The sequence below is a fragment of the Cydia fagiglandana genome, chromosome 13 (genome assembly GCF_963556715.1).
Source record: "Cydia fagiglandana chromosome 13, ilCydFagi1.1, whole genome shotgun sequence".
Taxonomy (NCBI): Eukaryota; Metazoa; Arthropoda; class Insecta; order Lepidoptera; family Tortricidae; genus Cydia; species Cydia fagiglandana.
Window position 1 is genome coordinate 17,918,646 of NC_085944.1, and position 261,913 is coordinate 18,180,558.

The 261,913-nt window shown below is 36.9% G+C and overlaps 6 protein-coding genes across 8 annotated transcripts; 2 read left to right on the forward strand and 4 right to left on the reverse strand.

The window, feature by feature from the left end:
- Nucleotides 1-42,308: 42,308 nt before the first annotated feature.
- LOC134669913 (probable G-protein coupled receptor Mth-like 14) lies at nucleotides 42,309-172,125 on the reverse strand. Its single transcript, XM_063527530.1, has 12 exons — nucleotides 171,586-172,125; nucleotides 54,476-54,699; nucleotides 52,949-53,175; nucleotides 50,494-50,679; nucleotides 49,580-49,658; nucleotides 48,970-49,151; nucleotides 47,587-47,712; nucleotides 45,585-45,732; nucleotides 44,510-44,699; nucleotides 44,366-44,449; nucleotides 44,012-44,305; nucleotides 42,309-42,447 (listed from the first exon to the last, which is right to left on the reverse strand). Exons 1-12 carry the CDS (start codon nucleotides 172,093-172,095, stop codon nucleotides 42,343-42,345), a joined length of 2,355 nt encoding a protein of 784 aa, XP_063383600.1. The 5' UTR covers nucleotides 172,096-172,125; the 3' UTR covers nucleotides 42,309-42,342.
- A 14,671-nt stretch (nucleotides 172,126-186,796) lies between these two features.
- Nucleotides 186,797-209,459, reverse strand: LOC134670371 (phosphatidylinositol 4,5-bisphosphate 5-phosphatase A-like). 3 transcript variants are annotated; one of them, XM_063528192.1, is made up of 11 exons: nucleotides 209,328-209,459; nucleotides 209,125-209,210; nucleotides 207,919-208,038; nucleotides 205,844-206,069; nucleotides 202,158-202,333; nucleotides 194,879-195,124; nucleotides 193,968-194,121; nucleotides 191,372-191,548; nucleotides 189,600-189,743; nucleotides 188,145-188,346; nucleotides 186,797-187,052 (listed from the first exon to the last, which is right to left on the reverse strand). In XM_063528192.1, the coding sequence occupies exons 2-11, from the start codon at nucleotides 209,136-209,138 to the stop codon at nucleotides 186,877-186,879; spliced, it is 1,635 nt and encodes a 544-aa protein (XP_063384262.1). In that variant the 5' UTR covers nucleotides 209,139-209,210; nucleotides 209,328-209,459; the 3' UTR covers nucleotides 186,797-186,876. The 3 variants fall into 3 exon arrangements, with proteins under 3 accessions (XP_063384262.1, XP_063384261.1, XP_063384263.1); XM_063528191.1 differs by having other exon boundaries at nucleotides 209,125-209,459; XM_063528193.1 differs by lacking the exon at nucleotides 191,372-191,548 and having other exon boundaries at nucleotides 209,125-209,459.
- Nucleotides 209,460-210,576: 1,117 nt separating this feature from the next.
- Nucleotides 210,577-215,306, forward strand: LOC134670377 (geminin). Its single transcript, XM_063528202.1, has 5 exons — nucleotides 210,577-210,710; nucleotides 210,804-210,925; nucleotides 211,306-211,443; nucleotides 213,405-213,531; nucleotides 214,287-215,306. Exons 1-5 carry the CDS (start codon nucleotides 210,690-210,692, stop codon nucleotides 214,401-214,403), a joined length of 525 nt encoding a protein of 174 aa, XP_063384272.1. The 5' UTR covers nucleotides 210,577-210,689; the 3' UTR covers nucleotides 214,404-215,306.
- A 6-nt stretch (nucleotides 215,307-215,312) lies between these two features.
- Nucleotides 215,313-218,866, reverse strand: LOC134670375 (uncharacterized). Its single transcript, XM_063528199.1, has 4 exons — nucleotides 218,710-218,866; nucleotides 218,283-218,568; nucleotides 217,468-217,995; nucleotides 215,313-216,565 (listed from the first exon to the last, which is right to left on the reverse strand). Coding segments are annotated over exons 1-4 (1,122 nt in total). The 5' UTR covers nucleotides 218,712-218,866; the 3' UTR covers nucleotides 215,313-216,259.
- A 6,593-nt stretch (nucleotides 218,867-225,459) lies between these two features.
- LOC134669915 (probable ATP-dependent DNA helicase HFM1) lies at nucleotides 225,460-230,311 on the forward strand. Its single transcript, XM_063527531.1, has 11 exons — nucleotides 225,460-225,482; nucleotides 225,562-225,755; nucleotides 226,107-226,187; nucleotides 226,669-226,794; nucleotides 227,480-227,609; nucleotides 227,895-228,066; nucleotides 228,524-228,612; nucleotides 228,911-228,997; nucleotides 229,317-229,467; nucleotides 229,764-229,898; nucleotides 230,297-230,311. Exons 1-11 carry the CDS (start codon nucleotides 225,460-225,462, stop codon nucleotides 230,309-230,311), a joined length of 1,203 nt encoding a protein of 400 aa, XP_063383601.1.
- Nucleotides 230,312-243,208: 12,897 nt separating this feature from the next.
- Nucleotides 243,209-260,498, reverse strand: LOC134670376 (cuticle protein 18.6-like). The gene is made up of 3 exons (XM_063528200.1): nucleotides 260,410-260,498; nucleotides 253,945-254,049; nucleotides 243,209-244,625 (listed from the first exon to the last, which is right to left on the reverse strand). The coding sequence occupies exons 2-3, from the start codon at nucleotides 254,047-254,049 to the stop codon at nucleotides 244,410-244,412; spliced, it is 321 nt and encodes a 106-aa protein (XP_063384270.1). The 5' UTR covers nucleotides 260,410-260,498; the 3' UTR covers nucleotides 243,209-244,409.
- Between the last annotated feature and the right edge of the window lie 1,415 nt (nucleotides 260,499-261,913).

Consider the following 261,913-nt stretch of genomic DNA (forward strand, 5'->3'; position numbering starts at 1 on the left):
CTTTTAGATTAAAATATTTTAATATTTAGATATATTGAAAGTTACTTTTGAATGATTTTTTATAATAATACCATTAACCTTTTGTATAATAAATACATTTTACACTTTCCTTTATTATTCCTACTAATATTTAAATGCGAAAGTAACTCTGTATGTCTGTCTGTCACCTCTTTATGGTTAAACCGGTCCGGGGAAGGAGCATGATGGGTTATTTTTCATCAATCATAACCATCATTCCACGCAGACAAAGTCATAGAAAGAAGCTACTACGTCTTTATAACATCAGCATGGATGGTTTTCCAAGTTTTTAACGGCATATGTATTATACATATTATTCTCTCATCAAGCTCGTCATTTTCCCGCCCAGAATGAGAAACAACTGAAACACGCAAAATTTTATCAAAAAAAATTTACTATAAAACAATACGACCACGTCAACATAGAACTGTTTAGATGACAACGGTTCACTCACTCGAATATTTCGGGCCTGTCGGGGGTCCATCTTCAGACTCAAGTGCTCGCGATGGCTGCACTTCGTGCGTGAGTATGTGACACCGCTGTCGTCTAAACGGTGTGCGGTCAAAATCAAAATCTATCGAGGACCTCACACACTGTACCTAGTATACCAATTTCAAGTTTAGCACTGTTGTTATACTTGTATCTATTGTTAATGAACCAAGTTAGCCGACTGAGCTGGTTATTTGATAGAACTAGCAAACTGTCGTTAGCTCGGGCTGCACGTTGACACCAACTTTGTACAAGTAAACACTAGTATTAAACCTAACTCTTCTACCTCGCATTATCCCGGCATTTTGCCACGGCTCATGGGAGCCTGGGGTCCGTTTGACAACTAATCCCAAAGCGAAGCGAAAGCAACTGCCATCTGATGTTCCAACCCGGAGGGGAAACTAGGCCTTATTAGGATTAGTCCGGTTTCCTTACGATGTTTTCCTTTACCGAAAAGCGACTGGTAAATATCAAATGTGAAATGATATTTCGTACCTACATTTTAAGTTCCAAAAAACTCGGTACGAGCCGAGGTTTTATTTTTTCATACTAAATGTACGTTTATGATTTTTCTAGACCTATGGAGTTTATTTTTATTAGGGACCTATGTTGGTCCCTAAGAAGCTTTGGAATATTTTGACCCTGGACGGAACTAGAATTGATTGGCACCAAAAAAAATAATTTGTCATAATTTTCGATATTGCGGCTGACAACATTTTTCCCAAAATCTGTAAATGTCAGTAATCGTTAACATTAAAAAGTTAAGGAAAGGTCTTCTAAGACCATTCTCGCGTAGCAGCACACGATTAGGTTGCTGCCCCCAGTGCCGCATTTCAAAATTCCACCATGTATTCAAATTAGATTTTTTTTTCAGAAATACCTTTTCCATCTCAAAATTCTATCTAAAAATTTCTTCCAAAAGAACCGGAGCAGTTTCCAAACTAACGCCCCTCAAAATTCACAGGATGTTCTCTCCGTCACGTAGCAACAATATGTACAGGGTGATATCACGGCTCGGCGAGCTCGGCTTACGACGAGAGGGGACGAGCGCTTTTTCATACAAACGTAGTACCCATTTTCCTCTCTGGATATTAATATTAAAGAAAATATTTCATCGCGATTTGATGTAGGTATATTAAGCATGACTTTGCCCCTTTGTTTAATTTTATTAAATTTTTAAATGCTTATAAGATAAAGTGCAGCGGGCCAATTTCGACTGCGGGTTAATTTCAACTAATCGAAATATCTTCCATGTTTTACATTATTACCTAGAGTAACATATATGTCCAGATCCAGATAGCGAAAAAGATGTGTTGTGTGAGACTCAAGTTAATAATGTAAAACATGGAAGATATTTCAATTAGTTGAAATTATCCCGCAGTCGAATTGACCCGTTGCACCTTATTTGTTTTACGCATCTCACTTTTATACTTGGGGTCAATATTCAATACATTTTGTAGAAATATTTTCCATAAAGTCAATTTCCACAAAGGAAAATGGGGGCTACGTTTGTATGGAGCAGCGGGCGCCCACTATCCTCTTTAAGGCTTGACTTTTGAATTGGGTTAAGAGGGGAAGGGTTAAGGTTTGAGCTCGGCGAATGCAACGCCCTGCTGGTGATGCATTGCAGATTGGTTACACCGATCAATGAGTACCTTTTAAGGTGACAGTCCATTTCCATCGACAGCAGCACCATTCATTTTACTATGGAAATTGACAATAGCACCGACGCGTTTCGTACTAGTAGTGCAGCTGCGGTCAGAAATGGAATGTTAGCCTTATTCACAACTGTGGGAACAAATCAAATTATTTTTAGTAAATATTTTGATTGGTGTTTTTTAAGTAGTCACACTACTATAAATACTATAATATATGTAAATTGTAAACTGAAATAGATATCATATATAAAATGCAAAATGTAATGCTCCAACACTCAGTGTAGGTACCCTCATTATTAATCCAAATGTCACGTTTATAGAATTTTAATAAAATTTTAATATTGCCATAATATTAGTAGTAGTAGTAAACTCTTTATTGTACAAAAAGACATAATATTAAAAATAACATACAATTAGTAAGAAGTACAAAGGCGAGCTTATCCCTTTGAGGGATCTCTTCCAGTTAACCTTTGAGTAGATGAGAGGAGAGGGATTAGCTTGGGTACAATCAAAATATGGGTGGAAAAATAAGGATGTAAGACAACTTAAGTACTTACTCTAAAATAATATGTCCCATAGTTCTTCATACGCTGACATAAGAGCTATGGGACATATTTTTGAGTATGACTTGTGCACCCATATTTTTACACTTGACTGTACAGTATTTGCTTCAGTGGCGGATTTGCAGTCTTTGCCGCCCTAGGCCCCAAGCCTTGTAGCCGCCCCTTTCTCAGCATCAGCACCCATCATATTGACTACATTTAGATCAGGCAACGGAAAGATATATTATAGAGGGAAATGCTTGGGACACATTTTTTACTTAGTAACTTTTTTGGACTCATTAGGAGGTGAACATATCAAAAGTTGGGGGCTTTGGTTTGAAGGTCACATTTTTCGGTTTTTCGCTTATTATATCTTAGAAACTATACGTCCTTGTGACATGATGATAGGAACATAGGTTTTATGAAAAAAATAAGCAAATACTTATTCATTTTAAGTGACAGTTTTACCAATAACATTGACTTTCATGTATCTACAAAAACATTAAAAACTATTTTCTTGAATAACTGCTAAACTATTTATCCTAAAATTATAAAAAAAATCTGAGATTCTTACAATGAGCTCTTTGATTTGATATGTAACACGATATAGTTTGAAAAACTTTATTTTTAAATTTTCTCATCTATCCCCCAAAATATGGAGGCCATATTTAAAATTTATTTTCATCACACTCGCTCAGTAAATGTGGAATTGCACGTAGGCGTAGCGGGAGTTATAGAAATTTCATTTTCCCTAGGGAGTTATGAAGTTTCTAGTGCCATAATTAACAGATTTTTGTCTTTAAACTTATTTTTTGTATCGCAAGTGTGATGAAAAACATTGTGTGTATCTCGGGGCGTAATAATATTGCAAACTCGAGCCTATAAATCGCTCCGGCAAGCCGTCGCGATTTAACTAACTCTCGTTTGCAATATTCAACTTACGCCCCATGTTGCACAATGTACTATTATTTACGTTACACGTCCATCTTTGGGTCACAAACTTACATATGTGTGCCAAATTTCAACTTAATTGGTCCGGCAGTTTCGGAGACCTCTCTCTTCCCCTGGCTCAAGGGCTACGGCCGGGGACTTTTGATATGTTCACCTCCTAGATAGTTCAAATAAAAAAATAAGTTCAAAAACTAAAACCCGACTACTGCAAATCGCGCTCTAAAAAGTATGAAACAAGATAGAATTCTTGCCATCACATGCCACGATTATAAACTTAAAAGTAATGTGGCATACGACCACGGCTATCCTCTGAATCTCTGTAAATATATAAAAAATTCAGTAAATTATATTACGTTGTATTTTTATATAAAAAAAATGGTAACATTTATAATATTTCCTGCTTGATAATTTTAGATAAGAATTCTATCTTGTTTCATACTTTTTAGAGCGCGATTTGCAGTAGTCGGGTTTTAGTTTTTGAACTTATTTTTTATTTTATTAATTTTGGGGTCATGATTTCGTTACTAACTTTTTGAAATCACTTTATATTACTTTTGCGAGGGCGTCCTCAGTACAGAAATGCACGCAGAGCGCCGCCTATATCGGGCTACGCCCGACTCCTTTAGTGCCTATGAGGGCGCCGATGGCGGCCGTCTTTGGAACGCGTACGTCGGGTTACGCTCGACACTTTTAGTATGAGGGCGCCGAAGGCGCCCGGTTTTGGAACGCGTACGTCGGGCTACGCCCGACCCTTTTAGTATGAGGGCACCGATTAGGCGCCCTGGCTTTGGAACGCGTACGTCGGGCTACGCCCGACACTTTTAGTATGAGGGCGCCGAAGGCGCCCGGCTTTGGAACGCGTATGTCGGGCTACGCCCGACTCTTTTAGTATGAGGGCGCCGAAGGCGCCCGGCTTTTGAACGCGTATGTCGGGCTACGCCCGACTCTTTTAGTATGAGGGCGCCGAAGGCGCCCGGCTTTCGAACGCGTACGTCGGGCTACGCCCGACACTTTTTGTATGAGGGCGCCGAAGGCGCCCGGCTTTCGAACGCGTACGTCGGGCTACGCCCGACACTTTTAGTATGAGGGCGCCGAAGGCGCCCGGCTTTGGAACGCGTATGTCGGGCTACGCCCGACTCTTTTAGTATGAGGGCGCCGAACGCGCCCGGCTTTGGAACGCGTACGTTGGACTACGCCCGACACTTTTAGTATGAGGGCGCCGAAGGCGCCCGGCTTTGGAACGCGTATGTCGGGCCACGCCCGACTTTTTTAGTATGAGGGCGCCGAAGGCGCCCGGCTTTCGAACGCGTACGTCGGGCTACGCCCGACTTTTTTAGTATGAGGGCGCCGAAGGCGCCCGGCTTTCGAACGCGTACTTCGGGCTACGCCCGACTCTTTTAGTATGAGGGCGCCGAAGGCGCCCGGCTTTCGAACGCGTACGTCGGGCTACGCCCGACTCTTTTAGTATGAGGACGCCGAAGGCGCTCGGCTTTGGAACGCGTACGTCGGGCTACGCCCGACACTTTTAGTATGAGGGCGCCGAAGGCGCCCGGCTTTGGAACGCGTACCTCGGACTCCGCCCGACTCTTTTAGTATGAGGGCGCCGAAGGCACCCGGCTTTGGAACGCGTACGTTGGGCTACGCCCGACACTTTTAGTATGAGGGCGCCGAAGGCGCCCGGCTATGGAACGCGTACGTCGGGCTCCGCCCGACTCTTTTAGTATGAGGGCGCCGAAGGCGCCCGGCTTTGGAACGCGTATGTCGGGCTACGCCCGATTCTTTTAATATGAGGGCGCCGAAGGCGCCCGGCTTTGGTACGCGTACAGCGAGCTTCGTACGGACAGCGTGCCTCGTCCGTCTCTTGTATGGCTGTTTCATACCTTTTAGCTGATCTAGACTTCTATACCTATTCACGTTATAAATAAAATATCGCAGGTCATTAAAAAAACACCATGTATAGCGGCCAAACAAATTTCTTTTGCAAAAACCTTCTTGTATCGCCGTAGTCGCGTAACACGCGGATATAATCCAGAGCGCTTGTAGATTCATAGTTCGAATCACCTAACCGATAAATTAATGTTTTATCTGGCGTATGCAAGCAAAGCCGGGTGCAAAAGCTAACAATTTTTATATATTTGAAATGTGCTAATCGAGCTCTTTCCACTGATGTATAACACATCATCATTACTTAATTTTAGTTTTTTGGTTCGTGACTTTATGACCTCTAGAGGGCGCAATGTTCATTTTTTTGTGATGCCATATAGCCTATAACCAGCGGACAATTAAGACGATTCGAATGACATATCGTTTGTTAAATTATAATAAGTACTTTAGAAGTTATGAGGGAACAGATGAACATACATACATACATACATACATACATACCCACATACATACCGGTCAAAATCATAACCCTCCTTTTGCGTTGCCGTAGTCGGGTAAAAATAGGTACAAAGTCAAAAATTGTGTTGCAAGCATTTTCCTCTATAGGTACTTTTTTGAGAATTTGTTGCCTGGTCTAATTTTGAGTTATTTTTTGTTATCATCAGCGATTTTTTTGTCACAATTTGCCGCCCCTAATATCTTGCCGCCCTAGGCCCGGGCCTACTGTGCCTTATGGGAAATCCGCCACTGATTTGCTTACCTAATTAAAAAAACTAACTAACAACAAAATGACGTTATAATACTTATGTAATTAAGAAATTAATCACACATCTTAATTACATCTAAATATTCTTCTCAACATTTATGGAAATTAAAAAAAAAACATATTACATAAACACGCAAGTACATTAAACTTATGCTGACAGAGAACACAACTTAAAACTAAATAGTATATATAAAAGACTTAAGACAACAAATTACTTAAGTTATAATTATTGTTAAGTCAGTTTTTAGCGCGCGCCGTATATACAGGGCCTTAGCGGAGCGCCTTATAGATGCCGCAGGAGACCAGAGGGCTGGCCAGTATTTTGCTCAACGCATAAGTATTGCCATACAACGTGGCAATGCGGCCAGCCTTCTGGGCACACTGCCCATCGGCGTCCCCCAAGGACGTTTTTTATTTATAGGCTTTTTATTTTAAGTTTATTTAGTTTAGAGATACTTTGTATTATTATTTGTAAGCTAATTTAATGTTTTATATTTGCATAATAGTGATAAATAAATATAAATTGTATTCGTTTATTAGGGTAGGATGTCAATACCCAATATACCCATCTAATTTTCCGGATGTTTTATTTTTCAGATAGAAACAGACGTTATTTTATTGGAAATTTTGTATTTTCGGCGAAACCTATTAGCAGAGTCGTGGGATTGATTTGAGTAGCTTTACCACGACTTTAAATTTATGTACATCTCGCAATAAAAAATTATCAGAGATGCAACGAAATGTTGACGTGATTCGTGATCATATCCACACATTATTTAAGTCTTCTTCTTCCTAGCCTAGGGTCCATTTGACAACAAATCCCATGTTTTGACGTAGGCACTAGTTTTAACGATAGCGATTGCCATCTAACCTTGCAACCCATAGGGGAAACTAGGTATTATTGGAATTAGTCCGGTTTCCACACGATGTTTTATTTCGCCGAAAAGCAACTGGTAAAATATCAAATGATGTTTCGTACATAAGTTCCGAAAAAATCATTGGCACGAGCCACGAGCCGGGGTTTGAACTCGCGACCTCCGGATTGAAAGTCGCACGCTCTTACCGCTGGGCCACCATCGCTCTCTTGAATCCACACATTATTTTTAAGTACCTATCAATTATTAAGTTATTGCCGTTTTCTATGAGTGCTTGTAAGTTGGCTTGGCCCTCAGGAGCCAAATCTCTGTGACATCAGTTCGTAGTTTCTGCATTTACTGCACTTTAGCTAGTCCTACTAACCCCGTGTGCACTCCAGCCATTATTCCGCGCGTTACCTCGCTAGCCTTACTTGGCATGCATCGCATACGTTTAAATCTGGCTACGGCCCGGTAATACCTGCGGGTATTCGCAATTGTAACGTATTACTTAGTCGAGTCCAGTATGAAATAGACCCCATATAAAAATAGTGGCTTTGTGAGCTGTAAACCTCGCGAACCCCCATGGTTTTCCCATTTTGAAAAAACATCCAAAAACTGAATCGTTAAAGAATTACTAAGACAAATAGGGTGACTGCTATAGTCATTGGACCCTCAATAGTTATTGATCAATTATAACAAGAAGATTTATATTGCCTTGTTTTTCTTTCTACCTTACTATTAGAATAATACATTTTGCTGCATTTGTCACCCTCTTTTCACTCTCTCCTCTCATCTACTCAAAGGTTAACTGGAAGAGATCCCTCAAAGGGATAAGTTCGCCTTTGTACTTCTTGCTAATTGTGTGTTATTTTTAATATGTCTTTTTGTACAATAAAGAGTTTACTACTACTACTACTACTAATAATCATAAGTCATTGTCAAGCTAAAACGTTTTGTGAACCTATACTTGAATTTTGGCAGTGCCCGTATGATCTCTTTACATTCACGGTAACGTAAAGTCCTATGTGACCATGAATCCTAAACTGTGTTGACGTTTTTCAACTGAAGCTTTTCCTATGTCCGCTGCACTGTAGTCACAGTAACATAATGCAGTATGTGACTATATATTTCATTGGCGCTTATTGCATTATGTGTAGGTTTGAATGCGGTTCACTCGGTCTGTGCAAACAGAGATACCTTGGTTGTGGTTAACTCCGTCCAATTTGATTCATAAATTGTTATTACATGGTGGGAATCGAATTCATTTTCTCAAAGGTTAGCTGGAAGTGATCTCTATTAGGGATAAGTTCGCTTTGTACATATGTAAGTATACTTACATCTTTTACTCTGTTATTTCTGTTTTGTGTAAACTACTAACCTACATAATATAAAATATGAAATATGTATAACTCTTGTCAGAAGTGGGAGTTACTGTCAGGCTGTCAACCATCTGTCTTCGTAGAATTTTTGAATTCTTTGGACACATAGCCAGAAAGAAAAATGACAACCTGGAAATGCTTCTGGTAACGGGGAAAGTCCAAGGAAGGCGACCACGTGGAAGAAGCCCAATGCGATGGACAGATCAGATCCGCGAAGGCACTAAATCTAAAATCCATGATGCACACTGCTGAAGATCGCAACAAGTGGAAGGAGTTAGTCCACAAAATAATTCGTGGAAGCCACGACCCTCAGCAATGAGGAATACGACACAAGGAGGAGGAGGAACTCTTGTCAGAAACTAAAACTTCAAAAGAAAGAGGAAAAAATATAAAATTCTCCCCTTAAGATTAGGTTCCAATTCCGACTTCAAGCTACTTACCGCGTCAAATCGCAACTATTTGGCGAAATAATAGATCTCGCCGTACCTAAGTAAAAACTTCCAATAAAATAGTGTAAGTTATCTTTCCTGAAAAACCAAACATTTTAACACATTTTTACTATAGTCGCACCAATAAAAGTCTGCAGCGGATTTGATAGCCCACGCAGTGGAAGTGTTATTTATACGTAATACCTAATTTCATAGAAATTTGACGTAATGACACTTGCACTGCGTGGGCTATCAAAATCGCTGCAGACTTTTTACGGTCTAACTTTATTATATAAATTTATTTTTTAAGTGTTATTTATTTATAAAAAATAATAATATAGGTACACTGCGCTTTTGCTAAAATATATCCACAATACATACTTCTATTGCATCGGATTACAGAGCGCAGACAGCTTTAAGCCGGCAATCAGCACTAATGGTCTTAATCCCTAGTAAATCTATCAGAGTGGCGCAAAAAGTTCACTCAGTGTTGGTGGAAGTGCTTTTATAGGGTTACGTTTTCCGATTTCTTGGTTGCTCTTGGGGCCACTTGTAACCACTAGCCAGGGTTAACCGGTTAAACCTGGACTTACCATGGTTACCAATATAATTTGAAACTGGGTTAACGGTTTAACCGGTTAACCCCGGGTTAGTGGGATGGTGCAAGTGGCGCTTATAAGCAGTCATTGGATTTTAGGGGGCAAAAATTTATGACACACAGGGTTTCCTATAATTATGATAAACTCAATTATCGATGCTTTTCCCATACAGTGTGTAAATGAAATACGGGCGAATATTTAAACGGTGGTTAGCATAGGACCTAAAATAGCACATTACGATACAAGTGCGAAAAGTAGGAATCTTTTCGCACGTGTATTGTAAATGGTTTTACGGTACATTTATGGCCCTTTAAAGTTTTGACACAGACACTTAAATATTGTGTTTAATCCCGCCTTAGGGCGGTAAAGTAGCACCATATGTACTGTAAAGTACCTACATTGAGATACATTTTACTTAAAATGCAATGTAAATTTTAACTATACATTATAATGTTAGGGAGAAAGCATCCATTATAGTAATTAAATCATAACAAAAGCAAAGCTTTACATGCGAGTCGTGCAAATAATGTTACTTTAATCACTTTGACATTGGACTATTTTGGTCCCTTCGTGCAAAGTCATATTAGAGTACCTACATCTACTTATACACACATATTAGGATGTTTTTATAATGTTTAGAAAGACAAAACATATCTATTCATGAATTAATGAATAAAGGATGGGTTAAAAAAATAAAATAAACCAAAAACAACATCGGTAAGTATTCATACTTAATTATGTATAGTTGAACTGTTGGTCTATATAAGTAGTTGTGCTGTTTTACAGTACTTACTCGTAATACTCAATAATCTTCCTTCTTTTTCAGGTTATAATACTATCAAAATATAGGTACCTACCTACCCATACTTAAATATTATTTATTTGATTCAGTCTAAACCCACCTTTATGTACCTGCTCTCAAATATTATATTTATTACACGTGTAACGAAAATTGCTCAATTATAATTTCAATTTGTAAAACTCGCATTCGAAATTCGTATCCATATCGTGTAAATTATATTTTCATTTAGATTTTCACGCAAATTGAATTGTAGAATTTTATCATTCGCAACCATTTCGCAACGTACCGCGAAAAACGTGTTCGGATTTATTTTAGAATGCGATACCTAAGTTGGCGTCCATCAGGGTTCGGCATTGAGTCCTCTGCTATTCAATTTGAGCATGGATTACATCACCAGAAGCCTTCAAGCACAAATACCTTGGTGTATGCTGTATGCGGACGATATCGTGCTTATAGCGAAAACGGCGGCTGAACTACAGAAAACCTTGGATATTTGGCTCAGGGAACTGGAGAGGCACGGGTTGCGAATCAGCCGTACAAAAACCGAATATATGGAGTGTGACCTGGGTGGATCAGAACAGCTTTGCTGCAACATAAACATTGAAAATACCGCAATACCCAGAGTCACTCGCTTCAAGTATCTCGGGTCGGTCCTGACAACGGATGCACGAGTCGATGAAGATGTAAGCCATAGGATCAACACAGCCTGGATGAAATGGCGATCATTATCTGGAGTACTTTGCGATACCAGAATGCCCATTAAAACAAAAGGCAAAATCTATAAGACTGCCGTAATACCGGTCATGTTGTATGGTTCGGAGTGCTGGACTGCACTTAAGAAGCACGAACAACAAGTGCATACGGCAGAGATGAAGATGCTGAGATGGGCAGGTGGGGTAACACGCTTGGATAAAATCCGAAATGAATACGTCAGAGGATCCTTTAAGGTAGCCCCAATAATCGACAAGCTGAAAGAAGGGAGACTCCGCTGGTATGGCCACGTAATGAGAAGGGAGGAGAGCTACTCTGTAAAGACTGTGCTCAACATCAAAACACAGCCCAGGGGAAGAGGCAGGCCACCAGCCACGTGGTGGTCAACTGTCGAGAGGGATCTAAAGGCCCAAGACATTTCGCCAATGACAACCCGGGACAGAAGGTCCTGGCGCCGCTGCACAAGGAGGCCCGACCCCAGATGAACTGGGAATATGGGCAAGGACAAGAAGAAGACCTATGTCAAGATTTGCATTTCAAAGTGATAAATTTGCCGCCGACAATGAAGTTTTTTGGTTCATTGCTAACATGCTTAGTAACGAAACGGAAAATTTGAAATCCCTACATGATTAGAATATCTATCAAAATAAAGGGAAAGAGAGTGTTTCTTTTTTTACAACTTTAAAATTTCACTAGACTTATATCGACCGGGATATGAACCGTGATTACCTTTTGTATCGGGAACAAGATGCATGTAACTGTGTCGAAATATCGGGAGCTCGAAAACAATACAAAAGGTAATCAGTTAATCACGGTTCATATCTCGGTCGATGTAAGTCTAGTGAAAGTAACCGTGTATAATTCAAAACTGTAAAAATTGGTCTTATTTTAAACGTACAAGAACTGTTACCTTTTTCGGGTTTTTTTACGGTCGTCTTTTGCACGAGAGGTGTTGCATCACATATTACCTATTTCTGAATTGAACTGCATCACAGTATTACCTATCTCTAAATACAAAACTTCCAATGACACTATATTGAGTCGCACTTTTGAACAGACTGTGGAATTCAATGGAAAGGTTGTAAAACTGATAATATGACTTCCCTTCCCTTAAGCTTATTTAGCTTGTTCCCTTATCCCGGCTCTGAATGCATCCTATTGCCCCGTCTTCGGATCAGAGGGCCTACCGCGAACCACGTTCGACGTGTTGCCTCTCTGTCGCCCTTGTGAATTCGTATTTAAGTGTAACAGGGAGGCAAGACTTCGAACGTGGTTCGCGGTAGGCCCTCAGAGTTTATGTGACATAATTATGGGGGTCGGAAGGTTCGGGGATGTATAAATCACAACATCACACCAGAACTAGGATAAGCCAGCATTATGTTTATGGGAATTCACACGAAAACTTTATGGTGACTTCTGTCACAGTGTATTTAAAAACCGAACAAGTGCGAGTCGGACTCGCCCACCGAGGGTTCCGTACTTTTTAGTATTTGTTGTTAGGGTAAACCCTCCAGTGAATGAACACCCCCCAGTGAATGAACAAAATCACGTTTTTTGTCTAAAATAAGAAATATAGCAATTTATTCCACTTGTCTTATTTTTTTTTCTTATTAACAACTCTATTTCCTATGCGATGACAACCCATAATAAATTTATTTTCAACCAGTTAGGAAGTGACTGGCGTTTGAAGTTTACGTATTTCTGGATTTGAAGTTTTGTATGAAAATTTTAGATCCCAGCTAAGAACAGTGTACGTTTGGAGCAACATATGAAGTGCTTATTTAATGTTTACTTGTACAAAGTGTAGTTATTTGGTTAGATTAAGAGTTGAACCTTCTATTTATGTACACTTTGTCGGCGTATTATGCGATTAAGTCTTTATTTTTTAGAGTTCCATTACTGGCTCATCAAATGTTCTGAAACCAGTAAATGAACAGTGTGTTCATTTACTGGTGTCGCGTAGATTTCGTTTTTTTCCCAAATGTATATGTAAATGCAATCGTATTGAGCTTGTTTTTTGTGATTCTGCATAGAAAACGATTCTGATTCATTTAGCCAATATTGGAACAAACCAAATTTATATAGTCCATTTACTAGATTTGTCATGCCTATGTATGAACAATACAAAATTTGGCTTGTTCATTTATTGGATTTCTACTAATTCTATGTATGAACAGTGTAACCACGAACAATTCAGTGACAAGTTTATTATTTTAAGCATTATTTGGTGAGCATGACCCCTTTTCATCAAAATATGCACGTTGGTTCTTGTTTTAATGGTTAATTTTATTTTTTCCTTTTAATATGTAACGGGTTTCTTTGTTATTGGTGTTTAACCATCATTTTATTACATTCTAATCGATTCGAAGTCAATATGGAGGGATAAAAAGATATAAACGCTATCGCTATACCTATTAAAATAGAGCCGAAAACGGTGTTTGTGATAAAAATGATTATATTATGCTAATTAAAAAGAGTTAAATAATGTTCATTCACTGGGTTTTTCGGTGTTCATTCACTAGTTTTTATGTTCATTCATTAGGTTTTTGGGTAGTTTTTCGTAAATTCTGGTATAACTCAAAAACTATGAAAGTAATTAAAAATCGCAAAAATTACTTTCTTATTTATTAAATGAGGATTGATTAAATTGCAGTTAATTATTCCAATTATTAATGAATGCTGAGCAATGATTTTTCAAACTTGGATAATTGCTTAAGTGTTCATTCACTGGTGGCCTTACCCTATATCGGCAACAGAAATACATCATCTGTGAAAATTTCAACTGTTTAGCTATCACGGTTCGTGAGAGACAGCTTGGTGACAGACGGATGGACGGACGGACAGCGGAGTCTCAGTAATAGGGTCCTGTTTTACCCTTTGGATACGGAACCCTAAAAAGGAGTGTTTTTAGATAAGTTACACTATGTTCGAACATGTTATAATTCGCTCTCGAGGGTTCTGTAATTTTCAGTAGGTATTTGTTGTTATGGCGGCAACAGAAATACATCATCTGGGAAAATTTCAACTGCTAGTCACCTAGCTATCACGGTTCATGAGATACAGCCTGGTGACAGATAGACAGACAGTGGAGTGTTAGTAATAGGGTCCCATTTTTACCCTTTGGTTACGGAACCCTACAAATAGAGGGTCTTAAGCGGTTACGATTTCTTCGCCAAGGTCATATCAAAACCAGTTCGCAACCATTACAAATAATTTTTTTTAAATCTACTTTCAGTATTCTGCCTGTCAAATAGTTCCAAGACTTTTAACAACATTTAAGGCTACTTGCACCATATCATTAACCCAGGGTTAACCGGTTAAACCTGCAGTTACCATGGTTACCAGTATAATTTGACACTGATGGGTTAACGGTTTAACCGGTTAACCCCGGGTTGGTTAATAGTGCACGTGGCGCTTAATAATATACTTAAACACAAGTTCCTTTAACAAGTTAACAATTCAATCAACACAAGCATTATTAAAATATGAATAAGGCCAGTGTCGTCCGTGATTACGTGCCGGATGTTGTTCCAGAGCTGACGTCAATTTCCGGACGGGGCGCTCCGGAACTCCGGACGCGGGAAAAATCCACGCGATCCTGTAAGTAATGGAACTAAGGGCCACCCCACACTAGCGTCCTTTGAACAGAACCCAATACAATCATGCACTACAACTCTAAATACCTGCCAGCCTAGCCAAGGTTACAATCGCTATCGCTTCGACAACGAAAAGCATTATGTCTCTCTATCACTCTTCCTTATTAGTTTGACAGTGACAGTTGCGTTTCGATCGCTACAGAGCGTAAGCGATTGGCATCTTGGCTACGCGGCCTGTGTTACTAATAGTACTAGCAAGCACAAGAACCGATGGTGAACGACTAATTTTTCACTGGGCATTTCCATAACAACGCCGCATGGGCGTGTCAAGAAAAATCCAATTTCCTACTCAAATAAGGGTCGCATTCGATCACACATGCCTGGGGCACAATAAGGTTTTTTAGGTCGAATATTTAGTACTCTGTGGCATTTCATGTCAGTCACAGAATAAATTATAACCTTGTTTTGGAAACTTCTTGATCTTGGACTCGTTTCTGAATGAAATGAGTGACAGTTGGAAACGTTATACTTAATGATTTATTTCTAGAGTTTGACCAAGAAAAGTCTGCAGAGATTTTGACAGCGCCAGTGTTATTTATACGTTGTTAAGTATATACATAAGTAGTAAGTTTGACGTTTATAATAACACCTGCAATGCGTGCGCTGTCAAAATCTCTGCAGATTTATCGCAGGCGGCAGTTATATAAAAAAGACTGTAACTTACCTTTATAAAAGAAACACTATTAGCCACTAAAATAACCCACTGAGTTCGAATTTACCACTAAAAGTAGCTACTTGAACGTTTGTGTAAGTATCACAATAAAACTATAGTTTGTATATCTCGAGTATTAGTACTGCTACCTGTCAGTCTGGCACGTACTGACATAGACGTTATCGTGAACGTAATTTACTTTCTATGCATCTCGCTCGTACTAATATATTAGTTCGAAAGACATATATAGAAAATAAATTACGTTCACGATAGCGTTTATGTCAATGCCAAACTGATGGTAGCCGTATAGGTACACAATATTTCAAAACATGGATTGTGTTTACCACAGGTGTGTGTAACAATAATACTTGTCCTATACCAATGTTTTTAAAACACTATGAGAATGTACATCGATAGCTATGTATATTACAAACGCAATAACAACGTCTATCATTCACATACCTTTTATGTAGAGCCAGAGACCAAAGATTAATAAAGTATATCACAGTACATTCGACGTTAAAAATATGTTTACACTTTTGCACCTTACTATGTAATAAGGAGAAAAGTGTAAAGATATCTTTGACGTCGACTGTACATGGATTTACCTTGTATGGATGCAAGACAAGGGTCTCTTTTCGGTGACATTCGTGATTCGAATGTCACTGTCAATTCTTTGATAAAATTAGTGACAGCCTGGCGCCTATTTCCCCAAATAGACAATTTGCTACATTTCTGGGTCGATAAGTATAGACGACACATAGCGTCATATTTCATATTAGCAAATCGTTTTGGCAGTTCTAAGAAAGAAGCTGATTTGACTAGTAGCAAAGTAGCCAACTGTTGTCAAACAGGTGCCTGAACATTTTAATTGCGGCAGTAAGGTAGCAACGAATGTCACTGTCGCCCAATTTAGTAATGCAATTGCGGTTGATTTACGTTGTACGTCTGTGGCATCCTGATTTACGCTTACTTAGTTGTTTTTTTACAGACGGTAAATATTTTGTACATAAAACTTTCTATCAAGTCTACGTCTTTATTTCATACTCGTCTCTTATCAGTCCAAAAGCAACTTAATACCTTTCTAAAGCTAATTAAAAACAATTGAAACCCGATACGAGTACTACCACACGTGCGAGTTACGTTAGTAGGACCGCGATATTAGGTCGCATACGTGACTTATCTCTTAACGCAAGCATCGCTCAGCCGTTCCCTATTCTAACTTACGTAAACTCGTATCTACAGAACTACTTTTATCCTAAATAAAACCTTAACGCATAAAGGTTATGGTTTAAAGTTCAATAGCAGTGGAAGAGAGATGTGAGGGTGTGGAAGAGGAAAGCTTTTCCACTTCGCTACATAAAGCATGATCGGCGAAATGCCGCAAACTTCGAGCGTAACTAAGCGGGATAAAGTCTGATACTAAAGCGGGACGGCTGTATGCGTTAATAGCGCTGTCTCGTTCACTCACTGCATCAATGTGCCTAATAATCGTAACATACGAAATGCGAAACAGGGATGTTGCGAATATTCGCATCGGCATCCACAACTGCGCAACTTCTGCATTATTTTCATATTCGCATCCGCAACCGCGTCCGCATAAAATCGATGCGGAGCTTGATGCAGATGCGGATGTCGAACAAGTTGGTAAAGGAAGGTCTTTGCGGCGGCGTAAGTACTAGGAAATTACATCAATACCTATATAACGAAATCGTCTAGATCCAGAAAAGTCGGCCAAGTCACTGTTTTTTAAAATGGTATAACGGGCCTATATTCTTGCTCAAATATTAAACGATTCGTCTTTTTTTAAATAAAAATTAATGAAATGTAATACTTGACGTTTTTTAAGTACCTAATCTTGACATACGCAACCGCATCCGCGAATGTGAGCCTTTAAATATCCGCATCCGCATCCGCGGCTGTCAAAAAATCTGTATCCGCAACATCCCTGACTTACGAACCCTCCTATTTGTGAGCAGTTGTATTACAAATGTAATGGAGCGTGTGATTGCAGTATAGAAAACAATAAGTATACTCGAACTCGTTAAATCGGGTCCTTTTGCATTTAATACTCAGTGTAAAGCTACCCTTTTTCGTTGTCTTTGAGTGTAGTACGTTTGATTAAATCTTTCTTATTCCCTACAGGGTGAATTATCCTAAATGGCTCAATATTACGAAATCTGTAATCTGAAACCGGGCGGAAATAATCACCAACATACATTAGGTACTCTTTATTGCGAATCCAATAAAAGAAAACTGCTGTAGGTACATACAAGTCACGAGTTACAAATTTTAAAAATAGAGGTACATTATCGGTATATATTTTAATATTTTTTGGGTAGCGAGAATTGAGAGAATGATAAATAATCCGAAATATCAGAATTGAGTAAATGTAAAAAAAAAATTAAGTAAATAAATATTATATAAATAATATAGGACATTATTACACAAATTGACTAAGTTTCACGTAAGCTCAATAAGGCTGTAAATAATATGTAACAAATTAAAACATAAAAACACATTTATTTTTGTTCCTAGTTTACATTATTATTGTTTTTGTTTAAAACTTTCAACAGACATGTTTGTATGTGTAGCAAAAACAAAGAAAATGCATATATTTAGTCGACGCAACGAGAATCTTAATTAAAACCATAACGTTAAACATTCTCCTCCCTTTGTGCACATCTACATAAAACTTCACCAACATTATACACCGTGCGCAAGAACAGCCTAATTTTAGATTTTACCCACATAGGTACTGTATTTATTTTAAATGAGTACCTACCTAATTTTACCTATGTAATAAAAAAATACGTTATAGGGTGGTAATTTTTCTTATAGTTATTTTGTTGTGCCCTATGAAGGGTTAATGACAGGTGCAGTGACAGTAAAATCCAGTTTATATTTATTTATATCCAGTAAATTTTGTTCACTTCGTTTTCTATGGAAAACATGACGTAATCATCGGTCATCTGTCATATAAAAGTAAGCGCCAGAAGCTCCGGCCCGGACCCGGCCCGGTCTAACGTGAGTCAAGACGGTTCAAAAATTTGCATGCAATATTCGATACATTGCTAACTACATAAAATGAATTCAGTCGATCGACCAAATACCGTAACGAAAATCGCATGCAAGCTCTTGAACCGTCTAAATGGGGCTATATTGTACGCATTTTCCCTGAAAAATGACAGCATATACCTGTCAGAAAGTGCATACCGGAACCGCAAAGTAATCAATTCCAGCAAGCCTGACGGTAGAGATTAGCCTAGTTCGCAAATAAAACGCCGTTCCGATCGTCCCCTTTTCCCCCGATCCCCTAAATATGCAGCGAGTCCATATTTCAAGGTGGTTTTAACATTCACAAAGATTACTTCGCGTATCGCAAACAAACCAGTGTAACAAAAATACAAATAAAATATAAAATCTTTTATGTATTACTGAATACTCAGATTCCATATTATGGTTAGTAACACTTAAGAACTACGTTAAAGTGACATTCCATTTCCAACTGCAGCTGCAATACTGTTCATTTTCTATGGAAATTGACAATGACAGCGACGCGTTTCCATAGTAAAATGAACAGTATTGCAGCTGCAGTTGGAAATGGAATGTCACTCTTAGACTAAATAATAAAAAAATAAGATATGACCATTTACCCTCCTCCATCGCTTGGATCCTGCCAGGAACATGAGCCCATTCCATTATGATAGTATGTACATATTATCAGCACTTTTGGAGTTGAAACTCTAGGTCCATGGGGTCCCAGCGCGCTTAAGTTGTTCGCAGAAATCGCGAAGCGTCTGGTTGACGTAACTGGTGACCGAAGAGCTGGCGGCTACCTCGCACAACGTATCAGTATTGCGATACAGCGGGGAAATGCCGCCAGCATCCTTGGTATAATGCCTCAGGGGCCTATTTTAGATTTAAGCTAGTTAGTAATTTCGTTTAGTTGTACCACTGTATATATATTGTATGTAAATAAATGATTTATTACTATCAGCACTTTGTCCGGGTCGATATTTAATATCTTGACTGTACCTAGACGTTTCGTAGGTATGTAGGTCTCTTCTCTATTTTACCATACAAACTAGTACCAGACGACGACGAAAACACATTTTTTTTTCATTTTATTTATTTTAGGGATTGTACACTTTTGCTTTTGTTTGTCATTCATCGTTACTTCTGTCCTACTCATTTCCTCAAAGGTTAAGAGCGCTCTTACAAGAAAAGTCGAAATAATGCAAAATTGATGATACTAGTCGACGAAATTCAGGACTTTGTGCTCATTATTAGAAACAATGAGTACTTGTTCCAGTAAAAGTGTCTTCTTATCTTTTTAAATATCGTTGTAAATATTAGAAAAAGGACTTATTAAATTAGAAATGAATTTTTTTCTGATGGTCGTTTCCGAAAAACCCCGTGAAGCACTGAACGGCAAGCTCTTATTTGGAAATGTTGAGAAGTTTACTCTGCTAAACCTGGCTATTTTGTATTACTAATACCCTGTACTTTAGGCATATCAAACGATATTTTTCCTACATACCTTTGAGAAAGAGAAAATCAAAGTAAAACGAACTCAATTTTCTCTCCGAAACAAGTGTCAATTCCTACGAAAATCTACTTAATATCGAAGTCATTTTCATACTCAAGCAATCTGCAACGTTTGCTTATACTGTTGGTATACATTAGTGTTTATGAAATTCTACTATAATTTTTTGGCAATTTTTTGAAAACTACTCTATATTACCGATGACGCGCGCTGCGCCAGCTCAGTGCCGCGGCAAAGCTTGTAGAGGCAGGACGTGTGTCGGTCGGCTCCGCACATTTTCAACGGCGACGACGAGATTTTTTATCATTGTGTGCGGCGGGCGCCGTGTAAAACGCTATACTGTGTGCGTGTAAACCGCAACGAGAGACTTTGATCCTAGCACTGTTTTTATAGTATTATAATTTATAATGGTACAGTTTAATAAACTACCGGACAGGATTAAAAATATTTGAAACGACCTGACATTCTATATGTATTAATTTTGACTCAAGATAGTACTCAGGGTCTGATGATGGAGCCGGAAAGTAGTCACCGGTACCAATCAACCATGCAACTAAACCACTTCGTGTTTAGGCTCGTTTTATTCGTCTTAACAAGATCTTTGATACAAGATAGTACTCTGGGTCTGATGATGGAGCCGGAAGGTGGTCACCGGTACCAATCAACCATGCAACTAAACCACTTCGTGTTTGGGCTCGTTTGATTCGGCTCAACAAGATCTTTGACTTAAGATAGTACTCAGGGTCTGATGATGGAGCCGGAAGGTGGTCACCAGTACCAATCAACCATGCAACTAAACCACTTCATGTTTAGGCTCGTTTTATTCGTCTCAACAAGATCTTTGACTTAAGATAGTATTCAGGGTCTGATGATGGAGCCTGAAGGTGGTCACCGGTACCAATCAACCATGCAACTAAACCACATCGTGTTTAGGCTCGTTTGATTCGTCTCAACAAGATCTTTGACTCTAGGTGATACTCAGACTCTGATGATGGAGCTGGAAGGTGGTCACCGGTACCAATCAACCACGCAACTAAACCACTTCGTGTTTAGGCTCGTTTTATTCGTCTCAACAAGATCTTTGACACAAGATAGTACTCAAGGTCTGATGATGGAGCCGGAAGGTGGTTACCAGTACCAATCAACCATGCAACTAAACCACTTCGTGTTTAGGCTCGTTTTATTTGTCTCAACAAGATCTTTGACACAAGATAGTACTCAGGGTCTGATGATGGAGCCGGAAGGTGGTCACCGGTACCAATCAACCATGCAACTAAACCACTTCGTGTTTGGGCTCGTTTGATTCGGCTCAACAAGATCTTTGACTTAAGATAGTACTCTGATCTGATGATGGAGCCGGAAGGTGATCACCAGTACCAATCAACCATGCAACTAAACCACTTCATGTTTAGGCTCGTTTTATTCGTCTCAACAAGATATTTGACACAAGATAGTACTCAAGGTCTGATGATGGAGCCGGAAGGTGGTCACCGGTACCAATCAACCATGCAACTAAACCACTTCATGTTTGGGCTCGTTTGATTCGGCTCAACAAGATCTTTGACTTAAGATAGTACTCAGGGTCTGATGATGGAGCCGGAAGGTGGTCACCAGTACCAATCAACCATGCAACTAAACCACTTCATGTTTAGGCTCGTTTTATTCGTCTCAACAAGATCTTTGACTTAAGATAGTACTCAGGGTCTGATGATGGAGCCGGAAGGTGGTCACCAGTACCAATCAACCATGCAACTAAACCACTTCATATTTAGGCTCGTTTTATTCGTCTCAACAAGATCTTTGACTTAAGATAGTATTCAGGGTCTGATGATGCAGCCGGAAGGTGGTCACCAGTACCAATCAACCATGCAACTAAACCACTTCATGTTTAGGCTGGTTTTATTCGTCTCAACAAGATCTTTGACACACGATAGTACTCAAGATCTGATGATGGAGCCGGAATGTGGTCACCGGTACCAATCAACCATGCAATTAAATCACTTCGTGTTTAGGCACGGTTTATTCATGTCAACAAGATCTTTGACACAAGGTAGTACTCAGGGTCTGATGATGGAGCTCGAAGGTGGCCACGGGTACCAGTCTACCATGTAACTGAACCACTTCGTGTTTGGGCTCGTTTGATTTGTCGCAACAAGATCTTTGACACAAGGTAGTACTCAGGGTCTGACGATGGAGCCGGAAGGTGGTCACCGGTACCAATGATGACTGACCTGATGAATGACCACCTTCCAGCTCCATCATCAGACTCTGAGTATCACCTAGTGTCAAAGATCTTTTTGAGACGAATCAAACGAGCCTAAACACGATGTGGTTTAGTTGCATGGTTGATTGGTAATGGTGACCACCTTCCAGCTCCATCATCAGACCCTGAGTACTGTCTTGTGTCAAAGATCTTGTTGAGACGAATCAAACGAGCCCAAACACGAAGTGGTTTAGTTGCATGGTTGATTGGTACCGGTGACCACCTTCCAGCTCCATCATCAGACTCTGAGTATAACCTAGTATCAAAGATCTTGTTGAGACGAATCAAACGAGCCTAAACACGAAGTGGTTTAATTGCATGGTTGATTGGTACCGGTGACCACCTTCCAGCTCCATCATCAGAGTCTGAGTATCACCTAGAGTCAAAGATCTTGTTGAGACGAATCAAACGAGCCTAAACACGATGTGGTTTAGTTGCATGGTTGATTGGTAATGGTGACCACCTTCCAGCTCCATCATCAGACCCTGAGTACTGTCTTGTGTCAAAGATCTTGTTGAGACGAATCAAACGAGCCCAAACACGAAGTTGTTTAGTTACATGATAGACTGGTACCCGTGGCCACTTTCCAGCTCCATCATCAGACCCTGTGTATCTTCAGTGTCAAAGATCTTATTGAGACGAATCAAACGAGCCTAATCATGTTACTACATGGTTGATTGGTATCCGTGACCACCTTAATCATCACCATTATCATCAGATCTGAGGATCTGATGATAATGATGATGATTAAGGTGGTGGTCATACCAGTTCGTTTTTAAACCCTCGTTGCTACAAACTTTACAACCTGTAGGTACCAAATGCAATGACGAAACATGTAAATAAGCGAGTACCTATAATTTCTTTCGAGTAATATACCTTCATAAGTACGAGTATGGGGCTATTCATAAATTACGTCGTTTCAAATGGAAGGAGGGGGGGGGGTCTGGACATCGGATGATAGTAGCATGACGTAGGAGGAAACAGAGTCATTCGAAGCATGATTTTTGGATGATTTGAGGGGTGGGGCCCCGGTCAAAAACCGTCAGAAATAGATGACGTAATTTATGAACAGCCCCTATGTACATTTGCACTGCATTTAGTATTTTCGTACTTACCAAATAACAGTTTTAGGACTTTAAAAGTTAAGTACAGTTAGTGTTGTTATGGTTGATTTCAATATGCTTCGCGAAGGATCAAGAATGTTTAATCCATCATTGTAGTGCGAGTGTGGTAGAAGGGATCGGCATACTGAGCTCGCACGGCCTGCCGCAGCGCGTAAAATACCTAAACTCGCTCAACCCCGAAATGTAATAGCACTCTTAACTGGAAGAGATCCCATTCAGGGATAAGTTCGCCTTTGTTGTATTTAATTGACTCTATATAACTGTGTTTCTCGTGTTTATATTTCTATGTACAATAAAGTAAATACATACATACATACATACATACATAGCAGACATAACGTTAAAATTTCTTATGATTTGAAAATATCGTTGCAAAAAGAGAGCATATAAATTCGATTGTATGGCGGGTTGATTCGCGCGACTCAGCAGTATAATTTTGCCTACATAAGAAGCAAATTCACATAGGTACCCAAATCACACCAGTTTCCAAACAACGCTCGCGTACAAATTTAGCGAATAGATCGACTGCAACACCCCGATAAGAGCACATCCATCACACTTTGCGTTATAAACAACCTTCCATCTTCACAAACCTTATGAACCAAAACATTCGTTGATACTTAAACCATTTCAATACTGTACTAGAAAAGGATATCTTTGATTGTATAAAATCCTATGCAATGGACAGTTCCTAGTCTGTTAAGCCTTTTTGTAAGTGCAACGTAGAAGGGATCTGAGGGGTAATATTTCATGGCGTGTCTAAGTTCATAATTATTATTCTGTCGTTTGAGTCCTGCTCAATTTGATGTGTAAGCAGGCGTGGCTCACTCCGCGATTTCGTCGCTTTGCTACAGGTAGCTAAAAGTACATCCGTTCCACACCAATTTTTGTGGTTAGCAATAAGCCGCGCGTGGCGCTGTCGCCACCTAGCGGCCATATCTGTCCATCGTAACAGACGCGTTTTATTAGAGATTGAGTTTTCTGTACCTAGTGTTATTATTTATTCTGTGGTGTAAACGATAAATGTTAGGTTAGGTTTATAATAAATACATTACTGAAAGTAAAGGTTGTTATTTCGTATTGAGATATTTTTAAATAAATGTAGAATATTTTGGCAGATTTTGTGATTTGGTAACTTTGATGAGCTTTGATTCTAGGCGAAATAAACACAAAATCCCAATATGGACAAAAAATGTATGTAATTGTACGATAAGTTACGAAAATACTATACGGTTTCGTAATTTAGAGGAAGATTTTGTAGTAATACGCTGAAATTACACTTACATTATGCAGAATAGGGAACTAATTATCCACAAAATTTTAACAGAGTCTGACGAAAAGAAGACCGTCTATAAATAGTTACAACCGTATAAAAATGGTTCTACTTATTAAAAAAATTTACAAGTACATTCTAGAAAATTTATTCAACCGTACCTAACAACGCCCCAAATAGCTTATTTTTGTTATAATCTACTAATTAACTTAGTAACTTTTTGGTTAGTTCTCTCCCTAATTGGATTAACAGATGTTAGAACCTAGTTTTCCTACTTTTAATTAACAAACTACCCTATGATTAGTTCCTAGTATACTTTAGTTTGGCTTCATTTGTCAAACGGTCACTTCAAACATTTTCACTACAAAACGGACCTGTAGATTAGTGTCTAACATTAATTCAATCGGAAATCGTGTCACTTTAGCACTTACTATACTGAACACGGGCCTTATTTCCGAACCTCAACCAACTTAATTACACACACAATAACTTACTTATTCCGTCGACAAACAGTTAAAAATCGCACGAATGATGTGTTATTAAAGTTTGTTGGTTTGTAAAAACCATCTTAATAATACACACAATGACCTGCGTATTCCGGCAATATAAAGTTTAAAATCGCATGAATAGAGTATTAAATAAGTTGGTTGGTTTGTGAAGTAGTAGTTTATCATTCTTGGTGACAAATAGGGCGGATTTACATGGTTAGTTAGGGTTTGGCGTACCTCAGGTGTTTAGGCAGGTTAATAAGTTCTCAATGTTAGTGAATCATTTAAGAGCCAACAGGAGTGGTCATTTCTCCATACAAACGTACTCGACTGTTTCCTCCGTGGGTTTTGATGCTAGAACAATGATTTTTTCAACACAGATTAATATTGACAATATCTGTGTCGGACCGTTTTGCTTTTTTTGATATTTCTGTTTATTAAGGCGCTAGAGCCCTTCAAAAATGGACAAAATGGCCTCATTGACTATGGCGCAATGAGAGGCGTATAGTTCGTTTTTTTTAGCATTAGAAAGAATATTTGGATTTTGCATAGAACTTGGGACTCATTTACATCTCCATTCTTTTTGCGGCGAAGCCTACAGCCAAGCATAATTTTTGTATTGAACTTGGCTCTCCTTTTTTACATTTATGTTTTTGGTGGGATTACTATATACAGTACCTACATCAAATCCATTTATTTCTTGCGTCTTCCGCCGCCAAATTAAACACATATAGATACCGGTACCCGAGAATTCCTCTCACGCTATAAAATAGTTCTAGACTTGTAATCCCGTCTAGTCGAGTACACTCGGGAATCTCCAATTTGTCGTACACTCCATTACGAAGGATACGTCAAAAGTACAGGTACAAAGGCGCATTCCTGCTAGATATTGCCACTAGACGTAGGGTTACCATGAGGATGTTTGGAAATATGATATTTACACATTTGCAGAAATGTAGCCGGATGGACGGGGGTTGCAGGCCTGCTCGTGGCGTCTCACTGCCGTATTCGAACTTCAAGATATTCACAAGAGACGACATGTACTAGATCCATTGCTCTTTTGCAGCGCAATTCGGGCAACCAATGTCACTTTTACGTTAGATAGAGTAAGATATCTATTAGATGTGAATTGGATCTCTAAGTCATATCCTGTGGAAATCGTTCAAGAGTATCTCCAGAATCGCGCAAATGTCAAATTTAACAGGTTAGATCTTAAACATATCGTTATCGTATCTTGGTGATGTCTAAAAGATATCTAATAGATGTCTATTTCAAAATCCGAATCGGGCCCTCAAGCGTTTCTCTTTTAAAGAGGTTCACCAGGCATCGTCGTTCTTGGATTGGCCATCATGCACAACACATGGGTCACCACATGGTATGGTCTTCGGCCATTTTCTGCCATTGATTGCATGGGATATTAAAGGCAACCATATCTCGCTTGACACAATCTTTGTAGAGCAGCATTGGCCACCTGACCGGTCTTTTGGCGTCTGCAATCTCTCCTAGTAGGATTTGACGTGGTGAACGAATGTAGTGATGTAGTAGTGATATACATCAAAATACCTTAAAGTACAAATTTGTGAGTTCTTGGCATTGACTTGTTCCTTTAACCAATATAAAATAATAATAAGCATATTTGAAATGTCAGTTTAAAACATATGTGAATCAAAATGAGAAAAAAACATGAAATTTTAAATCAATATATTATTATCACAAAAATCCAAACGCCTGGTATCCCTACCTGAAGACAAGCAGGTTGAGAACGTCGAAAACATATAAGGCGAAAGGACATGTGATACAAGGAGATACCAGTAACATCCTACGTTTTATATAGACGTACCCTTTTGAGCTTCGCAATATCTTGAATAGCTGGAAGTGGATGTGAGAATTATTGTTGTTATTAAGAGGTTTATTTTTTACGTAACAAATAATCGCAATAAAATACAATATCAATCCACAGCGCAGGCTTCGTCATAGTTGCTATACACAAAAATAGTATCCACAATATACTTCGTCAAAAACTACAAAAACCATAAAAACTCAAATTAGTATTGTCAAAAATTACCCATTATAACAATTAAATCCTGAACTGTCCCCTCCCTGACCCAAAAGTTCCAAATATTATTTATCTGCGTTGCCACGCTGAATAGCTAAAGATATTTGTTGGACCAGATAAGAGCCAGTCCGAATTTTTTTTATAAGTAGGTACCTGAGTAATTTATTGAAAGTTTTTTCATTGTTATTGTGTATAGTTTTCCTATTTATTCTGGAACAGATATAATCAATAACTTCCTAACAGTCTAATGTTGGCTCTACACACTTTTCAAGCGCCGGTACATACTTACTCGTTCTGCCTGTCTCGGGGTCTCTCGATTAATGTGTACAATAAAAATAAAAATATGCAATTAAATATTATGGATAGTACGTATAACGGGATAAGTGAAAGCAACTATAATACTTGGAATGAGTTTACAGAGGGTTTGACCATCGCAAACAACAAGTTTCTTAAGTTTCTTAAGTTTCTTCTATACCATGTAAACGTCAGATCACTCATAAAAAATCACATATACATCGAAAAAACGATCTCAGAGTGCCCGGCTATTATCCATTTGATTGTAATTACGGAAGTCAATGTTAATTCTCAGATACGGAACCTATTCAACTTGGAAAATTACACAATGATCGATGAGTTGCGTGATAACAGAAGAGGAGGCGGAATTATCATCTACTGTCACAAAAGTGTTACTTTAGTGCGTGACCTAGTTAGTGTCAAAAGTTTTGAATGCATAATAGGTGAGGTTACGATGCCTAGTGGTTATAGAGTGCGTGTTTGTGCGATCTATCGCCCTCCAAATAGCAGTGTAAGCGACTTTATAAGTGAGTTAAAACTTTTAGTATCTAAATATCCGTATAACTCGAACTTTCTAATATGTGGTGATGTAAACATTGATATAAAAAAATGTACTCCTTTAACCAATTCTTACCAAAACACATTAGCGTCAATGGGTTTTGCCTGCTGCATATCGCAATTCACTCGTATTGAAACAACAAGCAAAGGAACATCCAAGTCGTGTATTGACCACATTTTCATTCGGGACCTTGTTGGGACAGCCAAAGGCTGTCAATCGCACATGATACAAACAGCAGTAGTACATGACCCTTTGGCTGATCACTTCATTACTGGAATTAGTCTCTGTGGTGTAGCGGCAGGTAAAACCATTGTGTATGACAAGTTGGATAGCCGAGCGTTAAAACAGGAGCTTAGTAAAATTAACTGGGAACCGGTATTTGTTATAAAAAACCCCAACGACATATATGAATTTATTGTCAATAAGTTTACTAAAGTCTACGAAATGTGCACAGTGAAGAAAACCCTAAACAATTCATCAATAAATAAATCTGTCTGGCTATCTGATAAATTATTGGAAATGTCTACAACTAAAAATAAATTATTTCAGATATATTTAAAAGATACAAATAATAAGCAAAACGAGCTTTTGTACAAAAAATATAGAAATAAGACAAACAGACTTATGGCTAAGGCTAGGAACAATTTTATAAAAAAAGATATATGTGACAACTTCAGAAATCCTAAGAAAATGTGGCAAATAATTAACAGACTAACTGGGAGATTGGTTAGGGCAGTGGATGATACATTGATTAAGTCATTTAAAATAAAAGCAAAAGAGTTATCTGATAAATTTTCCCGCGACTTTGAGAGTAACGTCACAAGTGTCCTAAACTCTTGTAACATCCCGCTTCTTGATGAGAGTGCCTACAGTAATGAACCCAAGGTCTCCTTAAAACTGAATAAAATTAATAGAAATAATATGTAAAAAATAATTAACAACATTAGTGAAAATAAAAGTGCAGGATTCGACAAATTAAGAGCTAAAGACATCAAATTTCTAACCAAGCAAATAACACCTGTCTTGACACACTTGACTAATCAATGTATAACCCATTCTCTTTACCCTGATAAACTAAAGGTAGGTGTAATCCGCCCAATACACAAAAAAGGAAGCCTCGCAAACACTAACAACTATAGACCTATAACTATTTTATCAGTCATAGACAAAGTAATAGAAAAATACATAGGTAGTAAACTTAATGAATTTTTATCAATTAACAACATTATTCATAGTAGGCAGTTCGGCTTTCAAAAAGGTAAAAGCACAACTCAATTACTTGCACAATTCACAGATGAAGTAAACCAGCACTTAAATGATAGGAAGCAGGCAATAGTGGTAATGATAGACTTTAGCAAAGCATTTGACACTTTGAATCACGAGACTTTGTATAAAAAACTTCAGCGAAGTGGTATACAGGGGCCCACACTGGATTGGTTCAGGCATTATCACCAGCGAAGATTTAACACTGTTAGTATTGCAGGAGAGCAAAGCGACCTCCTGCAATCCTACCACGGCACAGCGCAGGGATCAATTTTGGGACCAACGGAGTACTTAATCTATGTTAATGACATGATTAATATATTCCAAAAGGCCTCAGTATACCAATTCGCTGACGACACATGTTTGTTAATTGCTAATAAAGATATACGAGTGGCGGAGTGTCAGATGCAGAGCGAGTTCAATATGTTATGTAAATGGGCCCACGATGTTGGCCTGTCCATAAACTATAGTAAAACTAAAGTAATGCATATTCATTCTCCTTATGTTAAAATCTATGGCACACCCAGGATTGTGGCCCATGAGCATGCATGCATGCACACAGCGCAGTCCTGCTGCAGTGATAACTGCAAGGCTTTGGAAGTTGTCAACACCCATACTTATTTAGGATTAAAAATTGACACCGCATTTAATTGGGGTCCGCATATCGATTATGTGTGTAATAGGCTAAGGGCTATTCTCAGCAATTTTTGTATAATTAAACAAAAAATGCCTTATAACATTCTCCGTTTATTGTACATTGCTATGGCCGACTCCATAATTAACTACGGCATATCCAGCTATGGGCGAACCTATAAAACTTACTTACAACGAATACATAAATTACAGATTAGAATATTCAAAACTATAGTTCCGCTAAAAATAAAGCAACAGTTCAGATATAATTATGAAAACTTGTTTAGTTATTGCAGGGTGCTAAGTGTATATGATAAGGCTAAACTGGCTGTAATCTTAGAATATAAGCATTGTCTGGAAGAGCTGAAGAGATATAACAGACCAAATAACCTTCGCAGTCTACCCGATGAACCTAATTTTATGACTACTAAAAATAATAATGAATATGGTAATAGAACCTGGTCCTCTTATGTTCCTAAAGCTCTAAACAGTTTTCCAAGTCATGTAATTGAAAATATAAATAAGAAACCTAATAATATTAAGGCTATTGTTAAAAAGGCATTGATAGAGATAAATGTAAAAAGACTCAGTAGCATGTAAAAACACTTAATAATAATGTAATAATTTTGATAGGGGTTGCTCCCCATGTCCCTTAGTTCTAATAATCTTAAAAATGTAAGATTAGTTCTAAGTTAATAGAATGTTAATTCTTTTTTAAAATAAACAGTTTAAAATTTAAATTTAAACAGTTTAAAATTTATTTAAATTTAAAAAAATGGGGCTTGTCTCGAACATTTTAAGAAAAAGAGACTTGAAAAAAAGCCAACTCCCAGTAGGTACAACTGTATTTAGAAATACTGAGTCGATTTTAATGTCGTTTACGTGTAGCTCTGTACTCTCGAGGGTGGCGTTTGTTTACAATTTATGTATTCCGTTCCGTGTATGTGCACCGTTATCCGTGGTAGGCAAGAGGCTATCTGTAATGAATTAATATGTAAATTAGTTCGTCCCAAAAAGAGAGTGCGCCACACAATGTATGTTTTAACCCCTTTCCCCCTTTAACATCCCGGCCGACCTTAATAACTATATTCGAACCTCAAAACTGTATTTTTCGATGTCGATTTCACCTATCAATAGAGTGATTCTTGAAAAAGCTTTAGCGTACAATTCGTTAACCCGTTAGAAGCCGGGGTAAGTCGCTAGTATAATGACAAAGTATTGAAATTGGGGTAAAATGCGCAGTAAAATCTTAGAGCAATTAGTAACTGGAGACGCCTTGGCTGTCATTTTCTGTACAATACGGTCTACCGATTTTTGCGGGGGAGGGGACTTGAAATGTATTGCTATTTTTACATGATTTGTATGTATCGTACAAATTGCCATGACAGTACATACAAAAGTTTGCACAATTGTGCAAGGCTTTCGGCAGAGGGGTAAGGCGACTCCGGTTATTAAATCTAAGAGTAAAATTTATAACGACAGGCTCGCATTCTTAATGAAGCATCCGTGATATTGGAAAAGAAATGTCGAAGGCTTCGCTCCTTGCGAGGATCCTAGCCAGTCTAGCCCCAGACATAATCCGAATAAACGTATAATAGTGACTCTGTGAACTGTAAGACCTTGTGTTAAGCTTAAAAAAAATATTTTTTTCTTATATAATATCTGCAATCAGTCGCAAGACTATAATCAGATTGGATCAGGGAAATATATATGACGTTTCCAGAATGATAGGGCCATTGCCCTACCCTCCCATTAAATATCCAGCACATCAGCTCTTTTAAGTTGCCTGACATAGTCCGGTTTAAGTAATGGGATGGTCAGTGGATTTGAATGCATGGCCAGACGATCCTTGTAGATACCATTATAGCGTTTTGCCTCTTCAAGGACAGTTAAAAAATATAAAAGTAAAAAAATATTCAAAAACAAGCTTTTATTTAAAACTTTTTCCAAAAAACGAAACGACAGTAAAATTCTATCTAACTACCGGATCTGCTCACAAAATTTCACTAGATTCATTCGAGAAGTGCGCCCTGCAGAGGAGAACATCCGGACATAAAGTGTCATTATATGGAACTTGCTAACTATGTAAACAAATGTCACTAGTAAATTCGTCATTCTTTGAAAAATTCAATATGGTGGTTTGATCTGGGGGCACGGCAGTGCCCCCGCCAAGTCGAGCAAACCAAAGAGGCACGCCGTTAGGTACCATCCTTTTCTTGGAGCGATTCAGGCCATTTTCGACGTCCTGTAATTTTGTGCTGGTTGATTACATAGTTAGCAAGTTCCATAGATTGACACTTTACGAAAGCATTTTCTATCTCTTTTACTCGTGCGGCATGGCTTATTGGACTATCATAAGCGCTTTATAACATGCCTACTTTGAAAATATACTATTTTTATCTTTAACCTTTTGGACGCCAATGACCGATATATCCGCACCGCTGGTTCAACGCCAAAGACTGATCAATCGGTCACAGACCACAAAGCAACATAGACCTACGTGCATATGCATAAAGTTCAGTTTTGACACTTCGATGACATGGCGTCCGTGTGACTGCTTTTGTATTTGACACGGCGTCGAAAAGGTTAAGGCATTAACCGCCAGCATCATCGTCAAAGCAATATCTAATATGGTGACCCGCCTGTTCTTAAACAGGCGGGTCATGTCATTGTAGGAAATTCTACATTCTAAGCGTCCTTACTTTATTCATGTACATGTCTGTGATCCAAACCTTCAGCTGACGCGTCCCTGGATTCCAGAAGAAACTCATAGCAAATGTTTATTTTATAATTCAAATGTAAACTTTAAACAGCCTGGAGCAAAGTCGAAGTTTCCTTGAAAGAATTGTAAGTTTCTCTAGAATCTCTAGCCAAATTATCCAATCAAAGAGAAATTATAATTATCAAATATTTTTGTGGATTCCGTTTTTGAATCTTTTTCAGTTACGAAACGCATTCATTTTTATAGAAACGCATTATTTTTTACAGAAACGCATTAATTTTTAGAGGCATAAACGGTGAACCTTTAAGCAAGGGATACACTAGGTGACAAATCAGGCGGAGTAGGACGAGTTCTCGAAATTATGCCTGACATATCTGGCGACATCACACCACTTATGACACGCTGGCGACGGGTGTCGCGCGGTGTTGCCAAACTTTTCGACTGAAATTTGGCAACGTGTCGCGCCACTTTACCCGACGTCGCCAGCGTGTCAGACACGTGTCTTCGGACATTCGTCGCTCAGTGTAACCCTGGCTTTACCCTGGCCTGGCTTTTTGCTTTGGCGTTGTCTCACCCGCGGTCAGTCTACCGCCAAGCAATGGAAATTCATGCCTTTTTTGCTTCCATCGCCAGAATAAGAAAAACTAACATGGTGGAAAACCCATTAATACCGTATTCTTCTGAATCTCCTGATTCCAGTGATTTAATTACACGTCAGTTCACGGCAATGGACGAGACTTTCTGGATTTATTTTAAACTAATGAATAAGGATTTTTCTAATGAAATTCTGATCAGCATTTCATTCGATTGTGGTGAAATTTTGCAGTTGACTTTTCTCGTGTTTATTCTAAGTTAAAATAAAGATGGGTAGGTGTAGGTAGAGTCGGACTAAGCTAATTCTGCGGCAGTATCATGGTCGCATTCTTATCGCTTGTCATGCCATATGCGTCACTTTTGCACTTACATTCTTGTTAGAACGTGACAGGCATGGTGACAAATGATAAAAAACCGACCATATTAAGGGTGACTCACGTTAGACCGGGCCGTGTCCGGCCCGGAGCTTCCGGCGCATCGTTTTCTATGGAAAGCATCACGTGATCGCCTGTGATGTCATAGAAAAGTAAGCTCCGGAAGCTCCGGCCCGGACACGGCCCGGTCTACCGTGAGTCATCCTTTAGCCCTATTGCATGTTGTTTGCTATGAGAAATTAAGTTTGCAAAATTGTATTGAAACGACAGGAACCCTTTTCATCCTACCCCTTCCAGTTTGAAAAATATCATAAATTTCTATCCCTACACAGGAGTACTTACCGTAAACGATCCAATACATTGCTGCGCCCATCAGGGTTTCATGTGTCATTTTTGTACCTACCCATAGGCACTGGTCCCACCGCGAGCTAGTAAGCTATGAACTATCGGCTATAAACACGAACAAAAGATAAGCACTCCCGTGTAAATAAAAGAGACACGGCGATATTTATAGCTCACCGCTGGGCGAGTAACTATAAATATCGCCGTGTCTCTTTTATTTACACGGGAGTGCTTATCTTTTGTTCGTGTTTATAGCCGATAGCTCATAGCTTACTAGCTCGCGGTGGGACCAGTGCCATACTCTTAAGTACTTGTACCTACGTAAACCTTTAATGACATGTGAATTGCAATAAATAAATACAATACAATACAATTATAGTCTAGTACCTACTACAACTACGATCCACAAATTCGATGTAATTAAGTATAAGTACCAATGTTCCATTTCGTTCCATCTAAGCTTTTTCTTCCATTTAAAAAATATCTTGCCATACAACTAAAATAACTAAAAGAAGATATAAATTATTTTCAACCATAGTTGGGTGCTTTTAGACTATAATTGGGAGGTTTTACGGTACAAGTAACAAATAAATAAATAAAAAATAAACAAGTAATCCAAGAGACAAGGTAATAGTAAAATAATAGTCGCAAATATATAAAGCTTGTTTATTTAACGTCATGTTTTGCAAAATAGACAAATATACATTTGAAATCGTCATATACTTAAAATTCCGCATCAACATTCAACAATAATACATTACATAGTACACCCTCGGTAATTAGACTCATTCGCCAAATTATACGTCATTAGGGCTGTTATTCTCAAAGTTTGTTGAGCGCGTCGCTTCAGGAGAACATAGGTAAATGTGATCTCTGAGTTAGGCCGATCGCAAGTCGGGCACAAATTCGTTATGTCAAAAAAAATTGTCAGTAAATAAGAAGAAAAAAACTGTAAGGTCAGCCGGGACAATTGCAACTATGGGACAATTGCAACTTTTCTAAAATAAAATAAGTAAGTCTAGATCCAGAGAACCACGGGTAAACTCTCTTTTATAACTGGCAAAAGTGTGCCAATAATATAAGTGGCTCTAGCCTTTAGTGTAGACTCACTTTGTATTTTTAAAGTAGTTGCATTTGCCCCATAGTTGCAATTTCCCAAGCTGACCTTACTCTTTTTTTTGGGTGCTAGTACTAGTGTAAGTAAGTATACGGCATACGGATAGTATGATTCTCTCTGTCCATGTTTGAAATGAGACAGTCTTTTGACAATCTATGAGTTTTATGGTCCATTTCGTACCTTGTCACAGTGACAATCAATATGAAAGTCGCTAGAGACCTCATAATATTGTCACTGTAACAAGGTACAGAATGGGTCCGAAATTCAAATCGTTGTCTGTACAGTCAGCAAAAAGAGTAGCGGATGAAATAAAAAATAACAATGACCAAAAGAATGAATTAATCAAATAAAGCGTTCTGATTCTGATTCTGAATCTGCCACACCGCAATACTTTTAAAAATAACAATTACCAAAATAACAACTAACAATTACCACAAAAAATTACAATTACCAAAAGAGTCTGCCACACCGCAATACTTTTCCAAATAGAGTTAGTATCTACGATTATCGATAGGTACTCTACAGTTTGAGTTCAAAAGTATTATGTTTCAATCTAACTGTTATAATATACAGAAGAATATATTTTTGTTAAGCTATTAGAGTTTGTTCATACTTTTGATGCGGGTCGTTACTTTTTATACTTTGCGGACTTCTAGGTACTTGGTTCTTAAAATTGACTTCTAATATTATACGAGCGATGTAGTCACTTTTGCCCCTCTTTTTAATAAATTACAGACGATTACAGGTTACATTCTTTGTAAAGCACAATTAAAAATTTATATGTATTTCATATACGTTAGAAAGATGATTTTTTAAACCTACCCTATTGCCGAGATCTCACTACTCTGGTTTTCCTAAAGCGAGCTCAAAAAGCTACGAAAATAACATCCCTCGAGTTCGAGTTACACCATTAGCCTAAAGGATAAAATAATCGCAATTGTACAAGATTAGGGTGATTTGGAAACAAAATACGAGAATACAGTGTACAGAATACAGTACTACGAATCTAATTATTGTCGTGGGTTAATTTTGAAGATTTGCTCCACAGGAGAATGGGACTAGGCTGAGGCTGGGACCTATTCAACAGTTTATAACGACATGTCGTGACATCTTTAGATAAAAAGATATATTCAGAATACAGAAGCCATCAGATTATTTAATGCTCTTCTGAATCTTCTTCCTCGCGTTGTCCCGGCATTTTGCCACGGCTCTTGGGAGCCTGGGGTCCGCTTGACCACTAATCCCATGATTTGACGTGGGTACTCGTTTTTACGAAAGCGACTGCCATCTGAACCTCCAACCGAAATGGGAAACTAGGCCTTGATGGGATTAGTCCGGTTTCTTCACGATGTTTTCCTTCACCAAAAATCGACTGGCAAATATCAAATGATATTTCGTACATAAGTTCCGAAAAACTCATTGGTACGAGCCGGGGTTTGAACCCGCGACCTCCGGATAGAAAGTCGCACGCTCTTACCGCCAGGCCACCAGCGCTGTTCTCAAAAACCTGAACTTCACGTAAACGTTCGCAATGGCCGCTAGCGGAATGTATGGTTCTTAGAAAAATTTTGATAACGAATATTACTGCCCTCCTAAGCCGAAAAGCGCTATCTCAAAAACAAATTATTTTTAAAATGGAATTCTCAGTTATAGAAACTAAAGTATAAATTAGCAATGGATTTTCTTTTGAGATAGCGCCACTCGGCTTAGCAGGGCAGAAAATTAAGAGTCGCAAAAAGTAATAAAAATGCAATGTTTAACTGTCCAATATTGTGATTAATTTAACACATTTAGTCATGAAAAGTGTACGATACAAAATGAATAGGCTATGCTATGTCATTAAATCAGTAATGTAACTAAGCCGTCTCGAATAGGTCCCCCGCCGGCGTCGCGACGCTCATTTGTTTAGTAATTCGTAAAGCAATAGAGTCCCGTACAAACCTTTATCTTATCGCGCTCTAAATTGAATTTTAATTTCGTATTACGTATTCTTGTTCCGTCATTTTACAGTCTTATCCCAAAAACAAGTACCCATAAAAGTGCCCTTCGTATCAGTTGAATTTTTCTATACAAATAGATATGTAAGGTGCATTATAGTAACTTTAGCGGCGCAATTATGAAAATCGCTAATATCTTTTATACCAGGGGCCCATTTCTCGAACGATATTAGACTAATATTATTAGTCCACGAAATGTCAAATCGTATGGGTTGCCATGACAACACACTAATAATATTAGACTAATACCGTTCGAGACATGGGCCCCAGAAGTACCTCATACTTTGAAAATTCTTACGCTAGGAACTGCAACTCTTACAAGGCATCTTTCGTACTATTGCAACAGTAGAAAGTGCTTTTAGTTTAGTACATTTGTAATTTTCGAAATATCCCAGAAATTAAATTACCTCAATGCACCTTAATATAATATGTTCCAACATAGATTTGCGTTATCGCGCGCGACTCCATACTTGAACTGGCGTTTATTATTGTTATTGAGTCGCGCGTGACAACGCAAGTCGTGCTACGGGGTTAGGGCACTTTAGTTTTTGAGCTACGTATATTTGAAAGTAAAGGTTCTTACATATATCGAAATGAGATATCGTATAACATTTAAAACTATACTTAAATTAATATAAATAAATTAACTTAGTTTATAACATTTATAATTACAATATATGACTAGCCCTCGTAAAGGAAAGGAAATGCACCATGATTGTTACTATTTTATATAAATATGGCACTATACATTTTTTGTGAAATTAAAAAATGCAGAAGCGAGTCTGTATGAGCTCTTTAACAAATGGATACACTAAAAAAATTGATTATTTTGTCCGAGAATATTCTTTTATTAATAATATTTGGATATTCCGTGTAACTGTGCGAGGCAATTTTAGATTATAATTTTGCATGGGTAATTGTGGTCACTAACCGCAAGTAGCAATTAGCTATAAGTAATTGAATCAAAAAGTTTAAGGTGACATTAGAATGGCATTGCCATACCATGCCTTTTTGACAGAAAATATGGAAATATTCAGCTTAGTTGTTTTCTGACAACATAGTAGAGAGGATATAGCCTTTGGGGTCAAAATAATTCCCACAAAGACGGGGTTTGATGTTTTTAGTTCTTTGTGTGTATCTTTATGACATACTAAAAATATATCAAAATATATGCATGCAAAAGGCATTTATTGACATTTGAAAAATCAAAAAAAATATTAAAAATCGTGTGTGGTATCAAATGACAGGAAACTACACGCTAAAAAAGATTGTGCGGTTCATTTTACAAAATAAAAATAAAAAACAAAGTGGTGGCTTAAAAACGGATTTTTTTTTCAATGTTGAAAATTATTTTCTACACTGAAAACTAAACTAAACTATTATAGTTTTACACATCAAAATACATTGTGTAAAAGAAAAGAATATTTAATTAATGAATACTTATTTTTAATTATATTAATATAATATGAAAAATATAGGCTCTACATTAATTTTAAAAGTTTTATCAATAAACTGGACGCACTTCAAAGGAGGTGCTTGGCAGAATATAAAAAACAAAAAACGATTGTAGACTGGTCATATTTTTGTAAAAATCGATTTCGACTTGCAAATTATATTACTTTTTGGAAACCGGGTTTTTTACCCTAATTAGACCCCGCTGAATCCGAATTTGCTCGATCGAATTCTTGCCCGGAAGTGAGATATTTGATATTAAAGTTCCCTTTTTTTAGTAAGTCGTAAATAACTCTTAAACGGTGGCGCATAGCAAAAATGTTCTTATACATGAGTAATCTGCATAAAATTGCCCAGAAGAAAGATTCAGTACAATTTTTCGCTAGGATCAATATTTAAAAAACAAAGCAGCGGGTAAGTTAATTATAATAAATTTTTAAGTCCCTTTTTAGTTTTTCGTAAATAACTTGTAAACTGTGGCCCATAGCAAAATAGGTCATACTTTACAAATTATTTACGAAAAACTAAAATAAAGTGACCTGTGAATTGATTGTTATGAACTTTCTTCCTTTAATATCGTTTCAAATATTGATCCTAGCGAAAAGTGTTCTGCATGTTTCTTGTAGGAAATTTTATGTTTATTATTTATGTATAAGTTTTTTTTTGCTATGAGTCATACTTTTCAAATTATTAACGAAAAAATAAAAACAAGGAACCTTAGAATTTATTATAATTAACTTTCCCTCTTTATTATCTTTTTAAGTAATTATCCCTGCGAAAAGTGTACTGAATCGTTTTTATAGAGGATTTTGTGTACGGGTATGATGGATTATTAACATTTAACAACATTTTTTATATTGGCCACCGTTTACGAGTTATTCACGAAAAACTAAAAAAAAGGACCTTAGAAGTGATTATAATTAACTTTCCCGCGTTAATATCTCTTTGAATATTGATCCTAGCGAAAAATTGTACTGAATCTTTCTTCTGGGCAATTTTATGCAGATTACTCATGTATAAGAAAATTTTTGCTATGCGCCACCGTTTAAGAGTTATTTACGACATACTAAAAAAAGGGACCTTTGATATCAAATATCTCACTTCCGGCCAAGAATTCGATCGAGCAAATTCGGATTCAGCGGGGTCTAATTAGGGTAAAAAAACCCGGTTTCCAAAAAGTAATATGATTTGCCAGTCGAAATCGATTTTTACAAATATATGACCAGTCTACAATCGTTTTTTGTTTTTTATATTCTGCCAAGCACCTCCTTTGAAGTGCGTTCAGTTTATTGATAAAACTTTTAAAATTAATATAGAGCCTATAGTTTTCATATTATATTAATATAATTAAAAATAAGTATTCATGAATTAAATATTATTTTCTTTTACACAATGTATTTTGATGTGTAAAACTATAATAGTTTAGTTTAGTTTTCAGTGTAGAAAATAATTTTCAACATCAAAAAAAATTCAGTTTTTAAGCCACCACTTTGTTTTTTATTTTTATTTTGTAAAATCAACCTCCAATATTTTTTAGCGTGTAATTTCCTGTCATTTGATACCACACACGATTTTTAATATTTTTTTTGATTTTTCAAATTTCAAATGTCAATAAATGCGTTTTGCATGCATATATTTTGATATATTTTTAGTATGTCATAAAGATACACACAAAGAACTAAAAAAATCAAACCCCGTCTTTGTGGGAATTATTTTGACCCTCACCTACAAGTTTTCATACAACTCCTCTAGTAACAACAACATTTGGAAAAACGACTGTTTCGGACAAAATAACTCTTCGGAAAAAGTGCACTCCACAAACAAATCAAACTTACAAAATAACCATTAACTTCTTGGTCTCGTCTATCATTACGAACGATATAAAAATATCCAATTCTCTTACTCTAACTATTAACAACCATAGCTACAACAAGCTGTTTTAAATAAACGGTAACTTTAAATGGACATTTTTCTGTTTGTACAATCCTAAATATACAATTTTTACAAGGAACGGGGCCACGAAACGCGCGCTCCGAGGACGCTTGACGCTGACGCCGCCCGTCATACCCTGGTTAAGAGAGACCCCACACTACACTTCCTTATAGCGTCTCCCGAGCGTTGGCGTCTAGTCAACTCTATGGCTATTTCTCGACGTTGGCGTTGGCGCAACTGCGCAGCGTCACCATTTTCTATAGCGCAGACTAAGTCACGACCCTCAAAAGACGCTAGTATGATGTCTCTCAGCATATGCGTCATGCGAGTTTCGTGGCCCTCAGGTTAAAGTAAAGAACATGGTAGAACAGCAAAGTAACGTTCGAAAGGCGCTATCACAGGAAAAGAAAGAAGATCACGCGTCTTTCACTCTAGAAACCTATTTATATTATCTGACACAAAAATTATGAAAAACTTTGCTCTTTCCCCGTTACCGTGTCAGATGATGTAATAGGGCTACACACATACAGGTGGTATAGATCGCTCCTAATAGTTTGAACTCCAGCGTAATGACCTAATATTGGTATAGCTGAGTGTGGTGACACACTTGACATAGATATCGTTATCCGCGTTAATTGGATGTCAATGAGTTCGCGAATCGAACAAAGCTAGGTACCTACCTACTTATACCTGTGGTGTGTTCTGAATTCTGCTTGAATAATAATCTGAATTTGGAATCACACGATGGAATTGAACAAGAATACCGAACTTAAGGTTTTGTTAGAAAAAAAAAACAATTTGTTCCATATGGAGTCTGACTCTGAAAAAACGGTTTATACTTTATAAATATACAGTTTTTCATCATTTTAAATTTAAAAATAAAATGCATTATAAGTAGTTTTTCCAGAATTTCCAAAATTAAACTCATGACAATGTCGCGACATTCATCAGTCACTCGTTCTGCGTAATATGTCAACCTCTGCCAACGATGAAAAATTCATGCAAAAATTTATGGAAAATCGAGAATGACCGTCGTATACTAAAATCACCAACATGACCATATTGTATACTTAGAAATAAGAAATGAAAGTAAATAGGTTAATTTACGAGTAGGTCTTCTTTTTACAGTATCGGCGGTAGGTGCCACGAAATGATACTGAAAGGTCAAACCACTAAAGCGATCTTAAAGAATAATACTGTTACTAATATCAGTCTCGAGCGTCTATAATGTGACATCTCTTTAACGCGACCATTTTATACAAGTCCATGCAGCAGCCAATTTATCGCGTCCACTTTAATCGGCTGTCCTGTCAATTGATTTCAACCAAAAGGGCCAAGATGGCCGGCTCTTTGTCATTTGTCACCATGCCTGTCACGTTCTAACAAGTATGTAAGTGCGAAAGCGACGTATGACATGACAGGTGATAAAAACGCGACCATGATACCGCTGCAGATATCTGATGACTGTATCTGTCATAAATGTCACCATGTCAATACTATATTACTGAATCGCGATTAGAAAGGGATTGAGATAGCTGTCAATCCATATTGATTTTGACGTAAGTGTATGGAAATCTGTTATTTCTAATCCCTTTCTGATCGCGGCATGATAATAGCATCATGCCGGATTACTAGTTGATGCGACAAACCGGTAAACCATACATTTTGATTCCAATAGCAGATGAATCTGTCAGCCAGTTGATACCATTCACTAGTTGAAATTATTTGACAAATACCGGTTACCAAGTTTAAGGCGGGCATATTTGGTAGCGATGCATGTCTCCCTTGTCTCCCATACCGATAAGTATATTTCCATCAATGCGATATGGACTACGAGTAGAGGCTGTCGCTTTTATTGGCGCGATAAATGACATGGTAAAGATTACCATTCCAGTTCTTAAACTAGTAGATACACATTTTACACGAAGTCTCTCCTGCCGGAGCCAACGCTGCACTTTGCACTGACCACAGACACTTCTGAACCGTCCCTTCTTCGTCGGCAGAACTGGCAGAACTTTGATAGCTGTGGACAAAAAAATGCTTTAATAAAATGGCTCACAAACTTTTTTAGTGTAACTTATGTGGATTTCCTGTGGACCTCACAAAAAATGGACTTTTTTTCCTAGTAAAGTCTAATTTTCGCACTTCGGCTATCTATCCTTATCGGCATTGTTGTAAAACCTTCTTCTGCAAAGTTGTATGATGTTGTTTAGAATATAGCTCCTATATTATAGTTAGAATTAAGTATACTGCGTCTCAGATGAATATTCATTAAGCATGTCTCGAACTAACCCAAGAAACACGCTGGATCTATCTTTATCTTAAAGCAACGAGTATGCTGAGGATCGAATGTGGAACATAAATTTAATAGTAACTGCCTATTAGTTGATAAGAGACAGGATTAAGTTTTATAACCATTTCTATCTATCCAGTCCTGTTATCATATGCGCTAAGATTTTAAATACGGGTGCTACTTAAACTGTACTTATAAATGCACGCAATCATTTTATATTAATATGTTAATACCAGTAATAAAAACCTAAGAATCAATAAAGAGTACCAAGCATCATAAAAAATTCTAAGAACTAAGAAACAATGTACACGTAGGTATTAAATTAATAGATACGGCCACGGACTCAATTGATGAACCACACAAAGTTCAAGTTAATGTAGTTGTTCAATAATTACGCTATGATATATGTTCGATATATAATGTAGTAAACCCTAGATGGATCAACAATTAAAGTCCACTGCGAAGTCATTGCCGTATTTTATAATCATTAATTCGACGTAATTGCAAAAGAACAAATGAAAATTACCATAAGAAGTTGATTATTGAAGTGTGATAAGCAATTATTAACAGAAGACGTCCTCACAATTTGAATGCTTATGTCATGCTTGATACTTACTTGTTTTTGCATTTGAATTCGGTGAACTGAGGTAAATATGGTTTATATTAACATAAGTGTTTTTGAATTGTTGTTAGGTGTGTAATTTAGAAATAGCACTAACAGATAAGTATAATTAGCCTAAGGGTATACCTGATTATATCTCTATCTATCTGAGTATATATATTATCTAGTTATCAGCCTATGTTAGAAATTAAATATTATTAGTTTAAATAATAGAATCAATTACCCTTCAACTCCTAGGGGTCTAAATTTGAAAGCCAATAAATAATATGTTATACTATGGACCACCCACACTAGCGTCTTTTGAGCGTCGGCATCTAGTCAGCGCCATGGAAAATGGCGTCGCTGCGCAGTTGCGCCAACATTGCGTCGAGCAGCCATAGAGACTGACTAAACGCCGACGCTCGGGAGACGCTAGTGTGGTGTGGCTCTATGATGTTCAATGCCTAGACGGCGACGCTCAAAAGACGCTAGCGTGGGGGGTTTTTAACGCCAACCTAGACCTAGGTAAAATGAAACGAGCAGAATACTTAGCAATTGCAATGAGACTAATTTAATCTTTTAAATGTCACAGACAATGACACATACACAGTTAACATATCAAGTATAACAGATGGCGCTAGTAGTTATCACTTAGATTATTTTAGATATAACTCTAGGTAGGACAAGGTGTACCTTCACGTAGGAGCGTACGGGCTGCTGCAGCACGAACATGGCAAAAATGACGACGCCCTGGAGAGCGTTGATGATGTCGAACACCGACCACACGGAGACGGAGCTGGACCCTGCGCCCGCCCACCAGGACACCACCTCCAGCACCCAGGAGAGACCCATGATGACGGAGAGATCTAACGCCAACCTAAACCTAGGTTGGGAAAGGTCTACCTTTACGTAGGAGCGTATAGGCTGTTGCAGCGCGAACATGGCAAATATGACGACGCCCTGGAGAGCGTTGATGATGTCGGTGTGCTATATGCGCCAATGTCAGAGATAGCACTATAAAATAAATGAATGATCTTCTCGTGATACCTTCACGTAGGAGCGCACAGGCTGCTGCAGCACGAACATGGCAAAAATGACGACGCCCTGGAGAGCATTGATGATGTCGGTGTGCTATATGCGCCAATGTCAGAGATAGCACTATAAAATAAATGAATAATCTTCTCGTGGTACCTTCACGTAGGAGCGCACAGGCTGCTGCAGCACGAACATGGCAAAAATGACGACGCCCTGGAGAGCGTTGATGATGTCGAACACCGACCACACGGAGACGGAGCTGGACCCTGCGCCCGCCCACCAGGACACCACCTCCAGCACCCAGGAGAGACCCATGATGACGGAGAGCAAGCAGCTCGTACGGAAGCTAGAAGGAGATAAAGATTTTAACAGTTCATATTAAGCGTGTGGTAGCCAAAATTGTTGGATCAACTCTTGGCTGTTAGAGCAGAAAAAATTGTTCTCGAAAATGCAAAAAGATCACAAAAACTCTGGTCTCAGTCCTCATTAGTAACAAGGCATATTGAGCAGTTAAAAATATTAAAAAAAAAACAGACATAACATTGTAGTTGTTTAAAAGTTCTCGGAGTTATTACACAAAAATGTGAAACGAGGTAAGGTTTTGCTGGCTATTTTATATTTGCGATAAAACTTTAACACATCCATTGTGAGACAAAAAAAGAACAACCGTAAAGATCTGCCAGTCTTCAGATAATTTGTCTACGGGATAACACTTAGGTAGACAATTTCATGATGTTCCAACCAACTTCGAGTCAACAACTGGCGAGAGGTCGCACAGAACCGAGAAAAGTGGCGCTGTCTTGTGTCGGAGACCAAGTCTCATTTTGAGTCGCTGAGTCAACAGAGTAGGGGCCCGATTCGGATTTTGAAATAGACATCTATTAGATATCTTTTAGACATCACCAAGATACGATAACGATATGTTTAAGATCTAACCTGTCAAATTTGACATTTGCGCGATTCTGGAGATACTCTTGAACGATTTCCTCAGGATATGACTTAGAGATCCAATTCACATCTAATAGATATCTTACGCTATCTAACGTAAAAGTGACATTGGTTGCCCGAATAGCGCTGCAAAAGAGAACTAGTTGATATCTAAACTATAACGTATCTAGAATGGATCTAGTACGTGTCATCTCTTGTGAATATCTTGAAGTTCGAATACGGCAGTAAGTAAGTTCCAATACTGATTTTATATTTACAAAACACTACATTGTAAAATACTTACATTTTTCTATACTTTTTTAACCGCTGCGTGAACCCGCCGCTATCTCTCGTGGGCGAGCGCTCTGAAACAGCCAGTGGCTGCCCTAACACCGTGCCCAGGCGCACCCAGTCGTCCGTCGTACTGAAGTCCGAATGGGCCAAGTCTAGTGCTAAACCAAGAAAGCATAATTTAGGGTAACATGCCATTTCTGACCGCAGCTGCACTACTAGTACGAACGCGTCGATGTTATTGTCAATTTCCATAGTAAAATGTATGTTAGTGCTACTGTCGTTGGAAATGGACTGTCACCATCAAGAACCAACACGGAACTTGATCTAATCCAGCAGCGGTATCATGGTCGCATTTTTATCACCTGTCATGCCATGCGTCACTTTCGCACTTACGTATTTGTTAGAACGTGACAGGCATGGTGACAAATGATAAAGAGCCAACCATCTTAATAAAAAAAATATTGAGTATGGCTGAAACTAATCCCTCAGTTGTTGAAAATCTGAGTACTTAATGGGCACAAAAAGTAAGAATTCCCTCATCACAAAACTTGCTGGTATTTTGCAACTAATTATACCTATTAATTATAAATTATACAATATTTAAAATGAAAAGTTGACTCAAGTGGGCTTTTAACAGCTTGTGTATAAAATTAGGCATGATTTTAAGCGTAACAATTTTATCCCTACAGGACCAAGTGCCAATGATAGCATTATACATTCGTAAGTGCATTTTGATGTGTATAATACAACGTGTCCCAAAATTCAACGATAAGCTGGCACCAGAAGATGGACCTGCTCATGACTACTCGAGGAAATATAATTTAAAAAATTGAAAAAAAAAAATTAAATTGTAGACATATAATTGGAAGGAATTGTAGGGCTGTCGATTTTTATTTTTTCTTGTAATTCTATGATAAATTGAGATATTTTTTTTTTTCCTCGAGTAGTCATGAGCAGGTCCATCTTCTGGTGTCAGCTTATCGTTGAATTTTGGGTCACGTGGTATACGTGGGCCATACTGAAAGTTTGTGGATTCTGATATATGAGACGACTTATGTTTTCTAAGTGACCAGTCCAGGAATTATAAGTATGACCTAAGTATATCATATTTGTCCCATCTTCGCTTTGTAAAAAGAGATACTAATATGAAATTACCACATCGTTAAAGAGGGTGAGATGTTCAAAATGATCTGCGCATTATCCCTGAACAATAAATATGTGCTGCCTGTAATAATATAATTACGATCGACATCTAAATATTTAGGTACTTACCATGCGCAATCGAACATAAACTGTTGTTGTGAGTTACTAGAAAACGAGTGATATTTTGAAATGCAGTTCAAGCGCAAATATTTATTTGAAATTTGTTTACCATTAACTCCTATAATTTTGAGGTTTCCGGAAATGCCAATACCGAAAATGATAAGTAAATAAAATTATTAGTGATTATTACCACGAACGGCGAAAAATCTATGTTTACTTTTCGACGTTATCGTGTTGTGTAATGTTTCAAACAAAGTGATAAGTAATCGCTATTTTCACAATTTTACACAATAATGCCATTAGGGAAATCCCACGGCAAATGTTTTCTGTGTTAGTCATTCTGAAATGAAGACATGACTCTTTTATTAGTACTTTCGTAAAAAATGATGTGAATAAAAATAATAAGTATTACCAGAGATATATATAACTCCGTATAAGATAAATAAAGTCTAAGAAAAAAACGTGCCTGGGAAATCAAGAAAAAGTCATTCTCGAATAGATAGCGCACACACCTTTGGCCTATTCTCGGCTAGATGGCGTTGACGACACCGTTTGATATTTAACAATTTTAACACATATCAGTGAAAGTACATGGGTCGGTATGGAATTTATTTTAAGTTTTAATCGTGTGTCGATAGATGGCAGTAAATGTACCGTGACCACAAAATTTACTTTGGCAATAGCCCTCTATACTATCTATTCTCTTTAGTATTACTGACTAGTATAACTGAATAATTATGAGAACTTACGCGTAATATCCTTCAGTTTGTCATAGTGTTTGGCGAACGCGCGCGACGTGCACACGAAGATGACGAGGTTGCTGAGCAAGATGGCCGCCACGGGCCCGTAGAAGTAGGGTAGGGCTGCTTGGTCCGCTGCAAACAAATTGTAAGGTTACACCACAAGTGTAAAAAGTAACAGTGGACCGACGCCTTTGTTTGCGTAAATGCCGACACCGTACAAGAAGACTAGAGTTGTCACAGACTTTTTCACACCAATACAAACATACCAAACATTTCAAAGACACGCTAGCCCCGTAAGTAGGTAAGGTTTACTCCGGTAATTCCGAATGTCGAAAACTGTCGGATAATTCCGAAAAGAGACTTTTATTATGATGGAATTAAGGGTGATTTTTATCTGAATTTCGGAATTATCCGACATTCGGTATTACCCGAATACACGTACCAAGCTACTAACAATGGCGATGTATGCAGCTCGGGTGCGCGCGTAAATAAATGACATTATTTAGATAAGGCCAGATATTTACGGGATTTTTTTACAGACAGACTTTTTTTACTGAAACTCGAAAATCGCAAAATAAAATGGTCTGTCTTGTCTCATAAAAAAATCCTGAGCAAATCTGTGAAAATGTAGAATTATTTCGATAGCAAAAGTTTATCTCGCGAAGTTTAAATAATTCCAAACCCTTATATTATATACGATCCAATAAAAAATTCATTAGTGCGATGTAGAAATCGCTGCTCCCGGTACAGCGCCATCTAATGTGTAATTTGGTAAACCGTTTTATATGAAGGAATTCCTTACTTTAAAACCAGCAGCCCTTAACCCCGAAGTTAGGCTTGAGATAAGTGCTGGGCACGGCCGGCGACAGCTCCATACTGATGGTGACCACCAATAAGATCACCGTTAGAACCATCACGTACAGCATATATTAAACAACCAATCACCAAAAATGACAATAATTTAAAAATAATTCCAAACCCTTATATACGATCTCAAAAAAATTCATTAGCGCGATGTAGAAATCGCTGCTCCCGGTATAGCGCCATCTAACGAGTAATTTGGTAAATTTATATGAAAGAAGTCCTTACTTTTGAACCAGCAGCCCTTAACCCCGAAGTTAGGCTTGAGATAAGTGCTGGGCACGGCCGGCGACAGCTCCATACTGATGGTGACCACCAATAAGATCACCGGTAGACCATCACGTAGACACAGTACCGCATATATTAATCAACCAGTCACCAAAAATGCCAATACTTTAAAATCATTCCAAACCCTTATATACGATCCCAATAAAAATTTCATTAGCGCGATGTAGAAATTTTCGCTCCCGTTACAGCGCCATCTAACGTGTAATTTGGTAAACCGTTTTATATGAAAGTATTCCTTACTTTTGAACCAGCAGCCCTTAACCCCGAAGTTAGGCTTGAGATAAGTGCTGGGCACGGCCGGCGACAGCTCCATACTGATGGTGACCACCAATAAGATCACTGGTAGCACCACCGCGTACGCGCAGTACCACGCGAAGCGGCGACGCATGCTTCTTCTGCTTAAAGAGGAGTTTAGGTATCGCCTGAAAGAGATCGCCATTTTAAAATGCAATTTTTTTATAGTATTTTATGCAACCGTTGTTTAAGAGAGGTCACAAAAGGCGAGTGGCGTGAGTAACAATTTGAGGCAAAGCCGAAAATTGTTAATAAAGACGCCGCGAATATTTTTTGACTCAGTTAAACAACGTTGCATACAATACTTTTACTACGACAAATCACTTACTTTGAAATAAAATTGTAAATTTAACAAATATTTTAAATCAAGAAGTAGCAACAATGGAGGGTACGGGCGGGAAAAGAATGAATGAATGGATAAAATTTAAAAAAATTGTCTATGGTTCACTTATTAGTCAGAGATGACATTTAAAATAAGGTTGGCAACACTGTATTTCATTCAATATTTTTTAAGTGGTCATCAAGTATCGTATAATGATATAATTAAATAACTTACCTAACATTTAGAAAAATATCGAAGCTCATAACGTTCAACCAGAAAAAACAGGAGACGAACGAAAACTGGATGAGGTACGCTGTAACAAACAAATAATATTACCATATAACAATGTTGAACATTTGTTACACATGTCGATTAAAATTTCATATTGTGTAAAGAATTCTTTTGATGTTTTGCATGTTTGCGAGAAGGGATTGCGTTTGGGTGTTCTGGAACAACTGGAAATAATTAGGTACAACAATAGGGGCATGATTCTTAACGAACAATTGAATGTTGCGTCATCGCCGTTATTACGAATTTTTCCATCTCACTCACACTTGCACAGTAGGGGGAGTGGTCAAGGTATAAATATGGCCGACCATTCTGGACACGTCATTCCGTTGCCGGACGTCAGACCGTCAACAGCTTGTTATATTTATTTGCGTATTTATTTTTGCGGTGGGAGGGTGGGAAAATTAATTGCATGCAAAAAATACGCAAGTAAGTATAACGGGTTAGCACTGATTGACTAGCACGTTATTTTTTTACGCGGATTAGCAAAGTAATATTTTGGTTTTAATTACTATAGGTAATATTTATTATTTATGGCCCGCCAACTACGTGGTAGCTAGACAGAAGAAAGATAATGCCAAACATTTAGAATGGCATGCCAGAGCGTTGCTATTCGTGTAACAACTCAGTAATGATATTCTATATCCTCCTAAGGCCCAGCCATACAAATAAAAATCCAGAATTTGCCACTGAAATTTAAACCTTTAGTGCAGGGAATAGAGTTCATTTTGGTTTGTTTGAAAATTTAACGAAACAAAACAAATGCGACTGTGTTCCAATTGAATATGATTTAAATTTCATCGAACTGAATAAGTACTATAGGTAAGGCCGTGGGCCTTAGCAGGGTATTTAGTATTTACCCATGATAGTACAGGCTAAGGCAGGAAATGCATGGCCCGCCAGTTGCGTAGCCGCCAGACAGGAGAAGGCTATTGCCAGACATGTAGAATGGCATGCCAGAGCCTTGCCATGCGTGTCTCGCAGCTCTGTGATGAATGTGTACACGCACGCCGTTGCCAGCAGAAATGGCACGGAGATTAGTAAACCTGTGAATAAATCGGGGGTTATTGCAAAAAAGGTTAACATCAAAATAACCATTGTACAGTCACCTGCAATAATATGTTACACAACAAAGCCCGCAAAAATATCTGACACGATCTTATTTGTAGAGCCATAAGAGCGTGTCACATATTTTTGCTGACTTCGAACAGTAACATATTATTGCAGGTGACTGTACCATATTTTAAGCAAATAATAGTTATTTGTTTTACAAGGGGGCAAAGTTGTTGTTTAACCGCTCGTGCTAATATTGATACCCGAGCAAGCGAAAGATTCCAAAATTGAACCACGAGCGTAGCGAGGGGTTCGAAAGATGGAATCTTGAGCGTTGCGAGGGTTTCAAAGCACGAGGGTTAAACAAAATTAGCCCCCGAGTAAATCACAAAATTTTTCACCACACCAACCCGAAGCAACTATTAAATGTAAAATATCAAACAAAATCAAGCCAAATCAATATCAAATTAATGTTATTAAATATTTATCATCCAAAATCATCATTTAAAAGTCAATTCTACCAGCAAACATAAGAAAACAACTCAAAAATTGCATTTGAATACTTTGCCTCACATGTGAATAAAATGCAACTTTGCTATCAGTTTTTGAAGTGCAAAGTAAGCCTTTCCTAGCTGTTGTGGTGAAAAGAATATTCTGATTCTATTTCTAAGCAGCAATTATTTATTATCAAAGTAGATATAGCCGCAGCTGCTTTGCCCGCGTACGTTTCGCACTCTAGTAGGTTGTTTTTTCTTTCGTCTTTTCTAAAACTTACTTTAATCAACAACATAAACAAATAATACCTTATAACTACAATAGCCTTTTTATTATTATCTTTATTCATCATTTCTCTTAGGCTAGGGTTTTTATAATATGAATATAAAAGTAAAATATAAAAACACTTACAAAACAATAAAAAAATTATTATTATTATGAATGGGCTTACTCATGGCCACAGACTTGAAACCTGATGGCCTTAACTTGAAAAACGTGTTTTTCATCTTCAAGTGATTGTTTCCCTCTCCCCTCATTTTTGTGTATCGATTTAACAGTATTTTTAGAACAATTTTGGCTTTCAGCTTATGCTCGTACTACCGTTCGGTGATCTTACATACTTTATTATTAACTTTAACGGGACTCACAGGAAAAACGCTCTTATTTGCAATAGCGAATCTTGTGAAATTACGAGTATCTACACAGGCATTATCATCCTACAAGTGAAAATTTCCCTGCGGCATATACCACGCAAGAATGTCAGTCACGTGGGCGGCCTTGGCCTTTAATATGAAATTTGTGTAGGTACAGTCAGCAGCAGAAGTTGCTAAGCGGCGAGGTGTTCAAAATTACATTGACGCGCTCTTATTCTCTTTACAATAAAGTCGCGTCAAGAGCATTTTGAACACCTCGCTTGCTTAGCAACTATTGCTACTGACTGTACCTAATTACACGTATGTGCGTGAGCCGCTATAAAGGTCGATCTTCGTTTTAATAGGGCAAATCTATCTATTGTCGGCTCCCACTTGTAGGTAAGTACTTGACGTAATTACAAAGCAAAGGCGATAACAAGTCAGCGACAGTTACTATTTTTTTAAACTGTAAGTATGTAGAGTAACACCAAGAAAAGTCTGCAGCGGATTTGATAGCCCACACAGTGCACGTGTTATTTTAAACGTCAAACTTCTATGAAATTATGGCGTAGAAATAACACTGACACTGCGTGGGCTATCAAATTTTTCTTGGTCCGACTCTAATTAGCTTTCAAGTCTAACCCTGAACAGAAATCAAACTTCACTGTAATGCTTTCAAAAGGCACTCCACGTGGAAAGATACTTCATTCATGTAAAACTTAAAGAAACTTTCTTACTTTCTGCTCGTTAAAAGTATGAATTTGATAAATATTCAACCCCCAACTTTCGAATTTCTAGTTGAACTTCAGACTGACGAAGACGTCTCGAGATTTTTTAGTTTTAGAGTTTTTTTACTTCGAGAGTTTTAGCTCAATAGTGTTGTTTAAAGTGTGATATTATGTCATTAACTAAAGGGAAAGTGGGCAGCTAATGAAGAATTTATCTTCCAACGCGTTTAACCATTCTTTAGTCAACACCCAGCATTCCACCGTGGCTATTTGTAAAATCCAGCTATCACTTTACCAAAAGCAATTACCGAACAATTTCATGCTCTTAAAATCACATCGAGTACACTAATAACACGGGCGCAATCATGATTGGAAACAATTTAAAACAAGTGAAACCCCCAACTTACCCACTGCATAAAGTATGAGTGTAGTAGAAGTCTTCGCCGTTTCCACAGGCTGAGAGAAACACACCAAAGGTAACGTGACCCCCGCGGGATTAGACTCATTGTAAAAGGTCTCCATGCAGAAGTCTTTGGTGCTGAGTAAGGGTGGCTTGCTGAATGGGACGAAGAGGGAACCGTTGACGAGAAGGTAGAACTCGTCTTCGCTGATTTTATCTGGTTCCAGTTTGTATCTGTAAAGGAAATTAAAATGAGATCCTGAATACATAGTTGTTCATAGACACTGGCTTATCTTCAAAGGTCCAAGTTTTTATTGTGTATAAGAATCAGGTTACATTGCAGGTCGAATCTCAAAACGTTTTATAATTCAGTAAATACTTTTGGAAATAATCGCCCCGAAAGTCATAAATATTGTGTCCATTTTCGCTAATAGGTACATTGCTCCTGATTATTAGACCTGAAGGAGATCTGTTATAGCTTTCAAATATTTGAAGTTACTTTTATCTTCAGCGATGGTATGCTGAAGTGTTTGATGGTTGGAGGTGGGTACCTAGCTTATGACCATTTGCAACCCAAGGGGTACAATAAGTGTATCAGCGCTATTTAAATGGCAAAATTATAAGAATATCACAGTAAATATGTCACAGTTTTAACAAAACTGCTTTTACAAAACATTATCAGTTTTCCTTAACCATAATGAGCAGCAAATTAAAAGCTGAATTTGAGTATGACCATGTATGACCCTTATTATAGCATAAATCGTCTAAATATGGCGTTTTTATTGCCTTACTTCCTATATCTGATATATAACTGCGTTCGTTAGCTAATAATGTTGCCATCGGGATATTTGGAAGTTTTCCCTCTTGGGATCGAATCATGTATGCGAAGAAAAGTTTTGGGAAGTTCGTGGAGCAATGCATTACGTAATGTAATAAGGGTATTGATACGGATACTTACATGCCTACAGTTTGACAGATTATGATGTGAATGTTCGGAGGGGAAGTAAATGTTAACAGTTTACTCGTATCATAAAATAAACATGAGACTTAGGAACAACACGAGAACTAAGTGATAAATAGTCAATAAATAAATCAAAATTGCGTCAAACTCTTAGATTGGTTAGATAAATAGATATCTTAAGAATAACTTTTGTACGAAAAAGGTAAGGCAAGTCATATTCTGAAAATTTAAACTAAAAGCTGACTTTACTAAAAGAACGTCATGCTCTACACGCTTTTGACATTGGAGATGTCACCATATATTTGATGGAAGCATTGGGTGTTCTCTACCTCTAACCGCGTCTGGTTGGAGCCCTAGGGGCCACCCCACGTCGGCCTCAGGCCTCAGCGTCGGCGTCTAGTCAACTCTATGGCTGCTTCTCGACGCAACGTTGACGCAACAGCGCAGCGACGCCATTTTCCATAACACTGACGTGACGGCGGCGGTCGAAAGAGGCTAGTGTAGGATGACCCTATCGATGGAGCCATTACCCAAAGATTGATAAAGCCAAAAGCCACGAAATTTAAACTATACCTGTCGTAGGCGCAGGGGTTTCCCACGATGGTCTCAAACACGTTGCTGTCATAGCTCCAGATGTGAGACTCGTTGGCCTTGTGAAAGACAGGCTGGAAGGTCAGGCTGCTCCGCGCGCAGACTGACCGCGCCGCCCCATCCTGCATTGTGAACGTGAGGTTCTGACCGCTGTCGCAGCATTTTGGCACGACTGGCAGCTGTTTTTTGATTTCTTCGTCTTGGTCCTGTGGAAGAAAATGTTGGTGAGATTTTGGGAGTTAATTAAATGTAAATTGGTAAGGTAAGTTGTTCAAAAGTTGTTTAAGTGGAAGCTGTTTTGGTTAGATGTGGGAAAAAAACCACATAGACAATATTATAATACCCAAAACTTGTTATCATTACTTAATACACCTACATAAATATTACAAAGTTTGTAATATGTGACGTTCCACGGTAAAAGGTACCTTATGGCGGCTGGCACTTACGTCACATAGCGCCGCATTAATATTGGAGCGGCGTTAATAATAGCGTAAGCGCCAACCGCCATAAGGTACCTTTACCCATGGGACGTCACATATTTGCTTTGTCCGACTTGGTGTGACTACATACTCGTAGGTATAACTATTCACATGCAGACACCATCCCTACTAAGTACTACCTCTATAAATGCGAAAGTAACTCTTTCTGTCTGTTACCCCTTCATGATGAGTAAACCGCTAAACCGATTGAAATTAAATTTAGTACCTATGGAGATTGAGGCCCAAGGAGCCACTTAGGATAGATTTTCTCAATCATCATCATTCCACGCAGACGAAGTCGCGGGCAGAAGCTATACCAACGCCACCAAGCCAGTAATTTAAACGTCACCAAGGGCTCGTCAGGTATTAGATAAAATATTAGAATGAGTCACGATACATGTTTATGATAAAGATAGCATACTATCATATTTATTCAGTCCCACCCAGCTTTATTGGTGATGCATGTAAAAAATATGACATGCAAAATTAGGTCACCATTTACGTGACAAGGACAGTCAATTAGGGACGTCTTTTAAACAATGATAAATCACACAAATCATCCTGAAGGCCAATTCTGTTTTAACAATTTGACATGGTTTTACAATTTGATACGACCTTGATCAGCGAACCGTGAGCACCAAGTGCTAAATAGATGGAAACAATCGGGAGTAGCCTAATAAGGAAGCATTTCGCTTGCACTAATTGTTGCGCGTGAGATTCCCGATGACACGACAAGATCACAAAACCATATCAAATTGCAAAATGCAAACTTTGAAAACTGTAAAAATAATAGTTAAAACTAGAGATTTTTACTTTTTGCGCTTTTATCTTGTATACTAAAATTTTGCATGCATTCTATTCTAGGTATTTCTGAAACCCACATTATACCTATCAATGTGGTTCAGTGGAGGGGGGACGGACTAAAGAACAGCGCTGCGCGGTTATGTTGTAATGAAATTACTGACGCAGCTTATGCTAAACCTATTCCTTTTGTCACACATGCTAATTGTTAATGTTATTATTATATTAATTGTAACTTGTACTATTTTTTGTGTAGCAATAAATGGTTTCTTATTCCTCTTCTTCTTCAATTTAAGAGGTAGCCTCTTGTCGGTGGAGTATTTTCCATTTCTCCCTCTCGTAAGCCATATCTTTGACCTCTTGATACGACACGACACCAGCTTTTTCTTTTATTTGGTCTACATAGCTACGTCTTGGTCTGCCCCTGCCTCTCTTTCCTTTTATCTTCTATGATGGTTTTAAAGTTGTCGTGCTGTAACAAATGTCCAATCATTTTTCCCCGTCTGTTGTTGATGGTGTTCAATGTCATCCTCTTCTCTTTCACTCTTCGTAATACCTCTTCATTCTTATTCCTTTATTATTCTTATTGTTATCAAATCGTTGAAACAGAAACGGCCTCCTTCTCAGAATTCAGCTCGAGTGTTCCTCTTGAACTTTGGCGTTCATAAAGAAATTGAACCGACGCAATATATTTAAATTGGTCACGTAAATAAGAGGACGTGCCTCGGTAAAGCTTGGCTACCTGGACGCTATTTAAACGTTTTTTGTTATGAAATAATTTGAATAGCCTAATTATTATGGGGAATGAATATTAAACTTCATCATTACTGACTAAAATACTGAGTAAAGGTCTCGGAAGTCCTGTCGGAAGGATGTGGGTGGCGTAAGACCGGTCATCGTGGCACTCTTTAGGGGAGGCCTAAGTCCAGCAGTGGACGTCCTCTGGCTGATATACGGGGTATTCTAGTAAGCATCTAACTGCTCGTATTTCATAGAGAATTAGGGTAACATTCCATTTCTGACCGCAGCTGCACTACTGGTACTGAACGCGTCGGTATTATTGTCAATTTCCATAGTGAAATGAACAATAGTGCAGCTGTCGTTGAATTTAGAATTTATTCACCTAGCCTCTCCTCAGGCTCACCTACTTCTTTGAAAAACTACAACAGTACATATTGTCGACATGGAAAACACTCATCTTTACGAATGTGGTAAATTTTGTAATTTAATGCACAAATCTTTGTTATGATAATGTTTAATCAAAAAGATAAAACCACGTTGCTACTGAGTACTAATGATTAGACTATAATGATAAAACTATTAATGATATTTTGCATAACACTGATAATGAATTATCACCGTGTTTGTTCACTTGAATAAAAAATATCAATATAGCCGGTTAAACAAGTTGGTCAGTAGAAAAAGGCTCGAAATTCAAATTTTCTATGGAATGATAACCCATCGCGCCTACAGTTTTTAAAGCAGCTCTTTTCTACTATACTGACGGAAATTGCCTGACAGAGTATATTATTCATTTTTTAACTAAATAAAACAGTAATTTCTCAAGCTCTCTCTCTAATACTTACCTTATCGCTATAACACGAACTTACGAGTATCTAAACGCATATCTCTTTCAAGCAAAATTTCAGGTTAGCGCTCGCTCTCCTAATGTTGATTTCGTACCTTGAGCGCGCATTGAAGATAAGACGTAATTTACTACACACATGCCGATATCAGATAGTGGACTTGATGGATAAATCTGAGGCGAGGAAGAATTTCTGGCGTATTCTAATCGCTTTCGAAGAATAGATGAGTCGAATATACTAATACTCAGGCAAAACGTTAGAACTTAGATTACAAAGAACAGTGGCAAGAATGAGAATGCGTTTTGCTACAAAAATGCTGACAGACTGTATTTTATTTATGAAATGTATACGTTCCTAGAATTAAACTTGGTTTTTGGATTTAATGTATACGTTTCTAGAAAAATACTTGGTTTTTGGATATTTTCGGGTAATGTATGATTTCAAGCTAATATGGTCATTTACACTTACCCATGTAGGTACTTTTTGAGTGGGTTTATGAGCTTCAAAAGTGCATACCCACTTAATGAATGAATTCCATTTATAAAATGGGTAAGTATGTTCTTTTGCAGCTTACTATAGTTTATTGTGCTTTTATACTGGTTATTCTAAATACTCGCCTACTCGGGCAATATTAGGTACTGGAAGCCGCAGACAAACCGGATCGTATAAAAGCAGCGAGCGCAGCGAAGTGTGGTGCACGGGCGGAATTCATCTATCACCTTTTTCGATTACAGCCAACGAATGCGTGGATAGACGTACCAACCAACTATAAAGAATGTGGTGGTATGCGCATAAAATTGTAGATCAGGAAGAAACAATTAAGGATCTAAAGGGCAATGAAGTAATTTAACTATTCGACCTTCACATGACTGTGGCAGTGCTCGGGTGGCTATGAGATACGTCAGTTATCTACAAAGTTCGGAATAATACCTATCATTTTTAAAACAACTATAATTAGGACCCATTTATGAGTCGAAAATGTTAATTGAGTCTAGGGACGTTATTGGGGCATAATTAGTCGTTGATATTGGTATAAGGAAGTCTCTATTGTACCTAAGACGGTTATGATTTCAAAATGACGTGCGTTTTTCCGAGATTCGGTTATCTGACAGTCGAAGGAAGTCACGTTGCATAAAGATGTCGTGTCAAGCAAGCTTACATTTTTCCCACGCCGTACCTACGTAGGTTGGCGTCACTCGTCTTTCCCTATCAAGCACTTCGCACATAACAATAGCCATGTGGCCTGCAGTTACAATTTAACTAGGTAGGTACCCTATGTGTGCAGCTTCTAAACAAACATGTCTGTGTCTTTTAGCTTTAGAGTAATTGATGTTCTTTCATGACTTCATGAGTGACAAATATGTCCATGCCATTTTGTACGTGTTTTTTGGTAATAAAATGCTTAAACGGGAACCTACGAGTAAGTATTAAGATACCGAGTTACTCGTTTGCGCCACTGTTTTTTATCATATCATATGACGTGCAACAATCTTATTAAAACAAATGGACATTGACGGACTGTTTAATCTTAGGCATATAAAGCTATTGTCAGAGAGTACCTACGAAACGTGAAATATGCGTTCCGTTTCAGCGTAACCACAGGAAATGACGTTATGGCGAACAAATTAAGCAAAAAATGCCACTGGTGAGTAATTTATATTCAAAATAAAATCAATGTGGGGAAGATCTTCCATAAGGGAAGACCGACAAGCTCTTTCGTCGCTTTTGCTCCATTTACCAGGTTGGTAGAGCAGAAGGAGTGAAGCTCTTCCTTTCTGACTGTATCTGAGCGAAGTTCGTATACAAATACCTTGCCCTATGACGGTCTTCCCTGCAAATTTTTTTTTTATGCCGGTTTTCACCACATAGACCTTATGTACAAAGGCAGATACAGTTTGAAACATTGGAGTCAGAACATCGGCGAGCTATAATAACAAATTCTTGACTATTCCCATTCCTTGGCCTTAAAGGTGGTATGCTTTAGAGATCTGAATAATTTGGGAAACTATACTAAGATAATGTAATGATACGTACAAGTAGGTACATGTAGCTTGTTATTTTCCCACGTCTATGAAAACACTCATAGAACAAAATGGATTCCATCACTCAAAAAGCACCATTTGCCTACGTAATGATCCCTTTACCGCTACTTTCCGAAAAAACACGCCACGTCGCAATTGCGGCTTGTTTATTTTATTTTGTTAGAAACGTAAGACGTGCTTGTAAGCATGTAATCAGATGTTGACGTGGCACCGCATGTATCACAGAACTTCCTACCATTACGATGACAATTTTTATGCACTTAGCAAATTTACCTTTCGATACAGACCTAAATTCAAATTCAAATTCAAAATATACTTTATTCATGTAGGCCTAGCAACAAGCTCTTATGAACCGTAATTAATCTTAATCTAATTTTTAGAGCAATTTATTGATGATAATATTATTCCATGATAACATTGGATTATTATACAGATCACATTTAACACTAAGAGTTGAGAATGCCTTGTGACTAAATTTAATTTATGTTCTTTCGCTGAAATATATCAATTATCATCGGTATCGCTATCTAGTCGAGCATAGGCCAAAGGTATAACGCCATCTCGTATGGGCTGTTAAGCTACGGTCGTACATTTAAAACGTATCTAGACAAAATAAAGGCACTACAGATTAGATTCATGAAATTAATGGTTGACAAAAAAACTAAAATAAAATGTAAAAGTACTTCATATGAACAGCTCTTTTCAGAATGTAAAATTTTAACAGTTCATGAAAAAGTCACGTTATTTTTAGCCTTAGATCAAATGTGTAATGATGAGTTTAAAATACCTATTGTCAATCGAAGGTTAATAAGAAACAGAGATAGTAATAAATTGCTGGTACCTAGTTTTACGAATTATTATGGCCAGAGATGTAGGAAATATTTAGTCCCTAAGATCTATAACGAACTACCGTCGGATTTAAAGACCACAAGGATGACAAAACAAACATTTAAAAAGAAATTAAGTAAGTAGTTTTCTATTAAATAAAAAAGATCAAGTGCAACCTATGTAAACCATACACTAAGTTTTTTATATTGTACGCTCAGACCATAGAGTTGACCCCTTAACTTCATACCATAAATAAAAAGTATTTGTTTAAAAATGAACCTTAATAGCTATCAATAGTTTTCTAAATTGTAAATGCCATATTGGGCTACGCATGCGGTAAAGGGTTAAGTAGATAAGTTTAAGTTACATATAAATAAACTACCTAGTACTTGCATATTAAGCTAATTATAATAGGAGCCTCGTCTGCCAACAAACCGCTATGTGGTTTGGCAGAAGAATGTATTGTATCTAAATGTAAGTAAGCTTGTGAATAAACGCTTTATTTTTTTATTTTTTTTATCTAAACGAGAATATTTTTTTCTTGATTTTTCCGACCACGTTTTTTCTTAGACTTTACTCATCTTATACGGAGTTATATAATTATATATTTGCTCCTACTAAATGCCAGTTCCTAGGAGATTTTTCAATAAGTATTGCTTATAGACTGTTAGCTTTGAGAAGTAAGAGAGATAGGTTATAGCAAAACGATATAAAAGTATAGGTGTTTTTAGATGTAGAGTTGTTGGAAAAGTATGTCCTTCGTATTTTTAGGGTTCCGTACCCAAGGTAAAACGGGACCCTATTACTAAGACTTCGCTGTCCGTCCGTCTGTCACCAGGCTGTATCTCACGAACCGTGATAGCTAGACAGTTGAAATTTTCACAGATGATGTATTTCTGTTGCCGCTATAACAACAAATACTAAAAACAGAATAAAATAAAGATTTAAATGGGGATCCCATACAACAAACGTGATTTTTGACCAAAGTTAAGCAACGTCGGGAGTGGTCAGTACTTGGATGGGTGACCGTTTTTTTTTGCATTATGGTACGGACCCCTTTGTGCGCGAGTCCGACTCGCACTTGCTCGGTTTTTTTTACACAGTTCCATCCATACATACCCGTGTACATACAGTCAGTTGAATTTACTGAGATCTTATTTCCTGGATCTTTAATATGACTGTAAATAGAACGTAGTAGGTTTATATTTTTGGTTACAAAAAAAAAAAATAACCTGCATTTATCAATCCCTTAAAGATTTTGGATACCTATTACTGGGGTACTAGGAATCGATACTATTACATTTTTACTTAAAAAAGCGTTTCTCAAAGTGTTAGATCACGTCTGTTGTTACAAATCATTTAGAAGGAAAGTGTTGCCCGGTCGAGTTGTTTGAAGGCCAATTAGAACCATCTCAAGTGCGATTCGGGTCTTGTTAGCTTACAACTGTTTATTGACACAAACAATCATCATCATTTTCTTGCCCTTGTCCCATTCACTTGGGGTCGGCGCAGCATGTCTTTCTCTCTCACACTTCTCTGTCGCCCGTCGTTTCATCATTCACTTGCGTTCGTTTCATATCATCTCTCACACAGTCCAACCTTTTCCTCGGTTTTCCTTTTCTCGTAATTCCCTCCACATTCATTCGTAATACCTTTCTCGTCACATGACTTTCATCCCTCCGCATCACATGCCCGTACCACGCTAAGCGATTTGTCCTTATTTTTTCTGTTATGCTTTATGCTTATACTTACACAAACAATTTGCAGGTTTAAAAATGTTCTGTTTATAAGGAACCAAGTAGGTAGTGATAACCTGGTAACTACTATAAAAGTAGAATAGGTATCTTTTGACATTGTGATGTAAAGTATGACAACATTATATTTAGCCCTGAGATAGTGTCAAATCATGTAAGCAGCTTACATTATGCTAATAATGTTACACGTCATGTATGACATCGTCGTGTATGACGTAGCTACACGTCATGTACGTCACGTCATTCTTTTATTATCCTATTATCCACTCACATGATTGCTATTTCTCAGTGACCTCTATTATTATGTGAAAATAAGGGTGACAGCTCGTAACTACAGTTGCATGAATCATGTGAGTCGGTATAGTGTCGCACTGCTGGGCAAAGGCCTCTCCCCTTGTATTCCACAACCGATTTTGTGCCACTTCCGGCCAGTTGTTGCGAAAGGATTACTAATATGTTGCATAAAATTTATTGTCATATTTTATTTTCGCATATCGACCCTTGGCAGAATCATCATTTCGCAGAATTACTTTTTGCATAAGTTTCATGGCATACTGTTGTTTCGCACAATTTTGTAAAGCTGAATAATGCAATGGCATAATGTCAATTTGAAGAATAATCCTATAATCGAATACTTGTTTTGCCAAAAATTACGTCGCATAATATTTGCTTGGCATACTGTCTTTTCGCACAATTTCCCTAGGCAGAATAATTCATTGGCATAGTGTTGATAAGAATAATATTTTATCGATATTTTTTTTAATATTAACCTACTTCACCAATGAACAACCTACCCCAACAGTTCCTATTAAGCAGGGGTCGCAATTCTAACCTAACCTACACTTCTGGAAACAGTTCCTTTTTTGTAGGGGTCGCAGTTCTAACCTAACCTAACCTACAGTTCTGGAAGCAGTTCCTTTGTGTCGGGGTCGCAGTTCAAACCTAACCTAACCTACACTTCTGGAAGCAGTTCCTTTTGTGTAGGGGTTGCAGTTCTAACCTAACCTAACCTACAGTTCTGGAAGCAGTTCCTTTGTGTCGGGGTCGCAGTTCAAACCTAACCTAACCTACACTTCTGGAAGCAGTTCCTTTTGTGTCGGGGTCGCAGTTCAAACCTAACCTAACCTACACTTCTGGAAGCAGTTCCTTTTGTGTAGGGGTCGCAGTTCTATCCTAACCTAACCTACGGTTCTGGCCACATTTTCTTTTGTGTAGGGGTCGCAGTTCTAACCTAACCTAATCAACCCATAGTTCTGGCTGCAATTCCTTTTGTGTAGGGGTCGCAGTTCTAACCTAACCTAACCTACAGTTCTGGCAACAATTTCTTTTGTGTAGGGGTCGCAGTTTTAACCTAACCTAACCTATAGTTCTTGCAGCAATTCCTTTTATGAAGGTGTCGCAGTTTTAACCTATCCTAAACTGTAGTTCTGGCAGCAATTCTTTTTGTGTAGGTGCAGTCAGCGACATGAGTATTATGTGGTAACAATTTCGGCAGAACTTTTATTCTGCTGCATAACATTCTGCGAAATTGAAGTCTGCAATATGAGCAATATGCCATAAGAAATTCGGTGGAATGTAATTTATGCTACATACAATTCTGCGTATGTAAAATCGACGATATTAGTATTCTGCTATTCATAATTCTGCCATATGAATGTTATGCGAGATGACAATTATGCTAATTATACAATTATGCAAAAGTATCATTCGGTCAAAAATGTTTCTGGGAAACCTGCTATGCGAAGTGTATTTCGGACAATCGATATTATGCAAGATAAAGGGAAGCCGTTGCGAAAAGTGTATCTAGGTGATAGTTATTGGCCACTTCTACATAGTAATTGGCCACTATTAACAAATCAGAAAGAAACAAGCCAATATAAGTCTTATTAGTAAGAGTGGCCAGCTATGTATTGGTCAATAACTATAGCCGTCACCCTAACTATAGTAAGGGGTCATCCATTAATTACGTCACACGAATTTTTAGGTTTTTTGACCCCTCCCCCCCTCCTTGTCACACTTGGTCACATTTGGCAAACCCCTCCCCCCTAGTGTGACGTCACATTTTTTCTACGAAATCGCCAAATCGAATTAAGTAAGTACCTAAGTATTATTAATATTTTATCAAAATATTTTTGACGATATAAATATTAGTAATTTTATAACCCAAAACTGCTTAGGAAAAAAAATTAAACAAATAAAAACGATTATCGTTTTAAAAACTTGTTATTTAAATGTACAGCGAATAAAATAATTTAAATAAATTTTCGGTTACTGATGAAGTTAAAGTGACGACACAAAGTTTGTGTCTCCCCCCTCCCCCATGTCACAATATGTCACCTTTTCTTGACCCCCTCCCTCCCCCTAAACGTGTGATGTAATTAATGGATGACCCCTAAAGTGGCAATTAATTGCTTTACAGACTCACATCTTACTTAAATAACTCCGCCGAAACGAGAACAACCCTTTTAAGCAAACCAAACTCCTGAACATACCTACTTCGTTAAAATTGTACCTACCGGCCGAATAGATTAGATTAGATTTCTTTATTTCAAGATGAACATTACACTATAAATTTGCTACATTCGTCAAAATTATGTTTATCTTCTCATCATGATCGAATATTTCTTAAATTTCTTGTTAAAACAAAGATTGAGGGGCTTCCTGGCGGGACAAAGAGCCGTGGTCAGAAATAAATCAGTACCTATTAGACTTACCAATTTAATATCAATACAGTTTGTCCTACACGTTCGTGCATGTTTGCGCTTTTTGTGCGAATGTATTATTATGTGTCCAGTATCCTGAATACATACATACATCCGCGAAGAAATTCAAAAGGTGTATGTGAAGTCCCAATCCGCATTGGGCCAGCTTGGGGACTATAGCCCAAGTCCTCTTGCGAGTGAGAGGAGGCATGTGCCCAGCAGTGGGACGTATATAGCAGCCTATATTATTATTATTTATTTATTTTATCCTGAATATAGCCACAGAATAAGTGTTTGAATAATTTTACGGTTTAGACTACTGCAGTACGCGATACAGGGCCGTCGTGTACGCTGCTCGCACTATTAGTGCTTGAGAAAGGAGACCTAGGCTCCAGTGGCGGCGCGTCCATAAAAGCCGATTCCCACCGGCTTGCCTGTTTTTGGACGTTTGAGCAGAGTTGTAAAGGAAATATGTAAGCCAAATTAGCCTCGGTTTGCCTGTGGATATGTTTGACGCGCCGCCACTGCTAGGCTCTCCGAAACATGTCACGCAACGCGCAAGTGACTTAAAACAAGTGAGTCTAAACCATAAAATTATTCAATGTTAGTATGTCTCACAACAGTTGAAACAGAATAAGTGATTGAATTATCATACGGTTTACAGAGTAAATGGAGAATAAGGTACTTGAAAGTTGACAAAACAAGTTCGGAAGGGATCAGTGAATGGAATTGAATATTTTACTGGAGAGCTGAGACGGGAATCTGTAAAAATGTTAACGAAACTTTATTTTGTGTAGGTATTGTAAAAATGAACAAACAACCTTTTCAGGGTTTTTTGTTTTGAAATACTTTTGCGGAGTTTAAAAAAGGAGTCGTGGCATTCTTAGAGGAATATTGTGTTGACGTTTTGTACTATTTTTGAGTACCTACTTAGGCGCTTACCACTTTTATATGACAGAGCGATTGGAATTCATTTTCAATTCGGGGGGAGAGGGGGTAAGAAGGTCCCGTTTTTCGCTTATATCTTGGAAACTTTGCGTCTTAGTGACATGACTCTCTAGACAAAACAAAAGCAGATTAAATTTGCTACAAGTTGAATTTAGTCAAGTTTTTCGATATCTTGAATAGTTTTCGGGATATCCTACCTTGAAAGTTTATTTGGATCTCTCGATTTTATCTTGACATCCACATATCTCTTCTTATTGGGTTATCATTCAAACAGTAGTTACGATTATACTATAATACGAATAATAACGCCAATTAAAACTTAAATGATATTTGTGGCTGCTATAGACCACCTTGTATCCAGTGAGATTTCCCACTCTACCAGCCCAAGCCGTAAAATTCACCTGAAGCTTTATTATACTTTTAAAGCCGATTGCACAATTCTTATCAGTTCATTCACTCAAGTGTCCTCGAATTTACGTCATACTCACCCGGACACGGGAAATCCCTCTCGACGTTTAAGTGTGATTTACCGGAATACCGGATCTAAAATTTCCGGCTTCCATTCCGATAAAAGATTCCGATCTCCGGAATCTGAGGTATTTATTCGTTTAGATAGTGTTGATAAATGAGTTGATTTTTTGAGTCTTTATTTGAAAATTTCGACTCTTTTTAAGAGACTCCGTATTAGGCATTTGAGTCGTGTGTTGTGTTATTACAAAACCGTAAGAGTGACATTCCATTTCCAACTGCAGCTGCAATACTGTTCATTTTACTATGGAAACGCGTCGCTGTCATTGTCAATTGCCATAGAAAATGAACAGTATTGCAGCTGCAGTTGGAAATGGAATGTCACTTTAAAACTACTTTGCTCCAAAATTTGCTCCTAAATGAACAATTACAAAAAATTGTCATAATAGTAGACCTTCATATCTATAACACTTAGGGTCGGTTGCACCAAACTGTTACGAACGTTAAAGAGTTCGCTAAATTTTTATGTATGGAAAGTTTCATACTTAGTAAAGGCGCGGGGCGCGCCGGCTGACGATGATCAGTCTGTCAAATGTGGTTGGTGCAACTGGCACTTAATGTGAGGTTGTAATACAGTTTTAACGCATAACAACTACTGTTGGAACACAATTACCCTGTGTAGTACTCGTAGCATTTAATTAGCAGAGTAGGCACATTTTACGAAACTTTTTGAAAAACTACGAATCAAACAATGATTCTGAAAGGAATGAGAACTCTTAATATAAGGTTTGTCTATAAGAAAAACTAAATTAAAACTGTTAAAACTTTGTGCTTCTAGTTAAACTTTGAATTACGTGTCAAGACAGAGCGTCTTGAAGATTGTTTAAAAAATTATGAGTGGACTCTTCAAGAGACTAATTCAAGTCAAGACTAACTTTTCAAGAACTTTAGCTTCAATTTAACGACTTGTCTAATAAAACTAAGTGTAGTACTCTTACAACATTTTATTTGTCCTTCGCCATGTTGTTAATTTTCACTGATACCTACTAATTTATTTCATACTATGGCTATGATACCGACCTGAATATTTCTTGGAATAGGAGTGTTTCTACGTCGAAAGATAAGTAAAGTATTCCCTAGCGTTATCGGTAGTGATTGTAGTACCTAACTGACTGATAACCGGACGAACATGTTAATGAAAATATTTTTATGATTTAAAACTTCTAGGAATCATAATCGTACACAAACCAGAGGTTAATAAAATTTATTATCAGTTCCGATACCTGTATCTGCTAAGACTTATCACGAAACAGTTTACTTAAGGTAAGTAAGGAAAGATGTTGCTCAATAGGTTCCAGATACCCAAACAGGAATTGTTATTTACACCCGCACTTCCAGCGAGATAACGTAACTAAATATGATCGTGTCAGAGTATAAAGTTCCATTGATACCCAGCCTAAAGCATTCTTACTTGAAACTAGACTGTACACCTATAGAAATAGAGTAGTATTTCCCTATTCCCGATCCTAAAGTTGGTTAAGAAAACTTGCGTTGGCGTTTTGCTAGCAGGTAACATCGACTCAGTTTACCAATGTCGTATCTAGCTCACTCACGTAACTGGAAAATCCGACCCTGTTATCAGACGCATAAAATCGAATATCAAGTATTGGGAAGAGAAGGATAAGATGCTGAGAAAGATAGGAGTTATGAACAACAGAAATGCCCGTCACGTGCTGGAAATAAGGCCGTAAACTTATTGGTTCCTACAGTACGGGCGAGTTGTGTTCGCGGATAAGCCTGTATAAGAAGACCTTGAGATCTAGTTGTTCTGTCGCTCTTGATGGAGCTTGGAGTTTTCGAAAGCACCACCTTTCAAAGAAAAAGAACTGTCGGGCGCTCAGGCCCGGGCGCCGACCCTCGTAGTGTCATCCTTAAATTATACCCCATTTCATATACTCGTACAATGGCGGGATTCCACTTAAAACTGCACTAAGAGAATCATAATATTGATATGTTGTTTAACGATCGGTTCTGCTCTTCTAAGTCAGCGTGTGGTGATATTACTTACAGTGAAGTAATGTTGGGGTAAGCGATATTGATACTCGTACCTACTTGATACTACTTGGTTATAAAAGGACAGGTGCGACAATTGTAAAACATCACGGTTGCTGACGTCACAGGCATCCATGGGCTACGATTACCACTTACCATCGGGCGGGCCGTATTCCTGTTTGCCACAATCATTATTATTTAAAAAAACTTTATTATATTGAAAAAAAACAGATATTTCTCTTGCGAAGTTTCTGACAATTTCTGGCCTTTCGTAATATATGATCACGAGCCATGTTGCGTTACATATTATAAAGAAGTTCGGCAACCGCCAGCGTAGGTAAGCGATTGGAACAAACCCCAAGGTCCGGAGGTAAACATCATTCCAAACTTGTGAAGATATAAGGTATCACGACTGAAAGGAAGTTATTTAAGCCTTTGCTTGTAACACGAATGTCAAACAATTATGAAACCTTTGTATATTTCGGTTAAGTTTTGATGGTAAATAGCCCAATAAAGCCAAAGTGAAGTTTTGGAAAATACGCCCACGAATATTAGTTACTTGTGTACCTATTATTAATTTCGTAACTGAATTAATGAACCCTTTGAAGGCCAATAACCCTTTAAGGCTTCGTAAGTTTTTGTGTAAACAACACTTAAATGCTTATCAATATTATGGCGGACGCTGTCAAAGTATACTTCCAATGCAAAGTTCATATTTTAGATCGTACCAGTGATGTTGGCGTAAGCGTAATGGCTCCTCTACACGATGGGCCAGCGCCGGCCACTCCAAGGGACGCATTTATGCGTTAGAGGGAGCAAGTGATATTGCTATCATTCTACCGCATGGCTGCGTCCCTTGGCCTATCGTGTAGAGGAGCCATAACAATTTTTCGATTACGACAAATGACAATCAAAAACGTTTATCAAACTAAAGTTAAACCAAGCTAAGTTGGCAGCGATTTTGATAGCCTAGACTGTGCAAGTGTTATTTTAAACGACAAACTTCGATGAAATTAGAAGGTGAAAATTAAACTCTAGGTCTAACTCTATTCGGCTATAGCTTATAATATACTGCTGTGTAATACGTTTGACTATTTATTGTAATAGTTGGTATAACATGATCAACTTTAGGGACCCAAAATTAGTACGGAAACCAAAACTGAACTTTGCTCTCTTGTTGCAATATATAGTTGGTTAAACCGATTTGTCAGTCAGTAAGAACCAGGAAAACTATACACATCCTATTCTTTTGGGTGCTAGTACTAGTGAAAAACAACAATTGTATGATTCTCTCTGTCTATGATTGAAATGAGGCTGTCCTTTGACAAACTATAACTATTATATTTCAAGAGTTACAGTTTCATCATCATCATCATCATCTCAGCCTATATACGTCCCACTGCTGGGCACAGGCCTCCTCTCGAGCGCGAGAGGGCTTGGGCTATAGTCCCCACGCTAGCCCAATGCGGATTGGGGACTTCACATACACCTTTGAATTTCTTCGCAGATGTATGCAGGTTTCCTCACGATGTTTTCCTTCACCGAAAAGCGACTGGTAAATATCAAATGATATTTCGTACATAAGCTCCGAAAAACTCATTGGTACGAGCCGGGGTTTGAACCCGCGACCTCCGGATTGCAAGTCGCACGCTCTTACCGCTAGGCCACCAGCGCTCGTTACATTTATTCACCAATAAATGAGATTATTATTCAATCGCATTAATTACATTAATTGGTTAAGGGGTTCAATCGGATTAATTCCATTTTACGGAAAAAAACGATTAGTGAGCTCCCTAAACTTTTGAATAACCTTGAAAGAAATGCGCAAGATATAATACAGATTCCTAATAAGTCTTTCAGATCAGGAAACTTTTAAATTACATTTTGAGGAGGCAGCTGTGAACTTAATATCTAATGAAGTGAAAGATCCTGAAAGGTTTTAAACAACTACCATATTGTATAAGTCATATTCGTAAGTATTTACAGAAATGATCTCAGTTGGCCCTTAAAATAAATTAAATTAAAATTGAAATTGAATATAATTTGACACACAAAAGTTTATAACCAGACATCGAATACAACGTGGAAAAATTCGACTGTCATCGAGCTCAGACTCAGGGGCTTTTAAAAATTTGTATGAAACTCTTATAATATACGAATGAAACTCTTATGAATACGTTTGTATGGAAAACCGGTTTCGAGGCGGTAGCCCCTTTTCGTAGTAGTAGTAGTAGTAAACACTATTGCACAAAACAAGTACGTATACATAACACAGAGAGAATACAGTAAATGTGTACAAAGGCGAACTTATGTTAAGGCCTACTATCGCGTTACTTTCTTCTTAATGGAAGCTACGTATCATAAGGTTTTGCACCCTAAAACCCATTTTCGGAAATCATCATCCGAGGTGAGAAACAATGTAACAGTGTCAACACAGACGAAGTCACCCCTTTTGTACAATAAGTTTTCTTTTGTGCAATAAAGTTTAAATAAATAAATAAGTCAGTGGCAGATGCTATTATTCAATATAACATCCCTTCATCCACTTCCGAAGCACGTGCCACATTTCGCAACCATAATATTGAGAGGGCTATTTTTCCATCGTCACACCCATGACAACGACACGTCACACCCATGACCAATAGTATCATAGACCTCTTTTACCCGTTTTAAATTAACACATTTAGCGCCGGGAGCCCGCTCGGTGGTTTCTCTTTATGCAGTCGCTTTTCTCTACAAAGAGGGAAAACGCTTGGTTCCGCTGCGAGCGTAGCGCTACGAAAACATTGGTAGTGAATGCGTTAAAGGAAAAATGGAAAAATTCACCGCTTCGGGCATAACTCGAACTTTCGAGCTTTCGGAACACCGAGAGGGCCTACGAACCACGTTCAACGTGATGCCTCTCTGTCACGCTTGAACATTCGTACTAGGGTTTCTGCTCGAGAATTCCCGAGGCGAGAAATCTCGAGAAATTTGTCCTAAGTCGAGACGGGAAAAAAATATTCAATGCCTCGAGAACTCGAGAAATAAATATCTTGTGATAAGTAAAAAGAAAACACGCGTATAACACATGATGTGTCTATAATGCATTTCTTTAGGTAGTTAAATAAATATGAACAATGTTTTTTTTTACATATTCAGGTAGGAACCTACTTAAAACATTTATTACCTAACAAATAAAAAACTACCTTGATCCGTCCCCTATGTTCTAGCTTTAACCGATTTTCATGTTTTGAAACTTTTGAACTACCTATCATGATTCATGACATTCATATAGTGTATTTTTATTGAAAAACGCTTTAAAAATTTTTGTAACGAAATATAATAGGACCATGTAATAAGTGTAATAACAAATATTACAAAACTAAATTACTATTGATAAATCAAATCATCCCGATATATTCCTATTAACAAAATATTACAATTTTAGCAGCTTTAATGTTATGTTGAGTACTTGAGTAATGACGAGTAATTACTATTACGTGGTAAAACTTCTGTAAGTTTTGTCACATCGAGTTAAATTTATTGACTTGAATATTGCTGCCTAATAAAATACCATATTGTGGTTTGTTCACATTTTATTGAATACCTAAAGAAATACACTTATAGTATAACACATCGCCGGTGCGCATGCCTGCACCTATAGTTTTTTTTTTGTTGTTGTATTTTTGATAATTAAGTGCCATTTAAGGTGACGAAAATGTACCATATATTTGATTATTGATCTCACCTGCGATTCCTTCCTACGAGTCTGATTTGTAAAAAAGCAAAAAAAAAAATAACATGCTGTTTTTTGGAGCTTACAAAATTTCTCGAGATACTCGAGAAACTCGAGAAATCTTGGTCGAGAATTCCCGTGCCTCGAGAAATGAAAAAGGTCGAGAAACCAGAAACCCTAATTCGTACGTAAGTGTGACATAGGCAACACGTCAAACGTGGTTTCCTGTAGGCCCTCTGCTTGATAAAAAATCCTTCCGTAACAACCATTTACCAGGGATCGTTCATATTCTGTCCGTAATGGTTTCCTTAAGAATAGCAGTTAAGGTAATATGTACATAAATACACTCATAAAACCAGTATTGTAATAGACCTCAAGAACCGTAACAACCGCTTATGACCACGGATCACATTATTCTGGTCGGTGTATGGTTTTTAGGGTTCCGTACCCAAAGGGTAAAACGGGACGCTATTACTAAGACTTCGCTGTCCGTCCGTCCGTCCGTCCGTCCGTCCGTCCGTCCGTCTGTCACCAGGCTGTATCTCACGATTCGTGATAGCTAGACAGTTGAAATTTTCACAGATGATATATTTCTGTTGCCGCTATAACAACAAATACTAAAAACAGAATAAAATAAAGATTTAAATGGGGCTCCCATACAACAAACGTGATTTTTGACCAAAGTTAAGCAACGTCGGGAGTGGTCAGTACTTAGATGGGTGACCGTTTCTTTTTTTGCTTTTATTTTGCATTATGGTACGGAACCCTTCGTGCGCGAGTCCGACTCGCACTTGCCCGGTTTTAGTAATAGCTTCAGGTAATAGAAAGTAAACATTGGTGCGATCCGGGCGCCGTGTGTTGTTTACGGATGCCAAAATGTTGACATTTACTTAACAGTGAGTTAGGAATTTGATGCTTATGAAAATTGTATGGTTCATATTACATAGGTAAATTTTTATCAATACTTAATCGAATTTGGTTTTTATAATGCATGGTGTTCATCAAATTTTAGTAGGTAACGCATACATCAATTATTCTAGTGGGCTAAACATGGGCTTTTTAATAAAATAATTATGTAGAGTCATAATTAAACCGTATTTTTGAACACAATTTACAAAATAAGAAAAACCTACAAGCAGTTACGCTCAACTACGAGTAATATGAAATATATTAGTTACAGCGGAGTGACGCCTTTTACTTCATATAAATCTCCTATATCCAACCAATACGTGGATAGAGATATAGAAAGGGAATTAGAATGCTCTTATTGGTGGACAGATCAGTAAAAGAAACAACATAAAATAATTTATTAGAGACAGACGGCACGATTCGGGAAATTATTTAGAGATTCACTAGACATGAAATAGTAAAGATATGTGACGTTCCACGGCAAAAGGTACCTTATGGCGACTGGCGCTTCCGCTATTATTAATGGCGCTCCAATATCCAGCTGGGACAATGGTACCTTTTGCCGTGGAACGTCACATATCTTTACTATTTCAAATCTAGTGACTCGCGAATCGCGCCGAGAGGCCGTTAAAAAAAGGTATTAAAGAGATTTGATTTCTCTCGCACCACCAATGTTTGTTTATCCCGATTGTGATTAGTGCAACGAGATTTAAATCTTGATCAAAATATAATAAAATATATCTACCTAATTCAAACTGAAACAGCCATTTCAAAATAAGATTAAAGTCAACACGTGGGATCCCATACAGCAAGCGTCAGCCGGTTATCTGATATATCGCTTAGCGTTTCTGTAGGAGACAGTTCCGTACTTAACGATATTTATTTCGACACTGGGGGCTGTATTTTTGTACAGAGAATGCTCATATTAACTGGTTTGAGCTAAGGATGGGGTGTCCCTGGGAATATTATGCAATTTTTGCTATCCATAAGATGGTGGTACTGATTCTTGACGCGGTCCCAGTACATGTCATCTTGAAACTTAAGTCATTGTCAATAGAGGTGACAGCGAGGTGTCATCTATTGGGCATTAGCATGTCGAGCACTAGTACCACCACCTTATATTAATATGACAGTTTACAAAGGGATTAGGTAAGTATCTCACAAGATGTAAAGATTGCATTATGACAGTAGTAATGTACGAGTATCTCTTAATAATTTCGTAAGATACGAGTATGTAATTTTCAAAGGTTCCTAAGAGGATCACCACCAAATCACCAATCACCAAAGAAAGGGTGAATATTTTTTTTGTCACACTCACGTAATTGTCAAACAGGTTTACGAGTACAACTACGATTTGGCGGTGTTTTCTTAAAAAAAATACTCATGTATTTTATCACAGGTTTTTTTTTCATATCTTTTAGTTAAGTTTGCTTGAAGAAAGTATACAATGGTAGTCTGATCCGCAACTTTTGATATTGACAGGACAACCTTTTACGGAAAACTATTATATTATTCCCGGTTCCCTAGGAATATTCCCAGAGTACATCACTATCCCGATCCCCGTAGAATGAATGTGGTGCCTAAAGGCTCCGGGGCAATCTCTTTAAGTGGGACCGGGACTTGGCCTTATCGGCTTTATTAGTTATTTATTCCACGAGGTCCCGCGAACGTCCTTCATGTTAATTGCATTGTTTGGTTGCGGGGTTAATGTACCGTGGAATTAATTGTGAGAATGTACCCTAGAGACATAATATTTCACTTGGCTTTTGTCGTTCTTGGGAGAAGCGTTTAAAAATGGGTTATCTTTAACAATTGTTTAGTTTACGAGTAGGTACATTCGTATTGCCGCGTAATGGACGATTATAATAGAAATAGAAATTGTATATGTATTTGTAAACACAAACGATAATATTTGTATATAATTGTATATAAATCTTGCCGAATTATATACTTACAAAAGAAAAACTTTGAAAACATAAAGTGCCACGAAACGGTCTCATCTCAACACATTACCTACTGGCGACTTTCAGCAAATGATTTAAAAGAAAATAAAAAGAATATGTTATGACATATTGATTCGAAACCTATATGACAGCTGAGTTTAATAGAGGTTTTCATAGACAGTAGATCTTCTGTCGGTTACAATTAACTATCTATGTAAAATTTTCTTCAACCGCTTTTGCGAAATTGACCGACAAATATCCAAACGTATAAATTTCACAATTAACTATAGCCTTACAGGTAATTGTGAAATTTATAAGGTAACTACATACTTATCACAACTATATAGGCATACTTACCACAACTAGATTTTAGGTAATTACCACAAATCTGGTAGTACATAGGTATCTACGTCGCTTGAGATCATTTACTTGATTGCTTAGGAATGTTCGATTCCTAAATCAAATTATAAAATACCGACGTCTCCCAGCCCTAGCTATCACAATCCAATCCAAACCGTGATACATTTAATGCGCTGTTATCGAACTCTTTAAAAGGCCGTCAGACGAGTGGAGCGTGTTTGTGTCTAATCTGTATCGAGACGGTAGCGCCGCAGTGACACTCCGAGATAACGCCCACGGCTCTTAAGAGGATAGTGAATAGGGAGTGCTCTCGGTACTGGTTTTCTATACAAATACAGTACCGGAACCGGGAATACCCGGTTCTCGCCATACAAACTCAGTACCGGGAGCATTCCCTAATAGTGGACGACCGCTTCTCAATACAAACGTGTACTATGTATAGTCAGACCAAGAAAAGCGTGCAGTGGATTTGATGGCCCACGCAGTGCACGTGTTATTTTAAACGTCAAACTTCTATGAAAAAATTTCGTACCTATAAATAACACTTACACTGCGTGGGCTATCAAATCCGCTGCAGACTTTTCTTGGTCCGACTCTACGTCATTTTCGTCTTTATATATTGACATTATGGAAAATATTTTTACTCTATTTATTATTTATTACAATGTAGTAACTTAGTTATGTCCCTTCGTTTGCCGTAAGTTTGATTTTAAACTCTTTAAAAGGCCGTCAGACGAGTGGAGCGTGTTTGTGTCTAATCTGTATCGAGACGGTAGCGCGGCGGTGACACTCCGAGATAACGCCCACGGCTGACGGCCTCTTAAGACGTACAGGCCAATTCGAGTTTAAAGTTATTCGATCTGTTTCCAATATGATACTGTTTTGTCCGTGTCAAAAGTGACGGTTTTGGTTGAAGAAATGTGGCTATTCCCACTTGTTACCAGTGGTAAAAAGTGGGAAAAAATTCCCCGTAGTCACCACTGGTAACAACTTGGTGGTAACTAGTGGGAATAACCCAAGAAATGTCACTTTTCACATGATCAGTGTACGTTCGATTTGGCCTGTAAGTTGTATAAATAATATTCTTTGTGTAATTTATTCATTGGGCAGGTGAGAAACGTGTTGTTTATTCGAGCAGTTTATTTAGGATCAGACTGGTTATTGGTATTGGCCCAGTATGCTTGGGGTCAGCGACATGATAATAGGAATAACAAATATGATGTTTTCATCTATTCTTCTCCTTGTATTTGTTAGTTTAGGTGGCCTTTTTCAACCGATTCTCGTGAAATTTTGTGACCAGCCGCCTAGCCACTACGACAACGAGACGCTTTGTGTCTTTCTACCACTCTTCCATATTAGTGTGTCAGTGACAGTTGCGTTTCGATCGCTACGGAGCGTAAGCGATTGGCCTGTTGGCTACGCGGCCAGGTTCGGTAGTTAGATGGATTTTTTCTCTCCTTTCGTTTTTTTGGAAAAAATGGATTATATATAAACTTGATATAAAAGTAGTATTGACAGTTTGAGCGCCAGACTATCTTTATCATGTTCTTATCAAATTGCAATTATCCTCATAACTTGAAAGCGTACAAGAATGCGCCGATAATGCGAAACTCCTAGCTCATATCAGATACAAAATGATAATTATTTCAAGGCAATTATCAGAGTGAAATTACTAATAAAGTAAGGTAAACTATTGCCGGGGTAAGACTATCACTTGTAAGTATCTCGCGGCAAGATAGACTACTCTATACTCTTTCTATGTTAATAAAAGAGGGACGGGTAGTCCGTCTACCGTATACTGTCGCGCGAATCAGGTGCTAGCCCGGCTATAGTGAAAAAATCTGATAAACAACCGTATTTAAAGGATGACTCACAGAAAAAGTAAGGGCAAATCGCCTAGCGTGGTACGGGCCTGTGATGCGGAGGGATGAAAGTCATGTGACGAGAAAGGTATTACGAATGAATGTGGAGGGAAGAACGAGGAAAGGAAAACCGCGGAAAAGGTGGATGGACTGTGTGAGAGATGATATGAAACGAATGCAAGTGAATGATGAAATGACAGGCGACAGAGAGGTGTGGAAGAGAAAGACATGCTGCGCCGACCCCAAGTGAATGGGACAAGGTCAAGAGAATGATGATTTAAAGGATGACTCACACTAGGGGTCCGATTCGAATTTTGAAATAGACATCTATTAGATATCTTTTGGTCATCACCAAGATACGATAACGAAATGTTTAAGATCTAACCTGTCAAATTCGACATTTGCGCGATTCTGGAGATACTTTTGAACGATTCCCAGAGGATATGACTTAGAGATCCAATTCATATCTAATATATATCTTACTCTATCTAACGTAAAAGTGACATTGGTTGCCCGAATTGCGCTGCAAAAGAGAACTAGTTGATATCTAAACTATAACGTATCTAGAATGGATCTAGTACGTGTCGTCTCTTGTTCGAAGTTCGAATACGACAGTAGAGCTGGCTGGGGCCGGGCCGGAGCTTCCGGCGCTTCGTTTTCTATGGAAAGCACTACGTGATCACCGATCAGCCGTCATCGAAAACAGCATGTCGGGCGCCTCGGCCCGGGCACGGCCCGGCATAGCGTGTTGTTGTTGTTGTCCTCACCCCAGAGGTGCAAAGGGCCTTCACAAGCTCTCGCCACGCCTTCCTATCTTCAGCGACCGCTCTGGCCTCGCTCCAGCTCAACCCGGCCGCTCGTAGTTCATTTGTGACGGACCGCTGCCAAGAGTGTATAGGGCGCCCGAGGCCACGGCTTCCGTCCGGCGGTTTCCAACCGAAAGCGATGGTTGCGTTATTTGTTTCCCCTCTTCGAATAGTAGTTCGGCCTAGCGAGAGTCATCCTTAATTCATATGTGGCTTTTTCTATTCGCTAAAACCACAGTAATAACCGGCAACAACGCTATCAGGATTATCCCAACAGGTTGCGCAACTTCGATAAGCGGAATGAGGCAATTTTAGTTGAAATGCTTGTTTGGATTAGCATGCATAGTTTGTTCGGCTATGTTTGGCTATGGGCTATGGGATTAAGCCGTAACGGCCGTATTTGCTAATCCTGCCAATTTGATGCGGTAAAGTTTCACTTTTACAAGCATTTCAGTTATTAATTGAATTTACCTTAAATTATTAAATGAATATTGCTAATCAAACAACACACAATGCATAATTTGAACTTTCGAGATATTTCAGCGGCATTCACTATAAGTAGGTAGTTAAATATTCTTGTAATAGTTATGGTATTGATACGATGATAATAATAGATGATATTAGGCGCTTACTGTTTCTAGCAAGATGGATTACGAGTTTTTTAGTTGCCTGAAATAGACTGCATCGAGCAAAATCAGCGAAAAAGGCAGTCACCGTTTAGTCGCTAGCGTTCACATCTCTTGATAAAAAAAATTATAATAAATGTCATTATTATCCCAAAGAGTGTGTTTACAACGAATCACCCTTGAAAATCTGAAATGTTTTACAATATAATAAATACACTTATGCAAAGTTGTACCTAAAACGTGATGAACGAGTGTCAGCGTTTAGTAAAATTTGTATAAAAAAATCGATGCTCATGCTATAAAATCGAGTGATTTCGAAAGCCAGATAACTGGACTACCACGAATCAGGCTTTTCCTATTTTTCCTCTTAAAGGCTACAGAGAAATTCAATCGTAAACGTAAACTTTCGTATAATTTCCATACATCCGCCATATCTGTCAAATTCTCCTTCTCCTCAGATGCCCGCTGTGGGCCGTTGGAAGCGGACGCGTACTTCTTCGTCTCGGGTTGACATTTGGTTTTTTCATATATATTGACAGAAATTCATGTCCGTATACGAATGATGATACCAGTGAAAAACTGTGTTCAAAATAAATAGGGTAAATAAATAACGTAACACGGAGATATAGAGTCATTAAAATTTCGATTTATTTTTATTCACAAGTCATAATACTTAAAAAATATAACAAATTATTTAATAAAATGTATGAATACATCCAAATCAGTGCAATTAGCTTCTTCCTAATTCACTTAAAATGAAAAAAGTTTGAAGATTTGTTATTTCTTATTGGAATAAATTTTCATTGTGCTGGTATTCATATTACGTCATTTTAAAAACATATATGACATAATGTCAATATACTAGATAAACAATTTATCAACAAAATTCTTCACATTTTAGCCTAAACAATATAATCTATTAAAATTTTATTTATGAAGACGAAGCAATGTTGTTCACATAATTTCAGCAATAAAATTCTTAGTTTCAACCAGTTTTGTTGCTATTCTAAGAGCTATCATGTGCTTTGAAAGTTAATGAAACATCAAACATCATCAAACATCAACATTTATTCAGCAAATAGGCCACAAGGGCACTTTTACACGTCAACATTGAATTTACATAAAAGCAAAAATAATAACATCAACAATTTTATAAAATAAAACTAACAATTCAATCTAACGTATTACAATTACTAAGAGATGTATATGGTCTCTTAATGTCGAATTACATACAAAATACAGATAAAAAAACACACAAAAAAAATCTATAATATTTAGAGGTGTAAATGTCTCTAGGTGTCAGAACTATAAGATTATATAGTTTATCAAGTTATCCTTAGAGATGTATAAGGTCTCCAAGAGTCAATATCCTGTATAATTAATACATTCATTAAAAGAAAAGAAACATACGAGAACAGAATGAGGCGTCTCACTGTAATTAATTAATAAAAGTTACTAAGTATAATAGCTCGTGTTAGCTTAACAGACCAGTCTCCACAAACAGCACCCGTTCACGAGTATGACGCGTATCTCAGCCATCGCCTCCCTCAACCTTCATTCGGGAAAGTGGCGACCCGATCAACAACGCCACCGTAAGCAAAGACTTTTAAGCGAGCATGACATGTTCAAGCTACCGGCCTATATTAATATTAAAATAGTAATAACATGTAGCTGTAAGACACGGCATTTTGTGCTCATATGTTACATAAAAAGACAGTAATATAGCTTCACATAATTACTAGCCTAAGTTGACTTAGAGATGTAAAGGTCTCTAAGTGTCAGAAACATTAAAAATATAGGTAAGTATGTACAATCAAAAATAAAAATCAAATAAATAAATATGTACTTAGAGATGTATAAGGTCTCCAAGTGTCCAAAACTAAAATTAAATTAAACAATATAATCAAGCGAGAACATCATCACATCATTGTCTCATGTGTCAATTCTACTGGACACTAGCATATTTAATTCACAATGTAAAAAAAAACAATATTTATTTAATTCTTATTATACTAATGAAATCAAGCTACCGGCTTAAAAGCATCTCTATCGTTTATAAAATCATTTACAGTGTAGTACGCCTTACGTAACAAGGAGTGCTTAATGTGCGACTTAAATTTATGAAGTGGTAAATTCACTACATCAGTGGGGACTTTGTTATAAAAACGTGTACAGTTCCCGACGAAAGACGTACTAACCTTACGGAGGCGGTGGGCGGGCACAGCAAGTTTATGTTTGTTTCTAGTGTTATAGTTATGGATATCACTGTTAACCTTGAATTCGTGGATGTTTTTCCGAACATACATAATATTCTCTAGTATGTATTGAGATGCAACGGTAAGAATGTTAACTTCTTTGAATTTCTCTCTTAGGGATACTCGAGCGCCCAGTCCATAGATGGAACGTACAGCTCGTTTTTGCAGCACAAATATTGTCTGAATATCTGCCGCTTTTCCCCACAACAGAATTCCATAAGACATAACACTATGGAAGTAACTAAAGTATACCAGCCTGGCCGTCTCTACGTTTGTCAGCTGTTTGATTCTCCTCACTGCATAGGCTGCTGAACTAAGTTTTCCGGCTAGAGTGCCTATATGTGCATGCCATTGCAGGTTGGAGTCTAGAGTGACTCCCAGGAAAACAGTTCGGTCCTCAAATTCCAGCGTATCACCTTTTATTTTAATCTTGCTGTTATTTACCTGCTTGACGTTAGGTAGCGTAAACTTGATGCATTTGGTTTTCTTGGCGTTCAAAAGCAAATTGTTTGCCGTAAACCAGTTTACAATGGTAGATAGCGCGTCATTAATGCTCTCGAAGCTATTTTCCTTTCTGTCCACTTTAAATATAAGGGAAGTGTCATCTGCAAATAACACTATATCATGTCTATCTTGCACAACTTTTGGTAAGTCATTAATGTATACCAAGAACAGGAAGGGACCAAGAATTGAACCTTGAGGCACTCCGAGGGCTACCGGGGACCCCGCCGATTGAGTTCCATTAATAACTACTCGCTGAGTTCTATCCGAAAGGTACGATGAGACCAGGTCAAGGGCACTAGCTTTTATCCCATAGCGGCTTAATTTTCTCTTTAAATTTTCGTGATCAACGCAATCAAATGCCTTTGACAGATCACAGAAAATTCCAACAGCATCTTGAGCTTTTTCCCAAGCATCAAAGATGTGTTTTAGAAGTACCGCACCGGCGTCAGTAGTTGATCGACCTTTGGTGAAACCAAATTGATTGCTGTCAAGCAGTTTGTTTCTGTTGAAATGTGACAATAGTTGATTCAGAATAAGTTTCTCGAACACAATGCAATGATATATCATCAAGAAATTGAAATCAAGACTCGACCTGCAGTTTCAGCGGGTTTTTGTGGCTATATCATCAGTTGAAAGAACGATATTTAAAGCCAATAGCATCGCAGTGGTATGGTTTACGAGTACCTATATTGGTTTCATGTGACGATGTTTATATAAATGTATCTATCAAACAACGACGTGCTTTTATTTCATTGATATTCGGTGCAAAACGATAACTCAGTAACGAAATAAAATTATCAGAAATGAATTTGGGTTTTTTCAGTGAACGTTGATATTTATGAAGTCGTTTATGAGGTCTTATGTCTTATCGGCGTGGCTTTGGCCTTTGGACATTTTTGTAATGCTTTGTAATAAGGTAGGTGAGGTATCTAAATCCCTAATTGTAATAACTTCTTTTGAATGAATTACAATTTAATTATTTAAATAAAAAAGTGGTCCACAAACATACACATCCGCTTGGTCCGCTAAAATAATTTAAGTGCCCTACATAATAGGTATATTTAAGATTAACAATCAGTAAACATCATTAATTACGCTCAAATGCTTATGTTTCAGTACAAATTGGGTGAAATATTTGCGACATAAAACCTACAGGTAAAAGTACAATTTGCTAAGTAAACTGTCAATCTACATTAATTATTATAATAGATAGACTCTTAGAGGTCAGCTTACTGAAGATTTTGAACAACATATAGGTACTAAATAAAATACAATTTGTTTTTCCATGACTCATGTAGGCCGTATTTTACTATAGACCATTTTAAATTTAAGATGAAATTAATTCATGATAAAAGCTAATAAGGCCCGGTAGTATTTTCTGTTATTCTTGAACTTGTACTATGACTAATTGTAAGAAGGCCCACTGTCAGTGCCAGTAACATGGCCCGGTTCCGAACCAACATGGTATGTTTTTTTTTAAAACGGATTTTTCAAAAGCACCGGAATATTTTTATAACTATTTTGGTATATTAAGAAACATGAACTAACTAACTAACTAACTATTTTGGCTCAGCGATCCAAAGAGAGTCTTGGCCTCCGAAACGAGAGCGTGCCACCTGTCCCGATCCTGCGCAACTTCCTGCCAGTTACTGACGCGAAGCTGAAGTAGATCCGCCGCCACACTGTCTTCCCAGCGATACCTGGGCCGACCCACCGGACGGCTACCAGTCGGTCGTCCCAAGAACGCCTTCTTGACAGCCCGATCCTCTCCCATTCAGAGTAGGTGACCGAACCAGCGAAGTCTGTGCGCTTTCGTTTCGCCGATAATATTGGGTTCGGCCACTAACTCCTCGATGTCGGCATTTTTCCAGATCCTCCAGGTGCCGTCATCTCTCTGAATAGGTCCCAGGATCTAGCGATAAACTTTTCTCTCTGCTACCAAGAGCTGACCTTCTTCTTTTAGTGTTAGGGACCAGGCCTCACAGCCATACATTAGGATAGGCCGTATAACGGTTTTATATATCCGTAACTTTGTATGTTTGCTGAGAACACTTTGTGGAGGGCTGCACTGCACCGCAGGGCGTTTTGGATGCGTATTTTGATCTCCTCCTCTCTGGTGTTTGTGTCGGTAACAGTAACAGTAACAGTGTAAGAAACATGAACAAATGAGAAATATATATTGAATTCATAGGTCATAATATCCTGATTATTAATAAAACTATTTCAGTTAATATAAACGTGGGCCTTATATGCCTCACCTGACCTTATTCGTTCACATTTAGATCCTATAACTATATTTGATCACTTTGGCCGTCACTATCTATTTGATGCCGATTGTACTAACAATTAAAAGTACAGCTCATATTTACTTTTACCTGTACTGAAACTTAAGCATTTGAGCGTAATTAATAATGTTCACTGATTATTAACATTACGTGTTAAAGAACTGTGTCCCGATTTGGGCCATGGTGCGTCCATTAATGAATCGCATACTAACTGATAGAGGTTTACGAGTACATTCACAGAAAAATGATTATAGGCAACCCAATACTAGTGGCTTAATTGCCGTTTAATGATTCTGAATCTGAAGATTCTTCTTGGATACTGTCAAATCTTATAAAATATGTCACCCATTTCTGTTCATGGAGGTTTTATTAGTTGTGTTAGATGCCTTGCATACCGTTATTACCAAATAATGGGCTGATAAGGCCCGGTAGCAACGAGATCGTACCGTATACCAAAAATAAGGAAAGAGGGGAAATGGTCGGCTCCCCGGTCCAATCTATGCTATATTTCTTCATGCTCTTAGCAACTAGGGCAAGTTATACATCATTTTTGTATAATCTAGGGACGAGGAATTCAGTTTTTAAATAATCGTTATAGGTATGTATAACCATTCATACAAAAAAACTGATTTTTGCACAATAAATGAATATTATATGTATTTTTTTACAATCACAGTGTGGTGATTTGAACTAAATAAAAAAATTGTTAAATTTTGCTCATTTATTCTCCATTCTAAAAAGTATCACTTTAAAATAGGCACTCATATCTTTTTTCTGAATAATAATTGTGGCACCGCACGTGGCAAGTCAAACATTAAATATTGAAATAAAATAAAATAAAATAATCATCTGGCATTTGAAAAGTGTGAATACAATGTTTTTATATTTTACAGATAAATTACAGGTGATAATTTTACAAATGAAATGAGTTTCTGCCACCAGTGCCACCCTATTATAAAGCAGTAGACTTTTTTACTAATAAGGTGTATGCAGACGGACGGACGGACGGACGGACGGACGGACGGACAGCGAAGTCTTAGTAATAGGGTCCCGTTTTACCCTTTGGGTACGGAACCCTAAAATATGTACTTCCTTTAAAAATAAATGTTGGATGTATTATTTAATAAAGGGTAGTTTTATTATTTTATTACAGTTTACTATCGCAAATAATGAATCTCAAGCAGTTTTGTCTCTTAGGGCCCCCCCCCCCCCACATCTGGCGTCTTTCGAGCGTCGGCGTCTACAATTCTATGGCCGACGTCGACGCAACGTCGACGCGGCGTCGACGCAACTGCGTAGCGACGTCATTTTCCATAGCGCTGGACCGACGCCGACAGACGCCGACGCTCGAAAGACGCCAGATGTGGGGGGGCCTTTAATGTTTGAGATATTTCTACTTTTATTTAAAAAAAGTTATAAATGTAATTTTACTCATTGGGTAATGCACTTTTGATATCAATTTGAAGTTTTCTGATATCTGTTATATTTACGGAATTATAGCCTGGCTACACTTAACGATTACACACTGTATAAGTTACTTCAGGACGCGTCATGGACCAGAACCCATACTATCCAGGACACAGTTCTTTAATATTATGTAGGGCTAAAAAGGCCCTCTGTCAGTGCGGGTGACAAGGCCCGGTCCTGGGCCTTATTGAACGTATGAGATGAAATCATCATCATCATTTCGGCCTATATACATCCCACTGCTGAGCACAGGCCTCCTCTCATGCGCGAGAGGGCTTGGGCTATAGTCCCCACGCTAGCCCAATGCGGATTGGGATGAAATGAGATGAAATAGTAAATTTAAATATTTTAATATAGGTAATTATGAGTTATTTGATTTCCCAATAAGTTTTAAGTAAGCATCACTTACTGACTTACAAAAGTATAAGTGTAGTACCTGAATTTTATTAGATGTTTTTAAAGCTTTATTATTAACAGAGCTTTAAAAATTAAGTTATAAGTGAAATATAATAAGCGTCTTTAGTTGTAAAAAAATATGTTACAAGACCTGTAAGTAATAAAGAGATAATTTTAGATATAGTCCACTTTTTTCGAGTAGGTAAAATAGATTATTTCTTATATCTTTAATAATAAAACTCCTAGGTTTAATTCGGTCTGTCTACAAACCGCATACCCATTGCCCACCACCACACTGTTAACTGACAGTCCGTAAACCTTATTACAAAAGACATAAGGTCCACCGATGGACAGTTAAGAGCGTCGCCGTTTTGAACCTATCTTAATACAAAAGTCAACAACGAAAATAATTAATTACCTAATACGTCACATACCTATGACATGACATGAACAAACAAGGAAAGCTATATATAAAAAAGTGTTTTTTCTCTGTCTTCTCACAAAGGAAAGCTGTGACAGTTTGAATTCCTCAAAGAAGGTTAGTAGTTAACACTAAACTCGAAACAGTACCTTTAAAAAAACATTAGGGGTCACTGACCTGTCCCAGTAAATTGAGGTAGTGTGCGTGAGCTGCGTTTGTGTGTGAAATGGGGTAATTTGACAGAATCTGAAATTTTACCCTCCTCTACGCCCTCTTAATGTGAAATTCGAAAGACGACTGCAGCAGATTTAGTCTTGGAATGACACGCTATTCCTTGGTACTGTTGCAGCATTGACGCAGATGATGTCACTAAAGGTACCGTTCAGATTACTATATTCACGATATTCCCGGGCGAGGCATGCGAATTAATAAAATCTTTGAATGCAGTTTAGTTTCTTCAAAAATAAAAGAAAGTTTCCTTTTAGTAAAATGAGATAACTTGAGGTTTTAAGACACTTTAGGGCCTATTCATTTTTTACAAACTTAATTAACTGCCATAGTGACCATCATTCGATGTGAAAGGTAAGGTAAACGTACTGGTGCTCGACACGGTCCCAATACATGTCATCTTGAAATTTAAGTCATTGTCAATAGAAGTGACAGCAAGGTGTCATCTATTGGGCATTAGCATGTCGAGCATTAGTATGTTTACCTTATAGATGGAACTCGTTATGCCATATAATTACAGTTACACTAAGTACACAACTGGACTCATAAGTCATAATAAATGCTCAGCACAACCTCTCACCCGCCTTCAGGCGATCCTATTATAGCAAATGGCTAATTCAATATGATTTTGATTGTTGTCTAGATTGCATTCCCTTAGCCCTGGGCAGAGCATTCCTTATCTAGTATCTATTGTAAGACACAGACATATGGTCTGACTAGAGTCCGACTAAGATACCGGTACCGGTATTGAAATACCTTTAAATTTACCGGTAAAAAGAGGGAATTAAATTTTATGGATTTGTGTTATCTTTGACTGACTCTAATTCGCCATGCAACGAATCATCTTCAGTCCTCTTTCCCCTACCTAATTTGTACAGGGGAAAATGTGAAATTTCTAGTATCATTTTTTATTAATATGAGCCTAGAGTGTCCCACTGCTGGGCTGGATTTCTAGTATCATAATATATTTAATATGTAAAACATAAAAATAAAATAGTTTAATTTGTATGGAACCCTAGGTGGGCAAGTCCGTCGCACTTGTCCGGTTTTATAAGGTAAATATATATTATACTAGTTAGAGTAGTTAGTGTGTTCAAGTCCAAGTGAAATATTTTTACACCTAAATAATTTTAAAGCTTAACCTAATGTCTTTTTTTGTGAATTAAACACATTTTCCCATTAAGATCCGAATTTAAGAAACATCAAGTAATTAGACAGCAACTGCGTCAAACTAAAGACACATTATTACTAACTATGTAAGATACATCGTTGTTGTCTCTTGACAAATAGGCATACAGGGTTTCAACGCCACGCAAATCAATCAATCAATCATTTAATTCAGGCATAAAAGCCCATATCATTTGTTAGTAATACAATAGGAATTAATCTTAATATGCAAATGAAAGTAAGGTCAATATGGATACGGGTAAGCGTGCCAGGCCTTTGTACATTAAGGCCTGCTTACTTCCTGATTAGTGTTTGTTACGAGTTCATACATTTGCAACTAAGGGGTCATCCATTAATTACATCACACGTTTTGGGGGAGGGAGGGGTCAAGAAAATGTGACATATTGTGACATGGGGGAGGGGGAGACACAAACTTTGTGACGTCACTTTAACTTCATCAGTACCGAAAATTTATTTAAATTATTTTATTTGCTGTACATTTAAATAACAAGTTTTTAAAACGATAATCGTTTTTATTCGTTTAATTTTCTTTCCTAAGCAGTTTTGGGTTATAAAATTACTAATATTTATATCGTCAAAAATATTTTGATAAAATATTAATAATACTTAGGTACTTACTTAATCCGATTTGGCGATTTCGTAGAAAAAATGTGACGTCACACTAAACCCCTAACGGTTTACCAAATGTGACCAAGTGTGACAAGGAGGGGGGGAGGGGTCAAAAAACCTAGAAATTCGTGTGACGTAATTAATGGATGACCCCTAAACACAAGTAGCAAGTAGCCAATGTATGAACTCGCAATATACACTAATCAATCTGTAAACAGGCCCCATTGTGAAGGCCAGTCACACTTACCCATATTGCCCTTACATGTGTGGTCTAATATATATATTTCTGTGGCTCGGAGAGACTAGCCATAGGCCGATCTAAATGGGAACGCCCACCCTATGTCTAGATTGATCCTAACAATCGGATCCGCTCAGATTTCAAACCGTGATACGGGTTAATAAGAGGGTTAAAAGGAATATATAACTTAAGAAAAAGTAAGCAAAGTAACTTGAATTAAATATTTTTGCATAGGTATCTCATGTGAAATATCTCTCCGAGTGTAAACTCGTCTATCCACCATATGCCAACAGCGTATACTATCATATTTCGGACACACAGTGCGCAGAGGTGACGAAAGTTTGGAAAAACTGATAGTGATTGGACACACCGAAGGCAGGAGATTACGCGGTCGTTCACCAATAAGATGGACCGATCAAGTTAAAGACTCGTCATCCTCTGCTTTCTATAGTTCGTTTTTTTTAGCATTAGAAAGAACTCCACAGAAGCAAGCGTACAGTTTTTATCAGGCTCTTTAATTGTTAATAATTATTGAATTATCTAATGTAGCACGATCAATACATATAATTTACTTCAAATTATTACCGCTAAAAGTGCCGGATTTGGAACCACAAGCTTACTTCTGCGAAGTTCTTTCTAATGCTAAAAAAAACGAACTATACACGGTCGTCAGAGACGCGTTGGACAGAAACCGGTGGAGACAGATCATCCGCTCCAGATGCAACCCTGATACTGACCACGATCCTCAGACATGAGGGACCGACCAAAGAGAAGAGAGGTATCTCATATCCTCCGAATGGTCTAAATCTACCACATCTATTGTTTAAAGGAAAAATTAAATGTCAACAATATTTTTCTTTTAATAGTGATATTATTACTTGTGAGAAAGAGCGTAAAGAGCGTGCGACTTGCAATCCGGAGGTCGCGGGTTCAAACCCCGGCTTGTACCAATGCGTTTTTCGGCTTATGTACGAAATATCATTTGATATTTACCCGTCGCTTTTCGGGGAAGGAAAACATCGTGAGGAAACGGGACTAATCCCAACAAAGGCCTAGTTTATTCTCTGGGTTGGATTGTCAGATGGCAGTAGCTTTGGTAAAAACCGGGCAAGTGCGAGTCGGACTCGCGCACGAAGGGTTCCGTACCATAATGCAAAAAAAAAAAAAACAAAAAAAAAAGAAAACGGTCACCCATCCAAGTACTGACCCCTCCCGACGTTGCTTAACTTTGGTCAAAAATCACGTTTGTTGTATGGGAGCCCCATTTAAATCTTTATTTTATTCTGTTTTTAGTATTTGTTGTTATAGCGGCAACAGAAATACATCATCTGTGAAAATTTCAACTGTCTATGTCTAGCTATCACGGTTCGTGAGATACAGCCTGGTGACAGACGGACGGACGGACGGACGGACGGACGGACGGACGGACGGACAGCGAAGTCTTAGTAATAGGGTCCCGTTTTACCCTTTGGGTACGGAACCCTAAAAACTAGTGCCTACGCCAATTCTTGGGCTGAGTTGCCAAGCGGATCCCAGGCTCCCACGAAACGTGGCAAAATGCCGGGACATCGCGAGGAAGATGAGTAATATTATTCAGTGATATTACAAGTATCTAGACAACGTACGCGTACGACGATAAACATCTACAGACTGTCTTTATAAATGAAGCTTGCCTCGCCCTACGGGCCATCATGCTCCCCCTCCCCCCTTACCAAGTTTAAAGAGTAAGCATTAACTATAAAGAAAAGAAAGAACAAAGGAATGCATTAAAGTTACCTACTTAAGTGGATCACGCCGACAAAAGTAGCTATTTAAACGGTATACTTATCTCCAAAGAGGGTTCTTTAATGCAAAAAAGCTTATAAGTCTTTAATCCGTTTTCTAAACGATATCAAGGAATAATTCAATTTCCTGACCAATAATTGCAGAGGGAACATAGACTAATCTACTTAAGACTCCGCACTATGGAAAGTTTATGAAGACTCCACGACTTAAAATAGTCGCGATTGTCGCGAATCGCATCACTGCATAGGATATAGATTTTTTTGTTGATATTTGTAGTTTATTTTTCTGAGTACCTACGGAATGCTAGTAAAACTTTAAGCACACAAGATATTTGTAATAATTGAGATATTTGTAAGTGTACCAGTGGCAAGTTATCCAAAGAGCTCAATTCACACTAATTTTTCTAGTTTCTAGCTTAAAAAAGAGTTCCGAATAAGTTCCGTCTTGCCTACGAAGTTTTTCGTCGCGCCGTATGTATATACTGGTGTACCTGGGTCAATTTTCAAATAGGCATTTTTTGCTGTCCCACGGCTAAAACTCGAAGTCCATAGGACTAAAAGACTGGGTTTGTATATATTTTCATTCAGTGTATTATAAGCTTTAAAAATCATCCACAGCTGTACCTAAAATATTATTTGTTCCTGACTAAATCGCATTTGAAATTCCAAAAACGGCAAAATTTGCCGTTTTTCGCGTGTCCCAGTGGCGGCATAGCGCAATAAAAAAAATCATAACTTTGGATGTAGGCAATGTATTATAAACAACTTTGTATTTCTATAAAGAGCATTTTCTAGAGAAATGATTTAGTCATAGTGATATATTAATGCGTTATTTAATAAAACAAGGGAAGCCTTTTTATCGCTGTCCCGCGCGGCACCTGTTTTGTTATGACTTAAATATACCCCCTATAATCTTATATGTCTATTGAATAACGGTTAGATTAAATTTACGACGCCATAATGCGATTAGTTGGGCATCGATTGACATCAAATGTAGACCCGGAAACAGTTTATTTTATTTAAAAACAGATAAAAATCTCTTTCGATATATTTTGGTACGACTACAATGACATTTGTATGGACGCTTAATACGTTGGTACATAGTTGGAATAAAAATGTTTATTTTATAATAATAGTTGCAAGTATAGTGTTAAAATATATAGTAAAATAAATAAGTGAATCGGTTGTATTGTGTAGGAAATATCGCTAAAAAATATTATTGGCGACATGTCGCGACATTTGTATGGCGACATTTATACGGCTATTTTGACCGTATAAATGTCGATTGTGGCATACAAATGTCGACATACTGCCATACAGATGTCGAGAAGGTGTTATACAAATGTCGTCAGGGTCTTATAAATGCAAGAAAAATAATAAATAGTGGCATATATATGATGATACTGCCATATAATGTCTAAAAAATGCCTTACACATGTCAAAAGCGCCTTACAAATGGCTAAATAGTGTCATACAAATGTCGATCTTTAAACGTCCATATCTAGCTAACTATAAAAAGTACAGAGGTGCCTCCTACAGTATATTTTTTTTTATTAAGAACCCTTCCTAAAACGAATATTATAAATCAGATTTTTCAAAAATAAAAAATTGCCATACAAATGTCGAAAAAACACCCTCTTCAAAAATTTACCCACCTATAGGTGTAGAAATTAAATGACGCCACCAATTTCTTCGTAACTGTCACTTTTTTTAATTAAAATGCATTTTATTTCATATCTACTCTGTCATATCGCACTGTAATAACGGTTCTTTATTCATATCAAAATTTGTATAAAAGCTTCAATTACTAGAAACAGCGGGTCTTAAGTATAATGTGTCATCTAGTAATAATAACAAGTGATCTGTGAATGGGACCAACCCCGGGAAAGCGTAATGATTGATGAGGTAGGGTATAAAAGAAATTATGGACAGGACCTATTTATCCGATTAAATTTTTAATCTGGATCATTTGATATTTTTCCACCCTTCCTCGATTAGCGTAATGCCATTGGGATTGGATATTGGTGGGGATTTAGTTTATATTTTATTAAACTTTGTGTTTAAAATGTTAAAGCTCTCCTACTGGTTTGATAAGTTAAATGTCCTTTTTAGTTAGTTTTTGTAAAATTAATTTAATATATTACATAATAAAACTGTATTTTTTACTAAATAGATTCTGTGCGGAAAGAGAAGAGTCGCAGAATGTAAGGGAACCGTCTGTAGGTTCTATCAGTTGCATCCAAGATTTCGAGCAGGAGTGACATGCATTTATATCCAATCTTGTTTTAATAATATTAGCATACTTGTCAATACTTGTGTATCTCACTTGCACCAATATATACGTGCGAGCGAGATGTACTAAGAGTTTCCACGGGCTCAATTAAACGTCAAAGCAATTTATCAAGAGGCGAGCTGAGACGGCATAATGCCGTGTTGACCGAGTACACATCAGATGGGGAATATAACCCTCTGGGGCACAGATCACTCGCCCACTAGACGGAGCATGGAGAGTAGTGTTTCTGGTTGCCCTGAAAACCAGCGTCATGACACTGTTCGTCTCATGCTCTGTGGCAATTGGCTTACTTTTGGAGTGATTGTATTTTTGTTATATCAGTGTTATTGCTATATAAAAATGTATACTGCCTTGTATAATGGTGCGTATTCACTATAAATAATGTTTGGGATAGGTACAGTGTTTGTGAAACACTATGCAGATCGGCCTATTCAGCCACCAGAAACGGTGTTTCCAAGTATTACGCCATAAATTATCTGCAATAGACGCAAAGGCTAATGATGATGATGATGCAGATGTTTCAGCTCACATAGTGTGGACGATAAACAATAGTGTTTACCGCAACTGTTCAGAAACACGTGGATTTTTGTTTCTGAAACCATGTTTCTAAGCAAAATGTTTATAGTGAATATGCAGCATAAATAATTATTATCATTTTCTATTAAGTCAGACTCATCCCTTATTTTTGATGCCGGAGCCATAGACTCCCATTCATTAAAATTATTTAGCATAAAAATGCAGATGCACATACAGTTATGATTAAATATGACCATATTTACGACTGGGCTGGTACTCAAGAAAGGTACCTTATGGCGGCTGGCGTTTACGTCACATAGCGCCGCAATAATAATATTATTGCGGCGCCATAAGATAGCTTTGGATGGATTGGATTTTCCGAATCGCGCCGATAGACAGATAGACAGATAGCGATTTGATAATGGCGGGATAACGCGTTTATTGATTAATGAGTGCTATGCCGCGCGGCGTAGTACTTTTAAATTAGAAGAGCGCTATTATGTGACTTTGATAGAATGCCATTGTGATCGGGAGCTTTAATAAAATACTTCTTACCTAATGGGGGGTCTACGTAGGGTAGTCAATGAGTTCTCAACTGTATTGTATAATTGCAAAAGCAACCCTATTTTCTACAGAGCAAATATCAATATTGCTTATCTACACAGATGTGATGACTCGAGAGCTGGTGGAAATGAAATGAAATGCGTCGCTTAAGTGTCTCTCGGCGGCCGGTTATACCGTCTTTACCAAAACGTCGTATCTCTATACGAGTTTCACAGTCACATACGTCCTTTCAGTGTTATAGTTGGTAGCAAATATTTGCGTTCTATTATCTTTGACACGCAGCAGTATGGGTAAGAAAGCTCGTATAAAAAGACGTGCAGTATTTTTGTGAGGATTGCGAAGTATTCAGAGAAGCTATGCGGGCCAGTAGGGCTACCGCCAATACCGAAAATCGTCAATTGCGGGGATTTTTCTCTGTGACTCTACGCTTTCATTGGAGTAAAAGAGAAAGATCCTCGCAATTTGCGAATTTCGGTTTTCGCGGTAGCCGCCCAGGTGTCCAAAATTACTTGCACAACGCTCTTTCAAATAGTTGGGGAGGTAAGGTGCATTTTGGAGCTAGTTGACAGTGTTGACACATAAAAGGGGCGGAAAAATGTGCTATAAGGTGCAGCGAGGCAATTTCAACTGCGGGATGATTTCAATTAATCGGAATATCTTCTGTGTTTTACATTATTAACTAGAGTCACTCACAACACATCTTTTTCGCTATCTGATGGAAGATGGAAGATATTTGCAATTATTAAAATTCAGTTGCGTTGCGCAACAGCGTAATTAATGTACGGTCTGCCAAGAAAGTGGTCTACCACTTTTCGACTCTATCATCTGATTGATAGAGTCGAAAAGTGGTAGACCACTTTCTTGACTGACTGTACCTCCATCCATCAATACATCAGCTTTCACCTATTGTAAACAAAACGGAACCTTTCAAAACAACGTCTGCCTCAGCCCACGTTGGCATACAAACTAAAACTACCAGATATATAGTGTTATGTAATTAATACATGTTGACGCAGACGTATTCGAACTTTAGTTTTGATCTCATTTTGACTTCGGCTGTGGTGTAACTCAAGAGTGGGCGCGAGGGAAATGTCATCATCATCTATCTAGCGTTGTCATGGGCTTCTTGCCTCGAAAGTCTCGCTAATCGCAAGAGTTAAAGTAAGTTTAAATTAATTGTGACGTCCCACGGGTAAAGGTACCTTATGGCGGTTGGCGCGTACGCTATTATTAACGCCGCTCCAATATCATTGCGGCGCTATGCGACGTAAGCGCCGACCGCCGTAAGGTACCCTTTTCCGTGGAACGTCACAATTAGATTCACATCGAATGGACCGATTGACTCAAATCAATTACTCAAATACACAAAAAAAATGAAATCAGTTTCTTGCGTTCGAATGTCGCTCCTGGTCTACAAGCAGATCATAAGAATGTTTGCTCAGGCCAACAAACATCGGTCCGTAGTCAAACTAAGATTGCTTGAAGACAACCAGCGATTTGTAAACAATGTACGAATACACAACTACACGTGTTTTAATGCCTACTAACTACCTTAATCTAATCTGTTATAAGTACATACAAATAGCGAATACTGTCAATTTTGACTCCTGACACTCTGCCGTATACGAACTTCAAGATTAATTCACAAGAGACGAGATGTAATAGATCCATTCTAGATACGTTATAGTTTAGATATCAACTAGTTCTCTTTTGCAGCGCAATTCGGGCAACCAATGTCATTTTTACGTTAGATAGAGTAAGATATCCACTCACATGATTGATATTTTTCAGTGACCTCTATTATTATGTGAAAATAAGGGTGACAGCTCGCAACCACAGTTGCATGAATCATGTGAGTGGGTATCTATTAGATGTGAATTACATCTCTAAGTCATATCCTGTGGAAATCGTTCAAGAGTATCTCCAGAATCGCGCAAATGTCAAATTTGACAGGTTAATAGATCTTAAACATATCGTTATCGTATCTTGGTGATGTCTAAAAGATGTCTAATAGCTGATGTCTATTTCAAAATCCGAATCGGGCCCTGAATGTGAATTCCCTATCTATTTCTGGGTCGGTAAGTAACGACAACATCTAGCGTCAATATTTACTTGTTGAACCAGCAATTTACCTACGGCGAATTGTTACTGTCGAATTGTTCTGTTGGTGACAATTGTCAACAACATTTCCAGAGAAAAAAAATGTATATAAAATAAAACAAAAGACGGACGAATCTCTTAGTTTTTAGGGTTCCGTGCCCAAAGGGTAAAACGGGACCCTATTACTAAGACTCCACTGTCCTTCCGTCCGTCCATCCGTCTGTCACCAGGCTGTATCTCACGAACCGTGATAGCTAGATAGTTGAAATTTTCACAGATGATGTATTTCTGTTGCCGCTATAGAAACAAATACTAAAAAGTACGGAACCCTCGGTGGGCGAGTCCGACTCGCACTTGTCCGGTTTTTATTTACAACCAACCAGTGCGCTCGGTGACTGCACTATGCAGTTACACATGTACCTACCTAACAACAAAAACAGCTCTAATTTATCAAAATAGATCACCCACTTACCTACCCGGAAACTTTAGCGTTAGAACTTAACTCAAAGCGTTGTAAAACGCGTTAAAATGTTTTGTAAAACCCGTGAGAGCAAACAAGCGCTCCATTAGCGTTAATTGTGTAAGTCGCGTGCTCCTCTGTTTGGCCACACACGTACTTGAACACTTTACTTTCTTAGATAAATGTGTGGACACATTCGGTGTGCAGAAACGTAGAACAATATAATAAAAACCTACAGACGTGCTAATTTTTTTGAAATTTTGGTAAAAAATAAAACATTGTCATCCTGTCACTGTCACCAGTTTGTAAAATAATATGAATTACCATGGAATTACCTATATTTATTTGAAAAATACATCTATAAACGAAAAATTGGACTAAGAAATGTACGGCATTTGCTATGTCAAAGTGTGACAATGCCTTAAAAAGCGTTAAACTGTTTTATAAAACCCGTGAGAGCAAACAAGCGCTCCATTAGCGTTAATTGTGTAAGTCGCGTGCTCCTCTGTTTGGCCACACACGTACTTGAACACTACTTTCTTAGATAAATGTGTAGCCCTGCGGATACACCGGCGGGCAAACGCGCGAATTCTGTAACGTGTTTACTTAATTACTTGACTGAAAATACAAACTCTCACAGAAATATATCAAAAACATACAAGCGTGCTTAAAATTTATGCAATTTTGCACACGTAGGTACTTGAACACTTTACTTTCTTAAATAAATGTGTGGACACAACAGCGTGTAAACGCGCAAATTCTACAGCGTATTTACTGAATTATTGGCTATAAAACACAAACCCTTAGGGCAAAAATATACAAAAGTGTTTAAAATATGCAATTTTGCGATAAAAATACAAAGATTGTAATCCCGCCACTGTCACCAGTTTTAAAAATGTATTTTATTAGTCAAGCATTTTTATAAATAACTTTTAATTCTAATGATTTTTTTTTACAATTATTGATGCCAGTAAAGGGGCCCACTGATTAACAGTCCGCCGGACGGTATCGGCCTGTCAGTTAGAACAAAATTTTGACAGTTCCGAACAACTGACAGGCGTCCGGTGGACTGTTAATCAGTGGGCCCCTTAAGGTGTATTCGTTAAATTCCGAAAGGAAAATTTGCGGCGCATAGTTCCAAAAAGGGACTCTTATTACCTACAAAGAAATAAGAGTGGTTTAAATGATTTTCAGGATAATCCAATTTCCGAAACTACCCGAATGTACCTTACCACATACCTAATATAAGGTCTGAAAGAGGTCAGTCGGTCAATTAAATAGCGCACAAGTCTTTTAAAACAGGTGTATTATACTGCGACGTGCAAATTTGTTTGAGAGTAATAGCCCGGGGGTTGTTTAGACTGTACAATCAAGGGGGTAGAGTAAAGAAGAGAAGTTACCCTTCATTACTGCAAATATTATGATTGTGGTGACCTAATTTATTTTGCAAGCTTTGCAATTATAAAAGCTAGAATTTGGGAGCGTATTTAGAAATGGCACCAAAGAATACAGACTTTCTATGGGGTTCCAAATATTATGAGCCGGTTTTCATTGTTTTTGAGTGGAAATTTGTGTAACAAATCTGATAATCTGACTTTCGCACATGTGATACCTACTTTGTTGTGATAGATGTGTGTGATTTGAGGTTTTTCGTTCCAATTAAAACCGAAAATATTTTGCCTGATAACAACTACATCTAAATAATATTTACACCTATATGAACGAAGATATTAGAGTTAGTTTTGGACCATAGTTGGTTATTTAGGTAGAGTTGTGCCGTTCTCGAGAATATTCTGTCTTTTGAATGGGAAATTGTCTCGATGGGAATATTTGTTATAGTAAATTGTGAACGTTCCCAAGAACGGCACAACTTTAATTATATTTGGGTGGTTTTACGGTCTTCTTCATGATCGGGTCTCTCTTGACAGAGCGGTCGTGGTCATCATTGGAAGTCTCCCTTTGTGACACGTTTGACGGCTCGCCTCCACTCCTCCCTGACGGCTGCGCGTTTAGCGCATTCATGCAAGGGGCCGTCCATTGCTGCCTTTATTTGGTCCGTCCACCTCATGGGCGACCTTCCTCGCGCTCGGCTACCTTCTACTCTGCCCTGCACCACTAGTCGCTCTATGGATACATCTCCACGTCGAGAAACGTGTCCAAAAAAAGTTTACGGTAGCTACCTACTAAAAATATATGAAGCTAATAGAACTTAATTTATTTAGGTACCAAACTAAAGCTATTCACAGTACTTATTTTGGTAAGTACTCTTACATAATATTTATCATTGTCACCTATCATTATATAATCACCCAGGGACCGTATAACCGGTTTTATTAAATACCTGTATATAAACTGTCAAACGAATACCGGTTAAAATGTTATACCTATATTCGAATTAGAGGTATTGCTGTCATTCCGTTTTTGTCTTTATCGCTAAACTACACTAATTGACATAATGAAATACCGGTATTCATTAATACCTCAATAATAACAGGTATTCAGTATACCGGTAATGGTTATCGTATTTAATACCGGTATTCATTGCACTTGATCAAAGAGTAACCAAAAACTTTGCGACAAGAGGTTAAAGTTTTTGTTAAGTCCTCATGCTAATATTGATCGCAGTACAAGCGAAATATTTCATATGTAATTTAATCATGAGCGTAGCAAGTGGTTCGAAATTGCGACCGTTTCAAAGCACGAGGTTAATGAATGAATTAATGAAAAGAATTAACCCCAGAAAACATTTCCATATGAAATATGAGCGCCGCGCCGGCGCGCCGCCGCCGCCATCAAAATTTTCGCGCCGCCGCCGCCGCCAAAATTTTCGCGTCGCCGCTGCCGACACTGCGCTATCGCCGTGGCATCGGCGTGACCTTGTTAGATACTAGAGTCTGTCTAAGCTAACTTTGCACCGATTTGAACAGAACAAAGTGAGGGAGTGGTATTATAATATAAACGTCATATTTTCATAGAAATTTGACATTAACGATGATATTTACACACGTTGTCGTTGCAAATGCTATGCAGATTAGTTTGATCGGGAATTTATTGCTTTTATATAAGGTGCTAACAAATTAGGTACCGATATTTTAAGAGATGGTACTTTATTATATAAAAACAATTAACTTTAAATAGAAATCAAGAAAACTTTTCATATCATATTTTTGTTTTATTTACCGAACAAAAAAATAAATTAAAATTATATTAAAAAAATTAATTAAAAATAATCATTACGTGCATTTAACCACATAAAGAAAAAATACATAGAGTGCTCATGCTCACTCCATACATCAGTTTTGGTACCAAAAATACTATTCTTTTCGTAGTCAACATCTAGTATCGAGTAACGGAATTATCAGTACTGCTATTTGACAATAGATGTTGCACCGACCGAAATGTCTAATGCTCAACAACTTTCAGCGAATATTAAACAAGGATTAACTGGAACTTATTTTCAACTCCTTCTGCTTTAATATTAGTTGTAAATAGTTGTTCAATACAATTTTCGTGAGTCGCGAGATTTGAGACATCTAGTATCAAGTAGCGGCAGATAATTCCGCTACTCGATGCTAAATGTCAACTACGAAAATAATAGTCTTTTTGCTCCAAAACTGATGTACGGAGTGAGCACTCTATGCTTACTATATTTGTCTATGATTTAACTGACAAGATGTTTAACACTTTCTGTTTTGTCAACAATTGTTTGTGTTAAATGTCATTATAATCAACGTGTCATTTCATTTATCAACGTGAAGTGGCCAGTTAAAAAGAGGTCTCATTTAATTATCTCATTAACAGGGTGTTTTTACGTAGCAAATTTGTTTTCCAATTTTCTCAAAAAAACATAAAACCTAAATGTTTCATACTTTAATATATTCCAGGAGTCGAGTATTATCAGCTGTAAAAATATTGGTAGCTAATTTGTTAGCACCTTATATTAAGTTCGGATATATACATTTTTTGGCTAATATATATTAGACTGCATGCTTTCTCTTGTCTATGCTTAAGCTAAACATGTGGCAGTAGTTAGCGATTCGGTGGCCAGGCAATGTCAATGAATAAGAAATAGGTGATATGGAGTCTAACCTAATACGTCTATTTCAGAATATATCCTCAACAATTGTATGTAAAGGTATGAGCACGATAGTTGAAGTCACGCACACAACAACAAAATCATGTAATGACAGTGAGATTTTGAAATTAATATTCTTTTTAGGGTTCCGTATTTCGTACCAATATCAAGTTGATATCAACTGTAAAAAAGTTTCTTGAAGGTTTTTTTTATAGGCTTTTAATATCGTACGTTTAAGTCGCATTCACTCATTGATTCATTCATACTATTTTTGCGATTAGTAGGTACTCTGTGCGAGCAGTGTGTGTAATCATTCACCTCTCCTGGCGATACGTACATAACCCTAAATAACTATTATATTTGACTATAGCTACCCGCACTGACTTCGCACGGATAACACAAAACCTTAACAAATTGTACACCTAAACTAAAGCTGCCTCAAAAATCTTTCTATTGATAGCTGAAATCCGCATGAAAATCAGTTGAGTAGGTTTTGAGTTCATCGTGAACATACATTCATATAGTTACAGACAGACGCGGCGGGGGACTTTGTTTTATAAGGTGTAGTGAATTAGTGATAGATTCAATTAACAGTAACCTCACAATATAAAGATGTTCATTGTGCTGCTTATCTACAGTTCATGGCATGAAAAACTTTTTTCCTACCATAATTCAATAAATAATCCTTGAAATTAAAAGGTTTAAATTCTCTTCGCATAAACCAAGTTTTCAAGGCTACGCCGCCGATTCGCCGCCACCGCCAACCAATTTTGACCGGCGAACCGTCGCCGGCTAAATGCCTATAGGGCGGCGCTAGACGTGCGCGCCGGTCGAAAATAATTGGGCAACGGCGCGCCACCAAAAAATCCACGGCGGCGGCGTGGAATTTTTCAACTTTTCAATATTAAGACGTATAATGAAAAGTCATGCTTAACCCTTAAATCGACAAGGGAAAAAAATATCTTAAAAACTGTGTTAGTATATTTTTTGGTGTTATTATCTTATTAGGTATGTGGTTGTTTATTGTAGAAAAATCATGAAAAAAATCTATTTATAATAGTTTCGAAAAAAACATAGGTATGACAAATATGTTGGATGTTGCCAGGTTCGGTGTAAATAAAAAGATACGCCGCATAATGAAAAGACGTCTAGTATTTTGGACGTTGCCGAATATACAGTACTTTATATGCATAAGGTTTTTTTTTGTCAATATCATGTTTTTTTTTTATTAATATAGAATAATTGAATTTTAATTATAAATACACTTACTGATAATGTCAACGTATGAACTAAAGTAAAACCTATTATTTTTATATTTTTCCAAAAAGTTTATAGCTCGTAGGTGGTAAAATTTTACCAGTCATTGGCGTCATTTTATTAACATTAAATCAAACTTAGCGGGGTATCGTAGGATGCAGCAACATCTGAACAATGGTATACAATAATGCATGTAATTTTATCAATATTTTCGTAAGAAATTTCTTAAATGAAATCGGGTCTGTCTCTTGATGTCTTGATGAACGCACAGGAAAAAAAATCCGTAATAATATTTTTATCTATTTGGTTCATTACGTTGTAATACTACAAATAATGACTTAGTATGGTGTTGGTGCGACATAAAATAGTAGAAATTCAATTATATAACCAGAAAAATTCCGTAAGTACGTAATTATTGCCATTTTAAGTAAGTATTTTACGTCAAAAATGTGAGATTTACGTAGGAAGTGGCGCCCGCAATAATTTTAACTATTTCTTATCGGACTATAACCTATTACATATTTTAACGCTGCATAATACTGTCTTATAAAAAAATATTCGGCGCGAATTTTAAACTACCGGCGGCGGCGGCGGCGCGCGGACTCCTTATGGCGGCGGCGCGCATGTCTAATCGGCGCTCATATCTTTGAGATTATAAACTACATACATAGTAAAATACAATTAAATCAACAATAAAAAAACAATTCAAAGAATCAAATGAACGCTATTATATATCCATCAAAATCATCACCTAACAGCTAATTTCATCAGCAACATGAAAACGGGCATTCTAAGATCCGAATCTTAAGTATTTACAACTTTACAAGCGGGCCGGACAACGTCCTTGACGAGTAGCGAAGGAACGAATCGTGGTACTACTACAACCGGTATTGGGACTTACTTATTACCGGTAATAGCTTTAGGAGTAAACTATCAAATAGTGGTATTTGTTGTCAATTGGCTAAAACGATAACACTATTGAATACCGGTATTCGAATACCTCTATTCGGAGCTTAAGTGATATAAATACCCAAATTCAAATTACACCGGTTATACCTCAATAATAACCTGTAGTCAGAATACCGGTAACGGTCCCTGTAATCACCGAAGTGATAGTTGCAGTAGCAATCTACACATAATGCTACATACTTAAACTAATAACGCATAGACAGATAGTCCCCATACGGCTAACCTGCCAAAAGTGAAGCCGAAACACGCTCGATGTGTGCGTGGAACGCTCGTGTTTTACGCTCAGCAAACACACACATATATACAAAATATGTTGCCAGTATTCAAATACTTCTCTCAAAGTAGGGGAATTTTAACAACATCCACACTTGGTTATTAATAATTAGGAAGTGTGTAGATTCGATTTTGTAGCAAAAGCTTTTTGTTTATTTTGGGATTTATTGCATTTCTGTACTTTGTGAAATAGGACAGCTGATAAGTTTTAACTTTTTTTTATTTAACAAATGTGCATAAAATAATAAGAATAAATTTAAATAGGACAGAGCATATTCGGCTGTGTTTAGTCGGTTTCCAATGTTTCCATATTGCGTCATTCCGATTTACTTAGTCTAATTTTTTCCTTCCATCTCGCAGACAGAAGCAGATCAGTCAGAAAACTGAAACGAACATTACACAAAATAAAAATAAGAAAAAAACTAAATACTTAAATAATTAACTTAATTATTATTTTCTATAATTATACAATGAAATTCAATTGAGCGTATTTATTTTAGAAAGTAGACGTCATGTCCCATTTGGAGGAAAAAATATTCACTACACTGGCAACATTTAGAAGAAATGGCAGCTGACGAAAATTTGGATTTTTGTATTTACGATTATGTAAAAATATCACCTTAAACTCGGTACTTACGCGTGAAATGTAATATCGGGCGGTTTGTTTTTATTATATGATGTGTTGTGACACCCATTCACTATACAAACAACCATCTTTCCTGTAGTTTTTGATTTTTAAACGGGAGGTGTACACACACCGATTTGACTTTGAGTACTGCGAGGGCCGTTCGAATACGACGATACGAGTGTGACGTGACGTCGCACTTGAAATGGCTTCACTGGGGGTGTTCGGACTTGGAATCTATGCCTTATAAATCTATGGCTACATAATTTACAACCGTTACGAACACCTAATCCTACGCAAGCCCTTTATCTCACTTAAGGTTATACAACTTGTACTTAAGGTAACATGCGTAACTTAACGCGTAATAAGTGGTACGTGCAACAATATTATGAATGTGAGGTTTACACCTACCGTACGTATATTTAACCTATCATACGTATGTGTGTGGCGGTGGTCAAAAATCTTGGGTTGTACTTATGCTGTACAGAAAATCTTTCTCCAGTAAAATGGAAAAAGATGATTAAAAATTCGGTCAGAATCCTTATCATACCAGTCCAAAATTAGATAAATTATTCGTAAATATTATGAAACGTTACAGTTTCTATTAAAAAGAAATAAGTCTATCAAACATATCTTCTTAGTTAGTTAAAAAAATGTGATCTTTTTTCAAAAATTAAGGTTTTTTTTGTTTAACATGCACAACACATTTCTCGACGTCAATAAACTACTTTCATTTGTGATTTTTTTTACACTTTTCTTACGTATGGAATATAGCTTATGATTATGACAACAAAATTAAGTACCTACGGATTACTAATTCCTATATTGGTACTATCTGTATACAGTCTCAACGTGGGATTCGGACCCATGCACAGCGCATACTTTAGTATCATGAAATCAGAGTTGTGTTCTTAAAATTTTTGTGACCACTGACCACCTTATTAGCTCCGATGCCCTGAAGGCAACTATGCGAGCGCTAGTAAGTAGTGCTACTAACTCAGGAAATACTACATTAAAATGGAGGCAATTTACCGAACCAGCCCACGTAAACTGTATCGACCCTCAGGCCTATGCTGGCCTAACAATAACTATTTCTTGGGCTCATACTACACTTATCATACCTTAAAGATTTTCCGTCCTTGTTGAATTTATGCCGCGAAAATTTGGAATTTACAATTACCTGTAACAAAAAATAGATCATCATCCATCATTCAAATTTTATATGTATTCAAATATTATTGCACATAAACAAAGTTTACACAAAAATATAAACCAAAGTAAAATATTTAAGGTACAAAGGCGAACTTCCAGCTAAACTTATAATATATATTATAATATAAAATATATTCATAGTGACATATTTGAAAAAATGATTGATCAATCGACATCAAATAAATACTGGGCAAATATCAATAATGGCTCCGTGTGGTAGGTGTGAACCCAACGATCGTAATTCAGGGATTAATAGCATTCGGACTCAATCTGTCCGGATTGACTACGTCCGGAACTGGTTCCCGATCATGACGGATGGCGGAATTAACATGCTCTTATATTGGATCATAGAGCTAGACGACCGGCCTGGCCTAGTGGGTAGTGACCCTGCCTCACAGGCAGGGTCACAAGCCGATGGTCCTGGGTTCGAATCCCGGTAAGGGCATTTTTTGTGTGATGACACAGATATTTGTTCCTGAGTCATGGTTATTTTCTATGTACATATTTAAGTATTTATATAAAAATATAATATTGTTGTCTGAGTACCTTAGCTTGCTGTGGGACTTAGTCAATCTGTGTGATGAATGTCCTATAATATTTATTTATATATTTTATTTATTTATAGAGGTACATGTGACTTTCTATGACAGAAAGGTTCTTATGTTTCAAGTGCAATAAGGAGGTTCTATCTAAAATTCTAAAATATACAAACGCCAAGTGCCAGTCGGACTCGCGCACGAAGGGTTCCGTACCCTCACGCAAAAAACGACAAAAAAATCACGTTTGTTGTATGGCAGCCCCACTTAAATAGGTATTTATTTTATTTTTAGTATTTGCTGTTATAGCGGCAACAGGAATACATCATCTGTGAAAATTTCAACTGTCTAGCTATCACGGTTCATGAGATACAGCCTGACAGACAAACGGAAACCCCGTTTTTATCCTTTGAGTACGGAACCCTAAAAATTAAGAAACAGTAAGCAGACTAATGCCAGATTAACGGCACTACACTATGATCTTACTCATAATTCCAGATCAACATTCAACGCATCAACTTTCATCGACTTTCGGAACTAGAGCGGCAATTTGACCTTTTCAAATCTTATCTTGATTGCTACTACTATAGTTTTAGGTTATAGGTAACTGTTTTTTTTTTTTTCTAGCCTATTTCAGTGTCCCACTGCTGGGCAAAGGCCTCTCCCCTTAATTTCCACGACTCCCGATTTGGTGCTTCCTCCGGCCAGTTGTTCAGGAAGCTGTCCAGGTCATCTCGCCATCTCCGTTTGGGCCTGCCGCGGCCACGTCCCTCTACCGGCATCCACTTGGTGGCTAAGCTAGCCCACCTCTCCGGATGCATGCGGTAGACGTGACTGATAACTGATATTACTTGACAATAATTACCTATACTTATTAAGAGTAGTACTTATTTAGAGTATTCAATGGGCAGTCAGATTTGACACTGAGGGCCCGATTCGGATTTTGAAATAGACATCTACTTATTAGATATCTTTTAGACATCACCAAGATACTATAACGATATGTTTAAGATCTAACCTGTCAAATTTGACATTTGCACGATTGTGGAGATACTCTTGAACGATTTCCACAGGATATGACTTAGAGATCCAATTCACATCTAATAGATATCTTATTCTATCTAACGTAAAAGTGACATTGGTTGCCCGAATTGCGCTGCAAAAGAGAACTAGTTGATATTTAAACTATAACGTATCTAGAATGGATCTAGTACGTGTCGTCTCTTGTGAATATCTTGAAGTTCGAATACGGCAGTGAGGTTAGAAACGTTGAGCTGGGCAATGTTATTGTTGTTATTGAAATTAATATTTATAAATATTGCGTATACTTACTATAAACATTTTAAAGCGTTACCTAACCGCATGAGAATCCGTTCAGTAGTTTTGGAGTTTATTGCGAACATACATACCTACATAATATTTATACATACAGACAAACAGACGTAGCGGGGGACTTTGTTTTATAAGGTGTAGTAATCTAACTTGATTCCATTACCAAAAGAAGTTTCATTAAACAAACTCTATTATAGAAATAATACTAAACAAATAAAGTAAAATGAAATTTCTATTTCAGTTACAGTGACGACTTCTAATCCAAACTTTTCGCCTTTTCTATACACTTTAATTACTTAACTCAACAATTGTAAGAGCAACCTTTATTTTATTTATAGCTGAATTCGTTCTTTCGTTCAAACGTACTTTGTTAACCGATTCGTTGCGTGTTCCATTTTCGAAAACTTTTGACTGTGGCGCGGATCAATCATTTCATGACACGGCAGCCATGCCATGCGCCATAGAATATGATGACACTCCTCCCGTGTGATACGCCACACGTAAAAAACATTGATGACACGGCAGGCGTGTTATCAGCCCCGACTCGGTTAATAAAGGCTACTGATACGCTTAAATAACATGAGGACAATCTTATACTATAATCATAATCATCATAATCATTTATTTATTTCTTGAATGCGGTACAATAAAGATGTAAAATACAATTTCTGAACAGCACATCCTGCCTGAATAGGCATAGAAATATTGAATATTACCTAAAACTATGACTAGATTCTTATGACCTACCATGCAGCATGCAAAAATAATACAGTCACGATATTTAAATACTACATTATACTATAAAATATGCGGCATATAGTCTAAATATTCTTTCAATGAGTAAAAAGCATTTTGTGCCAAAAAGTCCAACAAATATTTCTTAAATAAAGGCATTTCGGATTCTCTTATCAATTTAGGTAGCTTATTATACAATTTGGGTGCCATGCCATAAACACTTTTTGCACGCAAGGCTGTTTTTGATTGCTGATATGAAATTTTGTGTCCCTGTCGCGCACTATTATAAGAAGGGAATTGATTAATATTTAATTTGACATACATAGCAATTTCAAAAATATATAAACATGGCACAGTTAATATTTTCAAATTAATAAAATATGGTTTGCATGAGTCAGGTATCTTTAGTCCACATACTGATCGATCTAGTCCCAAATTAACCAAGAAAATGAGTTATGTTCATCTCTGAATATACCAGATAGATTTTTGGATTTAATCATAATGATCTATTGGTGTGATTAAAATTTCTAAAGTTTTTCCTCGACTTGTGAAAATGGAACCAATAGTACCTAAAGCCTCTTACTTGTGAAAACTTTCAAAATATATATATTTTTTAATTGGGTCAGTTGTACAAAAGTAAACCACTACCTTTTTGAAGCTGAGAAAAATGTTCTTCCACGTCGCTATTACATCTACATTGTAGCACGAAACAAACTTTACCCCTTAACTATTCAAATAACATCAAACTCCCATTAACATCTCAACCAAAGCACTTAATTTTAGTACCCGCAGTATCTGCGGCCATCATTTCATCGGACGAACCAATTTATGTTCCACGAACCATTTGAACCTAGCTATTTACAAAACATTTACATGTATACGATTCAACTTTTATATCTTGACCCCTGGTTTAATAAAAACTATTATACAATCAGGATGACGCATACATTGGCGTAACTGTAGAAAAGTAGTCAGTGAAGCATAGTGAATTAACATAGATTCGCTACGCATTTGAGCGCTCATAGCTAAAAAACATAACGCATTAAACGAAACGAGCTACACAGTTTGTTAGATGTTGATAGTGAATGTATTTAGTCTGTGGCTATGACTCATTCGGCAAAAACTTTTCACGCTTCCATTTTTTGCATAGTTCATGACAATCGTGACTTAATCTATTTTTAAAAGAGCTGTAATACCGATTTAGTAAAAGGAACTCCGTAGCGTAAGTTCCGCTTTTAAGTTTATTGACTCTTAGGTAACTTATTCGATCATAAGAAATGGTCAAAATAATAAAAAACATTCGAATATACTCGTAAGAAATTGCCGCATATTCTCGCTTCCTCATCGCTCGAATTAATAAAAGTGTCCTAAAAACAATAAGAAGCATTCCACGAAATGATCTTCCAACAAACAACTCTCGTGCCATCACCCACACTGTTAACTGTCCATCGGTGGACCTTATGCCTTTTGTAATAAGGTCCACTGATGGTCAGTTAAGAGTGTGCTCAATTATTTTTTGAAGGTTTGTTTAGGGATTGCCTCATAATTATTTTTATAATTCGAATATGGACATGAGATAATGGGAACTATCTTTGACCATATTATTACATTACATTTCATACTGAAAATGTAGTAACATAACTCTATAATGATACTATAAGTAATATTATACGTAACATAACCAATAGGTTTTGGCCTACATATCAAGCCTTGGGATAATAAATAAGAGACATACATATCATATTAAGTTAAAGTTATTGGACACAACTGCCTAGTTCTGAGTTCTGATCAAGGAATCCATCTATCACTTACACTCAAGTTTGGTAATAATGTGTCAGTGTAATGGATACAAGTGTAATTAACTAGAACCTTTGATGTACGAGTATATTATTATGTACCTATTGCATATATGAAATACATAGACACTTCGTGACATTCGTCGATATGATATGTATATGATGGTTGAACGTGAGTCGTGAATTTAGTTCGTCTCATGCGACACTTTGAAACTTAAATACTGATTTAAATGATTTTAAACGAGTCACGTATTATTAACACAAACAAACTCTCGATATTATTTTAATACTTTTAAATCTCACAAGGGGTCATCCATTAATTACGTCACACGTTTAGGGGGTGGGAGGGGGTCAAGAAAATGTGACATGTGACATGGGGGAGGGGGGAGTCACAAGTCGCTGTACATTTAAATAATGAGGTTTTGGAAGTAGGTAATTTTCGTTCCTAATTGGTTTTGTGTTATAAAATTACTAATATTTATATTATTATATTTTTTTATTAAAAAAATAATGCCGAGTTAGTATTGCCGATTTCGTTGAAAACAAAATTGCCTAAAATGTGACGTCACACCAGGTGGGGAGGGATTTGCAAAATGTGACCAAGTGTGACAAGGAGGGGGGGAGGGGTCAATAAACCTAGAAATTCGTGTGACGTAATTAATGGATGATCCCCAATAGTTGATATGATAATATGATTACCTACCTATTTATTATCTAGACACTAGGTAGCGTGGCTAGCCAAGTTTAAAGAAAAAGGAACTGGCGACCCAGCAAGCGTGTGTGATATTACACGAACCATTTCGAGCTACTTTTGACCCCTTCACAACTTCAAACCTATTTAGCCTACACACATGAAATATAGCAAATTTATTCAAGCCCCTTAGCTTGTCTAAAATACAAAATTACATAAACACCACCAATTGAATTTATATTCTTCACTTATCAAATCTCATTTTAATAATAATATCATTAGCTTTAAATTTATTATATTTTTAGTTTCGAATATGTAGACCCGGCGTTTATCCAAGCAAGGTTAGGACTTCTATTCAACAATACGTGACGTTCCACGGCAAAAGGTACCTTATGGCGGCTGGCGCTTATGTCGCACAGCGCCGCAATAATATTGGAGCGGCGTTATAATAGCGTAAGCGCCAACCGCCATAAGGTACCTTTTCCCGTGGGACGTCACATATAACCATCCAAAACTCATTTTGGTAATAGCTTATGTCATCAGACGCGACATAGGTATGCGGACTATAAAGGAATATAAAAAAAAAATGTGTTTAAAAAAAGTAGTTTTAGCTGTAGGTACTCGGCAACATTTTCATCTCAATAGATGGTTGGCAGTCCTCAACTGTGCGTTTCTCCAGAACTTAGCTGGGTGAGCCAGAAATTTCCTGCCTCGCTTAAAGGCTTGCTACACGGTCGCCGACAAGCCCCCAGACCGCGTGGCCTTGGCCGGTCCCGGACCGTGTAGACAGTTGTTACCAACAAAATTTGACCAAAACTGACCAAGGTCAGACGGTTAGAAGGCTTGTCGGCGACCGTGTAGCAAGCCTTTTAGCTCTGCCAAAAAGAATAGATAGTATAGAGGGGTCCTGTCATTGTGAATTTTGTAGTCACAGGAAATTTATTGCCATCTATCGATACACGACTAAAACTCAAAATGAAAACGTATAAAATTATCAAAAAAATGTATATATATGGATAAATGATTTTATTATTTTTATATCATTTTGATCAGTGTTCATTCGCTGATATCTATGTGTTAAAATTGATAAATTTGAAACGATGTCGTCACGCCATCCAGCCGAGGCTAAAGGTGTGTGCGGCATCTATCCGAGAATGACTTTTTCTTGATTTCCGAGGCACGTTTTTTCCTTAGACTTTATTCATCTTATACGAACGACGGACAGTGGAGTCTTAGTAATAGGGTCCCGTTTTTACCCTTTGGATACGGAACCCAAAAAAACAGCACGTACATTGAGCTGCGAAATTGCATGGAGAAATTATGAATGAATTCATTGAATAAAACGCCATGTACTTTTACGGCTGATGGTACATTTGATCTTAAAATCTACAATTAAAACTAAAAGTACAATTTATGTAATATTTTGATGCCTATTTTAAAGAGCTTATTGTCAGTAATTAACTAACTTTACAGGCTGAAATTCGTAAACACAATAGCGAGCCAGCAAGTAATGCAGCTAATAGGCCTGATATCTCGTTAGCTAAAGCCATATTAGCATGATTAAACAAGTCTGATTAACGCCATAATGTTCGCAAAATGCCGGTTATAAACCCGATAATCCTGTATAATGGATATACAGCGTATAGAAATGTAAAATTAAATTGAAAAAGATCAATTGTACGAGTATGACCAATTCGAGTACCTACAATAAAAGTACCTAAATTATTCTTGTACATAATTATATTATCATCCATTTACCTTTTTGAGTTTTAAGTAGTACTGAAAGAATATATGTTATCCTACTTGTAAGTGTACATTGTAATTAGCCATTGCGATTATACACAAAAAAACGCAAACTAGTTAAGAAACTTACTATAAAACCCACAAATTGTTGACTTTGCAAGCCCGGTACCCGCCACCCTAGCACCCTAGCAGAATTTAGATTTTTTGCACAAAAAATGCTGTTATACGTATTAAGGCAGAGTTGTCCACAAAACACCGGAGACAACTTTTATTTGACCCAATTTCCATTAGGTACTCCATGCCCAAGTCATCATGATATTCAACTCTTTACTTCATAATAATATAACGCCTATCAGCTTAACAATGTCACCTTATGATGCCTAAATAAAACATAACCTACTAACAGCTTTCTTAAGGGGGGTAGCCCACGCCAATGACCTTCGATCTGAATCACTTAGTTTTGTAATTGTTTTTTGTAGCTTCTTATATTATATCAGCAACGGCTTTAAGCAATATAGTATCCCATATTTACTTCAAAGTTCATTGTCTAAATGTCAATTTTAGGCTAAAAAACTTGTTTTCTGGCCATAACTTTTATGTTAATTACTTTAAAATTAAAACCCCAGACACGTTTTTCGAGACGTCAAAGACGAACCCAAATATGTAGATTTCGTACATGTAATAAGATCCTTCACAGCAAACTAGATAAAAAATATGTCTTTTGTTAGACAATGTTTAAAAAAATCATAAAAAAACATTTATTTCTTTCAAAATCCGGTAGACAAAACCGGAGATAAAAGAATAAAGAACCGATAATATATGTAATTCTATCTGTAGTGCAAAAAAAAGAGATACGATTCAAAACCTGTCAAAAATCGATGAAAACCTCGGGTGGGGGCTACCCGAGAACTTATGTAGGCTTAAGAACCTATACAATTCTGTCCAAGTATCTGCTAAAACAGATTCCCAAATTGTCCTGCTCAAAATTAAACGGTTCCCATCTAAAGCGGAATTGCCATAATTTCAATGTATTCATGTTGTTTTGAAACAATAGGTTAAAACTCCAAATTAATCTGCACGGGTTCTTTGTCCGAGCTACAAAAGCCAGTATGATTAATTTGTCGCTGAAATCGTTTTGAAGCTATGCAAAGGTTGTCCAACCTGTTAAGGGATATTTGCTATACCAGCCCGCTTTAACAGGATAGCCCAAAAATACGATTTCATTACCTACTTACACGTCTTTTACAAGATGTCATTAAAAATTAAGATTTCAATTATTTAGCAACAACAACATCTTCAACATCTTCAAAATGTCCTTTAGATTTGATACAATAACGCACAAATTTGTGAAAATGATCACCAGTATGCAACAGTAAACATTCTATGTCAACATTTTTTTTGCGGATATCCTGTAAATCAGGACTTGTAGGTACCTTCCTATAGCGATGCGAAGAAATCGCGGCGTGAGCCAAGCGTGGTACCTTGACAAACCTTGAATGTCGTTACGTTGCACTTATGCGCTATTCCTCTCTAAGACGACTGTCTTATAAATTGCCCAATAACCATTTTCAAGGGAATAATCATGTTGAAAGAGACAACACAGGTGAATAACCTTTTCTTAATTTTCTTGTTCTACATGCAATCTCCGTTTTGTATAAAAGCTTCTTAGTTTTCGCTAATTGCAATCATTAAGGCCCGTCCAGATAATCCAGCGAAAGAGCGACGTATCGAGGTTAGCGGTCTCTTTTGGAAACATACTGATAACACTGATTTAAGATACAATTAAGAAGGTAAAAATATCGATTTTATCAATGTCGTTTAATCGTTGTCGGCATTCATTAACTGTCTTAACCGCAGTTGCCGAAATACATATGCGTGCACGGTCAATGAATACGATTTTACCTTGTCACAGTTATGTTGTGAAGTCATATTGATTACATTGTGACAAGGTACGAAGTGACAATGTAATCTAATACCTTGACGACCTTGACTATAGGTACCTATAGTTACCTTTCTTAATAAAAGGAAAAAACTATTAGGAATGTTAGGCATAATAAATGTTTTTATCAAGGTGATTGTCTGCCAGGAGACATAATTGAAACGCACTTAAATTGTTTAGGGTTCCGTACCCAAAGTACAGAATAACTAATAGTAACCGCCCAAAGAGCAAAAACGTGACCCTATTACTAAAATTTCGCTGTCAGTCTGTCCGTCTGCCTGTCTGTCTGTCACCAGGCTGTATCTCGTGAACCGTGACAGCTAGGCAATTGAAATTTTCACAGATGATATATTTCTGTTGCCGCTATAAAAACTAATACTAAAAACAGAATATAAATAATAAATATTTTAATGGGGCACAACAAATGTGTTTTTTACGTAATGGCACGGAGACCCTTCGTGCGCGAGTCCACTTCGCACTTGGCCGGTTTATATTTTTGATAGAGATTGAGCTAACGTTTGTTGGTAATACGATTTTGAGAACACCGAATGACACATGCTGCCATTATCTTACAAAACACAAGTTCAACGTAACATTTTATCAACTAGCATGACTAACATAACAAATTGCAGCAATCGTCGTCCGAAACAGTCATCCTTCACACAGCTCTCATTAATCTCAACGTCCAACCAATCGTCAGCGTCTGAATCATTTCGCTAGAAGAAGATCATGATTGATTTTGATTTGACAATCGCAATTTTATTCATCTCATTCATTAAATACTTACCCACCGTAAAATGGGGTGAGTTGGGTGAAATTTGACTTTCAAGCCTCGATAAAATTTTATTTTTACATGTGAAAACTGAATGGTGTATATAATAAGTGGTTCGGACGTTTGTATTTTATTTTGGGTTCCATTTCATAACTTTTACGATAAAGAGGAAAACCCACCTCACCCCGTAGTGCCTCGTATTTGGGGTGAGAGGGTTTTTCATACAAAGGTGATTTTGGAAGATTGTTTTATCGTTTTTTTTTTATTATACGTATTACTGTAGTCCCATTTTTAATTGGAATACATTATTTTTGTAGCAGTAGCCTTAAAATCCCTTCTCACCCCCCTCTCAAACCTTCTCTCCCCATTCATAACCCAACTCTCCCCGCGAAACCTACTCACCCCGTTTTACGGTATAGGGTTGTTGATGTTGACACATGTTGAATTGTGTAACTAAATCTAGTTAAATAGATAGAAAGTAATAACAAAGCAAAATTAGATTTTATAATTCCGAATGCTGCTGTTCTCAGAAGTCGCCCTAGGGACGGAAACGAGGCATTACCGGTATCAGCCACGGGCCACGTACTGTATGTTGCACCGCTTTATCGATAAATGCATCTACTAATGTGCATTGTTACGAGTATGATTTTGTTTGGATTATCTTGTTACAAGAATTAAATCGTTTGACAAGGAAATCACACTAAGTGGACTGATTTTTATTATATAAAAAACGTTTTCTTCTTTTCGTCAGATTTCGATATTTTGTGAATAGAGTTCCCTAATCTAAAATTTCTAAACAATATAAGTGGAATTTCACCATATCTCTCTATCTTAGAGGCCAGCGACGCACTTTAAACTCTCTGTTGTTGTATGTGTCTATGGGCGACGGCTACTGCTTACCATCAGACTCGTATGCCCCCTATGGCATAAAAAATGCTATTTACACCAGCTGACCGTTCGTCCTTCACAGCGAATTTAGTCATTTACTTGTTACGTCACTAGCGACATCTGTATTTTAACGTTGTTTAAAAATTGATGTTGGTTGATGTGAATTGCATACATTAAACTTGGCCTTCTGAAGGCTATTTTATTTTATAAATGTAATACTTTGACCATTAGTAGATCTTATTACCTTTGAAATAAGGTTTACAGTCATTGTAAAATATACCTACGCAGAAAAAGGTCCACATTTACGGCGAAAGTAAAGTTACATTTTTATTACCGTAATTTTTGGCCGAAGTTATAGTCCAGTAAAATACTTTTTTGACCTTCGTGAGTATTGCGAACATTATTTATTTATTTATTTAAACTTTATTGCACATAAAATTATAAATACAAATGGCGGACTTAATGCCATAAGGCATTCTCTACCAGTCAACCACTGGGCCAAAAAGAGACGGTTAATTGTTAGGTGCAGTTTTAAAATAATTTGTTTTATAATGGAAAAGTTAAAGCGACATCCATTAAAAGCATTTAGCATTAGGCGGACATCCATCAAAGTGTTTTTGATTGATATGATAGATGAAATTGTATTGAAACGAAATTACTGCTTGAACCTATTTATTTTTCATTCACGATATCTTGAGGGAGTGTGATGTAGGCAAACGAAATGGAAGTATTTCGGTCATGGTTTATAATTCCTTTTAAAAAAAATCAAGATCAAAAACGAAATATATGCGATTTTTCTCTTCAAATATCGTAATCGTTCGATTCAATATTGTGCAATTTGGGGGGTAAGAGAAATAAAGCTAAGATACCTACACGCGTATTCGGGAAACGAGATAATCACAAGATCTAGAAACGATATAGAGATCAACTAGATTTACATTATAGTTCGTTTTTTTTAGCATTAGAAATTAGGTAAACAATCTTGATGTGTCTTTTAATTGAAAAACACATTTTAAAAATAAGTTACGGCAAATATGTAACAATTATGAATCTAATACGATCATTTATATTCTTCTGCTTTCATCAGTAATAGTTTTTGAATTTTAAAAAGCGTTTTTCAATTAAAAGACATGTCAAAATCGCTTACCTTCTTGCAAGTTCTTTCTAATGCTAAAAAAAACGAACTATAGATATCGACTAGATGTGACTTGGATATCTAAGTCATAACTTGTCGAAATCGTTCAAGAGGGCCTCCAGGATCGCGGAAACGTCAAATTTGACATATCTATCTTACAATAGTACATTTCGATGCTAGTGCGGAAGGTATGTCATTACTTCACGAGTACCGAGATATCTTGCCACGAGCCGCAGGCGAGTGGCAAGACTCGGGCGAGTGAAGAATGACATTTCCGCACGTGTATCGAACGACGTTTTTTAATACAGTTGCGAAAAAATAAGAAAAACATTGTTAATCGTACACTAAACAAAAGTGGTAACAGTGACAGCTCGGTTAGACGTCGTCTTTAAGTATATTATATCTATGGGCGTTTGGCAGCTATTCCGTTCCATTCAGTCAACTTATATTAAGAACGGAATTTTCAATATTGAATATTAAAAAATAAACGTGTTATAATGATGAAGAGGTAAGTAATTAAATATGAAATATGTAATATTTTTCGTATTCTTACATTAACGGTAGGTTTTTATGCTGATTACACGTTTAAAGGAAACTAATATTAACACTCATCAATAAGTAGTCGTGAATTGGAACAAGTATAAATTTAAAAAAATTGGAAAAGTAAAAAGCACTAGTTCGAGATAACCAACTTTCCGCACGCTAAACAGCTACGTAAAGTAGCACTTTTTGAGCAACTGTATTAAAAATATCTTTAAATTATCCATATCGTAACTTGTTGAGATCTAGTAGAGATCTAATACATTTTCAGAATCGAGCCGCTAGGCAAAATTCGGTATCTTAGCTTTATCAGTTTATCACAAGTGTTAATAAATAGCGTCTGCATGTACCCGACACTTTTCTGAAATGCTTTATTGGATTGTTTAAGCCGACGATACAATCAGGGTTCGCAATGTGGGTTGTGACGTCATACCCGTGACAAGGGTCGTCACAGCCTATGGTTGTTACATTTCAGTGTGGGAATTTTATTTGAATTATATAATATAGTCATCACACTTGCTCGTAAAAGGTGTTATCACACTTAGGGCACCACTTGCACCATCCCACTAACCTGGGGTTACGCGGTTAAATCTGGAGTTACCATGGTTACCAGTACAATTTGACACTGGATTAAAACCGTTAATCCAGTGTCAAATTGTACTGTATCTGGTAAAACCGGTTAAACGCGGGTTAGTAGGATGGTGCAAGTGGGGTTTAGGGCGACTTGCACCATCCCACTAACCCGGGGTTAAGCGGTTAAACCGTTAACCCAGTGTCAAATTGTACTGGTGACCATAGTAATTCTAGATTTAACCGGTTAACCCCGGGTTAGTGGAATGGTGCAAGTGGGCCTTAGGCGATGCGGGCCGTATGTGTTAAATTTCGACCTAGGGCACTATTGTATTTTTTCGTCACTCATGCTAGATGATGCGGTCCGTAAATCCTTTTCCCTCTTTTTTCCTCGCAAGAGTAAAATATTGTAGTAAGAACAGGAATTACGAACTTGTGTCCATTAAGCCTTCAATTCCCACTCCTTCGTAAATTCTTGTTTAGCGCCCTTAATACACAACGCACGATGCATTTCATAATTTTGTTTACTTTCCGTTTTAAATCTTCAAATTTAGTACCAATTCATAAAATTGTATAACTAACTTGCGGGATCCCGCAAATATCGGAATTGAATTCTCCATGCGGGATTGCATTCCCTACTCGCAAAGCATTTCGCTCGCATCACATATAATTATGCACAAGCGAGATTCAAATAAATGAAAACCAATAAATAAAGATAAAATTAAAACCGGGCATGAAAAAGCTATAAGAAACCCGTTTTAGCCATATTTGCTACAGAATAACGCTTCTAGTGTTCGTTTCACAGTACGGACAGGGTCAAGTGTTAGAAACGAGCTCACAGAATAGTGGGAACAAAACGCTTTACGAATGTATGCTGTGACGTCATACTCTTGACATGGGTTCTCATGGCTTAGGGTTGCCACTTTCCGTTGAAAGACATCAAACGCTTATGATCGTTTGAAAGATGTATACGTTTTTTATGACATTTCCACAACTAGGCTCTTTTAAACGAAAAATACCTACATGTCAAAATTTTAAATCTAAAACAAAAACGATTTATTGGAACGATTTAAAGATTATTGTAATGTTAACTAAATATGTCGTTATACAAATAAATAGGTATATGTGCAAATGAATAAATAACTATATGAGGAACAACGTTATACAAATCTACCTGCAGGCCAATTCGAACATAAGTACAACGCCATAAAAATGATGTCATTCAGTTATGGGGCATTTTGCTCGTACATGTCTATACATGGCAATGACGTAGTAAACGTGAAAAGGTTAGTACATAAAAAGTACATAAGAATAGAGTTAAAGTAAAGGCAAGACTCCAATGGCCGAACACAGTTCTGACAAGGGTCGTCAACTCGTCATAGCGGCTTAGGGTTGTCACTTTTGGCAATTGAAACTGGAAATTGGAGAATAGTGCGGCTTAGAGTGGCTTGGAGAAATAATGGGGTTGTAAGGCTGTCGTTAATGGTTGGTTCACTCTGATGTTTTCGCTGTTGAATGGAATAGATGGATGGATCAACTATTTCTTATTAGTATTTGATCCCGTCAGTCAGGGGACAGTTAGTAGCATAGTTTGTTAGAAGAATAAAGCTAAAATTTTAAGAAAGGGTTGATAAAGTAACTCCGTGACCTGTGACAAGAAAATGTCATTTCACCCAGTCTATCTGTTTATACAGAAGTATACGGACAAGAGTATTACAGATAAATAAGCACGGTAAAAATACAGAAAAAATTAGAAGAATTGCAATAAAATTAAATAGTAGGTAATAAAATAATAAGTAATAATTTAATAGTAAGTAGTTAGAAGCCAAGGTCAAATGGCAGCGTTCCGTACCCAAAGAGTAAAAACGGGACTCTTTTATTAAGACTCCGCTGTCCGTCTGTCCGTCTGTCTGCCTGTCACCAAGTTGTATCTCATGAACTGTGACAGCTATATATAGGCAATTAGGCAGTTTAAATTTTTCACCGATGATGTATTTCTGTTGCCGCTATAACAACAAATACTAAAAACAGAATATAATAAATATTTAAGTGGGGCTCCCATACAACAAACGTTAAATTTTTGCGCAATGGTACGGGAGCCTTCGTGCGCGAGTCCTACTCGCACTTGGCCTGTTTTAGTAAAAACTGACTATTAGGTAACCTAAGCGCCCCCCTTTAGGATTCAACTATTAGGAAAGCACTAAGACAGACAAGAAATTATATTAGTCGAGCTGAAAGCGGTAGTTAAACGCAAGCCAGTTTATACATCCGCACGTTCCTTTACTCGTGAACTAATATTCTCGGCGTCTAATACCCCAGTGGCTAGATTTGCTATTCAGACACAGACCAGGTAATTTCGTGTAATTTAGCTACCTGGCATAATTAAATCCATTAATATTCCTTAGACCGTCACTCAGTAAACCTGACTATCATAAATTCATATTACGTGAAATGTAAATGTTATTCTTGTAACATGGGGATCTAATGAAAACATACCTACAGCCACTTTATGTTGTGAGTACTAATTTGTTTTTTTCTATAAGAATCTAGTTTTTCGTTGGCGACAACCCTACGTCACTTAAGTTACATAATCGTCACGACTCTGGCATGGGATTCTTAACTTCGCCAAAACCCCCGTCGCTTTAGCCAGAATAATATAGACCTCAGTTGTACCTACTAAATAGTTTTCATTGCTAGAAATTGCGACACAATGCAGCCGGCAGTAATGTCGCGCTGTAATACTGCTACAGGAGACGTCAAATAGATTATTTTATCGAGAAATGTAGGTATATTAAATTTGACATTTTGGGAAGTAATGCAGTTGCCAGAATTATGATATCATTCCATTTCTGACCGCAGCTGCACTACTGGTACTGAACGCGTCGGTGTTATTGTCAATTTCCATAGTAAAATGAATGGTATTGCTGCTGTCGTTGGAAATGGACTGTCACCATTGCTGTAGCTGTATTCAAATTCAATGTCAAACTGCCCGATTCGAATGTGACATAAAACATCACTTTTGATACTGATATTATCTAATCCATATCACAGAAATAAGAATATAATGTGTTCTGTGAATCCATATCGTATCTAGCCGTAATGTTTGACATATCTTAAAGTTCGAATCGGACCGAAAATCGATATTGCTGCCCGGACTTCTGACATTTGCGGCAGCATTCCAGTCCAGAGTATTGTCACGCCGCATTACTGCAGCAGTAATGTTCGTGTCGTCTATCCGAACGGTACCTTTAAGGTTGACTCACACTAGACCGGGCCGACACTACTACTAGGGACGTCCGTCATGTCAATTTTTATGACAGCTGATCGGTGATCACGTGGTGCTTCCCATAGAAAACGAAGCGCCGGAAGCTCCGGCCGGTCTAGAGTGACTAGCGTGAGTCATCCTTTACAAGGTGAATGCTTGGTATGTCTTGTTTCTACTAGTTTTGTAAGTCTAAGGCTTGGTAAGTCACGAGAATAATTGTTAACTTGACACGGCCTATTTCCGGAAATTTGACATCTCTTTCGCTTTGTTGCTCGGGAGAGATTGTTATCGGGAAGTTTTGGTCCTCACAATGTGAACTTCAAATGGTTATCCTTTAGGTTTTGACACTTTTGGCGGCTGATTTCAATGCGATTTTGGGCTGATGTCAATTTTAGTTCTTAATTAAGGAGTGGAGACATTTTCATTATAATATATTTAGAATGATGTCTGTCGTATGTAAGTAAGTAATGTTTTATTCGTGAAACATAATACCTATGACTTATTTTCCTATAAAAATACAGGCTGTAACAGCAAAAAAAGTCTACTTTTCCCATAGAAAATTCTGGGGTTGGCCCATTAGAAAAAGTTGTTTAGTATGACCTACAATTGACCCCTTAAGATATGATCAGGTATAACAAATCACTTTGTATATGTAAGTATTACTAGACCACATAAAGATAATGACAGTTTATTATTCAAGTAGGCATATTACAATGCAATTATGAACGTCAAATAAAGCTACACCGGCTGCAACCCTACACCTCTGCCTAGAGAAGATTTAATTTTTTATACATCAACTAATTTATATACCTATTTCATGACAATATAATATACGTGCAGTCGTGCACTGATGCCCTATTTTCCCACTACCACAAAGGGATAATACCTCATCACAAATGAACAATGAACAACTCGAAACATTAAATATATTAGACACAATACTCTAATTCCAGCATAATTCTAAACATACTACTCATCGCGGTCTCTATTCTATTTAGCCAGAAGCAAAACGACGTATCTCCATGTAAAATTTAATGTACATTCGTCGTTTTAGATTAGAAGGTAGTATTCGGATGTCACATGGTAATTTATTAGGGGCTTACCGTCCGTTATGAATTATAGCTCTATAAATTAGTGAATGGTAATGGCATTGAGCCTATTTCCAATATCCAAATTAGGCCCATTCGGACCTTTTAACACGATATGGGGAGATATAGGTGAATAAAAGGTAAGGTGATGATATACAGGCTGGGCCTTAATAACGGGACTATCTTTAATCATAGATCGCCATGACTAATTGGAGTAAAAAGTTGTAAGTTATTTAGAGTTATTGCCCAGAATATGCTTAATAGGGTTGGTGGGTAAAAGCATTTTACAGATGGCGCAAGCATAGCTTTTACATGTCAATCGTACGGATCGGTCAAATTATTGTTATTGGTTTGGAATTTTATGGCCTGAATGCTTCTTTAAGCCAAATCTCATAGAGACATCATTTTAACTACACAATGTAACATAATTTTATTTGTTGGCTAAATGATTATTAATAGGAATTAAAAAACTATGCAATAATTCCAACGGGTATGGCTATTGCTAATATAAATCATCAATTGTATAAACATATTTTCCATAACGTCAATAGAAGAAAATTCAGGACTACGTTTGTAACTTTGTATGTAGCAGCGCTTGTCCAAAATCCAAATGTACACTTCCCTCTTCGATTGTGGTAATATCTTTGTTTTCACGTTCACAAAACACAAGCATTAACGAACAAATAATTGGCAAACGAGCAAAAACGAAGTGACTTAATTACATCTCACAATTAATGGAACGCCATTTGCAAAAGCGGGAAAAGAATTAATAATAAAAAAGTTAATTCCCGTAATTTGGCATCTTCCTTTGGAAAGTGGAGCGTACCTAATGGGTAACAGTCACGCTGGTTAGATATCTTTGAAAATGTTGCATTTGTTTGTGGTGATGATAATTAATGATATTACAGTAGAATCCGCTTATAATGACATCGAAGGGAAATGACAAACACGTCATACTAAGCGGATGTCATATAAAACATAGTTGTTATTTTTGTTACGTTTTCCAAATTAATCTCAAATTCCTTTGTGACAAATGAGTTTTATTAAACTTGTAACAAATATCAACTTGTCACTGAGAATCAAAACTAAAATACCTTACTCTCCACGAGCGCACCAAACGTCCTCGCAGGGAAAGACCCACGGCCACGAAAACCAGCGAATGTGTCAGTATAACCGGACATAATTTCATGGAAATAGGTTTTTTAGGTCATAGTAAGCGATTTGTAGTATAAGCGAAGTCATCTTATCCGAATTTCTCACAAAGAATTTTGTATGAAAACCAAACTTCGCACAGTAATTAAGTCATAGAAAGCGGTTGGTCAGTATAAGCGGAGTCATAATAAACGGATCCTACTGTACTATAATAATAATTACAGCCTATAAACGTCCCACTGCTGGGCACAGGCCTCCTCTCATGCGCGAGAGGGCTTGGGCTATAGTCCCCACGCTAGCCCAATGCAGATTGGAGACTTCACATACAACTTTGAATTTCTTCGCAGATGTATGCAGGTTTCCTCACGATGTTTTCCTTCACCGAAAAGCTAGTGGTACGAGTAAATATCAAATGATATTTCGTACATAAGTTCCGAAATACTTATTGGTATGAGGCAGGATTTGCACCTGCGACCTCCGGATTGAAAGTCGGACGTCATATCCACTCGGCCACCACCGCTCAAATGATATTATATGAGTATAATCTATAGAGAAATGAAATGAAATGAAATGAAATTTATTTGCTAGAAATGTGGTAGGTACAGAAGTTTGGTGTTAACATGCAATTTTGTGAGTTCAGCACATAGAGGTTACTATTGAGTCAATTTTGCACCTAACTGTATACTTAAGTATGTAGGTACCTTCATTTATACTTGCGTGCTACTGGCAACTTAAAACCATGTTTATTAGTGTCCCTTCAATCCGTACCTGTAACAATCGAAATATCACATTAACACATAATTTCTACAATAGAAATACACATCAACGATGTGTTTATACAGTTTAGACACAATTGATAATAGATAGATTGAAGTTAGATCAAGAAAAGTCTGCAGCTATTTTGATAGCCCACGCAGTGCAAGTGTTATTTTAAACGTCAAACTTCTATAAAATTATGACGTATAAATAACTCTTGCACTGTGTCATCAAAATAGTTGCAGATTTGTCTTGGTCTAACACTAAGTACATTTGATGCACAAAAGCCAAACCCAATATTTCTCTACCCAGCTCAGTTGCATTCGGAAATTACCGACCATCCCCCTGTCTATTATGTCTGAACCTCGTGGCTCTTATCGTGCAAGGAATCGAATCAGGCCTTTAGCGAGCCTGGCATTGTTTGAACAGACGTCTGGTCCCCAGGGCCGGCATTGTCCAGGGCTGCATTCCTATCGGAAGCGAATTGATCGCTCGCGAATTCCAGTGTAAGAGAGCCGACACTAGCGTCTCCTGAGCGTCGGCGTCTAGTCCTCTATCTATGGCTATTCGACGCAACGTTGGCGCAACCGCGCAACGACGCCATTTTCCATAGCGCTGATTTGACGCTGATGAAAAATCTATTGGAATAACATCCCTAGTTATAATAACAATCGTATTTTCATAGGAAAATCAAGGTTTATAAGCTCTTTTGGTGGAGCATTGTCCAAGACCGATCGGACAGTCAGGCCAGTTCAATGTGCATTGACAGGCGAAACCAATTATGGAGGCAGTCTTGTTTCCCGAAAATGAAGATCGGAAAATGGTTGGGCAGGTTTAATTATTTTACAATGGTCATAAAAAGGGAAGATAAGATCGAACATTATTGTAGACTTTTTCAATAATTAATTATTTAAGAATCAACAAATAGTTATCAAAAGGGGGAAGTTAGTAAGTACGCAACCGCAACGTTTTACATAAAACTTTATACCGGGTGTGGCCTATAACATGAGCAAATAATTAAAACATAGATTCTACTCCTCAAACGATGACACTTGTTCAACAACTTTAAAAAATTATGAAGTATTTAGAGTCCCTATTTTTCATACAAAATAAATATTATCTTCAATGGACGATACAATGGACGAATGGATAACAAAATTCGCAATATATTGCGTGTTAGAATAAACTTTAAAGTGTATTAAAAATCAAACCACAAGTTATTTTTAAAAGTCGCTGAACAAATGTTGGTCCGAATGAGGAGTAAACAGCCTACAGTTAAATTTTTTGCTCGTATTACAGGCCACACCCGACCCGATAAGAACTCGGCACGTAAGTAGGTATTGCAACCCGAAATGCTTCGTTAATATATAATCATGTGTAATATAGGCTTCAAATCAAATAGTTTTAAAGTGCCAATAACTATGTAATTTACAATTTTACATAAGTACAGTCACCTGCAATAATATGTTACTCTTCGAACGCCGCAAAAATATGTGACACTCTCTTATGGCTCTACAAATAAGACCGTGTCAGATATTTTTGCGGCCTTCGTTGCGTAACATATTATTGCAGGTGACTGTACAAATATTAACCAACCACGATCGCATTCAAAGGACGGTAACATGTAAATGTAAATTTTGTTGTTATAATATATTCAACGGCGTAGACATACATGCCATATTTTTAATTACTTTCATCCTCTAGGAACCACGGGAATCATGAAATATTCATAAAACATAAGCCGAATGGTTCCATAAATACGCCGTCTTATACCGGCCTATTCTGTATTACAAACTTGAAATGGTTTTCATTTTGATACGACCGCGACTTGTGCAAGCGTAATGCCTTATTATGATCACTCCTGATTGAACTAATTTATAACAATGAGATGCGTTTGCGAGCGTTACTACAATTATTTGTAAGAGCACAGCCGGCCTAGCCAAGGTTACAATCGCTGTCGCTTCGACAACGAAAAGCTTTATGTCTCTCTATCACTCTTCCATATTAGTGCGACAGTGACAGTTGCGTTTCGATCGCTTCGGAGCGTGAGAGATTGGCATCTTGGCTACGCGGCCAGAATAAATAATAGTACTAGGGACAGAAGACTCACTCTCTAACAAAACGCGTCTGTTACGATCAGGACAGATATGGCCGCTAGGTGGCGACAGCGCCACGCGCGGGTTTGGCTAGCCACCAAAATTGGTGTGGGACGGATGTACTTGTAGCAAAGCGACAAAATCGCGGAGGGAGCCACGCCTGGTAAGAGTAGCACAAGCAGCAAGCTCGACCGACTTCCCATACAAACGGAGTTTCGTTCTCATTTTAAAACTACGTGTTGAATTATAATGAAATTTTGAACAAACAATGACATCACAAGTCCGAGTCTTGCCAAAACCGGTGAACTTTTGGATTTTAATAAAAGAATCCTGATTACCTTTCGCCTGCATCAAGTAGCGTTAGCCTTTCACAGTCAATGTTACTGACATTGCGCGACTTGTGACGGCGGCGACGGCAACCATAGGTGGGAACGAAAGGTCCGATCGCTGTCTCTCGCTCCAACCTATGGTTGCCGCCGTCGCCGTCGCAAGTCGCTCAACGTCGTGCCCGAGCCGTGACTGTGAGCGTCAAGCAAAATAAAAACCATATCGATAATCAGAATCAGCCCCCAAGTTTATATTTTATACGTATTTATATAAGGGGCAGAGCACACAAGCGGTGTACGTATTTGTGAGGCAAATTACCCACATTGCTAAGGCCTAATGCTGGAAAGATTATATTCTTCGTGTATTTTGTGGAAATTTCGCGTGGCGTGTGAAATTCGTTATGCGTAGCTTTTAATGTAACATTTATTCTGTGTGAGAGCGGAGATTCAGATGAATTAAGTTACTTTAGGTTTTAGGTAAATATATTTTTTCTCAAACATGCAATGCAATATTGATGTTATGTTCCTTATAATAGGCTGCGAAGTATGACGTTTCAGGTTCGGCTAGGACAAGAGGTATTTAATGGAATTTCATACAAATCTTGCAGGCCTAGGCCGGCAAAGTCCTCTTTTTTAATTTCCATTTCACAGATATTTGTGACACAGCATCGTGGCATTCAGCCATTAAAAAAAACTAGAGGCAGTATTTGCTTTATGGTTCGTAATGACACTCTACCACTACGCCTATAAAAAGAAACAAAAACAATGTTTGCTACAATTTGCAGTTTTATTTGTATAAAATCAACATGAACTTAATAAATAATACATTATTAACCAAATTCTGTAATTTTAAATTATAAATTTAACTACACAAATAAATACATTTAAAATATTTCATCTAAACGTTAGCGGTAAAAAGGTCTACTCAAACACGCGTAGTTATTTTTTTAAATTGTTATGGAGGCAAAGTTGAAAAATTTTCATGCTGTATTTCTGTTTTATTGGATTTATGGTGCGTTGTTGATTGTTTTTACTTTAATATGAGTCCCGACAAAATAATGAAATTAATTTTAATTGTAATCGTAGGAGTTGGAATTGGCAGCGTAACCAGAATTGATTTTAAATAACTTGCTGTCTCTGCCGCCAAGTCAAAGACGAAGTATCTATATGGTTGCTTATGGCAATTTTATTATTTTAGAATCTAAGAAAAATGGCTTACAGTTTATTAGAAACAGTTTTGTGGCATATTTTAAAGAAATGAAAGTAACTACAAAATCGTGAACACTGTGGAAATTATACTTATTTTCTCCATGCATAAAGCAACGATGTATGTGAAACATGAGATCAACATGAAAGACTATGTAAACTTATGTGACGAAAACGACAGTCAGACGGATACAAGGCGAAAAAATCAAAGATACATGAAAATATACGGGTAGTAAAAATACACGACTCGTGTAAAACATACGCGTGATAAAGATATAGGTACGTGTTAGTTATATTTTGGGTGTAGTTTACTTTTAGTTTTTTCTATAAATAAAACTTGGGTTTCGTGGATTTTTTATTTTATTTATTTCATTGCATGTTTGAGAAAAGCACTATACATACCTCGGCGGGAAATGGGGTTGCCCGCGCTCAGACCTATCCGGCCTCGCTTCGCTCGGCCGTCTATATGTCTTCGGCCGGCAACCCCTTTTGTCCCGGCCTCTGTAGTAATGTACTATTACTTATTGCATGAAGGCATGAAGTTAAACTAGCACAGAAAGCTTAATACGGCTCTAACGATTTCAATGAAACTTGCTATATGGGGGTTTTCGGAGGCGAAAAAGATCTACATACCTAGCTAGGTCTCTGGGAATACGCGTATTTTTGAGTTTCTATAATTATATATGTTTTGTCTCACAGATATTTAATAAAAACACCATCGAGACACTTCAGATGTATTTACCGATTAGCATCTGCACGCGTCTTCGTTTGTGTTAATGATGATGATAACTGATAAAAACTATCCTATATAACTATAAACTACCGGGTGTGGCCTGTAACATGAGCAAATAATTAAAACATAGATTGTACTCTTCAAACGGTGACACTTTTGTTCAACAACTTTTAAAAATTATGAAGTATTTAGACTCCCTATTTTTCATACAAAATAAATATTATCTTCAATGGACGCCATCGCCATGCCATATCATTGTGATTGACGTTGCTTGTCACGCCTTAAACATAACAAAATTCGTAATACATTGCGTTTTAGAATAAAATTTGAAGTGTATTAAAAATCAAAGCACAAGTTATTTTTAAAAGTCGCTGAACAAATGTTGGTCAGTATCAGGAGTACAGCCTACATTTTAATTTTTTGCTCATATTACAGGCCACACCCGGTATACCTACTAGTATTTCGTTCATACTTATTATTACACTTGCTGTTTTTAAAACTGCACAACTACGCATAAATATTAAAAAGCCATTAATAATTCCAGTCCATAACTTGAATGAAGCATTCGGGCCGTGAATTAAAAAGTTAATTACAGTGGGTGTAAAATGTTTTGACAGGCCATTGTGAAATTTCTGAACGTTCATAAATTTCGCTAGTGGAACTTTTGAAATACATTCAATGGTTATTCTACAGCTCAATTATGTTGTAAATTGTGTAAAAGCTAAAATTTATTATTGTAAGTATATTCACAGTTTCAATTCACAGTGATTGACTGAAAAGTCTCACTTAAAATTAGTGACTAAGCTTAATAATTTAGATTTACGAGATAAAAATACTTAAAGCGTTGGTTGCTATACTAGGTTGGTGTAGTCCTATACGGATTATTACTTTCATTAAGGAATTCCTTGCGTTAGACATTTCATAGCCGACATATTTTTTTTTAACTAATGGAAACGTCTTATATACAAACTATACAAAGCCCCCATATTACCTGGGTGGATTTCATTACTAAAAATTTCACCATACAAATATTTTATTTTTTTAAATGTTTAATTTAACACGATTCTAGCTGTGTAAAGTAATAGAGGGTTGTATATTGAGGATATTTATGGTATTTATACAATCATTTGTGGCTTATAGTTGAAGTTATCGCTTTCGGAAAATAAAAACGTAAGATGGTGATGACAACCATGGTATGGTAATGACTCTTTTATGGACGGTGATGACACTGCATGTACGGTAATGACGATTTGGGAACTAAATTATATGTCTTAAAAACGTATTAAAAAAATATAAACTTTTTTTAATTGTAAGGATTTAGAACTAATAAACATTACAAATAACATGTTTTTGAACATAAGACTAGCTTCATAAATTATTTTCAGAAAATTATAAAAAATACATTTTATTCATATAATAAATAAATATATAACAAGTATTTGTATTGTATAATTTTAAATAATTTATATTCAGAAATATGCAATTTATGTATTTTATTTTTTTGGGTTTTTTCAATGTTAAATCATAGTCTCAATATTGTGCTCTTATTATTAGTTTAAACCCGCATCTTATTTTATCTACTGCATAACTTGGTATTTATATCATGTTAGAAAATTGCTGGCTTACCAATGAGCGTAATTGTTATGATATATTACGTTTTTATTTGATAATTTGATTCATTACCTAAGTTTGTAATGTGTGTATTTTTGTTGTTTTATAAACTAACTTTAAAAATAGTTGTAATGGTTTAAATCCATATATAGTTTGTTTAATAGCTAAACATTTTTGTATAATCAGTGTTTTATAAGTTGCAAGATCCCTACTTTTAATGCATGTCATAAGTTACAAAATTTTAGATATTGGGCCGAATGGGTCGGGTGACTAACAAATGGTATAATTATTAATTGCTGTAATTATATACATCAATTAATGTAATATCATCAAAAAACATAAGGCCATCTGGATAGTGAGCCAGTACCGTAGCCTATGGTCGCTTAAAACTTAACAGATGTTGCTTGTTTAAATACTATGTTTTAACACGACTAACATGCAATTACAGACTCTAGGTTGCACGATTTACATGTATTATATAATAAAAAACAAAAAAAAAATGTTCTAAGTTCTAAGTGACCTAAATTTTGCCTACTTAGTCAACATATTATATAAAACCTAACCATCCCTCTAGTGTGAAAGAAATTGTTATATTTTTTTCTACATTTATTCTACATTTATAAGGTAGACATTATATAGTGTTAGAAGACATAGAAAACATTTTTCAAACATACAGCTTAATATCTTAGTGAATTATACCAAAATAACTAGAAAAGTTTCTGAGAACCGTCATCACCATACACATGAAATCATCACCGGTCGTCATTTTTTCCCGGTGATGATGGGTACGGTGTTGACGATTTGAGAGTGTCTTATTTTTATTTCTAGAATGGGAATAATAGTAGTTAATGTCTTTGCCACACAATAAATTTCATGTAGTTTTCCATTCATTTCGATAATTATTTCTAATATATCATTCGTAACTTCTTTAAACCAAAGCATAACGGCGATGATGCTCTGTTGTGACAAACTACGTTTTACAAATTTGTTCGTCATATTTCTTACGATTCAATGATGTAAATTTATAGTGAAATCATTTTTTGCATTTTATACTAAAGTGAAAAATAGGGCAAGGACCTTTAGCGGTATTTTGTTGTTTATACACGGAGATAAGCTCACATTGACATAACCATGACGGTGTTGACGAATATTCGTGACAAAATTTTAAATATTTTTAAATGTACTTTCTCGGTGAAGGAATTATTGCATATTTATTCATGTGTTAAACAACAACATGGAAAAGATATAACTAAAAGAAAAATCGCAATCGTACGATAGGTATGCTATAATTTTCACTGCAAACAAAAAGGTTTAGATTTTTCCGGTAGACGGTGATGATTTTAGACACATGAAACATTTTATGTAAAAAAAACTATTAAGTTATTGAAGATGGTAATTGAAGGAACATTAAGATAATAGTTCTTAAAAACATATAAAAAAGTTTCAACTCGCACAACCCACTAGTTTTTTTTATAAAGACCGAACCATAACTTTTCGCCGGATTTTGAAATCCACCCACCTATGCTAATATTATAACAAATCTCAAAAAGACCATATATTAAAGTAATATTTTTCACCAAATCGAGAGTCATTTGCCCAGCGGGACACTCAAATAGACTAGGAATAGGAAAAATATTTTTTTTCCTTTGTACAATTTTTATATAAATTTTTTTTAGAATTTAAAAAGACAGTCATTTAACCGAAACAAATCGCATTATCTTCATAATATTCTCATTTGGCCTACGTCAAATCATGGGATTAGTTGTCAAGCGGACCCCAGGCTCTCTTGAACCGTGGCGAAATGCCGGGATAACGCGAGGAAGAAGAAGAAGAAGAAGATTCTCATTTGGCTTTGGTACACAAACGTAATTATTTTATAATCAACAATGTGCACAGGAAAAAAATTGTCATCATATTTTTGGGTGAATCTGTAGTTACTACATCATAAATAATTTGTCTCATAAAAAGAGCCACATAAAACCTTCAACGACATGAAACTTAAAATTCATAAATTATAATCAACAAGTGACGAATAGGTAATATGCAAAGTAAAAACGAGAGCAAAAACGTTTTAACATATTTTCCGGTAGCTTCAATACACATTTTCGCAAATACCGAAAAAGTTAAGTCAAACGAAAACACAGAGAGCGAAATGATAATTTATGCAGGCGACCTAATGACCCGGGCGTGCAATGGAGAGACAAGTTAAAATACAGAATGTAATGAATGTATATTTTTACACAAACGAGTGCTATTTGTTGTAAATGAGGTCTCAGGTAAGGCTGGTTTTTTTTCTTTTATACCGCATGTGGCCTGTAATATGAGCATAAAATTAAATTAATTAAATTAAATTAAAGTAGGCTGTACTCCTCATACTGACCAACATTTTTTAACACACTTTAAAGTTTATTCTAAGACGCAATGTATTGTGAATTTTGTTATGTTTAAGGCATGACAAGCAACGTCAATCACAATGATACGGCGTAGCGATGGCTTCCATTGAAGATAATATTTATTTTGTATGAAAAATAGGGAGTCTAAATACTTCATAATTTTTAAAAGTTTTTGAACAAAGGTGTCACCGTTTGATGATTACAATCTATGTTTTAATTATTTACTCATGTTACAGGCCACACCCGGTATATGTTCGTCCCACACCTTTGACTTCTTACACAGTATATGTAAATATATAAATATATTATTATTATTACCGTCTTATATGGTTCCCAGCTCCCTAAATGCACCGCAAGCCAGTGCCGTATTCATAACAATTATTAATCTCTCTCCCTCCTCTGTTAAAAAACCGCTATTAATTTTGTCTTTTTCTAACAAATGGAAATGTCAAAATAGCGGATAGGAACAAACGGTTTGTTAGATGTGACAGACGTTTATGAATAACGACATTAATTCAATCATGTACTTTCCTATTGGTTTTAGAAGCTTCAAGCTCAACTCGCACAACGATACGCCGTAACGGAGCTATTCAGAGACTTTATAAATCTGTATTATTTACTTATCTCTGACACAAAGAGAAAAATACTTTACTTTTAGACTGTTCCATGTATCGTGCACGGTTTCAATGAAAATTTCATAGTGAAAACTAGACTGACTATTAAAAATGAAAACCGAATCGACTACAGCGGTCATAGGCTTTTGAATAGGACGATGAAAATACATTCGAAATTTTAAAGCGAGCTGTTGATTAAATTTTCAAGATTTTTTATCTATTAAAACTGGAGCAGCGGCGCAAAAAAAGTTGAAAATTTTTATAATATAATTATAATATTAAACTTTCGCGTTTTGAACACATATTAACTCACATTTATAGATATTTATTTGCTGGGACATCAGTCAGCCGCGACCACCAGTGAAACCTGTGTCGAAACGTCGGTAAATCAAGGTATTTGAAAATGTTTGATTTAAAAAAGGGATTTTTGCGATTTTAAATTATAATCAAATAAATGTTGTCTAATGAGGGACAGAATACAAAAAAAAAGTTTATCCACCCAAAAACTCCCACATTTTAACATTTATTAACCAGCTATCAACATACGAAAACTGACCCATTTGCACCGCTCACCCTGTACGTTTTTACACGACTGCCCAAACAAAAAGAGTGTATTGTTTTCAGCGTTCATATTTGTATGTATATATGTGAGTTTCTTTTTGCACCATTAACACCATTCAGACCGGCCCGTCAGAATGACAGCGGAACCTTTCTTCGAGATATTGGCGCGTGCCTCCCGCGAGTTCTTCGAATATTGCGTTTGAGTAGAAATGGCTAACACTTATCGTTAGAGATGTGGCCAACAGGGAATTTTACCGATTTATTTATAAGTTTAAGAGAAGCAGAAAGGCAGGAAATTTTAAGAGAACAAAGGATATTATGACGGAAATATGATCGTCATGTGGGTTTTTATCTCAATCTCTGTTAAAATATACTTCTGTTCAAAATTTGGTTCATCAGGTTTTTATACTAAAATTATACAGCTATGATTAAAATGTGTAAAAATTAATTATAAAAACTACAATTCGGCGGAGTAAAAAGGAATGTTTGTAATTTGAACATGATTTTTTGTAACACAAAAATATAAAAGAGTGATCAAAACACTTTTGCTGAACGACACAAGAAATATAAGAGATTGTTGATTCTTCAAAGTAGGTACCCCACCCCTACTTATCACGCAAAGATGTCACAAAAAATATTTTCTTGCATTTTTAAATAAGTCTTCGAAAAAGCAAGGATTATTGCCATGGAATATACAAAGCATATAATAATATATATTATATCTTAAGCATTAATTTAAAAAATGTTTTAAGTCATTCTCAAATACGTAAGAAATTAATCCTAATCTGTTGTTTCATTCTATGTTATTTCACCAGAAAAACAGAAAACTATGAAATAATCCCAGAAAAATAGGCGTCCCTAAGCACATCACTACCTCAAATCCCAACCAGGCGAGTACTTGACATTGTTCGCTCTTTTCCACTCGACTCCGAAAGGGAAGAAAGGGATAAAAGATTCAAAACGTGTCCCAATCGTGTGAGAATAACCAGGGTAGCCGATAAAGGCTATGAAAGAATTCCATTCAACGCGTTCCGGATACCGAGCGGAGGTTCTACGCCATTGTGTGCGCCAGACGATGCATATATGTGACGTTTTCAACTAAAAGGTACCACATCGTCGGTTGTCCATAAGGTTGATTTCAAATTGAAGCTTTATGGAAATAGCGCCTTATTGACAATCGACAATAAGTGCCCTTTTGGTGGAAAATGTCACATATTTTGCCTATTTCACGTTTGGAGGTGTTGAAGGAACGTATAACGTAATAGTTAAGCAGCTTATTCTGGATGGTTGGGTTTAGTGTGATATTCCTATTGTTTTATGCGAATTTGGGAGTATTATTTATGAGGAAGTACCTATATATGTACCATCAACCGGGGTGAATAGAACACATAAAATGTGATAACCTGACTATTTTTTTTTAATACGTACGTAATAATAACCCTCAGGAAATCACTGAACAATGGCGCATATTGACAAAATGAAATTGCGGCAAGATGGTCCTACACGCGCTATCGCCGAATAAAATCTCGCAGAAAGCTTTAAACACGTGTGAGAACAAATATCAAATGAGTTATATCAATAAGTCACTCATGAATACGGGAAAACAGCAAATATTACTTAAATAGGTACCGAAAACACAACGTAGAGTACGTAATAACTCCCAGGAAATCACTTAACAATGGCTCATATTGACAAAATGAAATTGCGGCAAGATGGGCCAACTGAGCCATCGCCGAATAAAATCTCGCAGAAACCTTTAAACACGTGTAAGAACAAATATCAAATGAGTTATATCAATAAGTGACACTGAATACGGGAAAACACCAAATATTACTTAAATAGGTACCGAAAACACAACGTAGAGTACGTAATAACTAAACATCGGTATCAACGTTCAAATTTCGTGGCACTTGGTAAGGGTCGCAAAAAAAGAAATACATAGGTATCATTGTTTTATTTATTAGTAATAAATAACATTTAATTTATTTTTATTCTTAATCGTACTTTGGTAAACTGTACATATATTTAAAGAGGTTTATATTCTTAATACGTCATAGAACCTCAATACTCATTTCATTATCCATTTGTAAAAAAAATTCTAAATGCCAAATAGGCAACAAATGTCAATTTAATTGTCATGCAAAATAATATGTGGTAAAATCTTCAACGATAATAGTTCTTAAAAACACTTACAACTACAATTTAGCATTGATAAATCTTTACCCAACTCCCTATCTTACTTTAGACTTGAGAAAATGGATTTGACGCAGTATACTGATTTTATATTCACTAACGAAGGTGCTTGCTGTACTATTTGCGAAATGAATATAAAAAAGAAAAGGTACAATATAGAGAAACATTTGAAATCAAAATCTCATCAAGATAAATTATCTGATTCACGCTGCCATTTACAGGATATGATGATGATGATGATGCATTCCTGTTATCCCTCATTAGGGACATAGGGCTCGCAGAAGAATTCTCCATTTGTCACGATCTTGAGCGGCTTCTTCCAGCTCTTTCCAGCCGAGTCCAGTTGAGCCAGCCTCTTTCTCAACTGATCGCCTCCATGTAGTACAAGGCCTCCCCGACCGCCTACTGCCGGCCGCATGCCAGCGGAGACCCTGCTTGGCCAGATGGCTGTCCGGCCTACGGAGTACGTGTCCGATCCAGCGCCATTTCCTTTCGAGGATTTCCCTTCCTATGGGCTTCTGTTCCGTCATCTGCCATAGTCTGACGTTTGAGATGGTTCGTGGCCAGTAGATCCCTAGAATGCGTCGCAGGCATTTGTTTACGAACACCTGCAGACGATTGGTCACATCTTTCCTCACAAGCCATGTCTCGCAACCGTACAGCAGGACCGACTTGACGTTGGAGTTGAACATCCTGATTTTCGTGCGTCGAGTTATCACGGTGGACGTCCATATAGGCTTCAGCTGCGCATATGCTGCTCGCGCCTTGTTGATGTGCGATTCAACATCGCTGTCCGCTCCCCCTGAAGGGTCGACCACGCTCCCCAGGTACGTAAATCGCTCTACTTGCTCAACTGCTTCACCGTTGACATATACTGTCGCTGCATCCAAGGTATTAAGGCGCATGTCCTTTGTTTTCGAGCAATTTATGCGCAGTCCTTCGTTCGCAGCAAATCCCGCAAGGTCATTGGTCTTGGATTTACAGGATATAATACGAGATAATGCTGATTTCGAAATTAAAGACGATATCGTATATTGCAAATTGTGTAATTCGAAATTATTTCCCTCTAAATCTAGTATCGACCGCCATTTAAAAACAGATTTACACAACAAATTTCATAAAAATAATGCACAAGAAAAATTTAATAAAGATTTAACAGAGTTTATGATTTGTTCGAATATACCGTGGTCAAAATTAGACAATCCTAAATTTAGAAATTTTGTAGAAAACCTTTTAAATCATAAATATGGAAACGATATTACTGTGCCGAGTGAAACAAAAATACGAGTAAAATGCTTACCTGAATTGTATGAAAAGAAAAAAAAATGAATTGAAAGAGAAATTACAAAATAAAATGATTTACCTCAGTGTTGATGAAACATCAGATTCCGTGGGAAAAAAAGTGGCAAATATTTTGATCGGAGCTCTAGATGGAACTAGTACCCAGCCACATTTATTTGCTTCTAAGGTATTGGAGGCGACTAACCATTCGACAATAACCAAACTCGTTGAGGAAACCCTTGAAGATCTTTGGGGCGATGAATACAAAAAAAACATGGATAAATTATTATTTTTTATAACGGATGCCGGTTCCTACATGGTAAAAGCAGCTAAAAACCTTGTTCAGAAATATAAAAATATGACTCATGTAACATGCATAGCACATGGATGTAATCGAGTCGCAGAGATAATTAGAAGTCTTTACCCGACCATAAACAGTTTGATTGACTGTATCAAAAAAATATTTCGTAACGCTCCTTCAAGGACAAAATTATTTCATCAAATGTGTGTAAATATTCCTCTACCACCCCGACCCGTGATAACAAGATGGGGAACATGGTTAAATGCTGCCTCATATTATCACATGCATTATGATAAAATCAAATCTGTCATCGATGCCTTAAATCCGCGTGAAGAGAGTGCAATTTCTAAAGCAAAAAAAATTTTCCGTAACCGGAATTTAAAAACTGAGTTACTATTCGTCGATACACACTTTAGTATAATTGCTAAGTCAATAAAATTATTGGAGGATCCAAAACTGAGTCTAGCAGAATCATTAAACATTGTTCATGGTTTGCAAAAAAAAATATCAACGTTAAGGTTACATCAAAATGCCAGAAAAGTTTATTTTAAATTAAAAAGTGTATTAAAGAAAAATCCTGGTTATAAGACTGTACAAATAATTAACCAACTATCTAAAAACAACGAGGCTGAAATACCAGAAAGTGTAAATAAAAACTGTGTGCAAAATTTTCAATGCTTGACATACCTTCCTATTACCTCAGTCAGCGTGGAAAGATCTTTTAGTCATTTAAAATGGATATATTCTTACAGACGTCAAAGATTGACAGCAAAATCTATGGAACAAATTTTAGTGATCTATTCTAACTCGTAAAATATTGTATGCCACACCTGGACATAAAGTGGCTTTTTCCGCACGCTACGCGTACGGATAGAGCCGCTTTCTGGCCAAATGTGCACATATTTTTCCAACACGGGAGGTAATAAAGAAAGCCCTCGATCGCATAATTACGTCCCTCGCTTGCAGCTTGGGCCGCAACAATTGCGATTGCGCGGCCTTTCTTTGTTTTACCACCCTAATTAGGAAATGTACTATTTAGGGGCTTTTTTATTTACATATACAAAATAAAGGTTAAAAATACTAAGTGATTTGTTTGTATTTATTTTTCTGCCAACCGTACATTGCCACGAAATTTGAACGTTGATACCGATGTTTAGTAATAACCCCCAGGAAATCACTTAACAATGGCTCATATTGACAAAATGAAATTGCGGCAAGATGGGCCTACACGCGCTATCGCCGAATAAAATTTCATAGAAAGCTTGGCAAACAAAGCTTGATGGGCCGGGCCATTAGGGGCCATGCATAAATTGTTAGTTTAGTGACAACCCCGCTCGGCGACGGGTGGGTGTTTTTATATTTGTCGGGTTAACCCGGGTCGATTATAAAGATAGGTGTAATATTTTGATTTAATAGCCTTATATTATTTAAAATCCGGGTTGAAATACTTAAAGTAAATACTTATTTTTTTTGTTACATACTCTAGTTGATTAGAACTTCATGATTCCCTACAGAAATACTAAAGAATGGTTAAAAATTTAATTAAGCGTAGTTATTTCATGAATAAATTTACCATTTTAAACGTGGTTTCTTACCTTAAAAATAAGTTTTTACATGGGAATCAAATTAGCACCTACGAACGTCTCTACCTTTATTCATAAAACTTAACACACTTCTGTAAAATTTTGCCTCATTCTAACAATCACGAAAGTTAAGAATAAGGTGTGTAAGGACAAACAATTACAGTTCTGTTGTAATGCATAATTATTCACGTTCACGAAAATGTATGAACGTGTCTTGCTATTTCAGTCAGTCTCGGTACAAAAACTACTGACGTTGACTGAAGTAGACAAATACGACCGTTTCCGAGAAAATACGATGAAAACAAATGCACTATATATGTATCAACCGCTCAATAGATTTGAGAGACTACAATGAATAATGCCTTGTTATTTCATCCCTATTCTATGGTTAACAAGCATATGATGAAAACGTAAGACTGCCATACCCTCCTAAGGCTCAAGGTCCTACCTATAGTACTTATTCAGTTCGATGAAATTTAAATCATATTCAATTGGAATAGAGTCGCATTTATTTTGATTCGTTCAATTTTCAAACAGAACCAAAATCAACTCTATTCCCTGCACTAAAGGTTCAAATTTCAGTGGCCAATTCTGGTTTTTCATTTGTATGGCTGGGCCTTAGGAGGATACAACACCATCCATTTCCCGATTTATCTGTCCACATTCACACAAACATTTTAATGAGGCATGTACTTCGGGACAAACAATGTGATGCATTATTCAGAACAATAGTGAATACAAACGACACCTTTAATCTACATCTCATCCATTAAAATTTAAAGCCTGTTCACACGCCACACGCGTTTTGGGTAGGTGAATTACCATATTATAATTAAATACCGATGTTAGAAGAATATGTCCTTTTTTTACTGACATACGAAATAGGGTGTAAATTATAATCGTTTTCGAATGCGTGTATTATTGTTCTATTATCTCTCATGCGCTAAGTTGATAGTATTGATGAAATTATCTCGATTTTATTCACTTTATTTCTATGTTTCAAGATTTTTATACAATTACGAATACGTAAAAAAAGGATGATACGAGTACCTTGAGTAAAAATAAAGTACTAGTTGTAATACATCATATTTTTATATTTCTGCATAAAATTTACCGTGATTGGATTTATTTTATAACGACATTTCATAATAAAAATCTTTAGGTATATTTAAAAATAAATAACAGAAAAATGACAAGAAATAGGTTGAAATGTAAAAAAACATACGGCTATAACCGCAAAAATGTTGTCCTCCGCCGCGTCTGTCTGTATGTATGTTCGCGATAACCTTGCCGTTTTCACTTATCGATAGAGTGATTCTTGAGGAAGGTTTAAATGCATAATTTGCTAACCCGTGCGAAGCCGGGGCGGGTCGCTAGTTGAATATACACAGCGACAAAAGGCACCGCAAAGCGCCCGCAGCTGTTTACATTTTTTATCGCTCGTTTGCTCGTGTGTGTAGCCTTTTTTCAAAGACTACCGACCATTCATTCGTCATACGATTCGTGGGTTATTGTGAGATAGCTGTATGTGGGTAATATATTGAACAAAACGTTGATGCCACAAACGTTTACACCCTAGCGACTATACTATAATAATATGTACCTATTAGAATAAATAAATAAAAAGTTTACAACACTGTAACTACTGAGTAGGGGAGACCGAGGTGAGTTGTGACAGAGGAGAGTTGGAACATCGTCGATTTTTTGGAATCTATTAACTAGAAACTAGGTCGCAACAGTGTGCGTTTGTTAGCTCGTAACTTAAACTAACAAACGCGCGCTATTGCGACCTAGTTTCTAGTTAATAGATTCCAAAAAATCAACGATGTTCCAACTCCCCTCTGTCACAACTCACTTCGGTCTCCCCTACTCAGTAGTTACAGTGTTGTATTGTACCTGATTAGTTTCACTAATTTATTTATTAGGTACTATTTGTTTTAATTACTAAATTAGTATAATATATATGCCTTAAGGACTATAATATAATTTAATTACGTAAAATAGTCTGTTAGATTTTTTGGTCTTGTAAAAAATAGCAATACTAACACAAATTCTAAATAATATTCAGGTAAGTGCCTATACTACTGATAAAACGGAACCTACTCAATAAAAGGATTTAGAAATCTATTGCATTAGCAATGACGATAATAATTTATTTGAATTAGTAAATGGTCACGTGCGGACTTGTTTTTTTTATAAATTTACTCAGGTGTTAGTACTGCAACTATATTACAGTTCAAAATATTCTTGTAATTACATTTTGTAATTCATTCCGCAAAAAATTGCCTCCAAATTATGTATGGGCCACATTTTCTATATGTTGGTAATTTAATTTAATTTTTTATTTGTTTTCCCGTTTAAGGGCATACAATGGTACTACTAAACGAAATTAATAACTAGCTTTAACTTCAATTTTTATTTAGTTTTATTTTACAGATAATTTCGTTTTATAATATCACAATGTATTATTATTCCTTCAATAAATATTATATGGGTAAATTAAAAGCTTTTATAGTTCATAACGCTAGCGTTGAAATACGTACGCATTTCAAATTACTACCTAGCTACCTATCGGTACACCAAACATTTTATAGGTATTCCAAATGTACGACTACCTATCTATAGCATACTTGTTAGGTTACATTTACACATCTGATCGATATCGCGTTTGTGGGCAGGTTTGGGTCCGACTGTCAACGGTAGGCGACTTATCGCTCCAATAAATCGGCCTCCGATATATCGAGCATTAGCATGATCTTCGATTTTGTGACTAGTGAAAAACGTTGTAAGTCTCATACAAATTGTATGGAACTACTGTTTTTCGTTAGAGCAAAATATTTGGTGCAACGGTATACTGGATTATTGCCTATTGGTTAATGTTGGTTTCGTCATGTGTGAGATTTGAAGAGCTTCAGCTTGTGAGCTTGATAACGATAGAGATTGGGAATAAATTAGTGATAATTATATGTATATGTAGAATATATAAATTAGGATTTCAATCATGTACAAAACAGCAGTTTTCCTAATTTCACGCTGATATCTGTAACATATCTTAATTTAGTCTTTCGACTTGTACAACCAGCAACACTCCAAACTGTACATCGGTGGACCTTATTACAAAAGGCATAAGGTTCACAGATGTACAGTTAACTGTGTGGGTGATAGTATGTTGATATCCAGTAAGATCGATCGGTCTAACGAGAATCAAACGGAGAAAAAAGTTCGAAGGGCGCAGAAAGATAAAGGTCTTTTTTTTGTACTCTTTCACATACATACCTCATGATATATATGTCGGCGGCCGATCGTAAGATCAGGCAGATCGTTATGTCCCTGTGTAATGTTTTAACGATTGTCACATTAATCCAATATATAGGTAGGATAGGTTCGTTAGGTTGCTTCAGATGCCCGAAGGGCATACTGTCCAGAAATAAAAGCCCCGCGTAGCGGGGCTCCGTCGACTCAGGGAACGAGTCAAAGATTTTCACGTTTCACGACATGCCTAGGAATTTTACGATATGCCTGATCTTACGATCGGCCGCCGACATATATACGGTCAAGACATTTGTTTCCTGTGCCAGTTCGTACCTTGTCACAGTGACAATAAATATCAAAGCCGATAAAGGAAAGCACCAGTACTGTAACTGTGATGAAGTACGAAAGGACACAAAACTCTAATTCCTTGAATATAAACCTACACGTAAACATAAAATTGTTTCCCAACCATCTTACATTCATACAATAACTCATTAATTTGTACCATAAATCTAAACCATTTGCATTTTACCGACACATCGAAACCTGACTCTTCATTACCATTATCAATTATTGAAATAGAGTCATATCTTTACTACGGCACTAAACATTCTGAATTTGCATCTCACTTAAACCAGCCAGGCGAAACTAAGACTTAACATCATTGTTATAAAGTTGAATTTTAAACGCATATACAGTTTAAACGCTGTTTTATGATTTCAACTTGCGCCCACGCACCGTCCGAGATCACAAGAACTTAATTAGTCTCTTCACAGACTCCGTGGATTGTTATTTATTATAAGACGCACAATTCAACTGATTGTATGATGACAACATACAAAGATAAATGCATTTAAATGAGCTGGAAATAATTAGGCTCCGATTTCACAATAAGAATGACATTCCATTTCCAACTGCAGCTGCAATACTGTTCATTTTACTATGCTGCCCTCCTAAGCCGAAAAGCGCTATCTCAAAAACAAATGATTTTGAAAATAGAATTCTAAGTTATAGAAACTAAAGTATAAATTAGCAATGCATTTTCTTTTGAGATAGCGCCACTCGGCTTAGCAGGGCAGTATGGAAACGCGTCGCTGTCATTGTCAATTTCCATAGAAAATGAACAGTATTGCAGCTGCAGTTGGAAATGGAATGTCACTTTAAATTGTCAAGTAATAAATTGACTTTTTACATTTACGAGTATTTGGTATGCTTACATTTTTTGACTTATTACAAAGGATTAAGGTGCAAAAGTGTAAACATAATTATTTTTGACGTGGACTGTACATGATTCTTAAAATTTCACTTAGTATTGGAGAAAATTAAGTACCTATAATTACTAATTAGTCTGTGATGTTAAAGTATTAGTGACAGATTTAAGACCGCGGCTACAAAGCGATCGTAAACGGTTTATGACTCAAAAGGTAATTAATATAATTAATTTCTATATAAACTAAGATAACTTTTCATGTTTAAATTTGTTCTTAAGCTTATTATTTAATAGGCAAAGAACCTAATTAGACAGTAATTATTCTCTTAGTCTTTTAGCATTGAATTAAAATCTAACTACGTTCCAAAATCACTGACATGTAATTTAGAAAATAAATTTTGTGAACTGTAAAATTCAACTAATTATTACGAAATAGGTATATTACTCTGTGGTTAGTTTAGGGCTAGGTTGATCTGTGTAAGATAGGCCTGTCATTATCTGTGTAAGATAGTCTATCCTTATTTATTTTGTTTATATTTAAAGCGCCATTTCGTGACCACCTTAAGACACTGTCTACCTAAAATCTTATTTATTTGAAATCGTTTATACCCGATGTCTAAAAGAGCAGACCACTAAATCTCCAAGATAAACGCGGCCGTTTCTGTCTCCACATGTTGTAAATCCTGCTTTCGTGAAACAAACTTCTTGCCAGAGACCAATCAGTAATAGACTGCCAATAACATAAGAAACATAATACAAGATACACAAGAAAGAGAGATAATTAACATAAGAAAGATCGCAGAGACACAGAAAAAGAGAAAAAGAGCAGTCACCGTTGGTTTTGAACCTATTAGTTTTGTGGCGACAGGTGTTTTAATTATTAGTATTTTTATAATTAATATTAACGTACCGTATTCAAATGCAATCGCCGCTCCGCGCGACGCGGGCGCAGCGTAAGAGTACTTGCCTTATCGCTCGGTTCGTTTCGCCGTAGATCGGCGGCCCGAGTGCGCATTCGTGCGCGCTCGGAAATCCCGGTTAGTCGGCATATTACCACTCTCGAGGCTGGACGCATGCGCTCGCGCCGCCTGAGCTAACGGTTAATGCTTACGCGCCGACTCGCTTGCTTTATATTCGGTTTGCGTGCGCGCCGAATACGCTTATAGCTTTTGCTTTTTATGTATACTTTCTTTATGTGCTTTTTCTATCTTCTGTGCTTACTCTGACTTTCTTTTCAACTATACTGTGCTGTGCTTTGTACTCTTACTTCTTTCCTTTGTGTTTGTGACTCTTGTGTGCCGTTATTTGACAATATATAATTAATGTGGAACTAGCTTGTTTCTCTTATCTCGCTAGGCTAGTTCACCACAGTTTCATGTCTTACTTTGTCCTTTGTTTTCTGTTTAATATTATTTCTTATTAATTTAAAGAGAAAATCTTTAATACACTGTAGACACATTTTCAGCGAAGAATCATATTAAATTAGGTTAAAAACCTTACCTTATCTTCAACATCAAATGATACAAAATACAAAATCGTTAAGATAGAGAGTCGTCTTAAACAGAGACATAACAAAAATGTAGATTAAAATACGTTCCTACTCGTAAGTGGCGTTCGCATCAATTAATAGAAACGCGACTATGCACAGAAATTACCAGTCGCTAAATATTACTTCTCTCTGGCAAACTCAAAAGGACAATCTATAAATGCTTCAATTTACTTTATTTGAAACCCTATGTTCACGCGAAAAGATACCTAAGTACTAAGTGTGCACATACATGACACCTTGAATTTATGTCACAGACATTCCTTCGCCTGATCATGGTCTCTGACAACACCAAGGGACCTTTAATACCTATCAACTTCAATTCGCTTTAACATTCACCCTTAAGTTCATGCGAAAAGGTACCAAAGGTAAGTGTTGCACATACATGACACCTTGAATTTATGTCACAGTTCTGCCTTCGCTTGATCATAGATTGAAATAAATCAAGGATCAGACTACGTAAATAAACAATAAGGTATACGATTTTGGATCTTATATTACGGACATAAGTTCCATTTTTCCTTAAACACCAAGTTTGTGGACGCAATCTAAACGAGCCCTCAGATCTGCGGAGCCCGAAGATTGATATCTTTATTACTAATGAAGGTTATTTAGAAACCCCACATTAAGTTGTTATGAAGTCCTGTTATTCCCTTTTCTTGAAGATTATTCGACTCAGGGGCTCTTAGATCTTATGGTACAACTTCAATCTCTGGTGTGCCGCGGGTATTTATTTGAGATGGGTCGTTTCCTCGTACGCGGATCCTTGTTCTGGCACACGAGAACCTAAGTGAGGCTGAGGTCCCTTCCCTTATTAAAAATTAGCAAGTTTTCTTTAAATTTTATCTTTTTCTAACAATTATAATGTCAGAATGGCAGATAGGGACAAACGATTTTCAACGGATCAGAAATACATCAGCTTTGAAAATATCCGGCTATAACAAATACTAAAAACAGAAGATATTTAAGTGGGGCTCCCATAAAACGAACGTGATTTGTTTTGCCGTTTATTGCGTAATAGTACGGAACCCTTCGAGCGCGAGTCCGACTAGCACTTGGCGTGTTTTTTTATATTCAATAGTTATAAAAACACACAATACTTTGGCATTCCAAAGGATGAAATCAAGCCACATTTCAAAAATACCGTAAAATGGGGTGGGTTGGGTGAAATTTGACTTTCAAACCTCGATAAAATTTTATTTTTACGTGTGAAAACTGAATGGTGTATATAAATAAGTGGTTCGGACGTTTGTATTTTAGTTTGTATTTTATTTTGGGTAGTTCCATTTCATAACTTTGACGATAAAGAGGAAAACCCACCTCACCCCGTAGTGCCTCGTATTTGGGGTGAGAGGGTTTTTTTTGGGGTGATTTTGGAAGATTGTTGGATCGATTTTTTTTATTATGCGTATTACTATAGCCCCATTTTAAATTGGAATACATTATTTTTGTAGCAGTAGCCTTAAAATCCCTTCTCACCCCCCTCTCAAACCTTCTCTCCCCATTCATAACCCAACTCTCCCGCGAAACCTACTCAGCCCGTTTTACGGTAGTAAAATACTCTATTAGCTACACTGAGATGAATTCTCGTCTACACTCATTAGGCGACGGTAATATCTTTGATAACTGATATTACGTGCACCGTTCTCTCGAACGTTCAACCTGTAGCATTTTACTTTAAACTGGTTTTGATAATGACTTCATCAGGCTAAGTATAACTATTGCACTTAATAGGTAGTTTGCTAGTCGGATATCGACGTTTGAACTTCACTGTAATAGGTATAGTCAGTATTAAATAGAAGTGAAACTTTGGAATTTTATCGCCAAGAAAAATATCAAGAATACACACAGTAACTGACTGCACGAACTTTATGTAGAACACGATCGCTAGGGTTCCGTACTCAAAGGGTAAAACGGGACCCTAATACTAAGACTCTGCTGTCCGTCCGTCCGTCCGTCTGTCACCAGGCTGTATCTCACGAACCGTGATAGCTAGACAGTTGAAATTGTCACAGATGAAGTATTTCTGTTGCCGCTATAACAACAAATACTAAAAACAGAATAAAATAAAGATTTAAGTGGGGTTCCCATACAACAAACGTGATTTTTGACCGAAGTTAAGCAACGTCGGGCGGGGTCAGTACTTGGATGGGTGACCGTTTTTTTTTGCCTTTTTTGCATTATGGTACGGAACCCTTCGTGCGCGAGTCCGACTCGCACTTGCCCGGTTTTGTTACCCCACCACGACGTACAAAATGGGATCCTGATGGTGAGTCACATACGCTTTATTGTCATCATCCCCACAAAAATTGCCAGAATTGCCATGCTGGTGACACGGCCGTTCAATAAAACTGACCAAAATGGTCGCTTATACCATAAAATACTTTGCAAAAAGTCAACTTCCCGCCCCAGATTCCCACTGATATTTATGGAGCAATATTTTACTCTGATTTTGCACTTAATCAGTGTAAGCAATGTTAATGGCAAAAACGAAAAAGTAAAATAAAATAACAACTTAACCGAGTCGATTGTATCATACCTTTTAGTGTCGTTTTAAAGCTGACTCCAGTTCAAAACCTTAACATGTTGTTGGATCTAAATCGCTCATTCATTCTTGCACTAAGGTTTTTTTAGGTACCTAATTTGTTAACAGTTATTTTAGTAGCGGAGGCTGCGTTTCTTACCAGAGATGTGAGAGGATGCGTAGCAAAGGATACGTTTGTTAAGAACCAATGGAACTATTGCCCACTAGAGCTACGCTGAGCGAGGAAAGGTAAATGAAGTGATTTCATTGGTTCTTAACAAACATTTCTCGCTACGCATCCTCGCTCATCTCTGGTGGAAACGCAGCCTAAATGTTAAGCCGCCTTTACACATTTCACGCTCCGCTACTAAAATAACTGTTAACAAATTACCCAAAAAAACTTTTACATCCGTACAATATTAAACTAATTTATCTAATTGCCGAAACGCCATTAACGTCTCTATTAAATAACACTATAAATGTGAATGTCTATTTCTGTGTTGTTCGTTGTACTGTCAACGCCAAAAGTAGCGGATCAGACCAAGCGTCAAAAGTTTCTACCATCACGCTTCAAACATAACAAAATTCACAATCGCGTCTTAAGGGGCCCACTGATTAACAGTCCGCCGGACGGTATCGGCCTGTCAGTTGTTCGGAACTGTCTTTAGTTCTAACTGACAGGCCGATATTTAGAATTAACTTTAAAGTGTGCTAAAAATCAAAACACCAGTTAGGTATTATTATATTTTTAAGTTGCTGTTGCTCAGTTTGAGGAGTTGTATGTAAAGTTTAATTTATTGCTCTTTTTACTGGTCACACCCGGTATGTACTTATGTATTTGGTTAGGTATACTTATGTATCTGATATACATATAGGACATACAATAACAGTATATTTGATTACCCCTAATAAATAGAAGATCATAGTAAAAAAATGTTAGTTTAATTCGCTTTCTTTACTTTCCTAAAGGGCCCCAAATTCTTATGTGCTCAAGGGCCCCAGCATTGTTTAAGACGGCCCTGGTAATAGACACATAAGCGCCGACACGGCCCGGTCTTCCTTTAGAGTCATCCTTTAGACTGTTTAGACCATAGTCTAATAAAACATGGTCTTCTCTTCCCAGACTGACACAAGCCTACGTTACAATAACATGGCCGCTATATATAGCGCTATCGCCTATTATCATATAGCGCTGTCGCATGATGACGTAGGCTTGTGTCAGTTAGGTGACCTAAAAAAGACGGGAAGAGAGTACCAGGCGGAGTATATTATTATACCATGCTTTAGACAGTTTAGACTGAACGGGTATTACATATCTAGTTGGAAAAGTATTTCAGGGCTGCAGAAAATTTCGACATGTTGTTTCAACCAACAGCTTACCCAAACAAGTAGTAGAAACTTTAGAAAAATATCCTGATAAAGCAAAGGGGTACACTTAAGAAAGCATTGATTAACATAAATTAATGTAAGATATAACTAGTATTAACATGTAAGCACTAACTAACTGTAACAGAACAATATAAGTTTTTATATAAGTAATTAAGGCTAAGCTTAGTTTTTAATAATCTCCAAATATAGAGATTGTAACTGAGACTGATTGTACAACTAACCTCTCGATTGAAAATACACAGATTTTTTTTTAAACCGCTACTATCGATGCTGACTGTACGCTCTTAATTGACCATCGGTGAATCTTTTCCTTTACAATAAGGTTTACTTTCCGTGAGCAGTGTGAATGGTATGGGCCAATTCGAGTTTAAGTTATTCGATATGTTTCCGACACGATATTGAACTGTCACGTGAAATGTAAGGGAGTGATGAAAAGAAGAAAATGACGTTTTTGGTTGAAGAAATTTCCCTTTTGAGACTGAAAAATCAAAATCAATATCAAAATCTGATGAGTAGAGTTACACCAAGAAAAGTCTGCAGCGATTTTGATAGCCCACGCAGTGCAAGTGTTATTTTAAACGTCAAACTTCTATGAAACTATGACGCATAAATAAGACTTATGTTATACTTACTTACTTACACTGCGTTGGCTATCAAAATCGCTGCAGTCTTTTCTTAGTCTAAACTCTATCAGAACTGTCACTGTCAAAAGTGACGTTTTTAGTTGAAGAAATTTAACTTTTGACACTGACAGGTCAGTCAGTATCATATCCGAAACAGATCGTATAACTAAAACTCGAATTGGCCCGGTGGTCCCATAAAGTGGGCTAGTTTTACGATCGGTGTTCGTGCGCTTCCTGACTGCAAATTTGTGGACTTGGTTTTGGGATTTGTTGGACAAATCTGAACTTTTTTTTTGTAAAATTGGATGTACAATACCTACAATACAATACTCTTTATTACCTAAAGGCCCCAGTACACAATGGGCCATCGCCGGCCCCTCCAAGGGACGCATTTATGTGTCAGAGGGAGCAAGTGATATTGCTATCTCATTCTACCGCATGGCTGCGTCCCTTGGAGTGGCCGGCGATGGCCCATTGTGTACTGGGGCCTTTATACGCCTTACATAGTTTAAAATAAATGTACAGTAACATAAACAATGACAATTGGATAGAGGTAACAACCGGCGGTCCAATTACCAATTTGAATACTAGATATTTTATTTGCTACTAAATCGTAGGTATTTGAATTTCGATCGCTCGATTTCGTGTTTTCACTTTAATAATATCATCACTTCTAGGCATTTAAATTCCACTAATAGAATTGAAAACGAGTGGTCAATTTATAGAAATCGCTCGTATTTCATAAATAGCATTTCGCCGTTTTCCACTGATTTTCGAGTGACGAAATCGAGCGCTAGAAATTCAAAAATCTGTCCCCTAGCACTATTTACATATAAAAATTTCACAAAACCTTACATGAAGTACGGATGATATCATTAAGTAAAATCTGTGAATGCCTTGTGAACTTGTGAAGGTTTGATAAGTACACAATAATAAAAAGCATATCATCATATTAACAACCTACTCCTTTTCGCAATAATTAAGTCAATCAAAAACAAATGTAAACATTTTAAAGCCTAACGTGCAGCGCCATTTTAAAATCATTATCCTTCCTACTCGCTAATAAATTCTACTAAACATTTACTTTACACCTGACGTTTATTTGACAAATTGTTCCCCAGTTAATTACCTGCGCTTTATAGAGCCAAGCGAACTCAACAAGTACCTGATTTTACATTTATCGTTAAATTTACATTTATTTTAACATTTAGATACTTGAAGTTTAACGAAAGACGTTAAGACTTATTTTATTCCGTCAATTAACATTTATAGCTGTCGACAAAATACTTGGCTATAAACTCGAACTTGCTTTCATTTCGACTATAATTCTTAACAACGGGCCGATTCTGCTTTCGCAATTGCATATGGTGTTGATCTTATTTTGATACGACCTTAAGCACCAATCAGAGTAAGCGGCCCAGGCTCATAAATGTAATCAGGAGTCGCTGTATAAGGCCTTTCGTTCACACTTTTTGGTTCGCGTGAGATACCTGTGCCTATCCTCACTTAAACGCTCGACTGCGTCAACTCAAACGCAGTGCATCTCGCTTGCACCAATATCAGTACGGAGGAGATGCATTGTGAGTTAGTATACGTACTTAATCGCTAGCGAATATATCAGTGTCAAACTCGTAGTAAGGATACCTGTCCATTTTCGGGTCGGTAACCAACGACGGAACCTAAAGTCAATATTTACTTTAATGTTATTATCAGCGATGTACGGCGATTTGTTCCTGTCGGGTGGCAATTGTCAACGTTGTGAAACAGGGGCCTGATGATACTACTGTACAACGTGTCAAAATAAAATGAAAACCGTATCAAAATTTTAAAACACAATCGTCCCCCATGTAATAATTCTCCCTCAAGGAAATGTCGCCATTTCTTACCGAATCAAACATCTGCTTTTGAAACATTGGCAGTCGTCAGGCAAATAAATAAATTATCTTTCTTTTCCCCCTTAATCATAAAACGCGATGAGGCGAATATTTTAGCGAAAATCGATGTTTTGCTCCCCTCAAGGCACCTGTGCGCGTTGTTTCCTAATTCATAAACATTCCTTTATTCTTTTCTAGTATATCTTGAACTTAATGTCCTTAATAACTTTGCGTTGTCAGAGACCAACTTAAAATGGTTGTTTTAAGGTTGAGAATTAATTCTTGATTCTTCGGAACCGTTTCCCCGGGGCCTCATAAATAATGCTCAAGTTATGATTAATTTTATAATGCTCCATGTGAGGATAATAATACACATTATATTTGCGTTATTTCTGTTGATTGCAAGGACACGTGAAGAATAAAGAACATAAGTAGTTTCTTGGCTTTCTTCGTCACTGTTTTAGATGACATGACAAATTCTTTACCACGCCTATATACAATTAACACCCTGTACCTCTAATAGTGTACATTTCATTCTATAACGTGGCCTTTGTGTATAGTGCCATTTTGTATAGGGTTTTTGAGTTTCCAAAACGTCGCCCTTGGCGCGCTATTCAAAATCCCATACAAAAATAGACAACGCAAACGCGAACGCTTGAAATTCACACTAGGTGTTCTGCAGGCGTATTATGGATGGGTTTAACCACGTGATAAAATAACTATCACTTTTTAACACCGTGGGATAGAAAGTGACAGACACCGTTTTATCGCGCTGTTACGTAGACAAAAACGACCATCATATCCGTACGGGTTAAAATTATTTTCGTTGTCTGTTTCACAGTCCCCAAAAATGCGAAAGAGTGGCGTGTCTTGTATGTGATAAAGCTTTGTTTTTAATTTTACTCTCGTAAAATAATACTGCTAGAAAGGAATATAATCACCCCTTTTTTTTGTAGAGTAGAAGACCCAAATAAAAACGTTACAGCGGTCAGAAATAAGAGAACAATATTTCTAAAGAAACATAATTGTACTAAAGCAATTTTACCAACCAAATTGTTTCATTAACCGTCATTTTCTGTTATTATCAAAGCTATTTCGTGATGGATTACTAATTATGATATCAAATTGTAACGGTACTTATAATATTACAGTTAATAACTTCGCTGGTGCTACCGATCACTGGTGTAATAGACAAATTAATTATTCATAATAGTTAATAAAATAAATAAATATTTAAGTAAAACAGCTACCACACAGTATGAGATATAGTAATTCAGTTAATTTTCTACCGCTTTGCGCGTATTAGTAATTTCCCCTTTTCGTCTTTTATGTTTTCGACGTGTTTAATAAAAGTTACTGTCACTGCAATCGGTTTTCACGTAATTAACAAATTAAAACTGTTTCTTTTCTCCTGTTATGCAGTACGGCGCGGCGCCATTTATTTTGATAGGGATTTCCATTTACAAAAGATGCGTTTTTGTGGCTATTGAATTATAAGCCCTTTCCGTAATGGACTAAACATGTAAGCAGGATCATCATATTTATTCTAACAAATAGTACATTCGGCCCGATTCGAACTATAAAATACGTCAAATATTACGTCTAGATACGATATGAATTAGGTATGTCAGTGTCCAAAGTGACGTTTGTTCAAACAAAATTGACACACTCTTGGCATTGCCATATCTAATCCATCCTCCTAGATCCAAATCGAATTTTGACTTAAAATGGAATACAAGAAGGTTCCAAATTCAAAACTGCAAGGGGGACTCAGGAGGATGACGTATCTAGACATAATATTTGACGTATTTTAAAGTTCGCAATGGGCCGATTGTCTCCTAGAAAACAGGACAGAATAGCAACAGAAAATATTGCTCCCTAAAGTTCTTTAAAAAGTAAAGTGTGGCAAAAATTGGCACCAAACAAGGCAAACGGTCATTCCTTTTTCGGTCGCTCCACGTCATTCGTTAACGTAATGGCAAGAATGCCGAGCTGAGTAGTTTTTAACAGAATTGGAAGCCTATTCGAACTTACAATGACACAGAATGATATTTGAATCATTATTTAGTCCCCAGTATCGCCTGCGACAATATAATAATATATTACTTATGACAAGTATAGTGTATTGATGAAATATTTTTCTCACTGATTTGTCATAAAACTTTATATTTGCGAATATAAAGGGACAAAGGTTATTCGTTCTGTATACTTTGCGGCTCGGCAAAGTATATAGAACGAATAACTAGTTATGATACTTTTTGTGTCTGGATTAATGTAGGTTGTTATGCAAATGACGCTTTTTTCAACTATTCCTTCCGGATCATTCTGACGCATGGTTTATTAGATGAAATATATTATTTAATTCAATAGAATATGAATTGGAAAGTTGGTAAACCAGGCGAAAACTTAGAAATTAAAATATAGAAAAAGTAAATAGGATCAAAATTGTTTAGCTCAAGTATACTTTAAGCAAAACGGTGTGTTAATGATTTTATTACCCTATTGCAGCCATTCTCAAAGTGTGTTCCGCGGAACCCTAGGGTTCCGCAAAGCCTCTGTTGGGGTTCCGCGAAAATATACTTGTAATAAAAAGAAAAAAACCAGCTCTTCTATAGGTATATCTGGCCCACAGTGATGAACGAAAATTTTTGATTTGGGGTTCCGTCAAATATTTCGCTTGCCGAAAGGGTTCCGTCACCAAAAAAGTTTGAGAACCGCTGCCCTATTGTAAAAGAGCCGACAACATTCATTGGTGCAGATAATATTTCTTCAACTACTTATACGAGCGAAATGCACAATATTTGAATGGCATCAATTAGATTTCATTCTGATATCAGTGTACGTTCGAATTGGCCTGTTGGCCGCGCAATGGCGGTCAATAATTTTAAATTGCAACACATGACACCATAGTATAATAATTTATTGCACAAGTTAAAACGCGATGAGTTGAGTTTTAATTAGCAGGCTTCGTTTATAAGGATGCCTTTATAATGGATATAAATTGTGGGTAAGTTTTTAAATTTAATGATACAGTACGAAATTGTAAATTTAATCTACTATAGTGGAAGGTACGAGTATGAAAGGAAAGTAATGAGTCTAGACGTGTCGGAAATATGACGTCTCGGCAAAAGCCATCCATTTTATTTATTACTTTTATTGGAATCAAATTTATTAAATCGAACTTTGTTTGTGTCGTTCACTCGCCATCAGATATATCAGAACAGTGTTCACAAATATCTGAACTAACCATCTATTAAGACGAAACAGGAGCTGAGTTTTAAATATTTTAGGTATATATACCCGTCTCGCTAACGGCTCTTAAAATTAAACCAGTGCGATAACGACAAGGCCAAAAATCCTGCGTAAAAATCTCAAAAATCGAGGTTTCGTTCTCGACTGTTTCTCCTCTAAAACTTAACCAATCGTAACCAAATTTGGAAACCTAAATGATTATGAAATTATCTGTGTCGGACCGTTTTGCTTTTTTGGCTAATTGATATCAGTTTTGAATACTACGCCTCTCCTTGCGGCATAGTCAATGAGGCCATTTTGGCCATTTTTGAAGGGCTCTAGCGCCTTAAAAAACAAAAATATCAAAAAAAAGCAAAACGGTCCGACACAGATATTGACAATATTAATTTGTGTTAAAAAAATCATTGCTCCAGCATCAAAACCCACGGAGGAAACAGTCGAGTACGTGTGTATGGAGAAATGCCACTCCTGTTGTCTCTTAAGGCCAACCAAGACGGGACAATTTTTCGCCAATTCGCAATAGAATTTATGTGTTACACCTTAGCTAATCTCGCGCTCTTACCACATGATAAATAGATCCTTTACGTTATTTTACCCGCTACTTTTGTCACCGACTGTACACACGGAGACGAGTCCATCAAGCCCATTAGTGCTCGGACAGTCGGGCGGGAAATTATTGATTTGCGCCTAATTTCCTCCTGATTGGCGATGCCTGCGGGCGGGGGGCGGGCCGCGGTCGCGACAGGTGACTTTGATCACTTTACTACCTACAGTTTATAGTTATTTGTACAACAAGAGATCAAAGTTTGATATTTCTTCGAGTGCTTATTTTGAGTCCCGTGCAAGCAAAAGATTCTATAATAGATTCACGAGCGTAGCGAGTGAATCTAATTTAGAATCTTGAGCGTAGTAAGGGATTCAAAAGCGCACGAGATGTAAATAACTTTGATCTCGTGTAGTAGGTACACAAAATTTTTCACCCTAAGCAGTGAGAGCATACCTAGAGGGACGGAGATAATAGAACCCAAGTATATCGAACTTGTATTAGACCCCGCATGTTGAAATGACATTTGACTATAAAGGTCACTTGAATGACATTTTGTCTCACTCAGTGAGCAAAATGCGATTTTGCTCACTCTTTTTGTCTCGTCAGTGAGCAAAATGCGATTTTGCTCACTGAGTGAGACAAAATGACTCAGTGTGCAAAATCGCATTTTGCTCACTGTTTTTAAGAAGCAAAGTACCCTTGTTCGAGCTGCTGAGGTGAAAAATTACTTATAATATAGTTTATGACGGTCTTCCAGTGACAGATTATACAGGATGGCCCAAAATTCTTACTTACACGTCTGTTATGAAATTAAAACTACAAAAAACCAAAACGCATTATCTTCAAAACAGGGACCGTTACCGGTATTACTAAAAATCTAAATATCACATCGCATTCACAATATTTTTTTGCTATTCTAGAATAGTATTTAGGTAAGGATAATGATTGATCAGATTAGCTAAATTAAATGCAAAAATATACATAAACAACCGAGATACCGACATTCAATACCGGTTAGTTTCTATGAAAAATATACCGGTATTCGGTCCCTGATTCAAAATATTCTCCTTTAGCTTTGATACAGAAACGCAAACGTTTGTTAAAATTATCAACAATATCCGTTTGTGTATCGATATCAATATTTTTGGTCCACTCTGTAATTGTGTGAGCCTAAATGCTGTGTGGTGACCATCAGGTTTTCATGTTATTTAACACTAAGGTCCTGACCCTAAGTGTTAAAATTCAAAAAACATCGATAAATACACACTACCACTGCTGTATAGTTTAGATATACATTTGGTTAAAAATATGTACAGTTTACATAATAAACACACGGAGTGCCTACATTTATGCTAAACCCTTAAATGTTACTAATTTTACTACGTAAACTACTAAATTGCCCAAATTGGGGTGACCATCAGGTGTATTTTATGGTATTCTAAGTAGGTATAGGCGAGTAACGGCCCAAAATGTTTATATTGAGTAAACATCAATAAATAAACTTCACTACAGTTCAGGTTTACAGTTCTATCGTCATCCCTTGAAAGTTACTTAATTACTTTGTGTGTTAACGACAGCTTTTAAGGTACCTATATAATTTTTCTACATTTTTACTTGTTATGATTTTATCCATTTTTATATCGTCACTTTCATGACGTTGGAATAAAATTTACAAATTTTTGGTACTCACGGAAATCGCTTCCTGGGGCCCATTTCTCGAACGATATTATTCTAATATCAGTCTAATATTATTAGTGTTGTCATGACAACCTAAACGATTTGACAGTTCGTGGACTAACAAAATTGGTCTAATATCGTTCGCGAAATGGGCCCCTGTAGTAGTCCAATAGTGATCATTAGATTAAGGTTATAGTACCTACACACATTCAAAGCGGTATGTGGTCGATTCGACCCCCATACGAATATATTAATTGCGAGCTAAGCTTACTGCTGGTTTTTTATGTGTTTTTGTATTAGATTTTAGTTTGAATTTAATTTAATTTGTTGTATTGCATAATTTTTTATGTATGACCCCAGATGGTAGAAATAAATGATAACTTAATTTAATTTAAAAATTTTATGTTATGATCATTAACTGATACCGCAGCGATATCTGAAATGACGACCAAGAATTGAATAATTTTACGGTTTAGACTCACTTATTTTTAGTCACTCGCGCGACATGTTAACATGTATGTGATGACATGTATGTGTGTGTGACGTGTCTAAACCGTAAAATTATTCAATGTTAGTATGTCTCACAACAGTTTAAATTCGAAGACCAAGAAGTTACCAACTGAGCTTCAATGAATTGTATTGGACAAAGGTTTATTCACCCTATATGTAAACTTTGCTATCCCACATACTATTACAGGCCACGTCACACTATCGTGGCACAGGATCGTCACATTAATTCTTCTTTATGTTCATTTTGCAATTAAAGGAATTTACGGGTAAAACAAATATAGTGTACAATCGCGTGACGTTTTTCGGTGTTACGGTTATGAGGCATGAAGGTTCTGGTGCTTCTGTTTACCTTTTTAATACCAATAACACGTGTAGTAACTAACTAAACTAAAATAGGTATTATAAAATTGAAACCAGCGGCTTATTATGGATAGCTTTATCCATCTTTATCCACGTAATAAAATAACTGTCACTGTTTAACACCATGTGGGATAGAAAGTGACAGACACCGTTTTATCACGCTGTCACGTAGAAAAGAACGACCATCATATCCGTACAGTATTAAACTTAAAAATTAAGTTAATTTTAACAAACGAACCATATATTACGATTTAGCATTAAGAAATGTTTTTATGCTTACTGGTGAAAACCACTATGTACTTATTCTAATTTCTCGTCGAGTGAAATGTAAAATTTCATATGAGAAAAATAAAAAACTTGGTTAACGCGAAGTTAATATTAAATTCTCTATTTACGCAAGTATACCTACATTTAACTACACAAAAAATAATTATTATACTGACTAAAATAAATAGTAATAAACTAGCTGTGTTAAAAAGTTACATACAGCAAGAACACGAAATCTCTTATGCAATAATTGGGCAATGATTTAATTGACATGACAAATAATTGCACACAAATTAAAGTCGCAATTTGTTTAATATCTCCTCCTCCTACCCTACCTGTACATAACATAACAATATTAGTCATCACCATAGTCATAGTAATCTTTTCTACCCATGTCACGTACGTTCAAAGGAATTATTTCATTATTATAGTGATAAGCCATATTAATGGACTATTTTACAATATAACAGTAAACATAGATTAATTATGCATCTAGGGAACAAATCAAACTATTATGACTCTATATGTCACTTTTTCTTTAATACATGTTATCTATTTAATTTTATAGTAGATTAATTATTCTAAGAATCCATAATTGTTACTTATTTCACTTCAAGTTCGAGGTGAATAAATTCTGTTGTCAGAAAACTGCGTAAATTTCAACTCAGTTGTTGTTGTTGTTTTCAAACAATAAGAAAATAACAACAAATTTATAAACCCAAAATGTACAGCAGCGCCCTTTAAAAATAACTATTTAAAAATCAACGTTAGTTTATCACTAACAATCAATCAATCAAATCAATCAAATCAATCAAAATATACTTTATTCATGTAGGCCTAGCAACAAGCTCTTATGAATCGTAATTAATCTTAATCTAATTATCAGAGCAATTTATTGATGTTAATATTATTCCATAATAAAATTGGATTATTATACATGTCAAATTTAACACTAAGAATTTCACAAAAGGATCGTCAAACATTTAAAAAAATTGTATAAAAAAATACTAGTCTAGAATTTCTAGAATAAAAACTAAATGTCAAAAAAAAGCATAAGTAACAAACAAGTAGATAATACATATTACATCGGAATATCCATTTCCTCATCAATAATCAAATATACCTAATAAATAAATAATCATTTCGAATAACAATTAATCCCACGTTGTATTATCATTCATGTAGTCCTGTGTGGTATAATAAGCTTTGGAAATAAGTTTACGCTTTATATAATTCTTAAATTTATTAATAGATAATTCAGTAATATGGTTTGGAAGTTTATTATAAAATCTTACACAATTACCCATGAATGATTTTTTAATTTTATGGAGCCGAGTGAAGGGCACTGCGAACAATTTTAAAGACAAAGAAATGAAATAAAATTAATAAGCAACTCAAAATCAACCGTGTGTTGGTAGTAATTTGAGTCATGGAACTTTATCTAAACTCAAGTTATTTAAACTCAGAGTACTTACTTAAGTCTTAAAACGGAGTCAAAAATTTAGACGCTTGGAGTTACTTTAGACCTCCAAATTTTATAAGTATTACATCGTCTACCTGTCCGTCTATGCTCACGGAACAAATATTTGAATTTTGAATTCTACTTCCTTCCGTCATAGGTAGGTATATATACCGGGTGTGGCCTGTAATATGAGCAAAAAATTAAACTGTAGGCTGTACTTCTCATACTGACCAACATTTATTCAGCGACTTTTAAAAATAACTTGTGGTTTGATTTTTAATACACTTTAAAGTTTATTCTAAGACGCAATGTATTGTGAATTCTGTTATGTTTAAGGCGTGACAAGCAACGTCAATCACAATGATATGGTGTGGCGATGGCGTCCATTGAAGATAATATTTATTTTATACGAAAAATAGGGAGTCTAAATACTTCATAATTTTTAAAAGTTGTTGAACAAAAGTGTCACCGTTTGAGGAGTACAATCTATGTTTTAATTATTTGCTCATGTTGCAGGCCACACCCGGTATAGTTCAAAATCAAGCCATAAAATTTGATATCCAACGTGACACGTACAGTCAAATAAAGGTTGTGAAAAGCCCATTCGAGTTGACCAAATTGTTAAGCAGCTACCATCAATCAAGTTTACGCGTTGGACGTCTTTACGACTTACAGATTACCTCATAATAGAACACGCATTATGTATCGTATAGGTGCATATGAGCACTTGCACTCACCACAATCTACGCGAAGTTTAGCCATATTTCAGTAGCGGCGCGTTAAGCTGTGAGCAATCCGGAATAATTAAGCCTGCTTTTACGATAAGACAACCTGGTGGGGAATCGAGTTCCATGGACGACGCATTGCCACTGCCACTTTTATGAATTTTAATTTCAGTATTCATTCAGTAGGTATAAATCATATCATAACTGATTGAAACATGAATGTAGGTAGTTAAATAGTAGCCCTATCACGTTTGAATGCAAGGGAAGGGAATGCCTTGACGTACGGCGCGATTCGGGAAATGAATTAGACATTAACTAGATACGATATAGTAAAGATATGTGACGTCCCACGGGTAAAGGTACCGTATGGCGGTTGGCGCTTACGCTATTATTAACGCCGCCCCAATATTGTTGCGGCGCTATGCGACGTAAGCGCCGGCCGCCATAAGGTACCTTTTTTTGTGGAACGTCACATATCTTCACTATTAAAATTTCATGTCTAGTGAATATCTAATTCATTTCCCGAATCGCGGCGCCAGCGGCCATAAGGTACCTTTTGAAGTGGAACGTCACATATCTTTACTATTTCATATCTAGTGAGTCTCTAATTCATTTCCCGAATCGAGCCGGTAGCCATTGGCGTGAAAACTTAGCGCGGCGGAACCCTATTCCATCACCATGTGAAATTACGAGGGACCATGAGCGGGATTGCAATTATGCTACATCTAGTGTGTCAAGTGATCATTACGGCTCGTCCATAAAGGCTTTAATAGTTGTATTCAATTATTCGTACCAGAAACCGCATCCAAGGCGGCTGACGTTTCAATTAGGGTACAAGCTACTTTGATGTGGAATGATGTGCCAATTTCAACTAGGGCGTTTTGAAACAATAATAACTTTGACTGTAAGGAATGGAATAAAGTGTATTGGGTATTCGTAGTTTAACTAATGAGTCAATTAGAGAGACCCCACACTAGACTTTTGAGCGTCGGCGTCTAGTCGGCGCTATGGAAAATGGCGTCGCTGCGCAGTTGCGCCGACGTTGCGTCGAGCAGCAGCCATAGAGTTAACTAGACGCCGACGCTCGGGAGACGCTAGGTGGAGTGGCCCTTAGTAGCCCCGTTTACTTGCATATTTTTACACGTAATCCATGTTGCCAACCTTTCACCGCTAAAATAAATACAACTAACCACCACCAAAAGTACCTATAAAACTAGACACGTGTTTCGCGTCTCTATGAGGCATCAATCAGAAGATTTTTTTGCGCGAGAATGAGAATAGGGTTAATAATTTTGGAAATAGACGTGAATAAATGTATTCCATTCAATTATATTCTAAACAGAAAAAGATTTGACATATAAAATTATACATTAATAAGGAAAGTAACTACTTTTAATTTTATTATTTTTCGTTGTTGTGTAGTGGGGCAAAACAATTTCAAAGAGAGAAATAATAAGTAAGTACCTAGTTCTTTCTTGAATTGCTCTTTATATTAAGTTTAACAAAGTAGAACGCTTTAATATAATTGAATTACGTATAATAGGCGACGTCAAAGAGAGCTAAGGAAAGTTTTAAGCCTAGTTTCGGGATTCTAGATTTCTTTGCTAATTGAGTATCTTTAAGGTTTTATGTACAGATCCTAACTTGTAGTACATGCTCGTACGTTCCTAGTAACAGCAACTAGCACAGTAAGAAGAGGTCACACACACAACAAGACGACATTTATACTGAGCGACGCAAAAATAAGTTTTTTTTTACTGCGGTATGTTGTTGATAATGTACGTTTGCAAATGTGTGTGTGTTTATGTATCAGAGCAAATCAAAACTAAGAGAGACCTCACACTAGCGTCTTCCGTCAGCATCTAATCAACTATACACCGTGAAATTTTAGTGGTTGTTTTCCCGCAACGAAATGATTCTGCTATCGATATACAGTCGATGTGTAATCTTTTTTTTTAATAATGTTAAGAAATGCCAGATTTATAAATGTGTCGAACGAAACTCGAAAGTGACCTAACACCAGTAGTAGCACTGCAGTAGTACCTACCTAATTCTTTTGAGTGAATGAAACAAAATAACCTAAAAAGTAGTTCCATTTATTTTTCCTTCACACATTTTACGTGCAGTTAGTTTGCAGATCCTTAATAGTAAACATAACAAATTAAGATCAAGCTTTTAATGATCAAAAACTTAAACAAACACTTAAACTTCCCGATACCGCAATAATTGTTCGAACCGCAATCCGCCACGTTCAATACACAATCACCTCTGCCCTGTGCATGTGCTGGCGTTTGAAACTGCCCGTGGTTAAGCAGCCACTGTGTTGCGGCGACAATTGTTCGTGCGTGTGGAACTTGGGGGTTTAAAATCCCCCGAAGACGCAGCGACTGTAAATGGTCCGGTTCCGCGTAAAGTCGCCGGGCGGCGTGGGAGTCGTAGTTAGCGTACAGCTGCACCATCGCGACGTACTCTAAATTAGAATATTCGTAATGTCGATCCATTTTACTAGAAATAGCAGTGATGACATTGACAGGATCTGTTATCACATTAGTTTAATAAGCGAAGAGGATGTAATTATTCGATTTACCAAAGTTGACACGACGTAATGGCAATCATCAAACTAATAAAAAGGTTTTATTTCAACTTTTAATCGTGAAGGAACATTCTAAGTAAATTTTAATTTCAGTTGTCAAACAGTAAAGCACTCTAGCCTGTTACACAGTTTAAAAAAGTAACATGTGTTTGTTTATCTGTTTACAATATCGGGAACTGTCGTCGACTTGCAGTTTTAGTGTGTTACTATTGTTTTTCGCTTGTTCGAGTTTAGGTAATTTTTTTGTATTGTTTTTTTTTTGGAAAACAGTTAATTTATAAGTTTGTCTATCATAATTCGAAAGTACTACCGATAGCAAATCGTCCTGCCGCGGGAAAACAACCACTAAAATTTCACGGTGTATGGCTGCTGCTCGACGCAACTTTGGTGCAACAGCGCAGCGACGCCGTTTTCCATAGCGCTGATTATGGCCGCTGACGCCAACGCTCAAAAGACACTAGTACGGTCGTCTTAAAGGAGAACATTTTAAAGATAATACGTACGTTTTGTTTTAGTAAGTAATGATACTAATGATCGAAGTTTTACATTTTAATTAGGTATCTACATTTTGTAAAAGACCTGTAAGTATTTTTTGGCCAACCTGTATACTTAAAACTGTCGGCGTCATTATTATTTAGAACTTTTATCTACAAAACAATATACTTAATGATCTTGTTACGCTTTTAAATACGTCTTACAATTAAGACTTCTTGCGCCAGATTTGGTTTTGTCGTAAGTTGTAAATCAATTTAATGATCATTGATTGGTTAATGGCTTGTTTAAAATGCAAGAAGTAACGGTAATAAACCTGTACACACTTTATCGGCTTATGTCATTAGAATAAAGTAAAAAAGTGTGTAGGTATCCGTTTATGGCCAGATTAGATACTAATAATATCAATTCTAGCATTCTTGTCAAGTTTGCTATAAAACAGGTACATATATAAAGAGTTACCCACCACCCACGTAATCCCAGATACGCTTTTATTTTAAAACGACATGCCAAAATATCATGAAATTGTGCACATGAACATTCAATTAAGTATACTTACCTATACAGCATCAGACATAGGTCTAGAAATTGCAATAAATAATCAAGTAAAAGTGTGACGAAGTAACGATCTGGGGGGCTACCGCGAAAGCCGGGTAGTAGGCCTGTCTGAGAGATCGGTATCGTAAGGCAGTGATCTCTTAGTAGCATTGTTCGAGTTGGGCCGTTAGACCTTAACTTGTACCTATAGTATATTGTGAACATGCGTCATTTAAGGGCAGTGGCCGTGTGTAGACGTAATAACAATAACTATAAAAACTTATTGTGTGGGCTGAATGCCGACGAAACGGTGATTTAAATAGGTTTGACATACAATACCTACACGTTTTTACTTTGCTCACGGCTTGATCTAGTTGGTAGCGACTTTGTATATTTAGTTGAAATCGAAATCCACACATCACATATTTTTAGTAATAAGCATGGATTTTTATCTGAGTTCTTGGAAATGAATATCTTTAGTACCCACAACAGCCATCGATTTGAGAAAAATATTTCATTTATTTATGTAGAGGTTTGCGAAAACCTACATCGAAAGCCGCTAAACTCCGATGGCTCGGGCACGTAGTCCGGATGGGGGAAGATCGCGCAGTCTGGAGGGCGTACTCTGGAGTACCAAGAGGCCGAAGGACGTCTGGACGCCCTAGGTACCGCTGGAGAGACGAAGTGCAGAATAGGGTTTCTGGTTTCTCGACCTTTTTAATTTCTCGAGGCACGGGAATTCTCGACCAAGATTTCTCGAGTTTCTCGAGTATCTCGAGAAATTTTGAAAGCTCCAAAAACACCATGTTATTTTTTTTTTTTGCTTTTTTTCAAATCAGACTCGTAGGAATCGTAGGTGAGATCAATAATCAAACATATGGTGCATTTTTAGTTGCCATATGTTGCACTCAATAATCAAAAATACAACAACAAAACTATAGTGTATTTCTTTAGGTATTCAACAAAATGTAAACAAACCACAATATGGTATTTTATTAGGCAGCAATATTCAAGTCAATAAATTTTACTCGATGTGACAAAACTTACAGAAGTTTTACTATTTACTATTAATTACTCGTAATTACTCAACGTAACAATAAAGCTGCTAAAATTGTAATATTTTGCTAATAGGAATATACCGGGATGATTTGATTTATCAATAGTAATTTAGTTTTGTAATATTTGCTATTACACTTATTACATGGTTCTATAATTCGTTACAATATTTTTTAAAGCGTTTTTCAATAAAAAGACACTACTTGAATGTCATGAATCATGATAGTTCAAAAGTTTCAAAACATGAAAATCGGTTAAAACTAGAACGATGGGGGACGGATCAAGGTAGTTTTTTATTTGGTTGGTAATAAATTTATTAAGTAAGTAAGTAGGTTCCTACCTGAAAATGTAAATAAAAACATTGTTCATATTTATTTAACTACCTAAACATTTATTTAGGTAGTTAAATAACATAACATTATAGACACATCATGTGTTATACGCGTGTTTTCTTTTTACTTATCACAAGAGATTTATTTCTCGAGTTCTCGAGGCATTGAATATTTTTTTCCCGTCTCGACTTAGGACACATTTCTCGAGATTTCTCGCCTCGGGAATTCTCGAGCAAAAACCCTAGTGCAGAAAGACCTTAGCGAACTCGGCGACTGGACAGAAACGGCTTTGGACAGAGTAGCATGGCGGTCTTTGGTGTCGGAGGCCAAGATCCACTTCGGGTCGTTGCGCCACAGCAGTAAGTAAGTAAGTAAGTACATATGTAGGATTGCGGGCGTGTTTGGACGCGGGATCCTTACGCGCATAGGGCTATATTACAGCCACGAACACAAGTGTCAAATCCGAGATGCATCTTAAACATCTGACACAGATGGAAATGGTATTATTAGGTAAGGAAAACATACCAGTGCTCGACATGCTAACATAGCTATCATCTGAGATAATTCATACTATAACAGCATGTTGAAAGCGTGCCAAATAAGGGGTGGTGACTTCTTCTTAAATAAGGGTCGGCTTGTTTTTTGTGTTGATGATGATGATGATGATGCATTCCTGTTATCCCTCATTAGGGACATAGGGCTCGCAGAAGAATTCTCCATTTGTCACGATCTTGAGCGGCTTCTTCCAGCTCTTTCCAGCCGAGTCCAGTTGAGCCAGCCTCTTTCTCAACTGATCGCCTCCATTCGTGATTCGTGTTTTTTGTGTTAATAGTGACAAAATGCTCTTGTTTAATTCAAGTTCCTGACCTCGAAAGCCCATCGTGGTGTACCCCTAGTGTACATTTCATTCGATAGCGTTACGCGTTTGCGTCATTATGTATGGGATTTTGAGTTTCCAAAACGTCCTATTTGGCGCGCTGGTCGAAATCCCATACAAAAATAGTCATAACGCAAACGCTCGTCACGCTACCAAATTAAATTTACACTAGGGATTCTGGACATACAAAGTATAAGTTTAAAATACGTAAGTAGGTCTATTAAATTGAGCACTTTATTATTCTGCTATTGGAATTTGGATCCAAAGAAAAACGTTCACATTAATAAGGCAATTGAAGACAATGAAGGAGATTGGCAAGAAAGGATTGCAAATTCTTAGCTCATTTATTACGACGACCTGAACCGCTGAAAAAAACGCTTTTTCTACATTTTACCCTCCCAAGCTCGTATCTGTCGCAATCCTTTGATGAAAATGTAAATTTTCTTACTTTGTGCATAAACATTTGGAATTTGTGAGGTACGTTATACATAGTATATTTTGTAATCACGATTGCTTGGATAAACCAAAAAAGGCAGATGTAAAAAAAGTAATAAAATAAAGCATTAATTTGCAGTCTTTTTAAAATTTGATTTTTTTTTTCTATTATATCTACTTAACAATAACAACATAAAGGTATATAGGTATACTGTTCACTTTTTCTACAATAGTCCCAATGCCTGCTGAGACCGTTTCATGGGTGTCTAATATTGTTGTACCTGTGAACGGGTTCCAGCAGGCGTTCTACATGATATTAAAGCTCTGCAAACGGGCTTCTGCGTGTTGGATCTGTATCACGCAAGCCTATCAAAAGACCGGGATTTATAGGCCCGTGAAATCCAAAATGGAGTTGCAACATTAAAAAAAAAAAGATGACACGACCGGTTCGAAGGACCATTTTACCTTTCATTATGTTTGTGGTGGTCAAAAATCGTGGGTTCTAACCCAGGTTAGGTGCTGTGTTGTATAGAGCAGTTAAAATCGTTCTCGAAAGAACTGCATGGTAACTAACAATTCGGTCAGAAGGGCTAATGGGTCCTCTACACGATGGGTCAACGCCGGCCACTCCAAGGGACGCAGCCATGCGGTAGAATGAGATAGCAATATCACTTGCTCCCTCTAACGCATTAATGCGTCCCTTGGAGTGGCCGGCGTTGACCCATGGTGTAGAGCCATAAGATGGTCGGCTCTTTATCATTCGTCACCATGCCCGTCACGTTCTAACAAGTATGTAAGTGCGAAAGTGACGCATAACATGACAGGTGATAAAAACGCAACCATGATACCGCTGCAGAATCCTTATCATACACAGGCGAGAGGTTACAAATGTAGTGCATAATTATTTTACAAATTTCATCTAAATCGGTTCAGCGGTTAAAGCATGAAGACGTAACAGACAGACTGGGATTACATTAGGTACAAATACCTATTATTATGAATATTGCCTACAATAGGATTGCGTGTAAATTTTAAGGCTAACAAGCTATACAGAGTGACTTTACTGAATTATATAGTTGACACGAATCACAGGAATGACCATCCTGCTCTACGAAATTCCATAAGTTATTGAAGACCGTGTCGATGAAAACACTCGGAACATGCCAGTCAGCTGAAAAGTAGTTAAAACATGAAATAGCTCCGTTGCATGGCTCCACACAGTTAGCCGTGTAAAGGTTACCCTAGCCAGAACATTGCTATTTAAGTTTTTACTAACAGAGCATTTTCGCCTTATGCTATCCAATATAAGTAAACACTGAATGAACTAGTATTTAAGTATAAATTGTATAATTACCATTGTATAAATCAAATTAGGATAAGTTTTAAATTTATAAATATTATCTTATCTTATCTTACTGTCTAAGCTAACTTTGCACCTACTTGGATAAAACAACGTGAGGCGTGTCACATCATATTTTCATAGAAATTTGGCATTAATGATGACATTGCCACACTTTGTCTTGAACATTCCAGTTAGCTGAAACGTAGTTAAAACATGAAATAGCTCCGTTGCATGGCTCTACACCGTTAGCCGTGTAAAGGTTACCCTGGCCAGAACATTGCTATTTACTAACAGAGCATTCGCCTTATGCTATCCAATATAAACACCGTCTAAGCTAACTTTGCACTGACTTGGATAGAACAAGGAGTGTCACGTCATATTTTCATAGAAATTTGGTATTAATTATGACATTGCCACACTTTGTCTTGAACAGTTAGCTGAAACGTAGTTATATCATGAAATAGCTCCGTTGCATGGCTCTACACAGTTAGCCGTATAAAGGTTACCGTGGCCAGAACTCTACTTCCGTTTACTAACAGACCAACCGCCATAAGTTAACCATTATGAAACTGAATAGAGCGCTTTAGGGTTCCATACTAAACTAGGAACCCGTAGGATATCCGTCTGCCTGTCTGATGTTCGTCCGCAACGCTTAACCTTTGTTAGTAGAGTAAGGCACTTTATTTATTTATATGCCGAAAAGGTATTATCGCTTACTCTAGTTAGTTAAGTTTAGTTGAATAGTTTACCATGTAGTTGTAGTTAGTTACCTATGTAAGGAAGAGCGGTGTCTCCCAACACAAGCATTTATTTTGCTTACAGGGAGGCCCCATCCCTTTGATCATTTGTACATGTTTTTATTGAATAAAGAATTTTGAGTTTGAATTAACCTAAATCAATGTAAAAAAATGGTACTTTCCCTCCGCTACACGTAAAGTGGGGAGGATTTTTTTTTACTTTAACTCGATGTCGTGGGGTGCTTTTTTTTAAAGTGAACCATTTCAGAAATAATCGCTCCGAATGAATAAAATCGTAATAGATCCATAATAAAAAAAAACCTAGAACTGGAAAAACTTAATAAATACCTACTTTAAATGAAAACTATACCTACAGAAATACTAGCACAAATTCGAACTACAAGGGCAAACTTATAGCTTGCATGTGAAAGACCACATTTACTGTGACCTTCCTGAGGCCAGAATTCGTTCAGCAATAGGAACACAAAGGCAGGAAAGGTCAAGCATATAAAAAGCACCTACGCTCGTTCAATCGTTCTGCGAATTTATTAATATGCAGTGTGGGGGACTCGCGAGGGTTACTTGGCCTTTTTTCTGGAAATTGATGATATAAATGATAAAATACGCGTAGGTAACGAGATATTATGATTCCGCGAACCATGATAGGTATTTCATTTTATTATTTCAAACATTTGGAATAACCCGAATAACAGATGTCGTGGACACGATAGATAGAAGAAGTCAAAACAGTCTCTCGCGCAACATCAAGCAGTGTGGTGTGGTGTACATAACCTCCTAAGTCCCTGCGTACAATTTTTGACCTTTTATTGTGTAATTAAGGGTTTCAATGTCAAAAACAAAACAATTGCTTCTGAGTCTCAGGAGGTTAAGAAGCACTATGTAGACATAAAATTTAATTTCCTACCCATTTAGTACGTTGTCAAAGTGACAATAGTACGAGGTCTCTAGCGACTTTCATATTGATTATCACTGTGACAAGGTACGAAATGGGTTGGAATTTAATTTCTTTGACTGTGCGTGGGTCAATACAGGCTGTACTCGTATAGATGGGTAACTAATACATTGATATATCCCCCCCTCAGTGGGCATCCCTCTCACTACAAGTAACCAACTGCCCTATTCGAACTTTAATATACGTCAATTAATAGATCTAGAAACGATATGGATTAGATGTGTCAGAGTCAAAAGTGACGTATTTGTTTGAAGAAATGTCACATTTGACTGACATATCTAATCCATATCTTTTCTAGATCTATTAACTGACGTATCTTAAAGTTCGAATTGGGCCGCAAGATCCTTTGTATTGAGAGAGTATTCTGACCGCAATCGTAAACTTGGACCGATGCCCACGATTAAATTAATTAACGATATAAAAGGGACATAAAGGGATTTCGGTTCTAATCCGATCTTGATAATTATGTTCTTCCGTTCCGCATAGTGATCGTGAAAGACTTAAAAATGAAGAACTTTAATACAGGCTGTATGGTTGAGAAACCGGTATGCGTTTATTTTCTACAAGTTTTTTATTAGCTTGCTGTTTTAGATCTTGGGAGTTCATTGAGAACCACTTAGTTCTTGATCTTTTACTGAGCACAAATTTGGTAGTGACAATAGTGTGCATGGTACGTACATAGAGCTAATCTGATAATGTAGACCGAAGGTTATCAAGGGAACTGTAAACAACGCAACATCAGAAGTTACTAAGTTCGAGTTTTTTAGAATCATCTCCATAAATGGTAGTAGAGTTTTAATTCCGTGTAATTGATTTTTTGAGAAATCTCATGATTATTAAGACCGTCTTGTCTTCTTTAATGCCATTAACATTCCTATCTGCATATATTATATTGCATTAATCTCTACAAGTTCATACTGGGATCTACCTATCATCTAATATCATTTTAACGCATAATGGGAGATAACAAATTACCAAAAAAAGATTGAATTGATAGGTGTACCTACTTATAAAATCAGCTGCAACATTAGCGGATAAAACAACGCTTCAAAAGTATGTGGCTCTACTATTTTTACAAGTATTACATATTCCCTACAGTTTATTGTACCATAAATAGAGACATCTCTATTAGTAACGTTATTAGATAATAGCCGAAACTTTTGATTTGTAGTTTTATTCCGATTATCTTGCGATTGTAAAGTTTACAATGTAAACACAAACAAGATACCATAGTCAACTAATTGGAGGTACGTAATACCTACGTAATGTGTATTAATGATCTTCGTGACAGTTACAAATCATGGGCCCTTAGGCCACAGCTGCGTAACCAACCTTCTATGATCACTTCCTAGTTCCAAAAGATAACGCATACAATCACTTAATTACTAGCCCCGATGCATATGTTTTCGTCTAGTTCCGCGCAACAATTTTGTTTATTTTAATAAATTTTACACATGAACATATAATGACCCAGTAATGGGAACCATAATAGCAATGTTTAATGTAGTTTATTTTGATCGTATAATAAAATTGCATAAGACTTTTATTGCTGAAAAAAAGGACTTTTCAAAAACGTTGTACAAATCATATTGTCCTCTCTTACAGCACTGCTGCATGCATGGGCTCGAAACAAAATTGTCAGTACATTGGCAGAGCCCTATTGTTTTCCCTGGTAATAGCCCTTTTCACATATGTTGTAATCCTACCCGTCAAAAAAAATATATAAAATCATTATTTTTTTTCTTTCAGTACAAACGGTATTTCTTGTATTTGGATTTAGTTATTGCAGAGTATTACCATATACAATTAAATTACATTAGTATAAGCATTAAATATTAGTAATTATTAAACAAAAACATTAGTTTTGAACAAACGCGAGAACCTCAAAAAATGGGGTCACCTGACGAAAACATATGCATCGGGGCTCGTACATAGCATATGACGTATGCAAGCCCTTTCAAGAATTTAAACTGGTGTTTTTTTTCGTAGAAAACATTATAATTTATTTATTCATCAAAAATGTAAATTTTAACTGGTGTTACGATTTCAATGCGTGTTTTTTTATTGTGTCTTACTTGATGTCGGATTTGTTTTCGTTAGAGTTGGATAAATTTTGGCTGGTTTGAAGAGCTCGTATTATGTGCGGAATAAATACGAAATCACAACTTGTCCGGGAAAAAACGTATCACATTTTCCGTTGAGCTACCGACGTTGGTGTGGTATTCCATACTTTTTCATAACTAGGTGGGCTATGTTTTTAGGGCTTACGGTGAAATTGCGCTAAGTATAGGTAGGTATTGTACAGAAAAGCGAACTCTACCACTATCAAATTGTATCGATGTGCGAAATATTCATCAACAAAATAAAATCGTCCCAAATATTATAGCACACATTTAGTGTCAATGTATCGAGGAATAAAAGTAATACTTACCCAGATTTAAAATAGCACTTAAATTTGCATTATAAATAAGTGGAATACGCATTAAGTTCTCTCTCGTTACTCTTGTTAATAATCCTATCAATACCTATTTTGCCTGAATTACCTACATCCAGTATAAATATTATAGGTACCATCCGCATATTTTATTATTTCAATATATTTTCCTTTAGTTATTACGCTTTTTTCTCAGAACAGATAATTCCAGTTATTACTCCGAATTCGGTTGTTACGATAATAACAACTATCCAACCGAGGTTAAAGAGTGATAACTAAACGTAACCGAAAATGGAATCGCTAAGTGTTATCGCGGTATAAAAAAAACCTGTGTTTATCAATTGTGCAACAACAAAATCGACGATATTCCTATCTCTAGATAACATAACAGCCAATCTCCGTTGAATATCTTCATTTCCGCATCCCGAGCGCTATCAAGATCATCCCACAAGAAAAAATATTTGTAAAAACAAAGGCTATTCACTTTTATCAACGCATCGCTAGGGGGGTGACTGAAAAGGTCCCTTGAATAGGCACGCCTGAGGCTATCAGTCCTGAATGGCTATTAACCACCTCGGGCGACGATAACTATGAAAGGGGTATTATACCCTGTTTGCTCCTCATTACCTGTTCCTGCCGGTAAGCCTTCGGTGGATCTGGCTCGGGACGTTCATTCACGTAAGCACTCTCACTCACTGCACTGTCCAGAGACCACAAGTCTGGAGGCTCATCGCCCTCATACTCAATAACGTTTAACGAAGTGTTCCCTTCATGAAATCGCCACGGGACTTTATTTTCCTGGAGTTCGCGCGGCCGTCGACGCTTATGCCGCACTTTATGTCTGGTGAATCTCCCAACTTCACCGCCGTCTTCCTCAAGCATGGCTTTGTAGAGCGAATCCAAGTTGACTTTCAACTTTTTTCTTGCCGGCGCAGCGGTGACGGGCTCCCTAGTCAATCCCTCGGCGTCCCATAGTTGTATTCGCAGTATGTTGTCGTGCGAGGGTAGGTGGGCGCACGCGAGCGCGAGGATCGCGGCGAGGCCGAGCGCGCGCGCGACGACCATCTCGTCCGGAGGGCGCGAGGCTACTGAGGCGAGGGCCGCTTTTCGCGCGCTTTCCCGATAACGCCGCGACATCAACGCGTTGCACTTGTCCGAAGACTAGATTCAGAATTCAGATAACGACAATTCAATCCAAATGTAATTCAAATACTCTATAAATCGGAAATTAAATTTTAGGATCAAAATTCGACCAGATTTGGTTTCAATCGTGTTGGTACGTATGTGCGACGTAGTGTAAAAAATAAAATTCATTCATACATGATTGAAAGGCAGTTAAATTATTAAGTACGATATTATAAATTCTATAAATTATCGTTGGTTTCAGGCGTGCGGTAGTTTTCTTACTTAATGTAAGAGAAATCAAATTCGAAATTATTATATCACACGCTATATGTTTTTACTAGTGTTTAGTAGCCTTACAACGACTGACTTAGCGGTGTCAAACTGAGATACCTATTTGCTAACGTCTTCGTAACTTACTTTCTATACAATACATCAAATGCATAGAATACATAGATTATTTACATATATAGCACATTCTAAAGTGCCTAGGTCAGCGGTTCTCAAACTTTTTTGGTGACGGAACCCTTTCGGCAAGTGAAATATTTGACGGAACCCCAAATGAAAAATTTTCGTTCATCACTGTGGACCAGATATACCTATAGAAGAGCTGGTTTTTTTCTTATTATTACAAGTATATTTTCGCGGAACCCCAACAGAGCCTTTGCGGAACCCTTAGGGTTCCGCGGAACATACTTTGAGAATGGCTGGCCTAGGCAGTTACACTCGCTTACTCATACGCGCAACGCAATGTTGAGATTGTTGAGTACGGCGCACTGATAACCATATTGAATCTGAATCATTGTCGCCGAATGCATGCCCATATCGATTTGTAATGTACCAATGATAATAATATTATCATTGGTACATACTCGTATTATGTACTTACTTATTTCGTTATCTAATCTAATGCGTGCTCTATCACTTACCATCGTCCAATCCTACTATCTATCGTATCTATCTTTCGTAAACCTTATTTAAAAGCACATACGGTTCATTTTTGGCCAGTTAAATGTTACTATGATACTCGTGTAATATTACCTATAGATAAAATAAAACAACCTGTTGAACTAAATAAATTATATTTCCGATAAATTATAACACAGTTGTGACAACTATAAAATTAACATTTGTACTCTTATCGAAATTAGTAACTTTATAAGGTCGATACTTAAACTAAGGCCTGATTCGAAACAAATTTGACAAATTCAGAGTGATTTTTCTTGGATATTTTCTAGCTTACTTTATATATACACTACGACATTATAATTATCAGAATCACAAAATTATTATACCAAAAAATTTTTTTTTTATCAATTCTAAGATGATCAAAAAAATCAAATAAACGCCGCCGTCTTTTTAATTAGGCGCCAAATTGCTGTCAAAAACTTGATAAGTATGGAAGAAACTTGCACATAACTAATTTCCAACATAACCTGTTACCTAATATTATACCAATACTGAAAGGTAATTTCATTGCAATATCCATGAAACAATGAGGATCTAGACATATCTTCAAATATCTGGCGTATCAGGAATTTCGTCGATGTGGTGTCAGTTACCGGGCATTGGTTACTTTTCGACAGAGAAATCGACACCAACATCACTAAAAGAAACGGTTCGCAGCTTTAGTTTAATAATGCGGATTTCCAATATTACTTTGATAATATTTGGAGATGATCCACGATGTTTATAAGGCAATCAGCATGCTTAAGCCAGTACCCTCGAAATCGGACCAAAAAACTTGATTCAACAAAGTCCCACAGTATTGACCTATTGAACGGTATGGAGTGGAGTGTCCAAGGAATTAGTTCGTTAAAACAACAAAAACTATATGCAATATAATATTTCAAAATAAACATTGTTCTTGATAGGACTCAAACTAAGAAACTGTCAAAAAACACTGTCGGATGTATGATGGAGGGCATACAACAAAACTAACGACAGGAGCGGGAAGAAATGGAAAATGATGAATTTACTTATAAATAACAATTTTTAAACAAATTTTCAATAAATTATGGAAAAACAAATCTTGATTCAGCTAGCTTCAGTACCATTAATAGGGTTTTCAATTTGGCAGATTGAATTCGAATCAGGCCTTAGTTTTCGCAATCCTATACTTAATATTTCAACAATAAGATAACAAAATGTAGACGCTACTTAATTGCAATAATCGAAATGATTCCGATGTATTTAAAAAATATATCAAATAACAGCGGGTGTGGCCTGTAACACGAGCAAATAATTATAACATATATTGTACTCCTCAAACGGTGACACTATTATTCAACAACTTTTAAAAATTATGTTATGAAGTATTTAGACTCCCTATTTTTCATACAAAATAAATTATCTTCAATGGACGCCATCGCCACGCCATATCATTGTGATTGATGTTGCTTGTCACGCCTTAAACATAACAAAATTCGCAATACATTGCGTTTTAGAATAAACTTTAGAGTGTATTAAAAATTAAACCACAAGTTATTTTTAAAAGTCGCTGAACAAATGTTGGTCAGTATAGGCAGTACAGCCTACAGTTAAATTTTTTGCTCATATTACAGGCCACACCCGGTATTTCTATTAGGTACATTTTACACTTGATGGTACGGTCAAGTAATTTTTCAGTACCATTTCGTACCTTGTCACAGTGACAATAGTATGAGGTCCCTAGCGACTTTCATATTGATTGTCACTGTGACAAGGTACGAAATGGTACGGAAATTAAATTTCTTGACCGTACCTATTCACTTCGCATTTTTAATACGATTATGCATTTTTTTTTTTTTCATACTCAGGAAAGAAATGCAAATGAAATATAAGCACTAATACGAAGTAATTTAGTGTCGTGAAATATACATAACTAAAAACGCGACAATTTAAACAACAATTCACCATAAACTAAACTTAAAATGCTTGTTCTTAATGGTGTAGCCATTATTTCACTAACTTTTCGATATTAAGGTGGTTCGATTTTCATACAAAATTCAATCAAAGCTCATTAAGTAACTACACACTATTAGTACATAAATATTTCCGCATTTATCTTCCTTCGAATATTCGTTTGCGCGAAATTAACAGGAAAACAATGTTTCATACAGAAATCATGCAAAAATCATAGTTAAATTTTCATCAATTTTACGTATGTGTGTGTCACAAATGTCGTGTACAGATACATTTGCGACGTTGCCATACCATTTGCGACGTTGCCGGGCTGACCACGGCGCGAATTTGGAGTGCCGTCATGTTTAGTGCAATTTTGTTGACACTGACGTTTGACAGGTACTTAATTGACCTAAGCGAGAATAAGTACCCGAAGTTCGTCAGCTTAGCTAAGAACTATCATGGCGTGTTATGCAAACAGTCGCTTTTTTGCTTACAAACGGAAGATTCCCGGTTCGATCCCCAGTCAATTGTATGCTGGAACATAACTTTTTGTATTTTTGTTACATCTAAATTTCGTATTGTTTTTTTATTTATATTTATTTTTTCTTATTATCATAAATCGATTGATTAAGTATGGTATGGGCTACACGTATTCGTTTATTTTTGACAAAGAAAATTAGAAATTATAATAATAATAAAATAATAAAATAAAATCATTTTATTTCGGATATAAATCCATAGTTGTTAGTTACAAACATTTAAAAATTAACTTATAAAATAGTGTTAGTAGAATTACAATGTAATCTTAACCTAAGTACTTAACTACTTATTCACTACAGTGTGGAGTTTTGACCACTGCTGCAGCAGGGGGGAGTCCCACCTATCCAACAACGCTATCATGATACCGTTAGCGCTGCCCCGCCAGCGGCTAAGTAAAGAGGCGCACCGCTTCCGCATGATAGCCGCAAAGCCGTCGACTTGCGCCTCCGCAAACATCCCGGAGGCGCTACAGTGACGAGGCAGCCCCATCAGCATCCTGAAAGCGTTGTTGTATTGCACTCGTAGGTCGCTGTACGCCCGCTGCGTATAGCTACCCCACAGGCTGCAACTGTAAAAAGACTGGCAGTAAGCTTTGAAAAGCGTCACTTTAACTGCATGTGTGCAACGTGCAAACCTGCGGATAAGCATATTGCACCGCACGGCCAGCGACCTACGTTCCCTCTCTATATCACAGTTATCGCTAAGATCTTCGGTAACCCAATGACCTAAATACTTAAATTTCCTTACCCTAAGCAGAGGTGTGCCATATAGAGATACATCCGGCAAACTGGTGTAGGTTTTAGATCTGGGCTTGAAAACCATTAGCTCACTTTTTTTTACATTGTATTTTAGGCCATGCGTTTCCGCATAGCCTTGACATATTGAAATTAGCCTTTGCAGCGCCCTGATTGAAGGGCTTAGCAGCACCATATCGTCAGCGTAACTTAGGTTATTTATATTATACTCTACCTAATCTCTCTTATTTTTACAATCAGGACATCCTCACTGCAATAAAAAAGAGATATATAAAATTTCCTGTGGATAAAATAATGGATTTTGTCTATGAATGAAAAACACAATTATTACTATAGTTTGTTTTTTTTAGCATTAGAAATAAGGTAAACAATCTTGACGTGTCTTTTAATTGAAAAACACATTTTAAAAATAAGTTACGGCAAATATGTAACAATTATAAATCAAATACGATCATTTATATTCTTCTGCTTTCATAAGTAATAGTTTTTTGATTTTTAAAAAGCGTTTAAATCTGTGTGCCTAGCCAAGATGCCAGTCGTTCGCTCCGTAGCGAACGTTAGGGTAATACCTCTCTCTATCACTCTGCCATATTAATGCGACAGACACGGCTGCGCTTCAGTCGCTACGGAGCGTAAACCATTGGCACCTTGGCTAGGCACCCTGGTCATCTGGAAAGCGAAACACATACGGAACGCGTTTCTATTACTCAATAAAGTGGCCAGCTGCAGATTCGGTTTTAAAGTTAACTATACCTAAACCTGGGTGCCTAGCCACGATGCAGGCTAGTAGAGTTCTCTTTCACCTTCAGCAGAACCGGGAGATCCAAACCTACCTACTTTTCATCTAATAATCTCAAGAATCAGTGCATGATTCAAACTTTACCGGTTGCCGTGGTAAGACCTAGGATTTACCATATCGGTGTTGGTAAAAGCCCGAAGTAAACTAGTAAGATTTAACATTTCGGGCTTTTACCGATCGGCATCGGTAAAACCTAGGTTTTACCGGTAAATCCTAGGTTTTGCCGTACTTCGGGCTTTTACAGTAACATATATATAATAATTGCTCGTTTAAAGGTAAGATAACACAAAGGAGAAACAAAAAGAAATTACCTACTCGCACCAGTCTTGAACCCCAATCCTCTTGCACGTAGTTATTTCCACGAACATACCGTTACGCTATTGCAATGAAACATACTTACGTTGTGTGAAATTGTCTACTACAAGGATCACGGAAACACTGTTTGCATGTGTGAGTAATACTAGGAAAAAGCGTGACAGCAACACTCCGTCGAATTAAAAAGGTGGTTTTTGCACAATGAAGTATTCAATGTTTACTTTAATTGTTCAATATTTATTTAAAGAGTGCGCGAAACATACTTTTAAGTATACAAATACCATGACCATTTCACAAAAAAATAAAACCTGAAATTTTGCAAAAGTGGTGCCATCTAGCGAGAGTTAAGTTTTGAGTAACCTAGGCGAACCACCTTAAGCCCATAAATAAACAACAATATATTGATTATCTAGTCAGTGTTGCCAATGCTTTTTTGAAATATGCTAAAAAAGCTGCTAAAATGTCACTTGAAATTAGACACTTAAAACACATACATTTTTAAAATTTGCCGCGTTTTTCTACTGACAAGATCTGCTTGACCAACTTTATATAGACCGTCGACGTCCATCCGTCCACAAAAGTCAAAATTCATATGAAAATATGAACCACATAAGGCGATGGCGCATATTGTTGCTGCCAAGTTGGTGCAAACTTGGCTTAGACTAAATTATGCTAAAAAATATGCCAGATGCTAAATACTAAATTTTGGTGCCAAAGCGAGTGAAAACATGCCAGTTCTGGCATCATTTATGCCAAGTTGGCAACACTGTATCTAATTATTAGTTATAAGTTAATGAATCCCAATTATAGGTAAACCAGAACTTTGGGAGTATTGTCAAGAGGGCGCTCGTTTTGAATTTTATATAGCAACAATTTGTATAGTGGGGACAATGGAAATTGGCAGATGATTTTTGTTTTATTCCGACAACTTTAATAAGTGCGAAGTTTGATAAGTGCGAAGTTTGGATTTTGGATATTTCTTCGGTTTTTACGCTTAAATGGCTGACTCGATTTAGATAAAATGAATAGCGTAAAGTCAATAAGTAAGCAAGAGTTATAAGTAAGAATTTATATTGATAATTTTACAAATTAAATTATTTAACGTACCAAATATGTTCTAAATCAAATTATTACAAGACATCAACCAAATCGTGACGACCTGACTATAGTGACATTTGTCCATAAGTTTGAAACTTACCCGTCAATTCAGATGCTAATGTCGTTATGTTTTCTAATGGAAGAAATTCCTCTCCCGCACGTTTTTTTTTCCAATAAATAACTATATACACTATTTACAACTTTTTCTCTGTAAAATCTAAAACTTTCGGCATAATTATTGCAGTCTAATAATAATTCACACGAAACTAGACAAAGCAATGTTTACATTGTCAATATTGACAACTATCATAGAGGGTAGATGTTGTCTATTATTAAAATTGTTGCCATTGCTAGAAATTAGTACCAACAAATTTCCGTAACATGGCGCACCCTCAATAGATCCTGGTTCACCTATAAGTAGGTATGTCCTTTTTGTTTGATAATATATGAAAATTATATAAGTATGAGAACCTGCGAAACGTATACGAACTGTGTCATAATCATACGTCGGACTCCAGCGGGCATTTTCGTGGCATGTCAGAATAATAGGTAAGGTTCGCAAATCAATCAATTCACTTTCGAGTATTTGTACTAATCTTTCTATTGATTAGACGGCACTCTACCAACAAATATAAGTATGAACAACAGTCATAATGACGCATGTCAGCTATTTATTTGTTTTTTAAGTGCCCACTTCAGTGGGCTATCAGTCATCACTTCAAAGAGTATTTACACATTAAAGATGAATAAATGATAACGGGTAACTAATTTAATTAACTATGTTACAAATACTAGGTACATTATAATACTCGTAAGTTAAGATTTTTTTGTAAACCTTACCTTGCCCTCAAACTGCCCCCTATAGTCCGACGTTTGGTCATAATAGATAATATTTATTTATCAAACATTAAATGATTTATATATCATTTTTAATTCCCGTCATATCACACATAGTACACGCTGTTAAGTTAGGCCATATACACAAAATTATAATTTTTAAGATGGACACTGAAACAACTGATTAATTTACCAAATGAACAATAAAAATACACATTATTATTAATTTTAATTTTGAAATATTTATCAAAATACACAACTTCTACAAAAGGTCTCTTTGAACTATGTCTAACTTTACCCCTTAGTCTTTTTATAATACTTAGGCATTTATAAAAAGGTCCGTAAATGTAAATGAGTTGGGTATTCTATAAAAAAACGTTTTTTATGAATATCAAATCACGAAAATTAAAAAGATTAGTTGCCGATATACTGTTATGGCGTTATTCAGAAATCAATCCTCAATCGGCTATTAATCGTTTGTCTCAATCTGTCATTTTGACATATGTATTAGTAAGAAAGGGATAAAACATAGGTAAATTAATTAATTTAGGCCTGTAAAGTTTTATGAATAAGGGGGTTACTGTAAATGTTATAATGATAATATTTGTACATAAGTAGTATTGCATCAATGTGGGCAAGAATCAATCGAGGTAACACAAGTTTTGCGATGTGGCAAAAATTTACAGGGTGGTAAAATAACCCGACCAAAATTGACGACAAACGGCGAAAGGTTGACCACAACAACAACAAACTTTATCATTTAATGTCAACAGATCAGGATGAGTTTACCTAGAGATTTAACCATATTTCGACTTAGGAGCATTCCATGAAATTGTCTACCGTTTGTCCCATACAAACGCGAATTTTCTGAAGATTTGCAAGTATAAGGGTCAAAAATATGCACAGAAAAATAATCGCCTGCTTTAAATGCCGAGAAAAAGTCGCAACACAGGAAATAAAATGCGTTTGTACGGGACATCCCGTGGAATGCTCCTTAAATATTTCGTAAACTAAGATTTTTTCACCATTACATTGTTTATTTTTAGGCCAATTAGCTATCGGAATCTATGGTTTAAGTTAATCGGGTCAATCAGTCCCGTGGTTTATACAAATATATGTAGGTATGTATATGTCTTACATGTATCTAACTTCATTCTACTGAATTGGTCGCAATATTAAGTACCTACTACTACTGCTGACGTAGTGTTCTATACTGCAAAACGTAATTCAAGACCAAAAAAAGTGAGACAATGTTGCCATTGCAATAATTTGTTTCTAAAATTGTAAATTCCTTTTGATAAATAATCACGCTAAGATAATTTATTCATTAGTAATTTTACTCCTACTATTTAAAAAAGTACTTTTATTTATTTATTTGTACATAAATACAAGACGCGCTAGTAAAAAAGTGGCAACATTTCTTACTTTTTTTGGTCTTGAATTACGTTTTGCAGTATAGTATAAGTTAACCCTTGTTAAGGAATTATGCAAAATTGAACTCTATCACTTTGAAATAAAGTTCAAAAATCAGGTGGGAAATATATTCCCTCTGCCTTATAAAGGCTTAAAGTACAATTTGTGCAGAAGGATTATATCTCTTGAAATTCAAATTAATGTTTTTATATAAGTAAAAAACCGGGCAAGTGCGAGTCGGACTCGCGCACGAAGGGTTCCGTACCATAATGCAAAAAAAAAACAAAACAAAAGCAAAAAAAAAACGGTCACCCATCCAAGTACTGACCACTCCCGACGTTGCTTAACTTTGGTCAAAAATCACGTTTGTTGTATGGGAGCCCCATTTAAATCTTTATTTTATTCTGTTTTTAGTATTTGTTGTTATAGCGGCAACAGAAATACATCATCTGTGAAAATTTCAACTGTCTAGCTATCACGGTTCGTGAGATACAGCCTGGTGACAGACGGACGGACGGACGGACGGACAGCGAAGTCTTAGTAATAGGGTCCCGTTTTACCCTTTGGGTACGGAACCCTAAAAAGGTTTACTGTTCGAAATGCATTTTATAATACATAATAATATGTTAAAATATACCTACATAATTATTTACTACAAAAGTGAACTACTAATTCAGTCCGACTTATCTACAATCTACTATTTACAAGTATATAGAAAAGCAGTATTTTTTAATACATTTTTATCCTTAAGGCGAGGTATACCCAGGGTAATTTGTGACATTAGGTAGCGAATTTGAATCAATTTAATCAAAGACATATGTAACTTCGTATAAGATGAATAGAGTGTAAGGAAAAAACGTGCCTCGGAAATCAAGAAAAAGTCATTCTCGGATAGATGGCGCACACACCTTTGGCCTATGCTCGGCTAGATGGCGTGACGACACCGTTTCATATTTAACAATTTTAACACATAGATATCAGTGAATTAACATGGGTCAAAGTGATATAAACAGAAAAAAAACATTTATCCATATATATATATACATTTTTTTGATAATTTTATACGTTTTCATTTTGAATGTTAGTCGTGTGTCGATAGACGGCAGTAAATTTACTGTGACTACAAAATTTACTATGACAGGACCCCTATATCCTCCTAAGGCCCAAGGTCCTACCTATAGTACTTATTCAGTTCGATGAAATTTAAATCATTTTCAATTGGAACAGAGTCGCATTTGTTTTGTGTCGTTCAATTTTAAAACAAAACCAAAATCAACTTTATTCCCTGCACTAAAGGTTCAAATTTCAGTGGAAAATTCTGGATTTTTCTTTTGTATGGCTGGGCCTTAGGAGGCTATACTATCTATTCTCTTTGATTTAATTAATCAGGGGAAAAATGGGGACAACGTTTGTATGGAGAAGCGGTAGCCCACTATTCATTCACATTTGAAGGGAACACTGAAAGAACAACATGCGTACTGAACTAATATTTTGAGTTATCGCGATTTAAAAGGAACGATGTAGGTAATTAATAATTACAGAGGTAATAGAAATTTGGAGATTCATGTCTTATTTTCCAATAAAATGGACTAGACATGTTATTTCGCCGTGTACCCTTAATTTAATGCAGTATTTTTTAAGGTCAGCTTTCATGATTTTATTACATAGGTTTACCAAATTAAGCCCATATTTCCTACTAATGGACCAACAGCCTAACTTTTGAGGCCGAAACACAAATCAAGGCTTTTAAGCACTTAAAAGTTGAAAAGTTTTAACATCAGCGATAAAGTGTCACAATGACCCATTATAGCACTCGGCCAAAAAGTATAATAAACCCCGTACGCACATGGTTACTAAACTAGAAGAAGTGAAAGAAGTGCAAGCAAGTGTGAAGTTTTTATGATATTTTTTACATTATTAACCAAGCGTTAGCGAAGTTCTACGTGTCAGCTTCGGCAAAAATGCTTTCGCATGTCCGAATGTTCTCTGTAGTTCGCATTTCTTAACCGATTCTCGTGAAATTAATATTTTCTTCTTTTTCTCGATTCTCGTAAAGGACTTAAGTGCCAGTATGGTAGGGTGAGAGAGTCAATTTAACTAAAGGGACGGTTAACTTTTGGCATTCAATGAAAACTCATTGCCTGTGTTAAAGTTATGAATAAAGAATAGGTACATTATCTAGCCCATTATTGTCGTAGTGAGCCTTAAGTTTGAGCCCGTAATAATTAAAGTAATATTTTTAAAGCGATAGGCATGATGGTATTCATACAATGCATTGTAGTCCCGATTAAGACTAAAGATAGACCAAATAAACTTTTTTCGTTCCGATTATTCTGGGACACTCTGTATAAATAATAAAATTATACTATAATTCTATTTGTTTAATATGGTATCTACTTGTCAGGAAAAGAAAACAGCTAATTATAATTAAATACAGACGTAGTACATAATTGTTTTCCATCGTATTTTCTCGGAAACGTTCGTATTTGTCATGCTACTTCAGTCAACCTCAGTACTTTTTGTACCGAGGGTAACTGAAATAGCAAGACACGTTCGTACGTTTCCGTGAAAATACGATGGAAAATAATTATGCACTACATTTGTACATACTTATGTTGGTTTAACATAGTATTTACTTATCTACCGTTTTTATAGGATAAGTAATATGGTCATTTGCATTTAGGTATTCGTAATATAGGACGCTACTATTATTTTTACTTACATACGAAGATAATCCATACAAATAGTAAGTAATGGTTATATTACAAACCGCGTATTATGCAAACTTATTGAATATATGTATATTATGTATTATGTATATAAATTATCTATATCACATTATTACATAAGTTTAGCCCAGCCAGGCACTTAATAATAGCAAAGATTTGATTATATATAAGGTATGTTAAGTCTAAAAAAACTATTGCCCCCGAAATTGGCAGCGGAAGAAGATGGCGCTGTACAGCACCATATCAGGGATGTTGCGGATGCAGATTTTATCACATCCGCGGATGCGGATATTTAAAGGCTCACATCCGCGGATGCGAGATAAATATTACATTTTAGTAGTTTTTATTAAAAAAAAAACGAAACGTTTAGTATTTCAGCAAGAATATAATAGGTGCGTTATATTCAATAAATAGTAACTTGGCCGAGTTTTCTGGATCTAAACGATTTCACTATAGGTAATTACGAAATTACCTAGCACTTACGCCGCCGCTAAGACGTTCCTGTACCGACTAGGTCGACATCCGCATCCGCATTAAGCTCCGCATCGATTTTATGCGGATGCGGATTTTGAAAATAATGCGGAAGTTCCGAGGTTGCGGATGCGGATATTCGCAACATCCCCGCAGCATATATGGATACTGAAATGTCAAACGTTAACTTTAGAAAAAACAGAATTACCGTATAAGATACGGAGCCGTACAACGCCATCTACTTGAGCTGTCAGATTCGAAGCACGAATTGTAGATTCAACACATTTATAAATAATGAAGGGCCTAGGGCGGGAAAAAAATTAGGGGCGGAAAATTGTGACCAAAATTTCGGTGATGATAAAACTATAGTCAATATGATGGGCACTGCGAGAGTGGCGGTTATAGAGCTTGGGGCCTAGGGCGGCAAAGACTGCAAATCCGCCACTGTCTAATATATTGGGAAGAATATTATTGCATAAAGCATGTATACATGTTAAGTTGTATTATTAAGTGACATATTTTGATATAAAAGCGCTAATCAAACTATAATAACAATTATGTTTATTAAGTATTTTTAACTGGACTACTAATACTATACTCTGACCACGCTAACTGTACACAAACTTAAATTGTTTTTACGACAACGGTTTCACTCACTTGAATTTTTAGTCGCTATTGGCGACATGTTTCGGGCCCGTCGGGGGTCCTTCCTCAGGCTCGAGTGCTCGCGGCGGCTGCAACTCGTGCACTGATAGCAACTAAAAATTCAAGTGAGTGAAACCGTTGTCGTATAAACAATTTGAAATATGTCTCACGAAAGTTTAATATCGATTTTTACACAAACTTGGCAGTAAGAATGTATACATATCCCTATAAGCTCTATACTTGACGTAGCACTTGGCATGAAAACTATGCGTGGTCAGACTCGAAGCTCATTCTATATTTTTTACAAATAAATATGTCATGTACTTTTTCAACTTGAATACAATATTTACAGCTAAATACAATATATATAAACCGACCCTCCTTTGGACTCTACTAGTTAAATATATATTATTCTACGCAGCTAATGCTTAACCTATACAGGGTGGAAAGATAAGTCGGGCCCTGGAGGGAAACTACCTTAAATCCTTAAGCTGGCTCATTTTACTTAAAGGATTTTTTTTTAAAGAAACAAAACTGCATTCGAAGTATTATCTTTTTTCTTCAATTTGGCTTGTCTAAAAAAATCTTAAGTACGAAATATTAGATTTTATGGATATTTTGTACGACAGACGAGTGTAAGACCTAATGTTTCTTGGAGAAATGTTATCATTAACATTAACTGTTTTGGAATTTTTAGTCTGTTTGAGTCCCGGGCGAGGCAAGCGAGTTTTAGAAAATCTTTGAATGCAGTTTTGTTTCTTTTTAAAAATAAAGGAATGTCTCCTTTAAGTAAAATGAGCCAGCTTAAGGATTTAAGGTAGTTTCCCTGCAGGGCCCGACTTATCTTTCCACCCTGTATATTATTCTACGCAGCTAATATTTACTTAAATTGTACCTATATAAAACAGAATTAAAATCTTTGTTAAACGAAAAATTAATCGACTCCAGCAAGACTCGAACTTGTTAACATTCGGAACAACAACTGAGCTACCGAATCTTACCAGCAGCGAGGGATTTTTTTCATTCCCTCCTTTTTGTTTACACGCCATGGGGAGGTATATTTTCCTTTAATATAAAAAAAAAGTTTAAATATGTTTTCGGCAAGCAACGCGCTTGTGACTGGAGCTACAATGATCTTCTAGACTGCATTTTTGAGTCTATTTTCGCTCGTAGATTAAAAATTAGAAAATTGGTACGCTTTAATACCCAAGTTTTTTATTTACATTAATTAATCAATTCCAATAATAATTCGCTACTTGCCTACATACATAAGTGTTATGCATGCACTATAAATACTATTATGATGTACATTTTTCTAATTATTGTCTAAAAGCCATGGAATTTGCTTATTTACTTTTCACATTTACAAAAAATGCATACTATTAATCGTGGGGAGACATTGATAATCGATTTTTGAACTATAAGGAATTGGTTTCTGCGTTCATCATGTATTTCTATTAAAGTTGCAAACCACATCATAAACATCATAAAATTCTTAAGCTTGCGTTCAAAAATCAACTCCTGCGGGCGCAGCACGGTTCCATTTTTATCGACTATCACTATGCGCGTCCCTTTCGCACTTACATACTTGTTAGAACGTGACAGGTATGGTGACAAGGGATAAAAACGCCACCGTGCTAGCGTGCCAGGTGAGGTTGACGAAATATAAAGTGAGCCGATCTCTCGAACAAGTTAGAACAAGATCGGCTGGCTTTATATTTCGTCAGCCTTATGGCTCCTCTACACGATTGGCCAACGCCGGCCACTCCAAAGGACGCATTTATGCGTTAGAGGGAGCAAGTGATATTGCTATCTCATTCTACCGCATGGCTGCGTCCCTTGGAGTGGCCGGCGTTGGCCCATCGTGTAGAGGAGCCAAATGAGCCAATCAACTCCAGGTGAGGTTGACGAAATATAAAGTGAGCCGATCTCTCGAACAAGTTTGAACAAGATCGGCTCGCTTTATATTTCGTCAACCTTATGGCTCCTCTACACGATATAAGCGACATTGTACTTGAATATTCATTGTATGAATTAACCTTGTAATGTTAGAGCCCTAAAAATAGGAATATTAATTTTACGTGCCTACAGTCGCCATCAGATATATCGGAGCGGCCAAGGTGTTCACAATATCTGAACACGCACTCTAACGCCCTGACAATAGAGGCGTGTTCAGATCTTTGTGAGCACCTTGGCCGCTCCGATATATCTGATGGCGACTGTACATGGGCCCAAAATTTGTGACCTTACACACACCTTAAGGCCTCCTCCTCCCATTTGCCGGCGAACCAGGCAAGTAACTCTTTAGTCAGTCGATACTCAAGTCGTGCGAGAAGTGCCGCGACAGATTCGCAACGTCGAGGCCCGTGAAGTCTGTGAACACGTCCGAGGTGGCCGAGGTGGGTTTCGGGGTGGGGTTGGTGCTGGTTGACGCCCATTGGGGGTCCTCGGTTTTGAAGCTGGCTTCGAAGGGGGTTGAGACGCCTGTAAATATGTAATAGGGTATTATACTGTATTTAAAATAAATTGTTTTACACCATGCGTGAAATAAAGCACCAGATAATTATTAGAAAATCACAGATAGGAGTTATTTCTAAACACGAGTTCTATTTAATAAATCGGATAGAAATACAAAAAGCAGGTGAGTTGACAGTGACGTCACGATGTAATGTTTCATATAAATTCCATATTAGCAAATCGTTTTGACAGTTCTAAAAAAGTAACTGATTTGACTAATAGGAAAATACCCTATTAATTGAAATTGTCTCTGCTCGTGATTAAAGTTAAATCGTGAAATAAAACTAAAAAAACTAGTCCCTACGCCAAGTCATGGGATTAAATGCCAAGCGGACCCCAGGCTCCCATTCCTTGACGTCACTGATGGATTGTCTGAAGAAGGTATATGGCCCTGTATCGCCGGGTACCTACACCTCACACTGCCCACCTGGAAGCTCAAGATCACCGCCCGTGTGCCTGGCACAAGTGCAGGGGCTTGACCCCCTATAATTGGCATCCTTTCAATGGTTGGCACTTTGCCAATAGATGGTACCCTACCAGTAGCTGGCATGCTACCAATAGTTGATGCTCCACTAGTAGTTGGCACCCTACCTTCCAGTAATTAACACACTACCTATAGTGTCACCTTACAAAGGGTTTACACCCTCCCAGTAGTTCAGAATTCAGCAGTATATCACCCTACCAATATAACACTTTTAAACTCTCGCGTTTTGTACACATATTTATTTGTAAACGTCGGAATTGAAGGTAAAAACAATGAAATTACATCGCTGTAGACCCGTTTGGGTAATTAAATACCCTACCAATAGGTATTTTAGGCTTTTGATCCACAACGCATGGTTCCAAGACCTTGCCCGGAAACACGCAAAGAGGCACAATCCACCTGATGATGCCGACATGGCTCCCTGCTGCAGCTGCCATAAATGCGGTCGCAAATGCCAGTCCCGCATTGGCTTATACAGCCACGAGAGACGTTGTTCCTCGCTTACAGACGCTGCATAAATTATCTGTCAAGATGTTAAAGGCCTGATGATGAGGTATTTTTGTGTAGTTTCATACCTAGAACGCTCCGCACGTCGCTATTAGGCTGGCTGAAGTATATAAACCGGTAGAAGCCTGGTATCCTCACGCCGCTGCCCACCGGGAAGCTCAGAATCACCACTCGCGTGCCCGGGGCTACGTGTACAGGCTGGATCTCTGGCCGGTGCACTTTAGCCATGTACTCGTAGGCTATGTAGTCGTCCAGGTTCTGGAAGGATGCCTGGAAAGGTACACCAAAATATTTTAAACTGTGGCGCTTACACACACATTGATGGATATACAGACATGACGTGCGCACATAGAATAGATACTCAAACAATTTCCATAGTATGGCGTCGCTGCAGCTAGTGGTCACAGAATAACCACTAATAAAAATAAAAAAAATAACCAGTTCACGGGTATTTATTGATGTACCCGTGAATGGGTTCCAGCAGGCGTTCGACATGACATCAACTCTCTCCAAACGGCCTATACGTGTTGGATCCATATCCCCACGCGCGCCTTATCAATGACCGGGCTCGAAAGACCCGAGAGTTTTAAAACGGAGATACAAATAATAATAATAGTACTACCGTACAGAAATTACACTTCCTACAAAACCGATTGACAGCGATTCAGAGGTGAATCGTGCTGTCTGTTTCTAATGTACGGCACTATCCCTTTAGATTATTTAGGGTTGTCAAAATTAAAGTCATTATCTTATCTATGGTCGTGCATGTAAAGGGGCGTCAAGTCGTGCCATCCGCATCCTTAATATAGCTCGGAGCAATGCTGAGCCGAACGAAGCCGAGAACGCCCGAAAGGAGGAGTGTCGCCCCACTGCTATGGTCACGAAAGACGATTTCCTTGTTTACATACAATATAAACTTGACACTTGAAACTTAACAGATATGTAATGTTACCCAGTCAGAGGTTAGCAACATAGTTGTGACACACAATTATCATAAGTGAAGGTTGCGGGTTTTCCTTACGTTTGACGTAATGTTACGTCACGCTGAAATGAACTTTATCTCGTGTCGGTAGAGGTCATTGGCACAGCCGCATAACAATGCGGGAAGGGTTATTATTTACGCAGGCTTGTATGTTTGTTTATTTTCGTCCTTCGTGTAACGATAACGTCAGAAATACCTACTGAGATATCAGACGACTTTTATGAATCGTAACGACTAATTCCTCCGCGTGTTGACTGGCATTTTTGAAACGACCGATCGTCATGATTCTCGTCAGATTGATCGAACCATGAGTGAACCCCTTAACATTCAGACACTTAAAAAAATTATATACGGTATGTCTGTACGCCCTAGGTACCGCTGGAGCGACAAAGTGCAAAATGAAGCTTAGCGAACTCGGTGCCGTGGAGCCAGAAACGAGTTTGGACAAAGAAGCATGGCGGTCTTTGGTGTCGGAGGCCAAGATCCACTGGGGGTCGTCGCGCCATAGCAGTAAGTATTGTAAGTAAGTACCTATACTTACATCGTAAATGCCGATCCAGTCGTTGGGATGTATCTCGACGTCCTGAGACAGGATACACTCCATCCTGTACTCCGAGTCCCCGATGTACCATTTCTGGTTGTTCAGCACGAACTTGATCGTCTTCTCCGTGTAGTTTGCGAACGTCTGCGGAAGTAGAACAGTAACGTCAATGTGGAGGACCGGTGCCATCGCCCTTTGTTTGACATAATTATTGAAAGTCATAATGTAATGATTGTCAGATTATCATTAGTCATAATTCTGAAACTTTTCAGGATTTCCTTAGGGTTATCCTATATCGATAGGTTAGGTTAGATTAGGTTTGTTTTAAATGGCAATCCTGAAGTTACGCGTTTCTGAGAAAAAAACAAATTATGACTAACGAAAATGTGGACATATTTACAATACATTATGACTTAAAACTTTATGGGAATCAATAGAGACCCCCATCGCCCACGCTGTTAACTGTTCATCGGTAAACCTTATAACAAAAGGCATAAGGTCCAACGATGGACCATTAAAGGTGTTGCTGTGTGTACATAAGAAAATATTGCAGAGAAGACCGAGCAAATCTATCAACTTAGGTGAATCCAAGCATTCACAATTATATACAGGAATTCTAAGCTACAGCTTCGTTCGTTAACTGCTCGGTCACGACATTGAGCGACTTTTTTTTTAAATTGCATTATAAAAAATTATTTTTTTTTAAAGATGAGTATGAATGGGCTTACTCATGGCTACAGACTAGCCGAGGCGTAGACGTGGCCTACGATGGGGCAAGCTCGCCCAGAAGGTGCCTGAAGGTGGTGGTGGTGGTACTTGCGACGGCGACAGCGATAACCATAGTTTGGAGTGAGACACAGCGATCGGACCTTTCGTTTCCACCTATGTTTGTCGCTACCGCCGTCGCAACTCGCTCAATGTCGTGGGCGAGCCGTAAGAATGCAATAAAACTATAATTGTCCGCCAGTCTAACAATGCTGATAACCAATTAAATTGTCCCTAATTAGACAGAATGCCTTCAACTGGTCACTGCGAACTTGTCTTTCTAATTAGGAACGATTTGATTGGTTACGATCGTCGCTATAGTCCGTTTTTTTTAGCATTAGAAAGAACTTCGCAGAAGTAAGCTTGTGGTTCCAAATCCGGCACTTTTAGCGGTAATAATTTGAAGTAAATTATATGTATTGACCATGCTACATAAGATAATTCTATAATTATTAACAATTAAAGAGCCTGACAAAAACTGCACGCTTGCTTCTGTGGAGTTCTTTCTAATGCTAAAAAAAACGAACTATAGACCTAGACGATGATTTTACTGCATTCTTAACGCAAACGAACTATAAGAGAGTTAAACCAAGAAAAGTCTACAGAGATTTTAACAGCACACGTAGTGCATGTGTTATTTTAAATATATAAATTACAATAACACTGGCACGTGTGCTGTCAAAATCTCTGAAGACTGTTCTTGGTCTATAGTTCATTTTTTTAGCATTAGAAAGAACTTTAAAGAAGGTGAGCGATCTTGACATGTCTTTTCATTGAAAAACGCTTTTTAAAAATTAGTAACTATTACTTATGAAAGCTGAAGAATATAAATGATCGTATTAGATTCATCATTGTTACATATTTGCCGTAACTTATTTTTAAAATGTGTTTTTCAATTAAAAGACACATCAAGATTGTTTACCTTATTTCTAATGCTAAAAAACGAACTATAAGTCTAGTTTTGCTACATTAATAAATCAAAATACCAACATGCAATATACAATTACCTCTGTAGACTCACAAATATCAGCGCTCACTGCGTCCAGCCCATCAGTCACCGTCTTTTCGGCAGTGTCTTGTATTGTCTGTGACATCGGGGCTATAACGGCGGACCTCATGCGAATGGTTGCTCGTGGTTTGGGCGATTCGCGTTCGATCAGCGAGCGAATGAAACCGTGACGGATCTACGCATGCGCGTGCAATGTTACAGTGTTAGTGGCAAGCAACTATTGGGGGACCAAAATCGAAGTGCAGGTAATGCCAAAAAACCGGCCAAATGAGAGTAGGACTCGCGCACGAAGGGTTCCGTACCATTACGCAAAAAATCACGTTTGTTGTATGGAAGCCCGACTTAAATATTTATTTTGTTTTTAGTATTTGTTGTTATAGCGGCAACAGAAATACATCATCTCTCATCTGTGAAAATTTCAACTGTGACAGACAGACAGACGGACGGACAGAGGAGTCTTAGTAATAGGGTCCTATTTTTACCCTTCGAACCCCAAAAAATGAAGTGGTAAGTCTATTGTGTGACAGTGCGATGTCCGAATTTATAAATTAAAGGAAAAATGTAAAAATTCACCGGTCCAATCGCTTTTAACCAACTAAGCTACCAAGACTTATCGGACACATCTACTTAATAAAAAATAGTTTAGTGCGGCGTCGGGCTGAATTATTTAAAACTCAAATTACACTTTGATTTTGGTCTCAAGATATGATATTGGAACACCTGATGCAATTATCTACGAAATGTCCAATACAAACGCAAATATTATAAAGATTGAAGGGTTTAGTTTATTGTTAGGTATTAGGTATGTGATAAAGTAATTGAAAAACCTTCAGTAAAATAGTTAATACTCGAAAAACTTGCTTTTGCACGGGACAGACCTATGGAATGCTCCTTCAAGCGTAATCTACTTCTATCTTTAGTAAAAATACTTAAAATGTAAACAAAGTTGTATTTGAGTATGTAAACTAATTGATCTTAGTCTCAAGGGGCCCACTGATTAACAGTCCGCCGGACGGTATCGGCCTGTCAGTTGTTCGGAACTGGCAAAATTTTGTTCTAACTGACAGGCCGATACCGTCCGGCGGACTGTTAATCAGTGGGCGCCTTTAGATTACAAATATATACAAGAACGTATTTGTACCCTCGGTCTCAAAGGATCGCGTAAAATACCTATCCAAACATATTTATGTAATTATGAAAGTAAAATGTATTTAAAAAAAGCAAAAACAGGTTGACCTGACGCAAAAGTAGCCATGCATTAATATCGCAAAGAAAGTGAAAACGAAAACCGTTAGCCATATTTAGAAAGCCGCGTAATTTTATCATTCGGACCTCTAAAATACATTAAAGGTACATTGTTTTTGTACAGTCTACTGATAAAAATGAAGATGAAATAATGACGAGCGGTAAATAATTGAAAAAATATTTTATAATAAATATTTATATAGTTTTCTATGTTTGTAGGTTTTTTTGCAAACTGAACACAACTACACGTATAAAGAAAGGGCTTTACAGATGTAGTGCATAATTATTTTCCATTGTATTTTCACGGAAACGTACGAACGTGTCTTGCTATTTCAGTTACCCTCGGTACAAAAAGTACTGAGGTTGACTGAACTAGCATGACAAAATACGAACGTTTACGAGAATATATGATGGAAAACAATTACCTACGCACTACATCTGTGCTAAAGTATTTTACCTACAGCCAGATATCACTAAAAACTGTTACGGTGGTTATCATTGTGTGTAGCCAAATCTCGATGATTTTTCCGAAACTATATTTTTTTGCTAAATACATGGGGGGTCTATTCGGTAGGTAAGCTCTTAAAGTCAGCTATCTGTACCGAATGCGAGAGTATTTATAGTTAGGTACTAGGTATATCTAATAAAGAATATTCCACTTCATAAAATCTTTTCGCACAGGTATGGAAACGTTACCGCGCGAATAGCATTGACTCGATGCTAATTGACAAATAGAACATACAAACACAGACATGGCTCACACAAGCCATTCGAAAAGCTACACTAACAATACTAGCATGCATACTACAGTGGTTGAGCGGCTAAGGTGTTCACAAACATCTAAGCCAAGTCTAGGTATCTACTATCTACCTACTATCAGGTGCAAAATATTAAAACGCATGTTCAGAGCACCTTGGCCGCTCAGACCTGCTAGCATGAGTTACGTTCCCGCGCGCGACTCCACTCCATACGTCTAGCGCGACTTGAAGTAGGGACTGGCGAGCGAGAACGCAATTTATTCTAGCCGGTCTGATGTATCTATTAGATTAGATGGCGAATGGCGATGTTACCAAACCTAGACATGCATTTTTAAACTACGATACTTGTAACATTTTGCATCTATTCGTTAGTTATATACTAACATATGTAAGGTTAAAGTTAAAGCACGCCACGCAGTTAAAATCTGCCGACTTTTTATGTATCATTGACATAAGCAGTGTTATTTTACTACGATGCTTCGTAAGAGATGCTTACCTTACCAAGTTCAATTCCTTTGCTTTGTACCTTTGCGAAAAGTACTTTCCTTGAGCCGTACATATAAAATTATAAATAAGTTTGTATGTACTGACCTTAATATTGAACTGCGCTACCACAGGTTTGTGGTCGCTCAGCGTGTAGAACGGTATGTGATTATAAGATATCAAGTCCGCTCGGAGGGTTATGTTCTCATAGTTGTTCGCGATCACTTTGTATAGTATCCTGTCTGTCCAGGAAGGTTTTCGTCTGAAAATAATGACATTACCTCTCAGAATCTTTTTTATTTGGATTTAAAATTTCATAACAAACATAGACATAAAAGTTAACCCTTTCCAGGGCTGACTATTAACATTAGGTACTTAAAGACAATTCGAAATCACTTAGGGAATTATTAAAGCAAGACGATATAGAACTTTCCTTCTCGGCCTACTTCTCTAAGGGCCTAATACCCCAAACATAGAAATTAGATATGCAAGAGTGATAGAGAGTTAAATAACGAAATCGACATAGATTGTAGGCCCTCTGTTACCCATAATATGCATATCCGTATTTTATCAAACTATGATGACCAGAACATTTCACTCACTTTATATCATACTCATCAATCCCGATATTAAGCTTATAAATAGGTGGGAACCTGGGAACTTGATCTCAGGCTCACTAAACTCCGCAAAGGCCTCCTCACTCTCCATAAAAGCTAGCAATGAATACACAAATACATATTTAACAACAGTTACTTGATATCATACTCGTCCGTCCCGATATTAAACTTATAAGAAGGCGGGAACTTGATCTCAGACTCACTAAACTCCGCGAAGGCCTCCTCACTCTCCATACACGCTAGCAAATACATATTTAAGAACACTTACTTGATATCATACTCGTCTGTCCCAATATTAAACTTATAAGTAGATGGGAACTTGATCTCAGGCTCACTAAACTCCGCAAAGGCCTCCTCACTCTCCATAAACGCTATAGCAAATACATATTTAACAACACTTACTTGATATCATACTCGTCCGTCCCGATATTAAACTTATAAGTAGGCGGGAACTTGATATCCGGCTCACTAAACTCCGCAAAAGCTTCCTCACTCTCCATAACGGCTAGCAACTGGTCGTGCCTCAATATATTCGTATACACGTCTTTCTCAACTTTCTTTAGTGATGTGACGATTTCTTCTGACGTTGGGCTGCTGCCGGTAGGATGGTCTGTGCGGAAGTTTAGGTCACCTATCCAGAATACGTAGCTGAAACAAGTGTAGTTACATTTTACTTTAATACCCCACCTGCGATAGTTTTTAAAAGTAGGGGAGATATGCCACCATTGGGCAATTGGGAGGCTCGGGCACCCCCTTGTAAATCAGGATGGTTTCAGAATGAAATCAGGATGATTTACAAGGCCCAATGGTCCCCTACCTCCCCTAAGTTCGGCTTTGCCAGCCACAGCTCACGCTCGTAATTAGCCAGGGTCACCGTTGCCGATTACGGCATGGATAGCTAATATATGTACTTAGATTTAATACCAGTACCAGTGTACTAAAACGGTTCCCCTATCTTTGGCATATTTTTTTTTGTAATAATTCTATTGTGCATAATAGCTTTAGGCATAATATACTGTTAGCATAAACTCACTTGGTACTGGATTGTTGCGCATACGTTCTCTACGCATAATTTTTATTGATCGAAGTGTCTTTTGGCATAATTTTAATGTCCGAATCGAGACCTGGTATCTGTTTCATTTCGCATAATTTTATTTGTAATAATTTATTTTAGCATAATTCGCCATTAAGCATAATGTACTACAAGCATAAAATCTTATGGCATAGAAATGTTTTGCATACTTGCGAGAATCATATATGTTGTAGGCCCAATATTTTTTGGCTGAAATTAATTCGCCGAATATTTCGCAACTCGCAACTATTATTTCTCATAATTTCATTTCGCCGAATAACAACAATTTGTTTTCATGGGGTCGCAGTTCTAACTTAACCTAACCCACTTTTCTGGCAACAGTTCGTTTTCATAGGGATCGCAGTTCCAACCTAACCTAACCCACTTTTCTGGCAACAGTTTGTTTTCGTGGGGTCGCAATTCTAACCTAACCTAACCCACTTTTTTGGCAACAGTTTATTTTCGTGGGGTCGCAGTTCTAACCTAACCTAACCCACTTTTCTGGCAACAGTTTGTTTTTGTAGTGTCGCAGTTCTAACCTAACCTAACCCACTTTTCTGGCAGCAACAGTTTGTTTTCGTGGGGTTGCAGTTCTAACCTAACCTAACCAACTTTTCTTACAACAGTTTGTTTTCGTGGGGTCGCAGATCTAACTTAACCTAATCCACTTTTCTGGCAATAGATTGTTTCCATGGGGTCGCAGTTCTAACCTAACCTAACCCACTTTTCCAGCAACAGTTTTTTTGTTGGGCTCCGCATCTGCTCCGGCGCTACGGGCATAGCAGCCCCTTCGCCCTTGCGTAGCAAAGCGCAGGTGCTAATGCTATGTGCCATTCTGCTAAATGTAGCTTATGACAGATGCGTTTTAGATCATACAAGTTATACCAAATAGAAAGAATCGAAATACGTTTTCTGCGATGTAAATATTCGCCTAAATCCTATTATGCTAAACAGATTATGCAAATCACATTTCGGACATTTAAACAAACGCAAAATAAAATTATTCGTATCAAAAGTCGGCCAAAATAATAGTAGTCTATTTAAGATTCGGACTTGCAAACATTCGGCCTATTGCATATTATACAAACTGAAGCTTTCTGCAAATTTAACATTCGTCGAAATACATTTCTGCGAAATAGGTTATGCCAGATGCGTTTCGGGTTACGGAAGTTATGCCAAATAGACGGAACCCGTACTAAAACAATGGTAAATAGGTGAAAACACGAAGTAGGGAAATCGTCTAAAAAACCGTCATCAAAATCTTACATGTCCGTATTTGGGTCACAAACTTACATATGTGTACCAAATTTCAACTTAATTGGTCCAGTAGTTCCGGGGAAAATCGGCTGTGACAGACGGAAAGACAGACAGACAGAAGCACGAGTGATCCTATAAGGGTTCCGTTTTTTCCTTTTGAGGTACGGAACCCTCAAAAAGGTCTCAACGCATTGACAAACCTCAGGGACACTATTACATTACTATTAGTACATTCTATGGTAGATATATAGGCCCAAATGCATAATACATTCGTTTTGTTGGGTTATAACTGTTATAAGTATGATACACGTTGACCCAAAGAGAATTAAATCACTATGGGTTGACCTGAGTAGGTAACCTTTATAAAGCAAAAAGGCATAGAGGTCGCAGACTGGCCGCTGCGACCACTAGCAGTGGCCAGTGTCAGTGCAATGTCAAAGCGATCCAGTTGCACTAATGACTATGTATGAGCGACCGAGTTTTTTTTTATTCATATATGAGACGGATTAAAAAAACGGCCAAGTGTGACAAGGTACGAAATGGGTCGGAAATTAACGCATTCACTGCCAGGGGGCGTGGCCTAGGAACAAACTTGTATGACGGTGAACGCATATGTGCGTTGGGGGCAGTGAATGTGTTAAATTATTTTCACCTCAGCAGCTCGAACAAGGGTACTTTGCTTCTTAAAAACAGTGAGCAAAATGCGATTTTGCTCACTGAGTGAGACAAAATGTCATTCAAGTGACCTTTATAGTCAAATGTCATTTCAACATGCGGGGTCTAATACAAGTTCGATATACTTGGGTTCTATTATCTCTGTCCCTCTAGGTATGTTCTCACTGCTTAGGGTGAAAAATTTTGTGTACTACAAGAGATCAAAGTTATTTACATCTCGTGCGCTTTTGAATCCCTTACTACGCTCAAGATTCTTTCGCTTGCACGGGACTCAAAATAAGCACTCGAAGAAATATCAAACTTTGATCTCTTGTTGTACAAATAACTATTGACTGTAACCATCGTCCTCACCGTTAAGTGACAGTTCGTAAACCTTATTACAAAAGGCATAAGGTCCACCGATGGACAATTAAGAGCGTCGCTGTTTGTGCAATCGAAACGAATCGAATACGAAAAGAAAACAATTACACTAAGTACTTCAATTTTTGATGTGGATGTCTAGTTTCGCGATTAAATGCGATTTGCATCGGCGAGAATCAAAGGATTATTCCGCCAAAAGTAAAAACCCGTTAAATATTCAATGACACTATGATATATCGAGTTAAAAAACACCTGTAAGAGCCGGTTCATAGGTATATGACGAGAGCCTACTGTGTTTGATGTTTTAGAGCTTTTGAACCAATAATCAACTTTAACAAACACACATAAGACACACTTTTAAACAAACCATACATGTCAGATAAGACCTTTTTAACGTCACGTTCGGAAATGACGTTGCTATAGTGTTACGTCAGAGTCGTATTGAACGAAAGTTGTTTGCTAAGTTCTGTAAGTACGGCCAGATTCGAACTTTATGATACGTCAGTTAATAGATCTAGAAACGATATGGATTAGATGTCAAATGTGACGTTTTTGTTTGAAGAAACGTCACATTTGACACTGGCATATCTAATCCATATCGTTTCTAGATCTATCAACTGACGTATCTTAAAGTTCGAATCGAGCCGATTGGGTCTAAAAATTATGGGTCAACGGTCTTTTGCAGAAGCCGGTTTCTACATTAGGCTTACGTCATTGCAATCATTTTTATTTTTACACCTCGTAAAGATTGTGTTTTCTGCTTAAGGTGGTTCGCTTTTCATACAAAATTCAATCAAAGCTCATTAAGTAACTACACACTATTAGTACATAAATATTTCCGCATTTATCTTCCTTCGAATATTCGTTTGCGCGAAATTAACAGGAAAACAATGTTTCATACAGAAATCATGCAAAAATCATAGTTAAATTTTCATCAATTTTACGTATGTGTGTGTCACAAATGTCGTGTACAGATACATTTGCGACGTTGCCATACCATTTCCGACGTTGCCGGGCTGACCACGGCGCGTATTTGGAGTGCCGTCATGTTTAGTGCAATTTTGTTGACACTGACGTTTGACAGGTACTTAATTGACCTAAGCGAGAATAAGTACCCGAAGTTCGTCAGCTTAGCTAAGAACTATCATGGCGTGTTATGCAAACAGTCGCTTTTTTGCTTACAAACGGAAGATTCCCGGTTCGATCCCCAGTCATTGTATGCTGGAACATAACTTTTTGTATTTTTGTTACATCTAAATTTCGTATTGTTTTTTTATTTTTATTTAATTTTTCTTATTATCATAAATCGATTGATTAAGTATGGGCTACACGTATTCGTTTATTTTTGACAAAGAAAATTAGAAATTATACTCTACCTAATCTCTCTTATTTTTACAATCAGGACATCTTCACTGCAATAAAAAAGAAATGTATAAAATTTCCTGTGGTTAAAAATAATGGATTTTGTCTATGAATGAAAAACACAATTATTACTATAGTTTTTTTTTTTAGCATTAGAAATAAGGTAAACAATCTTGACGTGTCTTTTAATTGAAAAACACATTTTAAAAATAAGTTACGGCAAATATGTAACAATTATAAATCAAATACGATCATTTATATTCTTCTGCTTTCATAAGTAATAGTTTTTGATTTTTAAAAAGCGTTTAAATCTGTGTGCCTAGCCAAGATGCCAGTCGTTCGCTCCGTAGCGAACGTTAGGGTAATACCTCTCTCTATCACTCTGCCATATTAATGCGACAGACACGGCTGCGCTTCGGTCGCTACGGAGCGTAAACCATTGGCATCTTGGCTAGGCACCCTGGTCATCTGGAAAGCGAAACACATACGGAACGCGTTTCTATTACCCAATACAGTAGCCAGCTGCAGATTCGGTTTTAAAGTTAACTATACCTAAACCTGGGTGCCTAGCCACGAGGCAGGCTAGTAGAGTTCTCTTTCACCTTCAGCAGAACCGGGAGATCCAAACCTACCTACTTTTCATCTAATAATCTAAAGAATCAGTGCATGATTCAAACTTTACCGGTCGCCGTGGTAAGACCTAGGATTTACCATATCGGTGTTGGTAAAAGCCCAAAGTAAACTAGTAAGATTTAACATTTCGGGCTTTTACCGATCGGCATCGGTAAAACCTAGGTTTTACCGGTAAATCCTAGGTTTTGCCGTACTTCGGGCTTTTACAGTAACATATATATAATAATTGCTCGTTTAAAGGTAAGATAACACAAAGGAGAAACAAAAAGAAATTACCTACTCGCACCAGTCTTGAACCCCAATACTCTTGCACGTATTTCCACGAACATACCGTTACGCTAATGCAACATACTTACCTACGTTGTGTGAAATTGTCTACTACAAGGATCACGGAAACACTGTTTGCATGTGTGAGTAATAGTAGGAAAAAGCGTGACAGCAACACTCCGTCGAATTAAAAAGGTGGTTTTTGCACAATGAAGTATTCAATGTTTATTTTAATAGTTCAATATTTATTTAAAGAGTGCGCGAAACATACTTTTAAGTATACAAATACCATGACCATTTTACAAAAAAATAAAACCTGAAATTTTGCAAAAGTGGTGCCATCTAGCGAGAGTTAAGTTTTGAGTAACCTAGGCGAACCACCTTAAAAGGTTTCCATCTTTTGATAGTACTTGTACTTGGTTTAGTACTTGAGTGGCGCGATAGATGGCGCTACTAGTTGATAAATTCACTTAACTAGGGCTGAGTTACAAGGGCGTTATCTCATAATGTGGTTCAAGCGAAGGCACGACCTAAATAAACTGTTTCATAAAGTGTCATTCTATGGAACTTGCTAGCTATGTAAACAAACCGCCATACTGAAATCATCATTCAGTGACAGTTTCAATATGGCGGTTTGTTTACATTGTTAGCAAGTTCTATCTAGAATGACACTTTAATATTAACGATGATATTGATTGTAGATGGGTAAAGCAAAAAATCGTACTTCAAATTTAACAGCTGACGTAAGTATATTCCACTGGCACTGCTCCGTACCTCCTTACTTAATTTAAATCTTGCCTCTTAGCTTTGCCGCAGTTGGAACAAAAAACGAGAAAAAGCCTTAAATAACCCGAGTTAGGGCCGGTACAGACGGACTGCGAACCGACTGCAATTTGTATGGGCACTGCACACCGACTGCACGCCAACTACAACGTCGGCGTGCAGTTCCCAATACAAGTTTCAGTCGGGTCGCAGTCCATTTGTACATAACTAGTACTAATCGATATTAAACTTTCGTGAGACATATTTTAAATTGTTTATACGACAACGGTTTCACTCACTTGAATTTTTCGCCAATAGCGACTAAAAATTCAAGTGAGTGAAACCGTTGTCGTATAAACAATTTATAACTAGTACTGTTCTACATTCAAATGGAATGTAAAAGAATGACCTAAGTGTATTAAAAATACAGCCTGGTGACAGACAGACGGACAGACGGACGGACGGACAGCGAAGTCTTAGTAATAGGGTCCCGTTTTACCCTTTGGGTACGGAACCCTAAAAAACACCGACATGAGTTATTAAAAGAGCAATAAAAATATAAACCACCACATTTTATAATACGAGTAGTCAGCGTTTTTAATGAGAATGAACTGTAATACTTAAACCCACAGCGGGGGTTTTTCCCTTATACTAAGAATTCTTACTCTTAAGAAAAATTACGTTAAATACATTATTGTACTAACCTAGAAAGGCAAAGAAGTGGAACTAGGTTAGATTGATATGAGACCTAATTCCAATTGAATAACGATGTTAGCAAAAGTAGATTAATCCGATTGACTTAAATCCCATTACAGTTATAACACTTATAACGCATTTCTTGTGGATATAAAACTTTATATTTCAATTGTGTTACTGAACACATCACAGCGCGTCTGTCTGTGTGTTTATATGTTCACAATAAACTCAAAAACTACTGGACGGATTTTCGTGCGGTTTTCACCTATCAATAGAGTGATTCTTGAGGAAGGTATAATTTGTTAACCCGTTCGAAGCAGTGTATGCAACTGTACATAATTACTCTAATTAGGCATTAAAAGTCTCGAGTACCTAATGTTTTTTTATGATAATCGCTTTCAGATTGTTTCAGAAACTCACACTTTTATTGCCTTTCATTCAAGTGTCATTCTATGGAACTTGCTAACTATGTAAACAAAAGTCACTTGAAAATTTTATTCATCATTCAGAGAGATTTCAATATGGCGGTTTGTTTACACAGTTAGCAAGTCCCATAGAATGACACTTTAGGTAGCACAGCTAAATGAAAATACTCACTCATGGTATAAAATATTAGAAGTCTCCTGAACATGGTAATTATGATATTTTATGATGGTGTTGTAGTCATTCACCCTGTCCGCTAGTAAATGCTCGTGCGCTGTTAGATGGCAGTTCACGAAACAGACGGAGCAGCCGTAGATGTTGAAGCGTATGCTGATTGCGCCTTTGTTGCCCTGGAAATAAGGACTAAATTAGTATATAAGTAGCGTGGATTAAAACTGACCGCGAACACCGAAGTTTGCCAATTGCGTGATCTTTCTTTTACTCCTAATTAAGGCGTTATTAGAGTGACAGAGAAAGATGCCAGCAATGTGAAAACTTCGGTGTTCGCTGTTCGCAATAGGCCCCCTAGAGTGTTTAAAGCACTACTCGGTGCTAATCCGTAAGGAAGCCAAATAAGTAAGTATAAACCCTATCGATTAACGTGAAACCGAACATTCTTAACGTGTCTTTTTATTGAAAAACACCTTTGAAAAATAGGTGACGTCCCACGGGAAAAGGTACCTTATGGCGGTTGGCGCTTACGCTATTATTAACGCCGCTCCAATATAAGGTGCCTTTTGCCGTGGAACGTCACATATAGCTATAATAATAGCTAGTGCTAGTAGCACAATCTTGCCTTTCCTGTGCCTAACTCCAGACATTCAATTAGCTTCTACTTAAATTAAATATTGGTTAAAAGTTATGATTTTTAAAAAATCCTGACACTTGTCAAGTCCCCCGGCAATCCTGACAAAGAACCAAAAATCCTGATCCTGAAATCCTGACGAATGGCAACCCTGATTATAGACAGTCTAGCATGATTTACGTTCTCGCGCGCGAGTCCATACTTGATGTCGCGTGAATGTATGGAGTCGCGCGCGAGAACGCAACTCATGCTAGCAGGTATAGTGCTATCACGTTAGTCTTTGTGGAAAAAGAATCGTGGAATATAATGGGGCCCAATACATTCCACGACTCTTCTCTTACCAAACAGACTTTAGATCTTAACATTTTGTGTCTCACAAATGAAAAGAAAAAGTTTATTTCATGGGAAAAAGATAGTAGAGAGACAAATAAATAACTTATGAACTAAATACATCTATAAATAATACTAAATTAAAACTAACAACCCTAAATATATCTAAAATAAAACAAAGAATATAAAAACTACTCAAAGAGACCTCCCCGCGCTACCCCCGGCGCAAAGGTGCCCATCACACTCGCTGCGTTACCGCGTTGAATTGCGATGGACAGCCTTTGCACCAGGAAAAACCCGGAGCGCGGGTCAAGGCCCCTTTCTTGCATGAAACAATGAAACAGACTTTATACTTAATGGAGACATACTACATTAATAATCCTATTTACTAGAGACTGCCTACGCCATTGTACATGTTCATCGTAAGAGCTGTAAATCAATTGAATTATGAGTGCGCGATATTATATTGTCTTGCCCTTGAAGTCTATATTAAATTGACCCCTCGTGTTCTAGATATTTATGGTAATGACTATGATAATAAGGGGTCATCCATTAATTACGTCACACGAATTTCTAGATTTTTTGACCCCTCCCCCCCTCCTTGTCACACTTGGTCACATTTGGCAAACTCCTCCCCCCTAGTGTGACGTCACATTTTTTTCTACGAAATCGCCAAATCGAATTAAGTAAGTACCTAAGTATTATTAATATTTTATCAAAATATTTTTGACGATATAAATATTAGTAATTTTACTACCCAAAACTGCTTAGGAAAGAAAATTAAACGAATAAAGACGATCCCACCAAAAACATTCTGTAAAAAACTAGCCAAGTCTCGATGGAGCTGCTTGTTTATCTCTAAAAAGTAATGAAATCTAGACAAAGTCGTGCCAAGTCTAAGGTTCCTTACTGCGATTTCTTTATTATTATAGTTAATGTTGTGTGACTTGGCCGTTGAAGGGTACACAAGGGTACAAAACCAGGTGCTCCATGACACCATTGCACCAATCTGCCATTGCACCAAAAAGAAGTGTTTTTCAGGCTCGCCCATACATAAGTATTATTGAAATACGCAGCTTTATCAAGCCTACAATTGACTGGGTTATTGAATCAACGTTTTCCAAGTGGCAATTTTCCATCGTCAATGGGTAGCGGTTCTGGCGACAGATTGGTGCAATGGTGTCATGGAGCACCTGGTTTTGTACCCTTGTGTACCCTTCAACGGCCAAGTCACACAACATTAACTATAATAATAAAGAAATCGCAGTAAGGAACCTTAGACTTGGCACGACTTTGTCTAGATTTCATTACTTTTTAGAGATAAACAAGCAGCTCCATCGAGACTTGGCTAGTTTTTTACAGAATGTTTTTGGTGGGATTTCACTTCTTTTTGTAGAAACCTCCTGGCACTGATTAAAATAACCGACTTGGTTTCACATTACATCTCAAAACTTTTTTGTAGTAAAAGTGTTGCGAGACTTGCACCTTTTTACATGTAATGTTTTTGATGGGATCTCATCTCTTTTTGTAGGCAGTCCTTCTTTTCGGGTACTCATACCCATACTATGTATACACATATCATAACTAAACATATCTTCATTGATACTCACATCGTACATCGTAGTGTACCTTTACTTTACCTACTATTTGTAGGAACTGCAACAGTAACTTTGTAATATCATATATTTATATGGGATTACAAACTTACTTATGCAGTTCTTAGATCTTTAAAACGTGACTGATATTGCAATATTTTTAGGTTTTCCCTTTATGTGGCCATTAAACCCTAACTCTGTACCAAATTTCAGCTCTCTGAGTTTATGGGAAGTACTAGTTCTATTCTGATGATCATGAGTGAGTTTCATAAATGCGAAACTTTGCTTTCGCTTAACTTCGGAACTAAATGACCTACAGACTTGAAAGTTTGGATTTTAAGTATGTGATTATAGCTTACTGGATGACCAAAATTTCTGCGTTCTGGTCTTATCCAGAGGTTCTCAAATAGGGGCCTGAAAATGCGGCGAAATGGTTCCAGTAAAGGATGGTACGGCAGTGTTTGCTTCGCGCTCGACTTGGCGGGGGCACTGCCGTGCCCCCCCGATTATCGTTTTAAAAACTTGTTGTTTCAATGTACAGCGAATAAAATAATTTAAATAATTTTTCGGTTACTGATGAAGTTAAAGTGACGTCACAAAGTTTGTGTCTCCCCCCCTCCCCCATGTCACAATATGTCACATTTTCTTGACCCCCTCCCTCCCCCTAAACGTGTGATGTAATTAATAGATGACCCCTAATGAAAAAAAATACTGGTTTATTAACATAAAATGGAAGCAAGGTAGATTTCCATTAATTACAGACAGTCTGATTACAGATGATCCTTCTGTATGAGTTGGGTTTATAGAATATAAAGTAAGGTCGATATGGATAAGTGCGGCATACGGGTAAGTATGACTAGCCTTCACATTGGGACCTAATAAAAAATGAAGTAGTGTATATTGCGAGTTCATACATTAGCCACTAAATTATTGGAAAACTACAACTAACAATGTGGAAACTACAAAATTTTTTTTCTAGAAAACTTTTAATGAAACAGTATGTATGCTACTCTTTTTCATCTTCCTCATGTTACCCATCTATTTTTTTTTATTCAGTTTCCAGACGCCGCTAATATCCGCTCCTCTATTTTCTTAAGAAACATGACATGAAAACAAATAGCCAAACTCACCCACATTCCTCCCAAGCCCGTCTTAGTATACTGCGCCTCTATATCCCTCAGATGCGTGATATGCTTCAACTGCGTATACACCAACAGCAGCAATCCCTGCAGTCTTATAGACTTGGCTATTACATACTCCTGTCGGCACAGAACTTTGTTGAAGGCCGACGTCCACGGGTCCGAGAATAGGGAGTCCATGACCATGTTTTGGGGTTGCGATTTTACCTCTTGCAGGCTGGAAAATAATGGGTATGTTGGGGCAAGTGCGTACAAATAGCGACACTCTTAACTGTCCATCGGTGGACCTTATGCCTTTTGTAATAAGGTTTACCGATGGACAGTTAACAGAGTGAGTGATGGTACATTAGGGCAACTGTGCTTATTCTAAAATGCTAGAGGCCCCCACCAACCAACCTTTCCTTTTCTTTACGGGAAAATGTGGTCTTTATCTATTTTTCTATAAAGAAGCACAGCTGACCAATATTATCAGTTTTGGTTATCTCTAACCAAGTAAGTCCCGGCGTACTTTTACAAGTACGAAGTATATTCGAATCTTCAAGTTTAATAGAAACAAAAGAAAGTTCCAAATTCAACAGCGCAAAAATGGCCTGGGCCTTACGAGGATGACGTAATTAGTTATGGATATCATTGTGATTTGTTTATTGAATGATAATTTGGAAATTATCATGCGGATCATGTCAATATTTCGTCAGGTGACGACCAAAACTCACTAATTAAAGTAATTAATACCACAATTTCAAAGCCATGGTGAACTGCACTAATACCTACGAAATCAAGGTTGATTTATTATTTGTTATTTGTGAAGCAGGCAGGCAGTTGAAATAACTGATAATGCCTATATCTAGAGCCATCAATCGAGTTTTCAGTGTTGAGTAGAGTTTGCATTGTGCTTGTCTAGTTTATTCTTAAATTCATTGACACTTTGGGCCGATACTACGTCCTCTGGGAGTTTGTTCCAAGCTTTGACCACTCTGTCAAAAAAATTTTGTCTAATATTTTATTTTAATGAGTGTCACTAGTCAATTTTTAAAGTCAGTTATTAAGTGAATATGTGAAATGTTATCATATTTATGCGCCATAAAGTTAAATGGCCAATAAGGAAAAAAAGGAAATGATTTATTTATATTAATACCATTAAAATTACCTTGAAAAGAAATTGCACTGTGTATGTAGGTATGTATTTGTTTATCTGTATTCTCTATCAATCTACTATCAACACTGACTTATCACTCTTATCAGTAGTGATTCACTAAATTATTACAACAGTTATTTTCTTTTTATTTGTAAACACATGACAAAAGAATGAGTTAACAAAACAATTTACAACTGTACCATTGTCTTCATATAGATTTAATCGATTTTTTGCACACAGTATGTCAGTGCTACAAAAGGTTTAGAATTCTGAACCACATAAATTAAGGTTCAAATTACAAATGAATGAATGAACAAATTATTTTTTTAATAATTATCAATTTAAGAGGTATGTCAGGATCGTAGCAAGTGGAAATCCGTGGTTTCTGCCTACCCCTCCGGGAAATAGGCGTGATTATATGTATGTATATATGTAAATTCAACTAAAAGCACACAGTTTAAAGGTGCAACCAGGGGGCCGATTCTCAAAAGCTTGTTACATGTAATACAAGTGGAAGTCCCTTTCTAACAAAAGCTGTCAAAAAGTGACATCCGCTTGTATTACCAGTTACAAGCTTTTGACAAATGGGCCCCAGATAAAACAATATACAACATGAGTGCACATTCACTGGTAGATAGACCGCTTTATGCAAAACTTTCATAAGTTTGGCTGATTAGTAGCACAAACTGTCGCAAACAAACTTATGGCGTACTAAATTCATTTGGATACACCTTAACCTCTTGTAAGTATATGATAAGGAACCTGACGGAATTGTTTAGACATCTTTTTGCATTTTTGAAGTGAAAACTTCTTTAGCGGCGCTGTGCACTTTTTGTGATGGGGAAAAAATGTTAAACTCGCGACAGGTCACGTGACCGTAAGATTCGTAAGACGTAAAACGTTAGAATATTGGTTAAGTCAATATACCAACCCTAGAATGAAAAAGTCTGGCAGCGGCTTATTCTTGTTGAACTGAGACGGGAAGTCCAGTAAAGCATTAATATCTTGTGACGGCGCCTTTGTGGCTACATTCCATGTCACAAAATATAACCTGAGAAAAAAAAACATAAATATCAGAGATATCCTCCAGGGGCCTATAAAAAAGCCTTCTTTGACATTTTATTTTAAATCTTTATTTTAATATATTAAAATTGTATTCATAATACAGATGTAGTGCATAATTGCTTTCCATCGTATTTTCTCTACAACTTTCTTGGTTGTCATGCTAGTTCAGTCAATGTCAGTACTTTTTGTACCGAGACCGACTAAAATAGCAAGACACGTTGGTATGTTTCCGTGAAAATATGATGGATAATAACTATGTATGTACAGTCACCATCAGATATATCGGAGCGGCCAAGGTGTTCATAATATGGGGCATTATCTATGAAAAGGGACCTTATTGTCGATGGCGCTTACTCCGCACAGCGTCGTACGGCATTGTGTTTAAATCGGTGCATCGTTAATAATGGCGTAAGCGCCATCGACAATAAGGTCCCTTTTTATAGATAACGTCACATATCTGAACAAGCACTCTAATGCCTTGACAATAGAGGCGTGTTCAGATATTTGTGAGCACCTTGGCCACTCTGATATATCTGATGGCGACAGTACTACATCTGTACAATGGCTTGTGGGTGGCTGGAAGATAAAAAAGAATAGATGGTATTACCGATGCTCCTTAAATTAGATCCATAATAACCAACTCTGTAATAATTCTATGGCTTAGGTCTATGCTTATTTTGTCTAATATTAGGTAAGTAGAATTCAAAGTTCAAAGAGTTTATATGTAAAAGTTTAATCATTTGATAATTCAAATAATAAAGAAAAATAGTAGTCTGAAGTTTTGAGTTCTATCAAATATTACTAATAGTGACTGCACCTTTAAAGGTCTATTGTTACTATGTAATGTAATATTATATTTATATAAAATTTTTATAAAAACTAATTTTTGCACCAAAGTGAAACTGCACATTCTTGTTAAATAGTAAAGTAGGTCAAATTAGAAAAAGTTCTCCACAATATACAACATCAGGTGGGTTTATAAATAGCTTCTGTTATCGATCTCGTATAAAGCAAACTTAAGTAACCTTGGCTTTGACGCGAAACTCGTATTACTAGTTACAAAGGTACTTACCTAAGATTATCCATATTTGCTATTACACCCTTTCCTAAGGGCTTCCAATACACTTATACGAACTGTATCGATCACTAGTAATATTCCTATAAACAAGCACAGGTTTAAACACTACAAGATAAACAAACCAGGTAAAGATAAGATAATAATTTTAGTGTAATCGAACATGACAAATTTCACGCCACTAATCACAGTACACTTACTTAAACCACTAAAGTTTCAGTGATGTAGGTCACCGTTATCAATCCTTTCAATTACGCATAATTACAATGAGAGGTTTCACTAAAAAATACAACTATTTTCTAACGTGATCACGACGAGCAATCGAGTACGCTTCAATCGCAAAACTAGCTGTCAAAATCTAAAGTGTCAAAACGAAAAGTGAAGTACATACTAAAGTTGCCAGTGGAATATTTTTATTTTCCCTAATTCACTAATATCATCTATTATCTGTCTGACTCTAGTCAGACCAAGAAAAGTCTGCAGCGGATTTGGTAGCCCAGCCCAGGCAATGCAATTTTAAACGTCTTCTTAAAACTTCTATGAAATTAGGACGTATAAATAACATTTGCACTGCGTGGCCTATCAAATCCGCAGCAGACTTTTCTTGGTTTGACTCTATCTATCTATTAAGCCCTTTTATTCTGAGGGAGTGTCTCTAAGCTCAGTGTGCCGCTTGACCTCCTCTCCTCTTCTAGCTCTTTCCATTGGGTTCTGCTGTGGGCCACTCTTCTCCAGTATGGGCCCGCTGGGAGTTTGAGTTCATCCTCCCATCTTGTTCGAGGTCTCCTCTGGCTCCTATTTTAGTAAGTTTGTCGGTCACTTTTGTTTTTTGTCTCAGGTCTTCATTTCTCTTTTTGTCTAGTATGCGTGTTCCCGTCATACGAGTCCGACTCGCACTTGGCCGATTTTTTTTTTAATGTTATCTACCCTTATATCACTTGTCTTGTCTTGCAGAGATGTTAGTGGTAGGTCCTCTGATATTAATTTAAGCTTAACGCATTCTCAAGAAAAAGGATCTTGACAGACGGACTAGGGAGTAGTATGGAGTGATCCTATAATGATATATAATGGTTTCTTTTTTGCTGACTAGAGACGGAACGGAACTCTAAAAATAAGACAAGTGAAATTAAATTATCCCTAGATTCGGGGATATGGAATCCTCTAGCAATGCTGGTAATTTCATTTTTTACGTCATTATTATGTCCAAATTGTACACTTGAATTCAAGCTCGCATCTAATATTGAAGTACCTAAAAACATAAAATCATGACAATAACACGATGCGGTGCGATAGTCTGATATAGCTTTAAATGTTTACTCAAATATGTAGAATAGAATAACATTCAAATAATATATCTCATACATTTGACCTTTGAATACAGTTTGGACATGAGAAAAGGCGGGAAATACTCCCCTTGTCACTGTCAACAGTGACTTTTCTTTCGGTTGCTTGCTGCTACGCTTGGTTTGGTTTGCTTACCAGAAAGAAATTGGTTCATGATCTTCGTGTTTGAAGTGATTTAGTTTAAAACAGAAAGTGCTAATATCCCTGAAGCTTCCATCATGAGTAATCGGGAGATTCAGGTAAACATAACTATTATTGTCAACCGTTAGTAGAGTATGATGCTTTGGTTTATACTCACGAGTGTTATACATTTATAAGCGTTTTAATTTTAGGGTTCGACGAGGGTGACTAGGAAGGGACTCAAGACCCTGCAGCACACGGCTTCTGACCGAGAAAACTTAGTTGGCAGGCCTTCAAAAACTCTTAAGCATCAACTAAGCCAGGATTCGCCAGTGTGAGTTTTATTTCATGAACTGCTAACAGATCTATGCTTATGTTTTATTGGTAATATAGTGATTAAAACACATGGAAAGAACAGGTTTTTCACAAACATTATCACGTCCAATTGGGGTAGTTTAAGAATTACCCATATTAGTGATATTATAGAAATAGATTTTCATTTTTACACCACCACAAGAATGAATACAGGCTTATGATAGCTCCCTATGCATGTTTGTGGGTATGTTTGTATTATATAACCCCATTTTGGTAAATAGGGTGTCGTTCAATTAGTATTGAGCTTGGGTTGGGACGTAAGCTTAATTTTAAATGTTTTAATAAGGTTTCATTTCCTTATGAAATGGCCATAGTTTATTTATGTTCAATTTGTTTCAGTGATGTTGAAGTCAAGCGCAAGAATTTGTCAACCAAGGAGACTCAAGCCAACTTTGACACTAAAATATCTGCGGATGACCTTACCAATCCTGAAGGAGCATCGGAGAAGTATTGGCAAATCCTAGCAGAGAAGCGGCAGTAAGTAATGATTCAATATTGCTGATAAAAACTATACAAATATATTGGCTTCAAATTCAGATGTATGAAAGTTTACAAATAAGAATGGGTCATTCTAAGTTAAGAGGTAATCGCTTGTATGAAAAAGTGGCACAACATAAATGTTAAAATTTTGATCTAATTATACAATATTTTTATTGAAACAACTCTTTTGTGTATATTTGTAAGCTTATCAGTCATTTTTTTAATTTTTTACCATTTTAGAAGACGCCAGGGGAGAGACCGTACTTTTTCTATGTAATAAAGAGAGAAGGGTCTCTCCCCTGATCTCTTTAAAAACATAAACAAAATGGAAATTTTGACCAGCCGTCTTACAAATTCCAGCAAATTAAAGTGTAATGATTCATTTAAACAAGAATTCATACCTCCACTGTACATTTTGGAAAATTATGCGCCAGGGGAAAGACACCAGGGGAGTGACTTTTTCATGTCAAAACACATACAATTGTGAAAGTATTTATTGTAAATAATTAAAATAAGTATTTATACAATCTATGCATAAACTATAGTAAATATACAAATACAATTATGTATTTATATCAATAATTTTGAAATAAAACTGACCAGGGGAGATACCACTTTCATAAAACAACATTGTCAAGTGAAGGGGTCAATGATCAAAATGACTGACAATTGGAACCAAAAGATGACTGTCGCAGGGTTGGTTGTTAGTGTTGAATCAAATGCATTGTTATTGGGATTAAAATCTCAATAATTAAAATTATAAACCCAATATTTTTACATTTACATAATAGCCAGGGTAGGGGACATAGAATTTGGGGGACAAACTTTAACATAAATAATTTTTATGAAAAAGAAAAATTTAAAGGATTTTATTAATAACATTACAATAAATATTTGTTTTAATTTATGAAGTATACCAAATTTAACGGATTTATGGGAATAACATCTGGATAAAATTACTGATTTATTGTAAAACCTGCAAAGGGACAGGCCAGGGGAGGGGACTTTTGCATGTTTGAGGGGCAATTGTGACAGAACTGAATTAATTAATTAATTGAAATTGAGTGTCTATAGAGGAAATGCAATCTTTTAAGGGAAATTACCATAATTTATTTGAATAGTTTAAGAAAAGTATGAATATGTATCATGGACACCGTTAATACCTCTTAACTTAGAATGACCCGAATAATGATCGCCCTGTGAGTTTTAAAAGTGAAATTAATCTTTTTAATCATAATGCAATAACTTAGGATTTGATTTCTATTTCAAGCATGAACCTGGATTTTAAAAAGGTAAAGATCTTGTCACTTGAAAATTTATGAGTATTCATATTATTTAAAAATACCTACAGATGTAGTGCATAATTGTTTTCCATCATATTTTCTCGGAAATGTTCGTATTTGGGATTGTCATGCTACTTCAGTCAACCTCAATACTTTTTGTACGAGACTGATTGAAATAGCAAGACATGTACTTCGTACTTTTCCGTGAAAATACGATGGAAAATAATTATGCACTACATCTGTATTTAGAGAATTTAGCATAATCCCAATGACAAGTTGAATTGATAGTTGTGGAATGGCTGGAGTTTTCAAAAGGTGCATCCACATAGTAGTTAAATTCTGTGTAATGGCTTCTCTACACTATGGGCCAACGCCGGCCACTCCAAGGGACGCATTTATGCGTTAGAGGGAGCAAGTGATATTGCTATCTCATTCTACCGTATGGCTGCGTCCCTTGGAGTGGCCGGCACTGGCCCATCGTGTAGAGGAGCCATAACAACTTGTGCAACAGTATGTAACTAGTGAGTTACCTAATGTTACCATGTTGCGCAGTGTTGGTCCACAAAAGTTAACTGTGGTATGGATGCAACCTAACATCACTCACCATTTCACAGTGTAAAAATATAGTGTTGAGCAATAAGAAATAAAATTTATTTGTATAATCTAAATTTTCAGAGTTGCTCTACAAGATGCCTTGGATGAGAATGAAAAGCTCCGCCAAATGATTGAGGAGTTGAAGGAAAAGAATGCAGAATACAAGCAGATGTTGGAGGAGGCCAATAGTTTTATTGAAGTCATTAAGGCGAGTCTATATAAATCATTTTGCCTTTATTTCTCCTCATCGTATGTTTTCCTAGCCTTTTCCGCTTTTAGCAGCCTAATCCCAAGAATTAGTGCAGAATTTTACTTTTTTTGAAATATGAGTGATAAAAATTGGGAATCTAGTGGTATTGACCACTCATTTTCAATTCTATTAGTAGAATTTAAATGCATAGTAGTGGAGATATAGTTGGTCAAACCAATTTGTCGGTCAGTAAGAACCAGGAAAACTATACTCATCCTTTTCTTTTGGGTGCTAGTACTAGTGTAAGACAGAAGATAGTATGATTCTCTGTCTATGATTGAAATGAGACAGTCCTTTGACAAACTATATTATTACTATTAGAACGAATTAAATTATTTTCAGAAAATATCTAGTAAAAATAATAGCCAGGGGCACTGGAGGCTTTGGTCACTTTTTCTTAGTATATGACATTTATTTCAGTTTATAACTATATTATTCTTTAATAATATCTCCACAGAACACGTAATCGAGCGATCTAAATTCAAAAACATAATAAATAATAGTACTAGGTACAGAAAACTCACTCTCTAACAAAACGCGTCTGTTACGATCAGCACAGATATGGCCGCTAGGTGGCGACAGCGCCACGCGCGGTATATGGCTAGCCACCAATATTGGTGTGGAACGGATGTACTTTTAGCTACCTGTAGCAAAGCGACGAAATCGCGGAGCCGCCACGCGGGACTTCGCTTTAATTTACGTTTTTATTCCAGGAGGAGTTGAATACTGGCAGCAACGACGACACGGGTATCGACGTGAACGATGTCAGCACGGCTGACGAGACCACAGAAGACCCAGAACCCTCCCCGAAGACTCCCAAAAAGAAGTAACTTGTAGTTATGTTCGCTTAGTCACTTGAAAAATTATGACTTTGCGAATTAACATAAGTCCTTAAGGATATAAAAAAATGGACTACCTATCAATTGGATTATTGTAATGTAACATCTCAAAAAGAGTTTTTGCCAGATTTACAATTGCATAGTTTTGCCAGTTAGATTTAGACCAAGAAAAAGCCTGCAGCGATTTTGATCAAACGTCAAACTTCTATGAAATTATGACAAATAACACTTGCCCAGCGTGGACTATCAAAACCGCTGCAGACTTTTCTTGGTCTAACTCTAAACAATTGGTAATATTTTGATTGAAAGGGACACAAAGTAACATATAACTTTGAGTATTGTTCATAGCTGGTAGTTTAACAATTACTTAATCGCAGACTTATAGGTTCCACCATGTTTAAATAATCTGATTGGTAGTTTGTCTATGTATATGTAGTATTAGTATAGTACCAAATAACTACTTAAAAATTCAATCTATGTATCAGTCACTCTACACAGCACCTAATTTTCCCGTCTTTATTATGTATAAATAGTTAGTAAGTAAGTAAAAAAGATAGTAACTTAAATAACAATATTAAAAGTTGTGTAATTTGAGTTAATATATTATCATACTTGTTTAGATTTAAGCTGGCATCTCACTTTATTATATTTTTCAATATTATTTCCAAACTAATGCATTTTTCTATGATTATTCGACCTTTAGCCATCTAAGCACTAAATAATATGCCAGATTTTTGTGTAGGTAGGTAATTGTTTTTTCTATTAAAAATTTAAGCTCAACCTAGTGATTTTAGAGCAACTTTTTAGAATGAAGTTTCTTTAGTATTAAGTGAGTTCCTCTATTTTTCCTTTCCACATTATATGTAGTTGAAATATTAAAATAACTAATAAAAATATAACTTCAAAATATAAAAGCGTTTTATTCATAATTAAACTATTACATTAATACAATTGAACTGCCAGAATATGAACACACAACCCAATCATTACTTAAATGATAATAAGGTACATTGAGGCAAAGAATTATTATTTAAGTTTAAATAATTACTTATTAAATAAAAATAATCAAACTAAGCTTATACAATTTGAACTATTATTTCATTTGTGACATCATAAAAGCAAGGCTAAGTAAAGCCTCATTTCATTACATTTTCAGTATTAGAAATATAAAGCTATAAGGCACTTAATATCTATGTCCTACACTGATATTACTGAATCGCGATTAGAAAGGGATTGAGATAGCTGTCAATCCATATTGATTTTGACGTAAGTGTATGGAAATCTGTTATTTCTAATCCCTTTCTGATCGCGGCATGATAATACTTGGCCGCCATTTCCAAAAAGTACAGTTTAAGGCACTAACGGCTAATTAAATTAGTATATAATCATTGCTACACATATCAAGCACACGGCATACATTAATAGGCAAAATATATTCGCTTTCACAATCACATTGTTATTATTTAATAAAACGGGAATAGGCGTAAAGCCATTAAAACTAAAATATAATTGGTGCAATCATTATGGTTATAGGATAACATTCACTTAGGGCCGATACAGACGGTCTGCAACCCGATTGTAATTTTCTTCGTCGTTCGTACAAGTTGCCGTCAGTCTGTACCGGCCCTTAGAATACTAAAGGTTTGTTTAGTGAGTGATAATGTGCAGGATTTTAAAGTTGACACAAAAGACCAAGTGTGGGTAGTTCGAAATACCCGCTCTAGATGTTAAAATCAACTCTAGTCAGTCTTTCTCTGGGAGCCCAAGTGTAATTTCGCGCTCAAAACTTTAAGTCCCAATTTTGTAAAAAGTAATACTAAATAATTCAAATACAATAATACATTTATCTATGAGCCATCAGTCAAGCCCAAAAACGATTTGAACTGTTTATCAAACTCAGACTCACAAGTCCACGGTTTCAATACCGGATAAGACGATATCAACATCCAAGGCACAAACACTCCTTCTGGCAATACACTTCTAACCTTCTTATTTAGACACCCGTCTGCATAAATATATTGTCCGGTGATCAAATTGTAGACATAGTTGACGTATTTGTGGTCTAAGTTGCCGTTGGTGCTTGGTGCGCTGGTGTTGTGTGTTCGTATTGCACTTAGGTAGCCCGTCGTAAGGATTGGTACTACATAGTCAGCCTGTAAAAAAAAGGATAAGGTTAACAAGTTACAAATGACAGATTATGTAAATCCTTTGAACGCCACTCATTACGCTCAGAATTCTACTTTAGAATCCATAGCTTCGTCACAGAATAAATAATAGTACTAGGTACAGAAGACTCACTCCCTAACAAAACGCGTCTGTTACGATCAGCACAGATATGGCCGCTAGGTGGCGACAGCGCCACGCGCGGCTTATGGCAAACCCCAAAATTGGGGCCGAACGGATGTACTTTTAGCTACCTGTAGCAAAGCGACGAAATCGCGTAGTGAGCCACGCCTGGCTTCGTTCAGGATTCAATGTACACCCTTGAAGGAAATATATCATGATCGATCCCTTGTAACACAAACTACTATTTTTGACTACACCAACGAACAGTAACAGTGACTACACAAACACACATTTTCCTTTATTGATTCTCAGTAGTAAGTAATGAAACAAAATACCTTTACCAATAGTTTCGTGGGGTAGTTCCGTACAAAATATACATGAATGAAGGAAGGAAAATGCGGTTTTCTGTTAAAATGCTATGATGTTTACAAATATTGTGTTGTGAATGTATAAATTAGCCCTAAAGAAAAAAAATCTAAATGTTAGCTGGGAATTCTAGAGATGTAGAATTTGATTCATAGTTTTTTGTGTATGACATCAATTCAGTTTATAAAGAGTGTCTTGTTGAAAAGAAGACAAGAAAGTAAGTCAATTATAGCAGACCAGCCTGCAGATCCTTGCAAATTGCACAAAGGAGGCAATATGATTTTGAAACTCGCTCATATGTACGGGCTAGCATAGGTAGGTACTAGTAGGTTATGTACATATGTATTTATTGAAATTGAAATTGAAATTATAGCAGATGTAATGATAAAAAAAACACATTTACCTTTTCCACATACTCCCTAATAAACCTCTCTGGATTCTGATAAACTTCATCCCTTCTATCATTGAGCATAACCACCGTAACATCTGAATCCCAACCGGCAACCAATCGCTGAATATCACAAGCTGTCCGTAAACCATCTTCCGCATATGTGAGAAACAGAATTGGCCCATCCTTTTGCACATTGATATCTACTGGATTTAACGGTATTCTTGGTACCGGATTTGGCTGGTTGTGGTCTTTATTTTTCGATAAGGCGGGTGGTAAATCGTTGACCAAATTTTTCATGTAACTTATTATTTCTCGCTGTACGTTTTTGCTATTGCTATGATAACCACTGTCTTCTTGTTTATCGTTAAAGCATTGTGTGAGATCGAGGAGTGACTGCTCAAGTGCTTTTAATATGTCGTAGCGTTTCAGCTTCAGGAAAGCATCTATGATTTTGTCCAATGTTGCATCTTCATCTTGCATGAACACTTTAAGTACTACATTAGTTGGGTCTGGTTCATATTTCATTGAGTTTGATATGTACTGAAAGGCAATTATAATTAAAATTATAAAAACTACATTTAATTTACCATGATACTTGCACTTATTTCTGATGGCTTTAAATATTGGTTAGTTTTTCTCTAGCCATGTGAATAAAATTGTGTAATTTTAAGTAGGTAATTTTTCATGTTATAAAAACCCATTCTACCAATGTGCCAGAATCAATAAAATAATGTGAATATACAACAAAATCTTATCTTTATAAGCATCCATGAAAATATGTGTAAATAATTATGAGGCATGGTATTTCCCTTATGACATAAACTTACATCCAAATCATCCTGTGGTATGCCTAAAATGTAGCCAAGATCCCTCCAACCGTCAGGAGTGCCTCCAACCTTCTTTACCAGTGTCCTCCACGTTTCATAGCTCGCTGCACCCATCTTAGACTTTGAGTTACGATAATACAGCAAACTTGTATGGAGGTGACACACTTTTTTACTCAAGGAATGCAAGTCTGCCAATTCTCTCGCCCTTTCCTCTTCAAGAAGTTCTTCAAGCGCCAAAGTATCAATACTGATCGTGTCTGCATTGTCGTAATCTTTTAGAACTTCCCTGTAATTTGAGAAGTACATATTTTACTAAAATATTACTGATACAATTTAATAAACATAATAGTTTACTACAATATTAAATGTTTAACTGATCACATGAATATTGAGAATTTTTACTCCCTACTAATCTACTACTACTCACATTACAATTAATTATCGTTTGATGTTTCACTATTTACACTTCATTGACGGTAAGACACGCAGAAAATCCCACGGTAAATACAACGCAAGTTTTAAGGAAAAGTTTCTCAGAAATTGTTTAGACCGCATCTGACATTGACGTGACAGCTGTCTATGACGCGTGGGTTGTTTTTTTTATACGCACGTGAGGATCATAGACACAATACAGGTATCATTTAAAAAACCTGTAAACAGTTTTAAATACTGGCGAGATAACTCACACGTAGCCTTTAAATAGTAATAACGAAAACATAGAGTCTGGCTACTGAAATTTTACCTAAATTATTGGCGGGAAATTCAAAAAATCTTGGGCTGGTCACACTTTGTGTAGTAGGAATTATAGTTTTGATACTAGACAATATCTTTGATATTCTGTGCACAAATAAGGTACCTAAGGAAATAAGCTAAATAAACGTTTAAGTGCACTCAAAGTCAGCTCACATAATTTCTACCACTATTTAAAGTACAGTCAACGACAAACACACATGTTTACGTTCCAATATTTAGATTTTATAGATATTTTTCAGAACTTTTAATTTATCCGTTTCTTTATACACTTGTCCTATTTATGAGATTCAGGCATTAATAAATTCACGTACTTAATCAAAGTAATCGGCAAATGTTAGAACTAGTACTTAAAGTATCAAAATATGTAGCGATGCTACATAATTTCCTATACTAAACATATACTTCCTCATACAACGTGACCTATACAACATTAGTGTCGCATTTCCAACAGAATAACATACACCAGAGTATGACACTTATGTAAAACTGTAATGTACCTTCTCAGCTGTAGGTTGATTAGCATATACTGCCTCCTGGCTAACTGGTTTCGAAGAAACAAGTCCAAAGAGTATGCCACTCGAACGGAACTTGTCACCCAGATTGTGCAGAGATTGCTGGACCAAACCTGGCTTCATGCATATCAAAACGATCCTCGTGGTCTACTCTAACTGCCCAAGTAGGTCACATCCTAATTTAATTTGTATTTTAGAATCATTTATGAAATTATATAAAAACATAAAAAAGACTTTCGTTGGGTAGTCGTAAGTTTGACAGCCCGGTGACAGCTAAGAATATAGGCGTTTTGTTCAGGCATAAGCAAGGATATATTCCAAAGGAAACAAAGTAGAAACGTACGATATAAATGTAATTATTAGAAATTATTATTAACCACTTAAAATATTACAAGTATTAATGAGCATTGATATTTTTCGAGAATCATTTGATTTAGAAAAGATTTAAGTTGGTTTGACGTTTGATGTGTTGATGTGAATCGAAACGCGATGTGACAGGTAGGATTTTATTTCGAACTGTCACGGGCACTTACACTTGGAGTTGGAATGGGAATACGCTAGGATATAGATGGTTTCTAATTAAAGATTAAGAGGAATTGCCTCGTCTCCTTCCGCCGCCTGGTCCGGCTGGTGGGAGACCGATTTGTAGAGTGCGTATATCGCTGTGCGTGAATTGTGCGCGTGATTTACTTAATGCGTCCCGTGTCGCCGATGGACATGAGCACGGCTGGTGATCGTGTTCCCTGGCGCGCTGTTGCGCGTCCCCGATTTTGCTGAGCGTCATGCTGACGCTGCTTCTACGCCGTAGGATGCGGCCTCGATCTGCAGGCCGTGTGTCGGATGGCTATGCTGCCGTCCGACGACTCCAAGGTGTCTTCGTGCGGGTCCTTCCCGTGAAAGTCCGAGCGCCGCGGGTTGTTCTCGCCTTAGCTTGTCACAGCTGGGGCTCGATGAACGCCCGCCGCTGATCTACGTCGATCTGTCTGCTACGCTAAGTTCCAGGATGAAAGCTACACCCGGTATCCGTGAGTGCACTAGACTTTCGTTTTAGGTTTTGGCCAAAACTCCGCGTTTCGCCCGTCTCGCGATCGTAGATTAAGGATTGCCATAATGGCACCCCATAGCCGCCAACGGCTTATAGAAACAAATTGTATTTTGAGTAGCGCCCGCCCTAAAGCGGAGTGCCTTGTAATTACTTAGCGGGGTATATTAAATTGCATGTCATATATTTGGTTTTATCTTTTCAATATCCTACCAAGTTCCCATTAACCAGGTTAGAATAACAAGAGGACCCTTGTACTCCAATAGTCCAATGTTTTACTGCGGATCTTATCCGAGGCATTTTTCCCATTAATTATTTAAACATTTTAAATTATTATTTTTTATACACGACAATGGCGCCCGAAGAAAGCTTAAATTAAATATATAGCCTGGTTATTGTGAGCTTGGGAAGCGATAACATCAATTTACAAAATTTTTGTCATTTAAAAAAACTTAATATTTAAAAAATTGAGTGAAATTATTTGTTTTAAAAATATAATATTAATTAATTTGTAAGTTTACTTGTGACAGGGTAGCAAATTCATCAATTATTACAATTATTATTAGGCTACACTATGACTAATTAGCATAGCGCTCAGCCACATATTATTTTTTCACCATGCTCCATTTGAGAGGTAGGTAATTTATTTTAACACTTCCTGTATAAAGTGAAGTGTTACCAATTTATTATACTTTATTACATACCCTGACACAAGCAAACCATTTTTTCTACCGACATGCCGGACGGGGAAGGAGAGGAATTTCATGAAGTAGGAGGGGGGGGATACCTTATCTACCCATCCCTACCCATGCCTAATGCCTCATTGTTTAATACGCGACCATGGGGTGCCGCGTTAGACAACCACCCGCCCGACCCACCCATTTCAAAAGTATTAAAATATTTATTCATTTTTATTTCTCAAACCAACTCAAACTTTTCATTCTGGTGACTTAGTATGATAGACGAGACACTCTAAATTTCTTTGTTTTTGACTTATTCAGTTCTAAATAGAACTATTTTATAGAACTTAAATGTTCATATTATTTGTTTTTATTTTTTTGAAATTTGAGGAAATTGGTCTTAGAATCAACCTCAATTTCGGCTATCTTAGCATAGCATTTTTTAAAGTTCTGCTGAAACATGCACCATTTGTATTCGCTAAAGGTAGGGACATGTTGTTGAACGGCATGCTGCATTCCATTTGGAGTAGTATTCCTGATTCGTCACATAACCTCCGAATTTCCGACTGCTAGAGCAAACCGCTTTGTAGTTAAGGTAATCTGGAAAAAATCAGTTACCATTTAATTTTAAAGCATTGGTTCAGTGACATTATGCTCAATATTATATTTTACAAGGTGTATTTTCAAGTTAGTAACTTGTTTTTTATTCGGGTGAACTTAGGTAACAACCCATTTTTTTGAGTACGCGTACCTCCTTGACTCATTTGGTCAAGATTTTTTTCAAGCGTTTCTAGGGAAACCAAATTTTTTTGTGACTACACACCCTAAGGGTCCAGGGTGATGTAATTATATTGGATATAATTCACTGACTTAGACATGAAAAAGAAAACTAAGTTTTTTTTTTTCACTTAGTGTAAGCCCACTGGCTACACATTGGGATTTGACTTGAGTGTGAGCTACAAGTTAGCCTCCACTATTATTGATATTATTTGTAGATATAAATTAGCAACTAGTTACCACATTACATTAAGGTACTAGTAATTTAATTTTGTAGTCATAGGCATGCACATAGTAGGGCATGCCATATTAAAACTTAATTCTTAATATTGCATTAGGTATATAACTACTTGTAATATACTAAACAGTAAGAATTTATAAATATAGTTGAAAATACTTAATATTTAAATTGGATTTAAATACTTTAGTGAACCTTAGAATAGGGAGTTAGCTTATTATTATTTATGTTGAATAGTGGCTAGACCAGTCAATTTAGGATTACTTGAATTAAAAAAAAAATATTTTTTTGGTTAGGTTGCAGAGACCACAGCGTAGTGGCCATGCACTGTGATTTCTAATAGAGTTAAAATTTAGAAATAAAACTTACAGTCCCAGAGATGGACATAGGTAAGTTAAGGTTTTAATGATGGTTAGCATGCTCAGTAAATACGGTTCTAACCTTAATGTTAAACGAATAGGTATAATTGACGTCCTAATGGACTTGTTGATTTTATTCATAAACAATAATACAATTAAAAATACATACTTGTTGACTAGGTATCCGGTTAATTTATTTTTCTCCGGTTACCCCGGCTGCCTCGGTTAACCGGTGCTTAACCTCTTTGCCGAGAGAGGGGATATTGTAGCGATGCTACATAATTTCCTATACTAAACATATACTTCCTCATACAACGTGACCTATACAACATTAGTGTCGCATTTCCAACAGAATAACATACACCAGAGTATGACACTTATGTAAAACTGTAATGTACCTTCTCAGCTGTAGGTTGATTAGCATATACTGCCTCCTGGCTAACTGGTTTCGAAGAAACAAGTCCAAAGAGTATGCCACTCGAACGGAACTTGTCACCCAGATTGTGCAGAGATTGCTGGACCAAACCTGGCTTCATGCATATCAAAACGATCCTCGTGGTCTACTCTAACTGCCCAAGTAGGTCACATCCTAATTTAATTTGTATTTTAGAATCATTTATGAAATTATATAAAAACATAAAAAAGACTTTCGTTGGGTAGTCGTAAGTTTGACAGCCCGGTGACAGCTAAGAATATAGGCGTTTTGTTCAGGCATAAGCAAGGATATATTCCAAAGGAAACAAAGTAGAAACGTACGATATAAATGTAATTATTAGAAATTATTATTAACCACTTAAAATATTACAAGTATTAATGAGCATTGATATTTTTCGAGAATCATTTGATTTAGAAAAGATTTAAGTTGGTTTGACGTTTGATGTGTTGATGTGAATCGAAACGCGATGTGACAGGTAGGATTTTATTTCGAACTGTCACGGGCACTTACACTTGGAGTTGGAATGGGAATACGCTAGGATATAGATGGTTTCTAATTAAAGATTAAGAGGAATTGCCTCGTCTCCTTCCGCCGCCTGGTCCGGCTGGTGGGAGACCGATTTGTAGAGTGCGTATATCGCTGTGCGTGAATTGTGCGCGTGATTTACTTAATGCGTCCCGTGTCGCCGATGGACATGAGCACGGCTGGTGATCGTGTTCCCTGGCGCGCTGTTGCGCGTCCCCGATTTTGCTGAGCGTCATGCTGACGCTGCTTCTACGCCGTAGGATGCGGCCTCGATCTGCAGGCCGTGTGTCGGATGGCTATGCTGCCGTCCGACGACTCCAAGGTGTCTTCGTGCGGGTCCTTCCCGTGAAAGTCCGAGCGCCGCGGGTTGTTCTCGCCTTAGCTTGTCACAGCTGGGGCTCGATGAACGCCCGCCGCTGATCTACGTCGATCTGTCTGCTACGCTAAGTTCCAGGATGAAAGCTACACCCGGTATCCGTGAGTGCACTAGACTTTCGTTTTAGGTTTTGGCCAAAACTCCGCGTTTCGCCCGTCTCGCGATCGTAGATTAAGGATTGCCATAATGGCACCCCATAGCCGCCAACGGCTTATAGAAACAAATTGTATTTTGAGTAGCGCCCGCCCTAAAGCGGAGTGCCTTGTAATTACTTAGCGGGGTATATTAAATTGCATGTCATATATTTGGTTTTATCTTTTCAATATCCTACCAAGTTCCCATTAACCAGGTTAGAATAACAAGAGGACCCTTGTACTCCAATAGTCCAATGTTTTACTGCGGATCTTATCCGAGGCATCACTCCCATTAATTATTTAAACATTTAAAACATTAATATTTTTTATACACTACAATGCCATCCCACTTTAAATTATTATTTTTTATACACGACAAATATTTATAGAGCACCAACCTCGTATTTTGTTTACATTTGGTTAGAAGTTGTAAACATTGCACTTTTTCATTATACAACGCTACACGTCGACTTCGCACATTGTCGTAATTATTTACGAGCTTAAATAATAGTTTGTGAACCTCACTCAGCATAGAAATTATTAATATTATTTAAAATAAACCCCATAAAAACCGCAAACAATTTGAATGAATGACATAAATCGACAACTGACTTTTAGCTTTTTTTCAAATCATAGACAATTGGTGATACAACAACGAAATATCTGTCAACAATTTTTGGCTAGCCAGACTCTAATTTAGGTTTTTTAATTTAGCAAATGGTTTTTCTCGTTTTGATGATCTACTATTAGCCAGTATTTTTTATTTTTAACTCAATGAATTATAGTCTGTCAAAAAGCGGCAAAATTAAAAAATGTAGGCGCGAAGAGTTATCGTTCCATAGAAAATTTTAATTTCGCGCCTATTCCTTCTGACAAAGTTGTCTGACAGACTATTGCTGGAAATCACCTATTTAGAAACCATCGCACGTTTAATTTTAAAGTTACGAAATTCCTTGTAATTCCGCTCGTTTCATCTTTTTGTTCAAAAAAGTGACGAAACTACGCAATAGTTCAACCGTGTGAAAGGTAGTCCGCCGTACCGTATGTCCGTCAAATGATGCAATTATGTGAAAGCGAGAATGAGATATGCTGACCGGACCAAGATCGTGGTCTAGTACGCCCGTCTATTACGGCCCTTAAAGAGCTACTCGAACGCAGTCAAAGTTCCATTGTTTGTGGTACATTAAAAAAAAACGACCGATGGCGGGAAAACCCAAGTGCAATTAGTGAAATTTTGTATAACTTAGTTTAACGTTAAAAATATTGAAATGCGACTAATTTTATGAAAATATAGTGCAACTTAAAGTGAAGTGTAACTAAATAATTTCATTATTTACGCACGAGCATGTTTCCAACTGTTTCACAGCTGTAAGATTACTTAAAAACTGTATTCCATCTTGGTATGATTAAAAAATGTTCCAAGTCAACAATTTTTACAATATTTCAGGGATGGTTTTACTGATGTTTTCGGTGAAACGATTGATGAAGTTGCAGATGAGAACTTCTCGCAACCTCTTTCTTTACCTACCACGTGTGATACTCCTCCTGAATCTAACGGAATTAATACGAATGCGGTGGAAACTATTCGACCTGCGAAACATACTGGTCAACATGGAGAGTTTAGGAGTGTCGAAGAAATAGGTGATGCATTATCTTGATCAAATAAATAACGTAGTCTCACTGGTTAGGTACGTGATAAATATGGCTCTACTTAAATTATAAAGATATACATAATTGTGATTTATTCAAAACTTGCATTTCATTTATTTTGTTTGCTTTTGTTTGTCATTCATCGTTACTTCTGTCCTACTCATTTCCTCAAAGGTTAACTGGAAGAGATCCCATACAGGGATAAGTTCGCCTTTTGTTTTTTTATTTAATTCACTCTGTTAACTGTGTTTGTCGTGTTTTTATTTCTATGTAGGTACTATAAAGTATGTACATACATTTATTATTGTTGCATATTTTCTAAAACTGTTTCATTGATTTCAGATCCGAAATATAGGTGTTTATTTACGTATCCATATTTCAATTTGGTGCAATCTAGGATCATAGAAGATGCCTTATATTCAGGTAAATATACATTTTAAATAGCTCAGTGAGCAAAAGTAACTAATCGTATAAGTAAGTGCATCCTGTAGGTTTGCCAATGCCATGGCTTGCCAAACAGGTACAGTCGCCATCGAGTTGGAGCGGCCTAGGTGCTCACAAATATCTGAACACGCCTCTACACCTATTGTCAAGGCGCTAGTAAGTGCTTGTTCAGATATTTTAGAGCACCTCGGCCGCTCCGATATATCTGATGGCGACTGTACATAAAGTTTGTTTGTTTAATAAACTCAAAAACTACTGAACGGCTTTAATTTCATGCAGTCTTATCAATAGAGTGATTTTGAGGAAGGTTTAGGTGTATAATTTGTTAACCCGTGCGAAGCCGGGGCAGGTCGTTAGATGTTTTATAAGTAAGGTAAGGTAATGAAACACTAAGTTTTATAAGTAAGGTAAGCTAATGAAATAATAATATCACTAGTGACATTGGATATTCGTGTTACAGATAAGTCGCTGGTGGTTTGCGCCCCAACAGGCTCGGGAAAGACCGTGGTATTCGAACTGGCTATTCTGCAGCTACTAATGCATATGGAAGATACAAATAATAATGGAGACTTCAAGATCATCTATAGTAAATATCCTCCTGCTAGCGAAAGTACAGTCAGCAGCAGTAAAATGAACACAACTTTATTGTTAAAATGTTCAGAGCGTGTGCAGATAATTTTGAACACGTCGCCCATTAGACACTTCTGTTGCTGACTGTAGCCTGTAACACTTAATTTTAGTTTTATAACCTTTAATGGAATAATAAGCTTAGTGGGTAGTAGACGCGTGGCCATGCTGGGTTTGAATCCCAATAAATGGCACTAAATACCCAATTGCCCCTGCTCCTGCCCTAAGTGACAGTCGGGGATAGATATTTCTTCCAGTCTGTCCTCCAGGAGAGTTGGGAATATTTTCATTCCCATCTGTAAGCATACGGGCTAATGAAAACGGTTTCATTCGTATCTGTGACCGCGCGGACAAATAGGAATGGTTTCATTCCCATCTGTACCGGGAACAAATAAGAATATGGTTTCATTCCCATCTGTGACCATATGGACAAATGAAAATGGTTTCATTTCTATTCGTCCCTGCCGTAGATAACTATTCCAAGTTAAACGAGCTTTCAAATTGTGAGTTTGCCGAGATGGTTGATTATGCTTTTTTTATATTTTTATTTTAGTTTAGTTTGCAAATCAAATAGACTAAGATAGGTTTAACCTTAGCTGGACCCAAAAGGGAAAGGAAAATAAGCATTGTTGTCATAATTTTAGTGGCACCAGTAAAAGCGGTATGCAACGAACGCCTAACAGAATGGTACCCAAAGCTTACGAAATTAGGGCTCCTCTGTATTGAAGTCACTGGCGACACGGAAGTCGACTTTTCGCAACTAAGCCCATACAGGTGAGCGTTATAATTCTTATTAGCGTTATTATTTTACTTAAATAGCAGAAAAGTTTTTTTTGTTGAAAAAAACGTTTTGTGTTTTTTGTGCTTTATATAATTGTGATTTATATAATTTTATCTACCTATTAAGACATTGCATGATTCGTTTTAGCAATCAATGCAAGCAATGCAAGTATTTGACTTGTTAGATGTAACGTTCTTTTGTTACTTGGCCAAATAAAGAAATTTGAAACTTGAGACAATCAAACTATTAAGTAATTTTTTTCATTTTATTCGAACCAGGGTAATAATAACCACGCCAGAGAAATGGGACATGCTGACCCGTCGCTGGCGCGACCACCGCGGTTTGGTCGAAATGATAAAGCTATTCCTCATCGATGAAGTGCACATACTCAACGATGAGACTAGAGGGCCCGTGTTAGAAGCGGTTGTTAGCAGGATGAAGACTGTTGAGGTATGTGAATAGCTACAACTTATTTAAGAAAGTTGGTTTGAAGACAATTTTTGCAGAGCTGTTAAGAAATGAATATGTCAAAAAGTAGTTAGTAATCAGAGCTCGGACAGGTTGGTAGGTAAGTTATCGCAAAATCAAATCAGGTAATTAATAGAAAAAAAGCGCAAACTTTGTGGGATGATAATTTTTTTCAGAAATTACTTAATTAGAAAACACTGTAAATAACACGACTTTAACAAATGAATCTTGAGCTATTTTCGAGTTAAAACTATTTTGCGATGATTTGTCCGAACTATAGTAGTAATTTTAACAGAAAATGTATACTTACTAAAACTGTAATTTTTGGGGCCGATTTCTCTTTCATATCGTTTTTTGGGTAGCGATTTTTTTCAGTACAAAATTGGACGGTCTTACAGTAGGTACCTGTCTTCACATCTGTTTTTTATGTGCCCTACAGTCAGCAGCCCAGTCAGCGCACCGTATAGAGCAACTCCAGCAGCAATATCAAGGAGCTGAGCCTACTTGTAGCGTCCCTCCGAGCATCAGGTTTGAACTTTTTTCCATACTGGAATCTTCGTTATTGGTATTAAAAGTCAAAATCGAACGGGCTCCTAGTTTTGTCGGTACTCATCCTGCCTATGAAGCTGAAGGTCCTGGGGTTCAAATTTGAATATCTTGGCGTCGCTGTACCTCATCTGCGATCATAAACTATACTCTAGAAAGCCAACTTTGTCAGTAGAAAACGGCGCAAAATTCAACATTTGTGTGAGAAATCCAACTTTCATGCCTACATTTTTCTTACACCGTTTTCTACTGATAAGTACATTTTATAATAACTTTACAGATTCGTTGCCGTTTCTGCCACCGTCAGCAATCCTGAAGACGTAGCCGATTGGCTCGGGACGAACGAGAAACCTGCGGTATTTCATAGGTAAGGTTTTCTTACTCCTACTGACTAAACAAAAATATCATATGCTAGCATCTGCCTGTGATTTTGTGCATGTAGAAATCCCTAGGCTTAAACATCCTCTCTCTTCCCACTGTTTTAATGTCCCCACACTTTTGTTCTAAATTTTATCCCCTTAGTGAATGGTTCTTGGACCTAATTTTATAAAAGTATAAGATTCAATAATACAGGCGTATTTGCTTGACTAGTGATGAGTAATGAGTAGTCTTTGAGTAGTTTTTTGGTCAGTGTTGCTTTATAAAATTGGGCCTTGTAATCTAAAAAAAAAACATTTATACTACAGATTTGGAGACGAATGCCGTCCAGTAAAGTTACAGCGAATAGTGGAAGGATATCCATGCGCTGAAGGCACCAGCATATTTAAATTCGACCTCATACTGAACTACAAATTGTGGCCTATCATCCAGAAATACTATAACGGGAAACCTACTCTGGTAATTTTATTTCATTTCAATTTTAATAAAAATGTATGTTCGAAAATTCTTCCAGAACATTAAAAAATACGCAGTTATTCTGTCAATAAATATTGGAAGTCTGTCTTGGAAGTCTTGGAAGTATTTTCAAACTTTTGAACCTTAATAATTCATAATATTTCCATTTGTCGGCCCCATGTGACCGCCGACATACATGAGACCCAATAGATGGGATATCATATGAATACACCTAGTCCCACCTGTTTCTGGCGGGACAAAAATGATTTATAATCTGTGACTTTTTAACCAAATTCCAGATATTTTGTAACACGCGAAAGAGCGTCGCCCTCACTGCAGAAACTTTGTCAAGAGAGGTGACCGTCAGTTTTAGTCCCGAACAGAAAGCGAAGCTTACGGCGCTAGCATCGACTTTGAAAAATAAGAAATTACAGGTTCCTGATTTACAAACAAAATTTTCATCATCATTATCATCAAACATTTTCATTATCATTTTAGTAAAAAAAAGTGAAAAGTTTTTTTATCTTAGATTTCATTTTTGAAACATGCTTTCATCGCTGACTTAAATTTTCTTTCAACTATTAATCATTGAGACAATTCTGAAAAAAAACCCAAATACCGAGTTGTCACCCAACCATAACTTAATTATTGACTTACATAAATATGTATTCAAAGTTTCAGATTAATCGAATAAAGGGAAGTGAGCCTAAATTTAGGTTGCAGTTAGACACGAACATACATACAAACATTGCAAATTTAATTAAAGCTAGTAAAAAATTTATGATAATCGAGTAGTAAATGGCGAGTCGATCTGTCATTTTACTCATTTTAGTATCAAAGATACTGAATATAATAGCTTAAATGGGCAGTTTTACGGATGTATAATTTCAGATGCTGGCAATGAGCGGTGTAGGATGCCATCACGCAGGACTGCTGTATGAAGAGAGAATAAACATTGAACGTGCCTTTCGCAACAGAGACCTACCCATACTCATCACCACTACTACTTTAGGTTTATTTCCTTAATATACTTATTGTGTAACAAACATAATCTAACGTAAAAAAGAAACTGAATGAATTGAAGCCAATTTTCGTTTTTACTTGAATAATGCGCCCTTTCCTATAGTGACTAATAAGTGATTGTCGAGTCTATGCATGCATGTTGGCCCAAAAATACATTGACAAATAATTTTTAGGAGTATATTTTTTATTTAAACTTGTCGTTAAAACTATAATCATAAATTTATTTCATGTTTTGATGTCAATAAAAATATTTGTTGTATTTCACAATATGATTTCATTTCAGCAATGGGCGTGAACTTGCCAGCTCATCTTGTAATTGTGAAGAATACTCAACAATACGTAAATGGAGCCTATCAGGTTAGTAACATTGATCTTAGTTAGATGTATTTTATTTAGACACCAAAAATTAGATTGATATTTTGTATTCCCTTGTCCTCGCCGAACGTGACAGGACGAGGAAAGTACGGATAGGATTATTGGAAATACTTTTATTCAATTTTGTGTCCCTGGCATAGGCATAAGTAGTAGGGTTAGTAAGGAACACAAATGTATGGAAGTGCATGCACTTTAGTCTCAAGCGATGCCGCTTGGCACGATTGTTCCTTAGGTCAAACAAAGTTGATCTGGCCCGGTAGCCAGGAGATCGTACCATGCAGACCCCCCAAAAAGGGGGGGGGGGTGAAAGGGTCGGCTCCCAGGTCCAATCTATGCTATATTCCTTCCTAGTCTTAGCAACTAGGGCAAGTTATATATCATTTTCGTATAAATTAGGGACGAGGAATTCATTTTTGAAATAATTATTATGCCTTTCCATACAAAAAAAATGATTTTTGTAAAAAACATGAAAATGTTATGTAATTATTTGTGAGAATTTTGGATGTTACAATCACAGTGTGGCGATTTGCACTAGATAAAAAAATATCACTTTAAAGTAGGCATTCATACATTTTTATGTAATAAAAAAAATAATTATAGCGCGCGGCGGTAACGAATTCCATACAAATGGAACTATGCCCAAAATCAAAGATTATTATTTTTTACTAAAACACTGAATTTGACATTTTAAAAGTTTATATATAATGTTTTAATCATTTTTCCATGCGTTTTTGCCCTTTTTTTGGTACAAATTTGTTGTTTATATTTTTCTTTCATACAAACTTTCTCCCCCCTATTTGCCCCCCTTAAGCGTTGATTTAATAAAATTTTATTTTATCTTAAACTTAAACCTGTTGCATTTAATTGATGTTGAAAATTTCAGCTTTATATCTTCAGGGGTTTAGATTGTATGATGTCTGGAAGTAAGCAGAGTTTTGTTAGATATTATAACGTATGGGATATTATGAAATAAAATGTCTTTAGCTCAAACACATGTAGATCCCAAACTACTGAACATTTTAACCTGAAAGTTTGTGTAATGTGGGGCGTCGCAGGGTAGCAAATAATACTATGAAAGTCTGCTGAATACTGAACTCCTTTATTGAGTAAATTGGTGCTTATATACTAGTGGCCTACGTGAGTGGCATTTAGGTGACCTTTATGAAATGTACTTAGAATTATTGTTTATTTTATTAAATATATTTTCTATTTATTAAATGTCACCTAAATGTCACATGACGTGTTGACCCTAATACCCAACACGTCATGTGCCTACTCACCGTACACCTTCCCCGTTTTTTTTTTTGAGACAAAAATAGGTTACAATATATTTTTGTCGTAATTTCAGTGTACATAATAACTTAATCTAAGACATTAATTTCAAAATATTCCAATACATGCCAACCTTACAATCTAAAACACGTATATGCACATACAAATAAAGACACTAAAGCTACCTTTAAAAAAAAGAAACAAGCAAGGTTATTTTAAATATTAATTAGAATATGATTTTAATTATGTATCTATTGTTAAATAAAATAATTTAACGGATCATTTTAACAAGTTGATTAAAGATAAATTACGGTTTAAACAATTAAAGGTTTACAATGTTGGAAATATTTCACTTAACATATAATAAATAAAAAATAAAAAATTGGTTAACATATGACAGATTAATAGGTTCTTAAAATTATCTACTTTATATTCTAAATGTAATTACAATACTTGCTTTTCACTTCCCGTTACGTATTTCTACTTTGCTATTTAATTACAATAAACACCTTGGTGTCGTTGTTTATTATTTTGCTTATTCTGCTATTAATTATCCTAAAAGGTTACATGACTATATTTATCTTACAGCTAAAAGTGCGGTATTGACATTTAGTATCTGTCTTACAATTATTCCTATGTGACATTAGATATAATACAGCACCTCTAGCACATCTTGCATCCGCGACTTAGACCGCGACTCGAGTCGCCATTCCCGCGGCTGTCAAATCTGTCGATTTCCGTAGCATAACTTGTACCCGCGACTGCAACAGCCGCGTAGAGAACTCAAAGTCGCGGCGCGACTCGTCAGTGTTACCCGGCGAAATCAAAGTCTAAACAAATCGATATTTGCAAGTGGCAACACTGAATCGGAAACCAGGGATGCGCTAAATCATTCGTTCTTTGGTGGTAAAAAATCTAGTTTTTTGTCGATGGTTAAGTTTTTCCTGTCAAAGTCAAGGAACTTTCAAATTTTGTCAACATTTAATTACGGGAAAAAATATGAAAAAATGTAAGTAATAGAGCCTTATATACTTAATATTGATAATATTCCTTAAAATATATATTGTTTAAAAATTTCTGTTTAATAAACCTTTTAAATAATTTTTTTTTTGTAAGTAACTATAATAATGGAATTGCTATTATTGGTTTTGTTCTCATATTCCTGTTGTAAATAGTGTTTTTTTTTTTCAGAATAAGTTCAGCATTATCCTAGACACGATTGATATCCCAGCACCCAAAGGAAAATATTTTTAACAGGAACGTGCCAACGGGACCCGAAGTGGAGATTCAGGAAAAGAAACACACTAGGCAAGCTTGTAGGTTTCAAACGCGGAGCTGTCCCCTTTTCTAAATTAACTAAGATGTGAGAAGCGCTTTAGCTTTAAGAACACCACCGAGGAAGTGAACTATTAATAATAACCCTAATGGTTATGGCGTACCTAGCTAAGCTGCCACAGTAACTCTCAAATAAGTTTCATATAGTTTTTCTTGTGCCAATAATGGATGGCATGTGTGTGTACTGTGTACCTAACTGTTTATGATTTGACAAATTGATATGAAAAGCTTATTTCATAGTCCTCGATGAAGTCATGACCATATTTTATTGTCTTGTTTACAAACCAATTTTCTTTCCAGGGTGATATTTAATTGTCCTACGCCGCATGTCGAAGAAAAAGGAAGAGAGAAAATACTTATCAAGGGTAATAAAGAAGATTCTTACAATTTCTCTATAGTGGTTCTAGATGTTAATACCTATATATTAGGTTTAATAATAAGAAATATATAAGGCAAAGCAATATACTATTAATTTAAATATTGTTTTTTTTCTCCTGTATTTTTACCTGAAAAGAAACAAAAATAAAGTAGGTAGGTAAGTACTTAAAACTCCTAGAAGCCATTATTAATTAGCTCCCCAAGGCCCACTTCATACCTAATGTTGACAGCAACGTATCATAGCATGATCGTATCAGGCCCTGTCAAACATGAAGTGAAACATCTAGAACACGGGTATGATCTAGAGGAGTTTCAATATGGTAGACCATATGATAACCGTACCTATGCTACCTACGCAGACTATGACATGAGCGTAACGACTCCTTCAAAATATTATTGGTCGGCTCGGTCCAGTCACGTCACGGTATGGTGTTGGCAGGGGACGGAATGGTTTAGTGGGTGTTGACTGATAATATTTCATACAAAGCATGATTTTGAGCCGGACATGATCCTGTTATAGCCACGTATCACGTATTACATCATTCTGTTACAGTACGATGCAGCGGGCACAGGCCACATGTAGGTATGTTTTGTTGAAGTCGAGGAAGGTTCCAAACGGTACCTAAATAGTAAGAGATTGTTGAAATTAGACATCTAACCGTGATCCTAAATATTACTACTAAGACTATGGCTTACTTAATAAGTTGGATAGTTTGTTTTGAACATTTGTACCTACCCACCTAATCGGCTTCATTTATGTACAGTACAAGCAAGCGGGCTCCGTTGTTAGGTTGATGAAAGTTTTGTGTAAGGAAGTCTTAGGATTACTTTTACAAACTTACGAACCTGAATTGAAATTTAAAAATCCTACATATGTACCTAATTACTTAATTGAGTACCTACAAGCTAGCTGTTTGAAATTAAAGTTGTAAACATGATGGGTGTGTTATGGTACTTGTAGGTATCACCGTGCATAATCGATATAAGAGTGCGTAAAGCGCATTTAGTGATTGTTCCATACTTCCTTATTCCTTAGGGCAATAAGTAATTATACAAATTATATTATTACATAAAATATGAAACTTGTTTTTAAGTTATAATTATCATGAGTTTAGTTAAAAAAGTACAAGCAAACCACCCGCGAGAGCGAGTCGCGTTATAAAGTCGCGTAGACTTCGACTCGCGGATTGACATAAAGACGAGAGAATATTTTGTCTCAAAATAGGCAGTTGTGCTACGGATTTTAGTTCAAAGTCGCGATCGTTGTCATTTTCTGACAGTGACATCTGATCGCGAGTTTGTCGCGGCTCTCGCGCGTGAGTTGTGCTGCCAACACGTGACAAGCCGCCAAGTCGCGCCGATCTGTCACTTCTCACGCCTGTCGCGGCCAGTTGTGCTAGAGGTGCTGTAAACAATGCGTTGCTTGCTTTCTTATGTTCTAATAAGGAAGATGGAGATCCTTTTATGGATTCTGTCGGCTTGGTAAGTTTAAATGTGATCGGTTTTAAATTGCATTTTGTAAAATAAGAAATGTGGATTGTTAGATTATTAGATCAGTTCTGTCGCTTACTTCGCGGATTTGTGTCGATCATGGAACTTGCAATTACGTTTGAATTTGACTTGTGTGTTTGTGTGTGTATGTGTTTCTCGTGTCTGGTGTGCCGAAGAGGTGAGTTTTAATGGTAATAGTGCTTTGTTCTGTTTTGGTGTGCAATGTTTTCTTTTCCTGATACTAATAATTTTAATGTTTGACCTTGGTGTTGTGCTACTGTGTAGGGTTCCGTGTATACTGGGTCCATGTTATCTCTATCTTCCTTTTTTTTTTTAATATTAAGTCTCCTACGTTATAGTTACATGAATGTTTTTTTTTTTTATATATTTTTTTTTGTTTTTTGTATATTTTTGTTTTTTAACTTGTTTTGTCTTAATTAAATTATGTCTAGCGTCCTCCTGGGACTTTTGCGATCTATACTTAAGTTCTAGGGAATAAGGGTTGAAATTATAAATTGGGTCTTATTTGTTATATAAAATTACGGTTTAGTGTAAATTGATATTTTTAGATGCCGAAAAATATAATAATTTGAGAATTTGATATATAATTTTTATAATATGTCATTGACTATGTAATGGTTGCATTAATATGTGTGTTGTTTTATTTTAGTGCTGTATGACTGGGGGTTTTTTTTTTTTACAATCTGTTCTTACTTAATGCTAATATTTGTTCACTGATTTTAAATAATAGTATATGGCTCTTTTATACATTGGGTAATAATAACATTAATGACTATGTGGTTAAAAATGATTTTTCTACATTGATGACGAAAAACTCGTATTGTAGTATAATATAATACTTTATTATTTTATTATTTGTATTATTTTATTTATTTTATGTTTGTTTGTTTTTTTTTTTTATACATTGACCTATTATAGGTATGGCAAATAGGTTGTTAGGTATCTTTGAGAATTCTCTTTGACAAGTAAACTGGTCCTTAACTTATTATTATACATATTGTGGACACAATACAAAGTGTATTTGTATTGTATTTATATTTTACACGTATGATTTTTTTTTGCATTTATTTAACTTATTTTAATTAAGTTCGTTTTTTCTTTTTTTTTAATTGATTTGTTTATTATTATCACTGTATTATCAATTGTAGGTATTTATTTAATGTTGGTATTACGTTTTTTTTATAATTAATGTTATTTGTCTTAATTTAGTTTTATTCATAAATATATTTAGTATATCATCTATTGTATTAATTAATTATTTTCTTTTCTATTTTGATTTATAGTTGATTTTATTTATCTATTGTGTATAATGCTATATTTGATATTTGTATGTATATAGGTATATATATATTTTTTTTACAGGCTGTTTTTAACACATGTTTATATTAATAAACATACTATGTGTCCAAGGACCTTCATGCTAGGTAACTCGACCGTATCATGATGTCTCAAGGATTCAGTGCTTGTAAAAAAAAAGTGTTTTTCTGTGTTATAGTGTCTATTATTTTCCCTGGGGTTTTCATTTATTATTATTTTATTTTTTTTAGAATTTAGTTTGCTCGTGATTTGTGGAAAATTTGTTTATTATTGTAGGAATTGATCGCCAATGAGCCATTTTGTAATGTCTGCATTGTGACCTAATAATGTAAGCTGACTTTGTGATACCTGTCACCTGTCTTTTAAAAAGTACACAGCGCCTTTCAATAGCGCTCTCGGTCGGCCGACCTTTTTTACATACAACATATTTATTAAGGATACAAAAATTTATTATTTATTATAGCGCGCTGATACATATTACGCGTAATATGCATTGCCAGACAGTTGTTTTCACACATCGGAACAACAAAAAACCTTTCCGTGTGCCCAAGGACCGCTGCAATTGAGAGCTCGCTCGAATTGTTTAGGTTTCAAGGGTTATTGCCTGGTTGTATCCTGGTGTACCTTGCTTACATTATTTATTTCCACGAGCTACCCCGTTTTGAAAGGAAATCATCACTTTGAAAACTTAAAGCATATAAGAGTCACAATAACTTTTAGTTGATCAGGCTAATTGTTGGTTGCAACACTTATCTGATTTAGCTCTTTCAATGTGATGTTTAGATTTTTCCTTCCCTTTTATTTTGTTTATTTGTCTTTCATTATATTTATTTTATACCTACTCGTATTACCTAATTGATGCCTTAATTTTTATATCATATGTTGTGAATAATTTTTTAGTTTAAAACTCTAATAATCATCTATTGTAGATGCGTTATCATAGCAAACAAGCTACCCCAACAACTTTTACTGGAAACAAACGATAAAGTATTTAAAAGTAATCTAAATAAACTACTTCAAGATAAATGTTATTATACCATTGAAGAATATTTAAATGATGACACTTTGCCAAATTGGTATCAATAGGACATACAAAGACACCCATTTAATTTATTTTATTATATTTTTTTTTTTAAATCTTATGATTGACTATTATTGAGCTTTTATAAATAATAATGATGAATTGTACAATTATAAAATAAGTAATGCCGCATAAATCCTATTTAATTAAGATTATTTATTATAATGAATTTTGCAATGTATTCTCAAATTATGTTATGACAATTTTAGTATTATTTGTAAATATGTAGTCACCGTATTTAGTATTAAGATTATTGCCATGCCCTAACAGGGTACCATGTACCGACTTTTAATGTTTTAATACCATCCTATGTACAAATGAACATGAACGCAATAAAGATATGAATTAATGAATTAATGCGTCAAATGTATGAACTGTTTATTGCTTTTTTTTTTCCTTAATTTATGTACTCGAAATTTAAGATGACATAACATGTGTTGCATCCGTATTGGGTGACGTATGACGAGTACGCGTGACGCGGCCTTCACAAGGCTGGTGCATTCCATTAATCGTATTTTTAAATAGATTAGTATTTAGTGTTGTTATGTGTTACTTTGTATGTTTTGTTGTTATTGGCAATTATTTAGATGTGAATATTAATGATCTAATTTAATTTTTGTATTATTCTTTATATTTGAATATTATAAGGATATGAGAGTGGTGAGTGGCCGATGGTATTTTCTTATTTTTATGCAATAATTAATTAGTTAAGTAGTAGATTCGTGGCTTGAATAATATTGATATATAAATGTAAGTTAATGTAAGTAAGTTATTTATTTACTTTTGGAAAAAAAAAATTACTAAGATTGGCTATACATTTTGATTGACGATAACCATGACATGTCATAGTAATAAGCTATACTGTTAATTTAAAAAAAAAATGATGTCAAATTTTTAAATTGAGTGGATAGTAATAATAATTTAAAAAGAAATAGATTATAAATCGCATTAAAGGTATTAAAATATATAAAATAAAATTATTTAAATATATGATTTTTTTATAATATATTGAAATTATTATAAGTTGAAATTATTAGTCCTAATATAATAATGATATTCTGTGTAAGCAATGTTTTCATGTATAAAATATTAATGTGTTTTGTATTTAGGAATAAATTGTTGACATGTAAAATACTTCTATTTTACCAATAAAAGTTTGTTTGGTTAATAAAATTGCAATAGTGAAATGATTTGATTAGGTTTTTTTTTTTTAATTTTTTAAGAGGGCATTTGCAAAAATGTATTAAATATGTTACCTACTGAAAACCAAATGGTGTGAAAGCTAAATTTTTGAACGTTAAATTGGATAATAATTTGAATAGACCATAAGTGATGTTGTTTAATGTGTGGAATAGTAGATTCTAGTGTTTGTCAGTTAGTCAAAGTTACTGTTAGGTTTGTTTGTTAGTGGTTTTGTCTTTATGTTGGGAAATAGGTTTTGTTTTGAGATGTTAGGTTAGTTTGTTAGTGTTAGTGTTGGCTATTAGTGGGTTAGTGGGGTTTTGAAATGTTAGGTTAGTTTGTTAGGGTAAGTGGTGGGTAGTAGTGGGTTAGTAGGTTTTTGAAATGTTAGGTTAGTTTGTTAGTGTTAGTGGTGGGAGGTGGTTGGTTAGTGGGGTTAGTGGGTTGTTTTGTTTTTAACGAAGCTAAATAATGATATTATGATGTTAATGTTAGTGTTATTGTTAGTAACGGGTGTTTTTTTTTTTATATTTCTTTTATAGTCTTTAAAATATATAATATACGTTAATTGCAAAGATGGGAATAATGGAATGCACCCCCGTGTTTGATATTTAATGTTGCTGATTGTGTAAAGTTTTTTGAGTTAACCATGCGACGCGTTATATGTGTATTGTTTGTTTAAATTTTTGTTTATTTGTTTTAATTAACGAATGATGCACTGGTTGAAATTATTGATGGATATCAGAAAATGTTTTTGCGTTATTAATTGTTTTAGTTTAACAAGTTTTTGATATTTAATGTTATCTATACGTACATAATTATATATATATATTTTTTTTTACTGGGTTTTTTTTTATGTTAAATATTAAGTAGGTATTATTTAAATTTATTATATTTCGGCAATTACTTGGACTCGTTCGGATGTACTTTAAAATTAATTACTTGTGGTCAACTGGTGAATATATATTTTTTTAACATATATTCATGTTTTGCTTTTCGTCATCAAGTAGTAATCGTAAATTAATTATAATTAATAAATTAATAGATAGTAGAATTTGAAATATCGCTCATAGACGTATCTGCAATATCTGCATGTTTAAAGAATAGTTTATACATTATTAAGATTATAGATTTGATGCATAGATTATATTTAATGATAATTTTCGAGGGAAAGAGAAAAAAAAATGTTTAAAGAAGATTATTTAGTTTGATGTGGGTACCTTTGTCCAGTCTTCATCCTGATCTTCTATTGAAGTATTATTGGTGGTTATGGTCGCTTGGATGTGGCGTGTGGCTCGCCCTTTATTCTTCTTCCTTGACGTGTTGGCTTGGTGGTATTGCTGAGTACGCTGTACTGGCGGGGTTGGCGGTTGGGGTCGATGGCGGGTATGTGGCTGCTTCCTTGTCCATTGTGCTGTTCTTGTAGGCTGTCCATCAGTGTTTACCGTTATTGTTACTGTGATCTTATTGCCGCACTGGGCTGAAGCTGTGCTCGGTTCCATAGTTGTTCAGGGTCGTAGCTGCGTGACGCGGTCTAGTGCTGTGCTTAGTGGTGCTGGCTAGCTGGCTTGCTGGTTGACTGGGTGGCTGGCTGGCTGGCTGAATGGCTGGGCGGCGCAACTTAGACGATTCCGAAGGTGGTGATACCAGAACTGCTGAGCAGTTCCACTGGCAGGGTCGCCATGTAATGTGGGGCGTCGCAGGGTAGCAAATAATACTATGAAAGTCTGCTGAATACTGAACTCCTTTATTGAGTAAATTGGTGCTTATATACTAGTGGCCTACGTGAGTGGCATTTAGGTGACCTTTATGAAATGTACTTAGAATTATTGTTTATTTTATTAAATATATTTTCTATTTATTAAATGTCACCTAAATGTCACATGACGTGTTGACCCTAATACCCAACACGTCATGTGCCTACTCACCGTACATTTGAACATCGATTAATTACAAAAGGTATAAGTTAGTTCTAAAAACAAATTTAAAAATATCTACCCTTAAGGGGGGAAATCGGGGGAGAAAGTTTGTATGGAAGAAAAATAAAAACAACAAACTTGTACCAAAAAAGGGCAAAAACGCATGGAAAAATTATTCAAACATTATATTTAAACTTTTAAAATTCCAAATTCAGTGTTTTAGTAAACATTTTTAATCTTTGACTTTGGGCATAGTTCCATTTGTATGAAAATCGTTACCGCTACGCGCTATAAATTATTTTTTTACTACAAAAAAATGTATGAATGCCTACTATAAAGTGATATTTTCCAGAATACAGAATACATGGGCTACATCGTCCGTTCGTTTATTTAGTGCAAATCGTCACACTGTGATTGTACCATCCAAAATTGTCACAAAAAATTACATAAGATTTTCATGTTTTATACGATAATCATTTTTTTTGTATGGAAAGGCATAATAATTTTTTCAAAAATGAATTCCTCGTCCCTAATTTATACGAAAATGATATATAACTTGACCTAGTTGCTAAGACTAGGAAGGAATATAGCATAGATTGAACCTGGGGAGCCGACCCTTTCACCCCCCCTTTTTGGGGGGTCTACATGTTACGATCTCCTGTCTACCGGGCCAGATCAACTTTGTTTGACCTAAGGAACAATCGTGCCAAGCGGCATCGCCTGAGACTAAAGTGCATGCTAAATGATCTTACTGACCCTACTAAAGGAAAATATTCTCAACAGATGGAAATGAAATAATTTCTATCAATCCCCGGCGGACACAGACGGGAATGAAAGTACTGCTATCGGTTCCTGTCAAGCGTAAATAGAAAATACCTTTAAACGAGCAATTCTTGTTTATTTATTTATTTATTTATATGTATATATATTTTGGGGATCTCGGAAACGGCTCTAACGATTTCGATGAAATTTGCTATATGGGGGTTTTCGGGGACGATAAATTGATCATGATAGCTAGGTCTTATCTCTGTGAAAACGCGCATTTTTGAGTTTTTATATGTTTTCCGAGCAATGCTCGGTCTCCCAGATATTAGAAATTAATCATTCCTCTCTGTATTGGCTTCATGCGGTCGAGACGGGGACAGGTAAGGAATTATTACGTCTATCTTTTTCCAGAACAGTCTCTTTCCTTCTGACAGAGAAATAATATTTGCTGTTTCTCTTTCTCTCTTAGTAGCACTCTTAGTAGCAAACTACATTATATTTATTTACCGCCACATACTCACGAGTTGCGTTGGGTACTTATATTTGAATTAGTTTATACTTAGCCCCCTGTAGAATTTGGTAATAAGTATATGTTTTCCTTTTATAAGTAGGTACCACGTTAATGACAAACAAGGATGTGGTCCGCCTGATAGCGGTCACCGTAGCCTGTGGACGTCTGCAACGCCAGCGGTGTTGCCTACCATAATCTTCTTGAATTATTGAACAGGAATACAGCATCAGCACAGTGCTGCAGATGGTGGGTCGCGCCGGGCGGCCGCAGTTCGACACGGAAGCCACCGCCGTCATCATGACCCGGCTACAAGACAAGGTAAGGTTCCATTTCCCAATCATGTACATACATTATTGGGAAATGACTACAGTACAATGATACAGTCAGCTGCTTTTATATTGTATATATTTTAACTTGACTATTTTTTGACACTTGGAGACCTTTACATCCCTAAAGAATTTTAGTATTTGTCTGTTGTTAGTACCTATTTTTTACTATAAGTAGGTAGTTATTTTTTGTGTAATTCAATAGGGTTTTTAGGCGGAGTATGTCACATTCTTAGGATAGGAGTTTCGAGTTATGTCACATTCTGAGGACGTCACTCTCTGAGTACGTCACATTCTGGGTTCGTCACTTTCTGAGTTCGTCATTTTCTGAGTACGTCACTTTTTTTAGCAGAGTAAGATTCTTCTTCTAAAATGAATAATTTACATTAGGTACAAGTGGTTAACTATTATGAACTTAATTGTTTTGTTTGTGTTCTTATTGTGTTTATAACTTTATATTGTTAATCAGCCACGGTTGTTATTGTTAATAAGCCTATTTTATTACTATTTTCATAACTTAATTGCTCAATCTTTACTACGGAGTTTAATTGTTTATATCCTTCAGCGTAAGTATACATGGTGTCCTTGTCCTATGGTCAAAAATTAACCATAATAGTATATTATTTGACGATGTGTATTAATAGGAACTTTGTTTTGTCAGTAATAAGGTACAGAATTAAATGTATGTCTCGAATTCATAACAAATATTTAATTTGTTGTTACCGCATCGCAAAAGTAAACAAAAAGGAGTCATCGTAAATATTTATTTGTATACAAATTCTACATAGTTCGATGATAGAACAATAGTCATATACAAAATTATACACTAATAATTTCTTAAAGCTAATGGCAATAGTGGCCTTATCTATAATTAATTGAATCACAGAATTGGTAACTTTCTACAATCGCTAATATTCCAATTAAAATTTGTACAAGTATAGTGGTTATTAGTAAAACGAATATAGTTAAAACAAAAAAGTGATCAGTTTTAACAAAATACGAAAATATTACAGAACACAATGTACAGGAATAAAACAATAAAAAAAAAAACACAAAAAACAATAAAATTACACTAAGTATTGGATACATAGGTACCTAATTCTCCAATTTATTGGTCTTAAGTTTGGATCAAAAGAAACAAAAAATAAATGTTACAGTTTCTGAAAGGTAGTATAAATGCTGTTCTGACGTATCTGACTTTATGAAAATCGAAAGTTTTAAAAGGAAATACCTAAGTTACTTAAAAACGAGATATTGTATCGCATAATTGAGCGTTTGAACACCATCATTATAGCTTCAAAAACATGCATATGACATGCCAAACAATTTCGAACCAGAAATTAATTATTTATAATCAACTTGAAATTATTAAAAAAAATTGAAATAAAAAGAAAAAAATAGTTAATCGTTTGTTCTGTTTATCATAAACTCACGCCCACAAGAAAATCGTTTGGAAATTTATTAAGTACTTACTTACAATGATTTTGGTTCAAACGCACAAACTTCAATATGTATACCATGGAATCTTCAGAGCAGACTGGCAGTATAATTTTTCTATTAAGATCATATTCAGATTTACGTTTATCTTTCCTGTTCCTGATAGAAAAAGACATAGTTTTAGATCACAAATCATCTAGATTTTTTGGACTCACATTTAAACAAAAAAAGTCATCAAACATCTTTCTAACCTGTTGATTATATTTTACATGATAGAAATTACAAACTAAACTTCATCTCAATACAAAAACCTCAACTCCGTCAAATTTTTGGGAACAAAAACAAGACATCGTAAATAGTTTTACCCAACTGACAATTCGTTAACCTTTTTGCAAAAACGTAAAAGTCCATCAATCGCCAATAATTAAAAATGATGCAGTTACGTTTTAATCACAAACTTTTCCCATCAGTAACAGGCTATCCCAATATTCCTAATCCAAGTAATCCTTCACTTATTTCCCTTTTCCAAACGGATTAGCATTATCCTCGAAGCTGATCTTCGGTACAAATCCACTATCTCCCTCCACAGTATATTCAACGGTCATGAGACGACCGTCAGGTAGGAGTACTTTGTAGCCGCCATTGACTTTGCCTTGCGCGTCGCCGGCCTCGTTCGCTCCGAAGAAGAGGGCCTTCTCTTGGTCTTCTACGTCGTATTTGTATTCATACTGGAAAGGATAGTAAGCACATTAAGTATACATAAAACATAAACAAGAAAAATGCGTTTTGGACGGACGGCAAAAAGTTCGTTAAGAACACTTTTCAGTAAAATGTTGTAATACATAATTACCTAAAACTCAACTCCGCAAAAAATGCCTAAAACTTTTTGAAGTGCATCTATGAAATTTATTAGATTCCTAATGTTTAAGAAAAAATCGTATGTCTCATAAAAAAACTATCGACTTTCAGATTCAGCACTATATTTCCTTTCTTAATATTCGTTTACATAAAACTTTCATCCCAGGTAATGAAAATGAACACATGGTAAAAGGTAAATTATATATAATTTAAAATTTACGAGTGATGAGTGATGATCCTTCTTATTACCTTGTCATAACACTCATAACTAATTGTGGAGTGTAGACTGTAACTTTTAGTGAAGGGGTTCGTTGGGTGAAGCGTAGAAACTCGCCGCTGGAACGCGCTGGCCGCCGTGCTGTCTCGAAGTCCGCTATACCTCCATTTACCGGAATATGTGTTGTGTGAAATAAAAACACATATGTCTGATTTTAATTACTGGAGAGTGTTCAGGCAAGTGATAGAGTTAAGCTCTCTGAGTTCTCTGAATATGCTACAAATGGCGCGGGTTTATATAGGAATGGCCGGGCGATTTGTATCTCTGAACTAGTGGGCATTATATGCAGAGTGAGTTTTATTTATTTCTGTCAATCTCGTTAATTATAAGCACGTATGAAAGGAGCACGAATCCTAGACTTATAAATAGATACAATATTAAGCACGTATGAAAGGAGCATGAATCCTAGACTTATAACTAGATATAAAACATTCCACGCAATTCATTTGACATAATATGTGAGCACAAAGTAAAACATGATATACGAAAGTAAAAATAGCAACCTAAACGTAAAGACTAATCTAACACATGCATGACCCTAATAGCTAATTACGACAGTCTCCCCCACGTGTGTTAACACCGTCTTCATGCGCGGAGTAAATGGGGATGAGTCTAGAAACTGGGCGGCGGACGTCACCTGCGCGTGTGCGAACAATGGCCATCCAGGCCAGGATATAGCTGGGCGATTACGCCTCTGGGCCACGTTCCTCGTTACTACGTCACCTTCATGCAGTTTCTTTACGTTTTCTTAGCGAGCAATACGGCTTTGAAAACCTCGGCGGCAACCAGACTACCAGCGGTGGCGCGAACTAACCGTACATTATCAATGAACGATCGCCACGCGGGTGCGAGTGAGACGGATATAGGCCTGTCCCAATCGATCCCTGTCCGCCAAACGAAACGTAACATATCGCGATCTTGCTCTGTTATTTCGATCTGTAAAAACATCTGTTTGACGTCGGCTGACACCGCGATTTTACTTTCGCGGAAGCGCATTAATACGCCAAAAAGTGACTTTAACAGGTCGGGGCCAGCCAACAGCGCGCTGTTAAGCGAACGTTCGCAAGCTGTGGCGGCCGTGTCCCAAACTAATCGCATTTTGCCGCGTTGCGGGTGAAAAGTTGGGAAATGCGCCAGAGGCCACGTCCGGGGTGCCTCGGGGGGCGGTGGCGAGTCTATTTTCTCCGCGTAACCTTTGTCAAGCAACATACACTTTGCATATTCGGCTTTAAGTTTCGCATCGTGGTCTAGCTTTCGTTCTAGACTGTACGGCCGTTGCAATGCTTGCGCTTGGTTATTGGGGAGTTTCTCGTCATTTGACCGCCAAAGTAAGCCCGAGCGATACCTTTGCTCCCCCGGTATCTTTTCGCAGGTGGCTTCTAGTAAATCTAGCGCACGTTGGTCGGGGTCGACCCGAGGCAACTTTTGCGAAACGCCTAATGATTCTACCTCAGAATGCCGTTTCACAAGTTGTAAGGCCTCGTCGTCCGCGGTATTAGGCTTTGCGTGCCCAACCAATTGTACCGCGGGCGCGATTCTGTCCGCAGTTTCGTGTAGCGTCAAAGTCATTGTCGCGCCTTCGTCAAGTGGCGCGAGGGTTTGGACGGTACCTAACGGTTCCGACACCTCTACAGGCATGACTTTGTGACACGTCTGCGGCAGTCTAACATTGAGTACTGCAGGTGCTGCCGGGACTCTATTACCGCTCGCGGACGCGGCCGCGTTTCGACCGTGTAATAGTTTATTATGTCCGGCTTCGCACTGATTCATGCCACACGCGACATATTGGCACCCATAAGGCTTAGGGTGACTCGCGCCTAAACATCTACAGCACAATTCAGCACCCTTTGCCAAGTCCCATCGCTCAGATATAGTCGCGGCTAGAAATTTCGAACACTCACTAACTTTGTGTTCTTTGCCGTTCTTACATATGGCGCACGCATCGCGCGAGACAGAGACAGACGATGTCTGCTGCCTAGGCTGAGCTCTGGTTGACGCTGGCTTTTTCTTTAAATTACCATCGCGGTGCTTTACTTGAGCTATAGTCGATTTATTAGAACGCGATCTATTTCTCGTATCACGTGTGTATGATTCGCGGGAATCTGACTCCGAATCCGAACTATAGTCGCGAAAGGACGCGGGGGCGCGGGACCCAGTGAGAGCGCTGCTCGATCGACTGGGCCCGCGCACAGAGGAAACCGCGCTTCGTTCACTTCGCGATCCACTAGACGTATCACGGTAGAATGCGGGGGCGCGAGACCCAGAGAGAGCTTGGCTCGATCTTCTAGGTTCGCGCACAGAGGAAACCGCACTCCCTGAATTCCGTGATTCATCAGACGTGTCACGGTAGAACGCGGGGGCGCGAGACCCAGAGAGAGCTTGGCTCGATCTGCTCGGTTCGCGCACAGAGGAAACCGCGTTCACTGCATTCCGTGACCTGTTAGACGGCTTATGTTGGTTTATGCGCTTGGCCGCAGTGCTAATTTCGTTAAGAAACTCGGAAATCGCAACTAACCCGGGTGATTCTACGTTAGACTGCCTGTATTTGGCCCATTCATAGCGCACTATCAGATTCAATTTATCCACGATTTTATTCACGAGCTCAGGCGCGTGCAAGTATTTCTCTTGACGCAAGGATCTAATGGTGGCGACGGCATTCGCTACATGCGCGGCGAATGAGGTTATATTAGAATTGTCTTCGGATAAACGCGGCATGCGTTTAACGTTATGAATTTCCGTAAGAACAATCTCCTCAGGGTCGCCGAACTGCCGTTCCAGCGCTTCCATTATCTCGTACGGATCCTGAACCGTGTACATTATTGATTTTACGGCCGTCCGAGCTTCGCCCTTAAGTGCGCGCCTAATCCGACTGACGTTATTGACGGCACTAAACATGGGCGACGTATCTTCGAACTCTGCCCTAAATGATATCCACTCGGTGATATCTCCGCCGAATGTAGGCAATTCCGGCGGTTTATGGTACATTGGCGCGTAAGTACCGTGCGGTACCTCTACAATGCGCGGGGGTGGTCTGCTAGCCCGATCGACGGCTGCACGCGGCGGCGGTTGCGTTTGCGCGGTCTCTTTCGGCGGCGGGATTTTAACGTTTTCCTTTGCGATCTCGTGCTGTAACCTAGCTTGTCGTTCTACCCAACTTCTAGTCCGTTCTTCGACGGTCGCGTCACTGCTGCCGACAGACTGCGCCTTCAGTTGCGCAACCTGCAGCCGTAAATTTGCAGTGTCGGACTTTGTCTTAGTAGCTTCGACGGTCGCGTCACTGCTGCCGACAGACTGCGCCTTCAATTGCGCAATCTGCAGCCGTACATTTGCAGTGTCGGACTCTGTCTTAGCAACGGCTAGACGGGCTTTACGAACCTCGAGCTCGGCCATTAGCACGGCCAATTGATTATCGCGTTCCCTAACCGATTTGCGACTCCTATGTGAATCGCGATTAGACGGCGCCCGCGATGGCGATGGCGGCGCATCGATGTCTTTATTCACTAGCGTACCTAATCTACTACGATTTACTACCGAGGCATCTAACGCTTCCGAGTGTACCGACTCGTTTCCACCGGTAGTATTCGGGTTGCCACTGGTGCCCTTGCTCCACGTATTAGTCTCGCCGGACGTAGTCTTACCGGACGAGGGGGTAGGGGTGTCCATGTTGGCTGCGGGCGCAGGCGGGCCCTTGGTGCGTGGTCGTAGGCTCCTTGCTTCCTTTTCGGACATCTTTCTGGCTGGAACCACTTCACTTCACTTAACACACGCGGGGGTCCCTAACTTGACCTGCCTATATCTATGACTGACCGTTACTGAGCGTAACGTCAGGCCCTAAGCGTAGCGTGGATCCCTCGTGGCACTGAATCTCCCGCAATGGCAAAGTGCTATGCCTAGAACGTTCGAAAGCAGTGTGTGGGTATCAACCATGTGACACATGCAACGAAAGTTGCCAGGACACGTGAGCGGAGAACGACCTACACGCTGCACGGTCCGACCGGCAAGCCGGTAAATGGGTTACGGAAAGGTATTGGGGTTGGGTCTAAGCCGAAGCGAACCTCTAGGCCCAGCGCGTTCTTTATTCTGTCTTGCCGTCTGAGTCAAGCAATGCCGCTTAAAACTCAGCGCGTACTTGTTTCTTTCTTGCCGTCTGAGTTAAGCAATGTCGCTTCAAACTCAGCGCGTACGTGTTTCTTTCTTGCTGTCTGAGTTAAGCAATGTCGCTTGAAACTCAGCGCGTACGTTTTTCTATCTTGATTCTGAGTTAAGCTATGTCGCTTGAAACTCAGCGCGTACGTTTTTCTATCTTCATTCGGCTTCAGAAGGACCAAACTGTGGAGTGTAGACTGTAACTTTTAGTGAAGGGGTTCGTTGGGTGAAGCGTAGAAACTCGCCGCTGGAACGCGCTGGCCGCCGTGCTGTCTCGAAGTCCGCTATACCTCCATTTACCGGAATATGTGTTGTGTGAAATAAAAACACATATGTCTGATTTTAATTACTGGAGAGTGTTCAGGCAAGTGATAGAGTTAAGCTCTCTGAGTTCTCTGAATATGCTACAAATGGCGCGGGTTTATATAGGAATGGCCGGGCGATTTGTATCTCTGAACTAGTGGGCATTATATGCAGAGTGAGTTTTATTTATTTCTGTCAATCTCGTTAATTATAAGCACGTATGAAAGGAGCACGAATCCTAGACTTATAAATAGATACAATATTAAGCACGTATGAAAGGAGCATGAATCCTAGACTTATAACTAGATATAAAACATTCCACGCAATTCATTTGACATAATATGTGAGCACAAAGTAAAACATGATATACGAAAGTAAAAATAGCAACCTAAACGTAAAGACTAATCTAACACATGCATGACCCTAATAGCTATTTACGACACTAATAAATGATCAAACCCTCAAAGCTTTCCACTATCCATAATGTCTTCATAAAGCACCGTTGACATTTTCATTGTACAGTATCGAATTATCAACCGTAGCCGCAGGGTTTCATAAGTGCGGTTGATGAGCATGATTCATAAGGACAGCTGCGGACTGGGCCTGTCTGTAATATTAATGTACCTATGTCTGTGTCATAGAGGTTTTTAAGAGGAACCCGAAGAATTTTAACCGATCATTTTTAAACACTTGTTTTGTAAAGATGAAGTCTAGTTTTCAAATTGTTAATGTAATTTTTAGAGCTCCGTACAAAACTTTGTTCACGGCGGAGCTCTTATAGGATCACTTCGGTCTTGTTTTTTATGCTGTAGACTTTAAATAAAAGTTTATAATTTAACTTAGTTTAGATAATCTCCAAACTTGAGATTGAAACTTGAATTAAAGTAAACAGATTACATTTAACTTTTTACATAAAAATATATTTTTTTTACAATAATATTTTTAGTTTCTTATAGCCTCAGAAAAGCTTGGTTTCAATTCCAACTGATGGGGTTCCTTTTCATAATTATTTTGTCTGGAAATTTTACTCGTTGTTATTTCACAACGCTTTAGGTCCCTGTAATTTTCTGCACCTAAAAATCGAGTCACGACACAGAGCTTGCGATGCAGTGAGTAAAACTTATTATGTGAGATTTCAAAATGAACCGAATTAAGTAATTATTCTAGAATCAGCTGGGTTAGAAGCATAATGAATGTTAGTTATTGCTTCATACTTCTATAGGCCCAATGTCCTATTTTTAGAACCAAACTTGTAGGCTTTTACCCGAAAGGGCCCACATATCTTTTAAGTTAATTTTTAAGTTATCTTTTACTTTAATGTTATATATTTATTTTGCTTGAAGTATGTGTGGAAGGAATAAAGCTTTTTTATTTATTTTATTATTTATTTATGTAGTCGTAACGTAACCTTATTAATTATGGGCGACGGTAATCGCTTACCATCAGGTAATTCTTCTGCTCGTTTGCCTCCTCATAAAAAAATTACAATTATTACGATTACGACGTCCTATATAGGATAGGGATACATATGTCAGTATATGTTAGTCTGTAGGGTAGGTAAGGTATTTGTAATATGGGCCTTGTTGCCTGATTTAAATTTCTAAATAAATAAATTAAATAAATAATCTCAAACCCTAATCATAAATAATAGGACTAGCGTGAGAAATATATAAAACCCACTTGTTAAATGAGAGGAGGCATAGGGCAGTGAGATGTGTAAGTAATCGCCTGGTGATGTATGGTATGCGGAAACTGAAATCTAGGAATAAATCGGTAAAATGAAAACTCGGAACAAAAAAATTGATTGTAAAAATTAGTAAATTTTGCGTTAGAAAAGTGGGATTAAATGTGCAATTCATTTTGTTGCTCAATGAGAATTTTTTGAGGTGAATTGAAGCTGGTTTTCAAATAAGGAAAAGAGCAAAGGAAGATGAGGCTAACATACGTCCCTCCTTATATTATTTAATAAACAGGTACCTATTAAACGATGCTAACCTTATTAGGATTAATTGCGTAAAAAATCTCGTTAAAGCTTGGAAAAATCCCACTAAGGCAAACCGTTTAAACTGCAAATCTTACAATATCGAAGCATCAATAATATGCCATCATTGACACTTCGCAGATGTCTCTTGGCTGACTCACACTATGAAGCAACATAATAGAAATACCAAAGACGCATATCTTCTGCCATGTTTAAATCATGATGGCATTTACTCCAAATATCGCAAATAACTTCAACGCATCAATAATTATTCGCTACTAAAAAGGAATTGTGTATATAAGGCAATCTAATCAAGATAGCAATTAAATACTCTTCATCACTGTATTTTAAAAAGGACATACCTATAATTACAGTTTTATTTGAATAAGTATGCAACTGGCGGTCGGAGATCAAAAGATTATAATGTCCTCATCGTTGGTTGGTTTTAAATCCAACTAAGCAAGAGCAAGCATCGGTTTGGGGCGGTTCCGTGGGGATCTGCCGAATTCTACACCAGAACAGGTAAGGTGACGAAGCAAAACACCGTTGTCTCCAAAATGTTTATTATTAAGATTTTATTATTTAAAAGTTAGAAGATAATTGTTTCTAAGATTATAATTGTTGTAAAGTCGAACCAAGATACTCGTTCTCAAATTACAAGACTGTTAGTCAGCCTCAACTTCGTCAAACTATTCATACATTTTGTATGATTTGATGGTGGCACAAATCTGGATATCTTAATGCCTAATGACTTAATTATTCTGACTGCACTAAGATTTCACAGCAAATAACTACATAAAATGCAATTAAACTTAGGTCTTCTACTAGACAATGTGCGATCTAAACTTACAATTAATGATTAAAATAAACTAGATAAGCATTAAAAGTGCACAAAGGCGGTTAAAACGCCAATTAGGGGCTAGCATTATGCCTGTGTTCTCATGGTTAGCATAATGGTTTGATGCTACAGATAAGGCTCTAAATAGGCTTATAGGCTTACAGACAAGTGCTTGTGTGCCCTATGAAAAAGATACTTTATCTATTAAACCAAGTTTAATTATTTGGTTCATAATATGAAATAGACCAACGCGTAATACGGGGCGTGAAGAGTCACGACGCAAAAAAAAGTACAAAAGACCGCAAAAAATATCCCAAAAGTATATATCATAATTTTTAGAGCACCGTACAAAACTTTGTTCATTTAACAGGTAGATTAGAGTGTACTTATTATCTTTCGCTGTGAGTACGCGGAAGTAAGACCACTACAAATTAATTACGGCTTTGTAATCAATCACATGAAATCGTATAGTCAAGTATGAAAAAGAAAAATTAGAACTGTAAAACTTATAACCTACATTAACGAAGTAGGTACCTAAGTACGAGTATCTACAAAATTTTAAACTTATACTATCTAATTCAAACCTAACAAAATCATATCGAACTTTCAATGATCTTTCAATGTCAAGGTTAAACCAAAGGTCGCTTAAGGTCGCGCGTTAACCTGAATCCAGTTAAAATCCTCCTTATAATTACGTTAACATTAAAATGTCATCCGCATTTAAAGTAGGACTTCACATCCTGTCGCAATATCTTTTCCAAGAAAACTCGATGTTAATAAAGCTTAAACTCCTTAGAAACTCATTGAAAAGTAGCCCTTATAGTCTTATTACAAAGGGGTTATAAAGCTACACGTCGTATAGAGTTCTCAAATGCATTGCACTAGTGTAGGTCAAAGGTATGCACGTTTTGTTTAAATTATTGCCAATGCGCATCCTTGCTTATATGTTAAGGCAGACAACTTTTAGTTTTATGGGCCCTTTAGCTAAATGCGTTAAATGTTAGGTTGACACATTTGCTATTTATACATTTAATGCCATTATTAGTTGTTAATAAAGTCAATCACCGCGGTATCGGGTCGAAAGACCGGATCCAAAGTATGCTTGGTTACCAGTTTATTACTGGAGTTACATTTCTTCGACCAAAAAGCGTCACTTTTGACACTATCAGATCAGATCCATAATTAATTGAGATCTAATTCTAGTGACACTCATCAAAAACCATGGATGGATTGTGTGAAAGAGAATATGAGAAAGAAAGGAGTGAGTGCTGAGGTGACGAAAGACAAGAGAGAGAATGGAAGAGAAAAACATGTGCCGACCCCTCATAACGTGGAATATTTTTTTTTTATTTTTTTTTTCAATCATGTTCGGCTTACAGCGGAAACCAAACGCCAGAACATGGAAAAACATGTCAATTGACAAACATACAGATTAATATTTTACAAATACACAAGACAAGTACAAAGACACAGACAAGTAAACAAAAAAGAAACAATTCATAATCATCAACATCAACATCAACAGCAACGGAATAAGGGCAGGGAGAAGAAGAAGAGTGACACACATCATGGAGTATCTAAATAATCCAGTATTTAAGGTACTCGTTAGTAGTAGGTATCGCAGAGGTAGAGATATGTACTTACAGGCATAGGCGGATCTTCCTGTTGTGCGGCTGGCGCTGCTGAGGCTTGTCGCACGGCCACGCACGCCACCATCAACGTACATATCAACCATTTTGCGGAACACATCTGTTGAAAATTATACATTTATATAAGTAATACATATCATTTTTAATTTTGGGCCCGGTGCCCGATAACATTACGCGGTAGCTGATTTAGCTCAAAAAATGTTTATACCCAAATTTTAACGGGAAGTAGGGATACGATCTTATGATTTTATAGCAGTCTACTATGTATGTTTGTTTGTATCGTGTACTTATTTCGCAGTAGCATCAAAACTTAGTGATTGGCTTAGTAGATGATTTTGGTAAATAAGGGTAATTTTCTAATTTTTAATTGAATTTTACGAATTTACGTTTGCCTAGTTTTCGCCCATTATATTAAATGTTTATCAAGTTATTTTTTTTAATGAACTTTAGATAGTTTTTCTCGCTTAGCAGCCTTACAAAACTGACCAGGTTCATATCATTTTTCAAGTTTAATTCATCATAGTTAAAGGAAGTAGGTACATAGTGTACTCAAAAAACCCTATCGCTGCAATATATGCGATGCGACTTATTCAATCCTGCACATCGCAATAAAACGATTCACCGAATGGGTTTGCGAAATAACGCATCCTTTGTCTTTCGAGACAATTCGATTGGCGTGCTTATTGTTCCTAAGTTATTACAGATTTACATACACCTATGGCGGTTACGATACGACCCTTCCTCTTAACACGATCGGATCGTACAAAATTGATTTAAAAAATGCCGCATGACTTGTCTTGAATAAACTTGTCAGTTAGTTTTTTAAACCTTATTGGAGTTATTGGATAGATAGAGATGCTGATTTTTTGTGGCTTTCCATCAGAGAAGGATGCTTCATGTACAGTAAGGACCTTTCTATCGCTATTTCTGTTGGCTATTCTGATAAAAAAAAGTCCTATTGCACTTGAATAATACGGACCCTTCTGTAATGGAAAGCCATTCTTGGTTACCTCAGACACAGTATAATAAAGAGTACTAACGTACAGTATGGACACTCCCTGCCTCCCGTTGAAAGTGCCGCCCACCCGCTCTCGGTTACCTCACAGTTACCGGCCGGCAAGGACGCGACGACGCGGTGCGCAGAGCGGAGGCCACGTAAAATATTCAAATATTAAACAAATATTTACAAAACCTATCAGATCACACTGAAACCAGTACAATACCTATATGAACAAAAAATCATGTTTACAACTTACGTAATATGTTGGTGGCCTGAATTTCCTTACAAAATTTTCGTTACTTTGTTTATACTGATTCAAAATAGGAAACTATTGTATAAATTGAGCTTAGATACCCACCTTACAACATAATACGATTCTTATTTCTTCCTAATTCGCGCAATGAGTTTTGAGTAATTGAGTTCATCGAACTTGACAACAAACTGGCGAGAACCCTCACGCTACGTCTTACGTAGGCGAACAACGCGCGAACGCGGCGCGGCGCGGCGCGGCGAAAGCGGCCGCCGCCGCGCCGCGCCGCGCCGCGCCGCCTGACATTCGCGTGCAAATCGCGCCGCACCGCGTTCGCAACGAGATCGCTTACGTAGGACACTTCTATGGGCATCAAAGGATTGATTTCGCCGCGCCGCGCCGCGCCGCGTTCGCGCGTTGTTCGCCTACGTAAGACGTAGCGTCACACGTCTTATCTCACTCACACAAGCGTGGTACGCGTTTACCTACACGAGCTTACCTACGCACACAGTCTGTGCGTAGGAACGCGTTTGTTTCATACATTTTATCGCCAGTGTCCGGGGTGGCCTCAGACCTAACTACTCTAAAGATCGATAAGTAGGTTCCTTATTTAAATGCACATTGAACACGTGTCATCCCGGCTTTTGTTCTTTGATCAAAACAGATTAAATGGCAAAGAATGTGATAATTGTCTGTGTAGAGATAAACAGGTATTACAATGAATGGTCGTTTGAATAATTAACTTACAATACTGCGATGTCGTGTAATTTAATTAGATCAAGAAAACTGAGTAAAGATGATATGCATTAGGGAGATAATTAAATAAAACAAAATGTAAAATATATTTGGCTACTTTATTTTTTATACGGGCTGTGCCTACTTACCTATACTGACTATCAGTGGAAGGTTTACCTACTAATTGTAAGTTAAGTTAATAGTATGCTGATGTAAAAAAATAAGTATGTGAGTTATCTCGTTTAGATAGATGGATAGATATTTAAAATTTAAATTCCCATACAACAAAGGTGTTCTTTTTTGTTTTTTTTTGCGTAATGGTACGGAACCCTTCGTGCGCGAGTGCGACTCGCACTTGTCCGGTTTTTTTAGGTTAGGATTTATGTTTCTGTTAAGTAGGTACCTACAATAATACCAAATAAAATAAGCCTCCCCGATGTCCGCGATTTTGGAATCAAATCAAAAGGCAATTTACGCTTTTCATTTTACAATTAACAATATTATAGCTTAACCTAATATGAACACTTACAAAACCATAGTGGAATCTGCCCTTAACATTGTAACTGCGAAGGTAATACAATCATTAGTAAGTGTTGGTAACGACTTTTATAATTTATAGCGGAGATGTCAGCGCAGTCAGCAATTACTAGTTGCTTTATGTTTCCATATCACGAATTACTTGCGATGATTTTCTCATTGTTTCAATAGGATAGGAATGCCCATTAACGATTAACTTGATTATGGAAATAACAAATAATTGTGCAAAAACAATGTTTTTTTTTAAATTATTAACTAGTAGGTACATTGTTAATAATTTATCTACACAACTCAGGATTTTAATATTTCCTATTCTAATAACAAAGATATCCCCTAAGCCTCTTGGAAAATCCAAGTGTATGCTATGAATGTCTGTCCTAACCTATCTGTATTTGGCACATCATGTTGTCCACATTGACATATGTATATCTAAAGACATGGATCTTACTCGTACATACTAAACTTGAGGGAGAGCCTTTGGGCACGATTCGGATTATGAAATAGACATCTATTACACATCTTTTAGACATCACCAAGATACGATAACGACATGTTTAAGATCTAACCTGTCAAATTTGACATTTGTGCGATTCTGGTAACTCTTGAACGATTTCCACAGGATATGACTTAGAGATCTAATGCACATCTAATAGATATCTTACTCTATCTAACGTAAAAGTGACATTGGTTGCCCGAATTGCGCTGCAAAAGAGAACTAGTTGATATCTAAACTATAACATATCTAGAATGGATATACATAGTACGTGTCGTCTCTTGTGAATATCTTGAAGTTCGAATACGGCAGTTAAACTGATCCACAATAGGTGGAATTTCCCTACGAGTCATAAGTACTCCACATTTACAAAATTAAATTATCTAAGATGCATCAATTACTCGCAACCACCGAACTTAAGAATCCTCCATCACGGCGTGACACCTCTTAATTAGCGCAGTGATTTTAAGATAAACCATCTGCTAATTACGCTCATGATTAATGTTAGCTAATTAAAATAATCAACATGACATTGGTTATCTGCATAAAAAGGTATGCCAATAATTTAGTTGGCCTTGCGTGATCGATTCCTAAAGGGAATGTCTTTGTGTTGTCTAACAATCTTGCAAATATGTGATTGCGTACACTTTGACAGCAGGTTTTTGTCCAGGAAATGTGAAAGAAAATTGTTCTGTGTTGAAATTAGCATTTGCAATTGCTTGGTTATTGCTTGAGTGCCTTATGGGATCTGGTTTTCTTTACTAATTAGCTTGAGCTACGCTAGGTTATTTCTTTCGATTTGCAAATGGCCGAAATCCTAAAGTCTGTCAACGCTAACTCGGCTACTGATTTGGTAGCGACAAAGTGTGTCAGTGTTACGGTAAATATCATATTTCTTTAGAAATTTTACATGTATGGTGGCGTTTCCATACTGCCGCTTATATTAATCGATTCAGTTTTTGTCAAACTTTGTTTTTTTTTTGTGAGTTGCCAAGCGGACCCCAAGCTTCCATGAGCTTTAGCAAAATGCCGGGACAACGCGTGGAAGATGATGATGATGTCGATTCTTTTTTTTTCATAATTCTGAGCCTTGGGGGTTTGCGAAGTCTACAGCTTTCATAGAAACTAGTTTTATTTAATTGACAGCTATCAATTCACTTTAGCAAAATAAAATGTTGACTATAGTCATGTTTAAATTAGTTGACTAGTAATGTCACATAGCTTCTCTGTAAATAATTTATTTTATATATCGTTGCTTATCATGAACAGTGGTACAACTAAAAATGAAATGCTATTGCATTTAATATTACTGGTAAGATTTAAAGTCGAATGGCATTTCATTTTGTTTTGTGTCACTATTCATGATAAGCGTCGATATGTACTAACAACGTTTGACCTTCGCTAGCCGTATCATTTTCAGACTAGAAGTGTGAGAACAGAAATACAACATTAGTGCTATTAGGCCATTAGACATCTAATTAGCAATTGTTACTAAACGAATGTCTCGTTATTCAGAAGCCAAGGTTGGCACGACGTCAAATAAAATGTTGTATCTAATAGAAAACAATTATCTAAATCATAATGCAACGACATGTTGTGTCAAGTATGCAAATAATATACGGATTATATTATGATGTACACAAATAGGAAGGTGTGACCTAAAAGAAGTACTGTCATTTACACTACAAAAAAAACGTTTTTTGGCTTAATTTAGGAGTTTTTGAGTCGTCCGACTCGTGTCTGACTCTATGTTTTCTTGATCATCCGGCAAGGTTAGGTAAATAAATTTATACAGGGTTTACAAACCCTGCCCTCATTGTTATAATAGACGTAATAAATCTTCATTGCTCCAATACGTAAAAATCTAGCGCCCGCCGGTTCTATACTCACACGTTTTTGCCTAGGCTGGATTAACAATTGATTTTCACATCTATGTAACTGATAACATTGAATAATTAGTATAATAATGGGCCAATTTAGATTGCCCTTAATGAGAAAATACATGAAATAACTTAATCCTAGACTTTAAGGTTAGGTTTGGTCGTTTTATATTTTAGGTTAGGGTTAGGTTAGGTAGGTCATTTTAATGTAAATCAGTGAATTGTTATTTCTTAAATATTTACAATAGCAATAAGCATAACTGATACGATGTAACTCCCACTATTTAAGTATAATCTTTACTATCCGAAGAAAACTTTTTGTCCTGACATACAGCCTAATTGTTAATTTTACGACACGTGTTCCTTATGTGCAATAAGATAAAATTTACAAATATATACTATACATTTAAATATATGCAGGCCTTGAACCACACATTATGTAAAAGTATGTGAAAATGTAAACTTCATTTGCAGTTATTACATAAATCGATACTCGATGTACAATGGGTGATGGATGGCCTATTGTTAAGCCATGGCGTTAAATTAGTTTGTATAAGGAAGTTACTAGAGTTGGACCAAGCTAAGTTTGCAACGATTTTCATAGCACATGGAGACTGATACTTCATAGATGTTGCACGTTTAAAATAACACTTGCACAGTCTGGACTATCGAAATCGCGGCCAACTTAAGCTTGGTTGGTGGCTCTAAAAAGATGAATCCGACGGAACGGATTTTAAAATCTCAATATGATATGAAATGATATGATTTATTTATCTCACAATATACAATGTCACTTAAAATTACACATGGTAAATTTTTAGGAATTTATATTGTGATTGTCAGTTTTTTTACATTATGAATAATTACGAAAAATAACACTGATAATCAAAATTTCATTCAAAATGATTAAATAACAATAATAAATTAAATACAATTATTCGCCAGGAATGGGTCGTCATTAAGCTATTATTATAATATCATTTCATTTGGATATTGATTATTTCGTAATCCGTCTTAAGTTTATTTTACTACTTTTTATACGTAATTAGGTCAAATAATTATTAAAAACAAAACACTTTTGTCTGTTACTTAAATAATTTTCACTGAAGCCTAAACTTTGGATTTTAAATGTAACTGTATATGCCTACCTAGAGGTTGTCCTAAATCTACAGATATTTAGTGTTTTACCAACCCTTTATCTTCAACGGTTACCTATCCGTGCTAGTAACATTAAGGGCCACTTGCACCATTCACTAACCCGGGGTTAACCGGTTAAACCTAGCTTTACCATGGTTACCAGTACGCTTTGACACTAGGTTAACGGTTTAACCGGTTAATCCCGGGTTAGAGAGATGGTGCAAGTGGCACTAAGTGTCACATTAGTCAAATTAATTAGGAAAACTTAGAACCTAAATCCATGTCATAAACTTAAATAACTGTTCACACCGCTTTTAATTTACATTGGTCCAATATTTTTGACTTGATGTATAAGGACCTGAATATAATTGGAAGACTGCCAAAATGCACAAAATTTCACACACACTCATGCACACAATAAAACTCACCGTAAAAACAATCACAACACACACAGGATCCTTAGCGACCGTCAACTGTTGCCGCGGGACACCGCACGCGTCTTATATCGCGTACCCCACGAACTTTAACCGCGGTATCGTCATTGCACACAATGGGACAACCCGTGTATACTGAACTGTGACCGTACGTATCTTTACTTAACTCTATGTAACTGTTATAATAGCTGTTAGGAGTCAGATGCTTGGCAAGTTTGGATTAACAATAAAGTTGCCGCAATGTCCTATCGTGATAGATGCAGGGATCCACACATGTATAGTTCTCAAGACAAACCAGTGTTACTAAAATCGCGAACTAAACAGTTGTTATCTGACTAGAGGTCTATTTATACTGGTTAATGCCAGTAGATATTGTGACTATTGTGAGTTCGGTAGCAGATCTTTAGTGATACGAGGATAAAGTCATGAGTAAATATCACTGTCAAAAGTCGCGTGTAACCTTTGCTCGCGTTCCGCGACCCGGGTTTGAACTATTTTAGTTCATAGCGGTTGATTTACTAGGATATAGGCTACGTAGCTTGGAATGACGTTTCGACTTGCAATAAAGAAAAAAATTAAAATAAATAAGTAATACGGTCTACACGGTGGCTAAAAAAAAACTATATTCCCTTTGCCAGGGAGGTTTTGGGATTATACTGAGCAACTTCTACTATAGGACCAACCCCGAAATCGCGAAAAAACATTTAAGTACTCTTCCATAGAAAATGGACCAGCGAGAATGTATGAAACTTCCAAAATATTTTTCGTGATTTCGGGGTTGGCCCCATAAAATTTTCACTTTCTGCGGTAGCAATGTCGCGCCGCATTACTGCAGTAGTTTAGGTGATGTAAGGGGCTATTCATAAATTACGTCATTTCAAATAGGGGGGGGGGGGGAGGGATCTGGACATCGGATAACGGTAGCATGAAGTAGGAGGAAATGGGGTCATTTGAAGCATGATTTTTCGATGATTATGGGGGGGGTCAAAAAACGTCAAAAATCGATGACGACGGCGTAATTTATGGACAGCCCCTAAGTACTTAGTCTTTCAGGGTTTCCCGGTTTGCATTCTGATCACGATCGATATTCGAAATGTCGTTGGTATGTCATAGTTTTCAATTGTTTGGTGGATTTAAATAATGACAATGTTACAACAATGCTGATATTAATTACTTTTTATGAAAAATACAAAAAAAAAATTATGCCATTCAGTTTATGTACTTAGCCATCCAACATTATCGGAGGTTAAAAAAAAACCCCGTGTAAGTACATACTAAAAACATCAAACTATAAAGTATTGTTAGGAAAATTATAAATGAACTCGTGACTTCACACGTATTGATATCCAACAAGCTTTGTAATGATACTAACCATGGAACATATTGTATGGAAGCGGTCAATAATGGACGACCAATGAAAAGGCTTAATAAGGTTGACCGTCGATGGGCATATGACTTGTATCATGTCTAAAGACAGTTTTCGCAACATGCGTGTATT

Bases quoted from the DNA above. Each gene is read 5' to 3' on its own strand.
- LOC134669913 (XM_063527530.1), bottom strand. From the start codon at position 172,095: ATGTCGCGGCGTTATCGGGAAAGCGCGCGAAAAGCGGCCCTCGCCTCA. The intron at 49,659-50,493 runs GTAAATACTAAA...TGTTTGTTACAG, and splicing joins CTTAGCCTGTACTATCATGG to CGTACCTCATCCAGTTTTCG. The intron at 42,448-44,011 runs GTACACCTTGTC...TTTTGTCCACAG, and splicing joins CCGTACGCTCCTACGTGAAG to CTATCAAAGTTCTGCCAGTT.
- LOC134670371 (XM_063528192.1), bottom strand. The intron at 189,744-191,371 runs GTAATTGTATAT...CTACTTCCGCAG, and splicing joins ATATTTGTGAGTCTACAGAG to ACGTTCGCAAACTACACGGA. The intron at 187,053-188,144 runs GTATGAAACTAC...ACATATTTACAG, and splicing joins CGACGTGCGGAGCGTTCTAG to GCGTCTCAACCCCCTTCGAA.
- LOC134670377 (XM_063528202.1), top strand. From the start codon at position 210,690: ATGAGTAATCGGGAGATTCAG. The intron at 210,711-210,803 runs GTAAACATAACT...TTTTAATTTTAG, and splicing joins TGAGTAATCGGGAGATTCAG to GGTTCGACGAGGGTGACTAG. The intron at 210,926-211,305 runs GTGAGTTTTATT...AATTTGTTTCAG, and splicing joins CTAAGCCAGGATTCGCCAGT to TGATGTTGAAGTCAAGCGCA.
- LOC134670375 (XM_063528199.1), bottom strand. The intron at 217,996-218,282 runs GTAAGTTTATGT...ATTGCCTTTCAG, and splicing joins TACCACAGGATGATTTGGAT to TACATATCAAACTCAATGAA. The intron at 216,566-217,467 runs GTAAATGTGTTT...TTTTTTTTACAG, and splicing joins TTAGGGAGTATGTGGAAAAG to GCTGACTATGTAGTACCAAT.
- LOC134669915 (XM_063527531.1), top strand. From the start codon at position 225,460: ATGTTTCCAACTGTTTCACAGCT. The intron at 225,483-225,561 runs GTAAGATTACTT...ACAATATTTCAG, and splicing joins TTTCCAACTGTTTCACAGCT to GGATGGTTTTACTGATGTTT. The intron at 226,188-226,668 runs GTAAATATACAT...TTCGTGTTACAG, and splicing joins AGAAGATGCCTTATATTCAG to ATAAGTCGCTGGTGGTTTGC.
- LOC134670376 (XM_063528200.1), bottom strand. From the start codon at position 254,049: ATGTGTTCCGCAAAATGGTTGATATGTACGTTGATGGTGGCGTGCGTG. The intron at 244,626-253,944 runs GTAAGTACATAT...TATCCTTTCCAG, and splicing joins AGGAAGATCCGCCTATGCCT to TATGAATACAAATACGACGT.